The sequence below is a fragment of the Budorcas taxicolor genome, chromosome 8 (assembly GCF_023091745.1).
Source record: "Budorcas taxicolor isolate Tak-1 chromosome 8, Takin1.1, whole genome shotgun sequence".
NCBI classification, from domain to species: domain Eukaryota; kingdom Metazoa; phylum Chordata; class Mammalia; order Artiodactyla; family Bovidae; genus Budorcas; species Budorcas taxicolor.
Genome location: NC_068917.1, coordinates 79,603,771 through 79,853,739, shown reverse-complemented (window position 1 = coordinate 79,853,739; position 249,969 = coordinate 79,603,771). Strand labels below are relative to the sequence as shown.

Here is a 249,969-nt window from a genome sequence, read left to right as displayed (position 1 = left end):
TTACTGTCTGAGCCACCAGGGAAGCCCTTCATCTGACATAATCTTGACTTTCGTTAATTATCTACCTTGTCACCTCACTGTGTGTAAATTAGGGAAAGCTCGGAGAAGGCAGTGGCACCCCACTCCAGTACTCTTGCCTGGAAAATCCCATGGACGGAGGAACCTGGTAGGCTGCAGTCCATGGGGTTGCTAAGAGTCGGACATGACTGAATGACTTCCCTTTCAGTTTTCACTTTCATGCACTGGAGAAGGAAATGGCAACCCACTCCAGTGTTCTTGCCTGGAGAATCCCACGGATGGGGGAACCTGGTGGGCTTCCGTCTATGGGGTCACACAGAGTCAGACAAGACTGAAGCGACTTAGCAGCAGCAGGGGTCCTTTCTCCAAGCACTTTACTGCCATCTGCTGGAAACTTGTCAGTAACTTTACAAATTACAGTGTGTGGGAATGTGAATGGGGCACCCTAGAATCAGATACTGCCCTTTTTAAAAAAATTTTTTATTGGAGTGTAGTTGCTTTACAATGTTGTATTAGTTTCTATTGTACAGCAAAGTGAATCATCCATATGTTTACATATATCCCCTTTTTAAATTTCCTTCCCTTTTAGGTCACCACGGAGCACTGAGTAGAGCTCCCCTGTGCTATACAGTAAGCTCTCCCTGGTTATCTATTTTATACATAGTAGCATATATACATCAATCCCAATTTATCCCATTCCTTCCCCCCTTGGTGTCCATACATTTCTTGTTCTTTACATCTGTGTCTCTGTTTCCGTTTTTCTGATAGGCTCATCTGTACCACTTTCCTAGACTCCACATATATGTGTTAATATACAATATTTGTTACCTCTTTCTGACTCACTTCACTATGTAGAACAGTCTCTAGGTCCATTCATGTCTCTGCAAATGGGACAGTTTTGTTCCTTTTTGTGACTGAGTTAAAAAGCTTGCACCCCCAGAAGTAGTGGTCCTGTATCTCTCTCTCCCCTTTGTGACTAAGAGGAAGATGATCTCGTCCCTAGTTCTGGAGGTGGACCCAAGTTAATAAGAATGGTTTATTGTTCATGGCAATCCTATTCTCTGTCTGTTATTGCTCTAGTAATGGATATATAATCTAGCTCTGGCTAGTACACTGAAGGGCAAGTCTGAAGGGAGGCTTACGGCAAAAGGTTTCTTCACTTTTAAGAAAGGGCCATGGAAAGAGATCCCTTTTCTTCCCCTGAGCAATGTTCTGTCTAAATGTGATACCTGAAGCTGTAGTAACCACTGTGTGAAGCCAGAGCCCTCCAGTACTTGCCCTGCCTGAGTCAAACTTAGCTCTGGCTTTCATCCCTGAGATGAGGAACACAGCACCTTATTATTGCCATCATTTTGAATTAGTGTTCTGTAGAAAGTATCATAGTTAATAATTTCCAATGAAACCCGCTCTTTTAAGGCTCTAGGAACAACAAGCAAAAGAGTTGCTTAGACCTTGGGACTAACCCAACTCCTCATACTGTCCCTTCCTACTTCTTTCCTTCTCCTGAGCAATGTTGTACCCTTTTCTTTCTTTCCTGTCTTTCCCCTTTTCTCCTTTCTCCCCACTCTCTTCCTCTAGGTTCGGTCAGCTCTAGACTTCCTGCTTTCTGCATTTACTTAATCATGTAAAAGACAGGAAAGGCAGTTCAGGCACCGTATGGTGCTCTTTGATGTCCAAGACACAGCTGTCTTTTCTCTTGTTCCACTGAGGGTAGCCTGGACTCATGATCTAAGATGTCTGCATTCTAGGCAACAAGATTGAAGAAGATATGAAGTTGAAGAGTGCAAGAGTTGACAGAAAGGCTCTAGCAGCTTTTCCTTTGGCTATCTCAAATCTTACCTATAAGGAGGGCAGACTAGAGCAAGGAAAAGCTGAAATTGGTTAAGAAGCAGCAATCACTCATTTTAACCAAGATAGCAGGTTGTTTGGTATTGTGTGTGTGGCACAGTGGCCTAGGCCAAACTAACATGTGGCCTTATTTTGCTCACTTTAAGGTCTCCTGAGATTGTGTGTGCATATATATATATATATACATACAGGAGACTACCCTGGCGTAGCTGTGAATGCCAGGCCAGCTTGTGTCAGGGGCTGCTTTCGTTCCTTTTTCAACCTTTAACTTTCCCCTGATTAGCACTAAAGAAATGAATAGATTTCATTAATTTCAATCTAGAAATCAGTTAATGAACTCCTTCACTGGTCCTCTGAAGCTGAATGGGTAGTGGTTTAATAATTTGGTTGAGGAGGTACAGGTTTAATGAGCCACAGTATGTGAACTGAAGCAACTACACCTTCTCCTTCCTTGTAACTATGACCCAGCTGTCTCCCCATGTGTTTAGACCCCTTTTTTCCTTTTTTCTTATTTATTTGGTTGCCCTGATCTCATATGGCATGTGGGATCTAGTTCCCTGACCAGGGATCAAACCTGGGTCCCCTGCATTTGGGAGCACAGAGTTTTAACTGCTTGACCACCAGGGAAGTCTCTCTTCTTTTCTCAACCCTCTGATGGATGTTATTGCCAAAGACGAAACCTGAACAAGTAAGGAAATTGATCTCATCCAGTTAATTACAATATGGAGAACAGCCCAGATGCCAGGATTAGAACTTCTTGGCAGGTGGTATTACCCCACTGTTTTATGGGGAGGAGTACACAAGTGAGGGATTCATAGGCGGTTGTTCTGCAGTCATGAGGCATCTCAGTAAGTTGGCTGAACAGGAAATGTTTACCTTTGTGTCTAGCTAATTTGAGGCAGACCAACAGTTCTGATCTCAGCTAATCATTCATGAGACAAGGAGGAATTGGAGAGTTTGTGTCTGGCCTTGTCAGCAGGTTTAGGTGAAAGGGGAAAGATCTATGTTTGGTCTTGTCACGGTCAAGTCAACAAGGGAGACATGAGACAGAGTTGCCAGTCCTATCTAAGTCACACAAAGAAGGGTTATCCTGTTGGGTGTACTGTTTCCCAGAACACAAAAGGTAGGGGGTTTCATAAAACAAAGTTCAGGGAGTTTCTTATTGTCATTATTTTTCAAAAGTACAGAGCTCAGCCAAAATTCAACATTTTCATCATCAGCCCTTTCTTGTGCTTGTGCTTGTGTGTTTACTGGGAACAAAAAAGGCTGTCATGGCGTAGGTAACATTTTTATTTGCTCTCAAACCATGGGAGGTAATCACCCTCAAAGTAAGGAAGTCCAGAATTATGAGTTCTCCACAGTATAAAATGCCTAGTGTTAAGATCCAAGGGTCTGGGCTGTCCTAAGGAGAATCATCATATGCTCATTGTCTTGGTTCTATCATCAGCTTTTGAACAAATCACTTAAAATCTTTATGCCTATTTAATTTACATAGGCAGGAGGATAGTCTGAGTCTCTGGTTCTGGTTCTAATTTTATTTTTGTATCATTTTATGATACATGCATGTCTCTAGTTATTTACCGGTTGAGGTAGGACAACACTGTGGTGGTTAATTTTATGTCAGCTTGATTAGGCAAGGGTGCCCAGCTGGTTGGTCAAACATTAGTCTAGATGTTGCTGTGAAGATATTTTTCAGATATAATTAATAATCAATAGACTTGAGTAAAGCAATTACACTCCATAGTGCGGGGGCTTCAACCAATCAGTTGAAGGCCTTCAGGGCAAAGACTGAGCTTTCCAGAGGAAGGAACAACTTTGCCTCAAGGCTAAAACATAGAAACTCTGTCTGCCTCAAGGCTAAAACATAGAAACCCTGTCAAGGCTGAAACATAGAAACCACTTGCTGTTCTGCCCTGAAGATTTTAGATTCAAGACATCAATTCATCTGAAGTTCAGATTTGCTAGTCTGCCCTATGAATTTCAGACTTTTTAGCCCCCACAATCACATGAGCCTATTCTTTAAAATACATCTCTCTCTCTCTGTAGATAGATGATGGATGAGTGATTGGATGGATGGATGGACAGACAGACAGATACAGATTATAGGTCTAAATTTCTATCTACATCTATCTCTCTCTATATATCATATTGGCTCTGTTTCTCTGGAGGACCCTAATACAAGCATGAATAAATAATATGGCAAAGTAATTTTTGTCTAACTTAGGGATATCAAATATAAAGTAAGAAATTAATAAAATATAATGAGGCTAAGTAATTTGTATGATTCCTTTCAGGTATAAGACTCACTGACTAAAGCAATTGGAAGTTTGGAGAATTTGTTATAGTGGCATTCATCTAAGTTTCTCTTTTTTCCCATTCACTATATCCCTTCTTTTCCTTTTTATTTTCTTTTCCTTTCTGTTTTGATTTCTCCCATTGGGTTAAGGATGTTTTAGTTTTGAGTGAAAAAAACCAGACTCAAACTAGTTTAATGAAAAAGGAAATGTAATGATTAAAAAAAATAAATAAATACAGGGAAAGAGCTGGCCTTAGCAATGCCCAGTTAACAGTCAATAGATTAAAATGCACAAAGATTACACATTTTTGCTCTTTTGGAAGAGATGACTCTAATAGCTAGTGATTACAGGCAACAGAGTGCAAATCTTTGCCAATAGTCCAGACAAAAAAACTCTGTAGCTTGGCTAATTAGCCTGGCTTGAGTCCCAGGTCCCCTGCCTGGGGCCTGGGGTAAGAGCCAAGTGATTGGCTGGCCTGGCAGGTGGAGCAGGGGTACATTCAGTTCAGTTCCGTTCAGTCACTCAATTGTGTCCGACTCTTTGTGACCTCAAGGACTGCAGCACACCAGGCTTCCCTGTGCATCACCAACTCCTGGAGCCTACTTAAACTCATGTTCATCGAGTCAGTGATGCCATCCAAGCAACTCATCCTCTGTTGTCCTCTTCTCCTCCCACCTTCAATCTTTCCCAGCATCAGGGTCTTTTCTAAGAAGTCAGTTCTCTAAATCAGGTGGCCAAAGTATTGGAGTTTCAGCTTCAGCATCAGTCCTTCCAATGAATTTGCAGGGGTACATGTGTGTGTGCTAAGTCGTTTCTGTCGTGTCTGACTCTGTGCAACCCTCTGGACTGTAGCTGCCAGGCACCTCTGTCCATGGGATTCTCCAGGCAAGAATACTGGAGTGGGTTTCCATGACCTTCTCTAACCCTGGGTCTCCTGTATTGCACGCAGATTCTTTACCGTCTGAGCCAAGGAATAGGGGTAGTTCTTGAATAAATAAAGGAGGTCTGCTTACAGAAAGGAAAAGGGATGGTAGGCAGTCCAAACAACTTTATCTTCTATACCTTTGTGTAATCAGAATTCTTCACCAGGTGGGGATCATTTCAATTTGGGAACCATCGAAGAGCTAGCTGAGTTGGTCTAAGGAAAGAACTGACTGAATTTCCTAATGGAGTTGGAAAAAATCTAGTAACTCTCTCCTTTCCCTTGCCATTTCTATTTCAACATTCTCAGGAAGACGGAGGGTTGGTTGGCATATGAATTAATCAGTATTCTTTGGTTGTAGGAATGGAATTCAATGATTAAAACTTGACAATATTCATGAATCCTGGATTAAAATGAAAAGAAACAGTAAGTCACAGTGGTACTTATAAGTCTAGAAATACTTTGAAGGGTGAAAATGGTATTTGGAAAGCAAATAAAAAGTATAAAATTCTATGAGTTCATAATCACTCCTACTGAATCCAAAAAAGAAACCCTGTTGTTCAACTTTGGTAGGGATCAATTCATTATTCTCAAAATGGATAAATAGAAGAGAAAAAAAATCAAGCATGGGTCCTCTACTAACTGCATTTTAGAATAATTTAATAGAGGGAAACCTCTTTATAGAACAATTCTAGCTAATAAATGCAAAAAAGAATATTAGAATTAGAACATTACCATTTTGGAATTCCTAATGAACTCCTAATAATGGATCTGTAAAATAATCATCAATGGTTGTTAAAACCATTAGGTAAAATATTGACGGGGAAATTTTAAATGGATGGATTAGGCTGAAAACACCTGAACTCACTAGTAATCTTAACATCAGCAGAAGTGGGAAACTCAGACATTATATGCCTCCTGGTGTGTTGAATAGGGAATTACACAGCCCTGTCTATGAATTATTCTTGCCAGAAAAATTGAGCCTGAATCTAATCAAGAATCTAGATCTACAGGAAATGTAGTTTACAGAAGATGTAGGAAAGAGAGGAACCTGTTAAATGGTAACACAAAGATGCAATTGCCAAATCTAGAATGTGAGACATTCTAAAGGACAAATGGCACAGTTTCTTCAACAGATAAGTGATTTTTAAAAGTGGGGTGGCAGGGTTGGTGAGGATGTGGAGAAATTGGATCCCTTGTGCACTGTTGATGGGATTGTAAAATGGTAGAGCTGCTATAAAACAATTTGATAGTTCCTCAAAAAATTAAAGATAGGACTACCACACAATCCAGCAATTCCATTCAGAGTATATACCCCAAAGAACTGAAAGCAGGATCTTGAAGAAATAGTTGTACATTTTTGTTCTTAGCAGCATTATTTACAATAGCCAAAAACTGGAAGCAACATGTGTCCAACAAGAGATGACTGTATTAACAAAATATGCTACATCCATACAAGGGAATATTAGCCTTAAAAAGGAAAGAAATTCTGACATGTGCTACAACATGGGTAAAGCTTGAGGATATGATGCTAATAAGCCAGTCACAAAAGAACAACTACTATAAGATTCCACATATATGAAGTACCTAGGGTAGTCAAATTCATATAGACAGAAGTAGAACGGTGGTTTCCAGAGGCGAAAGGGGTGAATGGGGAATTGTTTACTGGCTATAGAGTTTCAATTTTGCAAGATATAAAGTTCTGGAGATTGTTGAACAACAATGTGAATGGACTTAAGACTACTCAACTGCATACTTAAAAATAGTCAAGATGATAAATTTTATGTTATTGTGTGAAGAAGTGAAGTTGCTTAGTCATGTGTGACTCTTTGTGATCCCATGGACTGTAGCCTACCAGGCTCCTCCTTCCGTGGAATTTTCCAGGCAAGAGTACTGGAGTGGGTTGCCATTTCCGTCTCCAGGGAATCTTCCCAACCTGGGGATCGGACCCAGGTCTCCTGCATTGCAGGCAGACACTTTACCCTCTGAGCCACCAGCGAAGCCCAATGTTATTGGGTATTTTACCATAATTTTTAAAAAGGTGGCAAATGACTTACTAAAAGAGAATTAAGGAACATGTCAACCAAATACTACATGTGGATCATATTTGGATCCTGATTTGAGTAAATAAGGGGAGAGAGAAAGACACAGAGAGAAAGAGAGAGGCGTGCAATGCATTACGCAGAAAGCTCTAGCTGACCTCAGTCTCTGAGGAGGCAGTGTTGACTTTATCAACTGACACATATAGACTTCAGTCTCGCTTCTGCCACTTACTGGCCATGTAGCCTTGAGCAAATTAGTTCTCTGTGTTTTTTTTTTTTAATTCCCATAAATATTTACTGCGTCTCTGAGACGAACTTAGTATTTATTGTGTATTGAATGCTGACTATGCTCAACAAGTAGGAAGTCAAGAAACACCTGGAGTAACAGGCAAATTTGGCCTTGGAATGCGGAATGAAGCAGGGCAAAGACTAATAGAGTTTTGCCAAGAAAATGCACTGGTCATAGCTAACACCCTCTTCCAACAACACAAGAGAAGACTCTATACATGGACATCACCAGATAGGCAACACCGAAATCAGATTGATTATATTCTTTGCAGCCAGAGATGGAGAAGCTCTATACAGTCAATGAAAACAAGACCAGGAACTGACTGTGGCTCAGATCATGAACTCCTTATTGCCAAATTCAGACTTAAATTGAAGAAAGTAGGGAAAACTGCTAGACCATTCAGGTATGACCTAAATCAAATCCCTTATGATTATACAGTGGAAGTGAGAAATAGATTTAAGGGCCTAGATCTGATAGAGTGCCTGATGAACTATGGAATGAGGTTCCTGACATTGTACAGGAGACAGGGATCAAAACCATCCCTATGGAAAAGAAATGCAAAAAAGCAAAATGGCTGTCTGGGGAGGCCTTACAAATAGCTGTGAAAAGAAGACAGGCTAAAAGCAAAGGAGAAAAGGAAAGACATAAGCATCTGAATGCAGAGTTCCAAAGAATAGCAAGAAGAGATAAGAAACTCTTCCTCAGTGATCAATGCAAAGAAATAGAGGAAAACAACAGAATGGGAAAGACTAGAGATCTCTTCAAGAAAATTAGAGATACCAAGGGAACATTTCATGCAAACATGGGCTCGATAAAGGACAGAAATGGTCTGGACCTAACAGAAGCAGAAGATATTAAGAAGAGGTGGCAAGAATACATGGAAGAACTGTACAAAAAAGATCTTCACGACCCAGATAATCATGATGATGTGATCACTAATCTAGAGCCAGACATCTTGGAATGTGAAGTCAAGTGGGCCTTAGAAAGCATCACTATGAACAAAGCTAGTGGAGGTGATGGAATTCCAGTTGAGCTGTTTCAAACCCTGAAAGATGATGCTGTGAAAGTGCTACACTCAGTATGCCAGCAAATTTGGAAAACTCAGCAGTGGCCACAGGACTGGAAAAGGTCAGTTTTCATTCCAATTCCAAAGAAAGGCAATGCCAAAGAGTGCTCAAACTACCGCACAATTGCACTCATCTCACATGCTAGTAAAGTAATGCTCAAAATTCTCCAAGCCAGGCTTCAGCAGTACGTGAACCGTGAACTCCCTGATGTTCAAGCTGGTTTTCGAAAAGGCAGAGGAACCAGAGATCAAATTGCCAACATCCGCTGGATCATGGAAAAAGCAAGAGAGTTCCAGAAAAACATCTATTTCTGCTTTATTGACTATGCCAAAGCCTTTGACTGTGTGGATCACAATCAACTGTGGAAAATTCTGAAAGAGATGGGAATACCAGACCACCTGACCTGCCTCTTGAGAAATCTGTATGCAGGTCAGGAAGCAACAGTTAGAACTGCACATGGAACAACAGACTGGTTCCAAATAGGGAAAGGAGTACGTCAAGGCTGTATATTGTCACCCTGCTTATTTAACTTATATGCAGAGTACATCATGAGAAACGCTGGGCTGGAAGAAACACAAGCTGGAATCAAGATTGCCGGGAAAAATATCAATAACCTCAGATATGCAGATTACACCACCCTTATGGCAGAAAGTGAAGAGGAGCTAAAAAGCCTCTTGATGAAAGTGAAACAGGAGAGTGAAAAAGTTGGCTTAAAGCTCAACATTCAGAAAACAAAGATCATGACATCTGGTCCCATCGCTTCATGGGAAATAGATGGGGAAACAGTAGAAACAGTGTCAGACTTTATTTTTTTAGGCTCCAAAATCACTGCAGATGGTGACTGCAGCCATGAAATTAAAAGACGCTTACTCCTTGGAAGAAAAGTTATGACCAACCTAGATAGTATATTCAAAAGCAGAGACATTACTTTGCTGACTAAGGTCCGTCTAGTCAAGGCTATGGTTTTTCCTGTGGTCATGTATGGATGTGAGAGTTGGACTGTGAAGAAGGCTGAGCACCAAAGAATTGATGCTTTTGAACTGTGGTGTTGGAGAAGACTCTTGAGAGTCCCTTGGACTGCAAGGAGATCCAACCAGTCCCTTCTGAAGGAGATCAGCCCTGGGTGTTCTTTAGAAGGAATGATACTAAAGCTGAAGCTCCAGTACTTTGGCCACCTCATGCGACGAGTTGACTCATTGGAAAAGACTCTGATGCTGGGAGGAATTGGGGGCAGGATGAGAAGGGGACGACCGAGGATGAGATGGCTGGATGGCATCACTGACTCGATGGACGAGGGTCTGAGTGAACTCCAGGAGTTGGTGATGGACAGGGAGGCCTGGCGTGCTGAGATTCATGGGGTCGCAAAGAGTCGGACACGACTGAGCGGCTGAACTGATGCTCAACAATGATAAAATATAAATAAATGATAAAAATAAAAAATAAATGCCATAGAAATGAATGATATATAGTCTCTGCTGATGCTGGAGAATTAAAATGTGAGGCAAGAAATAGCAGGGGGACTTCCCTGGTAACCCAGTGGTTAGGAATCTACCATCCAATGAAAGGGATGCAGGTTTGATCCTTGGCTGGGGAACTAAGATCTCACATGCTGAGAGGGAAGTGAGTGCCTGTGCTGCAACTAGAGAAGCCTGAGTGCTGCAACAGGAGACCCAGTGCCGCCAAAATTTTAAAAATAACAATACATAAGTTACTATATCTTCTTGAAAGAAATTTAGAAATAGCAGGGCATCTAGAAAGGTAAGAAAAAAGTAGATTATGAAAGGCCTTGTATATGATGTCAAGAAGAGTGGACTTTATCATGAGAAGCATTTTATCTTTTCCATAAAGAGCCATTTATAAAAGTAAACTTATAGGTTTTAAAATTTTAATTGCAATTCCAATTAAAAAAATCTCAATGGAACTTTCTTCTGGAAATTGTCAAACTGATTCAAAAGTTCTTCTGGAAGAGAAATGCTAAGAATGGTCAAAAAAAGTTAGAATAATGAGGAACAGCTTGCCCTATCAGTAAAGTATAGGGCAAAGCTATAGTAATTAAAGCAGTACAGTATTGGTGCAGAAATAATAAATTAATGCCACAGAATAGAGGCCCTCATGAATATGTAGGATTATGTTCTATTTTACCAATTCTAAGACTGATTTTTCAGATTTCATTTCAAGTTATATGAACTGAAATATATTTTCTTAGTTAAAATATGACTTGGCATTGCCACTACTTGTAACATAAAGCATTTTAATGATACACTTTTCAATGAAGTCTTTTTTTTTAATCTTAAGTATTCCAGAATTGGGTTTTCTTCATTGAATAAAGACCCTAGTTGATTAAATTATAAAATGACCTTTAACTCAGTTTTAATGATGGTTATTTTGATGAACTTTGTTGAACATTTTAACTATTTCTTGCTTTTACGTATATATATATATGTGTGTGTGTTTCTCCCCTGAACAAGTTTGAGAAAGATGCCACCATCATTCTAGGTACCTAATAATTTTTGAGTCCTTGCTTTACAATTAGGTCCGCCTTTCAAACGACAACAACTCTATGAAGTAGGGATGACTTCTATTCCAATTCTTTAGATGAGAACACTAGATAGTATTTCATATGCTTAATTTGTAGGCATTTTCCTATACCAAATTCTTGTAAAATTGAATTTCAGTATGTACATAACATTCTCTTTTATAAATGTACTATTGTTAATTTAGGGATACCTTTCATAGAACATACATGTAACTTCTAAGTTTTGCTGTTACACATAATACCATAATGAATATCCTTCTACATAATTATTTATATTTTTATTTTCTTCGGAGAGATGACAAGAGGTGGGATTGTGTATAAAAATCCATCTTGGGGACTTCCCTGGTGGTTCAGTGGTTAAGACTGCTCACTGCCAATCCAGGGGACATGGGTTTGATCCCTGGTGAGGAACTAAGATCACACATGTCGAGTGGGGCAGCCATGCATCATAGTCAAAGGTTTAAAAAAAAGTTTGTCTCATTGAATGCTTGCCTGTTACATTATAAAAAGTTGTCACCAATTTTATAGGTAAAATGGTTTATTATTTTAATTTACATTGCTTTGGTTTATTAGTGAAGTAAAACATCATTGACATGTAAGCCAGATTTCAGCTTTCTTCTCTGCCTTCTAGGTTCATGTGGTTTTTGTCCAGCACCAGACTTGACTTAGAGGCTGGCAGATCTTCAAGTTGTTACAAACAATTTGTGTCACAAATACTTTGGTTAGTGATGTAGACTTTACTGAATATTTTGCAGGGGAGAGTGAGGAAGGGGTTATACAACCTAAAGATCCCCTTTAGCTAACATGTCTGTTCTCCCTGGAATTCCTTTATCAGCTAGCCTTTCCTTCCTCTCTGATTCATCCTCTCAGCCTCTTCCTGACACTTCAGGCTTCCTCTGTCTTTCTCATTCCTTCTCAAGAACAGTCAAATAATTCCTCTCTAGGTTCATATGAGCATCACCATCCTCTTCTCTGAAGCCTGAATACCTACCAAGCCACTCTCAGGAGGCTTAACTTCCACCTGGGTGTAGGCTAACAAAGCATCTTCTCAGCAAAATTGTGCCTTTTCATACATGGATTTCTCATTCCAGCTGCTAAGTAGTAATATTCTCCATAACATTGCAAAAACAGTATAGGCAAAAGGCAGATTTGTGGTCAGGTTTGTGTCCTGCATAGCAGATGTACAGGATGGATTTGTGAGGGCAAGATGGAAACCAGGAAAATCACAGGTTCTTACCCTAGCAGATGGTGGTAGTGTAGGCTGTTCCACTCCAGGGCCCTCCCTGTGCTGCCATTCAATTACTTTGCTTCAGGCTAGAAATACAGACAGCTTCCTCCTCCAGTCGTGTCCAACCAGAAGGCAGCTTTCCCCTTGGTGCCATTTCCCTAGACTCTCTGGGTCACTCTTACAGCCTCTTGAGAGAGAAGGTCTTAAGAGGCCTCTTAAGACCTCACCTCTTATTGTGAGGTCTATACCTTAAAGAACTGAAAAAAAGACATTAAACAGATACCTGTATATCATGTTCATAGCAGAATCATTTATAGTATTCCTGAAGTGGAAATAAACCATGTCTCCATTAATTGATAAATGGATACATAAAATGTAGTATGTCCTCATGATGGGATATTATTCAGCCATAATAAGGAACTAAAGTCCTGTTTATTACAGGAGTAAATCTGGGAATTGTTTTTTAGGAAAGAAAAAAAAAAAAGAAAAGCCAGCACAAGTCCACAAATTGTATGATTCTATGACTATGAAATGCCCAAATCAGGTAAATCCTTAGAAAGGTGATTAGTGGTCTCCAGTGGCTGGGGGAGAGAGGAATAGGAGGAATGTTGCTAACCAGTATGGGGTTTTCCTTTTGGAACGATGAAAATGTTTTGGAAATAGAGGTGATGGTTGTACAACACTGTGAATGTCTAAAATGCCATTGAATTGTACACCTTAAAATTGTTCATTTTATGAACTTAATTAACTTCAATAAAAATAAATAGAATTGGTAGCTAAAATACTGAAAGCAATGTGAATCTTTCTCATAATCACTTTACAAACTCGTGGAGGGTTCCTTCGGCTGAGCACTATGAGAGGGTTCCCTGGGTTTTACTTTGGAGTGAATCTGGCGGCGGGTTCTTGGCTCCTCCCTCACGGGGCGGGTCCAGGAGCGGAGCTTGGCAGGCAGGGGTGGGGCCCGGGAGCCGCCAGACGCCCTGACGGGCGGGGGCACGTCAGCACGAGCTTCGCCGGTTGCCCGGAGAACCCATAACAACAAAAGGCGCGGGCGGCGGCGGTGGCTGCGGCGCGGCGGAGTGAAGTGAAGCCGCGAAGTCCTGCGCTGCGCTGGCCGCCTGAGACGGGCTTTCTCGAACCGGTCTGTGAGTGGCAGGCGGTCCGGGCCGGGCTGGAGGTCCGGGTCTGGTGCGGCGACAGCGCGTCCTCTGCGCCGGCGTCCTCGGCAGGCCGTTGGGAGGAGAGGGTGCGGGCCGGGGGACTGGGACCCGCCGAGGCTTGGCTGGCGGGGTGGGCAGTTGGGGCGTCAGCAGGACGGAGGAGGGCGCCCGAGGGGCCTGAGGTCGTTGCTGGGGTCCCCCGGCGAGTGGCCGGGAAGTTGGGTGCCCCACGAGATAGAAGGGCTTGAGGAATGGGGACGCGCGGGAACCCCGGACCGAGCCGCACGAAGTCGATCTTGTGTATTATCTTGTGTTCATACTTCCAGCTGTGGGATCTGAAGAGGGACGGGAAAGGCCCACCCTCCTTGGGGGTTTCGTTTTGTCACAGGCCTCCTTTTTCCATTGCGGATGTTGGAACTTTGCTGCATTCTAAGCTCTGCAGAAGTCTGAAAGCCCTCTCCCTCACAGCAGGAGATAATTGAGAGAGTAAGGGTGCCCAAATTCTTTCTTTGAAACATTTTTTAAAATAAAACTTCGCCCCCTCCCAGTTTGAAAAGCTTCGTAGTTTCCCTATCTTTGCTTCCTGTCTTCTTCGTCTAGTTCTTTATGCATTTGGGGCTCACTACTCGTTTGCCAGAAAGTTTCTTACGAAAATATTTATTACTTACAAACTACAATTTTTAGATAATCACTACTATTGAAAAGCCAGAGGCCCAAGATGACTTCGGTATTTGGGACACTTTTCTAATCAGTAATGGCATCAGTAATCAAACATTGCTCCTTCCTTTGCTCAGATTTCAAACCTCCTTTGAGTGGGCGTAAATATCACCAACCAATCATATTTTACCTTTCTTCAAATTTATTGGTTAGATAATATATATGCTTCTGATGGCTGTATTTAATCAGTATCTAAAGAAGTATAAGTACTATGGATTAAAAAAAAAAATAAATTCTTTTATACTGATTTTTTTTTGCTAGCTATGTGTTTATGGGCCCTTATTGGTTTTTAGTGATTAGAGTAGGTGGATTTCTGTTGCCTTTGTATTCAGATTGTTTATAGATACTCCTATTTAAAAAATCAATAACGTGAAAACATCTCAATTACACTTGTACCTTTTGTTAGCAATTTTATTGGAAGTAGTTAGGTTTAGCTTAACATAGACTGTTTTGTTTTAATGTGATGGTATTAAAAAAAACTAATCTGTGTGATAGAAACTCCTAATATAGGTGTTCAGAGACGTTTGGAAGAACTAAATCATACTACATCCCTGTGGTTTCTTTGGAAAAGTTTCCAATACCAAATGTTGTATAGTCCTTTATTATCCAAGAAAAGATTCACCAAATTTATGAGTATTTGTTTTTTCAGTGCAGAATTTCACTAGAATGATTAAAACTGCCAAGGTTAAGTGCATCTCTTTGCCCATTAAAGATAGTTTGTTGACTCTGTTTTGGGATTTTACAGCCCAGGGAAGCTGCTATTTTTTTAACTCTCACTGGGCTCTTGGTACAGTGATGTAAATGTTTTTTTGTTACTGTGATCCTTTTCAGACTGTCCACTCCCCAAATTATAAATGCACAGTACACTGCAGAGTTCTTTTTAAAGGCTAGTGAATACTAAATATGTCTTAATTAACATTTTCATTGCATGTAGTGCTGAAAATATTATTTTAGTCCATTAGTCTGCTCAGTTACTAGAGAGCCCTTCTCCATAGGGCTCAGCCCCACCCCAAACTGATTACTTTTCATCTGCATTTACTTGTTACTGATTACTTGTTTGTTACTTCCTTTTTCTCTTAACTTTTATAGGAACAAGACTGTGAACATTCATTTACAACTTTTTATGTCAACATATATTTTTGTTTCTTTGGGAAATATACTTGAGAGTAGCATTGCTGGGTGAAGTGACAACTGTATTTTTAACGTTTTGAGGTACTACCAGCCTGTTGCCAATGGAGGAGGGCATGGCAACCGACTCCAGTATTCTTGCCTGGAGAATCTCATGGACAGAGGAGCCTGGCAGGCTACAGTCCATGGAGTCAAAAAGAGCCGAACACAACTGAAGCAACTTTGCACACGCACACAGGCTGTTCCAAAGTGGCTGTATCATTGTATATTCCTATAAGGGTTCCATATTCTCTACCTTCTTGCCAACACTTATGTGATCTTTTTTATAGCTATGTCAGTGGGTATAAAGTGATATCTGATTGTGTTTATGGATATATAATTTTATATAAATAAAATTTATTTATTATGGGCTTCCCTGGTCACTGAGATGGTAAAGAATCTGCCCGCAAAACTGGAGACCCAGGTTTGATCCCTGGGTAGGGAAGATCCCCTGGAGAAGAAAACAGCAACCCGCTCCGATATTCTTGCCAGGAAAATGCCATGGACGGAGGAGCCTGGTGGGCCACAGTCCTTGGGGTCACAAAGAGTCTGACACTACTGAGCAACTAACCACTACACTACATGATTTTATTTATTTATTATTTCTTTATTTTTTGCTTGGTCTTTGTTAATTTGCCCTGGCTTTCTCTAGTTGCGGTGAGCTGGGGCTACTTACTCTTTGTTGTAGTGCACGGGCTTCTCATTGCGGTGGCTTCTCTTGTTGTGGGCTCTAGGCCAAGGGCTCAGTAGTTGTGGCACATGGGCTTAGTTGCCCCAAAGCATGTGGGGTCTTCCTGGACCAGGGATTGAACCTGTGTACCTTGCATTCCAAGGCAGATTCTTAACCACCAGACTACCAGGGAAGCCCCCTGGGCATTTTTATATCATCGTTGAAACTGTCTTTTCAGATCTTTTGCCCACTTAAAAATTTTTTTTTTCCTTCTGAATTGTAATAGTTCTTTATGTATTCTAGACACAAATGGTTAATAGATACATGACTTGCAAGTATTTTCTCCTGTGGCTCAGCAGTATAGCATCTCCTGCCAATGCAGGAGATGCAGGTTCGACCCTTGGGTCAGGAAGATCCCTTGGAGAAAGAAATGGCAACTCAATCCAGTATTCTTGCCTGGAGAATCCCAATTCATGGGGTCACAGAAGAGTCAGGCATGACTGAGCGACTAAATAACAGTAGCATTCAGTGAACTGTCTTTTCACTTTCTTTCTGTTATCAATGTTGTATTTTTTTATTTTTTATATTCTTTTAAAAATTTTTTATTGGAGTATAGTTGATTTACAATGTTATGTTAATTTCTGCTATATAGCAAAGTGATTCAGATATATATATATATATACACATACACACATTCTTTTCCATTATGATTTATCACAGGATATTGAATACAGTTCCAGTGCTATGCAGTAGGACCTTGTTTATCCACTCTATATATAATAGTTTGCATCTACTAACCCGAAACTCCCACTCTGTCCTTCTCTCATCCTTTCTCCACCTTGACAACTGCAGATCTGTTCTCTATGTCTATGAGTCTTTACCTGTTGTGTAGATGAGTTAATTTGTGTCATATTTTAGATTCCACATACAAGTGGTACCATATGTACTTGTATTTGTCTAACTTACTTCGTTTCGTATGATAATCTCTAAGTCTATCTATGTTGCTGCAAACGGCATTATTTTCCATTTTTATGGCTGAGTAGTATTCCATTGTCTATACATACCACATCTTCTTTATCCATTTATCTGCTGATGAACATTTGGGTTATTTCCATGTCTTGATTGTTGTGAATAGTGCCACTATCTTTTCATTTTCTTGGTAGTATCCTTTGCGGTACAAACTTTTAATTTGATTGAGTTCATTTTATCTACTTTTCCTTTTACCGCTTATTGCTTTTGCTTTTGGTGACATAAATGATTAACCATTGCTAAATTCAATTCAACAATGAATTACCCTTGCATTTTCTTTTAAGACTTTTGTAGTATATACTTGCTTTACAACGTTGTATTAGTTTCTGCTGTATAGCAAAATGAATCAGCTACTTTGTTGTTTAGTCGCTACATTGTGTCCAACCCTTTCCTGACCCAATGGACTGTAGCCTGCCAAACTCCTCTGCCTATGGGATTTCCTAGGTGAGAATAGTGGAGTGGGTTGCCAATTCCTTCTCCAGGAGATCTTCTCAACTCAGGAATTGAACCTGCATCTCCTGCATTACAGGCAGATTTTTTACCGCTGAGCCATCAAGGAAGCCATATATCCCCTCTTTTTTAGCTTTCCTTCCCATTTTGGTCACCACAGATCATTGAGTAGAGTTCCTTGTGCTGTACAGTAGGGTCTCATTAATTATCTATTTTATACATAGTTTCAGTAGTGTATATATGTCAATCACAATCTCAGTCTCCCAATTCATCCCACACACCCCTCTTCCCCCTGGTATCTATATGTTTGTTCTCTCTGTCTGTGTCTCTATTTCTGCTTTGTAAATAAGATTGTCTATACCAATTTTTTCAGATTCCACATATATGTATTAATATATGATATTTATTTTTCTGACTTGCTTCACTCTATAGGTCTCTAGGTCCATACATGTCTATGGAAATGTCCCAGTTTTGTTCCTTTTTATGTCTGAGTAATATTCCATTGTATTTTGTTTGTACCATATTTTCTTTATCCATCTCTCTGTTGATAAACATTTAGATTGCTTCCATATCCTGGCTGTTGTAAATAGTGCTGCAGTGAACATAGGGGTGCATATACCGTTTTGAATTATGGTTTTGTCCAAGTGTATGCCCAGGAGTGGGATTGCTGGATCACGTATGGTACTTCTGTTTTTAGTTTTTTAAGAAACCTCCATACTGTTCTCCATAGTGACCATATCAATTTACATTCCCACCAACAGTGTAAGAACATTCTCTTTTTCTTCACACCCTCTCCAGCATTTATTGTTTGTAGATTTTTTGATGATGGCCATTCTGACAGTGTGAGGTGATACCTTGTTGTAGTTTTTGATTTGCACTTCCCTAATTAGTGATGTTTAGCATCCTTTATGTGTTTTTTAGCCATCTGTATATCTTCCTTGGAGAAATGTTTGTTTAGATTTTCTGCCCATTTTTTGGTTGGGTTGTGTGTGTTTTTTTTAATTGAGCCGCAGGAACTGTTTGTATACAGGTTTGGAGATTAATCCTTTGTCAGTTGCTTCACTTGCAGATACTTTCTCCCTTTCTGCGGGTTGTTTTTTCTGTCTTGTTTATGGTTTCTTTTGCTGTGCAAAAGCTTTTAACTTTAATTAGGTCTCATTTCTTTATTTTTGTTTTTATTTTCATTACTCTGGGAGGTGAGTCAGAAAAGATCTTATGTCATAGTGTTCTGCCTATGTTCTCCTTTAATAAGAGTTTCATTGTGTCCAACCCTACGTTTAGGTCTTTAATCCATTTTGAGTTTATTTTTGTGTATGGTGTTGGGAAGTGTTCTAATTTCATTCTTTTACATTCGATGTCCAGTTTTCCCCGCACCACTTATTGAAGAGTCTGTCTTTCTCCATTGTATGTTTTTGCCCTCTTTGTCATAGAAATTAGGTGACCATAGGTGGGCGAGTTTATCTCTGAGCAGTCTATCCAATTATTGATCTATATTTCTGTTTTTGTGCCTGTACCATACTGTCTTGATTACTGTTGCCTGGTTATGAAATTGGGGAAGTATATCCTCCAACTTTGTCCTTTTTCAGTAGTTTATTTGCTATTCTGTGTCCTTTGAATTTCCATGTGAATTTTAGAATCAGCTTTTCAATTTCTACAAAGAAGTCAGCTGGGATTTTGATAGGCGTTCTGTTTAATCTTGAGAGCAGTTTGAGGAACATTGCCATTTTAAGCTTTCCAGTCCATGAACATGAGATGTTTTTCCATTTATTTAGATCTTCTTTAGTTTCAACAATATTTTGTAGTTTTCAGAGTGTAAGTTTTACATGTCTTTTGTTAAATGTATTCCTGAGCATTTGATTCTTTGTAATGTTATTGTAAATGGAATTGTTTTCTTAATTTATTTTTCAGGTTGTTCATTGTAAATATAGCTACCAACTTAATTTTTAGTGTATTAATCCCACCAGAGAATTTTAGAAAAAGTGCCACATAATTTATGAATGCAACAACAGTTTTTCTGTTAGTTTTGGTTATCTTTGAATAAAAAATTTCATTTTAAATTTACATTGACTTATAGAAATCCTTTAAACTGTTTTCATGGATTAATTTCTAACATTTGTGACAAAGGGGAGATGTTATTTTTCAGTACATAGCTGTAAAGTCTAATATAAGGGCTTGCTTTGTACTACTTGTGTACATATGTACAATTACCAGGTATTTCCTTGCTGTATGTTTCTAACTCCCCAGTTATTCAATATTTAAATAAATGAGCTGGGAAACATATTACCATTATAGAAAGAATGGCATGATTGAATCCCATTCACTTATCACTTTGCTTTATCATTTACTAACTCATGGCTCCCACCCCCTAAATTATTTTGCTGCAAAGCTGGACATTGTATTGTTTCATCTATAAATTATATAGGTATACTTTTTCTAGACAGATTTACTCTTTGTAGCTATCTTATATTGGAATAAAGCCTGCTCTAATTGACTTCGCTTAGAAGATGGTTAGTGTATTAGGAAAGAAGAGTCAATAACTAAATTTTGTTTTTATTTTGATACACAGGGGTCCAGATCTTACGTAAAATGGATGTGTCTCACACTAGATGATGGATATTAAGTAGAAAATCTATTTAGTAAAATCTAAGCTGCCATGGAAGAAATACCAGTTAAAGTTGCTATAAGAATTAGACCTCTGCTGTGCAAAGAAGTTCTTCATAATCATCAAGCTTGTGTGAGAGTTATTCCAAACACCCAACAAATTATCATTGGGAGAGATAGAATCTTTACTTTTGATTTTGTTTTTGGCAAAAATTCCACTCAAGATGAAGTTTATAATACCTGTATAAAGCCATTAGTGTTGTCGCTCATTGAGGGCTATAATGCAACCGTTTTTGCCTATGGACAGACTGGATCTGGGAAGACATACACCATCGGAGGAGGCCATGTTGGTAAGATTCTTATACTCTGACTTTTATTTGAGATAATAGAAAGAAGTTGAAATACTACAGTGCCCGGCACATAGTAGGTGCTTAGCATATTGATTGAATGAAATAATGAATAGGATAATTAGATGTGTTCATAAGATCATTTTTGAAAGATTTGTTTTTAAATATTGAAGTTTCATTAAACAGTTTAATTTATCATGATGTTTGCTTGAGAAAAGACCTTTAAGACAATATTCAGTGTTCAGCTCTTTGTCATTTTTTCACAGTTCTGAGATATAATTGACTTGTAACATGGTGTTAGTCCAAAGTATATAGTGTAATGATTTGATATATCTATATATTGCAGAATGATATAGCTTAACGTTAGTCACCTCACATAACTGCATGTTTTTCTTGTGATGTGAACTTGTAAATTCTACTGTCTTAACAGTTTTCAAATATACAATACAGATTGTTAAGTATAATCACCATGCTGTACATTACATCCCAGAACTTAATTATCTCATAGCTGAAAGTTTTTACCTTTTGAGCACCTTCACCCATTTTGCCACCTCCCAACCCTGGCCTCTGGCAACACTTTCTCATTTTGAACAGAACTTCAAATAAGAGAGAAATGAGTTAACATGATCAGATTTTGCATCTTTTAGTATTATAAATGTTGAGAGCCCTGCAACTAAGACATAGAGGCAGTAGCAGAAACATATTATGTAAAGTGTTTTTAAACATTTTCTAGCCAGATTTCTATTTTATTTTTCTAGCTTTAATGAGGTGTAATTGACAAATACAGTTGTAAAATATTTAAAGTGTACAAAACTTAGAGGCAGTAGGAGAAATGTATTATGTAAAGTGTTTTTTAAACATTTTCTAGCCAGATTTCTATTTTATTTTTCTAGCTTTATTGAGGTATAATTGACAAATACAGTTGTAAAATATTTAAAGTGTACAGCGTCATTATTAGATAAACGTATACGGTATGAAAGGATTCCTCCCATCCAGTTAACATATCCATCACCTCATGTATAAGCAAATTTTTACTTTTATAACAATATTTTTGGATAGAAATTCTGTTGTTTGTAATTCTAGTTGAGAAAGGCGGGATCATAGGATTTTCTTTAGAGCTGGAAGGAACCTTGAAAGTAGTTTCTCTTCCTTTCTTTGGCTCCAGCCAAAGAGCAATGAAGGGCTTGTTCAGTTAGGTGGCTCGTGATGGAGCTGAGATTGAGAGCTAGGTTCTCTGCTGAGATCGTTTACTGTATTGGTTCCTCCCCGCCCCCCCCACTAAAAACAAACTTTGAATGTTGTGCATATGTATCATGGTCTAAAATTATTGTTAATATTCTGTCTATGTGTAATGATTCTCAGTGTGTTTGCTTTGATGCTTCTCAAACACTAAATACGTGACTTTCAGGAACATCTCTTTTTATAAGCAGGGATTGGTAGGGAGTTAGAGGGCAGCTGTGTTGTCTGATGCAGCTCTCATTCCAAGATTAAATGGAGGAGTTGTAAGTACCCAATATCTCCTACCCCTTCCCGTTTTTTAGAATCACAGTGATATACAATTAAGAGATTAAAGATACTAGATTATTTTAGGGTCTCATGATAAATAGTTCAGTTTTTTTCTACTACAAGTTGTGGGTTTTTTTGAACACTTAGCTTTGTTTTTTTGATTGGCATATGTTTTATGTTCTTTAAGACTTAGTATATGCCTTATACTAATAAGAGTTATAAAATTTTCACAGCTTGGTGACATACAGCTAAATTGTTTTTTAAAAGGCCATGAATCCAATCTTAATTCCTTAAGGGAAAATGTTATTTAAGTTATCTATTGTCCTAAAACATTTTAATTGGTCTAAATACTTCATTCCAAAAGAAATATCACCATTAGGAATAATTTTTGATTCCCCCCTACCCAGTTAAAAAAATTAATGTGAATTATAAAAAGAATTGCATATGATGCTTAAGAAATCAAATTGAACAAATGAAAGCTTTTTTCATTCCTAGGAAATAACAGCTTGCTGTGTACATTACTGTCTAGAGTCCTCTATACATTTTCTAGGCTTACTACAAGTATTCACACATGTAGTTTTTGTTTTTTTGTTATTTGTCTATTTAATGAGGTATTTTATACCTATAATTCTGTAACTTTTTTTTATTTAACAGTATAAAATATCATTTCATTTCTTCCCATTTAGGTCATAGGATTTCACCTTTTTTTTTTTGACTGCACATATAATATTCCGTAGTTTAAATGGATCATAGTTCATCCATTTCAGCATAAAGGGACAGTATTAATGATTAGGTTTGATTTTTACTGTTATAAAAAGTTGCAAGGGGTTTCCTGGTGGTCTAGTGGTTATGATTTGGTGTTTTCACCACCATGGCCTAGGTTCAGTCCCTGGTCAGGGAACTTAGATCCCACAAGCTTCGGAGTGCCCCCCCAAAAAGTTGCAGTGTGTATCTTGGTACATTTAACTTTGGATCCATGTGCTAGTATTTCTGTAGAATAGATTCCTAGAAGTAAATTTGTTGAGTAATGGGTGTGTGCTAATTTGCTTCGGTCGTGTCCAATTCTGTGCGACCCTGTGGACTGCATACTGCCAGGCTCCTCTGTCCATGGGATTTTCCAGGCAGGAATACTAAAATGGGTTGCCATGCCCTCTTCCAGGGGATCTTCCCAACGCTGGGATCGAAACTACCTCTCTTATGTCTCCTGCATTGGCAGGCCGATTCTTTACCATGAGTGCTACGTGTGTGCACATTTAAAATGTGAATAGATAGTGACAAATTATTCCCCAAAAACAGTGTACCTGTGTATATTTCCACTACCAATATATGAAAGCCATTTATTTGCTCTTATCCTTGCCAGTCGCAGGAACTCATAAATTCAAAATATTTCTCTCACCATCTGGTAGGTGAAAAATTAAACTTTGTTTGAAGTTGCATTTCTTGATGTATTTGTGAAAATAGCATTTTCAATTTCCCAGGCTACCTATAGAGCACCAATTCTAGGTCAGCCATCTACTGTTTGATTATTGACCGTGCAAATAATGTTTTTTTCTCCAGTAAACGATTGCATTTGCAGTGGCTAGGGCTTCCCTGGTGGCTCAGATGGTAAAGAATCCGCTTGCAATGTGGGACACCTGGATTCAGTCCCTGGGTTGGGAAGGTCCCCTGGAGGAGGGGATGGCGACTTACTCCAGTATTCTTGTCTGGAGAATCCCCATGGACAGAGGAGCCTGGAGGGCTATATAGTCCATGGGGTAGCAAAGAGTCGGACAGGACTAAGCGACTAAGCACAGCACAGGGTACCATGTTAGGCACTGGGGTAAAATGAAAAAAAAATTTTTTTTCAGTGTAATACTTATTGAAAGTCACACTCATTTTCCTTCTTTTCAGAACCTTGAAGTTGCCAACTTTTACCAAGCATAATGTCTAAAAACTTTCATTTGCATACTCTTTAAATAGTATATAAAAGCTAAATGATGGCTGTTGAAGTATAAAACTTTATAGTTTCTTTCTGAAATAGTCTGTTTCAGGAATATAGGTGTGACATTGAATATGGGTGTTAGGTAAAAGACGACCAGGTACACCAAAAAATGTTTAACAGGCTTTAATGGCGAAGCGCTCCCGGGTGGGGTTCCTGGACCGAACGGGGCAGGTCGAGGAAATCCGCGCGCTGGGCGTGTTGGAAGTTTGCTTATATACGCACGCTGCGAGGGATGGCTGGGCTAGCGGAAGGTGGTTTGGATAGGTTGCCGGTTCGCGGCGTCGCGAGCTGATAGGTTTCTCTATGCGGCTGGGGCGGGGTGGCTTATGCAAGCGAGGCGGCGCGGTTCATGCAGCTGGGGCAGGGCGGCTTTAGCTGGCGGAGTGTGCTGTCATTGGTCCCCGGGATCCGGGAGGCTCCCTCCCTTAGGGACTTCCCCCACAGGCGGGGGCGAGGAGGGGGCGGCTCGTCATGGCAATCGGCGAAGTTTGCTGTCATTGGTCCCTGGGATCTGGGAGGATCCTCCATTAGGGACTTTCTCGCTGGCGGGAGGGAGAGGAGGGGCGGCCAATCATGGCCCCCGGGCTCTGACCTTACAATGGGATCTTTTGGTTACCAGAATACAGTTTGAAGCTTTAATTATAAATATTATTTGTAATTCAGCTTTTTGTTACATCTTTTGAATTGCTGTGCTTTATCTGTTGAAATGGGAAATGAATGAGCTGTTTCTGATCAGCCTCATATTCTGACTAAGCTAGAATGCATATATAATGCTGGAGTTTATAAATAGTGCTATTGGCTAGTTCCTGGAAACTCTCTAGAAGGCATTTTCACTTTCTTGTACTGGGAAAATCTGCAGCTTCCTTCACTTGCCACACGATGGTGATCTTGCATCTTTTTTGGGTTTTTTGGTGGTGCCCTGGGCAGTGAAAGTGCAGTCCTAACCACTGAACCACCAGGGAGTTCCCCTGTCTTGCATCTTGAATTAAGTGAATGACTGTCCAGGTTAATAAGGCTCAGGTTTTCAGAATGTCTGTTGCCTAAAATTTGAATATTGATAATCTTCAACTTGAAAGCGAGTTGTTTTTAAGGTTCATTTGTAAGCCATTTTTTTGTAGCTTGGAATGTATTTTCCATGAAAGTGAAGGTGTTAGTTCCTCAGTTGTGTCCAACTCTTTGCGACCCCATGGACTATAGCATGCCAGGCTCCTCTGTCCATGGAATTCTCCAGGCAAGAATACCGGAGTCGGTTGCCATTTTCCTGCTCCAGGGGATCTTCCCAACCCGGGGATCGAAGCCAGGTCTCCTGCATTGCAGGTGGATTCTGAACCACCCGGGGAAAAAAGCTCAAGCTTTTTTCAAAATGTGCTTTTTGGCTAAGTGTCAAGAAATATGACACCAATATATTTTTTAAGGGTTCTTGCTAACATAAATGAGTTGCATTCCATTGATTTGGAATACAACAATAGTCTACCTGCATTGTAATAAATGGTCTAAAGAGAGATATTTTAGTGCATAGGACTGTGAGATAAGTTGACCTAACCTGGGCTCAGTTTCTACTACCTCTGTCTGTTTTGAACTTCGTTGGTACCAGTAATGCCTGTTGCATTCCTGGGGCTTTTAGTGTTTCTTTATAAATCTTTTATTTTTGCCTTAAACTGTTTTGTTGTTGTCGTCTTGTCATTTGATTGTCAGCATTTTTGTTTTGTGCTTTTTCCAATTCTATACAGCATATTTAGTTTATTTTTGTAATCTATATTTAAAACTTTTAGACTATATATGTATTTCTGAAGGTAAAAATTCAAGTATTACAACTGTGAAAGTTTTCCTTTCTTTTCTCTCCCTGTCCTAACTCCCCAGAGGTAACCATTTTTTTGTGAATTTTTTCAAAGTACCCTTCACATAGATCTATATGTATGTTTTCTTTTACCCAAGTGAAATTTGCTCTGCAGTTTTTTTTTTTCACTTTATGGATCTTAGACATCTGTTTAAAAATAGATGCATGATATACCATTGTTAACCATTCTGCTACTAATGGATTTGTTAGTGTTCGGAATTTTTTCTCAATTACAAGACATCTTCCAGTTCAGTTCAGTTGCTCATTTGTGTCCGACCTTTGTGACCCCATGAACTGCAGCACGCAGGCCTCCCTGTCCATCACCAACTCCCAGAGTTTACCCAAACTCATGTTCGTTGAGTCAGTGAAGCCATCCAACCACCTCATCTGCTGTCATCCCCTTCTCCTCCTGCCCTCAGTTTTTCCCAGCATCAGGGTCTTTTCAAATGAGTCAGCTCTTCGCATCAGGTGGCCGAAGTATTGGAGTTACAGCTTCAACATCAATCCTTCCAATGAACATCCAGGACTGATCTCCTTAAGGATGGACTGGGTGGATCTTCTTGCAGTCCAAGGGATTCTCAAGAGTCTTCAACACCACAGTTCAAAAGCATCAGTTCTTTGGTGCTCAGCTTTCTTTATAGTCCAACTCTCACACCCATACGTGACTAATGGAAAAACCATAGCCTTGACTAGACGGACCTTTGTTGGCAAAGTAATGTCTCTGCTTTTTAATATACTGTCTGCTGCTGTGGCTGCTAAGTCACTTCAGTCATGTCCGACTCTGTGCGACCCTATAGACGGCAGCCCACCAGGCTCCCCCGTCCCTGGGATTCTCCAGGCAAGAACACTGGAGTGGGTTGCCATTTCCTTCTCCAACGCATGAAAGTGAAAAGTGAAAGTGAAGTCGCTTAGTCATGTACGACTCATAGCGACCCTATGGACTGCAGCCTTCCAGGCTCCTTTGTCCATGGGATTTTCCAGGCAAGAGTACTGGAGTGGGTTGCTATTGCCTTCTCTGAATATGCTGTCTAGGTTGGTCATAACTTTCCTTCCAAGGAATGTCTTTTAATTTCACGGCTGCAGTCACCATCTGCAGTGATTTTGGAGCCCCCAAAATAAAGTCTGACACTGTTTCCACTGTTTCTCCATCTATTTCCCATGAAGTGATGGGACCAGATGCCATGATCTTTGTTTTCTGAATGTTGGGCTTTAAGCCAAATTTTTCACTCTCCTCTTTCACTTTCATTAAGAGGCTTTTTAGTTCCTCTTCACTTTCTGCCATAAGGGTGGTGTTATCTGCATATCTGAGGTTATTGATATTTCTCCCGGCAATCTTGATTCCAGCTTGTGTTTCTTCCAGTCCAGCGTTTCTCATGATGGACTCTGCATAGAAGTTAAATAAGCAGGGTGACAATATACAGCCTTGACGTACTCCTTTTCCTATTTGGAACCAGTCTGTTGTTCCATGTCCAGTTCTAACTGTTGCTTCCTGACATGCATATAGGTTTCTCAAGAGGCAGGTTCAGGTGGTCTGGTATTCCCATCTGTTTCAAAATTTTCCACCGTTTATTGTGATCCCTACATTCAAAGGCTTTGGCATAGTCAGTAAAGCAGAAACAAAACATCTTTGCTGATCCTTATATAACACATTTGGTTGTATGTGCATGTATTTCCGTAGAACTATCTCTGAGTCAGAGAGTGATTATGGTTTCAACTTTTGAAACTATCGAAACTAATGGTTCTCCAAAAAAGCTGTCCGAGTTTACATTCTCATTGTGTTTTAGAGGACCGATTTGCTCACCTTGAGGAAATGGGGCATAATCAATTTTAAAAATCTTTGCTCACATGGTATTTTAAACAGTGAATAATCATAGTGATCAGATCATTGTGAACAGTCTTTCATCAGTTACAACAGTGTGATTTTAATAATATTTTAGTGTTAATAATTGAGAGAATGCTGGTTAATTCAGTCTTTACTGTATCTTAAAATAATTAATAGCATTGCCCACTTCCCCTTTCTCTACCCACTCCACGTGCCATCCACCATCCCACGTCTCTGCTCCTCTCTGTAGCAGAACTTTGAAAGTGTCATTCATCTGTGACTCATGGTGTCAGTTCTCTCCATCTGACACGGCAGTTGTCAAGATATCACAGATGACCTTCACTTTATTAAATGTGTTGGTCATTCCAGTCAAACTGGCCTTTCAGCAAACTTGGTACATACTCTTCACTTGGATTTCAGGTCACCACATTCATAGTTTTCCTCCTACTCTCTTGCTAGTAGGTCCTCTTAAGTGAACCCACAAATGGTTAAATGCCCAGAGCTCACTCTTTGGTGCTCTTCTCTTCTGACTCTCAGCGGTTCCTCTTGATCTCAACCAGCCCCATGATATTAAATACTGTTAGGTAAAAGACGACCAGGTACACCCCAAAAATGTTTAACGGGCTTTAATGGCGAAGCGCTCCCGGGCGGGTTCCCGGACCCGATAGGGGCAGGTCGAGGAAATCCGCGCGCCCGGACCGCGTTGGAAGTTTGTTTATATATGCACTTTGCGAGGGATGGCTGGGCTAGCGGATGGAGGTTTGGATAGGCTGCTGGTTCGTGGCGTCGCGAGCTGATAGGTTTCTCTATGCGGCTGGGGTGGGGCGGCTTTAGCTGTCAGAGTGTGCTGTCATTGGTCCCTGGCATCTGGGAGGCTCCTTCCGTTAGGGACTGAGGAGGGGGCGGCTCGTCATGGCAACCGGCGAAGTGTGCTGTCATTGGTCCCTGGGATCTGGGAGGATCCTCCGTTAGGGACTTCCTCACCGGCGGGAAGGAGAGGAGGGGCGGCCCATCATGGCCCCCGGGGTCCGACCTTACAAATACCATCTATATGTAGCTACCTGACTTCCAATTTTTAACCTCCAGTCCAGACTACTGTCTTGAACTCTGATCTCGTATATCCAATCACACCCTCTTAGTTGTATCCTTAGTAGATATCTCACACTTAATAAATCAAAAAATGAACTTCTGCCATTTTTCCCTTAAATTAACTCAACACACACTCTTCCCCTTGTCAGTTGATGACAGCTCCACTTGCTCAAGGCAAAACCTTAGAGTTGTCCTTGACTCATCACTTTCCCTCACATTCTGCATCCAGCCTGTCAGGGCATCTTAATGGCTCTCCCTTCAACATAAATCTAGAATCTGGTCACTTGTCATCTTTCTCTGCTGCCAACTTTGTGTCACCATCATGTCCTCTTCTCCCTTGAACTCTCTAGATTCCTGGGTTAGTGCAGTGGTCTCCTAAGTGGTCTCCCACTTCTACCCCTGCCCTTCTATGATCGATGTAAAACCCAGCAGATAGAGTGGTCTCTTAAATTCCAGCTTACTGCTCTGCTCCAGTGAGACTCATGTCACTCAGAATACGACCTAAAGCCTATCGTGGTCTACAGGCACCTGCATGCTCTGATTTCTGTCACCTCTCTGACCTTGTACCCTGCCTCTCTCCCCTTGGTCCCTCTGCTCCAGCTACACTGGCTTCCTTTGTTTCTGGACCACACTATTTTAGCACATTTGCCCTTGCTGTTCTGTCTGGGACACTCAGATATATACATGGCTCCTCTGCCACCTCATTCAAGTTTCTCCTCAAATGTCACCTTTTCTGTGATGCCCACATTATGACTTTCCAATTTAAAGTTGCAATCGCCTTCCACCCAAATACCCTTACACCTCCAGTCCCCCTTACCTTGCCGTATTTTTTCTCCAGGCATACCTAATGCCTTTTAATATATGATATAATTCATTTATTCTTCTTTTGCTGTTATCTGTCTCTCCTAGTACAGTTCCATAAGGGCAGGGATCTTTTCCCTGATTTGTTCACTGATGGTTCCTGGGGTCCTAGAATACTGCCTGGCACATAGTAGGTACTATATAAATATTTAATGAATGCATGAATGAAGTTTGAGTAAGCACACGCATGTGAAAACTTTTGCTCCTGAATTTTATAGTTACGGTTTTTAAAAATTTGTAATAGAAATTTGAGAAAGTAAATTTATTGATGGTAATTTTTTTAATCTTTAAAAATTTATTTTGAATGGGAGGATAATTGCTTTACAGTGTTGTGTTGGTTTCTGCCATACAGCAGTGTGAATCAGCCATAAGTATTCATATATCCCTTCCCTCTTGAATTTCCCTCCCACTCTCCCCACCCTATTCCCACCCCTCTAGGCTGTTACAGAGCTCTAGATTGAGCTTCCTGATTGTAAATTTATTGCTTGTAGCTTTTCTTATATCTTAAGTTTCAGATGGGCTTTCTTTTTCTAAATTTTCAGCTTCAGTTGTGGAGGGTCAAAAAGGTATCATTCCTCGTGCTATCCAAGAAATATTTCAAAACATCTCCGGAAAGCCTAGCATTGACTTTAATATAAAAGTGTCTTATATAGAAGTATACAAGGAAGACCTAAGAGATCTTCTAGAATTGGAGACATCAGTAAAAGATCTTCACATCCGAGAAGATGAAAAGGGAAACACAGGTGAAGTAGCCTACTTAATTAATAGCCTTCATTAGCAAATGAATATGATCTAGTTCAGTTTCTGGACATTTTCCAAGGATTCTTTAAAAATAGACATAGAAACAAAATGAATTTGTTTTTACTTTTAAATGGAGTCACCTAGGTAAAAAGTAGAAGTTCAGACCACTTGGTATGATGAAGTTATTAAGTTGTAATTCAAAATGTAGCTGACGCTTGAACAATGTGGAGGGGGTTGGCAGTTAGGGGTGTTGACCCCCAATGCAGTCAGAAATCCAAGCACAACTTACAGTTGGCTTCTGTATCAATGGTACTGCATCAGTGGATTCAACCAGTCTCAGATCGTGTATTACTGTAGTATGTTACTATTGAAAAAAAAAAAAAAAAGCCATGTGTAAGTGGACCTGCACAGTTCAAACCCATGTTGCTGAAGGATCAACTGTATTTATTTCCAATAATCTGCCCCCTTCCTGGTCTGACCTTAAGAAAGACTATGACATAGGCTAAATTAGTTTTGCACTCTTTTTTTTCTCGCAGAGTTACCCTGAGATGGGGATGGCTTCTCCCTTTTGTGTTCATCCAAGTTGATCCAGAACTGTCCTTTCTGCCTTTCTGATTTGGTCCCAGCACACCTGTTGCTTCCTCTTTTTTTAAAAGAATTTAATTTAGAGTTTTTGTGTTTGCTCCTTCATACTGACATTTAATATCTGTCCTCTGTTGTTGTGCTTCTCAAGGTTTGACTTTTTGTACTGTCAACTTGTTAATATCATTAAATGTCTGTTTGGAAATAGGAGAAGGTGAGAATGGGAAGGTCAAAATACAAGTATTTTAAAGAATAACACTTTCCACTTTTTTGTTTTAAAAGATAATATGTTCAACATAAAACATTTAGAAAACATAGTAAAGTATAAGGAAGAAAGTTAAAGTTCAGAACTCAATTTTGGCGTGTTTTCTTCCAGATTTCTTTCTCTATTTCTTTCTCTGATTTTAAAAAATTAGACTTGCAACTCCATGTATCATATTATATCTTATATTTTTACTTAATATTTATATTGTAAGAATTTCCACACCATTAAATATTTTTCAAATTTATGACTTTATGTGGTAATTTTATCTTCTGAATATATAATCTATTTGACTAACAGTCCGTTGTTGGACCTTACATTTAGGTTTTGGATTTTCCTGATTATTAGTAACAGTGACTGTTATTGCATGTCTTCTGCTAGAAAACTCATTTAGTAGAATCTTGCTGGAGATAAAGGATCCTGCCAGAGGCATTTCCTAGCGGTTAGGAAAATAAGATTGTTAGCTCCTTCATTGGCCTGCAGGGGGCAGTAAAGCTTGTCTCCTTGTAGGCCCTGTCTTTGCAGCCCTAGCATTCCTGAGTGTTTGAAGGAATTGGGTTTTGGTTTTTTTTTTTAGAAAGAAAACATACATGGTACTCTGTGGCCTTATTAGATACTTTTGTATAGTTTATCTTTTCTAGACAAAATTCAGACTGATGTTTTGAGCTTCTGTATCTTATAAAATGTAATTATTGAATGTTTTTATCTTTTATTAAAAGTTACAAAAATAATACATTTGTTGTAAAATAGAAGGTACAGAAGTGTATACTGTCACTCCTGATAAGCTTAATGATCAAAATACTTCATAACTGATAGCAATCCTGCAAAAATTTTAGTAGAATGTAAGTCTTAAGACAAATTGCTGCTTACCTTATAAAATGTCCCACTCACAACCCACATGCACTTGTTTGACATATGTATTGAGTTTCTGTGTGTCAAGTGGTAGTTGGTATCCAGCCTGGATGCTACACAATTAGCATCACCTTGGAAGTTTTCTTTTTTTTTAAAGCATTTTTATTTTTTTGGACTATGCTGGATCTTCGTTGCAGCATGCAATCTTCTCTAGTCATGGTGCAAGGGTGACATGTGGGATCTAGTTCCCTGCCCAGGGATTGAACCCAGATTCCTTGCATTGGGAATGCAGAGTCTTAGCCACTGGACCACCAGGGAAGTCCCACCTTGGAAGTTTTTTAAGAAATATTGATTTCTGTGCCCCACTTTTCATAAATTCTGATGAAGTAGTATAGGATAGGGCATGGGTGTTGGTACTTTCCCTTTTATAAAGGTCCCAGGTGATTTTCAGCTGGGTTTGAGGACCATAGTTAGTGCCAAGCTATAGCCTAGCATTAGAAAACTTTTTAAAAGTCATGCTATGATTTATGTTTACATTGTCATATTTTATAATCACCATAATTTAGCACTCCCTGTTGTAGTACAGGTACTTTAGAAATTTAAATGAACTGGGCTGTTAAGAAGAGTTGTCATGTTGAAAACAAGGCAAAAAAGTGAATATTGTTTCAAGAAAGAGTGACATGTTAGGATATGATTAAAGAGGAAGCATGATGCTGTAACTTGAGCACAGATTTATTGCTGTGATTCAAATCCCAAATCTGCCTACTCCTGTTTGATATATTTTTGGATATAAACGGATAATGCATGTAGTAAGCTTCAGTTTTTTTTGGTTCTATTCTGCCATTGAAATAGAAGCTTTTTTGCTTTTTTTGAGTTGCCTTGCACTCTGATGTTACATAGGGGAAACCTGTTTTTTGGAATGAATAACCAGCTTTATTTATACTGAAATATTCATTTATCACTGGGTATGTGGTAAAAAAAACCTTATTAGGATGGCTTGAATATTAAAGAAACTCAAAAGAGGCTAATTTCTTTCAATTAATTTACTACTTACTAATTCTTTTGAGTTATATAGATAATTAATCTATAATCTTTTAATCAGTATGTTAGGCTCTACAAATCAAAATACTGGAATCAAGAATTTTTCTTTTATCAGCCATCTTAAAGAATTGAATGTGATTCCAAAAAAAAACACCCTAAATTGTTTAAAACATATATGCATATATTACATCTTTTAGAATTTAAACATCAAAATGAATGCCTTCTATTAAAATAATCCTGTTAGAAGGTTATCTAAAATTATTTAATGATGTTGCTGATGTTACTTTTTTCTTTTAATGCCATTGATAGAAAAGCTTTGTATTGGAGTATAACTGATTAATAAACAATGTTATGATAGTTTTAGGTGAACAAGGAAGGAACTCAGCCATACATATACATGTATCTGTTCTCTCCCCTGGATCCCATCCAGGCTGCCATATAAATTGATCAGAGTTCCATCTGCTACAGTAGGTCCTTGTTGGTTATCCATTTTAAATACAGATACTGATTTTTTTTTTTTTTTCAAAGGGCCTGTCTTAGCTGGGCAGCTTAGCAAATGAAAATTGTTGTGTGGTTAACTTAACTCTACTGTATTTTGATTAAAACTTGTTTTACAAACTTGCTGTTGCTGTTTTAAGTGATTGTTGGGGCCAAGGAATGCCAAGTGGAGAGTGCAGATGAAGTGATGAGTCTCCTGGAGATGGGAAATGCAGCCAGGCATACGGGTACGACCCAAATGAATGAGCACTCCAGTAGATCACACGCAATTTTCACCATCAGCCTTTGTCAAGTGGACAAAAATAGAAAGGCAGCTGAAGATGGATCATGGCATTCCCATCGGCATATTGTCTCAAAGTTCCACTTTGTGGATTTGGCTGGATCAGAAAGAGTAACCAAAACGGGGAATACTGGCGAACGTTTCAAAGAATCCATTCAGATTAACAGTGGGTTGCTGGCTTTAGGAAATGTAATAAGTGCTCTTGGAGACCCACGCAAGAAGAGTTCACATATTCCATACAGGGATGCTAAAATTACCCGGCTTCTGAAAGACTCCTTGGGAGGCAGTGCCAAGACCGTCATGATCACTTGTGTCAGTCCATCCTCCTCAGATTTTGACGAGTCCTTAAATTCTCTCAAATATGCTAACAGAGCACGCAACATTAGAAACAAACCCACCTTAAACTTTAGCCCTGAGTCAGACCGTATGGACGAAATGGAATTTGAGATTAAGTTGCTTCGAGAAGCTTTGCAAAGCCAGCAGGCTAGTAGCAGCCAAACTAGCCAGATCCATCAGGAGGGGACTCCTGATAAAAATAAGATCCATTCTCTTGAGGAGCAAGTCACTCAGCTACAAGGAGAATGTCTGGGTTACCAAAACTGTTTAGAGGAAGCCTTTACCTTCCTGGTGGATTTAAAAGATTCTGTGAGACTAAACGAAAAGCAGCAACACAAACTGCAGGAATGGTTTAACATGACCCAGGAGGTCACCTTGTTCAGAGGACACCGGGCCGTTGGAAACCTGGAAGAAGGACCACAGCATATTACAGTTCTCCAGCTGAAGCGAGAGCTTAAGAAATGCCAGGTACTTAGACACCACCTTAGTAGGTAACTTGTTTAAAGACTAAATTTATTTGGGCAAGTAAGAGTCATTTTGGGGTTTCAGAAGTTTTAGTCTTTTTTTTTTTAAAGAGTTATATGTAAAATCTCATTTGCCTTTTCTCTTTTTTTCTCCCTTTTCTTTTCCTGTTGCTTTTCCTGTTACCCTGTTTTTTCTCTGTTTTCTTCTCCTCGTTTTCTTAGCTCCTTCTCTTTTCTCCTGATATTTTAGTTTGTTGTATTTATTAAGTAGACTCTTGTGAACCTGGTTATTAATTTAGAGAATGAAAAGAAACACAGTTTCAGAAACAATATTAAGTTAAATTTTATTGTTTTTAATCCCTCTTTAGGTCAGTGCTTTTTGAAAGAAAAGTACTTCATCTCGAGATTGGAGTTTTGATTCTTTAGAGAAATCATCATGTTTGATAATATTTAAGGAATGTAGCTATGTACATGTATACATATTATATATATGTTAAACTAAGAGTTACATTTCTCTACTTGTCATTCATAAAGACATTTATTATTTAAAGATTATGTGTCATTGGGGAAATAATGGAGAACAGACATACCTATTTATGCTTATGTGGCATTTGCATTCTGGTAGGCAAATGGATCGGAGAAGGCAGTGGCACCCCACTCCAGTACTCTTGCCTGGAAAATCCCATGGACAGAGGAGTCTGGAAGGCTGCAGTCCATGGGGTCACTGAGGGTTGGACACGACTGAGCGACTTCACTTTTCACTTTCATGCATTGGAGAAGGAAATGGCAACCCACTCTAGTGTTCTTGCCTTGGAGAATCCCAGGGATGGGGGAGCCTGGTGGGCTGCCGTCAATGGGGTCACACAGAGTCGGACACGGCTGAAGCGACTTAGCAGCAGCAGCAGCAGCAGGCAAATGGTTATTCCACCATTTTTTTAAACATAGGAAAACATATAGGTAATAAGATAGCTTTCTAGTTGGAAATCTTTCTTCAGTATCTTTTTTAGTGTGTATTAGAAAGAAACCTCTATTACAGCAATTCTCAAACTTTTTTCTCACAAGGCTACTTTCTTCAAATTGAGGTCCCCTAAAGATCTTTTGTTGATGTAGTTTGTATCTATTCATATTTACTGTATTAGAATTAAAACAGAAAATGTAAACTACTAGTTCACTCAGAACTAGCAATAATAACCCGATTAATGTTAACATAAGGAGCATTTTTTCATGAAAAATAACTATTTTCCAAAACAAAAAATTTAGTAAGAGTGGAATTGCTTTATATTTTTGCGACTCTTTTCATGTCTGACTTAATAGAAGACAGGTGGATTCTCATATCTCTCAGCAATCACTTTGTTGCAATATATTTAGTTGAAGTGTGTGAAGAAAATCCAGACTCATCTAGACTTGTAGTTGGAGGGGAAGAATATATTAGTGATTTTTTCAGGTAATTGTGAATATCCTTTGATATTACATCAAAACTCAACAAGTAGAAATTTCCTAATGGTTACTTGTGTGGGATTTGAAACCATTTTGTTACATTACAGTTCACTGATTTTTATCTTACATTTTGAATGGATCTTTTATCCACATGTGATTTTTGAATCAGCATGCATTGGATACTTGAGAAATATTTGTTTACTAAGTTATGAAGATTTTTCAGTGTTAACAGATTCACAATATAATATTAAAAAATCACATTTATTAATATCACCTCTGATCTCACCTCCTGCAAAATCTTTAAGTATTAGGAGCTGTCAAGTTTATGGTAGCAGAAATGTTTTCCAAAATTCTGATTTTTGTACGAAACTTGAATTTTATCATTTGCAGTAAATACTGTTAGTTGTTTTCCTTGAAATGATGTCACACACCCAAATGTGAATAGCTTATCTGTTGTTCTTTACAGTAAAAATAGCACCCTATGAAAAATGTGGCTACTTTAGCTTGTAACTCAACAATTGCACAAGATTTTTTGCACCAGGTAACTCTCCTCCTTCAGCATACAGAAGAACTACTTTATGCCTGCCCATTTTGACACATAGAATACTAAAAAAAAATGCTCATGTGCTGAGATTTAATAAAATCATTTTTATTGCTTCATCAGGATATTCTTAAGTGGTTCTCCATCCTCTCATAAATACCTCTTAAGGGACTTTGTTGCTTTTTTCCTCCATGATTTGAACACAGGAGCAGTATGTGAACATGAATATACTCTACAGATAAACACTTTTTAAAAACACTTTTAAATAAAAAATAAACAATAAAGCTGTAGTTTATAAAGTACACGTCACAACACTATATGCAGCACTGGGAGAACAATCACGTTGTAAGCTCTCAGACTGACAGTTAATTGCCCAGAGCAGAGGATATGGGCTAATGAATATTTTATTTTAAAAAGAGAAAAGTCATAAAGGTCACGTAAACAGGGTTATAAGGACCATCAGGGTCATGCATCCTGTCCTGTGTGGTCATTCAACATCCCAAGCAGAAAAAAGAAGAAACTCTCCCAAAGCCCCAAGGGAAGGCTGTGGCAAAATCAAGGCTGGCCTCAGTCCATGGGTTCCCAGTGGAGAGGCCTGTCCATCTCCATGCCACCACCTGAGGAGTCATGTGCATGCTGTGTTTTTGAGAATGCAATTTTTTTTGCAAATCAGCTACTCATTCTTCTCTTTTCCTGTGTCTTAGTGGAAAGAGCACAGGCTTTGGATCCAGACAGGCCCTGAGGTTGACTGTCAGGAGTTTGGTTTATCCACTGTGTTGTCCTGGAATGGTGTTCACTCACTAAACTTCAGTTTCTTCATGAAAATGTTTAATTTCTTCAATGAGATGTTTTTAAAATCCCAAGTTACAATCTAGTATAAAGTAAGCCCTTGACCAATGTTGATTTTCTATTTATTTAGTTCAAAATTTAAAAGTATTATTTGCATATTCCAAGTTTATTTGGTGACAGGAATAATTCACCTGGAACTAAGAAAACTATATATTTAACCATGTTTCCAAACATCTTCAAAATATATCTCTTTGTAGTGAAAGGGTGCAAAGTTAGCAAATGTTCTTCTTTTAAATATCCATTATAAATATAGAGCATTCTTATACTATATAGGTCAATTTGGGAAATGTGACCTTTTTGATTTCTGAAGACCCACATTAAAAAACTCATGGCAGTTCTAGAAAACTTGTAAACACCTTATTGAATGTACTGTAGACTTTGAATAACTGGCTTCAGTCTTAAAATACAAGAAATAAAAATAAGGACTATCTTCCTATCTCTTTGGTAACTAATTATTACATTATACCAGTGATAGGTCCTCTCAGCTGTTTCTGCCTTCGTTATAATCGAGAAACAAGAAAAAAAGGGTAAGAAGATTTTAAGAGTCATTGTCAGGCTATCATTAAACCACAGTTTTTGTGGTATTAGGTGATTTCTCTTGAATATTTTCCATGGTGACTCTCTCTTGTGCTTTCTTTCCCCCCTCCCAGTGTGCTCTTGCTGCTGATGAAGTAGTATTTAATCAGAAGGACTTGGAGGTGAAGGAGCTAAAGAATCAAGTGCAAATGATGGTGCAGGAAAACAAAGGACATGTTGTTTCTTTGAAAGAAGCACAAAAAGTGAATAGATTACAGGTAGAGTTAATGTACCTTGCTCTGTGTATTTCACTGGAACAGTACCTGACTAAAATAGCATTCTAAATGATAAGTAGGAATGTTTGCAAAAATAGGTTTCAGTTGAAGAGTTCTGAACACAAGCACCTGAAAGAGTTATTACAGTTTTCCCCTAAATTGGTGTAAAGGGAAAACATTTTTATTGTTAGCTTGACTTATATTTCACAAATATAGAGCCTAATACCCAGGAATTTAATTTGCAAGTCATGTTGTAGTTATCCTTTCTTTATACTTTCCCTTCTGTTGTTTGCCAGAGTAATAGGCAATGGGATATTGTTAAGTGTTGGAAGGTAAACACATCATTTAAAATTTTGATTTGTTAGATTACTGTTTTATTCTCCATCAATGATTTGCTCATTCGGTTTGGCCAAATCTTTCAAAGTCTATGTCTTAGGTTTTCTGTATTAACATGGATGTGCCTTCAGTGTAACATGGTATGTCCCTAAGTATTGGATTGGCTAGAAATTTAGTTTGGATTTTTCCATAAGATATTTTGGGCCAACCCAATATTATACACCCTGGCTGTGAACCCTCCCGTCCCCCATACAGTTCATTTCATTTAAAGCCTTTAGCTTCCTATCAGGGAGTAACTACTGTCCTGAATAATGATCTGATCCAGGAAAAATTAGACTTTAATTTTGACATTACTTTCTTCTTCTTCTTTTTTAACCATTCTATCTCTGTATTAATTTAAAAACATAGCAAAAGTAGTGTTAGTCATTCAGTTGTGTCTGACTCTGCAACCCATGTACTGGAGTCTGCCAGGCTCCTCTGTCCATGGGATTATCCAGGTAAGGATACTGAAGTGGGTTGCCATTCACTTCTCCAGGGGATCTTCCCAATGCAGGGATCAAACCCAAGTGTCCTGCATTGAAGGCGGGTTCTTTACTGTCTGAAAACATATATAAACTAAAATGTGTTGTTCAGTGAATTATCACAAAGAGAACTTCTACCTAACCACCACCAGTTCAAGAAACAGCAAACTGCTAGCCCCAGGAGCTCTCAGTCTCTCCTCGGAGAAAGCTGCTCTCCTAACTTTGATAGTGATAATTTCCTTGCTTTACTTTGTGGTTACTATATATCCTTGAACTCTGCAATTTAAGTTTTGGCATTTTTATAAATTTAATCATTCAATATACATTCTTTAGTATCTGGTTGCTTTTACTGAACATTTTGTCTATTCTGCTTCATCCACGTTTTTGTGTGAAGCTGTAGCTTGGTTAGTTTATAGCTGTGTAGGATATCATTGTATGACTATTTCACAATTTATTTTTCTTTTTACTGTTGCTAGATTTTTTTTCCTATGAATTTTCTCATACATGTCCCCTGGTGCACACACATGCATTTCTTTTGCATTTGTGCCTGAATTGCTAGATCATACATAGGGTAGGCAAATCTTGAACTTTAGTGAATAATACCAAACTTGTTTTCCAGTTTAAACTTGCACCAGCACTGTATGAGCATTCCTGCTATTCCACTTGCTTGCTAGCATTTGTTACTGTGAATTTTTTAGATCTTAGGCAATCTGGTAGGTATGTAATGTTATTTTATTGTGTTTTAAAAAATGTATTTCTTGATTTTAAAAATTTATTTATGTATGGCTGGGCTGGGTCCTTTTTGCTGTGCACAGGCTTCTCTAGTTGTGGAGAGTGGGGGCTACTCTCTAGTTGCAGTGTGTGGGCTTCTCATTTGCAGTAGCTTCTCTTTCTGTAGAGCCTGGGCTCTTGGGTGCGTGGGCTCAGTAGTTGTGTATGGCAGGTATGTAATGTTATTTTATTGTGGTTTTAATTTTCATTTCCCTGATGGCTGGTGAAGTTGAGCACTTTTTCATGTTTTTTCCTTTTTTTTTTGGTCTTTGGGTACCTTCTTTTTTTAAAATTATTTTTGGCCGCACTGGGTCTTTGTTGCTGCACCTGGGCTTTCTCTAGTTGCAGCAGGAGTTACTCTTCATTGCAGTGAGGGCTGTTCTTTGTTGCAGTGAGCAGGCTTCTCATTGCAGTGACTTCCCTTGTTGCATAGCATGGGCTCTAGGCACTTGGGATTAGTAGTTGTGGCACACGTTCTTAGTGTGAGATGTGAGATCTTCCCAGACCAGGGATCGAACCTGTATCCCCTGCATTATAAGGTGGATTCTTAACCACTGGACCACCAGGGAAGTCCTTGGGTACCTTCTTTTGTGAAATGCTCGTTCAAGTCTCCTGCTTGTTTTCCTATTGGACTAAGTCTTCCATTATTATGTTTGCCTTTCATATTTAAGCTCTATAGTCCTGAAACTGATTTTTGTATGTGGGATAAAGTAAAGGTCAAATTTCAGTTTTTTTCCAGGTAGATATCCATTTGTTCCAGCATTATTTATTGAAAAGGCCATCTTTTCACCACTATTCTGAGTGCTGTTTGTCACAAGTCAGGGTTCCTTCATGCATGAATGTATGGTGTATTTCTGGGACTTCTGTTGTATTCCATTGGCTTGCCTGTCTTTGGACCAGTGTCACATTTCTTATTTATTGTAGGTTCCTCATAAGTGTAGATGTATCACTAACCCATGAACTTGGTATATTCCTCCATTTACTCACATTTTCTTTGGTTTTTCTCAGTAATGACTTTTTTGGGTTTATGTTTATATATTGAACATCTTTTGTTAGATTCATTCCCAGATGCTGTATTTTTTTATGTGACTATGAATGGAATCTCTTCAGATTTCCATTTTCTTAATTGTTTGTTGGTATGTGTAACTGTATTGGTTTGTGAATATTGATAGCTTATACCAAGCAACTTGATAAAATTCATTTTTAAATTCTGATATTTTATGTAAATTCTTTTGGATTTTCGTTTATGATTGTGTCATCTGCAAATGATGACATTTTTATTCCTTCATGATCTTTATGCTGCCTTTTTTTTTTTTTAACAATTCTTCATTGACTTTGATCTTCAATACAGTATTGAATACAAGTGGTGATAGGAAATGTTCTTGTCTTGTTTCCAACTATAAATGAAAAGCTTTCACTGTTTCACTATAAGTATCATGTTTGCTGTAGGTATTTTTTTTATTTATTCTTTATCAAACCAAGGAAACATTCTTTGCTGAGAATTTTTATAATGAATGGATATTACATTTTATCAAATGATTTTTCTTTATCATGATTTTCCCACTTTATTCTGTTAATGTGGTGAATTGTACTGATTTTTCAATTTTTACACCAATCTTATATTCCTGAAATAAACCTTTTTTTGGGGGGGTTATGATGTACTGTTATGCTGGGGGTCCCCAAGACCACCCTCAGGTTGGATGTTGTACTTGGAGGACTCAGCATACAGTTGTGCTCATCAGTTCAGTTCAGTCTCGCAGTCGTGTCTAACTCTTTGTGAACCCATGAACTGCAGCACGCCAGGCCTCCCTGTCCATCACCAACGCCTGGAGTCCACCCCAACCCATGTCCATCGAGTCGGTGATGCCATCCAACCATCTCATCCTCTGCTGTCCCCTTCTCCTCCTGCCATCAATCTTTCCCAGCATCAGGGTCTTTTCAAATGAGTCAGCTCTTCGCATCAGGTGGCCAAAGTATTGGAGTTTCAGCTTCATCATTAGTCCTTCCAATGAATACCCAGGACTGATCTTCTTTAGGATGGACTGGTTGGATCTCCTTGCAGTCCAAGGGACTCCCAAGAGTCTTCTCCAATACCACAGTTCAAAAGCATCAATTCTTCGGTGCTCAGCTTTCTTTATGGTCAACTCTCACATCCATACATGACCACTGGAAAAACCATAGCCTTGACTAGACTTACTAGGCATGGACCTAATAAAAGAAAGCAAATGGAACAGGGACATAGAGTGAAGTCCAGAAGAAATCAGGCACAGGCTTCCAAGAACTGTCTCCCAGTGGAGTCACCCACATGTACTTAACTCCCCCAGCAAAGATTGTGGCAACTCACGTGAAGAGTTGTCTACTGAGGAGACTCAGGTTTTATTGAGAACTGGCCATGAAGGCATTCTCTGACCACCATATACCAGAATTCCAGACTAGCAGAAGGAAAGGAAAGCAGGTGTTCAACATAAACCACCTTGTCTGCACAAACACTTTGAGCACAGTGAGCCACTCTTACTTGATAGGGTGTTGGGAACCCTGTTAGGACCCGAGTTCCCAGACACCAGCCGATGAACAACCTCGTATGCAGGTCCTTCAAAGGATAGCAGTCAAGTCTTCTGTGTTAATTTACTCTTTTCTACAAATGTCCTTGATTTGGTTTGTAATTATTTTGTTTAGGATTTTAGCATGTCTATTCATGTGTATATTTTCTTTTCTCAAAATACTCTTGTCAGATACTGTAACAAATTAGGTTAACCTAATAATTATTAGTACTCTTGCCTGGAAAATCCCATGGATGGAGGAGCCTGGAAGGCTGCAGTCCATGGGGTCACTAAGTTGGACATGACCGAGCAACTTCACTTTCACTTTTCACTTCATGCATTGGAGAAGGAAATGGCAACCCACTCCAGTGTTCTTGCCTGGAGGATCCCAGGGACCGGGGAGCCTGGTGGGCTGCCATCTATGGGGTCACACACAGTCGGACACGACTGAAGTGACTTAGCAATAGCAATAATTATTAGGTTAACCTAATAATATAGTTTAGGTAGCATTCCTTCTTTTTCTATACTTGGGAAGAGTGTGTGAAGAATTGGTATTATTTCTTCCTTAAATATTGGTTGAATTCACTTGAAAAATATTTGGGCCTGGAAAATTTCTCTGTGGAATGTTTAATTATGAATTCAGTCACATTTTCCTTTTGCCCCCTTGTTGGTAAGGTCTGTTTTTCTAAGAATGTAAGAGCTGTTTCATATTTCAATAAATATGTTGAAATGTTTATAATAGTCTCACCTCTTTAATGCTTTTAGACATGTAATGATATCCCGTTTTTCATTCCTGGTTATTTGTGCCTTCTCTCTCTCTTTTTTTTTCCTTGATCAACTTCACCAGAGGTTTATCAATTTTTTTTAGTCTCTTCAGAGACTAAATTCTTTTTTAAAAATTATAATTTTATCTATTTACTTATTTGTGGCTGTGCTGGGTCTTCGTTGCTTTGCTCCAGCGTTTCAATCTAGTTGTGGCAAGTGGGGGTTACTCTCTAGTGCACAGACCTCTCATTGCAGTGGCTTCTTTTGTTTTTGAGCACAGGCTCTAGACCACATGGGCTTCAGTAGTTGCAGCACCTGGGCTTAGTAGTTGCAGTTGCCGGGTTCTAGAGCACAGGCTCAGTAGTTACGTTGCATGCGCTTAGTTGCTCCCCAGCATGTGGGATCTTCCCAGATCAGGGATCAAAGCTGTATCTCCTGCATTGGCTGGCAGATTCGTTACCATGGAGCCGCTGGGGAAGCCCACAGAGGGCCATTCTTGACTTTGATGATCTTCTCTGGTATATGTTTGTTTATTCTTTAATTAATTTCTACCCATATCTTTATTGTTTAGTTTTTTTCTGCTTTTTTTAGGGGCATAGAATCCTTCTAAATTGTTTAGATGGGTGCTCAGTTCATTGATTTTTAGCCTTTCTGTATATTTTTAACCATCTATAATATATGCATTTAAAGTTATATGTTTCCTCCTAAGCTTATCTTTGTCTGCATTCCTCATTTGGCTCAAATTTTTCCTGATTTTTATTGTGAGTTTTTTCTTTGACCTGTGGGTTATATAGTTATTTTATTTCCAACACATGAAGGATTTCTTTTTATTAATTTTTAGCTTAATTGCATTGTTGTCCATATAACTTCAGTTCTTTGTGTTGAGACTTGCTTTATGGCTCAGCATAAGGCCAGTTTTTGTAGATATTACAGATATGCTTGAAAAGAATTTGTATTCTGTTATCATTGAGTTCTCCTAATTCTGTTAATCCTCTTATTCAAATCTATATTTTTACTCACTTTTTTGGTCTTTTTTGTTTTGTCCTATCAGTATTTTAGAGGGATGTTAAGATCTCTTACTATAATTGTCTTGCAAATACAATTTTTGCATTTTATATATATTGAAGCTGGGTTATTAAGTACCTAGAAATGTAGAATTGTTACCGCATCCTGGTGAATTGACCTTTTTTAAAAAAATCTTTTTTTAACTTCATTTTATCTCCTAATGGTTTTTGCATTTAAGTCTATTTTATATTAACATAGCTATACCAGCTTTCTTTTGATTAATATTTACATGATATCTCTTTTTCCATCTTCCCATTAATCTTTCTTTATTGATTTTAGTTATGTTTCTTGCAATTAGCAGGTTAGACAATTTTATAGTTCTTTCTGGTAGTCTTTATCCTTTAATTGGATTGCGAGTTCATTTCTGAATTTAATGTAATTACTATTATATTCTGGTTATAATCCCACCACTATGGTTTTTACTTATCCTATCTGCTCTATATTCATTTTTCTCTCCTTCTTATATTTTTTGGATTTAATTGCTTTAAAAGTTGTACTTTCACTGTTTTTAGTGGTTATCCTGGAGAGTATATACCATGCACTCTTGACTTAAAACAGTTAAACTGGTATTTTTACCCTTTCCCTGGAGAATAAAAGGACTCCATTTAGTATCCCCCTTCAACTTATATGCTATTGTTTTATATTTTAATTATCTGAATATGTGGTTTTTAAAATAAAGGTACATTTTATAGTTCAGCATTAACACAGTGAAACTTTAGGGTTTGCTTTTTTTCCCCCTATCTAAACATTATAGTACATGTGAAGTATTAAAATGAATGACCTTTCTTTTTCATATAATTTTGTGCTTATAAAACAAAGCTTATGTACTTCAAATTTTTTCTTTAGAGGATACACAGAAAGCTAAACCACACAGTGTCTCTCTCTCCCCCAAGCACCCATAAACAACACATTCTGCCTTTGATTTCCAAGTTCGTTCTCCCACGACTCTCAATTGCTTATCTTCTATCTGTGTTTGTGGCTTTCTTTTTCACTGAGTAAAGGCTTTCACTTCACTGCACCTGTTACCACTTTCTGTCTCCTTTGCTGTCATCTTAGCTGTTTGCCGTTTTCTGTACTTTTCAACTTTCTAGTCTTTTGTTACTTCTTGGATTTCACTCTGAAAGTTCAGACTTCTATAAAGATCAGCTAATCATAGTGCTTCAGGTGGGCAAGCTAACCAATCACAGTGTATGGGGCAGTGTCTTGTACTAACTCATTAGCTGTATTTGTTGCTGCTTACTATTCAAAAGCTTTTAACACTCAGGACAATCCTAAATTCTTGTGAACAGCAGGCTAGTCTTTGGGGTTTTTGTTTGTCTGTTTGGTTGGTTTTTAGAATTTTTTTTTTTTTTTGGCTGCGCCTTACAGCATGTGGGATCTTAGTTTACCGAGCAGGGATTGGACCCATGCCCTCTGCCGTGGAATTGTGGAATCTTAGCCACTGGACCACCAGGGAAGTCCCAGAAGGCTAGTCTCTGGATAAGTTAGGTTTTATTGTTTTGTTAAGGTAGTTGTGATTTTGTGATCAATGTACAATTTATTTTTAATCATTAACCCATACTGAGTCTCTCCATTTTTTAAATTCTTCTCTTTCTTCTATAAAGAATGAAAAAATAATAGAACAACAACTTCTTGTGGATCAACTGAGTGAAGAACTAACAAAACTTAACCTGTCAATGACTTCTTCAGTAAAGGAAACTTGTGGAGATGGGCCAGATACCAGGATACTTGAAAAGAGACCATACACTGTACCATTTGATTCTCGTTTGGGGCATTATATTTATAGTCCAGCAAGATTGGATTCCAGGAAGGTAAAGTCTAAGCATTAGTTTCTTCCTTTTGAGGTTGTATACAATATAATATCACAGTGTATTTATATAGTCTTAGCAGGCTTTTTTTTTCTGTTTGGTTTCATAGACTTTTGTGTATACTCTTTTTCTGTTATGTATACCCTCTTTAAAATCATGCTTCTTTTCAATAAAATTAATGATTAAGAGAAGGTATAGTTGTATTTGAAAGGAAGAGTTGAAGATAATGCTTAGATTTATCAAGGAGAAAAAAAAGCTACTCTTTGCCATCATATTAATATTTTCAGATATGACTAACTCTGATATCATCATAAATTTTTTTCTTTCTTTAATCACACCAAGTTGATGAGGTTGGAGATATTTATTTTGACTTATTTGGTCTATTTTCAAAATGATATCCATGTATTAGTCAATCTTGTCTGATATAATTGCTGCTGCTGCTGCTAAGTCGCTTCAGTTGTGTCCGACTCTATGCGACCCCATAGACGGCAGCCCACCAGGCTCCTCTGTCCCTGGGACTCTCCAGGCAAGAATACTGAAGTGGGTTGCCATTTCCTTCTCCCTCTGACAATTAATTGAGACTGTATAAAAATCAGTATAAAGTTTCATTTAATTTTTAAATTTTACTTTATAAATTTTATTTATAAAATGTGTATACATATATGCGGATGCACAGATTTCTCTTGAAAAATCAAAATCAAGGAATCTCCACCATGGAAAAGACTAATTAACAGACTCATGAATTTTGGTTTCTATTTATTAATTTTAGGAAAGGAAATGATTTATTTGAGATATGTTGGATACAATCCAAGGGATAAGAAATGTGAGAGGTGTCATAGACTTTGCAGTCAGGCAAGCTTGGGTGTGAACACCAGCTCTATGATGTAGGCCTGGAGGGATGACTAAACCTGTGTGAACCCCAGGCTCCTTATCTGTCGGGGGCGACCTGTGAGGGGTATAGGGAGGACTTACGTGAGATGGTGACTCCAAAAGTGCCTGGCACACTGCATCCTATAACATACATATTTATGAGGTACCTCTCCTGTGTCCCAGGCTCTGTGCCTCAGAGTGAGTAAGACAGATGCTACTGTTACTGTATAGTTTTCAGTTTTGACTGGTTGGATTTAAAATTTAAACTTTTGCTGCTATTAATTTCAGTTGAACTTTCTAGAGTTATTGATATTTTCTTTTGGTTGAATGTATGGTAAATTTTCATACAACATTTAAGAAGAAAGATAAGTTCTTCATAGAATTGAAATTAGATATCTATTAATTCTACTTAATTTTTTTACTCTTGGTTAGTAATGTGAATTTCCGGTTTCTGTGCATTCTCTTATTTTATAAAAATAACATTTTTTTCTGATCATAAAAGTTAGACATTTATTATCTCTCTCAGTGTCTGTTTCTTTCTCTTTTTTACTAGACTTTCACACATACACACTCACACACATATTCTTTGAGGAGACAGCTCCACAGGGTATTGAGAAGGAGCTAGGCCCCTCTGTTCTTTTCTCTAGTTGTTTGATTAGACCTGAAACAGCCATGATTGGAATAAAGATTTCCACAGTTATTGTTTCAAATTAACAAATTCTTTTTTTTTAATTAATTTTATTACCCCCGTTCACTTTCAAGGGTTCTAGTTTGGAAAACATATTGTGTGATTACCATAGCTTAGAAGAGGGCAGATACACTATAAGACTTGTAGCTCCTCTGTGGTTACAGGTGATCTCCAAGTTTGCTTGTGACCAAGTGGAATTAAAATGTAACAGGAAGAAAGAACCAGTGAATTTTCCAAAAGATTGCTATGACACAGAAGGAAAAGATCCTGACCAGAGACAGCCCCTTATGTTGATAAAGGGAAACCCTTATTCCCAGTGCTGTTTCCTTCTCTATGGATGGACATATGTATTCAAATGAGCAAATTCTTAGTTTTGTTTTTAAAATTTAGTGGCTTCCAGCCATTAAAAGAAGGGGAAAAGGGAGAAAATGCAAAGGTAATATAACCAGCAGTTTTGAGAGTTCTCTTTCTCCTGTTGTGTGTCCAGAACTCTTGGCCCCTCTCTTGCTTAGACTGCTGCAGCAGACACAAAGGCTTGTATGGGAAGATACAAAGCACACCAAGCCTTGTTCAAGTATTGTTTCCTGTTACATTGTTCTAGAGTGAGAGGAGGATTTCATATTAAATACCAAAACTAGCTAAATTAAGCCAAAGAAGACATCTGAAATACCATTTCATTTTTTCCCCCGAATTTCTGTCTCCTTGGCAGAAGTTGGGCTAATATTTTCCAGCTCTAATATTTTCTTTTGCAATTCAGCTCTAATATTTTCTTGAAGTAAAAACAATCTGACAAGGGAAATATTTCCTCAACTTAAAATTCTCTCAAAGACAAAGGGGGACAATGGCTTAATCAGTTTTTAAAAAATATTTGGTTTTGGTTATATTGGGTCTTCATTGTTGTACTTGCTGCTGCTGCTGCTGCTGCTAAGTCGCTTTCTCTAATTGCGGTGACCAGGGCTTCTCTTACTGCAGAGCACAGGTTCTTGGCACATGGTCTTCAATAGTTGCAGCGTGTAGGCTCAGTAGCTGAGGCTCGTGGGCTCCAGAGTGTGGGCTCAGTGGTTATGGTGCACAGGCTTAGTTGCTCCCTGGCATGTGGAATCTTCCCAGACCAGGGATTAAACCCATATCCCCTGCATTAGCAGGTGGATTCTTATCCACTGTACCACCAGGGAAGTCCTTGAATAAGTTTTTAAATTGATTACAAAAAAAGTTTGATTTTATTTCCTATGCTTTAGTCGCTAAATTGTGTCCAACTCTTGGATCCCATGGACTGTAGCCCTCCAGGCTCTCCTGTGCATGGGATTCTCCAGGCAAGAATACTGGAGTGGGTTGCTATTTCCTTCTCCAGGGGATCTTTTCGACCCAGGAATCGAACCTGGGTCTACTGTGTTGCAGGGAGATTCTTTTCCAACTGAGCTGTGCTGTGCTGTGCTTAGTTGCTCAGTTGTGTCTGACTCTGCGACCCCATGGGATGTAGTTCGTCAGGCTCATCTGTCCATGGGAATTCTCCAGGCAAGAATCTTGGAGTGGATTACCATGCCTTCCTCCAGGGGATCTTCCCAACCCAGGCATCAAACCCAGGTCTCCCTCATTGGAGATGGATTCTTTACTGTCTGAGCCACCAGGGAAGCTTACCAACTGAGCTACAAGGGATATATTAGAGGGAAACAGTGAAAGGATCTTATTTATTTTAAAAGCATATTACTGAGACTTCCTTGGTGGTCCAGTGGCTAAGATTCTGAGGCCCCCCAGCCTGGGTTCGATCCCTGGTCAGGGAACTAGATCCCACATGCCACATCTAAGACCCAATGCAACCAAATAAATAAATATTTCTTTAAAAAACACACTACTTATGTGTGTATGTATACATATATATGTACTTCTTACATTTATTTTTAATTGGAGGAAAAATGCTTTACAATGTTGTGTTGGTTTCTGCCATTCAACAAAGCAAAGCAGCCATAACTATACATAAATCACCTCCCTCTTAAACCTCCCTCCACCCCCCTGATCCCACCCCTCTTAGGTCATCACAGAGCACCAAGCTGGGCTCTCTGTGTTACGTAGTAATTTCTCACCAGCTATCTATTTTACACGTGGCAGTGTATATATGTCAATGCTATTATATATATATATATACACACACACACACACACACATTTTTTGTTTGTTAATACTTAATTGCTATTTAGATTCAGCTACTTCAGACACTTTTTAAAATTTATTTATTTTTTAATTGAAGGATAATTGTATATATACTTTTATAGCTAGCTTTTCTTACCTAATGTATCTTGAACACTTGACAATCATTAAATATTCTGGAATATATCATGATTTTGATGGGTAATAACATTCTAAGTGAATGTCATTTTGTACTTTTTCCTGTTGTCACACATTTGTTTTCAACTATCTCTTAATCTAAAAGGTTTAACACCAAAATGGAATTTTGGGATTTATCTACTTAAGTAGAAATCCTAAAGAAATTGCCCCTCACAACTAAATATAATAATATAACTTATCAAATTAATAGAAAAAAAGAGTAAGGGGCTCATTTGTTTTAACAGATACTGGAAACTCATCTAATGAAATGTAAAATTGACCTAGATTTAAATTTAAGGCAAAAATGTAACAGAGGTTTCTGTTTTCTTAATGTTATAATTAAAGCCAAATGCTACTGTTATACACACCAAAATGGTACTTTGGAAGGAAAAAATTATGAAGCTGGTACCAGTCATTACGTAAGTTTAAAATAACACCACATATGCTGATGATGCTACCATTTTTCATTGATTATAAGCCTCACATTTTTTTTCACATTTTATCAACTATGATGGTAGGATATGTTTTACAGTTGATGGTATTTCATAGATGAGAGCTTTTCTTCTTTCTTGATGGTATAAAAATAGGGATGTGTCTTAGTTGATGACATTTTAGATTTGATGAAATATGGCATTATGAAAAGGAAATAAAAGCAGTAGGTAAATAATATCACTTTCAGTACTTGACATTATTGTATAGTAAGAAAACCAACTGGAATGTTCTTAAGGGATGTATTTTTAAAACCTTATGGAATCTTCAAATTCACAAAAGTGGTAATACCTGTATAATCTTTTCTTTTTCCTGAATGAATTACATTTTTATTGAGTCACAAAATTCTTGTGCATTAAATCCCTTACACTGAAGTCAGCTGCCTTTTTAGTTTTCACTAAGATTTTATCTTTCACACAATGGCCATTTCCTCCCCCCCAAATAATTAATTTTGCTTTTTAATCACTTTTTTGCATACATGGTTGCTCATGATGAAGCAGAGCTTTGTGAGATGTGTCTGCAGAGGTTCTCTTGGAAGGTTCCCTTGCCAATCAAACACTCATTCCAACAAAACACACCAACTTCATTAGTAGCAAAATGACAAATTGCATCTCATGAACCTTTGTGGAACTTTCAAATTCAACTACAAAATTAAATATGTGAAAGCCACAATCTATGGTAAATGAGTTGCAGCACATCTAATGAAACAAAATCAAATGTATCACTAGTGAGAAGAGATTATCTTAATGTATGATAATTGAGAATATTACGTTCAAGTCTGGGTATTGAGAATATTACGTTCAAGTCTGGGTATAACACCTTAAGTCAAATTAGATTATTTTTGGAAAACAACCAAGTTATTATAGAATCTTGGGGAAAATCTTGAAGTAGCTCTAGATTTAGTCTGAATTATAGGGGACATAATGACTGTGTTTAGGTATTTGAAGGCTTGTCATTATTGTTAGACTTTGTCTCTAGAACTAGGACCAGTGAGAAGCAGTGCTAAGGGAATATAAAGAGGGATTTATTAGTGAAAATTCTCAAAATAATATTAGAGGTCTCAGGGCTTAATAGGGTCCCCACAGTGAATTTGTTTAAGCAGAGGCTAAATGATAATTTGCAGTATTACAGAGAAGAGTTAAACCTGGGATGAGTTGAACTCTAATCTTTAAAGTTCTGTCCAGTCCTGTTGCTATGTAATTCTCAGGAAACACAATTAGAATAAAAAAATTGTTTTCTAGTTGGATACACCTCAATTATCTGAATTATTACCCAGCTTATTGAGTACTTACATTATGACCAGTATCATTTAGGATATGGTTGAAAATGCAAGCATATTCTCTGGGGAGCAGGGAGTGCAGAAGCAACTAAAGAAAGCAGGGCCGAACACTGAAGGTAGCAAGGGGACAGATTATAGAAGGCTTTATGAGCCAGAAGAGGTTAAAAGCCATTCTTTTGTGTGGAATGACTGCTAAGGAATTAATTTTCTGAATGTTTACTCATTGTGGCAAAACCTGTTTCATTATTAAGCTGGGTCATTTGATTTTCTTTGTAAAAAGAACATTTGAAAACAAGTTGAAATCCTGGAGAACAAAACTTGATTCTAAACAGAAAGTTTTATTTGCTCCTGAAATAAACCCCTCCTCAGCCCCCTACCCACACCGCCAGCAAAGAGAAACCTTGAATTCTGTTGGTTATAATGCAAATGGCCATGCTTGGTACAATGTGCTTGTTAGATAAATACTTCTTGAGTTGGTTCTTCTGTAAATAAACTCCCTTGCTCTCCCCCATATTCCAGAATTGGGAGGCCACCTAGAAAACTTTACCCCTATTCGTCATGGTGCTGATATAACACATGGCCTTATTAGGTGACCAACAGTGGAGGCACAAAAATCAGGTATTGAGAAATATCCAGTATCAGATAGGCTTTTCTGGGAGGGGATGTGAAGAAACCTCCATCAATTGAATCTTGAACACCATATGGTATATACATTTCTACTATATGTTGTAATTTAGTAGCTTATAATAATTTATATTAGTAAATTGAATGCTTCCCCTGAGATCTTATTGTTTACCCTTTTGGGTAAATTACCTTGAGGTTTGGTTATAGAGACAGATAGGTGGCTCAGATGGTAAAGAATCTGCCTGCAATGCAGGAGACCTGGGTTTGATCCCTGGGTCAGGAAGATCCCTGGCGAAGGGAATGGCAAACCCACTCCAGTATTCTTGCCTGGAGAATTCCCTGGACAGGAGAGCCTGGTGGGCTACAGTCCATGGTGTCACAAAGAGTCAGACATGACTGAATAACTTAACACTTTCACTTATAGAGACATGGCTAGAAAGGAAACATTTGGTAATAGAAATGAAAATAAAAGCAATTTCTAATTCATAGTTGTTTTCCAAGGTAAATTTTTGAGAACTTAAGGCCAATAGAAGCATGTTATAATATAGAAAGTTTGCAGGCAGCCCATGAAAATCTCCTTATCCCATGATACATATTAAGTATGTTACTAGGGCATTAATCAACTATCCCTGACTACCACAGGTGAAGCCTGAGTTACTTTTGAATTTCCAAATCAGGAATATCTTACCCTGGCAGAGCGAGTGGCAGTGGTTCTGGATTTCTTCATGTGGTGGGATTTTGATTAGGGGAAAATTACAGATCCTTAACAACACTGCAATTCTCCAAGTGTTCAGAACTGGGAAGGCTGGGGGCAGGGCAACAGTTGTGCCCTATTACACTGTGTATGGGCTTCACATGGGTTGGGGAGTGCCTGAGCTATGTTCAAGAGCTGTGATGTTTTCACTCATGATTCTTTTTGAGTGCTGGTTTTCTCTGAAGCTATAACTGAAACCAGAAGAGCTTTCTAGAAGAGGGAGAACTGTGTAGATTCTGAAAGAAGTGTATATCCATGAGACACAATAGTATTGTGAAATGAGTTTTGACTTTTTTGTAGGCAGTGCGGGGAGGGAAATGTATGTTTTTAGTGATTGGCTCTTAGTGATTGGTTATTGTCTAATAACCTCTTAGAAAACACATTTTGAGCAATATGATAAAAATAGACCCTTTAAAAAATCACTTTTTTTTTTGTTGTTGTTGGGTGGGGGAATCACTTGTAAGGTCCACACAAGTCCTTCTGTATACTCTCTGGATCGACTAGTTGCGGGATTTCGAACACAAAGTCAGATGCTGCTGGGTCACTTAGAAGAACAGGATGAAGTCCTCCAATGCCAATTTTCTGATAACAGTGATGATGAAGAGTCAGAAGGCCAAGAGAAATCTGAAATTAGGTATGTTAATATATATATTAATATTGACTGATTTAATAAGCATAATTACATGATACAGTAAATATACACAGAAATAGGTTTTTTTTTTACATTAAAAAAATTTTAGTAGAAGAGTTAAGTGGTTTTTGCTACATGTACTATCAACTAATGTGTTACAAAACCAGTATTTGAACACGTCAGTCTAACATCTGTAAAATAATTGTATTTTTAGAATGTTTATGGTGATTGGAGTTTAATTTTCAGAGAAAAAGATTTGGGTTTCCTAATTCTGCTGCCACAGTGGCAAAAAACATGAATTTTCCACTGGGTCCAACATGGTGGGGGGTATCTCTTTACTTGCTGAAATATTAGTAAATTCCATTTATTTTATGTAAGCCATAATTTAAAGAGTAATTTGGAGGAAAACTAATTTGAGGGCAGATTAAAAATGACTAACAGACAAGTTACCTTTGGTCCTGGCCTTTTCCTTTTTTAGACGTAGAAGTTGCTCATGGATTCAGAAGCCAGGCTCTGTTTGTTCACTTGTTGAATTGAATGATATTCAGGATCAAACACAAAAGTCAGGATTGGAGAATGAAGGTACACAGACTCTCTCGAGTATTTTAGATCTAATATTTATAAGACACTTCTCTTTTTCTTCAAGCAATAATTTAAGAAGCATCTAGGGATTCTCAGAGACAGAAACTTGGTTTGGAGTGCCTTCCTGGCTTTTCCTTTGTGTTCTCTGCTCTGTGCTCTGATTTCTTGTTCTTTTTTACTCCTTAGTAAAGCTTTTTCACTAGTCAATTCTAGATAGAGTTATAGGCTAAATCTCTCAGAATGGGGATTTTATATTCAAACTTGAGTTTGACTTCCCACTCTTGCCTTCTTTAAAATCCATCTTAAGTAATTTACTGGGTGTTTCTTCACTGCTTCACTGGCACCCATGCCTACCATTAGTGATGTATTTGACATTAGAGCCAACTTAGTCTAGCAGATGCTTGTAATGTTCACAACTGATGAAAATTTTATGCATTAAAAAATGGCATAAAAGATGTTTATGTTGCAAAAACTGTATGAGATTTTAGCTCATTTCTCTTGGCTTATGAGTGGTAAAAACACAGAGTACAGAGAATATAAATAACATGATAAATAAGTCCTACACTGTGAAAATAGCATCTTTTTTAAGAGCTTATTCATGTGATATTAAAACATGAAATGAAAATCGATTTTTAAAGTGTATAATAGTATAGATAAGTGCTACAGTCACCATCCTTGAACCGTTTGTTACTGGTCTACAACCAGGTAAGAAACTTTTGTCAGAATGTGAATCATCGGTGCACCAATTCCTTCATTGAGGAAGTCTCACTATGTAAAAAGTCTCAGCTGAACTAAAACAGTGAGGTAATTGTATATTCTGGTACAAGACAGTAACAAACAGTATGGGGCCATGTTCTGATTAGTCTGGGATAGAATGCATTCTCTGATTACAGTAAAACTACAAGTTAGTAGGAAAAAAATGAAAACCTCTACCCATCTGGAGATTTAATAGCTTTTTTAAGTATCTCAGATTAGAGAAAAAGTCAAATTGCAGAATATCTAAGAGCAATGAGAAACTGTGTCAGAACCTGCAGGATATGACTAGAGCATATACATGTTTTAAGGAAAGGAAAACTCACTGTAAGCTGGAAAACTAAAATCACAATTCCCATTTTTTTCCTTCTCTGTTTGTCCCTTCCTCTGGTACTTCTAGACTGCTTCTGTGTCTGCTTTTTTTATTTTTAAACTCTACTTCTGTTAAATGTTTCTGAGCAGATAGTTTTATTTCTCAGCTTTGTTTCTTTTATTTTGAAGATTTAAAGATTGAATGTCTCCAGGAGAGTCAAGAGTTGAATTTGCAAAAATTAAGAAATTCAGAACTCATACTTACTGAAGCTAAACAAAAAATGAGAGAACTTAATATTAATATCAAGATGAAGGAAGATCTGATTAAAGAATTAATTAAAACAGGTAATAGTATCTTGTGAACCAGCTTATAGGAGAAAGAAAAGGTTCTAAAGGTGCTTCTGATGTTGTAACATTTACTTTAATTTCTGATGCTCAGGACTTTCCACGTCAGTCTGGAATTTGATATAGCAAGGTGTGCTCTAAAGCCAATACGTGGAGGTTAATTATCAAAAGGACTTTATTATGTTCGCTTTTATCTATGAATTGTCCTAACCAACCTCTGTGGTCTTTAATGGTTTTTGTCACTTTTTAAAGAAACATTATACTTGGCTTCTGGAAATAAGATGTCCGAGATGTTTTCCTAACTCATTTTAGTAAATACCTATTTTAAATTATTGGTCTTTACTTTCTTGAATAATTTGTTTTTAACATTAATTACAAGCTTTGTATTTTAACTGTAGATAACTTTTGTTTTTCTGAAGATGTAAGGATTTGTCCTTGAGAGCTGTCCTCTTGAGTGAGCCAGGCTTTCAGCTCCTCCCCTTAGTCTCAAATTCTACCAGGTTGGGTGTATATACCACCACCTTTCCTCACCATCCAGCTCTATTAAGCTTACTCTAAAATGCACGCCTCAACTAATATACTCAAAGTATAAGCCTTGACTACTATGAAATTCAGTAAAGAATTGAAGGAATAAGACCACTAACATTTCTTTTCCCCAGTTCCAATTCAGAACAACTCTCTGGTCTCTTGGGGGAACTGAAGGAAATACTATTAATACCTTCCTCTTCTTCAAGCCCAGGACTATAATCACACTCAGACTACACAGTTGTGGGTACCAGATCCTCTGCCAGCAAGGACAAACTTGCCTTCCCTCTCCCACGTCTTTCTTGCAGTCTAGCTTTCTAGCTGTCAGTCTTCCTTTCTCAACTTCCTTTCCCCTACAGTCAGACACGACTGAGCACACACACACACACACACACACACACAGATGCTGTCCAAAGCATTTTCGTTTCTCATTCCTGGCAGTGCATCCTTCTAGCTCCAGTTATTCCATGTGTTTGATTTTGATTGTGCTCCTTCCTCGTAGGCAGGATCGATGCCAATAAACCTCCCTTAGGTGAATCTAGGAAACAGTTTAGGGGTTTAAATAGCTTCTGCATTCCCATAATTTCAGGGTAGTGTGCATAGAACTTGAGGATATTTACTGCTCTAAAATAAATGATTTTCTTTCAGATAGGTTATCCCACCATGGGATATCTAGCAAGCACACTTTTGTAGCCTGGTGTACCCATCCTGGTTGCCTTAAAATAGAGGATATCTGCACTTAAACTGAGCAGGTTCTCTTCTTGCTCATTAGAATGGAGGACAATTTGGAGCTTACTGCAGACCGTTAGAGATGGTGTTTAGCGGAAGGGTCAATGTGTACTTCCTTTTCAAAGCCCTTTCACTGAAGACTTCCCCAAACAGTAGCTACTTCAGCCAAAATGAATAACAATGACAGTTATACTGTATTTCATCAGTTTTAATATATACTTTTTTCATATTTTAATATCTCTGAAATCAGAATGCATCTTAAAAATCAGTGGCATTTTAGCATTTTATCATGGTGTAATCAGTACTGTAGTTTTTCTTAGTGGTTCATAAAATATTGGTGTGTTAAACAATTTTGGGATCTTAGAGTCACTAAAACATTTACAGTTAGTCAGAATCAGAATTGTAGAGCTAGAAAACAACTTACATGTACTAATTTATAATTAATTAATTAATTGAGATTTTTAAATTAAAAGATTTTTATTAAAATTTTTTACTTTAAAAATAAATTAATAAAAAATTAAAAGATTTTATTAAAAAGTTAAAGAATTTTAAAATTCAGAGATTTATTTTTAAATTAAGAGATTTTAATTTATTAAAATTAACAAACTTTTATTAAAAATTAAGAGACTTTCAGTATACCAGTATAACAACTGGACCCTATGATTATTCCTCCTATGAGCTCTAGACTCTTACTTTCCACTGCCATGGGTTTGCTAGTCCAGGGATAGCTGACTATCCAGAATAAATCAGAACCAAGTTTTCAGGGTCAGTAGCTGAGCTTAGAATGAAAAGAGATACAGAAACAATATTTATATTCTGTTTTTCTCTATGTTCTAAATATAAGAAAAGCATTTCAAAAAAATTTATCTTTAACAAGTTCAAATATCTCTGATTTCAGAGATATTAAAATGTGAAGAAAGGAGATGAAAAAGGAGAGGGAACCAGCTCTACATTAAAGGCTTCTTAAGAAACATGACAATAAGATATATTGTGACCTTGTTTGGATTGTGATTAAAATAGACTAATTGAAAAAAAAATAGGCTAATTGTAAGACATTTTGAGACCATTGGGAAAGTCTGAATAGGGACTGGTAGATATTAACATTGTTAGGTATGATAATGACTTTTGGTTATTTCCATATTCTGTATAAATGCTTATTAAAGTATTAATATACATAGGTAATGTTATGACATCTGGAATTGTTTTAAAGTTTTTAAGTAAATAAAAGAAGAAAAAAGGCATAGATGAAAAAGCAGTGGCAAAATCTTGGTAACTCTTGAATCTGGGTGATGGAGATTCATTATAAGGATTATTTCCCTACATTTGGTATGTTGAAAAATTTTCATAATAGTGCAAAAAAGAGAATTCAGAGATAGATTATGGGTAGTAGGAAGACAAATTATAGTAAGCCAGGGGCCAGAGAGTCACCCCACATACCTTTCTAACTAGAGTTTGATGCCTGCAAAGGTAAACTGCAAATTCAGAACAAAAGATGAACCAGAAAGAAGACTGAATGACACCAGATGGGGACAGTCATTAAGGATCTAATTCTCAAGAGCTCAGATGACAAGTTGTGTTTGACTGGGATGTGAAGGGACAGCTGGGTTTTTAATGCCATGCCTTAAATAGTTACATGGCCAGCATTTTAAGAGTAGGGAAATTTTATGTTTTTGGTGTTTTACTTAGTTTTTAAACATAATTTATAATTGTTATTACTATTATTATTATTATGAAGGTAATGATGCCAAGTCAGTAAGCAAGCAGTATTCTCTGAAAGTAACAAAACTTGAACATGAAGCAGAACAGGCAAAAGTGGAATTAACTGAAACAGAAAAGCAACTACAGGAACTGGAAAACAAAGATCTTTCTGATGTTGCTTTGAAGGTAAAATTACAGAAGGAATTCCGTAGAAAGATGGACGCCGCTAAGCTAAGAATCCAGGTAATTTAAAAAATGTAATTGAGAAAACTTATATAAGGCTTCCTGCTTTTGACGATTCTTATACCTAGTTAGGAAAGAAGTAGAATTCAGTTTTTACTAGAAGAACTGGAAGGCAAGTTTTCTTTTCCAGTATGCTGGTGGGTTTGCATGGTTTTAGTCTGTGTAGTATATTTCTTCATTCAAGAAGTGTATTTTAACCTTTTTATCAAAACCACATGATTATAAATGAAGATAACCACAGAAATAGTGTTCTTTTCTGAAGGATAAAAGAGTAACTAATGATTAAATAATCATATATAAAACATCTGGTATGTATATAGCACTTTCTTGACATTCAACAATGATAACTTTCAGATAGTTTTCTGAAATTATAACTGATTGGTTTAAGAAAGGTTAGTAACTGAGCACTACTGCATCTTATTCTTAATTCCCTAATGCTGGACTTTGCTATAACCCCAAATATAGCTAGAGTTAAAAACTTAACATTCTATGGGAAATACTCCGTTACAGGGACTTACTGTATATGAAGTTACTCCCAAATGCTTTTGGTATGGTCAGAGTGCTTTGTTAGTCTGCTTATAGTGTATTTGCTAAAATGCCTTTTCCATTTCTTTTGATTCATAATCTTTTGCTTTCATATTGTTTCCACTGTAGGTGGAATGAAATTGTAGTTAACCTACTCAGCGCATTAGTTGTCTGTTTTTTAACTATGCCACAGTTATTTTCTTTAAACAAGATAAGTGTTCATTGCACACCTCCTGTGTACCAGGTTCTATTCTAGATGGGGATGCAAAAGTGAATAGAGCAAGAGTCCCTCCTTCTAGAGTTTTTAATGCTACCTAAAATATATGGATGTCACCATTAAAGGTTCTTTTTACTTAAGTAGCCCTCAAGTCAACACCAAGTTAAAATAACATGATTTGACACTTTGCACTTTCCTTCTGAATACATATTTTCCCTTAGCAATTCACCTCAGAGAGTCTTGGGATCAATTCTTTTTTATTTCTCAGCCATTTAAATTAAGGCTATGATATCTAACAAAGTACTCATTTTAACAAAACATTAGTAGAACAAAACAATTAAGAATTTTCCTTTGTGGTTATTATGAAATTAATAATTTCATAGGTTTATATCCTACTTTTAGTACTGATAGTAATTCTTATACTCAAAATCAACAAGAACCAGTCTCGTGGTAATCAGTCTATTCAGATTCTCTATTTCTTCATGATTCAGTCCTGGAAGATTGTAGGTATGTAGGAATTTATCCATTTCTTCTAGGTTATCCAATTTTTTGGTTTATAATTATTAATCATAGTCCGTTATGATCCTTTGTATTTCTGTGGTTCAGATCAGTTCAGTTGCTCAGTCGTATCCGACTCTTTGCGACCCCATGGACTGCAGCATGCCACGCCTCCCTGTCTATCACCAACTCCTGGCATTTACTCAAACTCATGTTCATTGAGTCGGTGATGCCATCCAACCATCTCATCTGTTGTCCCCTTCTCCTCCAACCTTCAGTCTTTCCCAGCATCAGGGTCTTTTCCAATGAGTCAGTTCTTGGCATCAGGTAGGCACAGTATTGGAGTTTCAGCTTCAGCATCAGGCCTTCCAATGAATATTCAGGACTGATTGCCTCTAGGATGAACTGCTTGGCTCTCCTTGCTGTCCAAGGGACTCTGAAGACTCTTCACACCACAGCATTTCTGTGGCATCAGAATACAAATCCAGAAACAAATTCTCTTTCATTTCTGATTTTATTTTATCTCTTTTTTTCTTGCTGAGCCTGGCTAACTTGTCAATTTTATTTATCTTTTCAAAGAACCAGCTCTTAGTATTGATCTTTTCTGTTGTGTTCTTTTAGTCTCTATTTTATTTATTTCTACTGTGATCTTTATTGTTTTCTTTCTTCTACTAACTCTGGGCTTTGGTTGCTCTTCTTTTCTTAGTTTCTTTAGGTGTAATGTTAGAAGATTGTTTATTTGAGATTTTCTTGTTTCTTGATGTAAGCCTGTATCACTGTCCACTTTCCTCTTACAACTGCTTTTGCTGTGTCCCATAGATTTTGGACAGTTGTGTTTCCATTTTCATTTGTCTCAAGGTATTTTTGATTCTTTTCTTTGTGAACCCATTGGTTGCTTAGTAGCACATTGTTTAGTCTTCACGTGTCTGTGTTTTTTCCCAATTTTCTTGAGATAGCCAAAATTATTATTTTTCTAAGTAGGTTATAGCCAAAATTATTATTTTTCTACGGAGGTTATTATGTTTGCCATATAAATCTATACCTTAAGCCTTATTTGTGGATTTAGCAAAGATTATTTTTATGATTGAGATTAAAAGATTACATGAAGGATTATTTATAGTGTTTGTGAATTATCATGTCCTTTTTTGTTTTCCATGTTTCTTGCTGTGTAACTTTTTCTGCTGAAAGTGCTGATAAGGAAAGGAAAGAACTTACTTAAGTTCAAAAGAAATTCTGATAGGCCAAGGACTGAAATAAGTTTCCCTTGTAGTTTTAGAAATTTCTGTACCTTTGCTATATACATGCATAGCTGGGGATGCTCAAGATGACAAGGATGGTGGTAGGGAGAAGAAGGATGGTGATAGTTAAGTGTCTACAAAGTGCTCTATACACACGAGATGTTTTATATGTATTATTTAATCCTTTAAAGTGTGTATTTTTACATGCTTACAAATGAGGAAACAGGTTTAAGAAGGTAAAATAACTTACTCATAGTCATATAATTGTGATGATAAAAGTGGTTTTTGGTACACTAACAGTTCATACCATTTAAAAATATTGAAATACTAGTTGTTTTATTGGTAAAATGAAGTTATTTTAGTTTTTAAAACTTAAATTTGTTTTAATTGAAAAATCTGAAATCTGTATTCTTTGCCTTTAGATATATATATAGCATTATATGTTGTATTAATATTTTAATGCTAACAGAGTGCACATTCCACATTTGAGCATCTGTGGAATAAGCACAAGACAATGACACTATCTCACTTTTAAATAAGATTATCAGTACTTACACTGATGTTTTCAATATCATGTGGAAAAGACACTTCAGTACTAATATTAACATTTTTGCTCCAATATTGCAATTACTGTCAAAAATAAGTGACAAAACCAGGGTCCAAATTCAGGCTTGGGAAACTGCAGAGTCCTGTGGCATCCAAGCTAGTAGTACTCAAAGTAGTCCACTGCAGATTGTTCATTATTGGTCTGCAGTGGGATAAAGGTAAATAGGAGCACAGCTTCCCTCATCAAAAAAAGTCTTGCATAGAAACACCATCAGCTGAGTAATGTCCTTCATGGTGCGGGCTGACGCAGTCTGTGACTGGTACTGGTCCACAGACCACCCTTTGAATAGCCCTGCTCCTAAGCTACAATGCATCTGTGAATACTTAATTAAAACAAAATTTTTTTCCCCAGCAGTTTATTGCCAAGATAAAGGAAATAATTAATTGTAGTTTGCATAACTTACGAATAACCTCACCTTAACTTTATTTCATGTGAGATATACTTAGTGCAATGCTAAAGTACGTAATACAAATCTTTGTTTGTTTGATCAAGATTAAATTGAAACACTGGTATTTTATATTAGTACAGTAAGCTCTTCACAGATGTTCACAGATTTTTAGTGCTGTCTATGGATAACTTTTGCTAGAGAGGAAAACTTTATTTATGATAATTAAAATAATTATAATGGTTACTGTCTGGGAAAATGGTATCATTTCTGATCATTTTAACTCAGGGATTAATGATTTAGGCTATAGCTGGATTTTAAATATGAGTACAATAGAATACTATACAGTCACATAGAAAGAACAAGATAAATTATATAGAAAAAAAGGAGGTGGAGAATAGTCTACCTAGAATATATATACATAAAGTTATTTATATGCATATAAATTATTTCTCAAAGAATACTGTTTCAGGAAGCAGGACAGGTAGATTAGCCATCTGAGATAAGTGTCTTTTTAAATGTAAGTTCAGTTTTGTATTGTTTTAATTTTTTTATATACATAAAGTATATTTAAATTAAAACACTCAAAAAAAGAAGCAGCGATGTTGGTTTTGTTCTGTTTGGCTGCCAGCACCAGGAAGGTTCATCATTCTTTACATCTTGTGAAAATTATGATAGTTGACCACTTGTAAAAGTAGAAATATAGAAAACAATTGTGAAACTGTCAAGAATAAATTAAAATCTAGGAGAAATGCCAACATGCGTAATTAAATGAAAAGTTTTAAGTTCACTGGAAGGATATGAGAAATGCACTTTTTCATTTTTAAATATTCCATGTGATCCAGGTCTTACAGAGAAAGCATCAAAATAGTAAGAAATTGGCATCACTGTCAATCCAAAATGAGAAACGTGCTAATGAACTAGAGCAGAATGTAGATCACATGAAATATCAAAAGGTACAGCTGCAAAAAAGACTTCGAGAAGAAAACGAAAAAAGGAAGCAACTGGATGCAGAAATTAAGCGGGATCAACAAAAAATCAAAGTAATATTGTCATACTTTCCTGCTAAGCATAATATGAAATGTTCAATGGCTCAGAGCTAATGAAACCAAGGTCTTGATTCAGTTGGCTTGTGAAGTATCTAACCTTGGCCTGTCCTTGGCTGCTGTTCCCATTCTCCTTAAAACTTTGTTGATCTACATAGTAAAAGCTATTTATTGAATTCTGAGTACTGTCTTGAAGGCTTTGACTTCACAAAAGAAAGTGCAATGATAATTTCTCTAACTAGGACCTTAACTTCAGTTGAGGCTATCAAAAACATAAATTTATGAAGCTGACTTTCTAAAAAATATCTAACATTTGACTAGGATTTCCCATTTTCAAAGTGCTTTGACATGCCTTGTCCAGGTATCAGCATAGGAAAAAGTACGAGGTAAAAATGATGGTACCATTTCATTCCTAGTGTGCAGAAAAGTGATCAGACCTCTGTGCCTAGCAGTTGTAGGCTGGGAGGAACTAGTGGTATCAGCCCAGGCTCTGGAGCTTGGCTAGTGTGTGTTCAAATCCCAACTCTCTCATTCTTGGCTGGACCATTTATTGGGAAAATCACTTACCCTCTCTGTGTCTGTTAATTCTTAAATATCCTTATCATACTTGCCTCAATAGGGCTCTTCTGAAGAAAAGGAGGCTGATAACAATCATAATAACAACAGTAATGAACACTTATCTAGCACTGTGTACCAGGCTCTGTTCTATTGAAATGTTAAGCCGAACCCAAGGTTTGGGACATAATTGGAGGTTTCCTAGATTTTAAACTTAGGAAAGTAACATATTCTCAGACCTTAGAAAAAAGAATGACAGAATTTAGACATGGAAGGGAACTTAAAGAGCATTTAAGCCAAGTTACTGATTCTTTATTTTTTTTTAAACACTATTGAGATAAACTTCACATATCATACAGTTTACCAATGTAAAGTGTATACATAGTTCAGTGAGTTTTGGTATATTACATCATTGATTTTTATAAACTGTGGTAAAATATAATATGAAATTGAACATTTTTACCTTGTTTAAGCATATAATTCAATGGCGTTAATTACATTCACAGTGTTGTGCAACCATCGTCGCTATCTTTTTTTAAACTTTTGCGTCACCCTCAGTAACCATTAAGCAGTGAGTCCCTTTTCCCCCCTCTTTCCCCCAGCGCCTGGTAATCTTAATCTACTTCTATATTTATGAATTTTCCTATTCTCAACATTTTATAAAAGTGAAATCATGCAATATTTGTCCTGTGTCTGGCTTATTTCATTTAGCATAAAGTTTTCAAGGTTCAGCCATGTTGTAGTATATATCAGAACTGCATTCCTTTTTATGACTGGGTAATATTCCATTACATACATACACAACATTTTTTTCCTACATTTATCTGATAGACACTTGGGTTGTTTCCACCTTTTGGCTGTTGAATAGTACTGTGATAAACATTGGCATAGAAGTAACTGTTCATGTCCCTGCTTTCAATTTGGACTTGAAATACCTTGATGTGGAATCCCTGGGTCATATGCTAATTCTATGCTTAGCTTTTTCAGGAACCACCAACTGTATCTGATAGTGACAGCACGATTTTACATTATCACCAACAATGTTTGAGGGGCCTGATTTCTCATCTTCATCCACACTTGTTATTTTCTCTTTCTTTTTTGTTATAGTCACCCAAGTACATGTGAAGTGGAATGTCATTATGATTTTGATTTGTATTTCCATATTGACTAATGATATTGAATATCTTTTCATATGCTTATTGGCCATTTGTGTATCTTGTTTGGAGAAAAGTCTTTTGAAGTTGTCTTTTTAAATTGGATTGTCTTTTGTAATTGAGTTGTGGGAATTCACTCTGTTCTGGACATTAAACTTTGATACATGACTTCCAAATATGTTTCTGCATTCTGTAGATTATCTTTGCATTTTCTTGATAATATTCTTTGATGTGCCAAAGTTTTACATTTTTATGATGTTCCAGTTTATCTATGTTTCCTTTTTTTTACTTGTGCTTTTAGTGTCATATCTAAGAATTAATTTCCAGATCTAAGGTCATAAGGACTTAACCACCCCTGTGTTGTCTTCTGGAGTTTTATGGTTTTAGCTCTTGTGTTTAGGTCCTTGGGCCATTTTGAGTTAATTTTTGTATGTGGTGTGAGGTAGGGGACTACCTTCATTCTTTTGCATGTGGAATTCCAGCACCATCTATTGAAAGACAGTTATATTTCTGTTGAATGGACTTGGTACCCGTGTCAAAAATCAGTTGACTATAGATCTGTGAATTTGTTTCTAAACATTCAGTTCTATTCCATTTGTCTCTGTGTCTGTCCTTGTGCCAGTACACACTGTTTTGATTACAGTAGCTTTGCAGTAGATTTTGAAATTGGGAATTAAGTCCTCCAACTTTGTACTTTTCCAGCATTGTTTTGGCTATTCAAGGACCTTTGCAATTCCATATGAATTTAAGGGTCAGCTTTTCCATTTTGGCAAAAAGGTCATTGGAATTTTGATAAAGATTGTGTTGACTGTGTAGGTCTCAGAGTAGTATTGGCATCGTGGCAATATTAAGTTTTCTTATCCAGGAGCATGGGGTGTCTTTTTTTATTTTTAATATTTTCTCCATTTTATTTATTTATTTATTTCATTTTCTGGCTATGCTGAGTCTTAATTGGTCTGGAGTTTTTTCTGTAGTTGTGGTAAGTGAAGGGCTACTCGTCATTGCAGTGAGCAGGTGTCTCATTGCAGTGGCTTCTCTTATTGGGGAGCATGGGCTCTTGGCACAAGGGCTTATTAGTTGCAATGTGTGGGCTCAGTTGTTGTAGTTTCTGGGATCTAGAACAAGGGCTCAGTAGTTGTTTTGCAGGGGCTTCATTGCTCCACAGCATGTCAGATCTTCCTGAATCAGGGATTGCACCAGTGTCTACTGCATTGGCAGGTGGACTCTACCACCTAGTCACGGAAGAATCCCTGGGGTGGTCTTTTCATTTCTTCTTTAATTTCTTTCATAGTATTTTAAAATTTTTAGTGTGCTAGTCTTTTACCTTCTTGGCTAAATTTATTCCCAGATATTTTATTCTTTTAGATGTTACTGTAAATGGAATTGCTTTCTTAATATTCTTGAGTTACTCATTCTTAATATTGTAATAGTTATTATTATAGAAAATAAATAACATTTATTATTTATCTTCATTCAATACTGTGCGAAGCACTTAGTGCTTTATCTCATTTATGTCTTTTTCTGTTGCTATATTTCCAGCTTTTCTTTTTCTGCTAGATTCTTTCTTTAAACAGCTTAGATTTTTCTCATCTGAAAATTATTCTTCATCAACTTTATACTTCTGTCTTTCTCTTCTTCCCTTTATAACCAAACTGCTTGGAAAAGTTTACTATATTTGATTCTGTTTCTTTTCTTTTCATTTGTTCTCTTGTCTTCTCCAGTCTGATTTCTGGGTCTTGGCGGTGCCAGTCACTTCAAGCTCTTGAGAAGTACATCAGTGCTCTCTCTGTGACTGAAGTCCTTAACACTGCATTCAACATAGTTAACTGCTTCCTCCATCTTGAGATATTTCCCCCTTTGCATTTGTAAAGTTATATTTACCTTGTTTTTTTCTTCTCTGATTGCTTGTTCTTTGTCTTTGCTAGCTTATCCTACACTATTGTTTCTTTACTTACGGGAATTACTCCAGACTCTAGCCTATGTCCTCTTTTTCTTCCATACTTTGGCCTGGGTGACATCTCATCTTTTCCCATGACTGCAGTTTAACTCTGACAACTCCCAGGTTTAATCCTTAATACCAGATTTACCATTAGAGCTATGGATTCACACATCCAACCATTGGCATCTTTATTGGGTTGTCTTATAGGTGATCCACACAGTCAAAGGGTTTGGCATAGTCAATAAAGCAGAAATAGATGTTTTTCTGGAACTCTCTTGCTTTTTCGATGATCCAGTGGATGTTGGCAATTTGATCTCTGGTTCCTCTGCCTTTTCTAAATCCAGCTTGAACATCTGGAAGTTCACGGTTCACGTACTGTTGAAACCTGGCCTGGAGAATTTTGAGCATTACTTTGCTAGTGTGTGAGATGAGTGCAATTGTGCAGTAGTTTGAGTATTCTTTGGCATTGCCTCTCTTTAGGATTGGAATGAAAACTGACCTTTTCCAGTCCTGTGGCCACTGCTGAGTTTTCCAAATTTGCTGGCATATTGAGTATAGCACTTTCACAGCATCATCTTTTAGGATTTGAAATAGTTCAGCTGGAATTCCATCACCTCCACTAGCTTTGTTCATAGTGATGCTTCGTAAGGCCCACTTGACTTCACATTCCAGGATGTCTGGCTCTAGGTGAGTGATCATACCATTGGGATTATCTGGGTCATGAAGATATTTTTTGTATAGTTCTTGTGTATATTCTCCCACCTCTTCTTAATATCTTAATACCAAAGCCTTTGTATGGATCACAACACACTGTGGAAAATTCTTCAAGAGATGGGAATACCAGACCACCTGACCTGCCTCTTGAGAAATCTGTATGCAGGTCAAGAAGCAAGTAACAACTGCACATGGAACAACAGACTGTTTCCAAATTTGGAAAGGAGTATGTCAAGGGTGTATATTGTCACCCTGCTTATTTAACTTCTATGCAGAGTACATCTTGAGAAACGCTGGACTGGATGAAGCACAAACTGGAATCAAGATTGCCAGGAGAAATATCAATAATCTCACATATGTAGATGACACCACCCTTATGGCAGAAAGCAAAAAAGAACTAAAGAGCCCCTTGATGAAAGTGAAAGAGGAGAGTGAAAAAGTTGGCTTAAAACTCAACATTCAGAAAACGAAGATCATGGCATCTGGCCCCATCACTTCATGGCAAATAGATGGGGAAACAGTGGAAACAGTGTCAGACTTTATTTTTTGGGGCTCCAAAATCACTGCAGATGGTGATTGCAGCCATGAAATTAAAAGACACTTACTCCTGGAAGGAAAGTCATGACCAACCTCGACAGCATATTAAAAAGGAGAGACATTACTTCTCCAACAAAGGTCTGTCTAGTCAAAGCTGTGGTTTTTCCAGTGGTCATGTATGGATGTGAGAGTGGATTACAAAGAAAGCTGAGCACCAAAGAACTGATGCTTTTGAACTGTGGTATTGGAGAGGACTCTTGAGAGTCCCTTGGACGGCAAGGAGATCCAACCAGTCCATCCTAAAGGAAATCAATCCTAAATATTCATTGGAAGGACCGATTCTGACACTGAAACTCCAATACTTTGGCCACCTGATGTGAAGAATTGACTCATTGGGAAAGACCCTGATGCTGGGAAAGATTGAAGGTGGGAGGAGAAGGGGATGACAGAGGATGAGATGGTTGGATGGTGTCACCAACTCAATGGACGTGAGTTTGAGTAAACTCCGGGAGTTGGTGATAGACAGGGAGGCCTGGTGTGCTGCAGTCTATGGGGTCGCAAAGAGTTGGACACGACGGAGCAACCGAACTGACTGACTTATAGGTGAATTCAGGATCTTTCTTACTTATCTTCTCACTACTCTTCCTCCCTGCTCCCTTAATGGGGGAGAAAGTAAAGTTTTCTTGTGTACTTTACATGATGTTTCAGTGCATTCAGTTGAGTAAACTAGAAATTTATCAATCACTCTTGACTGTGTCCTCTTCCTCCTTACCCGTATCCAGTGAACTAAAAAGTTCCACAGGCTGAATCTTCTGATGGTCAGTTCTCATTCATTGCCAACAGCCTGGTCTGTGTGTTGCAGTCCTTCCTCCAATTTGAGGAGCAGGCCTGCCTCTCAGTCCTGTGGTCTTTGGGTCTCAGCTTCTCATCTCTCACGAATCCTGGCTTAAACCAAGACATAGCACTCTCTAAATCTTTGTTTAAGGAAGAGAAAGAAGCTTTTGAGTAGAACACATAGTCTGCTGAAATGCAACTCTTCCGGTAACTGAAACTTAGCACTTTATCTAGGGTAATTTTGTTCCTTCTAGCCATATCTCTCAGTATTCCAGGAAAAGGAACAGTCTGCCCTGAAGATATATTGAAATTTCTATTACTTCATGCAAAAACAGCATCTGCTCAGAGTCCTAAGGGACATCTTTTTCAGAACTGGCTTTCTAACATTTCATTTTTCATGTGACTAAACCATTTCCAGTGAATACTAGGACTTCTGCATAGGTTCTTCTTAGAGCAGCAGTTCTTAACTGAAATAGTAAAGAAGAGGTATGGGAACCCCTGAAATTGTGGATCAGTGTGTGATATGGGACTTTTACTTCTCTAAGCACCAATTTCCTCATCTGTAAAATGGGATTTATAATGGTATCTGTTTCATAGGATTATTGTGAGGATTAAATGGGATAATTAAATAGATGTAAAAAGCATAGCATAGTACCTGGTAGACAGCTATTTTAATATTATATTAGAGATTACAATATGTGGTAAAGGTAATAATGTCTAGAGCAACATACAGAAGAGGGAATTAGATCACCTGTTACATACTTTCAAAGCATGTGTATAAAAACGAATAGTAGAGAGTCAGCCCTGGTATAAGGTGCCTTTATTTCAGCATCCTAAAGTCGCCGTGACTGTGACAGGAGCTGAATTACAACTGTGAACAAGCAATAGGGAAGCATGAAAAATTAATGGTTAGTAAATATAAGAGGGTCTAAATTCACCCATAATTCAACTCAAGTGGGCATAGAAAATTTCTTTATTGAAGCTATAGTAGCCTTGTGTTCTTTATGACACTCCTCCCAACCTGACCAGCCCAATCCATGTCATAATAATTGCTGGAAATATCATAGGAACTAACCAAATATCCAATCTGTTCAAACTTTATTCTGATAGTTTAGACATTTTCTTCAAATAATTCTCAGTTCTCTTGAACAAGAATATTCAATTTCCTCCTCTCTATGCTTCTCAAAGGTAGGCTCTAGTGTATGTGGTGTTCCATTGTGCAGCTTTATTGCATCACATGGAGTTGAAGAGGAGGGACTTCCGGAGTTTCAGTTGGTTCTTGCATGTGACTGGCTGGAATCTGCTCTCCCTTTCCACCTTTCCCTCCTGGCCCCTGGTGTGAAGCCAGTATAGTCTATAGACTGGTCTCACTTTCAGTGTAGAGTGTAGAGGAGCTTTGGCTTCATCTCTTTTCCCTATTTGTCCTTACCTCATCATCCTTATTCTCCAAGTGCAAGGAGTCCAGTTAGTTGCTGTTCCCTGATCATACTTCTGTTCTTTCAGCAAGACTGCGTGGACTTATGTGGGTGTGAAGCCTCTGCACTGCAGTCCCCATTCTCTCTGCCCTCAGTGACAGGTCAAAACTTCCTAGGTCAAAACTCAAGAGGAAAACTGGGACACACATATTTCTTACTCTCTTTTTCCTCCTTTCTGCCATTTCCAGACCTGGAAAATGGTAGACTTCCCTTTTACTTCCTTTTTTTCAGTACTTCCAAAATTCCCTATGGAAAATGTACAATTTGGGGGTCTTCCCTGGTAACTCAGATGGTAAAGAATCTACCTGCAGTGCAGGAGACTCGGATTTGATCACTGGGTGGGGAAGATCCCTTGGAGAAGGGAATGGCAACCCACTCCAGTATTCTTGCCTGGGAAATTCCATGGACAGAGAAGCCTGGTGGGCTATAGTCCATGGGATCACAAAGAGTTGGACACAACTGAGCAACTAACACACACACACACAAGGTACAATTTTCACTTTATTATGAATTTGTCAGAGTCCAATACCTTTGTAAAACAAGAACTAGTAGAAAAATGAAATAAAAATTAAAATATGCAATAAGTCTATCTTTTAATTATTAGATTCAATAGACATAAAATTATTCTGTTGAATTGTTGTAAAAGGTTCTCAACACTTACTTTTAATTTCTGTACTTATCCATCATGGACCAGTAAGAAATAGCAGTGCGGACCAGCCCACTTTGAGTTCATGGCCTCCTTCCAGATTCCTGCTAAGATTTGGTGGTGGACAGTAACATCGTCTCTAAACCCCAGTAGAACACATGGGCCCTCTTGACTTGACTCTTAAGATGTGAATGGAAACTGAAGGAATTTGGAAAATACTCTTCAGAGGACCATGATCAGTCTTGAAAGACTATTCTCATGCTGCAAAATCTGAGTTTTGAATGCTGGAACCTGAGTATTACTTTTCTTTTTACATTTCTCCTGTGATAAATTCTAATATCCCTGTTGTATATGGGTACCTTGGGTGGACTCACTGAAGGTAATGAACTCAGAAAGGCAAGAGAAAAGTGGATTTATAATTTTCATACTCTTACCCCTGTTACTATAATTTGTAACACAGGCGAAAAATGAAAAACATACCTAGCTTTCCTAGTAAATGCTGATTTTTGCTGTGAGATTTTATTGCTTGAATGAAGGGCTAACATTATTTTCTTCCTTAATAGCCCCAGGCTTCATCTACTTGTTTTCTTTCTCTTTGCAAGTAGGAAAGTAAATATTAAATTGATTATCTGCATAAATACTTAATGATGGCCATGTAGTAAAAGCAATGTGATTTAAATTCCTGTTTTCTATAGGAACTGCAGTTAAAAACAGAACAGAAAGATCTAAAACTGAAAGCTGAGGACCTTGATGCATTTAAGATGAAAAGGAGAAAAGGTTCGTTTGGAAGTATAGACCAACTCCAGGTTTGTCAATTCTATTTAGTGTTTCCTGGTTTCTTTTCGATTTGATGATTGTCTAAGTAGAGGTAAAAAGAGGTGGACTCTAAATGAAATCTTCAAACACTAGACTTTGCCACTGGAGTACAAAATTTCTAATATTTCTCCTGAAACATTTCTGTTATTAAAAATTAATTTCTCATCCAGAAATTTGGTGTACTTTTGTTTTGTTTTGAATTTATTTATTTTAAATTGAAAGATAATTGCTTTACAGTATTGTGTTGGTTTCTACCAAACATCAACATGAATGCTGTATTCCTTACTTCAGTAGAAATGAGTTTATTTGAATGTTGTGAAATGTAAACATGAAAACTAGATTGTGTTTATCCTTATGTCAAGACTGGTTTATTCCTCTGGAAACAGATATATTTCTAACAAAAAGAGCTCTCTACTCAAACACAACCAAATTGTATATGCAACATATGTCATATATTAAAAAGCTATTGTCTTAATGCCACATTTAAAAAAATGAAATTAATAAATTAATATCAAAGTTCAAAGAAACAAAATTTTATGTAAATTAGGAATCACAGTACTAAAAGTCTTAAAAATTAATGTACTTAAAACTATAATTACCCTCAAATGCAAATGCATCAACCTGATTCTGAAAATATTATTTGCTCTTCTTAAGTCTTATATATTAATATTTTAACAGTAAGATTTAGGACATGCATGTGTTCTCAGTTAGTTTACTAGTGCTTTTTGGAAATTAGTTAAAGAGCTTTCTCTCTGACATGCCTGGTAATATTATTTCTGGGTGGAAGGGTATGTGGAGGAGTAGCAGAGGTAGGAAAGCATAGACTAGTTAGCGCCGCTTTACAAAATGTTAAGAATCTAAATTTAAATGAATACAATAATAGGTTCTCACAGCCTGCATTGACTTTATTGGGTTAAAATAATAATAAACAAACAAAAAAAAACCTTCCTGCTTTTGAGTGTTCTAAAACAACATTTTCCAGAATTTGACTCTAAAGATTATAAATTAATCAATATGACTATCCAAAAAGCTTATAATAGGACCTTGTTTTGATATGAAACTCTTTTATAAGAAGAAAGTATTTAAAATTGGCACTGTGTGGTAGGACTATTTACTGTAAGAGAGAAGAGACAAAGTAAGAAATTTTCAGAAAACTTACTAAGATACTGTGAATTGCACAGATCATAACTTTATTATTTCCAGTGCAGGAAAATTCATTCATTTATTATTGTTTCTCTAAAACACCTATTATGTTAGCAGACTGCTACCCAATCCTCAAGGGCTTCCCTGGACCTGGCGGGCTACAGTCCATGGGGACGCAGTGTGTCCAACGCGACTGAGTGACTAAGCACAGCACAGCACCCAGTCCTCAAAGCACAGCTAAAGTATTGCCTACTCTGAGGCAGGCACTGATGTTACTTCCATTTCTCAGAACCGATCCCACCCTCCATTTTGGCATACATATATCTAGGAGTTAGCTGCATACAGCATTTATTATCAACAGTCATCATTTTTTGGTTTCTCTTTTATTGGAATGGAGCTTACAGAAGATCTCTTACTTAACTTTCAAACCCCACTCAGTTAAGAAATGTTTGTAGAATATGTTTTAGTTGCTAGTCTTCATAGGGTCTCATGTGTGGCGTTTCTAAGATAGAGCTGGATATAACAAAACTAAAGTATTTCTGTCATTGTTCTGGGATATCCTTACTGTTCTAGTAATTGTAGAGCTGCTATTTTAGGGTTTAGTATTATTCACATGTGCTGTTGCTTATAGGACCATACTATCTAGGTCTGGATGATGAACTACAGAGCCCTGGACTCTGGATCTCACTTTGCCTTGGCCACTTTGCTCATTTTTTCTCGTGCATATTCACTGTCTTATTGTCTTAATATAGATTTCTGGGAACAGATTTTTTTTTAATCAAGTTTGAGAAGAACTGGAAAATAATACTATATTGATTTGTTTTCTTGTTATTTAGGAAGCATTGCTTCATTACTCTGTCCCAGTGCAGATGGGCACTTGGTAGAGTCCATCTTGGACAGTTATTCCACTCACATTTTTGTTTGTACTTATTTCTAGGTACCCTTAGCTCAAGATAATACTGAGATGCTTGTTTTGAAAATCTTTACAGCGCACTTTATTTTGTAATTATTTGATGTTGACAGGTTACAATGCAGAGTAGATTTTCATGCCTTATCACCTATGTCTTTCCACTATGGCTAATTGGTTAATTGAATCAGAAATTCATTCAGTCATTCATATAACATTTTATTAAGAGTCAATCATAGGCAAGGCAGTATAGCAGGCACTGGGGCTAGAGAGGCAAAAAGCTTTGTCCCTGCAGTCAGGCAAGGAGCTCATTCATTAGTGCTGAGATAGAGGTAAGCACCTCTGGAACAGATAAGATTTCCAGCGTGTTCTCAGTACTGACTCTCAGTATATATAAAGAAAATTGACAGCCTTAAAAATCCCAGACTCAAGCATTTTCAAGGAATAAATTTTAACTCCTTATAAAACAACAAAGGAAGATGTTAACTTAGAACCACTTCTTGACAGTTTTGGACAGACACTGTTTTGTTATTCTCACTGTTCATTTACGGTGTTCCAGATAGCTTTTAAATGTTCATTTAAGGTGTTTAGTTAGTCTGAAGTTATATTATTACCATATAAATTTTATGGTGAAGAAAAACAAATTGTAACATTTCTTTGGACTTTTAATGTAGAAATTGGATAAACAAAAGAAATGGTTAGATGAAGAAGTAGAGAAAGTTCTGAACCAACGCCAAGAATTAGAGGAGCTGGAAGAAGACTTAAAGAAACGGGAGGCCATAGTTTCAAAGAAGGAGGCCCTGTTACAGGAGAAGAGCCACCTGGAAAGTAAGAAGTTGCGATCTAGTCAGGTATTCTATTTAATATGCTCTTTGACTCTGGTTCTAAGCCATATAAATTGAGATTTATTTTTCTATAAGGTAAATCAAACCACTGTGAAGTTAGAAACCAAAAGAAAACTTTTCTGGTTTTCAGTGTATTTGGCTTATTAGTGCTTATTTAATGACCATCAGTGAAATCTGTTGCAGTTTTGAAGTAAAGTGTTCAGTGTTCTACCAAGTATGAGTTATCTATTATTAACTTTTGGTGATATTTAAAAAATTGTAGTGTGTTATACATAACATAAAATTTACCATTTTGACCATTTTAAAGTGTACAGTTCATCAGCATTAATTATATTCAGTGTTTACAACATCACTATTATCTATTTCCAAACTTTTTATTATCCCAAACAGAAACTATGAAACCATTTAGAATAACTTGCTTGCCATTTCCTATGGAAGCCTTAGTGGATATTTTAAAAATAATCTGTACCATTAGAGAGTGAACATTGGGTGAAGGTTGAGTGAACATTGGTAATCTGGAAGAACAGACTTGAAAATGATCCAACTATACTACTGCTCCTTGGAAGAAAAGTTACGAGCAACCTAGATAGCATATTCAAAAGCAGAGACATTACTTTGCCGACTAAGGTCCGTCTAGTCAAGGCTGTGGTTTTTCCTGTTGTCATGTATGGATGTGAGAGTTGGACTGTGAAGAAGGCTGAGCACTGAAGAATTGATGTGTTTGAACTGTAGTGTTGGAGAAGACTCTTGAGAGTCCCTTGGACTGCAAGGAGATCCAACCAGTCCATTCTGAAGGAGATCAGCCCTGGGATTTCTTTCGAAGGAATGATGCTAAAGCTGAAACTCCAGTACTTTGGCCACCTCATGCAAAGAATTGACTCATTGGAAAAGACTTTGATGATGGGAGGGATTGAGGGAAGGAGGAGAAGGGGACGACAGAGGATGAGATGGCTGGATGGCATCACGGACTCGATGGACATGAGTCTGAGTGAACTCCGGGAGTTGGTAATGGACAGGGAGGCCTGGTGTGCTGCGATTCATGGGGTCGCAAAGAGTCGGCATGACTGAGCGACTGAACTGAACTGATACTACTACTTACAATTCCTACAAAAGAAAGAAGACTTGGTATAATACAGATTTGTTTATTTTTCTACTTATAGTCTTGAGTATCTTTACAAAAATTTTTGTTGTAGGACTTGGGTTTCATGAGCCATTCAGATAAGTGGTTTTATGAAGGACTTTACCTCAGTTTCAGGTTTTGAAAAATGACTGTAGAAGTATTATAAGGACCAGGAGAAGTTTTTTTAATAATAGCAGTAGCAACAGTAGCATCTGAAAATAAAGCTGACTTGCCCTAGACTTTAAGAAAACTTTCTCTATAAAGAGAAAGACAAATCCCATATAATATCACTTGTATATGGGATCTAAAATATGGCACAAATGAACCTGTTTATAAAACAGAAACAGACTCATAGACTTGTGTTTGCCAAGGGAGAGTGGGGGAGGGATGGACTTGGAGTTTGGGGTTGGTAGATCCCAGCTATTACATTAGAATGGATAAACAACAAGATCCTAATGTATAGCCCAGGGAACTATATTCAATGTCCTGTGATAAACCATTATGGATTATATAAAAAATAATGTATATATGTATATAACTGAGTCACTGTACAGCAGAGATTGGCACGACATTATAAATCAATTATACTTCAATTTTTAAAAATTGTAAAAAAAAACTTTCTGTACAAACCTTTGCCTCCAGCTGACCTTGAGTCTGAGGTCAGTCGTGGAATCATGGAATAAGCTCTGCCTCTTTAAAAACCTACCTTTCATCCAGCATAGATGTACCACTAGGTCTGGGGTGATTTTTTGACATGTTCTTAACTTCTCCACCTTAGTGTAACATGTGAACAAGATCTGCACTTAACCTCTGCTCTGTCTTCTGTTTCCCAAACATGTCGAGATAGCTTTTAGCAGCAGGCTATTGGACACTGGGGTAGGGGTAGCCCTTCTATCCAGCCTAGTTGCTGGTGCTCCATCCAGGTAACTTGTCCACACTAGCTGTCAGGGTCAGGTTTTAGAAGCTGCCCGCCTCCCCGCAAAAAAGAAACATGTAATGACAGCAAAGAGGATTTACAAATCAATGTATCAAGTGAATAAACAGAAGAAAATACCTGGGACCTTTATGATACGTTCTGTATCAAAAAAGAAAAAACAGAAAAAGAAAGGAGTGAGAAGGAAACTCTTATTCCTGAAATACATTTACTTTATGATGCAGGAAGAACAAAGAAAAGAAAGTAGATGTTTTCTAGTTTCAATGAGATGTAATATTTAGGAAGTAAGAATATACTGAGGTAAGCATAGAGTGCAAATAAATGAAACCCACAGTGAAGTGAAGTCAAGTCACTCAGTCGTGTCCGACTCTTTGTGACCCCGTGGACTACAGCCCACCAGGCTCCTCCATCCATGGGATTCTCCAGGCAAGATTACTGGAGTGGGTTGCCATTTCCTTCTCCAGGGGATCTTCCCGACCCAGGGATCGAACCCAGGTCTCCTGCATCGTAGGCAGATGCTGTAACCTTTGAACCACCAGGGAATCCAGTAGATCATAGCAAAATTGATTCTTTGAAGATAGTTTTAATTAAACAGAAGAGAAACTTGAGACATATTTCAGGGTTCTTTTTGAACAGAGGATATTACAAAAGATAAAACAAAGCATATTACATATTTTTTCAGTATTTAAGAAATACTATAAGATATGATCGTATCCATTTCAGACAAGAAACACAGTATAAAAAAGCCTATATTAAGGCTTCCCTGGTGGCTCATTGGTAAAGAATCCACCTGCCAATGCAGTAGACACAAGTTTGATCCCTGGTCCAGGAAAATCCTACCTGCCGTGGAGCAACTAAGCCTGTGTGCCACAACTATTGAACCTGTACCCCATAGCCCATGAACTTCAACTTCTGCAGCCCACATGCTAAAGCCCGTGCTCCACAACAAGAGAAGCCACTGCAATGAGAAACCCTCACTCCACAGCTAGAGTGGCCTGCTCTCACTACAACTAGAGGAAAGTCCATTCAGCAGTAAAGACCCAGCACAGCCAAAAGTAAATTTTAAAAAAATTTATCTTAAAAAGTCTAAATTCATACCATATACAAATAAAATGAATCAAAGACCTAAATGTAAGTGCTAAAACTATAAACATCTTAGAAAGAAACATAAGTATAACTTTTTGTGACCTTAGGTTAAGCAGTGGTTTATTGAATATTACACCTAAAACACAAACAACAGAAAAAATTAGATAAATTGGACTTCATCAATATTAAAAGCATTTGTAATGTAAAGAACACCATCCAGAAACTGAAAAGATAACCCATAGAATGGGAGAAGGTGTTTGTACATCATTAAGTCTGTATTTAGAACAGATGTAGAACTCTTTAAAAGCTCAGTAATAAAAAGGCAACCCAGTTTAAAAATGGGCAAAGGATTCAGATAGAAATTTCTCCAAAGATTTGTGAATGGCCAGTAAGCACGTTGAAAGATGCTCAACATCATAGCCATCCGGTAAATGCAAATCAAAATTTAAATGAGATACTGCTTCATACCCACTAGGATGATTATAATCAGAAAAATAATTTTAGTGAGGGTGTGAAGGAATTGGAACTCTTACGCATTGCTGGTGGGATTGTAAAATGGTGCAGTTACTTTGGATAACATGTTGAACATAGAATTACCAAATGACCTACCATCCACTCCTAGGTGTACATTCAAATCAAGTGAAGACATAAGTGCACACAAAAACTTGTACATGAATATTCAAAACAGTATTATTCGTAATAGTAAAGAAATGAAAGCAACCCAGTGTCCTTCAACTGATAATGTATAAACGAAATGTGGTACACATTCATATAACGGAATATTATTCACCAGTAGAAAGGAATGAAGCACTGATACGTGCTACAACATGGATGAACTCTGAAAACATTATGTTAAATGAAAAAAGTCAGTCATAGTAGACAGTTTCATAGAGACAGAAAGTAGAATACTGGTTACTTAGAACTGGATCAGGGCTTGGTGAGGAAGTAGAATGAGTGCTAGTGGGCATAGAGTTTCTTCTGAGAGACTGCTGAAAATGTTCTGAGATTGATTATGGTGATGGTTGCGCTAGTTTGCAAATATACTTAAAACCATCAAATTATACACTTTAAATCGATGTATATGAACTATATTTTAGTAAAGCTATTACTGAAGAAAACCTATAAACACATAAAGGGAAAAAATAGTAGGGGAGATGACAGAAGACAAAAGGTTACCCAAAAAATGTAAGCTGGAAAGGAGATAGATAAGTGGTTACTGGCTTAGCAGAACAGAAAAAGCTGAAATCCAAGTGCCTAGATGAGGGATACCAGTGAGAGTCAAGCCTTTATCTTTAGCTTTCTTAGTAACAGCTTCACAAGCTATAATTCACATAAACATGAAAAAAAACTCAGAAATTAAGGGACCATGAATTTTAGAAGGGAGGAGTGAGGCTTGAGAATGAAAACAGGGCATGGTCGGGAAACCATCCTTTTCTAATTCTGGACTAGATGATTTATTTTCTGAAGATTGAGCCAAGTACAGCAAAGGGCTGGGGTAAGTCAAAATAAACAGGGAATGAATGAAAGTCTGAATCCTGAGATATCCATTCCCTAACCCCTTCATATATCCCTAAATGCAGGCAGCCAGACTTATACTTCCCAGCAGAAGATTGGTAGATTTTTCTGAAATAGTCCCAGGAAAAATTACCCTAAAAATTTACATTTGGGAGCCCCCAACTAAGCGTCCAGGTTCCAGGTATATCCTACTGTCATAAATGTTAACCCACCACAGTATCAGCATTTTATTACCTGACTCTTAAGTATGATGGAGATCTCAGGAATGCTACTAACATTAAAGATGGAGGCCAAAACAAAAAAAAAAAAAAAAGAAGAAGGTGATCAGAGAAATTAGAGATAGAACAAGGAGCTGAAAAAACTTTAAAAATCTTACTGTGCTCAAGGTGGTAAAAGCTGATACTCCCATCCATAAAGCAAGAATTGCAGGCTGTAAAAAACATGAAAGAACTTTTAGAAATTAAAAGCTCTGAAGGATAATGGTAAGAAACATCTCAGAAAGTAAATAGAAAATAAGAGGAATAAAATTTAATTGACAGATAAACCCAAAAAGTCCATCATCCAAGTAACAGGAATTCCAGAAAGATAAAACAGAGGCAACAGGGGAAGAGGAGATTATCAAAGACATGATACAAAAAATTGCCAACACTGAAGATATGAAACTCTGGGTTGAAATAGTTTATCAAGGGCATAGAAAAGACTACCAAAAGCATATCATTGTATAAATCTTGAGAGTCAGAATGGCACTAGAGTGCTTAACCTTCTTCATTAGAAGACATGAAGCAGTCTTAAAACTCATAAGGAAAATGGTATCCAAACAAAGATTCTCTTTTTAGACTAATATAAATTAAATGGGAAGGCAGAATACAGACATTTTCAGGTGAAAAAAATTATCTATAACCCAGCCTGTCTCATGAAACTACTAGAGGATGTGCTCCGTAAAATGAGGACACAAGCTATGGAAAAAAAAGACTTGGGACCCAGAAAATGTGCTCTAACTGGAAATTTTCAATAGTACCAAAGGAAGTCCAGGAACAACTATAGTCTAGTTTGGAGCAGGAGGATGGAGACTCTAGGCAAAATGTTTCCAGAAGAGAAGAGAATGAAAATATTCCCTGATTAAGTTTTGATCAACTGAAAAAATAATGTTGAGAGGAATTTTATAGTTCTATTGGAAAAGAATTCGTTACAAGGTAACCAAAAAAATTGTTCCAGATGGAAATATGATAATTTTGTCCTAGATAGTTCAGTTATGAATAATATTCACAAAGTCATGTAAACTATTGATTTAAATAAAAACTGTAATATAACTTAAGTTGGGAGAATATAAGGAGGGGAAATATAGACAAGGAGGCATAAGAGTGCTAAATCTTATCTTTCATAATAGACAACCAGTAGACAGTATCTAAAATTGGTAATGTTATTTAGAAACATGGACATAAACCAGAAGAAATAGCTTGAAAGGTTAAAGATGGTCATTTCTAGGGAGCAGGAATCAGAGAAGGGTGGCATAGGAGACTACTTTTAAAAAAAATTATAAACCTTGTGGTGGTATATACATGTAATTATTTTGATGAAATACCAAGACCAGGCACAGCCAAATAAATAATAAAAACATTTTTTTTAAATCTCCACTTAAAAAAGACATTCAACTTAAGACTTAGAAAATGAAGCCCGCCCCCCCCCCCCAAAAAAAATCCATGGGAGAAAATAATAATGTAAGAGCTAAAAATATGTCCACATAGTAGTTTTCTCTCTGTTTTTTCCTAATTTATTTAGGAAAAAGTCTGTATTTCTAATAACTGACCTTAGGGTGTCTGGTTGATTATCTTTTTAGGCTTTGAACACAGACAGTTTAAAAATATCAACTCGCCTGAGCTTGTTGGACCAAGAGTTGTCTGAAAAGAATGTGCAGCTCCAGAGCAGCACAGCTGAGGAGAAAATAAAGATTTCAGAACAAGTACAAGCCCTCCAGAGAGAAAAGGATCAGCTGCAGAGACAAAGAAACAGCGTGGATGAGAAACTTAAAAATGGTACCGTGTTGTCACCTGAAGTAAGTCAGTATGCTTTGGAACTGGAAGTACTCTATGACGGATCACTTGGATGATTCCCTTCACCTTTGCTACCCAAACATAAAAATGATAAACCTGATCAACTTTGTTTCCTTGAGACTTTGTCAGATGTACTGAGTTTCCTTGTCACCTGTTTGGTGCCATAAGCAAGGCTTGACTAGAGACTGTGATGTCCTCTCATGGAGGTCCATGAATGTGGCCCCTTCCTAGCATTGCCAGGGATAGGGAGACTCACAGTTGCCTTGAGTATGGCCTTTCTCAGCTGAGGTTTTCACAGAACACAAAAAATGATTTGAGGGACTCTTTTTCTCATTTCTTCTAAAGAAGATACCTTTTCTTTATGCATCTTTCTTGGGTGATACTTGGTAATTCATCATCTATAACAAAGGCCTAGAGCATTAAGGGTTAATTGTTTTAGAAAGTACGGAAGCATTGTTCCACACTAAGTCCTAGCCAAGTAAATATGCAAAATTCAGCCCCCAATAGAAATACCTTTTAGGAGTTTTCATTTAGGGGAACATGTGGCTTCTCTTCATCATTATTTTTTTAACTGTGTAAAAGATGTTGCATATATTGGCTACCAAATTGTCCCAGACTTTGTCTTTTTTCAAAATTTTATTTCAGTTGGCAGTGGTAACCATAACTTATTATTTTATCAGACAAAGATGAACTTTTGAGCCTGGATTTTCTCTGCAAATATTTATGGTCAAGGTCCAAAGTAAGGGAAAGTTACTAACAAAAAGTAAGTGGCTGGGAATCACCTTGCTGTATCTCTGTAGTGTTTTACATTTGAGCAAGTATGAGAAGAAGTTGAAGGGCTGATTAAGAAGGAACAGGGGAGAGGATTTAATAACATTATTGTTCATTGAGTTGATGAAAGAAAGACAAATTTGACTGGAGGTTATGTGACATCATGAGCTTCTACTGCCCTGTTTTATAACTTAATTTGGGTAGCTTTGCCAAGGACCACAGAATGAGGTTTTCCCCTCAAGGCTGTCAAAGTCAACCCCCAGCCCTGCAGATCTAAAGGTCTGAGAGGCTAAAATTCAGCAAAACGTTTGAGTATTTAAGGAATTCTTGAGTGCCCAGGACAGTTCCTGGGCCCTATGGAAGAAACAAAAAAGTGGAAAACATTTTGCTTCTCTTGAGGAATTCTACTCCATCTGAGGAGAAGAGACAGAGAGTTGATAAAACTCTAAATCTTGATGACTATAAAAATCAAGTTATAGATAATGTAATAAAGCTATGTTGTTGTTGTTGTTTAGTACTAAGTCATGCCCGAATCTTTTGCAACCCCATAGCCTGTGGCCCGCCAGACTCCTCTGTCCGTGGAATTTCCCAGGCAAGAATACTGGAGTGGGTTGCCACTTCCTTCTCCAGGGAGTCTTCCTCACCCAGGGATCAAACCCACGTCTCCTCATTGGCAGGCAGATTCTGTATCACTGAGCCACCAGGGAAACCTAATAAAGCTATACTTAATACATTATTTATCCAAAGCAATGCAGTGATCATTTGGTGGAAGATTGAATTAAGGCAGCATTGGTGAATCAGAATCTTGAGCTGGATTATGAAAAACATGGTATGTATTGATAGATATAAGAAAGAAGGTCATTTTAGATAGAACACTGTCAAATAAGGCATAGAGATAGGAATGAGCAAATTATGTTTGCAGAGTGGTAGAGTGTCCATTTTTAATTTTTATTTATTTTTAATACAATTTTTAAAGGTACAGTTACTATAAAATATTGGCTATATTCCCTGTGTAGTATAATATATCCTTGTAGCCTGTCTTACTCCCAGTTGATTGTACCTCCCACTCCCCAACCCCTATTATGTGCCCTGCCACTGGTAACCACTATGTTGTTCTCTGTATCTGTGAGTCTGCTTCTTTTTTTGCTGTTATATTCACTAGTTTGTTGTAAGTTTTAGATTCTACGTATAAGTGATACAGCGTTTGTCTTTCTCTGTCTGACTCACTTACTATAATGCCCTCCAGGTCCATTCTTGTTGCTGCTGCAAATGGCAAAATTTTGTTTTTATGACCAAGTAGTATTCCACCACCCCACTACAGTACTCTTGCGTGGAGAATCCCACGGATGAAGGAGCCTGGTGGGCTGAAGTCCATGGGGTCGCTAAGAGTCGGACATGACTGAGCGACTTCCCTTTCACTTTTCACTTGCATGCATTGGAGAAGGACATGGCAACCCACTCCAGTGTTCTTGCCTGGAGAATCCCAGGGACGGGGGAGCCTGGTGGGCTGCCGTCTGTGGGGTCGCACAGAGTGGACACGACTGAAGCGACTCAGCAGTATTTCTTTGTGCATATATACCACATCTTTATCCATTCATCTATTGATGGACACTTAGGTCGCTTCCATACCTTGGCAGTTGTAAATAAAGCTGCTATGAACATTGAGGTGCATGTATATTTGCAAATTAGTTTATCTTCCCAGATACGTACCCAGGAGTAGAATTGCTGGGTCATATAGTAGTTCTTTTTTAGTGTTTTGAGAACCCTCCGTACTGTTTTCCACAGTGGCTGTAACCAATTTACATTCCCACCAACCGTGTATGAGAATTCACTTTTCTCCATATCCTCACCAACGTTTGTTATTTGATGATGGCCATTCTGACAGGTGTGTATCACACTGTGGTTTTTTATTTGCATTTCCCTGATGATTAGTGATGTTGAATATCTATCTTCTCATATACCTGCTGGCCATATGCAGTTCTAGAGGGTCAGCTCTTATCTTCAAGAAACATTTGAGTTTCTATTTTATGAGGAATTCTGTAACTAAAAACGCTGTAATGTTTTGTGGTGAAAATACAGCACAATGCAAGATACTTATTTGGCAGCCACCATGGATTGGTTTGAGGGAAGGGTAGAAGAATGGTAATGTCCATTAGACCCAAGATCTAGTAAGATCTTAGAATATGACGAAGTCCAAGTTATACTATTTCATTTAAAATGAGTGATTTCTATTGTATTGTATCTAGGAAGAACATGTTCTTTTCCAACTTGAAGAAGGGATTGAAGCTTTGGAAGCCGCAATTGAATACAAGAATGAAAGTATCCAGAGTCGCCAGAACTTGCTCAGAGCTTCATTTCAAAACCTCTCTCATAGTGAAGCAAATGTCTTAGAAAGACTAATTTGCCTGAGTCCTGTTGAGATTAGAGCTGTTCTTTTCAGATATTTCAATAAGGTTTGTTTTTCAGGGACAGAGGGTTTTCTTATAAATAGGGATCAAGATGGGTATACAGCTCACATATATGTAGACTTTACAGTACTGAATGTTGTCATCTGAAATCTTTGTGCTTGTCCAAGTATTGTAGGCCTAAATTTTAGTGAGGTTCTTAAAATTGAAGGGTCGCTTGAAAGGAGGATGCTTTTTGAAATAGTTTTAAAATCCAAAGAATTTAATCCATATATTCTTCAGGCACTATTAGTTGGATGTTTTCTAGATTTGGTTGTTCCTACTTAGCATTCATGAAAAATCAAGGGACCCTCCAGGTTTGGATTCCCTTTCCTTCATTGCTGGGTAGGGGTACCTATACTTTCTCATCATATTCTATGAACTGAAATAGAGATGAAATGGTACATCAGTGACAAAGGTAGTGATCGATTTTAGCATTAACCTGGGTGTGCTTAATATAAATTAAGGTATTTTATACAGATTTGACAGTTTACTGATAGAGATTTCATAACATTGAAAATTCATAACATTGAAAATTATATCCGTCTTTTCTCCAGTGTCTTCTCTTAATATATATATTATGAAATGTTAAGCAAGTAAATTACTTTTTTCTCTGAAAAATATATTCAGTTTAAGATAATATACAATTAATGAAAAATAAAACACTGACGTTTTAAAATAAAGTTCTAATTCTGTGAGACAAGTGAAATAAAGATGAACAAATTAATAGAAGTGTTATACACAGCCCTCCTCTTGGATAATGAGTATCAGAATGATTATACTTCTATCATTGATGTGAGTGCATCCCATCACTGGGTGTTTGGAGGGCAGAAATAATGGTACATATTGTCTGAGGCTTTGATACAGATAACTCTTTTGTGGTGGTCTTAGTGCAAGGGCCAAGGTCAGTGGATTTTTCTAATCTTAAGAACCCTTGATAGAAATTAGTATTTTTCTAGAGAGAAGGTCTTTACATTATTAAGAAGTACTGTGACACAGATATTGTCTGAAGTGTTTTTACTTTATATCAGTGCAGAGAGGAACCCACTGGACTAAAAAGTACAGTCTCAGGCCAAACTCTATTTACAGCTGAAAAAATTCTGTCACTTATTTATAACATTCACTTTGGAGTTAAAAATGAGAATAATCTAGATGTTATAAGAGTCTTTAGAATTCTTGATATTTTTTTAGACTGGGAAAATAGTTACAGGATTACAAAGGTAAACTACAAAGATTATGTCTAAGAAATGATGGAGGGGTGATGGTTAGACCAACATTACATTTATTTATTTATTTATTTAGGGAATTTATTTATTTATTTATTTTTAATTGGAGGTTAATTACTTTAAAATATTGTATTGGTTTTGCCATACATCAACATGAATCCACCACAGGTATATATTTAAAATGAAGTTGTTACCAGTTCAGAATCCCAACAAATTAAAAAGGCTGTTAGGTTATTTTGTGGGTTTGTTACAAAGCATTTGCCTAGTTATACCATGGTGATTAAGGGCGTTCATCTTTATGAAGTCTAAGGAAAAGTAAATTAATCTATTATATTAGGCTGTCTAAGACAGTTAAAAGGTCAAAAAATGTCTTTGCTAGGTGGTTAATTTGCGAGAAGTTGAACGGAAACTAAAGTTACAGAATGAAGAAATAAAAATGAAAGTTCTGGAACGGGATAATGTGGTTCGTGAGTTAGAATCTGCACTGGAACATCTGAAATTTCAGTGTGACCGGAGACTGATCCTCCAGCAAAAAGAACACGAGCAAAAAATGCAGCTGCTGTTACATCATTTCAAAGGTAACTGCCCCTTCTCATCAGCTGTGTGAAGATGATGTAGAGGAGGGGGATCAGGAAAGGAACTGGGTCAGTTAAAGCCTAACATGCATAAATAATTACTACTAACACATGTTTTGTGCTTTGTGTGTTTGGGTCCACATGCTGGGATACCCCTATGGATGTAAGGCACTTCATGCCTGAAATGCCATCTCCTCTGCCTGTCTCCAGCAACACACAGAGAACTGCTGCAATCCTGTTAGTTATTTGTCTAGTTACTATGTAGGAATGTGGGATGACATCTGGCTTGGTGATATATAGCTGAAAAGTTCCCCATTTCTAGGATATTGAACCTTGATATTTAAATCACTTTACCTTTATAAAATTAAAGTAATAGGTTCTGTAAGATTTCTGGTTATAGTTCTCCTTTTAGTTATATCAGTTGTAAATTTTATGCATTAAAGATTATAGCTTAGGTCAAAATTAGTCTACCATTGATGGGCACATACTGTTTCTTAGCACATAGTAGTTTAGTTCAGCTGTCAACTGTGGTGTGGAAAGACTTGCCATAGCAGTTGGTCTCCACAATACCTGGGCTTATGACTGGTACACACACAGTTCTTATGGCAACAAAATCACTGCCTAGCGATACTTCAGTGCCTGGAATACTTCAGTTCAGGCAGCTTAGCTGTTGAGTCTTCATTCTCTTGAATCTAGAGCTGAAAATGTGGTAAAAGGGATCTGGAAGAAGCAACCCAAGTAAGCAGAAAATTGGAAAATCTATGCATTGGAGTGTTGAGGCAGTCTGCCTATAAGTTAAATTTTATAACCAATTAATTAGCAACTAGTTGCCTGATGACAGGACTTCCTTGACTGGATTCCATACGTTATTTCATTCAAACACGTTCTCTTTACATCATGTTATTCTGTCTTACGTCTCTAAAAGTGCTCTTTTAATAGAATTTTTAATATGTTTTTTCAAGTGATTGGCATTTTACAAAAAAGCTCATGCTTTAGCCAAATGAGAACATTTTAAAAATCATTCATTACTATAGCTGGGACAAGTTTTTCATAACTAAGTTGTAACTGAAAATATTTATGTAGGAAACATTCTGTGCAAAATTCTTTTTTTTTTTCATACATTTTTTTTTTTTAATTTTTTTTTTCATACATTTATTTAGTTTGTCAACATGCGTTAGTTACATAAAGTGAAAAATTATGAATAATCAAAGTATAATGATGCAGACTCAAAATAGATGTTCAACACAAAAAATACAACCATAAAAGCAGGTTAACTCATGCACACATAGCAGCGTAGATACAGCAGATATTTCAAAGGACAGCAAGTGCTTGCTTTTTCATTTGAAGATGGTGGCCATATCATACACTAGAATGCCTCAGTTTATCAGTGCCTGAGAGCCAAAATTCATTTGTAAAAATGTTTTTCACATTGACACTGTTGAAAAAGATAGATTTTCCCAAATTAAGCCTCCTCTCAGGCTTCTTGCCAGTTTCTAACACCTAAAAACTGATACAGAAAGTATTATAAATGTAACTACACTGATTCTTAAAGGTTAAAAAAGTATCTCTCAAAATAATTTAAAAGAATTATTGCAAACAGTAATGCTGGTGCTCTCCCAGATTTATTCCAGCATGAGCATCTCTGGTTCTACTTCTGCAGCCCTCACCACACTGCCATCACTCTGCTTGCTTCCTTCCCTGGTTCTTCTACTGGTAGCTCCACCCCGGCTCCAGGCAGCTTTGTATCTTCTAACGGTGCCTCCCAAAGACTTGATCTGAAGCTCAGTCCCACCTGGGCCAAGACTCAGGACACTCCCAACACTGATGAGGCTTGGGGGGCTCCTCCTCCAGCCAACAGACCCCTCTGTACTGGTTGCCACAGTTCACATCAGGGTGAGCAACTCGTACCATCGTCTTCTTTCCCAGCAACAGTTTGGAGAAGATTTTGTAGACAAAGTTCCAAAACAACATTATTGCTGGCACTCCTGTGTTATGTGACTGCTGCCGTGTCCCTGGATGTTCTCTAGATGTTCCCTGGAGCGGGCCTTTGGAGAAGAGCAGTCAGCAAGAGACCTGGGAGAACCCTAGGACTCAGATGAGTTGTATCTCTGGGGTCCATCAGAGCAGCAGCCAGCTCCATTCTCTCTTCATCTCCAGGTAAAAGAATTAGTTCTCACACCATCAGCTAGAGCTTGATGTTCTTCTTGACCAGAGAGAATGGGGCTATACTTCAAGCTTCCAATCCAGCATGTACAGGTCTTAGAAGTCACCACTCCATCCCAACAAATAAAAAAGCAAAACAAACTGAAAAATCAACAATTCTTCTTAGATCTATCAGAGAAGTGAGGTTGTTACTGAAAGCTCAGCCTCTCTGTACTCTGGTGCAGAATCAAATCCCAGGGGAAGAGTTTTGGGTGAAGCAAAAAAGGATAGCTTTATTGCTTTGCCAGGCTAAGAGAGATACACAGCACTTCTGCATTGAAAAACTACATATCTCCAAAATTCTTAAAGAGATGGGAATACCAGGCCACATTACTGGTCTCCTGAGAAACCTATATGGAGGTCAAGAAGCAACAGTTAGAAGTGGACATGGAACAACGACTGGTTCAAATTGGGAAAGGAGTACGTCAAGGCTGTATATTGTCACCCTGCTTATTTAACTTATATGCAGAGTACATCATGCAAAATTCTGGGTTGGATGAAGCACAAGCTGGAATCAAGATTGCTGGGAGAAATATCAACAACCTCAGATATGCAGATGATACCACTCTAATGGCAGAAAGTGAAGAGGAACTAAAGAGCCTCTTGATGAGGATGAAAGAGGAGAGTGAAAAAGCTGGCTTAAAATGCAACATTCTGAAAACTAAGATCATGGCATCTGGTCCATCACTTCATGGCAAATAGGTGGGGAAACAATGGAAACAGTGACAGACTTTATTTTCTTGGGCTGCAAAATCTCTGTGGATGGTGACTGCAGTCACGAAATTAAAAGATGCTCCTTGGAAGATAAGCTATGACAAACCTAAACAGCGTATTGAAAAGCGGAGATAATTGCTTTGCCGACAAAGGGGTGGGTCCGTATAATCTAAGCTATGATTTTTCCATTAGTCACGTATGGATGTGTGAGTTGGACCATAAAGAAGGCTGAGTGCCAAAGAATTGATGCTTTTGAATTGTGGTGCTGGCAAAGATTCTCAAGAGTCCCTTGGACAGCAAGGAGATCAATCCTAAAGGAAATCAGCCCTGAATATTCATTGTAAGAAATGATGCTGAAGCTGAAGCTCCAATACTTTGGCCACCTGATGCAGAGCTGATTCATTGGAAAAGACCCTGACACTGGGAAAGATTGAAGGCAAAAAAAAGAAGGGGGTGACAGAGGATGAGGTGGTTTGATGGCATCACTGATATAACAGACATAACTTTGAGCAAACTCTAGGAGATAGTAAAGGACACTAAGCCTGCATGCTACAGTTTATAGTGTCGCAAAGAGTCAGACAACTGAGCAACTGAGCACAGGACCATTTTCTAGATTTACCAGCAGGAGAGAGTAGGTCTGAAGGTGTATTTCTGAAGATGAGTAAACTGAATTTTACTGGTTGTAGAACATAACTCAAAGGGGACTGTCGTAAACATGCCTAAATATTAGAAGTTTTAAGTTATATTGTGGCATAAACTAGAGGTTTACTTATGGCTTTTTCCCCTCTTCTCTTTTCCTGGTGGTTTTTCCTTTGTAATTTAATCTTTCAGCCTTTTCTGACAGGTTTCTGGTTTTTCTGGTTGTATATTTCTTTTTTATTTTCAAGTTTCTTGGCCACGCCACAAAGCATGTGGGATCTTAGTTCCATTCCATAGTTCCATTCTTAGATCCATTCTTAGTTCCATTCCTTAGTTCCAACCACGCCCAGTCTTTTTTTTCTTAAGCTGCTGCTAAGTCACTTCAGTCGTGTCTGACTCTGTGCAACCCCATAGACGGCAGCCCACCAGGCTCTCCCGTCCCTGGGATTCTCCAGGCAAGAACACTGGAGTGGGCTGCCATTTCCTTCTCTGATGCATGAAAGTGAAAAGTGAAAGTGAAGTCGCTCAGTCGGGTCCAACCCTTAGCGACCCCATGGACTGCAGCCTACTAGGCTCTTCCATCCTTAGGATTTGCCAGGCAGGAGTACTGGAGTGGGGTGCCATTGCCTTCTCCATTTTTTTCTTAAAGCATTGCATTTATTTTTAAAATTAATCTATTTATTTATTTTTGGTTGCACTGGGTTTTTGTTGCTGCACAGGCTTTCTCTAGTTGCGGAGATTAGGGGCTACTCTTCATTGCGATGTGGCAGGCTTCTCATCACAATGGCTTCTGTTGTTGTGGAGCACAGACTCTAGGTGCAGGGGCTTCAGTAGTTGCAGCACACCAGCTCAGTAGTGGCAGCTGACAGGCTCTAGAGCACCGGCTCAGAAGTTGTGGCGCATGGTGTTAGTTGCTTCTCGGCATGTGGAATCTTCCTGGACCAAAGATCGAACCCATGTTCCCTGCATTGGCAGATGGATTCCTGTCTACTGTGCTGCCAGGGAAGTTCCCTGGTCGTATATTTCTTGGGCCTATAAACCTTAGGCTTATGACTTTTATATATCCACAGTTCCTGATATAAACTTTTAAGACACTGATGCAGCTGGACAGAGTTCCAAATGTAGACCTTACTTCTGATGTTCTGAGGATAAATTTAGTTAGTAACTACTCAAAAAGTGCTTATGAATTATGAAAAATACGTAGTTTTAAAGGTTAGGATGGGGAAGGGCTCATCCTACTTTGAAAACATTTTACAGGTAGTAGAATCCATATTGTAGCTGAAAACAAATCCATTCAAGGAACAGATAAACATGTAACATACTTCTCATCCTTTAAATAGAGTCTGGAAGCTCTGTTAGGATTTTCAGTCATTTATTTTAATCTGATTTTAAATGTAAATTTCTGTTTTATAGAGCGAGATGGGGAAGGCATTGTGGAAACTTTAAAAAATTATGAAGATAAAATCCAGCAGCTGGAAAGAGATCTATATTTCTATAAGAAAACCAGCAGAGATCTGAAGAAGAAACTCAAGGAACTGATAGGGGAAGCATTTCGGCGGCAACTAGTACCATCAGAAAGTAAGAAATTTAGCATTACCTGTTGCACCAACACCATAGCACGATTTGCCATGGAGCCTCTCTCAACTGATTGGATTATTTAGAATCCTGTCTCTTTAACAAAAATAGTTGTCTAGTCTATGTGTAAGACAGAACCACTGGATAAAAGAATAAAAGAACAAATGTATATGTGTGTAGGAAATGATCATTTATTGGATTGTCTACCATGTACCAGGGATTCCTATATTTTCTAACTCACTAAAATTCTTAGTTCAGTTCAGTTCAGTCGCTCAGTCGTGTCCGACTCTTTGCAACCCCATGAATCGCAGCACACCAGGCCTCCCTGTCCATCACCAACTCCCGGAGTTCACTCAGACTCACGTCCATCGAGTCCGTGATGCCATCCAGCCATCTCATCCTCTGTCGTCCCCTTCTCCTGCCCCCAATCCCTCCCAGCATCAGAGTTTTTTCCAGTGAGTCAACTCTTCTCATGAGGTGGCCAAAGTACTGGAGTTTCAGCTTTAGCATCATTCCTTTGAAAGAAATCCCAGGGCTGATCTCCTTCAGAATGGACTGGTTGGATCTCCTTGCAGTCCAAGGGACTCTCAAGAGTCTTCTCCAACACCACAGTTCAAAAGCATCAATTCTTCGGCACTCAGCCTTCTTCACAGTCCAACTCTCACATCCATACTTGACCACAGGAAAAACCATAGCCTTGACTAGACGGACCTTAGTCGGCAAAGTAATGTCTGTGCTTTTGAATATACTATCTAGGTTGGTCATAACTTTTCTTCCAAGGAGTAAGCATCTTTTAATTTCATGGCTGCAGTCACCATCTGCAGTGATTTTGGAGCCCCAAAAAATAAAGTCTGACACTGTTTCCCCATCTATTTCGCATGAAGTGATGGGACCGGATGCCATGATCTTAGTTTTCTGAATGTTGAGCTTCAAGCCAACTTTTTTGCTCTCCTCTTTCACTAACCCTAAATATAGGATAGCTGTTGTTTTCCTGTTTTATAGGAAATGAAGCCTTCTGATTATCATAAAAAGTAAAATAAATAGAGAATAATAAAGGTAAAATAATATTGTATGTATTTCTAAGATCACTCAGGTTTTTCCATATTGTAACCTCTGGAAATTAAAAAATATAATAAAACCATTGTTGAGACTAGGATGTTTTCTTGCATAATTATATGTAGATATGTAGAAATACCACCTTCCTCAATGAAATGATAAAACATGACAAAGAACTTTGCAAAAGCAAAACTGCCATGAAGGTGATATATCTATGATTAAAACATATTGTCTTTAAGCCCACCAGTAGAAAGCAACCAATATCTCTAAAATAATATATTCTCTTTTTATTAAAAAAATTAGCCTTCCTTTAGAGAAAGTTTTCTTCTAATAAGAATGGTTTTGAAAGTTGACTTTATAGTCTTTTTTAGAAACACAACTACTTTGTACCTATAAAGAAAACTATTGGGTTGTTAAAAAAAATTTATTCAGGTTTTTCTGTACCAGCTTATGAAAAAACCTGAACGAACTTTTTGCCCAACCCAGTACTTAAAGATGATTACAAGAGGTAAACAGTACACCTGAAACTAATATAATGTTACATATCAATTATATTTCAGCTTAAAAGATAATTATAAAAACTGAAACCATAAAAAATAGAGTCCAGTAGAGAATGATATATGTGTACAATGAAAAGATGTGTGCTGAATATATAATGTAAGCAGAATTAACAGTTTTAAATCTTAAAACTCAGTAATATTTTATTTTTCTGTTGCTGTTATTTTTTTTAATTAATTAATTTATTTTAATTGGAGGCTACTTACTTTATAATATTGTAGTGGTTTTTGCCATACACTGACATGAATCAGCCATGGGTGTACATGTGTTCCCCATCCTGAACCCACCTCCCACCTCCCTCCTCATCCCATCCAGTGCACCAGGCCAGAGCACCTTGTCTCATGCATTGAACCTGGACTGGAGATCTGTTTCACATATGATAATATACATGGTGCTGTATATTCAGTGCTGTTCTCTCAGATTTTCTTACCCTCACCTTCTCCCACAGAGTCTAAAAGTCTGTTCTTTACATCTGTGTCTCTTATGCTGTCTTGCATATAGGGTCATCATTACCATCTTTCTAAATTCCATATATATGCATTAATATACTGGATTAGTGTTTTTCTTCCTGACTTACTTCACTCTGTATAATAGGCTCCAGTTTCATCCATCTCATTAGAACTGATTCAAATGCATTCTTTTTAATAGCTGAGTAATACTCCATTGTATATATGTACCACAGCTTTCTTATCCATTCATCTGCCAGTGGACATCTAGGTTGCTTCCATGTCCTGGCTATTGTAAACAGTGTTGTGATGAACACTGGGGGACACGTGTCTCTTTCAGTTCTGGTTTCCTCGGTGTGTATGCCCAGCAGTGGGATTGCTGGGTCGTATGGCAGTTCTATTTCCAGTTTTTTAAGGAATCTCCACACTGTTCTCCAAAGTGGCTGTACTAGTTTGCATTCCCACCAACAGTGTAAGAGGGTGCCCTTTTCTCCACACCCTCTCCAGCATTTATTGTTTGTAGACTTTTTGATAGCAGCCATTCTGACCAGCGTGAGATGGTACCTCATTGTGGTTAAAACTGAGTAATATTTTAGAAAAGTAGTTTAATGCTACTTTATATTTATTGTATGTATCATTTACAGGCATTTTCCCAAACAGTTCTATTTAGTCCTAAACTCGGTGAACTGGTATATGCTAACCCCATTTTTAGATGTGGGAATTAAAGCTTAGCTTGGCCCAGTGACTCAAAATCAGACCAGTAAATAGAACATGGTCTAAGGTCCCTGGTTTTCTAACTCCTGGTTCTGTGTTCTAGTAAAAAGTCATTTTAGGATAGAGATGTGATACAAACATACCAATTCTGCCAAAGAGACCAACCTTTCTGATTTCAGTGTAGTAATACAGAGGTATTTACTCATATAAGTAAAACATTTACTTGAAATTCTTTCTGTGACATATAGCTGAACCTTTTACTTGAAATGCTATCTGCAAAAAATTAAAGTGTAAACAGGTATTAAGTAGGGAACAAAGCAATTAGCATAAAGCCATTTTTGCTTTAAAAATATACTTTCAAATTTGAGATATCTGAAATTAGCTGTTTACTGTTTAAATGGCCCATTTTTATACTCCTGAGTCCACTAGACATCTGTTAAAATGACAGTGTGGTGTATGGTGGTCAACAGGCTTAAAAAACCTAGATCTTCATCATGCTCTTTAATGAAACAAACACAAAAAGCTAAAAAAAATGTTAAATAAACTTGGAGATGTGTAAAGTGAGGATAACTCATATCTTACCAACTTACCTGGGAAGTCTAGTCTTTTTTTTTGACCTTGTAACTTGCAGGATCCTAGTTCCCTGACCAGGGATGAAACCCAGGCCCCTGGCATTGAAAACTCAAAGTCCTAACCACTGGACTACCAGGGAATTCCTGGAGGTAGACGTCTTAATGATGTTGAAGATGTTATCTCAGCTAATTTGCTATTTCCCCTAGAACCATCTTAAATATCTTTATTTTTAGCTATAGAAAGTAATATATAGTCATTATAGAAAACTTTGAAAATATAGAAAAAAAATCAGAAAAAATTACCCACAATTCTACCCACAACTATTAATATTTCAGCATAATTCTTTTCAGTGATCTCCTTATGCTTTAAAAAAATTCATTTGGATTCATATTGGTGAAATAGCTTGTACTATATCGTATTTCAAAATGCTGCTCTAATATAATGGAACCCTTCTCCATGTTCCAACATGCTAGAGGCTGTTCACTTTGGAGACCTGCTGAGGATACGGGAACGGCCTGGCATGAGATTTTTTTAAATGAAACCATTTGAATTATAAAATATAGCTGTTTAAGTATATCAAATTTTGAGTTCCTTAAGCTATAGAGAGTTTTTTTTTTAAGCTCTTTTTAAAAAAATAAATATTTATTTTAATTGGAGGCTAATTACTTTACAATATTGTATTGGTTTTGCCATACATTGACATGAATCCACCACGGGTGTACATATGTTCCCCATCCTGAACCCCCCACCTCCCTCCCCATCCCATGCCTCTGGGTCATCCCAGTGCACCAGCCCTGAGAATCCTGTATCATGCATCGAACCTGGACTGGCGATTCATTTCACATATGATAATAAACATGTTTCAGTGACATTCTCCCAAATCATCCCACCCCCACCCTCTCCTACAGAGTCCAAAAGACTGTTCTATACATCTGTGTCTCTTTTGCTGTCTCACATACAGGGTTATTATTACCATCTTTCTAAATTCCATATATATGCGTTATTATACTGTTTTGGTATTTTTCTTTCTGGCTTACTTCACTCTGTATAATAGGCTCCAGTTTCATCCACCTCATTAGAACTGATCTAAATGTATTCTTTTTAATGGCTGAGTAATACTCCATTGTGTATTTGTACCACAGCTTTCTTATCTATTCATCTGCTGATGGACATCAGGTTGCTTCCATGTCCTGGCTATTATAAACAGTGCTGCGATGAACATTGGGGGACACATGTCTCTTTCGATTCTGGTTTCCTTGGTGTGTATGCCCAGCAATGGGTCGTATGGCAGTTCTATTTCCAGTTTTTTAAGGAATCTCCACACTGCTCTCCATAGTGGCTATACTAATTTGCATTCCCACCAGCAGTGTAAGAGGGTTCCCTTTTCTCCACACCTTCTCCAGCATTTATTGCTTGTAGACTTTTGGATTGTACCTATTCTGACTGGAGTGAAATGGTACCTCATTGTGGTTTTCATTTGCATTTCTCTGATAATGAGTGATGTTGAACATCTTTTCATGTGTTTGTTAGCCATCTGTATGTCTTTTTTGGAGAAATGTCTGTTTAGTTCTTTGGCCCACTTTATGATTGGGTCGTTTATTTTTCTGGAATTGAGCTGCAGGTGTTGCTTGTATATTTTTGAGATTAATTCTTTGTCAGTTGTTTCATTTGCTATTATTGTCTCCCATACTGAAGGCTGTCTTTTCACATTGCTTATAGTTTCCTTTGTTGTGCAGAAGCTTTTAATTTTAATTAGGTCCCATTTGTTTATTTTTGCTTTTATTTCCAATATTCTGGGAGGTGGGTCATAGAGGATCCTACTGTGATTTATGTCAGAGAGTGTTTTGCCTATGTGCTCCTCTAGGAGTTTTATAGTTTCTGGTCTTACGTTTAGGTCTTTAGTCCATTTTGAGTTTATTTTTGTGTATGGTGTTAAAAAGTGTTCTAGTTTCATTCTTTTACAAGTGGTTGGCCAGTTTTCCCAGTACCACTTGTGTATTCTTGCCTCCTTTGTCAAAGATAAGGTGTCCATAGGTGCGTGGATTTATCTCTGGGCTTTCTTTTTTGTTCCATTGATCTATATTTCTGTCTTTGTGCCAGTACCACACTGTCTTGATGACTGTGGCTTTGTAATAGAGCCTGAAGTCAGGCAGGTGGATTCGTCCAGTTCCATTCTTCTTTCTCAAGATTGCTTTGGCTATTTGAGGTTTTTTGTATTTCCATACAAATTATGAAATTATTTGTTCTAGCTCTGTGAAAAATACTGTTGGTAGCTTGATAGGCATTACATTGAATCTATAGATTGCTTTGGGTAGTATACTCATTTTCACTATATTGATTCTTCCAATCCACGAACACAGTATATTTCTCCATCTATTAGTGTCCTCTTTGATTTCTTTCACCAGTGTTTTATAGTTTTCTTTATATAGGTCTTTTGTTTCTTTAGGTAGATATATTCCTAAGTATTTTATTCTGTTTGTTGCAGTGGTGATTGGAATTGTTTCCTTAATTTCTTTATTTTCTCATTATTAGTGTATAGGAATGCAAGGGATTTCTGTGTGTTGATTTTATATCCTACAACTTTACTATATTCATTGATTAGCTCTAGTAATTTTCTGGTGGAGTCTTTAGGGTTTTCTATGTAGAGGATTATGTCATTTGCAAACAGTGAGAGTTTTACTTCTTCTTTTCCAATTTGGATTCCTTTTATTTCTTTTTCTGCTCTGATTGCTGTGCCCAAAACTATGTTGACTAGTAGCGGTGAAAGTGGGCACCCTTGTCTTGTTCCTGACTTTAGGAGAAATGCTTTCAATTTTTCACCATTGAGGATAATGTTTGCTGTGGGTTTGTCATGTATAGTTTTTATTATGTTGAGGTATGTTCCTTCTATTCCTGCTTTCTGGAGGGTTTTTATCATAAATGGATGTTGAATTTTGTCAGAGGTTTTCTCTGGATCTATTGAGATGCTCATATGTCTTTTATTTTTCAATTTGTTAATGTGGTGTACTACATTGATTGATTTGCGGATATTGAAGAATCCTTGCATCCCTCTGATAAAGCCCACTTGGTCATGATATATGATCTTTTTAATGTGTTGTTGGATTCTGATTGCTAGAATTTTGTTAAGGATTTTTGCATCTATGTTCATCAGTGATATTGGCCTGTAGTTTTCTTTTTGTGTGTCATTTTTGTCAGGTTTTGGTATCACAGAAGAAATCAAAAAAGAAATCAAAATATGCATAGAAACGAATGAAATGAAAACACAACAACCCAAAACATGTGGGACACTGTAAAAGCAGTGCTAAGGGGAAGGTTCATAGCAATTCAGGCATACCTCAAGAAACAAGAAAAAAGTCAAATAAATAACCTAACTCTACACCTAAAGCAGCTAGAAAAGGAAGAAATGAAGAACCCCAGGGTTAGTAGAAGGAAAGAAATCTTAAAAATTAGGGCAGAAATAAATGCAAAAGAAACAAAAGAGACCATAGCAAAAATCAACAAAGCCAAAAGCTGGTTCTTTGAGAGGATAAATAAAATTGACAAACTGTTAGCCAGACTCATCAAGAAACAAAGGGAGAAAAATCAAATCAATAAAATTAGAAATGAAAATGGAGAGATCACAACAGACAACACAGAAATACAAAGGATCATAAGAGACTACTATCAGCAATTATATGCCAATAAAATGGACAACTTGGAAAAAATGGAGAAATTCTTAGAAAAGTACAACTTTCCAAAACTGAACCAAAAAGAAATAGAAAATCTCAACAGACCCATCACAAGCATAGAAATTGAAACTATGATCAGAAATCTTCCAGCAAACAAAAGCCCAGGTCCAGATGGCTTCACAGCTGAATTCTACCAAAAATAAACTCTTCCAGAAAAATTGCAGAGGAAGGTAAACTTCCAAACTCATTCTATGAGGCCACCATCACCCTAATAATTCCAAAACCTGAAGAAGATACCACAAAAAAGAGAGTTTTATATATATAACTCTCTCTTTATATATATAAACTATATGAATGAAGTATTACATGCTTAATAATCAGTATCCTAGTTAACACATAACAGTTTTAGTATTCAGTTGATTGGGTTTCAGTAGTCATCTTTTCATTGCCTGCCTGCCAGACTTTATATGCTTTGAATAGTTTTAGTATTTCCAAGTAGCAAAGAATTACTCTTTTGACTAAAATATCTTGGTCACTTCTTGATCATGCTTCCAGCCCAGTGCATCTGTTTTCTAACATTTTGTGAGGATAAAGTCAGTTAATATGGACATGCAATCCATGTACTTGTTTAACTATTTAAAACTATCCTTGTATCAATTAATTTATTTAAATGTCACCCATTAATTAAAAATCTAATAGGCTTAGCTATGAGTGATGGAGGACCTAAAGCTGAATGGAACTCAGGTCCTTGTCAGGGAGCTGATAGTCTCATGGTGGGGTCAGTTGTAAACCAGAGCAGAGCCAGTAAATGATCTATCAGAGGTTAAAATCTAAGGACCATAGTCTTCCTCAGTAGGCCTGAGGTAGGCTTCATGGAAGAGATGGCCACCCTGGTGCAACTGATATTGACAGAGTATCCTCATATCAATTTAAGTCACTTATAAAACTATGTGTTAGGATATTAGAGTCAGAAGATCTGGTTGGGATCCTAATTTCTTTTACTGCCTGTGTAATCATAGATGAATTAAATCTTTGTTTAGTCTGTTCCATTAGTGGTGAAATTCTGGAAAAGGGAAACTGTATTGTGAGGAATCTAAGTGGGCTTGGGAGTGAACCTGTCCATTGAGCCCATCCCTGCCCTTTCTCTTATGATCTTTAAAAACTAAGATGCCTGGCTTCCTCCCCCAGACACTATGACCTCTGGGCATCAGGATTTCTTTTTTCATTGAAATATAGTTGATTTACAATATTGTGTTAGTTTCAGATGTACAGTAAAGTGATCCAGACACACACACACACACACACACACACACACACACACACTCAGTTGGTAAAGAATCCATCTGTAATGCAGGAGACCCCAGTTTGATTCCTGGGTCGGGGTGATCTGCTGGAGAAGGAATAGGCTACCCACTCCAGTATTCTGGCCTGGAGAATTCCATGGACTGTATAATCCATGGGGTCGCAAAGAGTCGGACACAACTGAGTGACTTTCACTTAACACTTATATACACACACACTCTGTTTCATATTCCTTCTTGTTATAGGTAACTAGGCATCAGGAGTTGTAAAAGTTTCCAGGCGACACTAATGTGCAGCAAACTTTGGAAGCCACTGTGATCAACTTTGTACCTGCTAATTCCATTTGAGGATCTATGTCATTTGCCAGTTCAGGTTTTTTGTTTTTGAGAATTTTAAAAACTAGAAAATCAATCCTTTTTTTTTTTTTTTATTGAGGTAGAGTTGATGTATGATGTTATGTAAGTTTCAGGTGTACACAGAGTTATTCTCAATTTTTAAAGGTTATATAGAAAATCAATTATATTTTAAACCAGGTTCACAATCTAAAATGCCTGCAGGAGCCAGGAAGCCAGAGTGAGCAGTGGGGCTACAACGGCCATCCACACTGGCAGGGGCAGCTCTTCTCTGGCTGCTGTTGCCAGGCAGAAATTGTTAGTTTCTCTCCTTTTTCTGTAAAATCCAGAAATCTGTATTTTTATGTGAAACTTTTCACTTTTTAAATTTTGCATCACATATTATTTTATAGGCCAAGTAAAACAAATCTGTGGGCCAGATTTGGCTTTGGAGCTGCCAGTGTGCACCTTCTGTTTTTAAACTTGATATACGCAGGACCAGAAGTGTACTAATTGCCTCATCAACATATGTTAAAGTTGGCATTTTTCTTTGCGTTAGGTCTAGTACCTATATGGACTTTCTTTAAGTTTTGTCTTTGATATTAGATGTTTCTGTGATTTGACGGCCTCAAGCTTTGCTGTCTTCACTCACTCCTATCAGTCATTCCAGCGGGATGGTCCCCTCTGAGGGGTATGCTGTCATTTCCATTTTGATGGTAGGAGCTGTGGTATGTACCCCAGAGTACGCTCAGATGGAAGAACCCTGCTCTCTTGCTTGGAGTCCCAACCAAGACTAGATTTTCACACATACGGCTACCCTGGTGGCTCAAAGGTTAAAGCGTCTGCCTGGAATGTGGGAGACCCGGGTTCGATCCCTGGGTAGGGAAGATCCCCTGGAGAAGGAAATGGCAACCCATTCCAGTACTCTTGCCTGGAGAATCCCATGGAGGGAGGAGCCTGGTAGGTAGGCTACAGTCCATGGGGTCGAAAAGAGTCGGACATGACTGAGTGACTTCACTCACTCATGCCAAGTCAGAAGATTCCCTGGAAATATGACCAGGATTTGGGCCGTAATTCACCAGTGGCAGGCCCAGCAGAGGCAGGTGTGAAAGAGCTCCACAGAGGCCGAAAGGACTCCTATGTTTCTATGGGTGCCAAAATCGCTAGAAAACTTTCAATTTTGTTCCATTAATAAAGAATTCTGAGTTATTCACATGCAAATGCCTCTAAGTGAAATAATTCATTTTTACACTTAAGTCACTTAACAACACAAGCTGGAAGACATAATTTATATTGCATGATACTATGATTAAAATACCTGTTTTTAAGGAAACCTGTAATTATTTTTCTGCTTTTTTGATTACTTTTAGATCATGATGCTGGAGATGGAGTTCAGAGCCCAGAAAAAGCCGGCCTGGCTTCAGAAGAATTAAAATGGGCATCCAGAACTGAAAGTGTGAAATTAAGTGGAAGGGAAAGACAATTAGACAGTTCCACAAGCAGTTTAAGAACACAGCCAAATCCTCAGAAGCTCTGGGAAGATGGCCCAGAATTACCTCCAATGTATAGCTCTGTAGCACCCACTAGTGGGCATTTGTTAAGCAATGAGGACAAAACCGAAATAGATGAAAATCAGTTTACAAAATCTAACAGTCGACCATCATCCCAAATTCAGCCAGTCAGAAATGTGGGACAGCTGCATGGTGTCACACCTGTAAAGTTGTGTCGCAAAGAGTTACGCCAAATTTCTGCCTTGGAACTATCATTACGACGTTCCAATCTTGGAGCTGGGGTTGGATCTATGACTGCTGATTCCCTTGAAGTAGCTAGGAAAGTGAGTGACTTAAAAACCTAGGCATTTAATAAAAAAAACTTTAATTTAGAAGATGTGTAAGATTCCTTTTTCTAACCTGTTAAAAATTAAATTTTAAGTTCACTAGCTCTTCCCTCAGGATAAAGAAGAAGGAGAGGAAGGAATCCTTTCGTATACTGTGAATGTGTGTTTTCTTCCAAGATTGTTTTGCTCTAATTATTATATAAACTTCAGTTTGGAATTAAGAACTAAATACTGATTTGCCCAACAAATACAGCTTGTACATTTTCATATTTTTCAATCACAGAAAATATCCCATTTTATTATTTTGTTACTTATGTTATTTTTGTTAGTTTTTCAAACTTTCACTTGTAAAATAAAGCTTTTTCTCTAACTAACTAATGTTTGAGTGGAACAGCAGCAAAACCACCCTGATTTACGGAAGTCTGCTCCGTTAGAGTAACCACTTTCTTACTGACTCCAATTTTTCTTATCTGATGCTGCTAATGTTTTCTTTTGTTCTTTCTTCTGTTGCTATTGACTCTGACCATCTTACCTGGCACCCAAACTGTTGTCCTGTGCTCAAAGACTTCTAATTTCTAGCCCCTAGATTCCTTGGTCCCACTGGTAAAAACCAGTTCCTATAGGAAAAGAAAATCAAACCAAAACTAACTTCTAAATTGGTGAATAGTTTTTATATCACTAAAGTATGGTATTAAAAATAATTTAAATTATGGATTAAATGGACTTCTGTGGACTTAACTGGGAATGGAACCATAATATATAATGTTGGCCAATTAGAAACTGCTTCATCCAGCAAATTTACAAACGAAGTTAGAAATTTAATTTGTAACAGAGCCTATTTGAAGCCAGACTGGTTTTAAGCCAGGTTTTTTTTTTGTCTTTGGTTTGTATGATATATACTTAATATATACCATATATAATGTGTGATATATGTGTATTGTTTTGCTAAGTCATATCCAACTCTTTTGTGACCCCATGGACTGTAGCCCACCAGGTTCCTTTGTCCATGAGATTTCCAGGCAAGAATATTGGAGGGGTTGCCATTTCCTTCTCCAGGAGATCTTCCTGACCCAGGGATTGAACCCACATCTCCTGCACTGGCAGGCAGAATCTTTACCACTGAGCCACAGGGAAGACTGCTATGTGTATAAAATGGCACAAGGCCAGTGTCTTAAAAAAGCATACCAATCATATATTTAATAATAAGTACAGGTTTATTAATGAAGGTCCTAATTTTAAATTCCTTATAAGATTAAGTACTATTTAGAAATAATTCATATAAGAATATATTTTAACTTTGGAATTCTGCTGCCTGCCCAAGAAATTGACACATGCTTGTTTTACTTGTGGAAATACAAATGCATTTTCTAAAAGCCAGCTCACTAACAAAACAATAAAATTTATATTAAACCAACAATGAGTAGATTTAATAATGCAAATGTGAACTGACTTCTAAATAACAAATATATAATTCTTCCCCTTTTTGGTTAAACATATATCCTTTATGTGTATGATGGATTTCATGTACATACTCAAACACACATGTTAAGAATGACCTGAATAATATATTCTAGGAATGAAACTTTTGTCTTTCTGTTTAGTCAGTGTACTTACAAAGGAAACAAAGTTTTCAGGCACCTCCCCAAAAGCAAGTACAATTTTTCTTACATATACCACTAATAAATTTTACTCTTATTTCACATGCTGTCCTTAAGTCTGAACATTTTGTCATTGTGTTTGCCTTTTTGCATGTTTATGAAATATGTGGGGTTTTTTTGTTCATTATATTTTTTCCACCTATAACAGCGTTTGGAAAGAAAGATATTTGCCTCCATAAAGTACGAGTTCCTTCCCTAACTCGAGTGTTGTAGATAACGGAGTTGGAGAACTCTGAATATGGGAACCGTGAGTAGCAAGAACATCAGTGAAGGTGCTTTTGTGCTTTAATGTTTGTTTTCTTTTGCTAATGTTTTTTTCCCCCTCAGTTCTTCATATCTTCATGAAGTCAGGGTCCAAGAAGTCAGCAAAATTATATATATATATATGATCTTCCGTAATGTGGACTTGATTGCCATTGGCTTGTTTGTAACAGCCCAGGTCAATAAAGTGATAAATGCTAATTTAAGGATGGGTGTCTTATATTTTAAAACAAAAAGTCTTATACAGAGTCTTAGAATGAATTGCTAAGGAGTCGAGTCCTTAATGGGATTTAGGTTCTGTAGGCACAAATTCTTACACATTAAATGACATGACATATGTCATTAAAGTATGACATGTTTTGCTCTTTGATTTATTTCCTTAGGCACATACTTAAGATTTTTATAAAACACTGGAGTATTAATAATTAAAGTTCATTGCCCACTCATGTACATAATTCCTCTCTCAACTTAAGTGGAAACTTTTAAAGTACTCATGTGTATTTTACATTTAAAGTTATAGCCGGCTCCCTTGACTAATACTGATAAAACCTTTCTATTTTCAAAAATTAAGAGTGAAGCTGAGTGAGATCCTTCCGTGATAAATGCATTGGGTATGCAGTATTTTGAGCTCATCTGGACAGTAGTGTTCAAAGAGTGTGTATGGGAGCATCGGTCTAATGGGAGAAGTATTTTATCACTGTCATTGTTTCCCTGATGCTGATAATAAAAAAGGAGACTGACTTTTCATAAGTTTTATTGGTTTTAAATTCTCTCCAAATAATGCACCCCTCAGTGCTTGCAGCAGGGGTGCCTACTTCCATTCCTTGCTTTGGAATACAGAGCATGCATGACACCACATACTGGAGTAGTGTCTGATTTTTATAATGCTATTTTCATTTTGACCCCAAAAATACCCCAATGTGGCAGTAATTAGAATGAGAAATTATAAAAAGAAAGCTCGGGAAAACTTGATGTTTAGTATTGGCTTTTGATATTTTATATAGTTCTTATTTGTCCCTTTTTAATCTCTCTTTTCCTAGAAATTTCCACAATGCATCAACAGAATAGCCACTATTTGAAATGCTAGCAGTGTGATTTAATTGAACCCAAATATATTGACTTAGATTTAGGTATTGGTTTCTGTTGGTAAATTATTATACAACACACTACTACTGAGTTACCTCTGTACTACCTGAAAAGAAAAACACAACAATCTCACACTTGGTTATAACAAGCAAGATCCTTATATGCCCAAGGAACAAAACCATTCGTAACAGAAGACTAGAAAACTAAACATTTAAAAATACTTGTGCTTAAAGCAGAACAAAAGCAATATATCAGTGAAGTGAAATAATATTTTCACACTGTATTATTGTGTTTTCAAGCTTATTACAGTATATGTTGTTTAGTCACTAAGTCATGTCCCACTCTTGTGATCCTATGGACTACAGCCTTCCAGGCTCCTCTGTCCATGGGATTTCCCAGGAAAAAATACTGGAGTGGATTGCCATTTCTTTCTCCAGCAGATCTTCCCAACCCAAGGATAGAACTTGCATCTCCTGCATTGCAGGCAGATTCTTTTGCCACTGAGCCACCAGGGAAAGCAAAATAGATTTTTCAAGTCCAAAGTGGTAAATATTGTTCGAAATTATTTGATCTGAGAGATATCTTAAATACTTCTTAGGAATTCCCTGGCAGTCCAGTGATTGGGACTCCATGCTCTCACTGCCAAGGACCTGGATTTGATCCCTAGTCAAGGAACTAAGATCTCACAAGCCTTTCAACGTGGCCAAAAAAACCCACCACTTTTTGAACCTTGCCCCAAGTAACAACAACAAAATATAGGTAAATTATAGCTTACTTAATTATAGCTTCCTCACTCCCCAGAGTTCCAGGATTCAAAAAGCTCTGATAAAAACAGGAGAAAAAAGAGCTTTATTTTAAAGCATTCCATAGGCCAGCAAGGAATTTTCAAAAATATTTTGAGAGAATATATTTTATCTCTCTTGCAACAACACAAACTTAACTTCAATCATGGGCTGTCTCTAAACCCTGAAGAATACTCAAGTTGGTACTGAATTCGCCATTTGAAAATAGACACATCCCGGTTTTTACACCAATTCCTCCTCTTATGAATATTGTTTATTCAGGATTATGTGAAAAGACACTCTAGACTGAATGGAAATTGTGGAGCCATTCAGTAGAGAATTATAAGAAACTATTTCGGATAAATTTTGTCAGCCATAACAAACTAAAGAATAAAACTTAGATGGTTACCACCAAAGAACCACAAATAGTATCCCAAAGCAAGCACTCTAGGCAGAATTTACAGAATTTATCTTGGTAAAACAATACTTAACTATTTTGCTTAATTTTTCTTTACAAAATATCCCTAAATTTTTCTACTGAAAAAAGTCTTCCATTCGTGATTACAAACCATCAGCTATTAGCCTTCCTTGAGAGGCTGAACTTACTTTTGTTTGTGGCCTGCAGTGGAGCGTCACTGTCCACCAAGAAAAGGAGTGAGGAGTTAATCTGAACTCAACTGACTGATAATTTTAGTAATTTATAAGTATTAAAATTGTCAGATTAGGCAGCATTTGAATTGTTCCATTAGAACCCTGGGAATAAGCCTGTTTTACAGGAATTTCCCAGCCAGCACTGGGAGTCCCTTGGCTGTAAGATGACCAGAACATGATCAGAGTGATCCAGGTTATAATCTTATTAATGGAGTACATTAAATAATTGTATTTTCTAAAGCACCAAATAGACTTTTTTTTTTAGAAAAAGCAATTTATGAGCCACTCCTTATATTTAAAATCAAAATCTTATTTTTCAAATGCAACTATTTAATAAATGGGCAGCAAAACTACTATTTTTACTATATGTAAATAGCCTGTTTATCAATTAAATATATAAAAGCTCTTTGAAGACTAAAGCATCATATATGTTTATGGTAGAATTATTAGGTTTTCCATAGAGCTGACTGTCAAAATGGAATAACTGTAGGACAAATGTGGTTGCTTAATTTATAGTAAACATTTTAAACTCTCAGAGGTTTAATTATATATGTTAGCAATAGCAGAAATAACTATTCTGTGGAAAATTGCATGTGAATTCTATTCTCACAAGAAAATATTTTAAAGATTTGGCTGTCTATTTTTATAGGCCTAAGAAGTAGTTCTTACGGGCTCTGCTGGTAGCTGAGACAGTAAAGAATCCACCTGCAATGTGGGAGACCTGGGTTCAATCCCTGAATTGAGAAGATCCCCTGGAGGAGGGCATGGCAGCCCACTCCAGTACTCTTGCCTGGAGAATCTCCATGGACAGAGGATCCTGACAGGCTACAGTTCATGGGGTCGCAAAGAATCGGACACAACTGAGCGACTAAGCGCAGCACAAGAAGTAGTTCATGACTATTGATTTGATTTATGAACAAAAAATATGTTTTTCTCTGGGTTTTTAGCCACCAGTTTTGGGCTATTTGTTACTTATTTCTTTAGTAACAATTACATTTTTGAGTTATTGATGATCCCTCTGGCTAGAAAATAACTTCCTTAAACTGAAAAGTCTGCCTTCCATTTGGTAAATATTTTAAGCTTAATTTTTTACTCTGGGAAACTGAAGAAGTTAATTTTTTGGTACGTGAATAAGTATGTGATCAAATTAACAGCAAAGTCAGGCTTTTGAGGGATTGATACTCTTAGCTACTATATACGAAAAGTATATTAAAATTAAATCTGACATTAACAATGGTGAACTTCTCTGTTAATATCCTGAGGAAAGTTCATTTCCCTTAGTTTGCAAGTATCTGCCAATGTTAAGGAATATTTTGTCTCTAATTTGATCAAAGCACCCATAACCTGTACAGCCAACTAGTCAAAGAGAAGGCCAAGACTTTAAGAGTAATGGAACATACAATCAAAAGTATTCCAGTGGATTGTGAATAAATAAATCAGAGGGTAAGAATACTAACGTATGCTTTTCCTGAAAGAGTTACCTTCAGTGGGTACTGAGGTCCTCTTCAGTTCAGTTCAGTCACTCAGTCGTATCCGACTATGTGACCCCATGAATTGCAGCACACCAGGCCTCCCTGTCCATCACTAACTCCCAGAGTTCACCCAAACTCATGTCCATCGAGTCGGTGATGCCATCCAGCCATCTCATCCTCTGTTGTCCCCTTCTCCTCCTGCCCCCAATCCCTCCCAGCATCAGAGTCTTTTCCAATGAGTCAACTCTTCGCATGAGGTGGCCAAAGTATTGGAGTTTCAGCTTTAGCATCATTCCTTCCAAAGAACACCCAGGACAGATCTCCTTTAGAATGGACTGCTTGGATCTACTTGGAGTCCAAGGCACTCTCAAGAGTCTTCTCCAACACCACAGTTCAAAAGCATCAATTCTTCGGCACTCAGCTTTCTTCACAGTCCAACTCTCACACCCATACATGACCACTGGAAAAGCCATAGCCTTGACTAGACGGATCTTTGTTGGCAAAGTAATGTCTCTGCTTTTGAATATGCTATCTAGGCTGGTCATAACTTTCCTTCCAAGAAATAAGCGTCTTTTAATTTCATGGTTGCAGTCACCATCTGCAGTAATTTTGGAGCCCCCAAAAATAAAATCTGACACTGTTTCCACTGTTTCTCCATCTACTTCCCATGAAGTGATGGGACCGGATGCCATGATCTTAGTTTTCTGAATGTTGAGCTTTAAGCCAACTTTTTCACTCTCCTCTTTCACTTTCATCAAGAGGCTTTTTAGTTCTTCTTCACTTTCTGCCATAAGGGTGGTGTCATCTGCATATCTGAGGTTATTGATATTTCTCCCGGCAATCTTGATTCCAGCTTGTGCTTCATCCAGCCCAGCGTTTCTCATGATGTACTCTGCATATAAGTTAAATAAGCAGGGTGACAATATACAGCCTTGACGTACTCCTTTTCCTATTTGAAACCAGTCTGTTGTTCCATGTGCAGTTCTAACTGTTGCTTCCTGACCTGCACATAGGTTTCTCAAGAGGCAGGTCAGGTGGTCTGCTATTCCCATCTCTCAGTAAGGTTTATTACAAAGTTCACTATCTCACTAGTCACGGAGAAAGGAAACTAGATGTAAGGACCTGAATATGTGAGTTTAATTGGCCAGGCTTGTGCTTAGTCGGTCAGTTGAGTCCTACTCTCTTGCGCCAGGCTACGCAAACCAAAAGACCCTTCAGAACCAGGCCAGTACCCCAGGATTTGGTTCTCTTGTTGGGGAAGAATCTATGCCTATCTCAAAGGGTGGGTGAGCTGATAAAGGGACTCATAAATTCTGAAAACATCACAAAAGCATCTACAGACAACAGAGGGAAATTTTCTATAGATATTTAATTTATAAGCATTTTCCCTGCTATATGTTTTCTATTAACCTTTTATTACTGAGGATAGAACTGGGAACTAAAAGCTCTATCACTCAACGTAGTTACATTCTGGTGATAACATTCTGTGGAGGAATAATGCAGAGTAAGGGAACAGATTATCAAGAATGATTTTTTTTTAGTATGGAAATTGTTTCTGAGTTAGGGAAACACACACAAAGTTGTGAAAACTAGATGTAAGCTCACTGACTTAAAGGTTGCTTTTCAATTGACCTAATTCATGCATGCTCAAAAGGGGCAGGTATCATAAACTGCATCTGAACAAAAATCACATCTAGCCAGTTTTTATGGGAGGAGAAGAGCACTAACTAATTTTGCTGAGCCATTTTGTCCTTTCATAAACAGGAAACTGTTCTAGATCTATTTGTTTGATCTCTACAATTGCTTAGGACTTATTTCAAATTCAGGATCACATTTCACTTACAAATTTTAAAATGGAGATGTAATTTATGTAACATAGAACTTACTATCTTAAAGTGCAGGATCATATTTCACTTAATTTAAAAACAGAAATGTAATTTATGTAACATAAAATTTACTATCTTAAAGTACATAATTAAGTAATTTTTAGTATGTTCACTATGTTGTGCATCCTTATTAATTCCAGAACATTTTCATCATGCCCAAAAGAAAGTGTCTCTGTTAGCAGTCAGCTCTAATCTCCGTTTTTCCCCATCCTGATGGGGGAAAGATTGAGGGCAGGAGAAGGGGGTGACAGAGGATGAGATGGTTGGATGGCATCACTGACTAAACGGACATGAGTTTGAGCAAACTCAGGGAGACAGTGAAGGATAGGGAAGCTTGATGTGCTGCAGTTCATGGGTCGCAGAGAGTCAGAGACGAATGAGCGACTGAACAACCACCATCCCCTGGCAACCACTAACCTCTTTCTCTCTGTGGAATTGCCTATTTTTGACATTTCATGTATCCTTTAGCATATGACTTCTTTCCTTAGGTTGTTTTCAAGATTCATTCATGTAGCCTAAAACAGTATTTCATTCTTTTTTGTGACTGAGTAATAATCCATCGTGTGGATATATCACAACTATGTTTAGCCATTCATGTGTCGATGGACATTTGTAATGTTTCTTTTTGCTGTTATGAATAACTATGCTATGGAATGCTATAAACATCTGTGTACAAGTTTTTATGTGAGTATGTTTTCAGTTCTCTTGGTTATATGCTTAAGAATGGAATTTCTGATTCACGTGGTAATTCTATGTTTACCTTTCGAAGAGACTGAAAAACCATTTTCCACAGCCACTGCACCATTTTACATTCCCACCAGCAGTTACAGTGGGTTCCAGTTATTTCCATTTCCAACAACACTTGTTATTGTCTGTCTTCTTATTTTAGCCATCCTAGTGAATGTGAAGTGGTATCTCACTGTGGTTTTGAGTTACATTTTTCTAATGAATGATGATTTTTTTTCATGTGTCTATTGGACATTTATTTATGTTCTTTGGAGAAATGTCTATTCAAACCCTTTGCCCATTTAAAATTGAGCTGTGTTTTCAGTGTTGTAAGAGCTCTTTATATATTCCAGATATAAGTCCCTTATTACATACATGACTTGAAAATATTTTCTCCAATTCTGTGTTGCCTTTTTACTTCCTTGATGGTGTCCTTTGCATTGCTGAAGCTTTTTCTTTTGATGAAATTCTATTTATTTTCTTCTTTTGGTGGTTTGTGCTTTAGTTATCGTATCTAGGAAACCACTGCCTAATTCAATATCACACAGATTTATACCCATCTTTCCTTCTAAGAGTTTTATTGTTTTAGTTATTACCTTTATGTCTTGGGTCCATTTTGAATTAATTTTTGTACATGGTGTGAGGTACAGGTCCAACTTCATTCTTTTGCATGTGGATATCAAGTTATCTCAGCACCGTTTATTGAAAAAAACTATCTTTAATTTATTGAGTTATCTTAACACCCTTGTTAAAAACCAGTTGACCATAGAGGTTTGAGTTTGTTTATGGACTCTTGATTCTATTCCATTGGTTTGTGTCCTTATGCCAAGACCACACTTGTTTACTGTAGCTTTGCAGTAAATTTTGAACTTGGGAAGTGTCAGCCTACCAGCTTTGTTCTTTTTCAATACTGTTTTGGCTACCGGGGGAGGGGGTCCCCCTTGAGTTTGAACATAAATTTAGGGACAGCTTATCCATTTCTGCAAAAAAAGGCCTGTTGTAATTTTGATAGGAAGTACATTGAATTAGTTGCCGTATGTGGAGAGTATTGAGATCTTAACAAGTTTTCCAATCCATAAACATGGTCTATCTTTCATTTATTTAGGTCTTCTTCAGTGTCTTTCAACCATGTTTTGTAGTTTTCAGTGTGTAAGTCTTACCCTTCTTTGGCTAAATTTATTCCTAAATATTTTATTCTTTTTGATGTTATTGTAAGTGAGCTTGTTTTCTTTATTTCAGTTTCAGAGTTTTCATTGATGGTGTGTAGAAATATGACTAATTTTTCTATATTGATCACACTTTGTGGCGAATAGTAAATGTGGGTTAGAAACACATGAATCAAGGAACTTAGGTAATGTTCACCCATAAACTGACTTAATGAGCAGAAATCCAACTTGTTATTGTTGTTGATGATAACTTTTTAGCTGATTATTTTAAGATTATTCCTTCAAGTATTACTTCCGTTTTTCTTACTGCTAGGTGAGGAGTGAGTGGTAACAGCAAAGAGCACAGGCAGGTAATTTGGCATTTGCTGTCTGTAATCTCAGTTCTTTCACATGTATTTTTTCTATTTAAGTAAAACACCAAAGGAACGATCCTCAGCACCTTGTCTCTCTGCATCATGAGGTTACATTCTGTATCCTCAGTGCTGTATATTGTAAAGATTAAGGGTGATGCAGAGAAAGCTAATTTATTCAACTGATTTCTATGTTCTAGGTCTTATGCTAAGTCCTAAATGATAAAGAAAACTCAAGGATCAAACCTGAGTCTCCTGTGTCTCCTGCATTGCAAGCAGATTCTTTAACCACTGAGCCACTGGGGAAGCCCATAGAAAACATAGTTTGATAAATCACAAATCCATCCACCAAGGAGCACATAGTCTGCTGAGTAAAGACAGTAATATTTTGACCATTTGAATGTGTAAAGGAGCATGACACTGTAGTAACATACAAGTGAGTTAAAGGCCAAGTTTCTATTTTAATGGGGCTCACAATCTAAAGGAGAATATAATAGCTCTGGTAAAAAATATAGAGAGAGGGCACAATGGGAATATGGACAAAGTGCTTTTAACTTTCAGGGGTGAGGGAAGGCGACCCTAAGAAGGTGCCTGTTGTGTGTGGACAAGTTGGCTTTTAGAAGGTATAAGAACAAGAGGAATAGCATTTTAGACCAAGAAACCTTATTGCAAAGGCTAAGACATGATCGTATACTCAGGGAACTGTAAGCAGATAAGTAATTGTCCTAGTATATTGGAGACTCCAAATAAGGGTCTGCTGAGTGGCTGAATTTGGCACTGGATGTAAGAGATGGCTGGAGCTGAGGATAGGAAGGTGGCTGAGATCACTAAAGGACCATACCAAAGAACTGAAAGGCTATGGAAAGCCTGTTGCATTTATTTTGTGCAATTTACACAGCAATTGGACTGGTTTAATTTGCTGCCCCAAATCTTTTTTCTTTAGACACAGTACAGATGATGTACAAAATAGCAGAAGAGAGTTTAAAACCCATTTAGTTCAATTCAGTCACTTAGTCATGTCCCACTCTTTGTGACTCCATGAACCGCAGCATGCCAGGCCTCCCTGTCCATCACCAACTCCCGGAGTCCACTCAAACCCATGTCCATTGTGTTGGTGATGCCATCCAACCATCTCATCCTCTGTCGTCCCCTTCTCCTCCTGCCCTCAAATTTTCCCAGCATCAGGGTCTTTTCCAATGAGTCAGCTCTCCACATCAGGTGGCCAAAGTATTGGAGTTTCAGCTTCAACATCAGTCCCTCCAATGAACACCTAGGACTGATCTCCTTTAGGATGGACTGGTTGGATCTCCTTGCAGTCCAAGGCACTCTCAAGAGTCTTCTCCAACACCATAGTTCAAAAGCATCAATTCCTTGGCACTCAGCTTTCTTTATAGTCCAACTTTCACATCCATCCATGACTACTGGAAAAACCATAGCCTTGACTAGACGACCTTTGTTGGCAAAGTAATGTCTCTGCTTTTTAATATGCTGTCTAGGTTGGTCATAACTTTCCCTCCAAGGAGCAAGTGTCTTTTAATTTCATGGCTGCAATCACCATCCGCAGTGAGTGTAGAACTAATTATTTGCAAATAACTAATAGGTGATATTTATGTCTATATTTATATATTACATTGATTTCAAGCAAAGCTCCTGAGGAAAATACTTTTTTTGGGGGGTCTAGTATGAGAGAGGGTATTTTAAAAATTATATGTGAAGTATAAAATAGCCTTTCATGACACAATTCCATATTCATGTAGGTCATTTTTCAAGTTAGTGACATTTGACTTCATATAAATAGTACACTATAAATAACACCACAGTAAGGGCAAGGGAAAAAGGTAGCTGAGTCAAAATACTATCAAAGCCATATTAACATTTCAGTTTTGTAGCGGGTAGTGTGAAGGTGGAATGAGAAAGTTTAGCCGTTAGTGCTTTGATTTATTTAATTCTCCTGGAAAAGGTATTTTTTAAAAGTATTAATCAGGAGTAGTTCTACTCACAATCTTAATGTTACTGTGGGATGATTCTTGATCAAACAATTAAACTAGCTGAATAAAAAACAATAAAATGACAACCTTTCCCTCTTCTCGCTTGGCATTAATTTTTTCTTAAAGAAATGTAATTTTAATTTTTTCAATGTGATAGTGATATGGTTTGAGTCATATAATTACAAGGTTCATACAAGAAACAGAAGGCCCTGTTTCATTGGCCATCACTCTGATGCCCACTTCCCAAAGGAGACGGCTGTCCTGCTATTTAACTCCATGTTTCTAAAGAGCATCCTTCTACCGCCATGTCTTAGTTGTTCCGTTTTAGCCATTTTATGCCATTTCCTAATTTCCCCATTTACATATATTGCTCAGTGTTTACTGTATATATTTTAACCCCTTTTTATACATTGTCCACCACATCCCATGTTCTGTCAGTCAAGAGAGGTTAGTTATGCTGCATTAACAAATTACCACAAAAACCTCGGTGGCCTACAACAGTAAAGGGTAACTTCTCATGTACCCTGCATGTCAGCAGCAGGCCAGCTGCAGTTCACGCTAGAGTGTTAGCACCTGGGACTCTGACTGCCAGAGACAGCCTCTAACAAGCGTCTACCTTGTGGCAGGCCTAACGATGGGGCTCCAATGCTTCTGCCCAGAAGTGACACATTCACCTGTGACCCTATTTCCTTAGCCACCATGATTCACACTGCCAGGTCTGACATCAGTGGGCAGGGAAGTATAATTCTCCTCCAGGGAAGTAACATTAGATATTTTCAAACAGTCATACAGTCCACCACACTTGTTTTATTTTCCCTGGAATTTATAGTCCCTTCTTTCTTGGGTTGCTTAGTTTTCTCTAGATGTATCACCATTTCATCTATGTTCCACCAGAGCTGTGAAACATAAGGTTCAAACCCATTAGGAAACTGATCATGTTGTGTAGGGGGTTTCGGTTGCCACTGCTTTGTTTTTTTCTCTTGGAGACATCCCTCCTGGAGCCCTCCATTCTCTGTGTCAGAGCAGATGGTTGGCGCTCCAGGTTGGCTCCACAGTTGTCATCCTCAAACTTCCCTTCACCTTTATCTCAGGGATTCTCCCTACTTTCTCCTTTGTTGGTGCTCCTGGTTCAGAGGAAAACCAGGTAGGTTTTCTTGGTTTATACCCTTATTATGATGAGGTACCTCTCTGTCAGGCTTCCCAGGTGGTGCCAGTGGTAAAGAACCCTACAGCCACTGCAGGGGACATAAGAGATGTGGGTTTGATCCTTGTGCTGGGAACATCCCTTAGAGGAGGGCAAGGCAACCCATTCCAATATTCTTGCCTGGAGAATCCCATGGACAGAGGAGTACAGTCCATAGGGTCACAAAGAGTGGGACATGACCAAACCAACTTGGCACACACCTCTCTCTAGTAGATTCCTGAGCACACGCAAGGGATATTTTTGCTTTGACATCTTTTCCTGCTCCCTGCATTGGTTCTATTTCCTTTCTTTTCTTTTTTCTTCTTTCCTTTTTTCTCTGCCTCTCTCTCTGCCTTTTTCTATTTTTCTTTCTTTCTCCTGTTTGTTCATTTCAGGCTCTTTCATGTAAAGAGGTGTCTTCAAATAGCTGGAGATCCTTGACTCCACCCATCTCGTTTAAGAACGAGATGATTAAAAGTTGATGACAGTCTTTTCAGGTGGGACTAGGATTTGTCTGCTGTCGGGCTTCACTGTAAAGAGGTGAAGAGCCACATTCTCCATTCTCAATTATCAATATTTGTGTGCCTTTTCTTATGTCCTGTTGGTTTTCCACCCAGAGGAATCTTCTGATTCCCTGACAGGATCACAGCACGAATCTGAATTTGGAAAAGAAACTGGTGGGGGTAGGGTGATGGGAATATGTCTCCTAATTCAATATGCACAACTTCATTTAATTCTGCTTTTCTAAGGAGTGAGTCACCCCTGCCCTCAGCTCTGCCTGGTATCCAGAGGAGCTCTGAGTCAAACCTTCCAGAAAGCAAACTTCCTGAATGCAGAGTTGAGACAGCAGGGAGTGGAGATGGGGACTGGGGGTAAGAAGGATCCCACTGTTCTTCACAATAATACATAATACAAAACTTTCATAATACATTCTCATTTTCAGGCCCGGTCTACTGCTTTCAGAGGTGGGGGCAGCTCTAGTTTCAGAGCCTTTCCAGGGTCTGGGATGTGAAAAGGTTCACCCTGGCTGGCTCAAACCCCTCCCAAAAGCTTAGGTACTGAATTTCTCAGTTTGGGTAAACTAGTTATCACTCATCTCTCTCTTTCTATGTTCCTAAGTTTGTTGACATCCTTCTTCAGCAGGGATCTCTTTTCCTGTTTGCTATGTCTTTATGGGTTTATACCTTTTTTAAAAAAAAAAACCCTTCTCTTTCATTTTAATGAGAAAAGAAAAATGTGTGATAATGAACCACGTTTAATTGGAAGTCTCCTTACCATTAACATCATAGATGTAATGAACATCTTTTCTCAGTAAGAAAAGTCCAAGTATGACTATCAGTTCAGTTCAGTCGCTCAGTCGTGTCCGACTCTTGGTGACCCCATGAATTGCAGCACGCCAGGCCTCCCTGTCCATCACCAACTCCCGGAGTTCACTCAGACTCACGTCCATTGAGTCAGTGATGCCATTCAGCCATCTCATCCTCTGTCGTCCCCTTCTCCTCCTGCCCCCAATCCCTCCCAGCATCAGAGTCAACTCTTCACATGAGGTGGCCAAAGTACTGGAGTTTCAGCTTTAGCATCATCCCTTCGAAAGAAATCCCAGGGCTGATCTCCTTCAGAATGGACTGGTTGGATCTACTTGCAGTCCAAGGGACTCTCAAGAGTCTTCTCCAACACCACAGTTCAAAAGCATCAATTCTTTGGTGCTCAACTTTCTTCACAGTCGAACTCTCACATCCATACATGACCACAGGAAAAACCATAGCCTTGACTAGACGGACCTTAGTCGGCAAAGTAATGTCTCTGCTTTTGAATATGCTATCTAGGTTGGTCATAACTTTTCTTCCAAGGAGTAAGCATCTTTTAATTTCATGGCTGCAGTCACCATCTGCAGTGATTTTGGAGCCTGTTTCCATTGTTTCTCCATCTATTTCCCATGAAGTGATGGGACCAGATGCCATGATCTTAGTTTTCTGAATGTTGAGCTTTAAGCCAACTTTTTCACTCTCCTCTTTCACTTTCATCAAGAGGCTTTTTAGTTCCTCTTCACTTTCTGCCATAAGGGTGGTGTCATCTGCATATCTGAGGTTATTGAGATTTCTCCTGGCAATCTTGATTCCAGCTTGTGTTTCTTCCAGTCCAGCGTTTCTCATGATGTACTCTGCATAGAAGTTAAATAAGCAGGGTGACAATATACAGCCTTGATGTACTCCTGTTCCTATTTGGAACCAGTCTGTCATTCCATGTCCAGTTCTAACTGTTGCTTCCTGACCTGCATACAGATTTCTCAAGAGGCAGGTCAGGTGGTCTGGTATTTCAGTATGACTATAGGCAGTTCTATAAAACTTAGATATAAGTATAATAATACACCTAAATTTTATTGAATGCTTAATATGTGCTAAATGGTCCTTTTTTAAAAAAAGTTTTGGCTGTGCTGTACAGCATGCAGGATCCTAGTTCCCTAATCAGGGGTCACATCTGTGCCCCCTGCATTAGAAGCATGGAGTCTTAACCACTAGACCACCAGGGAAATCCCTAAACCATCTTTTAAATGCTTATTTGTATTTTATATGTGTGTGTGTGTGTGTATATATATATATATATATATATATATATATATATATATTTATCTTCACAATAACCCTGAGATGGATTCTGTGATTCAACACCTAGCAGTCTGACTCCAGTGCACCTACGCTATACAATGTGGTGCATCATGTCTAAACTACAGGAAATCTTATTTTCAACTTGTCAGGTCTCTAGTCAATCCATACTTATTGGTAACTTAAGCTATAGCTGAGGTTTTTCTCACAGACGTTGAGTATTTACAGCATATTATTTGTTGTGGCAAGGCTAGCATCACTTTTGAAGTGTCTATTTGAAGATACATGTTGGAGGTAGAAGAGAGTAATTTATGACAAATTCTAAAGCGGAGTCATTTAAACTGGGAATCCTGGCATGTGTTTGTTTTATAATACAGACAGATGGGCCTTTCCTCTTAAAGAAAGCAGTTACCGTCTGTAATCTAAGGGGTCAAAGAGAAGCAATTACAAATCCCACATTAGTAACACAACACTAAAACACTTGGGTAAATGAAACATAACTGCCAGAGTTTAATATCTTAAAGCACTGATGGCCTTGAACACCCTAACTCAAAGAATTCAGCTCTTCATTCTTTGTAGATTTTAGGACAAGGTATATCTTTCAGATCCTTACTGCCTCTCAATTCCTTGACCTCTCTTGGAATGATCTTTGCCCTCTGCATCTCAGGTACCCACTCTTATGGTCATTCCCTATACCTTGTCATTACTTCTAATTTTAATTTCAAGCCAGCTACTCTCCAACCCATCTCTTCTTTTTTTCAGGTCGTTCTCTAAGGTACCTAAACTCCAGCAATTATTCAACACATTCCACTCACTCTCCCACCTTTTCACAGTTCCCCATGGCTCTCAGTTCTCCACCTTTCTGTCTCAAATCCTTCCTTCTTACCATGTCTGAAATCGGAATGGCTCCTTTGCATCTACCTTCAACTACCCTTTGCCCATTTCTCCCCATCATACTTGCCTGACCAAATCTCAGGCCTGGTTAATCAGACTGCCTACTCAGTGCCTGCACATGAGCAACCAAATCTGGCTGGAGAAAAATGTGCAATCATACTGACATATTTCATGACTGTAGCCCACCAGGCTCCTCTGTCCATGGAATTCTCCAGGCAAGAATACTGGATTGGTAGCCATTCCCTTCTCCAGGGTATCTTCCTGACCCAGGGATCAACCCTGGGTCTCCTGCACCATAGGCAGATTCTTTACTGTCTAAGTCACCTGGGAAGCCCTCACTATACTGACTGATCTCATTACAAATTCATGTGGGCCCTTAGTAGTGCCTGAAACCTTACCATGCTTCTCTCAATTCCCTTCTTCTTCATCTCGACACCTTCTTTCTTACTGTCTGCCAATCCCAGGGTCTTGTAGTCATCTGCATAATCTAGCTGGCAGGAAGGAAAAACGAATGAAGGAGGCATAGTGGCCTGGAAGTAGCCCACATCATCTCTGCTCACATTCCAGTAGCAATAACTTCACATTTGACCATACCCAACTGAAAGAAGGAAATGGCAACCTACTCCAGTATTCTTGCCTGGAGAACCCCATGGACGGAGGAGTCCACGGGGTCGCAAAGAGTCGGACACGACTGAGCGACTTCACTTCACTCACAACTGAAAGAAAGTCTGAGAAAAACGTCTCTGTGCCCAGGAAGAATGAGAGAATACACTGTGATGGACAAATGGCAGTCCCCTAAAATGATGTTGTTTCTTATTTCACTGAGAAAATAGAAGCAACTAGAAAAGAATGTCTGCTTTGTCCCGCTATCAGATCCACAAGCCTACTTCAGGATGTCCCATACATGTGGAGACTGGAGGGATTATATTTCCAGGCTGTTCCCAAAGGGGTGGTGTCTAAGCTTTCAGTGAGAACAACATGGTCATAATGACTACATCACCTAATCACAAATTCAAACATACCTTCTTTCCTGGTGCTTTTTCGACCTCTGTGGTTTTGGATGTTGGGATCAACACTCCTTTCTAACCCTGTCTGTGAAACTCCAATGTATCTTGCTTTGGTGATTCTGTGTTACTCTGGTTCTCCTCCCACTTCCTCCTCTCTTTCTTTGTTGACTTCTCTATCTAGATGAAATCCCTTCTTTCTTTGTTGGCTTTTCTCGTCTAGGTCTGTGCTTCTTAAACTTCAAGGTGATACAATCACTTGGGGTTCTTGTTAAATCAAAGACCCGATTCAGCAGGTCTGAGATTCCACCTTTCCAACAAACCTCCTGGTGATGCCAGTGCTGCTGGGCCATTGACCACAAGGTTCTAAAGATGATGTTCTCCAAGATTCTGTCCTTTGTTCTCTTCTCTCACAGTGTTATCACTGCTAGGCTGAACTTTCCAAACTATCTTCTAGTTCAACCCTCTTTCCCTTACTTCAAAAAATTACGTCCAACTTCTTAGTTGTCTACTTCTATTTGACTGACTCCACAACCTTTCAGAACTTTAAATGTCCAAGTCTAAACTGATCTCTCAAAAAGTAGTTTCTGTTCCTACTGATAATTGTCTTTTTTCTATCTTCTATAATTATCTCCAAACACAAACCCTCCAATATCTTTTATTTTTCTCTTCCTCCTTCATTCATGTTATGCTATCCCCTCTTACTGGAAAACCAATGAATCAATTGTCAAATTCTGTAGATTCTGTTCCACATTACCTTTTAGCCAAGCTCTTTTAAAATTTCTCCTGCCTTTACCTTTTAGTCCAGATTTATCAATACCTTTTACCTGGCCTATTGCAAGTTTATCTGACCATTTCCCCACCTCTAATTTCTGTATCCAGTTACAGAGAGGTGAAAGAAAAGCAAAGCTTTTAAACCTCCAATCTTTTATTATTTTGTATTGGGGTATAGCCGATTAACAATGTTGTGATACTTTCAGGTGAACAAGGAAGGGATTCAGCCATATATATGTACATGTATCCACTCTTTCCCAAACCCCGCTCCCCTCCAGGCTGTCACATAACATTAAGTAGAGTTTCATGTGCTACACAGTAGGTCCCTGTTGTAAACCTCCAATCTTTTAAACCACGAAAACTAAGTAATGTTTTAAAGACAAATTCTTACACTTAGCATTCCAGGCCCCATTCTCCTGGCTGTCTGCCACTTCTTAACATGCCCTAGAATGTTACCATTTGCTTTTTCTTAACATGACTTTCACTGATTCACCTTCACATATGTTCTCATGTTATCTCTTCTTGTTGTAAAACCATCCCTATCTCCTTCAAGGTCAATCCCAAATGCCTTTTCCTCCTTACTGCCTTTCTTTCCTCATTCCCAGAGAGGTCTGAGCAGTTCCCTGATATTCTGCAGTACTCTGTATTTTTCTCGTGGCACTTATCATGATTTATCTTTTAGTATAACTGTTTTATTCCTTATTCTGAAGGCAAGGATAACATCTTCAACTTCCCTCTGTAACTCTGCAGCGTCTCACCTATGCGGGCGTCTACTATTAGTTGAAATCAAAGTGATTTAGGAAGATAACGTGTGCAACGGTAAGCAGCAGAGAATACGAAGTCAGGACAGTTGGGTTCCTGCTATGCCATTTATTAGACGTGAGACTTTGGCTAAGTCGCTTAACTTGGCTCGGACAACGGGAATCCTACTACTTGATGGAACACTAAGGGAGATAACTACAGAGAACTAACTAATCCATGTTCGTTATTTTCCTTGCAGAGAGCTGATGCAGCCTTTCTATTCTAATCTTGTTTGCAGGACCATCCCTACTTAACCGACCGGAGGTCGGGCCCCCGAAAGGCTGGGAATTCGGGCCCCCATGTTCCCCGGGCCTCCTTCCACGGCAGGGCTCTCAGTTCTCCGCGATGCAGGTGAAGCCGCCGACCTGCGGGGGAACGGCCTGGAGTCCTATTCTCTCGGGAGACCTCCCTCCTTCCCACTCACTCCGGGCAAGCTCTCCCCTTCCCGGTAACCCAGAAGACCGCGGCGCCGCCGCCTACGTGAGACGTTTGGACCCTGCCCGGCCCCCGTAGCTCCCCTTCTCCAGCAGGTGGTTCTGGTCCTTTCCCCCAACTCTGGGCGCTCACGTCACCGGCGAACCTCTACCCACGCGCCAGCGCCGCAACCAACCGAGAAAATAAACAAACCCCAGCGCGCGGCGGCGGGCGCGCCAGGCCCCTCCCCTGCCCCGCCCCGCAGCTCTCACACCGCCCCCTCAGCCGGGACTTCCCTCCCGCCCTCGGCTCACGGCCGCGCTCTCTCCGCCCCTCACCGCGGCCCGCAGCCGCGCTCCCTGCCGCCGTCCGCCCGGCGCGACGCCCCGGGGCCCGTTAGTGCTCGGCGCCCGCTCGCGGGGCCGCCGCGCGACCCGTGCTCGGTGCGAGCCCGCCCCTGCCCCCGACACTTGACCCAGCGCAGTCCCAACGCCCAGTGCGGCCGCCCCGGGAGCCGCGGAGCGGCGGCGGCGGCGGCGGCGGGGGGAGGAGGGAGAGGAGGACCGGGCCGGCGGCCCGGGAGGCCCGGTGAGTACGCGGAGGGCGGGCCGCCTCACGGGGGGTCAGCTCCGGCGCCCCTGAGGCAGAGGTGGCGGCCCAGCCGCGCCGCTCCGGGCGCCCCGGCTCGGCAGTTGGGGACTCGGCTTGAGGCGACGGGCCCCGCTGGCCGGAGCCACTGGGCAGAGTGCGCGGGAGGGCCGCTCCTCAGGAAGGCCCTAGGCGCCCAGCTCGGGGGCGGCGGAGGGAGACCCGCGCCGACCCCAGGCCCGGGCGCACAGGCGGTGCCTGCGCCTCCAGAGACCCCGCGGGGGCCGGGCCAGGGGGCGACCGCGGTCGCGGGGCCGCCGAGTGACAGGTGCCGCCGCCCCCTCCTCGCCGCGGGCATCGCTCTCCCTCCCGGGAAGCCAGGCGCTCAGAAATTTCTGGAGCAACGACCCGACTCGCTGTTTTTCTCCGTTGCAGGTTTTGAAACCGCTTCTTTGCCAGAGTTCGGTCTCTCCCAGCCCTGTTTCTTTCTCGTTTGTACTTTGCGAGAGTAAGTTTGGGAGCATCGGTTAACAGCCTATGGGTGAAATTCGGCTTTCGTTCATGCATGAGGTATAGTAAATTACTTCTTGAATAAAGTGCTCCTCCTTCTCCCGCTAGCTATTGAAGAAAGAGAAGAGTTTTGAATTTTTTTTTTTTCAGTTACTGTTTGTAATAAGCAGTCTTCCAGAAATTTTGTCATCTTTAATACTTAGGGGTCTTGGTCGATATTGAACAGTAAATGGCTTATTAAATTGTGTTTTCTCTCCAACTTCTTTTAGATTTTTCATTTTTAACTTTACCTAGAGTCTCCAACTGAGTAAGTTCTATGGCTTTCCTTAGAAAGCAGTGATGAGAAAAATCGTCTTTCCTCTATTGGACAGCCACGGAAATATTCTCTACACTTTTCATTATTGTCTGCTTCTTTACATAGTAAACGTGATTGTAAGTGTAACCTGAATCGTCAGTTTAATAAATTCGACTTGCCAGCTATACGAATATTAAACTTCGTGGCAATTAAAAATATAAAAAATCTGTAGAAATACAGAATTTTTTTTTTCTCAACAAGTTCATAACACATAAGCTCGCATTAGTCAGATCCTGATTAACGGAAGATGTACTTGTTAACAACAAACTTAGCTATAAGACATCAATCAGGTGGCTTCACTCTATAAAGAGTGAAGAATTCAGAAGTTGAGCAGGAAGAGATCATTGGGACTAATGAAAATACGTGTGCTTTCTTCATGGGAGAATCCCTTAGTTCCTCACTCAGTACCTGCGTGTACTTTTTGCTTAGGTGTTTCAATCCACAGAAATTAGATGCTGCAGGTTAGAGACGGGAGACAGTGTTGAACTATGAAGGAAAAAAATGTCTGTTTGTATTAAGTTCGTTGAAAGCAAAGTTTGGGTATGTTCCTGACACTTACTGGTTGTGAACCTTAGTTTATAAGACGCCAAAATGAAAGATACTGTGTAGTTGCCTTATTTGAGGAACAGAACATGAAAAAAATACAATGAAAAAATTTCACCAGATATTAAGTCACTCATACTCAGTGCCATTTCATTTTATGGCTTTTGTTTTTTAAAATCTAAGCTACTTTTCAATGAGACCACACTGTATTCCTTTCTTTTTTCACCAGGCTTACTGGTTGGTTATGTTAGTGGAAGATCACTATCGTTTTTATAAAAAGGTATATCTTTGGTTGTTCTTGATTGAGGAGCATATACATATATCAGTTTTGAAGTGCCCTAATTATGGTTCCCTGGACTGAAGGATGGCTACTGCTACCATCTTTCTTGACCCTAGAATGATCATAGTCAAGAAGAATAATATCATAGTGGCACTTTTTCTCAGAACTTTGGTAGAGGAACCCAAGAGGCTCAGCCATTTATAAAACCTGCTTCTTGAAGTTTAGGCTATTCATTTAAAAAACGTATTTACTTAAGCTCCTGGTGTATTCTAGTTCTTTTAAATTAATGCTTTAAAACCAGTTCTGTTTCCTGAATAAATATACCTTCTAAACGAAATTAGTTGTGATGATGAGTTAGTAGAATGGCACTTGCAACTTTGAACTGCTAATAACCACTATTAACTCACATTTGCATTTTGGGAATTGAGGATTATCTCTAGTGCACTTTGCATTTTGCTACATTCTATTTTAGAGCAGGTCTTTGAATGTGTAGATACCTGTGTACTTGGGGAATGTAAATATTTTTTAAAAAACCAAATTCAATAAACATATCTTTTGTGTGCCAGGTCCTGTGATTTTGTTGGGGATGGAAAGAAGAGGCCCTTGCCTTTCAGGGTGTTGAAATCAGGATTATAAAGAGCTGGGCACAATAAACATAATTTTAATTAAATCTATCCAGTAATAAAAGTGAATATAAAGTACAGAAATATTGCAGAGGAGGAAACGATTAAACAGGCAGGTTAGAAGAAGCATTTTAGAGATGCTAGCACCTGAGCAAGAGTTTGAGGAACAAATACTGGGTAGGCCAAAAAGTTCCTTTAGGTTTTTCTGTAAGATCTTACGGAAAAATCACAGAAAAAAACTTTGTGGCTAAGCCAATACAGGTTGTAAGTGGAAGAGATATAGAGCATTTTAGGCAAAATTCATAGCAAAAAGCTATAAACAAGTAAAATTAAATGTGTGGTCAGGAAGTTTTAAGTAGTTTTGTTGTTGTTGTTTATTTATTTTTGGCTATGCTAGGTCTTCATTGTTGTGCACAGGCTTTCTCTGGTTTGGTGAGTGGGGGCTACTCTCTAGTTGCAGTTCACAGGCTTCTCATTGTGGTGGCTTCTTTTGTCGTGGAGCAGGGGCTCTAGGTGCTCCAGCTCAGCAGTTGTGGTGCGCCGGCTTAGCTGCTATGTGGCATGCGCAGTCTTCCCAGACCAGGGATTGAACCCGTGTGTCCTGCGTTGGCAGACAGATTCTTATCTACTGTGCCACCAAGGAAGTCGTAAGTAATTGTTTTGGTGGAATACAATGTGTGAGGAAGGACAGTTGCTTTTGAAAATCCTAACATATGTTCTAATATTAATAATAAGTAATTTTTTTCTAGTACTGAGTATAAAGTGGAGACTTTCCTGTCATTTGATACTATTGCAATTTCAAGTATAGAGGAATAGTTTTTACTAATGGTGTTCATTAAGAAAGTATAAAATATTGCACTTCATGTGATGAGTTGCCTGCATGTTTATATTTGTAAACTTATTGTGCATTTGTTTTCAAGTTATCTTGTGAACTTTTGTCTTCCTTCAACTACTTAAATTAGCCTTGACATTATTTTTAAAAGAAAACTTAACAGGAAGAGGGATAAACAGAAAATGATATTACATTTCTGGACCCAAAAAACTGATTTGTGTAGTATTTTAGTAATGTGTAACTGTTTAACATAGAACACCAGCCATTACATTCATAGACTGACCAATGTCGGTAACTTAGTACATGTGTACTATATTTTTGTTTTGTGTACCTTAATTATCTCCATGTTATGTAAGTGTATGTATATAAATATCTGAGCATTTGATTACCTAGATTTTAAAGACCATGTGACAGAGAAAGAACGGGAAAATGGTGGAGGGAGAAGAGCTCCTTTTGCGTCTGTTTACCTAAGTATCTCTTTGATATGACTTTAGGTGGCGATGCAGACGTGTAGGACACAAGACCTCTAACCCTACCCTCACAAGAATATTGACCCTAGCCCTTTCCCTGAAACAGTGTCTTTAAAAGTCTAATGTTTTTGTGGTCTGCTTATTTGTCTCTTTTTCTCTTTAAGATTTTTAAAAAGTAGTTTCAAATGAGTTCCTGGATTATATGACATGATTTTTTTTTTTTTGTAAATTCAGAAAAATTTGTTAATGAAGGCAGTGTTCTCTTAAAAACACAGTCTTTAACAATTGCTTTCTGTCATTTGTCTTCTCAGTTGCTAACATAAGGGACCTGAGGCATGTCATTGTTAATTCTGACGTGTAGTTGCCCTTTCTAAGTTTTGACACAGGGCAGAAAAATCAATATTGCATTGATTATATTATGTTTTCCTTTTTGAATTTGGGTATAGATAGCCATTTTCCCTTTTCAAGATGAGATTTTTTTTTTTCTTATAGAAAGTCACTGTAGACTATTTGGGAAAATAATGAAAACTATAGAAAGGAAGATAGGCATCATGGGTAGCCCCATGCATCTCATGGCGCCCACTCCAGTAATTTTGCCTGGAAAATCCCATGGGCAGGGGAGCCTGGTGGGCTGCAGTCCATGGGGTCGCTAAGAGTTGGACACGACTGAGCGACTTCTCTTTCACTTTTCACTTTCATGCATTGGAGAAGGAAATGGCAACCCACTCCAGTGTTCTTGCCTGGATGATCCCAGGGACGGGGGAGCCTGGTGGGCTGCTGTCTATGGGGTCGCACAGAGTCAGACATGACTGAAGTGACTTAGCAAACAACTAACATGTTTACAAACTGGGGATTATTTTTATTTCCTTCTTTCATTTAAAGTTTACATTTCACCCCTCTTCCCACTTGTGAAGTATTGGTTAGTGTATGTTATATACATTTTTGATATATAGATTCCTCTCATGACTAATGAGGGAGTTGATGTGTTGTCTGTTTATCACTTTTGTTTTTAAAGTAGAACATATGATACAGTTGATGAGCCCTTCCAGTTGTCCCGTCTCTTTACTCCCTCAGCTGCTAAGTAGAGCTATTTTTTGTCTTTAATTTTACGATTTTATAAAGTCTAGTACAGGTGGCTACCACTCTTCTCTTATCCCACCTGTAGCCCCTGACCAAACAAGGGATCATTGCGGGTGAACATTTCCCCCTTTCTATCTACTCATTAGTTAAGCACATGGGTTGCTAAGGTGTAGCATAGGTAGCTGCCTAATCAGAATAAGTTATTTTGAGTGTTTATCACTGATTCTTTTCTCAGTTAACACGATGTATTCTAATGCTTTCTTTTCACTTTTATTATTTCTTCTCATTTATTCAGGAAACATTTGTTGCTTGTCACATGTGTCCACTATTTAAGACATAGTCACTACTGTGATTCTTGGGTTTCAGGTAGATTGGTGTTTTCCTCATGTAGTGTGTTAGATAAAATCTTTAGGTCTTTGACTCTTTTCAGTGGCTCAACTGCAAATTCCCAAGGCCAAAAACTTTTTTCTTTTCATTTCAAAGAAAAACAATTTCTGTGAGCTTGTAAGAGATGTTTAGAATGTCTGTGAACATTTCACTCATGCAAGACAATCCAGAAATGAAATTCAGTTTTGGTATCAGTCCTAAATTGGAGAGGAAGTGTATTTGTGTAAGCTATTAGTGATGATAAGGTTAGATAATATTGCAGTGACAACCTGAAAACCTCAGCAGCTTAAAGCAGCAAAGTTGCTTTCCTACTCAAGCTACATATCCATTACAAGTTAGTAAGGAGATTTTTTTTCACTGTAGTTTCAGACTCCATCAGACTTGACTGATGGAGACTTCATCTCAGCATATGCTTCTGCAGTAACAGAAGCAGAGAAAAAACATGGCTCACCATGCTCTGGCTTTTAAAGCTTACATTTCACTGGTAAGTCACATTGGCCATGTCTGCATTCAACATGAGAGTGATACATAATTCTTTTTCAGGGAGGGGCAGTGAATATTTTTGAATAGCTATCATAGGCAATTTATAGTTGCAAGAGTTAAAATTAAATACAGTAGTTGTAGAACAACTGTGTAGGATTAGTGAACCTAAGGTGGGTCAGAACTACTAAAACTTAACAGGATTTTAACATGGCATGTTGCAGTGGAAGCAGAATTAATGTTTTCTATAATATTTTTGAGTCTGAAAATTTCTTTTCATTTTGTAGTATTTTTCTCCCTTTTAATAACTTACAAAGCCTTAATTCTCATGTCTGTGGGAAAGAGTTAAGCCTGAAAATATGTCTTAATTTTATTGGTGTAATGTCATCTTTGTATGTTGTGGTATTTTATCTTAATTCATTTATTTCTGGGCATAGGAACAATAGGTATTAACATGATATTATAATAAAAATACTTCGGTTTTGTAACTATTAGATGGCATCTTCAAATATCAGCTCTTCTTTTGATTTTCCCTTTTCTTTTGATTTTTTTAACAAAAAACTGAAAAATTTCTAAATAATTTCTGGATTGTTAGGTTAAGATAGAACATTGAATATATGCTTGTCATTTTTGTTTCCTCCTGGGGGGTGAAAACATGATAACCATAGTGTGTGGTTAGCTTTCAAAACGTACCTTAATGATCCTTACCTCCTGGTATTCACACTTTTAAACAGTCTCCTTCTGCAATGAATAAGTAGGGTGTCCTGGGTAAGCAGTAGGATATTGTGGAAATAACAGTAGTCGTTTAGGTGTGAGCACTGTGGCTCAAGGCAAACATGATAAAACTATAAAGAAAAAGGAATAAATAACACACAAATCAGGATAATAAATTATCTTTGAACAGGTTGGGTGTTAGGGGGATGCTATTGGGGAGACCCATATGGTAGGTTAACATTTCATTAATCTCAGTACTGGTTACTTGAAGTGTTCCTTTAGTTTTTTTAAACTTAATGTTTTATTCAGTTATATATTCAGTACATTTCAAAGTAAAACATTTATGAATTTCACAATTAAGAAAATCTGTTTATTTTGAACTGAGAGTACTTAAGTCTTCTAGTAGTTACAAGGCTTCTTAGAAATTTCAGAATGTAAGCAAATCTAATTTCTGGTCCTGACCTTGACAGTAAGTTGCAGAATGGCTTAACCAGTCTAAGTACCAGTTGTCTCATCTGTAAAGCCAAAGGATTTGGGTTAGATATTACTAATAGCTTTTTTAAAAAAAATTTTATTGTCTAGTTGATTTATAGTGTTGTGTTTCTAGTGTAAATAAAATGATTCAATTATATATATATATTCTTTTATTAGAGGACCTTTGATATCATAAGTTTAAAAATTTCTTTAAAAGCTGAAAGGTACCAATAAGGGGTTAATTTCTAAAATGCATAAAGAGCTAATACAGCTTGATATCAAAAAGGCAACCCAATCAGAAAATAGGCAGAAGACCTAAATGGACATTTCTTCAAAGACAACATACAGATGGCCTACAGGCACATGAAAAGATGTGCCTAGTTATTAGGGAAATGCAGACCAAAACTGCAATGAGGTCTCATTTCACACCAGTCAGAATGACTGTCATCTAAAAAAAATCTACAGATAATAAATGCTGGAGAAGGTGTGGAGAAAAAGAACACTTTTATGCTGTTGGTGGGAATAGGAATTGGTGCAGCCACTGTGGAGAACAGTACGGAGGCTCCTTAAAAAACTAAAAACAGAGTTACTACTATATGATCCAGCAATCCCAACCTGGGCATTTATCCAGAGAAGACTTTAATTCAAAAAGATATGTGTACCCCAGTGTTAATTTGTTGTTGTGTTCAGTTGCTGAGTCATGTCTGATTGTTTGCAACCCCATGGACTGCAGCAATCCAGGCTCCTTTCTCTTCCACTGTCTCGCAGAGTTTGCTCAAACTCATGACCATTGGGTCAGTCCATTGATGCTAACTCATGTCCATTGCTGCTATCTAACCATATCATCCTCTGCTACCCCCTTCCTCTTTTGCCTTCAGTCTTTCCCAGCATCAGGGTCTTTCCAGTGAGTCAGCTCTTCACATCAGGTGGCCAAAGTATCAGAGTTTCAGGTTCAGCAGGAGTCCTTCAAAAGAATATTCAGGGGTGGCATCCTTTAGGATTGACTGATTTGATCTCCTTGCTGTCCAAGGGACTCTCAAGAGTCTTCTCCAACACCACAGTTCAAAAGCATCAATTCTTTGGCACTCAGCTTTCTTCACAGTGCAACTCTCACATCCATACATGACCACGGGAAAAACCATAGCCTTGACTAGACAGACCTTAGTTGGCAAAGTAATGTCTCTGCTTTTCAATATGCTATCTAGGTTGGTCATAACTTTTCTTCCAAGGAGTAAGTGTCTTTTAATTTCACACAGTTAAAGGCTTTAGTGTAGTCAGTGAAGCAAAAGCAGATGTTTTCCTGGAATTCTCTTGCATTTTCTATGATCCATCGGATGTTGGCAATTTGATCTCTGGTTCCTCTGCCTTTTCTAAATCCAGCTTGAACATCTGGAAGTTCATGGTTCATGTATTGCTAAAGCCTGGCTTGGAGAATTTTGAGCATTACTTTGCTAGCATGTGAAATGAGTGCAGTTATGCGGTAGTTTGAACATTCTTTGGCATTGCCTTTCTTTGGGATTGGAATGAAAACTGACCTTTTCCAGTCCTGTCCACTGCTGAATTTTCCAAATTTGCTGGCGTAATTGAGTGCAGCACTTTCACAGCATCATCTGTTAGGATTTGAAAAAGCTCAGGTGGAATTCCAACACCTCCACTAGCTTTGTTCGTAGTGGTGCTTTCTAAGGCCCACTTGACTTCACACTCCAAAATGTCTGGCTCTGGGTGAGTGATCACACCGTTGTGGTTATCTGGCTTATGAAGATCTTTTTTGTATAGTTCTTCTGTGTATTCTTGCCGCTTCTTTTTAATATCTTCTGTTTCTGTTAGGTCCATACTATTTCTGTCCTTTATTGTGGCCATCTTGGCATGAAATGTTCCCTTGATATATTCAGTTTTCTTGAAGAGAAAGAAGGAATTTTCTTGATATCTCTAGTCTTTCCCTTCTATCGTTTTCCTCTGTTTCTTTGCATTGTTCACTTAGGAAGGCCTTCTTACCTTTCCTTGCTGTTCTCTGTAACTCTGCATTCATTTGGATATCTTCCCCTTCCTCCCTTGCTTTTTGCTTCTCTTCTTTCCTGAGTCATTTGTAAGGCCTCCTGAGACCACCACCCTGCCTTACACTTCTTTTTGTTTGGGATGGTTTTGGTCACGGCCTACTGAACCTCTGTCCATTGTTCTTCAGTCACTGTCTCTACCAGATCTAGTCCCTTAAATCTATTCATCACCTCCATTGTATAAAACTGGGTGGCTTCATGGATTACAGCTTTATCATGGCATACTGGCTTGCATAACTCAGTGAAGCTATGAGCCATGCTGTTTTCATAGCAACATTGTTTACAGATTGAATATAGTTCCCTCTGTTATACAGTAGGTGCTTGTTGTTTACCTGTTTTATATATCATAGTGTGAATATGTGTGGTTTGCCTTGGAAATGATTTGCGATCACTCTGTTGTTTATCAGGTTGCACCCAAATACCGCATTTCAGATTCTTTTGTTGATGAGGGATACTCTTCCTCTTGAGAAACCTATATGCAGGTCAGGAAGCAACAATTAGAACTGGACATGGAACAACAGACTGGTTCCAAATAGGAAAAGGAGTACGTCAAGGCTGTATATTGTCACCCTGCTTATTTAACTTCTATGCAGAGTACATAATGAGAAACGCTGGACTGGAAGAAGCACAAGCTGGAATCAAGATTGTTGAGAGAAATATCAATAATCTCAGTTGTGCAGATGACACCACCCTTATGGCAGAAAGTGAAGAGGAACTAAAAAGCCTCTTGATGAAAGTGAAAGAGGAGAGTGAAAAAGTTGGCTTAAAGCTCAACATTCAGAAAACAAAGATCATGGCATCTGGTCCCATCACTTCATGGCAAATAGATGGAGAAACAGTGGAAACAGTGTCAGACTTTATTTTTCTGGGCTCCAAAATCACTGCAGATGGTGACTGCAGCCATGAAATTAAAAGATGCTTCCTCCTTGGAAGGAAAGTTATGACCAACCTAGATAGCATATTCAAAAGCAGAGACATTACTTTGCCAACAAAGGTCTGTCTAGTCAAGGCTATGGTTTTTCTAGGGGTCATGTATGGATGTGAGAGTTGGACTGTGAAGAAAGCTGAGCTCCGAAGAATTGATGCTTTTGAACTGTGGTGTTGGAGAAGACTCTGGAGAGTCCCTTGGACTGCAAGGAGATCAGTCCTGGGTGTTCTTTGGAAGGAATGATGCTAAAGCTGAAACTCCAGTACTTTGGCCATCTCATGCAAAAAGTTGACTCATTGGAAAAGACTCTGATGCTGGGAGGGATTGAGGGCAGGAGGAGAAGGGGACAACAGAGGATGAGATGGCTAGTTGGCATTACCGACTCAATGGATGTGAGTTTGAATGAACTCCGGGAGATGGTGATGGACAGGGAGGCCTGGCATGCTGCAGTTCATGGGGTCGCAAAGAGTCGGACACGACTGAGTGACTGAACTGAACTGAAGGGATTCTTGCCCACAGTAGTGGATGTAGTGGTTATCTGAATTTCATTTGCCCATTCCCATCCATTTTAGTTCACTGATTTCCTAAGATGTCGATGTTCACTTTTGCCATCTCCTGCTTGACCATGTCCAATTTACCTTGATTCATGGACCTAACATTCCAGGTTCCTATGCAGTGTTGTTCTTTATAATGTCAGACTTTACTTTCATCACCAGATACATCCACACCTGAGCATTGTTTCCACTTTGACCCAGCTGCTTCATTCTTTCTGGAGCTGTTAGTAATTGCCCTCCACTCTTCCCCAGTAGTGTACTTGGGCACCTTCTGGCCTGGGGGGCTCATCTTCTGGTATCATATATTTTTGCCTTTTCATACTGTTCATGGGCTTCTTGAGTCAGTAATGATTTGCCATATCCTCTTCCAGTGGACCACATTTTGTCAGAACTTTTCACTATGACCCTTCCATCTTGGGTAGCCCTGCACAGCATGGCTCATAGCTTCATTGAGTTATGCAAGCCACTACACCATGACAAAGCTGTAATCCATGAAGGCACCCAGTTTTCATAGCAGCATTGTTTACAGATTGAATATAGTTCCCTCTGCTATACAGTAGGTGCTTGTTGTTTACCTGTTTTATATATCATAGTGTGATAATGTTAATCCCAAACTAATTTAAACTTCCCCTCACCCCTTCTATCACCTGTGGTAAGTATGAGTTCATTTTCTATGTCTATGAGTCTATTTCTGTTTTGTAAAGAAATTCATTTGTATTATTTTTTTAGTTTCCACATATAGGTGATATTATATGATACTTGTCTTTGTCATATTTACTTCACGTAATGGGATCATATGTAGGTTCATGTTGTTACAAATGGCATTATTTCATTCTCTTTTATGGATGAGTATCATTCCATTGTGTTTGTATATCACAAACAGATGACTTGGATTAGGGTGCAGAAGTTAAAGCGTCTGCCTGGAATGTGGGAGACCTGGGTTCGATCCCTGGGTCAGGAAGATCCTCTGGAGGAGGAAATGGCAACCCACTTCAGTATTCTTGCCTGGAGAATCCTATGGACAGAGGAGCTTGGTGGGCTACAGTCAATGGGTTGCAAAGAGTTGGACACAACTGAGTGACTTCACCTTCACCACCATGCACACACATACATCTTCTTTATCCATTCATCTGTTGATGGACGTTTAGGTTGTTTCCATGTCTTGGCTATTGTTAATAGTGCTGCTGTGAACATTGGGCACTGTTTACAATATTTCCCAGGCAAGAAAACTGGAGTGGGTTGCCATTTCCTTCTCCAGGGGATCTTCCTGACATGGGGATTGGACCAGCATCTCCTGCATTGGCAGGTGGATTCTTTAGCACTGAGCCACCAGGAAGCTCCATAAATAATATATATATATATATTTAAATAATTTAGTAAAAATATATACATGTATGTAAATAACTGAATCATTTCCCTGTACGCTTGAAACTAGCACAGCATTGTGAATTAGCTACAATCAAAGAAAAAAAACTGAAAGGGTGCACTGAGATTAGTTAACTAAAAGATAATGGTAGAAGGTGATTTTGAACAGTTTCCTTTGGTTGAGAGAATTTAAGTTCTCTTTTTTAAACTATTGAGAGAACACATTTTATTTTTACATGTATAATTATAAAAACAATATATGCTATTATTTTTGTTATAATATGTTTTAATATATACAATTTATATATTTATATATTACATAGTTTTAATTTTACATATATAATTTATATATATATAATAATTTTTGTTATGATAGTCATGCTTTAGGGACATTTACATAGAAGAAACTTTTATGAACTTAACCAGTGTAGTGACTATTTCCAGTATTATTCTGTCTATTGTGAAGAGCCACATTTCTGTCGGATGATTTTTGCTGTAACTTAGAGAACCTCCTTCAGTAATTCTTCATGTGTGGTTCTGTTGGTTATGAATATTTTCAGGCTTTGCATGTGTCGTGGTGCCGTTGGTTTAATTGCTAAGTAGTGTCTGACTGACTCTTGCAACCCGTGGACTGTAGCCTGCCAGGCTCCTCGGTCCATGGGATTTCCCAGGCAAGATACTGGAGTGGGTTGCCATTTCCTTTCTCCAGGGTAAGTTCTCTATTTTGCTGTCACTCTAGAATCAAACTTAAGGCAGAATTTGTATATGATAAGAATGTTCTTCCTTTCCTACTCCTTTTTCCCTGTGTTCAAAGTTGAGGATAAGCATGTAGTAGGACCAGTGGTGGGAGAAGGAAATGGCACCTCACTCCAGTACTCTTGCCTGGAGAATCCTGTGGCTGGAGGAATCTGGTGGGCTGCTGTCCATGGGGTCGCTAAGGGTCGGACACAACTGAGCGACTTCACTTTCACTTTTCACTTTCATGCATTGGAGAAGGAAATGGCAACCCACTCCAGTGTCCTTGCCTGGAGATTCTCAGGGACAGGGGAGCCTGGTGGGCTGCCGTCTGTGGGGTCGCACAGAGTCGGACACGATTGAAGCGACTTAGCAGCAGCAGCAGGACCAGTGATCTCTAGTGCAGTGAAAAATGATATACATACTTTTTCATTGTATTAATAAACTGTATTGATTTAGGATGTTCTCCATAAATATATGTACGTATTATGGCAGACTTAGGATGTGCTTCATAGATATATGGTGGTGTATTTAAAAGAAAGAGGTAAGTCACTAATTTTGGGGAACTGTATGGAAAATGAATATGAAGGTGGTAGCCTTGTAATAATTGTGAAATCTCAGTATATAATTTTTTGTTTTATATTATACAATTTTATGTTGTTAAGTTTAAAAAGTATGTTATTGCCAGTAGGACTGTGGGTATGAATCCAAATGTTACTAAATCTAGTGTCAGGAGAAGTGTGTGTGTATTTCTGTTTGTTCTGAAATCTAAAACAGATTTTACTGTGTTTACTCATCTGCCTCCTTTCTCCCTTCCCACAGGAATTATTCTTGACAGAAGTATTTTGAAAGAAAATCTTTACAATGGCCTCAGCAGTACTTAGTTCTGTCCCCACTACTGCCTCTCGTTTTGCCTTGTTGCAAGTGGATAGTGGCAGTGGTTCTGATTCTGAGCCTGGAAAAGGCAAAGGTCGAAATACTGGAAAGTCTCAAACAAATAAATCAACTACAAATGAGAAAAAAAGAGAGAAAAGAAGAAAAAAGAAGGAACAGCAGCAGAGTGAAGCAAATGAGGTAGCAATTATAATTATTTCATGTCTGCTTTCCCAGTAGATTCTAAGCATGAAGAGGACAGTTACTATCTTGTTAATCCATGTATCCACAGTTCCTGGTCCATAGGTACTTGGTAATTATTACTATAATATATATATATAAATATATGAATTTGTGTGTATTTGAAGTCTAATGTAATGAACATATTGAACGCCTTTTTTTTCCTTGTCTATGGAAGCTTATGTGCTCATTCCAAAAAGTTCCTGAAAAACACAGGAAGTCTTTAAATGAAACAAAGATCATTTGTGAATATAAAATAAAAAATATATAAAAAAACATCAATTGTGAATATAAAATAAAAATATATACTTTCTAGGGACTATAACTAGAGATATAACAAATTGATATTTTGGTATGTGTTTTCTGTACACATATATATGTTTTTTGAATATATAGACATGTACACACATATCTACGTTCATATTTAACTTAAATGAAAATTAATTATATAATAGACTTTTATAACTGGCTTTTTAAAAATTAGCATGAACAGTTTTCCATGTGAGTAAATAAAAATCAACATTATTTTAAATGAGTCCACATTATTTAAAAGTATGTGGCTTTGTCATAGTTTACTTAATCAGACTATTGTGATAAACATTTAGGTTTCCCGTTTTTTTTATTATTATAGATAATAATCCTATGACTAGCCTTGAAATGCATACATTTTTATGCGTTTCTCATCTGTTTCTTTTTTTTTTTTGTCATCTGTTTCTTAAGAGTAGTAAGTACATGGCAGATCCTTCTCCCCTAAATACTCCTAGCATGAGTTATATGACCAACATGTAATGTGCCCATTTATTTTTAAAAGTAATACTGAAAAACAACTCTAGCCTGTGTTTATCTTTTAATAGAGCCGAAGGTATGTAAGGACCTTTCTCTATCACTGAATAAGAGAAGTAGTAAAACTGTTTTTTTCCCTCTCTATATTCATTTTATAATATACCAAGACTGCGAAAAAGCCTTTTCAATTTGTTAATTTCCATCACCATTGCTTTCTGAGTACCTCTTTAAAATTTTGCCACACAGGGTCACTTTTTTAAAAGACATTTTTCTCACTATATAACCTTTCAGAAGTCCAGTCTTACAGAACTTTTGATTGCCTACCATTTTCTTTTTGGAATTAAAGATGATTTGGGGGAACAGAAAATAAGGTAATAGTGGGGTTTACATTGCATTACTGAGCATGAGCCTGAGGATCCTCCCTTCCCACTTGCGTAGCTATAGTTCTGTCAGTCTATTTTCTGTAATAAATCAGCACTGAACCTGCCATGGCTTCATCTCTAGCAGCATCTCTACTCTGGCTTTCCCACAGCAGAAACCACCTGCTTAAAGCAGTATTTGTGTCTCATCACTCCGTCCTGCAGATTAGTCTGTTGATTATCAGTCAAATTGTTGATCCTTAATTTAAAGCCTCTTTATTGATTTCTTAGGACTTCTGTAACAAAATGCCACAAGCTGGGTGACTTAAAACAACAGAAATATATTCTCTTAACAGTTCTAGAGGCTGGAAGTTCCAACCATGGTGTTAACAGGACCAGGCTCTTTCTGAGTAGAATCCTTCCTTTCCTCTCTCCTCTTCCTAGCTTCTTACAGTAGCTGTCAGTCCTCAGTGTTCCTTGGCCTCATATGTCTTTGTCTGTACCTTTCATTCACTAGGGCCCAGCCTTAATTCAGTTTAACCTTAACGGGATTATATTTGCAAAGATCCTTTTTCTAAATGAGGTCATATTCATAGACAGCAAGAGTTAGGCCTACAACATATTTTTTGAGGGAATACAATTTAATCCATAATAGCCTCTCAGTACTTTTCTCCCTGTTTCAACCTCTGTGTCTCAGATGATTCTTACTGTTGGGAGTGGCTTGGCCAGTACAGTTTTAATTCATTATGTTACTTTGTGGGCTAGGCCCTGTATTTTTTGAAAAACTTATCCATTGCTTTTATTGGAAAAATCTTTAAAGCTATTAGATCACAAGTTTTTTTTTTCCCCCCCTTTTAGAGATACAGAGGAAACTGCTACAGTCTTTACAATATAAGTGGAACAAAATGAGCATCTGTTCTCACTGGAACTTTTTACCTTGCAAACATTGTTAGGGTAGACGCTAATGTCTGCTGCATTGGAAGCTCATTATTCTACATTAAATGTAAACAGCAGACATCTGTAATGAGATAATCATGGGGCATGAATGTTTGAACTGCTCTGTCTCTTGTCATCATATTTTTAAAGTTCCTCAAACTTAATAATGTAGAGCAATCTGTATCACCTAAGACAGACCTTTTTGATTTGTCCTCTTTCCCCACTGGACTGTTGTAACCAATTAAAGTATTTTCCTAACCATATATTGCTAGTTGTAGGCTCTATATTTTTCAGGACTAGCAAAGTAGTTGCTAGAGTTCCTCAAGCTATCTTCTTTCACTGTTTAAACTGTTAATTTATAAGCCATTAAAGTTTAATCTTACTGAACTTTATTGTTTTGTATTTTAAGAGCACACTTGTTACCCTGTTCTCTATTCCTATAAACCCTTCAGTAAACCAGGATCATTAAATTGGTTCCAATGGTGGTATAAGAGTATAATCCATTTTTACTTACTAATCATTTCATCTAGAAATCCAGCAAAATTTTCACAAATGCTGGTGAAATTCTACAAAGATTACAAAAGTTCACATAGTGACTTTGTGAGTTAGCATAATGAGTATTTAGAAGTGTAAAAATATTGATTTCTTAACTTCCAAAAAAATCATTAGTATCCCAGTATTGGTAAACTGAATTTAATATTTTTTTTTTGTTTTTTTTTCCATAGCTCAGGAATCTTGCTTTTAAGAAAATTCCACAGAAATCCTCCCATGCCATTTGTAATGCTCAACATGAGCTTTCATTACCAAACCCAGTACAGAAGGATTCACGAGAAGAAAATTGGCAAGAGTGGAGACAAAGAGATGAGCAGGTACAGCTAAGTAAATTAAGTTGTTTTGCTTTAGTTTTCAGTGAATTTTTGCATTTTTTAGGTAGCAGTGCATCCAACCATGACTCTACTGTTCTGAGGAGCATTTTATATTGGATCAACTCACATGTGTATGCTACTTTTAATAAGAGGTTCTGGTTTTTACTTAACTAGGAAAGCAGATAGACATATTTATTATTTTTGTTAGTTTCAAACAGTTATTTTCTGAGTTTTTACTTCATCTGCCTTTTTACAAATGAGGTAGAGACAGGGAAGATAGAAAAACAGGATTAAATCATTTAAAGAAAATCATATTTGTAAGACCAATACTAACTAGAAATACTCAGTGACAGTTTTGTTTAAAGAAGAAAGACTTTGAGGGGAAACTTTTCCTTTTCAGTCTTGTTGTAAAATAGTTTGTGACATTTCTTTTTTTAAACCTATTTATGCAGTGTTTTCTTCTTTTATGCCTCTATTAAATAAATGTCATTAATAAGCAAATTAAAGAGATAATTTAATAAAACCAATCAGCTTCTTTTTGTGTTTATGGTATTCAGGAAAATGACATACTAAATTTGGAATGTACTCTAGGAGATGCTGTATGTATGAAAAATGAACAGTTATTTTCTTATCTGTTAAACTGTCATTTGATCTGTTGGAAATAAATATTATTTTAGCAGATGTTTGGCTTAATGGAGTGGCTATACCTATGGTGCTTGAATTTCAGTTTTAAAAGAATTAAACTATACTAAACCATGCTCTTAACATAAGCAATGTTAATTATAACATTTTCTATAGAAATTTGTAGTGCCTCAGACTCATCATTACAAGCATTTGTTATTACACTGGAGCTGTGCAAAAATGATATTTCAAGGTACTGGTAAACTGGATAAATCGTCTTTATTTTAGGGAGATTATTTGATTCTTTTTTTCCTTTTGCAGCATTCATTATGACATTTTATTCTGGTTTACAAGTATTATTAATGATACACTTGCTTAGATAGTAATAGAATTTGCCACTGTCTTCACCATAGAGAATTTCGCCCAGTGGCCCAAGGGGCACTGGGAAGTTAATAAAGGAAAACTGCTCAATTCTGCATCAAAATAAATTCCATGTAATATGGGAACTTAAGAACAGATATTTATTGCCTTTTTTCCTGCCCCCATTGATTACCGCCAAAATGACCAGGTAATTAGGAGAAAGAAATAGTTAACTTGGCCCTAACCCTATCTAAAAATGTCATCCAAGGCTGAGGAACTTGGAGGAATTTCTACTAGATATACCATTGATGGGTCACTTAGGAAAACCTGGTACCTTATTTGGAAGTCTGACTTGTAGGAAAATAATGAAAGTCCTGGGAAGTAGCGTAGTTCTTGGGATAATTACACTGATAAGTAAAGAGATAAGGCAGGCTCTGGAACTGATAGACAGTATACCACTTGGAATCTATTTTACTGTGTGGAATAATAGGTTTTAAAAATAGGGACCAGACTGACTGTAGTAGACAGAAGGCGTGCAGTTGTGGTGGGTATTCTTCACACAGGGCAACCGCACTGTGAGAAACTCCATGTATGTCTTTACAACAAGTGGTTTTGGGGAAACTGGATATCCGCTGCCAAAAGAATGATATTTAAACTGAGCCGATTGAAAAGCTGGATATAGAAATCTTGTTTGTTATATGACTATTTATTTTAAATACAGAAGAGTAATACCAAGAAAAAGTTTCCTACTCCTAAATCGTCAAAGTGATAACATAAATTTACATCAACTAAGCCTCAGCATAAAATCTGAGAGCTGCATTAAACAGCAACAAGATAGACAGTAAAGAAGCATCCATTACATCTCCTTAGGAGCAAGCACTGGATCTTAGTTAATCTCATGTCAACGGAAGAAAAGTTTCTGCCACATAAAAGGAGAACATTGTATTTAATGTCCAAAGTGAAAGTGTAGTTTGAAAAAAATTTGTTACAGGGAACAGAAATTTATTTTAGACAGCACTTATTTTTCGTTTTAATAAAAACCAAGGAGCTAGAACATTTTACAAAAGTCAAGGTGGCAGTTAACGTTATGTGGACTACAGTCCATAGAGCCCCACAGTCTGACACAACTGAAGTGACTTAGCATACACAGTACTGATTCCAGTGTTACCTTTTTAAAATTTTACATCATGGCTCAAAAATAATAGAAAAATCTCTTCTAATGGATGTTGAATGAAAAATAGATCAGATTCTGTGTATTTCTTTCTCCTGTTGTATTGATTCAGACCCCACGTATCACTGGTTTTGTCCAACTCTGAAGTGAAATGTCTGCTAGCATGTGCATAGCTAATTGTTTTCTCACATTGTATCCTCTAGTCCACCTGATAAAGGCGTTTGCCAATAGCTTGTTCTCTTTTTCGTTTGTGAGAGTGATATTTCTCATTAACCTTGTGGCTGGTAAAAGTCTCTTGGTGATAGTTTGACTTGCACCCGATTTCACTATAAAGAGTGCTCTTTGTGTGTTTTGTTTTTTTTTTTACTTTTTCTTTAGCAACAAAATTCCTCACTTTTGTTCTCCAAAGCATTACTTGGTACTTGTTTTGGAAAAACTCATACAGGTCACTGCACTTTGAAAGTGAAATAAAAGCTATATCTTTAGGTCACTGGTCTGACCATATTTCATAGCAGAAAACTAGGAACAGATAGACTGATGGTTCAGTAAATTGAAATGTCAAGTATTTGGTCTTTGTTGTCATTCAGTCACTAAGTTGTGTCTGACTCTTTGCAACCCCATGGACTTCAATATGCCAGGCTTCCCTGTCCTTCACTATCGCCCGGAGTTTGCACAAACTCATGTTCATCCAACCATCTCATCCTCTGTTGCCCTCTTCTCTTTCTGCTGTCAGTCTTCCTCAGCATCAGGGCCTTTTCCAGTGAGTTGGCCTTTCACATCAGTGGCCAAAGTGTTGGAGCTTCAGCTTCAGCATCTGTCCTTCCAGTGAATATTCAGGGTTGATTTCCTTTAGGATTGACTGGTTTGATCTCTGAGCTGACCAAGGGACTCTCAAGAGTCTTCTCCAGCAGCACAGTTCAAAAGCATCAATTCTTTGATGCTCAGCCTTCTTTATGATCCAATTCTCACATCCATATATGACTACTAGAAAAACCATAGCTTTGACTATATGGACCTTTGTCGGCAAAGTGATGTCTCTCCTTTTTAATATGCTGTCTAGGTTTGTCATAGCATTTCTTCCAAGGAGCAAATGTCTTTTCATTTCGTGGCTGCAGTCACCATCTGCAGTGATTTTGGCGCTCAAGAAAATAAAATCTGTCACTGTTTCTATGTTTTATCTATCTGTTTGCCTTGAAGTGATGGGAATGGATGCCATGGTCTTAGCTTTTTGAACGTTAAGTTTAAAGCCAGCTTTTTCACTCTTCTCTTTCACCTTCATCAAGAGGCTCTTAATTTTGGTATTTTAATTTTCTATTATTTTTCTTTTTAGCTGCTTATATGATACCACTTTTGTCCTGACACATACAGATTTATATTCTGTATACACTGTATTAGAGTCCTGTTCATTTTTTAAATTAATGCTGTTTTTATAAGTTGTATTATTTACTACTTTCATTGCTAGTTTTAATCCTTCCATGAATCAGTGAACTATTTTTATTACTTTGATATATAATTAAAGCACTCAACTTAGTAAATGTAAACAGCACTCAGAAGATATGAAGGTGTGTTAGCTGACTTGAATGGAACATGATCATTAGTATGAACACATAGTTTTTGCAGAATATTGACAACTTTTAAAATTATAACATTCCTTATCTTTGACAGAGGAGGCAAGAATATACAATGGAGTAAAGACAATCTCTTTAACAAGTGGTGCTGGGAAAACTGGTCAACCACTTGTAAAAGAATGAAACTAGAACACTTTCTAACACCACACACAAAAATAAACTCAAAATGGATTAAAGATCTAAATGTAAGACCAGAAACTATAAAACTCCTAGAGGAGAACATAGGCAAAACATAGGCAAAACTCTCCAACATTAAATCACAGCAGGATCCTCTATGATCCACCCCCCAGAATTCTGGAAATAAAAGCAAAAATAAACAAATGGAATCTAATTAAAATTAAAAGCTTCTGCACAACAAAGGAAAATATAAGCAAGGTGAAAAGACAGCCTTCTGAATGGGAGAAAATAATAGCAAATGAAGCGACTGACAAACAACTAATCTCAAAAATATACAAGCAACTTATGCAGCTCAATTCCAGAAAAATAAATGACCCAATCAAAAAATGGGCCAAAGAACTAAATAGACATTTCTCCAAAGAAGACATATGGATGGGTAACAAACACATGAAAAGATGGTCAACATCACTCATTATTAGAGAAATGCAAATCAAAACCACAGTGAGGTACCACTTCACACCAGTCAGAATGTCTGCCATCCAAAAGTCTGCAAGCAATAAATGCTGGAGAGGGTGTGGAGAAAAGGGAACCCTCCTACACTGTTGGTGGGAATGCAAACTAGTACAGCCACTATGGAGAACAGTGTGGAGATTCTTTAAAAAATTGCAAATAGAACTGCCTTATGACCCAGCAATCCCACTGCTGGGCATACACACCGAGGAAACCAGAATTGAAAGAGACACATGTACCCCAATGTTCATCGCAGCACTGTTTATAATAGCCAGGTTATGGAAACAACCTAGATGTCCATCAGCAGATGAATGGCTAGGAAAGCTGTGGTACGTATACACAATGGAGTATTACTCAGCCATTAAAAAGAATACATTTGAATCAGTTCTAATGAGATGGATGAAACTGGAGCCGATTATACAGAGTGAAGTAAGCCAGAAAGAAAAATACCAATACAGTATACTAACACATATATATGAAATTTAGAAAGATGGCAATGATCACCCTGTATGCAAGACAGCAAACAAGACAGATGTGTAGAGCGGACTTTTGGACTCAGAGGGAGAGGGAGAGGGTGGGATGATATGGGAGAATGGCATTGAAACATGTATACTATCATGTAAGAAATGAATCGCCAGTCTATGTCCGATGCAGGATACAGGATGCTTGGGTCTGGTGCACGGGGATGACCCAGAGAGATGTTATGGGGAGGGAGGTGGGAGGGGGGTTCATGTTTGGAAACGCATGTACACTCGTGGTGGATTCATGTCAGTGTATGGCAAAACCAATACAGTATTGTAAAGTAAAAAAATTAAAAATAAATAGACATTAAAAAAATAAAATCATAACGTTCAATAAGATTATTTGAAGTTTTCTGGGAAATAATTCTGCTTTCTACATTTTGAAAATCATTGAGTTAGAGGAGCAGAGGGCACTACTGCTACTGTGGCTAAACACTTGATTGCAAGTGTTAAATGTTCTCAGAATTATGTCCTGTGTTCTGCAATAACCCTGTTCCCATGATGCCTGTGAGAACTTGAAATTAACTCTTCATTTGGGATTTGTTTTGCTTGGATTTAAAGTGGGTAAAATATTTATGGTACTTTGATTTGCAAATTTTTAAAAATGTAGTGCTAAAATATTTACTGTCCTCATTTTTCATCAGTTTTTCATACTCTTTACCTAATCATAAACCCTTGAGCCTATAGGTTTATTTAAATTTAAAAAAAAATGTTTTACTACTGGATAGGGATAGGAGGCATGAAGGAAGCCAAGAGGACGGGAGTCTGAAGTACTCCATCTTGGACACATGTAAGTATCTTCTCCAATCCTGTAGGCATTTTAGGGTCGTTTCCTCTTTTTCTTCCTTTCATCCTCTTCCCATGGGTACAAAGAAAATGATGAGCAGCTCTCAACTTGCAAACTTACATATAAGGTACTTTTTAAGAATCATCAGTATCTGTCTTTCAGGCCCAAACGTTTTTCCGCTCTCAGTTCTACCTCTACATGTACTGATAATTACATTGACAACTACATTTATAGCAGTCTTATGATTAATTCTCTGATTTAGGCAACTTTAGGGAATTAGGAATCATGTTTTCTTTCTTTTTCCTGCTATTGTAGCTTTGTGCTTCCTTTCTCCCTGTTATCAATCCTTGTTCTAAAACTTGGTCACTCTTTGCTGAGAAATGATGTTCTTTGTTTCCTGTGGTCAGGTCCAGGTTTCCGTGTGCTGGGACTGCAGTAGTTTAGCCAGACCCGTTGATTCTAAGTTCTCATTCTCCTAATATGCCAATTTATTTCTTTAAAATCACTTTTATCAGTGTTCCTCTTTCATCTGTCCTGAATCCCTAGTTTTTAGGGAGTGTCTGGAACCCAATTTTACCTACCTAAGCAATCTTATTTTCTACTGTTCTCCAGCATAGAGAAGAGGAATTCTAATTTACTGTGTGCAACTCTTGTGCAAGGTAGGCACTGTACTAGGTACTTTACATATATTATAGCTTTAAATTTTTAAAAGTACTCTGCAAGGTAGGTATTTCAGTTTTCTTTTTATGTATAAATAAACTTGAGATTCCTGAGAAGGCAATGTCAGCCCTCTCCAGTACTCTTGCCTGGAAAATCCCATGGATGGAGGAGCCTGGTAGGCTGCAGTCCATGGGGTCGCTAGGAGTCGGACACGACTGAGCAACTTCCCTTTCACTTTTCACTTTTCACTTTTCACTTTCAATGGCAACCCACTCCAGTGTTCTTGCCTGGAGAGTCCCAGGGATGAGGGAGCCTGGTGGGCTGCTATTTATGGGGTCGCACAGAGTCAGACACTACTGAAGTGACTTAGCGGCAGCAGCAGCAAACTTGAAATTCACAGAAGAATGTAACTTGCCCCATGTCACAATTAGCATGGGTAGAAGAAAAATTTAAATCATCCACCTGTGTGATCTCTCAAAGCCTGTGTTTTTTCACATTCCTCTTGTATTTCATAGAATTCATCTTTTATCATGTATCCCATGATGTGTCTGTTCTTAATATCATACTTTTGTTCACATGACTCTTTCCTCCTAAAATACTTTCATTCCTTTTCCACCTATCCAAATGATATCTATCCTTTAAGGACCAACTTAATAGTTTCTTTTGTGTATGCTTCTTTGTTCTTATTTACCTTTTTTTCTCAACTTTTGTAGAACTTTTAATATCTTATTCTGTTCTCTGTGTGTCATATGCGTAAGTTTTCTGTTCCCAACTGGGGTAGAAATGCTTTGAGGGCAAAAGCCAAATTTATGTTTCTTTAAGGCCTACAGGCAAAGCATATAGAAGGTTCTCTATGAATCCTTATAAACTGATTGATCATATAGTGACATTTTATAAGTGTTTTGTAGTTTTCATAAAGCTAAGCTGAAATTTAAATGATTTTATCCTAATTGTATTTCCTTGTATACTAGTTTTTGTTAATAATTAAAAGGTAAATGTAAGCTCTAAACTTTGTTATATTTAGAATCAAATGTTGGGAAGAGCCATATTTTTTACTTTTAAAAGTTCTATTTCATTCATTTTTATCATGCTCTTAGAATCAGCTACCTATATACTTAAGTTATATGAGATAATATGAAAAAGAATAATGACATCTTGCAACACTCCCACCTTCATCACCTCTTCTCTTGCCCAGGGATTTATTTTTGGAATATTAGTCAGAATATGTGACATATTGGAAATAATCTTAAATGCCTTTTCTGTAAATTTTAAATGTCATTAATACGGATTAATAGCATGGTGGTAAATTGAAACAACTTTGCTCAGAATAAGTTTAAGTAGTTTTGTTACTTTTTCTATGGAAAAAGTATGCTCTATGCTCTAATTATATTGAAATATTTTGTACTGTGTTTGCTTTGTGTTTTGGTGGAAAGATTGATATAAATTTCCTTTTTGTGTGTGATACTAACATGAATCCATGTCATTAACATGGAGGTAAGATTGCTAGGAGAAAAACCAACAACTTCAGATACGCAGATGATACCGCTCTAATGGCAGAAAGTGAAGAGGAAGTAAATAGCCTCTTGATGAAGGTGAAAGAGGAGAGTGAAAAATCTGGCTTAAAACTCAACATTCAAAAAACTAAGATCATAGCATCCAATCCCATCACTTCATGACAAATAGAAGGGGGAAAAATGGAAACAGTGACAGGTTTTATTTTCTTGAGGTCCAAAATCACTGCCGACGGTGACTGCAGCCATGAAATGAAACGATACTTGCTCCTTGGAAGAAAAGCTATGACAAACCTAGACAGCACATTAAAAAGCAGAGACGTCACTTTGCCGACAAAGGTCTGCATAATCAAAGCTATGGTTTTTCCAGTAGTGACGTAAGGGTGTGAGAGTTGGATCACAAAGAAGGCTGAGTGCCTAAGATTTGATGCTTTCGAACTGTAGTGCTGTAGAAGATGCTTTTGAGAATCCCTTGGACAGCACAGAGATCAAACCGGTCAATCCTAAAGGCAATCAACCTTGAATATTCACTGAAGGACTGATACTGAAGCTGATGAAACTCCAGTAATTTGGCCACTGATGTGAAGAGCCAACTGCATTGGAAAAGACCCTGATGCTGGGAAAGACTGAAGGCAGGAGAAGAGGGCAACAGAATGAAATAGTTGGATGGCATCACCGACTCAATGAATACGAGTTTGAACAAACTCTGGGAAATGGTGAAGAACAGGGAAGCCTGGCATCCTGCAATTCATGGAGTCACAATGAGTTGGACATGGCTTAGTGACTGGACAACTATAACAACAATATGAATCCAATTTCTTTTTACCTTTAAACTGTATATTCTTTAAATACACATTTATATAATAAAGTATAAAAAGTTAACCTTTAAGAAAGATTACTTTTTCCTGATCACTATTCATTTGGATTGAAGTAATTCTTCAGTTCTTTCAGTTATTCCTAAGAAAAGTATGTACAATTCACTTGGGAATTAACAAGAATTTCTGTATGCCCTTATTTACGATTTTAATTCTAATTGTATTTTTCTCTGCGTTAGATCAGTTTTTTGTGATAAACCTAGTTTTCCCTCTCTTTTTGTTGTCTTAGTATAGGGTTGGATGAGATACTTTTAAAGGGATAACATTGATTAGAAATAAATGATTTATCAGATCCTGATGTCCAGTGTTAACATTTTTCTAATTTTCAAGGTATCCCTTTGAAACAGATTACTCCTTTTAGAAACTGATTTCTGTTTTAGTTCAGTTTTTTAAAATTGTTAAGCAGCAGAAACAATTCTGAGTAACTTTGGCAAAAAATAATTTGGTAAGTGATACTAATTAACATGTGAATTAAAAACTAAACAATGAGACCTTGGGAAAGAGGAAAACTAAGAAATTCTGGGGTGCTCTTAGGCATGAACTAGGAGAGCTAGTATACTCACTTTTAGAGGCTATAATCCGCTGATTGAACCCTGCTTACTTTGTGTTTGTTCTCAAAATTTAATTTGCAAGAGAATAAAAAATAGCTTGGTCCTTTGCTCCCATCCTGTTGGTGGTTGCAGTGGCAGCTGGGGTGTTTGTGGGTATGCTAGCGAGTGGTATAAAGAATCAGGTGGTGACTGTCTTGCCAGAATCCTAGGACACTGGATTGAAGTGTTATTCAAAGGAATGAAGGAAGGTATTGTGGACAAGATTAAAAGCAATGCCCACTGAAGTTATGTTTTTATTATATGGTATGAATAAGTTGACACATACATGTAAACAAATCCAGGATAGTTTACTGTTGTCGTATTGCAGCTATCCTATATTGAGCTGCATACCTTACTTCCAAAGGTAGACAACCCAAAGTCTCATTGAGCTACGGTACCAGTTCTGTTGGGCAGTTAGGAAAAGTAAGTCTTAAAGACTAATTTGATTGGAGGTGGCAGGAGCTGGATTGTCAGAGGTTAAGGTGAGACTGAGTGATGAGAGAGAGGAACCAAAAGATACAGATCACAAAGAATCATTTTACTATAGTAGTATTAGATGACTTTAAAGGTAGACCAGTCATACAAAAGGAATAAAAAGAAAACAGTAAAAAGATGCACTGTAAATTTTCTGTAACATCAGGCATATGCCAAAACAATTGGTCACCTTATTTAAAGGTTCTGTACCTGCAAATTAGTCTATCTTAAGGATATGGTATGTTTTATAATGCTTATGGAGTGTTTAGTATTCTTATTTGTTTTTAGTAACATTATATTTTCTGTCTCCAGAACTAGATACTATCTTTGACATCTGTTATAGTGTCAATTTCTTTGTAGGATTTTTTTTTTTTATTAGAGTAAAAAGATTGTGTTACACAACAGATAATTGGCAGTGAGGAAGTAAAAATATCAAAATTGTAAGTTTTTGCTTTGGTATCATCTATAAAACATGGAGTTCTCTACTTTGTTATGGATAGATAACTTTGGAGAACCCAGCTGTTTTTTATGGCGTTCTCTACTTTGGTATGGATAGATAACTTTGGAGAACCCAACTGTTTTTTAAAGTATTTGTTTTCTTATTCTGTATATATTATCATGGTTATTTCACTGGTGTTGTATAATGCTATATCTGTTTATCGTGAAACTTTTTACTTTTAGCTGACATCTGAAATGTTTGAAGCAGATCTTGAGAAGGCATTGTTGCTGAGTAAATTAGAATATGAAGAACACAAAAAGGTATTTACACATTTATTGATTTAGATATTTTAAGTCGTCAAAAGTTTGAACCAGCCTTCCTGAATTTTGTATAAAAGTTCTCCTTTAAAGTCTGTTGTAAAAATCCATCCTTGTATCAAAGTATTAACATAAAGTTTTTATGAGATTCTCCTCAAGTTTTGAGATATACCACAAACATGTGGTGTCTGGTGATTTGGAATGTTTAGTTAAGAAATTTATCCACCCACAATGAAAGGGAGAGAGGAAATGAATAGCAGATGATTTATTTTAACTTATTTTAAATGAACATAGAAAATAGTTAAGATTTAAAAATTTGAGTAACTCTGTATACAGGGGCATCCATTAAAAGACCCTCTACTGAAGATATACTGTAGTTAAAGTAAATGAGAGGACGTTTCTGATAATTTGACCTTGTGAATTTAGCATTTATCACTAAGCTTTAATATTGGGCTATGTGTTGAAATGCATTATATAGCTTGTAACTGTAGGGATATTTAAGCGAAAAGTAGCATTTGTTTCTATTTTCTGTATTTGAGCATTTATCTTCATATTGTTTAACATTTTAGTCTTTTGCATACATTGGTAATTTTTTTTTGGTCTGTAAAATTTATTCAACTTGTGGTTACTTAGTGGTTGATCATAAATGGCCTTTGGGCTTAAGGGCCTTTAGACTATATCACTGTACACTAACTCCTTCACTCATCATGAAGGGTGTAGAGAAGTGAACATTTACAGTAGATGATTTTGCTATTTATTTGTAGCTCAAGGGAAGAGGATGAAAGTTGCCAGTGGACTTGGTACACTGTATATGTTAGTTTCATTTTTCATGTCCCTATTTGTATTATCTGGAATAATCAAGAATAACTGTAATCCTTACTGTTATTTGTTCATTTAGACACAAAGCTGGCAATTACAAAAGTGGATTCAGCTAGCTTTACTGTGATTTAACCATTTAAATGAACTTTCAGATTACACTGGAAAAATCCTCCTGACTTGCTCGGTTCGAAGATAAAATTTATCAAATAGAATATTATCTTACAGTGATGATTTGTTGTTAAATATATATCTACATTCTAAAGCTAAAAGGATTAGCCATACCTTTAGAGGAGGAGTAGAGTAGATGGTATTGGTAAAATATGCTCCCAGCCAGTTTTTTTGAGACAGTCATAGGCCTGGTACCTAGAAGCGCAGGTTTTATCAGACTATAATGATTCTCAGAGAATGGTCAAACTCCTCTTCTATGTGATGGCTGCTGCTGCTGCTGCTTAGTTGCTTCAGTTGTGTCCAGCTGTGTGCTGCCCTATGGACTACAGCCTGTGGACAGGCTTCTCTGTCCATGTGATTCTCTAGGAAAGAATACTGGAGTGGGTTGCCATACCTTCCTCCAGGGGATCTTCCTGACCCAGGGATCAAACCCAGGTCTCCTGCATTGCTGGCACATTCTTTACTGCTGAGCCACGAGGGAAGCCCCATGCAGTGGCTACTGCTGCTGCTGCTGCTAAGTCGCTTTAGTCGTGTCCGACTCTGTGAGACCCCATAGACGGCAGCCCACCTAGTTTGATGTAATTACACTGATGTAGATATTAAGTCAGTATTCCAATAAAATAACTATGATTATTTTAGCCTAAAGGTTTTCGTAGTAGCTAAAGTGTGGGATGGCATTTTCTGTCCTGTCACTCACTCACCAAATATTTTTTTGAATAGTCAAAAATTGCTAGGCATGCAGTACGAAAATAGAGACATGGTCCAAGCTATTGAATTTAGTAGAAGGAGTGAAGTGAGAGACATACATATAATTGTAGTTTATAGTATTGAGAGATTTTATGTTTTCATTGCAGTGGGAATTCAGTAAAATAGAACTTTCTGTGCTTTTGATGGGGGTGGATTTTAGGAAAGGATTCTTTTTTTGTTTGATAAATCTGAAGTGTTACAGTATGTAAATATGAGATGTATAGTGTGTTAGTTTGATATATTTGTATATTGTAGTATGATTGCCAGTGAAGTGATATTTATCATATGATAGTGTTGTAATATATAGTATTATTGATTTTTATTCATTATACTGTGCATTGGATCTCTGTGGTTTATTTATTACTCATTATAAGTTTGTATACTTAAACACTGTTGGTCTCATCTTACCATCCCCTGGTAACTAGTTTTACTCTTTAATAGGTTTGACTTTATTTTTTTAAAAAAGATTCCTCATATAAGTGATATCATTCAGTACTTCTCTTTGTCTAACTTATTTCACTGAGCATAATGTTATCAAGGTCTATTCATATTGTGACAGGATATCTTAGGATGGCAGGATATCTTAGGAAAAGGTTTTTAAAGAGGAGTCTTACTTGATGTAGTAAAAGTTCATCAGTAGGCAAGAGAAAGGCATTCTCAAGGAAGGAGAGGTGAGTATATATCTTGTATGTATACATGTGAAAGAGTAGCATTTTGAAAAACTGTAATTTAGTACCTAGAGTTGCTGGAGATACTGCCTCCAGAATAGACTATAAACATTGTGTGCAGATGTAGGAGATTGACTTTTATACATTTGTTGGGAGAGAGCTGTTGAATATTTTTAACTTCTAGATTTCAGGTTTTCATTTTAGAAACTCATGCTATAACAGTGTAGAAGATGAGTGGTGGGGCTAAAACTAGAGAGTATTGTAATGTCGAGTTAAAGAAGGCAAGGGAAATGACAAAGTATGAAGTCCATGGGGTTGCAACGAGTCAGACACGACTGAGTGACTGAACTGAACTGAACTTCCCTGCTGGGGATGAATAAAAGAGAATAGATTTAAGAGCTCTTTAGGAGATAAGCTCAACAAGACCTAGTAACTAATTTGCACGTAAAATATAAAGGAAGAATAGGCAAGGATCACTGAGGTTTCTAGCCTAGACAGTGTAATGATGGTGACATTAAATAAAGTACTCACTAGGAGTTGAACATGCTTAGTTTGCAGATGTTTATTGAACATTCCATGTGAGTTGTCTGTACATACACAAGTCATCAGATAGAACTTTAAATTTTGAATTTGAGGAACAACAGGTATAAAGGATATGAAGATAGATTAAGAATGGACTAATGGTGAACAGCAGCTGCATTTTAAAGAACATAGTTGGGAAAAGAGAAACCAGTGAAGGAGAAATAAGCATAGTCAGAAGTATATTGAGGAAACCAAGAGATGCTTAAAAAAAAAAGTCTTTGGATTTGGCTTTTGAAAAAGAAAACTGAAAGTGTGAGTTGGTCAGTTGTGTCTGACTCTGCCACCCCATGGACAGACCCCATAGCCTCTGTCCATAGAATTCTCCAGGCAAGAATACTGGAGTGGATTGCCATTCTCTTCTCCAGGGGATCTTCCCAACCCAGAGATCGAACCTGAGTCTCCCGCATTGCAGGCAGATTCTTTACCATCTGAGCCACCAGGAGGCTGACTTTAATTTTAGTGTCAGAGAAACCAGATTTAGTGTCAGTGCAGAAACCAGATTTAGTGTCAGTGCAGAAACCAGATTTCAGTTTGTTTGAGAAAGAAAATTGACCCTAGATTATTGTGTTAACTTTGGTCCTAAAATGAAGAAGAGGATGAGCAACTCAAGAGTTATAGATCAAGGTATAAGCTTTTAATTTTTATTTTAGTGTTTAATAGGCAAAAGATTAAGTATATCTGTAAACAGGTAACTTTTTATACAGTTTGGCTAACCTCTGTTTTGATTTTTTATTTGCCTCTTATCTTTAAAAATATGACTTTAAGGAACATATTGCATATTGGTGAATTGATTTTACTGGTGTAAACCAAGCTTAATTATTGTTGGTAATTTTTTTTAGGAATATGAAAATGCTGAAAATGCATTGACTCAGTCAAAGGTTATGAATAAAAAAGACAAAAGAAAGACTCATCAGGGAAAAGACAAACCTCTCACAAGATCACTAAAAGAGTTTCAATCTGAAGGTAATATATGTACAAAATCTATTAAGCCAGAGAAACTATTCTGAGTCTTTGTATACTTAAGTTTAAGTACCTTTCTAATTTTTAAACTAAGATTGTTTCATTAATATGTTACTTAGAATGTAAAACATGTAAACCTGCTTGGAAATAAACTATTTGGGGGTTAAAGTGATTTAAAGACAGTCATTAAAACCTCATAAGGTTTCAGTAAGAATTTATCTTTCTGTATTTCTGAATTTGCCCCTTTTCTAAAATTCACTGAAAATAAAAATTGATATTTGTAGTTTTGAGTCATCTTGAAACATATTATTGTCCTTACACATAAAGTAATTTGACTTACACTAAACCAGAAATAGGAGGCTTCCCAGGTGGTGCAGTGGAAAAGAATCTGCCTGCCAGTGCAGGAGACATAGAAGACATGGGTTCGATCCCTGGGTTGGAAAGATCCCCTGGAGAAGGAAATGGTAACCCACTCCTGTAATCTTGCCTAGAGAATCCCATGGTCAGAAGAGCCTGGTAAACTACAGTCCATGGGGTTGCAAAACAGTTAGACATGACTTAACAACTAAATAACAACAAGCCATGCTTACACCAGTCAAAACAGTTGCTGAACAGATAAACAGCAAGGTCCAACTGTATTGCAGGGAATTATATTCAAAGGAAAATAAGAGTAGTTGCTGACCAAATGAACAGCTGTTTGTTCACTGATCTTGAAGTCAATTTGCCTCTTATGAATTTAAACTTAATACACTGGTCATCCCTTGGACTGTAGCCCACCAGGCTCCTCTGTCCATGAAATTCTGCAGGCAGAGAATACTGGAGTGGCTTGCTATTCCCTTCTCCAAGGGATCTTCCCAACCTGGGGATTGAACCCAGATCTCCTGCATTAGAGGCAGATTCTTTACCATCTAAGCCACCAGAGAAACTGTCAGTGAGGATTAGTAAGACCATAACAGTAATATATATTAAAAAAAAAAAACTTCACTGTTTTTAGAAACAAGCCTGTCTGTGAGTTCAGTTCAGTCGCTCAGTCATGTCCAACTCTTGGTGACCACATGAACCGCAGCACGCCAGGCCTCCCTGTGCATCACCAACTCCCGGAGTACACCCAAACCCATGTCCATCAAGTCGGTGATGCCATCCAACCATCTGATCCTCTGTCATCCCCTCCTCCTCCTGCCCTCAATCTTTCCCAGCATCAGGGTCTTTTCAAATGAGTCAGCTCTTCGCATCAGGTGGCCAAATTATTGGAGTTTCAGCTTCATCAGTCTCTCCAGTGAATACCCAGGACTGATATCCTTTAGGTTGGACTGGTTGGATTTCCTTGTAGTCCGTGAAGTTAGTAATAAATTTAGAGGATTGCATTGTTTACATTTAAGGATGAGGAAAGTTTTTCCTGTAGCTGACTTTTCCGATTAAGTTACTTTGTTTTGGGGTTAAAAGAACAGATACATGTTAAATTTCCAATTTTAGTAAGAATGATTTTATGTAAGAGTTATGTCATTATAAACTAGGCAAAGATATGAAAAGAATGTTTTTAAAAACTTTATTTATCATATGTTTCAATACTATGTAAATTTATTAGATGAGTTGAGAATGACATTAGTATGATATTGTTAAAGGCTGGCTGCACAACTATTTCAAAACATGATAAACACTATCATGGTTCTTCCCTGGGTTTCTGGCTTCACGTTGAATACTAAGTAGAACATGCAAGAATGACTGAGTAGCCTATCAGGATTTGGTAGTTTGACCTGAAACACAATTTTGACATTTACTGGTTTTATGGACTCTATTCTGATCAGTGGATGCTTTAGAGAATTGGACCCAGCTTTTAGATTTGCAAGTAGATTTCTCATAAGAAACTATGCTGTTAAATTATTTTTAGTCTTTGAGAATGGAAAGTTTCTACTGTGCCTGAGAAGTATTGTTAAATATTAGATACCTTGATCATCTCCAATTTAAATAAGAACACTTGCTACCTGTTAGTTTCAGCCTTTTGTCTATGTGGATTCCCTGTGTCTTCCTTGTAATCATTTCCCAGAAATACCATGTTGTTACTAAGTCAGTGGTTTGTTTAATTTTGATATAGTTGTGTCAACATAAATATACATTAATTTTTAGGATTTTTTTCATAGTATTATCACTATAATATGTGGTTTTAAAATTTTAAAAAAACCTAGCTAATAGTTTTACATGACACAAATTACTATTCTACCTTTTATCCCACAAAGGCAGTGGTCTGTACAATCTTTACCTTGTGATTTGATTTTAGACATGTTTACCTCTCTTCACGTGCTCCCCCCCAAAAAATAGTTACGTGAAACAACAAATCTAAAATATATGAAATTCAAATGTTTAGAATTTAATAATACCCCTTGGTATGGGTGGCATTTAGTGGGATATGAATCCTTAAGCTGAACAAATTAGTAATTATATGGTAAATTTTAACATCTTATCCCTAGAAAAGTAAATCTGATGTGAGTCCCAGACAACCCCCAAATGACTTCTGTAACTCTTATTGTTGTTGTTCAATCGCTAAGTTATATCCAACTCTTTTGCGACTCCATGGATTGTAGCCCACCAGGCTTCTCTGTCCATGGAATTTCCCAGGCAAAAATATTGGAGTGAGTTGCCATCTCCTTCTCAAGGGGATCTTCTTGATTCAGGGATGTAGGCGAATTCTTTACTACTGAGCCACCAGGGAAGCCTGGTGTAACTCTTATAATTTTGAAATTCTTTTCAGTAACTTAGTTTAAATATTTTGCACATATTGAAATATTTTATATGTTAATGTACTTCAGTTAAGTCTCACTATTTTTTTTTTTTTTTGTTTACAGATCACATTAGTAAAAAGACTGAGGTAAGTGTTATTGTAACCATCTTTATTCTAGAAAACATTTGTTGGTTTTAAGAGTAGTACTTTAGTGTTTATAAGTTTTTTTTGAGATATAGCCATTTAAAGGATAGCCCACGTTTGTCATGAATAATTAAACTCAATCCTTTGTCTTGCAATTAAAATGATACAAAGTACAGTACAGTAGAATAAAAAATACTATTTGCATGAAATACAGTATCATTTGACTTTAGCATCCTAATTATTGTGTGTCTAAAGGTTACCACATGAAAAAAAAAATAAAGGTTACCACATGTAAGTTTAAAATTTTAGGGAAAAGTGGTATAATACTTGAAACTTTATTAAAAAAAAATCCTGAAACCATGACTCAGAATATTTTGGAGTTATAGAAATTGTGAGGTAAGCTGTGATTTTATTGTTTATACCTATGGATAAGATTAACCTGGTCATATATTTCTCTTATCATTTGCCATTAGAGGGTAGTGCAACCTACACATACTTTTCTAGTGTTATTGGTTACTTTTTTCTGTTAAGACTAATACAGTCTCTATAAACCTTTTAGCATTGGCAGATACTTCTATAAAATACCTTCTAATATTGAGGAAGATACTAATAAAATGTTAAGGGTTCTTTGGCTTCTTTAGGTAATAATCTAAGGTTTCATTATTTTTGTGTCATGTATGTTTTCTTGTTAGTAATTCCATTAATTGATTTTTTTAATAGTCAGATGTTCCTTGATTTCACTGTAGAATACATACATAGTTTTGACTATTTTTGTTTGTTTCAGATGTTTTCTTGACAGGTCAGGGAAATGAAATCCTTTCTAAGAAAACCATATCTATATAACTCTAACTATATTAGTAATATAATCCTCAGCTGTGTACTCAAACACAAAACTCATTTATTGTTAAAACAGATGATTGAAATTCTTTTAAAGTTGTTTACAAGCCACTATCACTGTTTTTAGATTAAAATTTAAATGACTGCAAATATAGACTGAATATTATATATTAGAAGATCCTCTGAAGAAGGGAATGGCTACCCACTCCAGAATTCTTGCTTGGAGAATTCCATGAACAGTGGGCTACAGTCCATGGGATCGCAAAGGGTCGGACACGACTGAGTGACTAACACACACACACACATTAATTATGTGTTTGAAAGTGGAAGATGTGTACTTTTGGACTGATTTTACTTTTTTTTAATCCATTGATTTATTGGGAGGGTAGTTTTATGCAAATGATAAAGCAGATACATGTATCCTTCAGATAGTACTGGCAACTGTTAGTGGAGGGAAAGATAATTTTTATGAGCTATTTATGCTTGCTTTTTTTCTTCACTGACATGAAAGGAAAAAAAAAGCAGACTGACAGGATCTATTTAATATATTTAACCCAAGTTGCATTTAAACAAACATGTGACATAACGTATGTTTTGTGTTTCATTATAGTTCTAGGCCTGTATTTATCTATTTTAAAATAATTTGATATGTAATAAAATTCACTGTGAGTAATCTTGATGATTAAGATGTTATAAACATTTGTAAATACAGTCTAATTATAATTTATTTCCTACATAAATATTTTAAGAAATTGGTCACAAAAATATGTATCACATTATTCTATGATATGTATTAAAAATATACCAAAGTTATGTTCTGCTACTGTTGAATGTATTACTGATTTTCTGGGGATTTGCATACTTAAACTGAAGAAATTGAAGAAAATAGGGAAATTGAAGAAATTAGGGAAATTCTTAAATTGAAGAAAGTAGGGAAAACCACTAGACCATTCAGGTATGACCCAAATCAAATCCATTATGATTATACAGTGAAAGTGACAAATAGATTCAAGGGATTAGATTTCATAGAGTGCCTGAAGAACTATGGATGGAGGTTCGTGACATTGAACAGGAGGCAGTGATCAAGACCATTCCTAAGAAAAAGAAATGGAAAAAGGCAAAATGTTGTCTGAGGAGGCCTTTCAAATAGCTGAGAAAAGAAGAGAAGCTAAAGGCAAAGGAGAAAAGGAAAGATATTCCCATTTGAATGTACAGTTCCAAAGAAGAGCAAGGAGAGATAAGAAAGCCTTCCTCGGTGATCAATGCAAAGAAATAGACGACAGCAATAGAATGGGAAAGACTAGAGATCTCTTCAAGAAAATTACAGATACCAAGGGAACATTTCATGCAACGATGGGCACAATAAAGGACAGAAATGGCATGGACCTAACAGAAACAGAAGATATTAAGAAGAGGTAGCAAGAATACACAGAACTATACAAAAAGGATCTTCATGACCCAGATAACCATGATGGTGTGATCACTCACTTAGAGCCAGACATTCTGGAATGCAAAGTCAAGTGGGCCTTAGGAAGCATCACAATGAACAAAGCTAGTGGAGGTGGTGGAATTCCAGCTGAACTATCTCAAATCCTAAAAGATGATGCTGTGAAAGTGCTGCATTCAGTATGCCAGCAAATTTGGAAAACTCAGCAGTGGCCACAGGACCACAGGACAAGGTCAGTGTTCATTCCAGTCCCAAAGAAAGGCAATGCCAAAGAATGTTCAAACTACTGCACAATTGCCCTCATTTCACATGTTAGTAAAGTAATGCTCAAAATTCTCCAAGCCAGGCTTCAATGGTACGTGAACCGAGAACTTCCAGATGTTCAAGCTGGATTTAGAAAAAGCAGAGGAACCAGAGATCAAATTGCCAACATCCATTGGATCATAGAAAATGCAGGAGTATTACAGGAAAACATCTGCTTTTGCTTAACTCTCTCCACTTCCCTTGAGTGTGGGATGTATTTAATAACTTGCTTCCGAAGGTAGACTGTAGAAAGGGAGGGAAAGTACCTACACTGGAGAAACCTGGCAAACACAGCCTTGCCAGGTGATAAATGTTAATATTAGTGTTAAATCATGTTGGTAGTATGTATCCTTGATGTGATGAGAACGGCCTAATCCTCTGTGGTTTTTTCCCCTAAAACACGTCTAGTTTTGAGAAAAACAGCAAACAAATGCATATCCAGGACCATTCTACATAATAACTACCATTCTACATAATTACATTGTAATACATTGTACATACTGTACAGTGTAATACATACATTGTACCTGTATGACTTGAAAATATAAAGGTCATCAAAAATGAAGTCTGAGAAAATGTCATGGCTCAGAGAAGGCTAAGGAGACAGGATAACTAAATGTAATATATCCTGGATGGGATCTTGGAACAGAAAAAGAACATTAGAGAAAACTAGTTCTAGGGAAATCCAGATAAAGTGTGAAGTCTAATTATAGTCATATGCCAGTAATGGTTCCTTAGTTGTAACAAGTGTACCACAATTATGTAAGAAGTTATCAACAAGGGATATTGGGTGAGATATATGTATGGAAATTCTCTATTATCTGAAACTTTCCTGTAAATCTAAGACTTTTCCACATTTAAAAGTTTATTTTAAAAATTGATCAGTGGGTTCAAGTGTTGTGAGCCATTATAAAGTTAGGGTTAAGGCTAGTAGCTAGTAATCATTATTTCCTTGATTCATTATTTTTTTAGAGCTGTTATTTAACTTTTTACTTCAGGAATACCTGTATATAATAATAACTGAATGGTAGAATTTATAAAATCAGTGGTATCTCAACTATTGTCATTCTCTTACTACATATTAAAATCCTCCTCATGTTTCAAGATTGACTCCGTGTCAAGCTGTACAGTGTATGTGCTATACTTTCTCATACTACCTTGCCTCCCATGTATTCTTTCCTTCCACCTTTCTCAGTGGTGTCTTGTCTATGAATAGTTGTTAGTTCTTATAAGAGTGTGAAATCAGGAACAATGTATGTCACCATCTTGGTGATGTCACACGCCTCCATCTTTCTTTATTTGGCTAACTATGCTTTAGAACTTGGCCAAAGAGTCACTTTTTTTCCTGGAAAAGTTACCTCATCGTGGTCTTATTTAGATACCCAAACATCCTGTGTATGCTTGATAGCACTCAACATCCTGTTTTATCACTGTTTTGCTTCTTGAATAAATTTGATTTTTTTGAAACCTGGGACCATGTCTTACTGCTTTAATTTCTCTGGTAGTCCTAACTCCTTTCATTGTGTGTGTGTGTGTTTGTGCACATGTGCGCGTGCATGCACTAACTCCTTTCATAATGTGTTTTCACATGCACACATGCACTACTTTCATATGGTGTGTGTGTTCACATGTGTGCACGCACTAATTCCTTTCATACTGTGTGCGCGCACGTGCACTCCTTTCATTGTGTGTGTGTGTGTACGTGCACATGTGCACTACTTTCATACCGTGTGTATGTGTGTGTGCTTGCCTGCACATGCATATGCTCAGTCATGTCTTGACTCTTTGTGACCCCATGGATACATGAATGTTATTTGATGAATGAATGTTCTGCCTTCCTACTAAAACTTTCTCTAGCCTTTTTGGACTGCTTCTCCTGTGTATTTTTATTACACTGTAACAGAGAAACATGTTTTAATTGCTCTGCCAGTTCAAGCACATTGTTAGGGTCTTCATGGAGCTCAATATTAAGAAGAATTCTGAGACTGCATCCTTGCTCAGCAAGAAAAAGTGCCACTATCAGTTAATTATGTTTGCCATTAATAAAAGAGGAAGAAGTGGCTTCATGCTTTACAGTTATTTTTCATCTCTGACATGTTCAGAACAGTGCTTAATTATTACATTTATTATTATATTGTGTGATAGTTTTTATCTTTCTCAGTCAATTGTGAGTTCCAAAAGAGTAGCTAATATGTGGCATAGTGCTAATTGCATAGTAAAGGTTTAACATAATTATTTCAAGTCAGATTCAAAACTTGAGTCTCTCAGGGTCTATTCTAGGGGAGAGAAGATAGGCTTATCCCATATATAATGAAATTTTTAATATATGCTTAAAGAAAGAACACCATTATTTAGATTTCTTCTTGGAATAAATTTGGAGCACTCAAGTGTGGAAAACAGAAATAACATACCGATGGAGCATTTTGACGTTTGCATGTTACTGTATATTAAGGTGTCTTAAAACTTTACAGCTAGGAGGTTGTTCTTCTAAAATGTGGCTTAGAGCCCTTAGAAATATGAAACAAATTGTCAACAAGTGCATTTGTATTTGTCAGTTTATAAATGATACATTCTTCAGATAGAAAACAGGTACTCAGTGGGAAACTAGATTTGTTTTTAATTGAAGTATAATTTTCACACAGTAGAATGCACCGGTCTTAAGTATGCAGCTTTGACACATATGTAAAGTTATATGACCTACATTTCTATCAACATAAAGAACATTTTCATTACATCAAAAAATTCCCTTCTGTACCATCCCTGTCATTCCTCGTGCCCTGTCCTGCTTCCTACAGGCAGCCATTTTTGTGGTTTCTACTGTCATAGGTTAGTCTTGACTCTTTATTTAAAATAAAGCATACAGTATGTTATTCTATGGTCTCGGCAAAATGTTTGAGGATTCATCCATGTTGTTGTGTATCACTAGTTCTTTTCCTTTCCATTGTTAAATTATGTTCTGTGGTGTAAACATGTCACAATGAGCTTATTCATTCCCCTGTTGGTGAACATTTGGTTTGTTTCCATTTTTTGACAGTTATGAATGAGGCTGCTATGATATTTTAAAGAACAGCTTTATCAAGGTATAATTTACAGGTACTATAAACATCCATTTTAAATGTACCTTTTTTTTTCAAGTGTACTGTTCAGGTAATTTAATGTGACTATTTACAGAGTCGTACAGTCATTACCATGATCTAATTTTGGTAAACTACTGAAGAGTTTTCCAAAGTGGCTGTGCCATTTTATACTTGTGGAAGAATAGGTAGAAATTTGTGAAGTTAGGAAAGTTATTGTTGCATTCCCAGCAGGAAGGCTAAGAAAAGGTTTTTTAATGATGCTAACTAACTTTAGTACTTGGACTCTGTTCAGTTCAATTCAGTCACTCAGTTGTGTCCGACTCTTCTCGACCGCATGGACCGCAGAACGCCAGGCTTCCCTGTTCATCACCAACTCCTGAAGCTTACGCAAACTCAAGTCTGTCATTCAAGTCTGTGATGCCATCCAACCATTAGGTCCTCTGTCGTCCACTTCTCCTCCCTCCTTCAATCTTTCCCAGCATTAGGGGCTTTTCCAGTGAGTCAGTTCTTCTTGTTCTTGTCAGGTGGCAAAAGTGTTGGAGTTTCAGTGTCAGCATCAGGCCTTCCAATGAATATCAGGACTGATTTCCTTTAGAATGGGTTGGTTGGATCTCTTTGCAGTCCAAGAGACTCTCAAGAGTCTTCCAGCACCACAGTTCAAAAGCATCAATTCTTCAGTGCTCAGTTTTCTTTATGGTCCAACTCTCATATGACTACTGGAAAAACCATAGTTTTGACTAGATAGACGTTTGTTGGCAAAGTAATGTCTCTGCTTTTTAATATGCTGTCTAGGTTGGTCATAGCCTTTCTTCCAAGGAGCAGGCATCTTTTAATTTCCTGGCTGCAGTCACCATCTGCAGTGATTTTGGAGCCCCCAAAAATAAAGTCTGTCACTGTTTCCATTGTTCCCCATCTGTTTGCCATGAAGTGATGGGACCAGATGCCATGATCTTCATTTTCTGAATGTTGAGTTTTAAGCCAACTTTTTCACTCTCCTCTTTGACTTTCATCAAGGGGCTCTTTAGTTCTTCACTTTCTGCCATAAGGGTAGTGTCATCTGCATATCTGAGGTTCTTGATATTCCTCCCAGCAATCTTGATTCCAGCTTGTGCTTCTTCCAGCCCAGCGTTTCTCATGATGTACTCTGCATATAAGTTAAATAAGCAGGGTGACAATATATAGCCTTGACGTACTCCTTTCCTATTTGAAACCAGTCTGTTGTTCCATGTCCAGTTCTAACTGTTGCTTCCTGACCTGCATACAGATTTCTCAGGAGGACGGTCAGGTTGTCTCATGTTCCATCTCTTTCAGAATTTTCCACAGTTTGTTATGATCCACACAGTCAAAGGCTTTGGTGTAATCAATAAAGCAGAAGTAGGTGTTTTTCTGGAACTCTCTTGCTTTTTCAATGATCCATCAGATGTTGGCAATTTGATCTCTGGTTCCTCTGCCTTTTCTAAATCCACCTTGAACATCTGGAAGTTCTTGGTTCACGTACCGTTGAAGCCTGGCTTGGAGAATTTTGAGCATTACTTTGCTAGTGTGTGAGATGAGTGCACTTGTGCAGTAGTTTCAACGTCCTTTGGCATTGCCTTTCTTTGGAATTGGAATGAACACTGACCTTTTCCAATCCTGTAGCCACTGCTGAGTTTTCCAAATTTGCTGGCATACTGAATGCAGCACTTTCACAGCATCATCTTTTAGGATTTGAAAAAGCTCAGGTGGAATTCCATCACCTCCACTAGCTTTGTTCATTGTGATGCTTCTTCCTAAGGCCCACTTGATTTTGCATTCCAGAATGTCTGGCTCTAGGTGAGTGATTACACCATCATGGTTATCTGGGTTATGAAGATCTTTTTTGTATAGTTCTGTGTATTCTTGCTACCTCTTCTTAATATCTTCTGTTTCTGTTAGGTCCATGCCATTTCTGTCCTTTATTGTGCCCATCATTGCATGAAATGTTCCCTTGGTATCTGTAATTTTCTTGAAGAGATCTCTAGTCTTTCCCATTCTGTTGTCCTCTATTTCTTTACATTGATCACTGAGGAAGGCTTTCTTATCTCTCCTTGCTCTTCTTTGGAACTGTACATTCAAATGGGAATATCTTTCCTTTTCTTCTTGCCTTTAACTTCTTTTCTCAGCTATTTGAAAGGCCTCCTCAGACAACATTTTACCTTTTGCATTTCTTAAGGATGGTCTTGCTCACTGCCTCTTGTATTACTGTCTCTTGATCACTGCTGTTAGTACAATGCACTCTTGAACTAAACTTTAAATGAAGAAACATTTTCAATTTTTGTTTGTATTCCTCTATGCCAACAAAATCAGGAAGTGTAATTAAAAGCAAAATGCTTTTTAAAATAATAAGTTGTAATAATTCTTATAAATCTAATGATATATAAAACCTATATTGGGAAAACTATAGGAGACACTGTGTTCATGGATTGGCTTACTTACTATAAAGGGGTCACTTTTCCTCAAATTAATATGTAAAATCAATGTAATCTCAATCAAAATCACAGCTTAGTTGTTAAACTAAAAATGAAATCACTTCTAAAATTAATGTGCAAGTGCAAAGAACCAAAAATAGCCAAAATGCTCTTGAGGAAGAAAAAGATAGGCAGATTTGAAAAATCAGATATCCAAGATTTTTTAAAAAACTAATACAGTAAGGATTAGACATAGTAAAGTAAGTAAGTAAAGTCACTCTGTCATGTCCGACTCTTTGCGACCCCATGGACTGTAGCCTGCCAGACTCTTGAGGAGCCTCCTAGTCCATGGAATTTTCCCGGCAAGAGTACTGGAGTGGGTTGCCATTTCCTTCTCCAGGGGATCTTCCCAACCCAGGGATCAAACCCAGGTCTCTCGCACTGCAGGCAGACTCTTTACCATCTGAGCCACCAGGGAAACCTGGATTTGGCATAGTGATAGACAAATAGACCTTTAGAACAAAATGGCCCATAAACAGAATAGCCATGTATGTCCCTTGATTGTAGCAAAGTGATGTGAATATTACTGGAAAAAGGATTTACTTTTTAGAATAAGTGGGGGTTTGGAGACCAACCGAATATATGGGGCGGGGTGGGGGGAAAGATGGGATTATGACTCACATCAGTTCAGTTCGGTCGCTCAGTCCTGTTGGACTTTTTGCAACCCCATGGACTGCAGCACGCCAGGCTTCCCTGTCCATCATCAATGCCCAGAGTATACTCAAACTCATGTCCATTGAGTTGGTGATGCCATCCAACCATCTCATCCTCTGTCATCCCCTTCTCCTCCTGCCTTCAGTCTTTCCCAGCATCAGGCTCTTTTCAAATCAGTCAGTTCTTTGCATCAGGTGGCCAAAGTACTCGAGTTTCAGCTTCAGCATCAGTCCTTCCAATGAATATTCAGGACTGATTTCCTTTAGGATGGAATGGTTGGATCTCCTTGCAGTCCAAGGGACTCTCAAGTCTTCTCCAACACCACAATTCAAAAGCATCAGTTCTTCAGCGTTCAGCTTTCTTTATAGTCCAGTTCTCACATCCATACATGACTACTTGAAAAACCATAGCTCTTTTGGCTTAAAACTCAACATTACTTCACATCATACACAAAAATTCATCCACAGTGGATCAGAGGCCTAAATGTCAAAGGCAATGTTCCAAATAATTCAGGTGCAAATGCAGGAATAATATGTTCATTATTTTAGGGTAAGAAAAACACAAAACCTACTAACTGTAAGTGTGTACACTGAATCAAGGACTTTTTCCCATTGAAGTATATTAGAAGAATGAAATAATGGTCTTCAGAGTAGGGATATATTTTTTCCGAAAAACTCAATTGAAGAATGGATGGAAAAACAAGTACTCATGAAAGAGCATATTTACTTTTGCTTAAAACATACAAAAAGATGTCCAGCCTCTTTCCTAATCAGGGACATACAAATTAAAACCACAGTGAGAATAGTATTTACCTTCTGTGTTGGCAGAAATCAGAATCTGAAGATTTGAAGTGTTGCTGAGGATGTAGAATATGAACGTGTGTGCTAAGTCATTTCAGTCATGTCTGACTCTGCAACCATATGGACTGTGACCCTCCAGGCTCTTCTGTCCATGGGATTTTCTAAGCAAGAATACTGGAGTGGGTTGCCATGCCCTCCTCCAGAGGATCTTTGTGACCTAGGAATTGAACCCGTGTCTCTTGGCAGGCAGGTTCTTTACCACTGGTGCCACTTGAGAAGCCGCCAAGAATAAGGAATAGTACACTGCTTATGAAGAGGTAATCTGTTACAAACAGTTTGGTCCAACATAGTATTGGAAATCCTGATCAGGGCATTTAATTAGTCAAGAAGAAATAAAAGGCATCCAAATCGGAAAGGAATTAGTAAAACTATCACTGTTTACAGATTACTCTATTTGCATTTGACCCTTGACTAGTGCAGGGGTCAGGGGTGCCAACCCTCCATGTAGTCAAAAATCCATGTGTAATTTATAGTTGGCTATCTGTATAGCCAGTTCCTCTGTATTAGAGGTTCCTCTGTGTTTGAAGTTTTGCATTCATGGATTCAGCCAACCATAGCTAGTACAGTACTATAGTATCTACTATTGAAAAAATCTGTATATAAGTGGACCCACATGGTTCAGACTCTTGATTGTTCAAAGGTCAGTTCTAACATAGAAAACTATAAAGACTTACAAAAAAACTATAATTATAACTAATAAGTGAACTTTGCAGAGTACAAAACCAGTATACAGAAATCTCTCATTTCTGTGTACTGACAGTGAACTATCAGAAAGAACAATTAGGAAAACAATCCCATTTGCAGTTGTATCAGAAAAATAAAATACCTAGAAATAAATTTAACCAAGGAGGTGAACACTGAAAACTGGTGTACACTGAAAACTACAGGAATATCCTAGGAGATATTTCAGATACCCTAGGTTCAGTTCTAGACCACCGCAATAAAGCAAATACAGCAGTAGAATGAGTCACACAAATTTTTAGTTTCCCAGTGCATATGTTATGTTTACAATATACTGTAGTCTGTTAAGTGTACAATAGTGTTACGTCCTTTAAAATGTTCATATAGTAGTTAAAATACTTTATTGATAGAAAATGCTAATCATATGACAACATAGGATTGCTGTAAACCTTCAGTTTGTAAAAAACTCAGTAACTGTGAAGCACAGTAAAGCAGAGCATAATAAATCAGGGTATATCTGTATTCTCATCCATTTATTCCTGTGGTCCATTTATTCCTGGTCCATTTATTCCTGTGCTAATACTGCAGTGTGGTCATCACATCATAATGTCTTATATATGGAAGAGTGAGGGGCAGTTGTTAGTCATATTAAGAAAATAAAATTGGATTTCTGCCTTCCATCATACATTAAAATCTATTCCACATAGATTAAATAGTTATATATGAAAGAAATTATACCACCCTTAGAACTATAAAATACAGGAGAATATATTTCTCACTGAGGGATAGGGAAAAACTTATCAAAAACACTATAAAATGGAAGGTTGATAAATTGGATGCTGCTCAAAACAAGTAACCTGTTTTCCACAGAAATACTAAACAGAATTTTAAAAGACAAGGTACAAATTCAGAGAAGCTATTTTCAATACATAGAACTGATAGACAATTAGTGTCCACATACATAAAGAACTATCACATGGTTAAAAAAAGAGATTGTCTTATTTTTTTACTGGCTCATAGGATAAAAAGTTTTAAAAATAGATAAGAGACATCAAACATTTTACAAAACAGGGAAATATTAATAGCAAAAAACATGAAAAAATATCCAACTTTGCTACTGTTGGGAGAAATGCAAATGACGACCACACTGAGAACTTTTTTTCCCCACTCAATACATAGGCAAAAATTATGAAGTTTGGAAATACCAAGATTCAGAGGTTATAAGTCAAAGGAGTTATGGATTGGTTTACATTGGTGGAAATGTAAATTAGTACAAATATTTTGCATAAGTTTGGTGTTCTTGGAAATAGATTATAACCCAGGAGTCAATAAACTTCTGTAAAGGAATAGGCAGCAGATATTTTAGGGATACATCAAAATCTCTTTCACAAGTACTGAGCTGTGCCACTATAATATAAAAACAGCCATAGGCAATACATAAATGAGCATGGATGTGTTCCAGTAACATTTTATTTACAGAAAACTGCAATAGGCCCCTTTTGGGCTGTAGTTTGCTGATCCCTGATAGGACCTGTCAGTTCTCATACAGATGTATGTGCCTAGAGAAACTTCCCCATGTATCCTGTAAACTGTGCTTGAATGTTTATAAATGTGTAACAGCCCAGCCAAAAACAGAAAAATCTAAATGTAAATATTCAGTGGAATGGATAAATTTTAATTATAATCACACAATGGTTTATGCAGTAGTGAAAATTAGTGTATAAATCCAGGCAACAAAATAGATGAATCCAAAAGGGAATGTTAGGTGAAAAAATCTTAGAACCATATCAAAGTGATACCAATTTTTAAAAACATAAAATCAAGCAAAACTGAATTCGCTTTCCAAAAATGTTTAAGCTACATATAGATCAGGTCTTAAGGTTTTTTGGGCTTTCCTGATAGCTCAGTTGGTAAAGAATCTGCCTGCAATGCTGGAGACCCTGATTCGATTCCTGCGCTGGGAAGATCCGCTGGAGAAGGACTTTCATGGAGGACAATCCATGGACTGTATAGTTTATGGGGTCGCAAAGAGTCAGACACGACTGAGCAGCTTTCACTAAGGTCTGACTTCCATTTTACAGGATAAATAGGGATTAGAAGCACAAGTTAAATTATACCTAATGGAATCAATGAGGCAAATCTAGAAGATGGACACTTTGTAGGACAGTTGGCCTGGTCTCTTCAGCAAAAGTGTTATGGAGAAGGAAGGGTGGAGTGTGGGGAGGGGATGTTCTGGATTAAAGGAGATGTGAGAAATGATCAGTAAAAGACAGTTTTGTACAATTGAAGAAATTTAAATATGAGTAGGTATTATAATGTTTTGTTAGGTGTGATGATGTTATAGTTAAATTATAAAATTTATTTTTTTATAGCTTACTCCATGTGAAGTTTGAGATGAAATGTCATGTTAATACTATAAAATAGCTAAGTGAAAAAGGGGATGGGATAAATTGTTAAGAAATTATAATGACTGTTAAAGTAGTTGTAGAGTATACAGGTGAAATTTTTCATAATAAAAAGTAAAACAAGCAAAATGAAAATATATTGTTTTCTGATGCATCTATAAAAGTAAAAGATGAAAATGATAAACACTAAATTTGTTACTCTTGTGGAGGGCACATAGTATATGTAGTAGTCTAGTTTTTTAAGTAAAATAGTAGAATCATGGGTGTCCTTTTTTTAAAAAAGCTTTATTCAGTTATAATTTACATAGTGTAACATTCACCTATTTTAAGGATATAATATAATAATTTATAATAAATTTAAAGAACTATGCAACCATAACCATAGTTTAAATCTAAGACATTTCTGTCATCCCCCAAAGTTCCCTTATATCCATTTGTAGTCAATCTCAACTCCATCTTCAGCCCCTGGCAAATTCTGATCTGCTTTGTGTTCCTATAGATTTGCATTTTCTGGTAATCTGATGTGAATGGCTCCCAGGTGGCGCTAGTTAAATAATCTACCAGCCAATGCAGGAGACAAAAGAGATGTGGGTTCGATGCCTGGGTCGGGAAGATCCCCTGGAGAAGGAAATGGCAGCCCACTCTAGTATTCTTGCCTGGGAAATCCCATGGACAGAGGAGCCTGCTACAGTCCATGGGGTTGCAAAAAGAGTCAGACACAACTGAGTGCATGCATGCATGTGTGCACCACACACACACACACAATGTGAATGGACTCATAATATGTATTCTTTTACATCTGACTTCTTTCACTTAGCAAAATGTTTATTTTGTTTGTTTGCTAGACTGTGCCACATGGCATGTGGGATCTTAATTCCCCAATTAGGGATTCATCTCACATCCTCTGTATTGGAAACCTAAAGTCTTAAAACACTGAACTGCCAGGGAAGTCCCTAGCATAATGTTTTTGAGGTTTTTCTATGTTGTAGTATGTGTCAGTAATTCATCTTACTTTATTGTTGAGTAGCAGTCCATTGCATACATGTTGTTTATTCCCTAGTTGATGGACATTTGCTATGAACATTTGATGCATGTCTTTGTGTGGAGGTGTTTTCATTTCTCTTAGGTGGATACTTAGGAGTGAAATTGCTGGGTTGTATGGAAATAAGCTGTTTTCCAAAGTGACTGTACTGTTTATCATTCCCACCAGCAACATAAGAGGGTCCCAGTTTCTCCACATCCCTGCCAACACTTGATATTGTCTCTTGTTTTGATTATAGCCAGTGGCTATATGAGTGGCTGTATAATTTTAACTTGCATTTCCCTAATGACTAGTGATTTTGAACGTCTTTTTATTTACTCATCAGCTATTCTTGCATCTTATTTGAGGAAATATTTATTCATATCTTCTGCTCATTTTAAAGTGTGTTGTCTTCTTATTGTTTTCTAAAGTTCCTTTAGAAAGGCCTTAGAAAGCATGACTACGAGCAAAGCTAGTGGAGGTGATGGAATTCCTATTGAGCTATTTCAAATCCTGAAAGATGATGCTGTGAAAGTGCTGCACTCAGTATGCCAGCAAATTTGGAAAACTCAGCAGTGGCCACAGGTCTGGAAAAGGTCAGTTTTCTTTCCAATCCCAAAGAAAGGCAATGCCAAAAATGCTCAAACTACTGCACAATTGCACTCATCTCACATGCTAGTAAAGTAACGCTCAAAATTCTCCAAGCCAGGCTTCAACAATACATGAACCGTGAACTTCCTGATGTTCAAGTTGGTTTTAGAAAAGGCAGAGGAACCAGAGATCAAATTGCTAACATCCGCTGCATCATGGAAAAAGCAAGAGAGTTCAGAAAAACATCTATTTCTGCTTTATTGACTATGCCAAAGACTTTGACTGTGTGGATCACAATAAACTGGAAAATTCTTGAAGAGATGGGAATACCAGACCACCTGACCTGCCTCTTGAGAAATCTGTGCAGGTCAGGAAGCAACAGTTAGAACTGGATATGGAACAACAGACTGGTTTCAAATAGGTAAAGGAGTACGTCAAGGCTGTATATTGTCACCCTGCTTGTTTAACTTATATGCAGAGTACGTCATGAGAAACGCTGGGCTGGAAAAAGCACAAGCTGGAATCAAGATTGCTGGGAGAAATCTCAATAACCTCAGATATGCAGATGACACCACCCTTATGGCAGAAAGTGAAGAGGAACTAAAAAGCCTTTTGATAAAAGTGAAAGTGGAGAGTGAAAAAGTTGGCTTAAAGCCCAGCATTCAGAAAATGAAGATCATGGCATCCAGTCCCATCACTTCATGGCATCCAGTCCCATCACTTCATGGCAAATAGATGGGGAAACAGTGCCAGACTTTAATTTTTTGGGCTCCAAAATCACTGCAGATGGTGACTGCAGCCATGAAATTAAAAGATGCTTACTCCTTGGAAGAAAAGTTATGACCAACCTAGATAGCATCTAGGTCCGTCTAGTCAAGGCTATGGTTTTTCCTGTGGTCATGTATGGATGTGAGAGTTGGACTGTGAAGAAGGCTGAGTGCCGAAGAATTGATGCTTTTGAACTGTGGTGTTGGAGAAGACTCTGAGAGTCCCTTTGACTGCAGGGAGATCCAACCAGTCCATTCTGAAGGGAATCAGCCCTGGGATTTCTTTGGAAGGAATGATGCTAAAGCTGAAACTCCAGTATTTTGGCCACCTCATGTGAAGAGTTGACTCATTGGAAAAGACTCTAATGCTGGGAGGGATTGGGGGCAGGAGGAGAAGGGGACCACAGAGGGTGAGATGGCTGAATGGCATCACTGACTCGATGAACACGAGTCTGAGTGAACTCCGGGAGTTGGTGATGGACAGGGAGGCCTGGCGTGCTGCGATTCATGGGGTCACAAAGAGTCGGACACGACTGAGTGACTGAACTGAAAGTTCCTTGAGATATTCTTGTTGCAGAACCTTTATTAAATATATGACTGCAAATGTTCTCTTCTAGACCATGACTTGCCTTATGTTCTTAACATTCTTTTGAAAAACAGAGAATATTGCAGTCTAGTTTATTGATTTTTTCTAAGTCATGCTTTTGGTGTTCATTTAATAACTCTTTACCTAAGCCAAGGCCACAATGATTTATTTTATGGTTTTGATTCTTCCTTGAAAGTCTATGATCCATTTTTTTCATTGTAGTAAAATGCACATAAAATTTACCATTTTAGCCATTTTAAAGTATACAGTTTAGTGATCTTATGTTCTTGTTGTTGTGTGCCCATCACCACCATTCATCCCCATAGCTCTATTCATCTTAAAAAACTTAAAATCTGTACCTATTAAATAACAACTCCTCATTTTCCCTCGCCAACACTGGCAGCTACCATTCTACTTTCTGACTTTGACTGCTCTATGTAGCCAATAGAAGTGGAATCATACATAAATATTTGTCTTATTGTGACTGACTTATTTCACTTACTGCAATATCCTCAAGTTTTCATCTGTGTTATAGCATATTGCAGAATTTACTTTGTTTTTAAGGTTAATAGTCCAGTTTATGTACATACCACATTTTGTTTATTCACTTGGTGCCAGTCACTTGGGTTGCTTCCATGTTTTAGCTGTTGGCAATAATGCTGCTGTGAACATGGCTGTACAAATACCTCTTTGATACTCTGCCTTCAGTCTTTGGGAATATGCCCTGAAGTAGAATTTCTGGATCTTATGGTAATTCTTTTTAATTTTTTGAGGTACTTACTGCTTTTGTACAGCAGCGATACCACCAACAGTGTGCAAGGGTTCCAGTTTCTCCACTTCATTGCGAACACTTGTCTTATTTTTTTCTGGCAGTACCCATCCTAATGGGTCTGAGGTAGTATCTCATTGTAATTTTGATTTGCACTTCCCTAATGAAGTGATGTTGAGGATCTTTTCATGTGCTTATTGGCCATTCATTTATCTTCTTTGGGAAACTGTCTGTTGTAGTCATTTGTCCATTTTTAAAATTTAGTTGTTTGGTTGTTGTCACTGAGTTTTAGAAGTTCTCTGTATATTCTGGATATTAATCACTTATCAGATACATGATTTGAAGACATTTTCCCCCATTCTGTGGGTTGACTTGTATTCTTGTATTCAAGCAGTATATGGGATACTGCTGAATCCTGTTTCCTGATATTTTGTTGAGGATTTTTGCTTGATGTTTCATAAGGGATATTAGTCTGTAGTTTTCTTTTCATGTAGTGTCTTTATCTAACTTCAATATCAAGGTTATGCTGGCCTCATGAAATGATTTAGGAAGTGTTATCTTCAGATTTTTGGGAAAATTTTGAGGATTGGTTTAGTTCTTATTTTTCTTTTTCTCTTTTAATTGGTAGAAAATTGCCTTACAATGTTGCGTTGGTTTCTGCTGTACAACAGTGTGAATCAGTCATTATTTTTTATATGTATATATATATATATGGATATATATCCCCTTTCTCTTGATCCCCTCCCTCCCCCCATTCCACTCCTGATTTAGTTTTTTAAATGGTAGAATCACCAGTGACACCATCTTGTTCAGGGCTTTTCTTTGCTGGGAGATTTTTGATTACTGATTCAGGCTCTTTACTGTAATAGTTATAGGTCTGTTCCAATTTCTGTTGTTTGTGATTTAGTCTTGAAAGGTTTTGTGTGTCTAGGAATTTTTCCGCTTCATCTAGGTTATCCAGTTTATTTCACATATATGTGTTCATAATACTCTCTTATAATCATTTCTGTGTAATGAGTAGTAATGTCCCCATTTTTATTTCTGATTTTAGTAATTTGAGTCTTCTCTCTTTTCTTTCTAAGCCCCATCTAGCTGAAGATTTGTCAATTTTAAAAGTTTTTTTGAAGAACCAACTCTTGGTTTCATTAATTTTTTTTCTTCTCTATTTTTCTTTTCTCTACTTTGTGCTAATCTTCATAGTTTCCCTCTGTTGACGAAAAAAGATGCACAATGTGGGCATTGTGAGTTAAGTTTTCTTCCAGGGAAAATGACTGTAGTCTGGGAGACAGCACCTCAGATAGCTCTGAGAAACTGCTTCAGAGAGGAAGTGGAGGAAGGTCAACATATAAGATTGTGGTGAAAAGGGAGTTCAGTGCAATCAGGTACTTATTTTACAAAAGGTTTTCTGCTAGTCGCAAGGAGCTGATGTCATCTTGAAGGAATTTAGTGCTTTCTAGATAGGAGGAGATGCAAGGATTGGGATCATGAAATCAGTTCCTGAAAATATCTGTCTAAAACCCTGCTCCACCAGTTTCCCTGGAGCACAGAGTGCCTCACTCTCCACCCTGAATTCCTCTCAGGGCATGTCAGAGGTCAACAGCTACAGCAGCACAGGGTTCAAACTCTGCAGAGGCAGATGGCAAATGCCCTTGGCAAGTGCCAATTTGTAGTTCACAAGGGCCCATCATAGTTATAAATTTGACCATATTGGGAGCTGTGAGGGAAGCCCCAAGAAACTTAGTGTCCTTAAAATTCAGTTAAATTTTACATTAACATAACAGCAAAGAACTATTCAGGAAATGAGTCTTGTAGATATAGACCTCCATTAACAAGGTCTTCCCTGATAGCTCATTTGGTAAAGAATCATCTGCCTGCAATGCAGGAGACCCAGGTTCAATTCCTGGGGCAGGAAGATGCCCTGAAGAAGGAATAGGCTACACACTCCAGTATTCTTGGGCTTCCCTTGTGGCTTAGCTGGTAAAGAATCTGTCTGTAGTGTGGGAGACCTGGGATCAATCCCTGGGTTGGGAAGACCCCCTGTAGAAGGGAAAGGCTACCCAGTCCAGTGTTTGGGCCTGGAGAATTCCATGGGCTGTATAGTCCATGGGTCGCAAAGAGTTGGACTCGACTGAGCGACTTTCACTTTCTATTAACAAACCAGCATTTAATATTCATCGAAACATCTTTTCTTCCCAAAATTACCCTCATTTTTACCAAATATAACCAAATTAAGACTAGTTTCTTCACAGAATAAGTCTGGTTACAATAAACTTGGCCTGACAATAACCATAATTGATCTTAGACTTTTTAGCTTTGCTGAAACTTTTATGAGGAGTTTTGGACTGAACTTCTCAGGGCTAGGAGAATCATGCAAAAAGCTTATCACAAATTTCACCTAACAGATCTACGTGAATTCTTCCCTTGTTAAGGTCTCCAGAATTTCTTGAGAGATTTCTGTTATCTGTTAGTGACATAGCCTTCCTAAATTATCTGATAAAGGTACTGGAAACATGAGAATTTCCACTCTTTGGAGGGATCAGATAGAAAAAGTAAATGTTTCAGCTTTGCCTACAAAAGTATAATTTACCAAATTACTGTAAATAATTACTCATTAGTTTGAGGGGAAAGGTTTTCTTACACCTGGAAGACACAGGCTCAAAGCAGTAGTTTTTCAGATAGAAACCATGTAAGTTATAAGCATATTCACCAGTTCTTTCAGTCCTTTTGTTAATCTTGGTAAAGCCATCAGGCTTCTCATTAGAATCCTTCATTTCTTACCTAGTTCAGCATTATGGTCTGAAAATAAGAAACTTGTATTTATCCAAAAGTCCTTTCTATAAATCTTGTTGAAGAGGAAGCATTTTTGCAAAAGCATCAGAATAAAACCATAACTGTCTGTAACAGTAAAAGACTTAAAAAGGTACTTTTAAAATCTGATTACAGTGCAGTTAACAAAGGAACTCGGTTATGGCTGTGACAACACTTTAAGATAACTGATAACATTTATCAGAATTTTAGGCACTCCATTTTATTTCTGGGATATCTATATTAGTAACATTTACCATACTGTATAACCTAAGGAGATTTATTACTTATTCAACAATATCTCCCATGCAATTCAGCATACCAGATGAACCTTATTAGTTCAATCTCTCTCTCTAGGATGTTTGAGAAGCCTCCTAAAGCATCCCAAAGTTAGCTACTGGTCAAAAGTGCTTCATTAGAATTTGATTTAGGAAGTTTTGTCAATAAATATCAAAGAGATTTAAGACACTCAGAAAGGACCATAAGTCACTGTGAAACAGTAGTTACTTAGCCAAAGTAACAAATACTTCAAGGGCAAATGTAGAACAGATCATTTAAGAGGTAAAGAAACTTGAAAATCAGTTATCGAAGGCAATTTAACATCTTCAGAAAACTTGTCTCTTTTTTAACAGAAAAGCCAAATTTAAGTTTTATACCAGCTTACTTTTAAAGTTCATTTACTCAACTAAATTTACCACCTAATTTATTTTAGCACAGTTTTAACTTTCAAGTTGTTGAATATCTGGAGAGACCCTAAAATATAGTCATTTCTGAAAGTTCACCTAAAGCTCTTTATCTCATTTGTATTTTGTTTCCTTAAAACTTTTTCCACATTGAGTTAGTTTTCTTGTCAACAAATTTGTAACAGAGAATAAGGTCTTATTTGACCTCTAGTAAACCTAGGTACAGGGCTTCCCTGGTGGCTCAGATGGTAAAGAACCTGCCTGCAGTGCAGGAGACCCAGGTTTGACCCCTGGGTTGGGACGATCCCCTGGAGAAGGGAATGGCAAGCCACTCCATTATTCTTGCCTGGAGAATTCCATGCACAGAGGAGCTTGGTGGGCTACAGTCCATGGAGTCACAAAGACTCTGACATGACTAAAGAGCTATCACACACACAAACCTAGGTACAACAGGAATATTATACTTAACATTGATAAGCCTAGACATATCTATATTAATCAAACCAACAAGCTTAAGCCACCTTCAGTAACAGTACTGAATATTTCCCAGATCATGGATCCTAAAATTTATCTTGGCCAGTTTTTTATATATTTAGATTTAATTTGTAAGCTCTTACTTTCAAATCACGGAGAAGGCAATGGCAACCTACTCCAGTACTCTTGCCTGGAAAATCCTATGGATGGAGGAGCCTGGTAGGCTGCAGTCCATTGGGTTGCTAGGAGTCGGACACGACTGAGCAACTTCACTTTAACTTTTCACTTTTATGCCTTAGAGAAGGAAATGGCAACCCACTCCAGTGTTCTTGCCTGGAGAATCCCGGGGACGGAGGAGCCTGGTGGGCTGCCACCTATGGGGTTGCACAGAGTCCGACATGACTGAAGCTACTTAGCAGCAGCAGCATCCAGTCTATTGGAGAAGACAATGGCACCCCACTCCAGTACTCTTGCCTGGAAAATCCCATGGACGGAGGAGCCTGGTAGGCTGCAGTCCATGGGGTCGCTAAGAGTCGGACATGACTGAGCGACTTCACTTTCACTTACTTTCAAATCAACTAAAATAATTCATTTACAAGTTAACTTTTACACAGAGATCAAACCAGAAATCTCAGTTTTTTTCCACTTGAGTTCAAAAGGCTTTTTCCCCACTCCCCACTTTTTTTTTTCCTGAGGGCCTGGCCACAGGAGACTGTGTCCCCACTCAGTTGTTGGGCATGAAGCATCTCAACACTGTAGCCTGCAGGTGAGGTCTTGGAGCTAGTGAGCCCAGATGTCAGCTACCACATCAGCAGTATTCACATCACTGAATATTCCCCAGTATGTCTGTCACCAGTGTGTGTCCCCAGGGTGAACCACAACCACCCCTCACCTTTGCAGGAAACTCTCTGAGATGAGCAGATAGAATAGTTCAGGTTTCTATCAAATTACTGCTTTTTCCCTTGGCCTTGGTGTGTGTGAGGTTTTGTGTTCAGCCTTTAAGAGAGATCTCTATTTCCCCCAGTCCTGTGGGGCTCCTGCAGTTAAGTAAGCCTCACTAACCTTCAAAGCCAAATGTTCTGGGGGCTCATCTGCACCTGTGGGTTAAGGCGCCTGACTTGGGGCTCAGAACTCTCATTCCTCTGGGAGAACCTCTGAAATATAATTACTCTCCAATTTGTGGGTCACACACCTGGGGAGTTTGGGATTTGACTATATCACAAGTCCACCCCTTCCACTCATCTCATTGTTTTTTTTCTTTTAGGTCTTTAGTTGTAGAAAATCTTTCCTGATAGGTTCTAGTTTTCTTCATAATTTTGTTTGTTTGTTTGTTTTTGTTTTTTTTAAACATATTAGTCTCTTAAATCATGTAGAAAACAAAAAGTATAGTCACATGTCATTGTTACAGTAATACTGGCTTTTATAATTACCCATTTATTATAATGTTTGTTTCCCCATGTGGTGTTGAGTTACTGTCTAATGTTCTTTATACCTTCCCAGCACTATCTTGAGTACTTGTGGCAGGTCTGGTGGTCACTAACTCCTTTGGATTTTGTTTTTCTGGGAATGTCTTGATTTTAGATTCTTGGTTGAAAGTTTTCTTTAATCTTTAGTATTTTTAATATTTCAGCCCATCATCTTCTGGCCTTGAAGTTTCTGCTCATGATTTTATTGAGGATCCTTGTATATGATGACTTGCTTCTTCTCGCTGCTTTTATGATTTTCTCTTTGTCATTGTCTTTTGAAAATTTATTATAATGTGGCTTGCTGTAAGTCTTTCTTGAATCTATCTTACTTGGAGTTCTTTAAGCTTCTTGGATGTTTATAGTCATATGTTTCATCAGATTTGGGAAGTTTTTAGTTACTATTTCCTCATATAGTCTGGCACTTCCTCTTACTTTTCTCCTCCTAAGACTCCTACAATGTGTCTGTTGTCCTGCTTGATGGTGTCCCCCAGGTCCCTTAGGCTCTGTTTGCATTTCTTTAATCTTTTTCTTTCTGTTTCTCAGCCTAGATAATTTCTGTTTTCCTGTCTTTAAGTTTATTGATTCCTCCTTCTGCATGCACATCTCTGCCTTTCAGTCTCTCTAATGAATGTGTTGTTTCAGCTATTGTACTTTTTAGCTCCAGAATTTCTTTTTGGTATCTTTTAAGTTTTTTAATCTCTATTTATATTTCCATTTTGTTCACATATTGCTTAAAAGTCTTTGTCGAATATAACTGCCATAAATAAGTCTTTTCCAGGAATAGTTTCTATTAATTTTTTTTTCCTTTCAATGGTTTATACATTCCTGTTTCTTTTATGCCTTGTGATTTTTTTGTGGAATATGAATCTAGTACTGAGTCTAACATTTGAGTGTAGTAATGTGATAACTCTGGAAATCAGATTCTCCACCTTCCGGGGATTGGTGTTTTCTTATTACTATTTTGGTTTTTTTTTGTTGTTGTTATCAGCTGTCTGTTTCACAGAACAACATAACATGTAAGCTTAATGTCTTAGATATTTAATGAGCCTTTCCTTAGGTATTTGTAGTCACTTTCTAATTTTCCCCTTATAGGCAATTGTTTTTTAGTGGCTTGTTTTTTAATGTCTGGTTCTCAAAATTGGAAAAGCAAAAAATGAAGTGGGTGTGGGGAGAGGACTACCCTTTTAAATCCACTGGAAGTCACTTCAGCTGGAGGGGGAGGGTCTTACAACAATGAGGGGGAAGTACAGCAACAATGGCTGCCTATCTGTCCGTCTCTTGGTCTGCATCTCTGTGATGAGAAACAATAATTAGTGACCAGAGTACTGATCCCCATTATTTGGAGGAGAAGTTCCTTTCTGCCCACCCTGGCTCCCATAAGTTGTGTCCAAGCTACTCCAGGAATATGCACACAGCTCTCTGCCACATCACTAAGGGTGGTGGATGGGTAGTTGCTACTGTACTGAGATATAAAATTGACCAAACTTTACTGCAGTATACCACCCAAGTGTTCCCCTGAAATTTGCAAGCCTTCAACAGACTTCAGAGTTCCAAAATAGTTGTTTCAAAATCAGACAGATTCTGCCAGTGCTATTATTGTCTATGTGAGGACTCAGGTTTCTGGTGCATCCTACTCTGCCATCTTCACAGAATCTTCTCCATGATCTAATTTTGAGTTAATTTTTATGTGTAATGGGAACAGTTCACATTCAGTTTTTGCATGTCTGTATCCAGTTTTCCTAGAACCATTTGTTTAAAACAATTTTATTTCTTTAATGAAGTACCTTGATGTTTTCATGAAAAATTAACCATAAATGTGAAGGTTTATGTCCTGTCTGTCAATTTTGTTCCAGTGATCTATACAGCTATACTTGAACAAATACCATACTGTCATTTTAATTATATTCTTGACACAGAATAGGTGCTCAAAATTTTAGTTAAATTGAAATTGACTCTGCCAGGAAAATGTTGCTGGAAAGAGAAGACTTACTCTGCTGCAGTGGATGAGTCACTGGAGTTACCTGGTAGCACTGAGGGCAGCTACCTGAGGCTCCTCGTGGGCTGTGTGGCAATCGTAAGTGTGGATGACAGAAGACATATGTATATATACTTATGTGTATAGATACAGGGATGTGTTATATGTGTATATACACATTAAAGGGTCTGACATCCCTTTACATTTTTGATTCCATCTAAAATTTCTTTTAACCAAAAGAATTAAATTTCAGCTGATTGCTCAAGGGAAAGAGAAGGACCCCAAAGGGAGGAAATTACTTTTACCATATGTATATCACAAACAAACCAAAATATAACAGTCTCATTTTATTCTAAATCCTTGTGTCATATCACTCTGAAACTATTCTAAACATTTCGTGGAAATTACCAGTGTTTATGCTTTTAACCTTAATTTCTGGATTCCAGCCTATTCGTAAGTCTTTGTTGGGGAGGGGTAACTTTGACAATATGACTTTTAAATTTGCATATTCTGAGGTAAATCATGCAGTTTCTACTCCAAAATAACTTTTTCAGAGGTTTTGAACTTAAGGGCAGTTATTCTCTTATTTTTTCTGTTTCTCGTACATACATAACTTAGTTATCTTTTGTGGCTGGAATAGATGTTTTCGTATTTTGTGTTTGCCAGTCTTTTTCTCTTCTGACTTACTGTTAGTGTTTAATAATTGGGGGCTTATAAAATTAAATGAAAAGTTCTAATTTTGATTATTTGGACAGAAAATTGAAATTGAATTGGCTAGACTTATTAAAGAATATGTGTTCTTACACTTGCTGCATTTTTGTCTTTTTTTTTTTTGAGGTGTGCATGTTGTGAGAGGTGGGGTGGTATGTGGTTTATTTATTTTTGTTTCATTTCTATAGTTTCCTATCAAGGTGTCTTTTGAGAACTTCTGTCCTTAGGCTGAAAAGAAAGTTTATGCCTCACTAAAAAAAAAAAAAATCAAGGACAAAATTTGGGATAGGCATGCTGGTAATGGTTCGGTTCAGTTCAGTTCAGTTCAGTCACTCAGTCATGTCTGACTCTGCGACCCCATGAATCGCAGCACACCAGGCCTCCCTGTCCATCACCAACTCCCGGAGTTCACCCAAACTCATGTGCATCAAGTTGGTGATGCAGTCCAGCCATCTTATCCTCTCTTGTCCCCTTCTCCTCCTGCCCCCAATCCCTCCCAGCCTCAGAGTCTTTTCAAATGAGTCAGCTCTTTGCATAAGGTGGCCAAAGTATTGGCATTTCAGCTTCAGCATCAGTCCTTCCAAAGAACACCCAGGAATGATCTCCTTTAGAATGGACTGGTTGGATCTCCTTGCAGTCAAAGGGACTCGCAAGAGTCTTTTCCAACACCACAGTTCAAAAGCATCAATTCTTTGGCATTCAGCTTTCCTCACAGTCCAACTCTTACATCCATGCATGACTACTGGAAAAACCATAGCCTTGACTAGACAGACCTTTGTTGGCAAAGTAATGTCTCTGCTTTTTAATATGCTGTCTAGATTGGTCATAAATTTCCTTCCAAGGAGTAAGCGTCTTTTAATTTCATGGCTGCAATCACCATCTGCAGTGATTTTGAGCCTCCCAAAATAAAGTCTGACACTGTTTCCCCATCTATTTGCCATGAAGTGATGGGACCAGATGCCATGATCTTCGTTTTCTGAATGTTAAGCTTTAAGCCAACTTTTTCACTCTCCACTTTCACTTTCATCAAGAGGCTTTTTAGTTCCTCTTCACTTTCTGCCATAAGGGTGGTGTCATCTGCATATCTGAGATTATTGAGATTTCTCCTGGCAATCTTGATTCCCGCTTGTGCTTCTTCCAGCCCAGCATTTCTCATGATGTACTGCTTCCTTGGTGGCTCAGAGGTTAAAGCGTCTGCCTGCAATGCGGGAGACCTGGGTTCGATCCCTGGGTTGGGAAGATTCCCCTGGAGAAGGAAATGGCAGCCCACTCCAGTATTCTTGCCTGGAGAATCCCATGGACAGAGGAGCCTGGTGGGCTACAGTCCATGGGGTCGCGAAGAGTCAGACACGACTGAGCGACTTCACTTTCACTTTCACTCTGCATATAAGTTAAACAAGCAGGGTGACAATATACAGCCTTGACGTACTCCTTTTCCTATTTGGAACCAGTCTGTTGTTTCATGTCCAGTTCTAACTGTTGCTTCCTGACCTGCATATAGGTTTCTCAAGAGGCAGGTCAGGGGTCTGGTGTGCCCATCTCTTTCAGAGTTTTCCACAGTTTATTGTGATCTACACAGTCAAAGGCTTTGGCATGGTCAATAAAGCAGAAATAGATGTTTTTCTGGACTCTCTAGCTTTTTTGATGATACAGTGGATGTTGGCAGTTTGATCTCTGGTTCCTCTGCCTTTTCTAAAACCAGCTTGAACATCTGGAAGTTCACGGTTCACGTATTGCTGAAGCCTGGCTTGGAGAATTTTGAGCGTTACTTTACTAGCATATGAGATGAGTGCAATTGTGCGGTAGTTTGAGCATTCTTTGGCATGGCCTTTCTTTGGGATTGGAAAGAAAACTGACTTTTTCCAGACCTGTGGCCACTGCTGAGTTTTCCAAATTTGCTGGCATACTGAGTGCAGCACTTTCACAGCATCATCTTTCAGGATTTGAAGTAGCTCAGCTGGAATTCCATCACCTCCGCTAGCTTTATTCGTAATGATGCTTTCTAAGGCCCACTTGACTTCACGTTCCAGGATGTCTGGCTCTAGGTGAGTGATCACACCATCGTGATTATCTGGGTTGTGACAACCTTTTTTGTACAGTTCTTCTGTGTATTCTTGCCACCTCTTCTTAATCAGTAGCTATCAAAAAATACAGGACAAAAAGATTGGAGCTGCAGTCTTTAAAGTAGTGAAATCCAGAGGCTGATTAGTTACCATCATTATGCTATACCTGACTTTCCCAGTGGCTCAGCAGTAAAGAATCTGCTTGCAGTGTGGGAGAGGCAGTTCGATTCCTGGGTCAGGAAGATCCCCTGAAGTAGGAAATGGCAACTCACTCCAGTATTCTTGTCTGAAAATCCCATGGACAGAGGAGCCTGGCATGCTAAAGTCCTTGGGGTCACAAAAAAGTTAGACACAACTTAGCAACTAAACAACAACAACAAAGGCAAGAATACTGGAGTGGGCTGCCATTTCCTTCTCCAGGGGGTCTTCCCAGCCCAGGGATCAAACCCGGGTCTCCTGCATTGCAGACAGACGCTTCACCATCTGAGCCGCTAGGGAAGCCCGCATGGAAGCTCAACAGTGTTTTAAGCATTGTTGTATTCATTGCTTTAAAATGAAACGTTATCAGAATATACTGGAAGTATTTTATGAAGCAGATTTAGAGTTCTGTCTATACCACTTAGCAGGAGAATCACTAGTGGGTAAGTTAAACTTCTTGTGACCATTATTATTTTCTGGGGAAATTATTCTTGCTCTATCAGTTTCTTAATGATATTAATGAGATTCAAATAAAGGGATGTTTCTGTAAGTGTTTTGAAATATAAAGTACTCTACAAGCATTTTGTATTCCCTGGTTGCTCAGAGGTTAAAGCATCTGCCTCCAATGTGGGAGACCTGGATTCAATCCCTGGGTTGGGAAGATCCCCTGGAGAAGGAAATGGCAACCCACTCCCGTATTCTTGCCTGGAGAATCCCCTGGACAGAGGAGCCTGGTAGGCTACAGTCCATGGGGTCGCAAAGAGTCGGACACGACTGAGAGACTTCACCTTCACCTTCACCTACAAGCATTTTAAATATCATTTGTATATATTAAGCACTGATACTTAAGTTTTTTTTTTTCTTTCAAACTCTTTCTAAAAGATAATGTAAAAGGAAGAGGATGGACAGTCATTGAACTGTTGGGTTATTTGTTCACAAATATAATTGAAATGGGTAAAATAGGGAATGTTAAAGCTCAAGAATGTGAGACATAGGGAAAACCTATAAGAGAAAGGAGCATTTTCTTCAGTCTGTCTTATGACAGGAAAGGAAATGATACTTTTCTTAGAGAACATATAAAATCTGTAATTTTACATAGTTGAGTAGATTGTGATAAAATCATCTCTTTATCATTCATGTGTAAAATATATGTAAAAATTGTTTTCAAATAGTAATACAAGGCTAGAGTAGTTAAGGCAGTGTGGTATGGCATAGGGTAGACATGTAGGTTGACAGAGTAAAGTTGAGTCTAGAAAGAAGCTTTAATATTTATGTTGAATTAATTTTGAACAAGAATGTCAAGACAAGTTCAATGGGAAAATAATAATCTTCTTAACAAATAATGCTAGGTAGCTACATGCAGAAGCTCTTAGAAGAAAATGTAGAAGTAAATCTTGGTGACCCTGAGTTGGGCAGTGATTTCTTGGATAAATTGGACTTTGTCAAAAGTAAAACTTCTGTGATACCAAGGATACTTTTCACATCAAGAATGTGAAAAGACAAGGCACAGAATGGGAGAAAGTATGTGCAAGTCATGTTGTTTTCAGAATATATAAAGATCTCCTGCAACTCAGAAATAAAAAGTAGCCCAATTAAAACTTGGGCAAAATATCTGAATAAATATTTTTCCAAAAAGATATACCAATGTCCAGTAAGCACATGAAAAGATACTTAGCACAATTAGCCATCAGAGAAATACAATTCAGAACCACAATGAATCTCATTCACACACACTTCACACTCACTGGAGTCTTTATAATATAAAGAGATGCATAATAACAAGTGTTGGTGAGAATGTGGTGAAGTTAGAACCCTCATACACTAGTACACTGATAGGCTGTAAAATAGTACAGTCACTTTGGAAAACTATCTGGCAGTTTTTCAAATGGTTTCACAGAGCTACCATACGTCCCAGAAAATCTTCTTACAGATATATACCTGAATATATAAGAGATCTGAAAACATGTCCACACAAAAACCTGCATGAATGTTTATAGCAGCAATATTCACAGTACCCAAAAGAAGGAACAATTCAAATGTCCATCAACTGATGAATGGAGAAATAAAATATGGTCTATCCATTAATGGGATATTATTTGGCAGTAAGGAATGAAGTGCTGATAGATGCTATAATATGGATGAACCTTGAAAATATTTTGCTAAGTGAAAGAAGTCAGTCACAAAAGACCTTATACTATATGATTCCATTTATATCAGATATCCAGAATAGCCGAATCTATACAGACAGAAAGTAGATCAGTGTTGCCTAGAGAACAACTCAGGGGTCAGGAATTAGGAGAGAATGGGAGATGATGCTAGTAAGTTGTGGGTTTCTTTTTGGGCTGATGAAACTTTTTGAGTGGGTTATGGCTGTACAACTCTATTTATGAGTATATTAAAAAATAATTGTGCTAATTAATTAAATGGATAAATTGTATGGTACATGTATAAAAATAATTTAAAAATAAAGCAATTACCCAACTCAAAAAATGTAAAGAAAAGGATATTTGCATATGTGTTTCTGCTGATTATCACCTGAAGATAGAGAAGAATCAGATGGTTGATTTGTCTCTTAATTATAATTTTTCTTTCATTTTCCATGCTTCTAGTGGCCAACTAGGTTTATTAAATGTGTGCACTTTTGTGTTGATTGATAGTGAATCTTAATTCATTTTTGACAGGAATTGAGTTCTTCTCAGACTTTGTCACATGATGGAGGATTCTTCAATAGACTGGAAGATGATGTTCATAAAATTCTTACTAGAGAAAAAAGAAGAGAACAGCTTACAGAATATAATGGAACAGATAATTACACAGCTCATGAACACAACCAGGCATGTAAAATAGAAAATTCTCTTAAAATCACAGTGAAATTATTTTTCATTTTTTAAAAATGTAAACAGTGGAATTCAATTATGATTGTATAAAACTGTAGTTTTAGTGTATTATCTTAGTCATTATTACACATAGATATTTATATTAAAAAGTGTGAGGTGCTTCATTAATTGGTTAATATTTATTGAGCATGTGCTATAGTGCTCAGTATTGTTAGGCATCTGTATCGGGGAGTGGGAATATCAAGATGGTTAAGACCATCCTTGACTTAGACACTCAGGGTAGTTGGGGATAGGAGGAAGTAGACTGTAAAGAGAATATCACTCAGCATGATGAAGGATTTAAGAGGGAGAGGAACAATTAAAAAAAAAAGTTTTTAAATAGAAAAGATAATAGACCACTCCTTGGGTAATTGGGAAAGGTATATAAAGAAGTGACATTTGCAATGGATTTGAATGCAAATAACTGTATAAACTGAGAAATAGAGAAAAACCTAAGGGAACTGCAAGAGCAATGGCCCAGAGCAATGAAAAGCCTTTAGATTGAATATTCAGGAAACTGAAAAATTATGCATCTAAGAAGTAAAGACTTAAGTGAGTGTGGGATAACATGATTAGAGAAATGAATTGGAATTAGGTTATAAATGTCTTTTGATGTGAAAATAAGAAGTTAGAATTTTGTCCTGCAAACCAGGGGTTACAAACTATAGTTGGTCTGCAGTCTGATTTTGTAAGGCTCACAAGCTAAGAATGGTACTCACATTTTAAGACACTGTTTGGAAAAATACAGAAAAAAAACCCAAAAGATATTATCAAATAGAGACCTCTGAGTTTGCATTTATTTTTCCCACCATAAACCACCAGTCTTCTATTTTACTTCCTTTTAAACTATGAGTCTGTTTTTTACCTTCTTTTGCCCTCTAGTCTATCAGTAACTATCTTCTCAGCCTAGAGCTTGTAATAAATAATTTCAGTCATGTCTCCATGAACGCTTTCCCTTACTTCCTTGATTTTCTGTATTCCCTTCATTTCAGTATGCAGCATTTGCTTTCACAGTCCTGTCTGCCTTCTCTATTACAATTTAATTTCTGTCTAACCAGGTATTGCTGGACAATACTCTTTCCCGTTTATATTCTCTTCTGAAAATCAGTGCTGTGTAACTTTTGCCATATCCTCATTTCTACTTAATGGTGGTTTGATTCATTTTTTTCTGACTTTAATAAATTCCTTCCAGTGGCTATTTCACATTGAAAAGCCCGTTTTCCATCCTTTTACTGTCTTCAGTGGATGTTAGTTTTTTGTTTCCTCTGATAAATTCAGTCATTCAACAAATTAAACACTTAAACTGTGTTGTTATATAGGACACACAGATGGAGCCAGACTCTTAAGAATTTTTTATTCCAATGCACCAGTAATATCGCTTTATAAAAACACTGTATGACATGAAAATTTATTTTCAGCTTAGTATGGGACATTCTTGCCTGCCCTCAGGTACTTGTGAGCTTTGTCCTTTCTAGCACTAAATTAAATTTGGTGTTTTCCTGAGTTGCCTTGACTGTAAAATTTTGTGTACAGTGCAAGCAACCATGTTATCATTTATAGGTAGTGTATTTGTTTCCTCTTTTTACGTTGATTTTGATTTTTCCCTTTGTGGTTTATATCTTATTCTTTAAGCCATCTCAGATCATTGTAAGAATGATATTAATATACTTGAGCAAGTAATTAGGTGTTTCACATCTTTTGTAGAGCAAAATTTACACATAAGTTAAATTATTAATCAATGTTAATGATATTTTTAAGTCAAAGTGACAGTCAGTGTAGTAGAAAGAGAATATAGTCTCTGAAATCAAAGAAGCCTAATAACACAAAATACAGCACTGCAGCTTATCAGCTCTGTTATATTGGAATGAAATTATCTGCCTTTCATGCACTGTTGTTATGAAAGTTAGCAATCATGGTATAAAATATTAGAGCATTTGTACACAGCATGTGCTTAATAAAGATCATTGTTTTTATACAAGGTAGGAAAAGTGGAAAGTCAAAAAAAGGTAATTCATAGGAATAGAGATGAGAGATGGCTTTCTCAGGAGAAAATAATTTTTGAATTGGAATTTAAAGGACAGTAGAATTTGAACATGCGGAGGTGAGGGAGGAGAAGCTGGAATGCCATGAATAAAAGGATTGAGGCAATAAAGTATAAACCAGTTTAAGACAAGATTCATTGAGGAGTGTAGTTTAAGTTTGGCACAGTGGGTTTGGAAGGATTGTGGAGGACTTAAAAGCCTGATTTATGATTTAGTCAGGAGATAAAAAAGAATTTTTTAAAGTTTTTGAGCAGAAGACAACGTTCTACATGGTAATATTAATTTCACTGCAGTGCCTAGGAATAACTGAAGGAAGGTGAAGACTAGTGATGGGAATCAGACGATAGGCAGTATGGTGAGGATGTAGAAGAGCAAGAACAGATTACTAGTAGTACTGTCACTTGGTGTAGCCATTTTGGAGAACAATGTGGCATTAACTTTTACAGTTGAAGATGATGGGTAGACTGTGTGTTCTAGAAATTCTGCCTTAGATTAAACCCTGGAGACATGTTCAAGAAGAATGATTCAAGCTCAGTTGTTTGTGACAACAAAGTCAGTGGAAGAAATGAATGAATTATAGCAATACATAACAACATGAATGAATATCAAAAACATAATCTTTAACGAAATAAGCAAGTTACCAAATAAAAAGTTTGATACAGTTTATATAAATTTCAAAAAATAGAAAGTTTAACTGATTGTTCAGGGATACATCTGTATGTTGTAAAAGACTATTAATAATGAAGAGAGTGACAAACACAAATTCATAATAGAGGATAGTCTCAGCAATGGGGGAAAAGGATACGATTGGGGAGAGAAATGTGGGGGATGCCAAAATATTGGTAATGTTTATATAATCTGCATATTAGTTTGTTTTTCTTTTTACTTGCCATGTCAATTTATATATTCTTTGGCACATGTAAAATTTTTCATAAGTAAAAAAGTTGAGTATTTTGTCATGTCATTGAGTGTAGTGGGGGAAAAAGGAATATTTGAGGCCATTTAAAAATACTCTTTTTTTATCTACCTCCTTCCTCTCCTCCTCACACTCCTTTTTCAGGGAAACCCTTTTTGCAAACAGTAAAATCATTTTAAACTGTGTATTAGTGTACCAGAAATTTTTAAAGGTGAAAAATACATCCATGCTAATTCAGTCAGTCTTTAACATTTGGTTTCATTTTTGTATAGTACTTTCCCAGTACTATACATTTTGTATAGTACTTTTAAAACACTACATGCATAGGTATTTTTAAAATAACTAACAGTAAGGAATGTAGTTTTTGTATCCTCTTTTCTAAACTGTAGTTATATTCTGTCAAGTCAACATTCTGTAACTGTTCATTACTATTTTTTTAAACTATTTTCTGTAAGTTTTTTTTAAGGTTTATTGTTTTATTTATTTTGGCTCTGTGGGTCTTTGTTACTGCACACATGGGCTTTCTCTAGTTGCAATGAGCAGGGGTTACTGTTTGTAACCCTATGGTGCGCAGGCTTCTCATTGTGGTGGCTTTTCTTCTGCAGGGCACAGGCTTTAGGTACTTGGGCTTAGTAGTTGTACCAGGGACCTAGGGCACAGGCTCAATAGTTACGGCACACTGGTTTAGTTGTTCCAAGGCATTTGAGATCTTCCCAGACCAGGGATCAAACCCATGTCATCTGCATTGGCAGGCAGATTCTTAATCACTGGACCACCAGGGAAGCCCTATTACCCTATTACTGAACACCTAGGTTGTTTAGAATTGGTCACCTGGTATTCATTGAATATATTCATCTATTTACTTTTTTGATGAATTTGTCCTTGGAATAAATACATTCTTAAAAATAGTTGTATCAAAGCATGTAAACACCTGTATTGCTCTTGATATGTATCAACATTGTCTTGTGGCAGCAGGATATGAAGTTACTAACTTCGCCACAGCTTCATTGTGTTGTGTGTGTGTGTGCATGCGTGCTGAGTCACTTCAGTCATGTCCAACTTTGTGACCCCATGGACTCTGTAGCCCATCAGGCTCCTCTGTCCATGGGATTCTCCAGGCAAAAATACTGAAGTGGGTAGCCAATCCCTTCTCCAGGGGATCTCCCTGACCCAGGGATCGAACCCAGGTCTCCTACATTGCAGGTGGGCTCTTTACCATCTGAGCCACCAGGGAAGCCCACAGCTTCACTGGCATTCCCTCTAATGGTCTTTAGGGCTCTGTTTTATTAACTGCCTTTGTAGCGTATTTCACTCTGTTGTTCTATGAATACCTTAGGCTCACTATGCTGAAACTTGAGGTCATCATTTACTTCCCAAACCAAGCATTCAACTTGACTTCATCATTTCTGTTTGGGGTTTTGTCATTTTATCCAGATATTCTGACTGTGAATCTCCCTTTTCACTTTTCTGTTTCTCAAAGTTTGGGAATTTTTAATCTCTGAAATAGTTCTCAGATATATCTTCTCTTCCACTTTACATTTTTCTTATTTAGAATCTCATTATCTCTTACTGGTATTATTTCAGTAACCTAATAAGACTTCCTGCCTCCTGCCTTCTAATTCTAGGTAGTTTATCTTATACACTGTTAATAGATGACTTTTTAAAGAGTAAGACTTCCATCCTGCCACACCATGTACTTAAGCTTCAGTGGCTGTTGAATCATTTACTAAAGCCCTCAAGCTTTTCAAATGAAGAGTCCCAATCCATTTAACCAGTCCTAAAATAAATTTAGTAGGTTGCTACCAGCACTCTCAAAAAAAAGTCATCAGCATGTATGACATCTTTTCATACTTTATGACATTTGTTCCAGTGTACATGTTTATATACATAAATACAAATATATATACATACACTGACATGTTTATGTATTGAGTCATGATGTAAAACGTTCCTTAACGTGGGTCACTGTCAAATAAGTTTGAAAGCATTGTTCTACAGTGTAGCTTCAGCCTAAATAACTTTAGTCATACTCTTTCCAGTTTTTTCTTCTAGCCAGATCAGAGCACTCCTGTCACAATGCTGAATCGTTCCCAGCTTTGCTCAAGGTTCATTTCACATGTCATCTACCCTGATGTTTTTTCTCATTTCCCTGTTCCAGCCCCAAACACAGAAAACCTGGATATGATCTTGCCTTTTTTCTCTATATCTTGTAGCATTTTGGTTTTCTTATGGCACATTTCACACAGCACATTTTTATTTGTTGTTTGTAGACTACAGATCCCTTGTGGACATAGATTTATATATCTTTTTATTTTCATTTTAGTATAATCTATTTAGAAGATAATTTTAAACTTTATTTAATGAAATATAACACTTCATAAAAAATGAGTGTACCTTATAACAGTAAGATTTTCTGTTTTAAAAAGTGCCATTTGTTGTAAAAATTCTAGAAATAAGTAAGTGAATAGCTTAGTTAGAAATAGCTAAGTGAAGAACTTATAATGCAAAAATAAATATTTGAGGGCTTAATATATATTTGCTAGATATTATATTAAGTACTTAAATTTATTATTTCATCTAATTCTCACAGTTAACTGTGAAGATAACAGGTATCTTTATGATCACCAGTTTGCAGATACAGTGGGAGAAAAACTGACCCTAATCTCATTCACCTGAAGAAAACTATCATTGATACTTTGTTGTGCTTCCACTTTTCTATATGGGTTTATACTTTCTCCCCAATAATGTAGAAATTTAACATGAACCACTTTTCAGTTACATACAGAGATGGTGAACATTTCAGATCATTAAGTAATACATTGACCCTTGAACAGCACAGGTTTGAACTGCTTGTGTTTATTTACACATTGATTTTTTTTCTCTTGAGATTGGTTAAATCTGCAGATGCAGAGGGACCACGTATACAGAGGGCCGATGCTAAATGACCATATGTGTGGACTTTCGATTTCACAGAGGGTTCACATCCCTAACCCCAGTGTTGTCCGAGGGTCAGCTGTAATGTTTTTGCATGAAATAATTATGTTTATAGCTAAATTGTTTTCAGTTATCCACACTGAGAAAAAAATTTTAATGTATCAGTTTTATGTAATATTGCTTACTACTGAGATTGTACATTTTTTTGTTTTTAATTGGTCATATGCCTGTCATGTGACTGTGGTCATTTTTTCTAGTTTTTCCATTTACCTTTTGATTTGTTTCAGTTTTTTGGAGACTTTTCATCAAGTTAAATATCAGTCTTTTCCTTTTTGTTTTCTCTCTTTATATTATGTTCAGAAGGGCTTTCTTTTTTAAAATTAATTTATTTTTTAATTAATTGATTTTAATTGGAGGCTAGTTACAATGTTGTAGTGGTTTTTGCCACACATTGACATGAATCAGCCATGGATGTACATGCGTCCCCCTTCCTGAAGCCCCCTCCTATCTCCCTCCCAATCTCATCCCTCAGGGTTGTCCCAGTGCACCTGGCCTGAGCACCCTGTCTCATGGATCAAACCTGGATTGGTGATCTGTTTCACATATGGTAATATACATGTTTCATTGCTGTTCTGTCAAATCATCCCACCCTTGCCTTCTCCCACAGAGTCCAAAAGTCTGTTCTTTACATCAGTGTCTCTTTTGCTGTCTTGCACATAGGATCATCGTTACCATCTTTCTAAATTCCATATATATGCGTTAATATACTGTATTGGTGTTTCTCTTTCTGGCTTACTTCACTCTGTATAATCGGCTCCAGTTTCACCCACCTCATTAGAACTGATTCAAATGTATTCTTTTTAATGGCTGAGTAATACTCCATTGTGTATATGTACCACAGCTTTCTTATCCATTCTTCTGCTGATGGACATCTAGGTTGCTTCCATGTCCTGGCTATTGTAAACAGTGCTGCGATGAACATTCGAGCACACATGTCTCCTTCAATTCTGGTTTCCTTGGTGTGTACGCACAGCAGTGGGCTTGCTGGGTCATATAGCAGTTCTGTTTCCGGTTTTTTAAGGAATCTCCACAGTGTTCTCCATAGTGGCTGTACTAGTTTGCATTCCCACCAACAGTGTAAGAGGGTGCCCTTTTCTCCACACCCTCTCCAGCATTTATTGTTTGTAATCTTTTTGATAGCAGCCATCCTGACCGGCATGGGATGGTACCTCATTGTGGTTTTGCATTTCTCTGATAATGAGTGATTTTGAGCATCTTTTCGTGTGCCTGTTAGCCATCTGTATGTCTTCTTTGGAGAAATGTCTGTTTAGTTCTTTGGCCCATTTTTTGATTGGATCATTTATTTTTCTGGAATTGAGCTGCATGAGCTGCTTGTATATTTTTGAGATTAATTGTTAGTTGCTTCGTTTTCTATTATTTTCTCCCATTCTGAAGGCTGTCTTTTCACCTTGCTTATAAATTTCCTTCGTTGTGCAAAAGCTTTTAATTTTAATTAGATCCTATTTGTTTATTTTTGCTTTTATTTTCATTACTCTGGGGGGTGGATCATAGAGGATCCTGCTTTGATTTATGTCAGAGAGTGTTTTGCCTATGTTTTCCTCTAGGAGTTTTATAGTTTCTGGTCTTACATTTAGATGTTTAATCCATTTTGAGTTCATTTTTGTGTATGGTATTAGAAAATGTTGTAGTTACATACATTCTTTTACAAGTGGTTGAACAGTTTTCCCAGAACTATTTGTTAAAGAGATTGTCTTTTCTCCATATTCTTGCCTCCTTTGTCAAAGATAAGGTATCCATAGGTGTGTGGATTTATCTCTGGGCTTTCTTATTTCTGGGCTTTGTTCCATTGATCTATATTTCTGTCTTTGTGCCAGTACATACTGTCTTAATGACAGTAGCTTTGTGGTATAGTCTGAAGTCAGGCAGGTTAATTCCTCTGGTTCCATTCTTCTTTCTCAAGATTGCTTTGGCTATTTGAGGTTTTTTGTATTTCCATACAAATTGTGAAATTATTTGTTCTAGTTCTCTGAAAAATACTGCTGCTAGCTTGATAGGGATTGCATTGAATCTATAGATTGCTTTGGGTAGTATACTCATTTTCACTTTATTGATTCTTCTGAGCATGAACATGGTGTATTTCTCCATCTATTTGTGTCATCTTTGATTTCTTTCATCAGTGTTTTATAGTTTTCTATATATAGGTCTTTTGTTTCTTTCACTTTAGTTCAGTTCTGTCGCTTAGTCATGTCCAGCTATTTGCGATCCTGTGGACCGCAGCACGCCAGGCCTCCCTGTCCATCACCAATTCCTGGAGTTCACCCAAACCCATGTCCATTGAGTTGGTGATGCCATCCAACCATCTCATGCTCTGTCGTCCCCTTCTCCTCCTGCCTTCAGTCTTTCCCAGCATCAGGGTCTTTTCAAATGAATCAGCTCTTCACATCAGGTGGCAAAGTATTGGCATTTCAGCTTCAACATCAGTCCTTCCAATGAACACTCAGGATTGATCTCCTTTAGGATGGACTGGTTGGATCTCCTTGCAGTCCAAGGGACTCTCAAGAGTCTTCTCCAACACCACAATTCAAAAGCATCAATTCTTTGGTGCTCAGCTTTCTGTATAGTCAAGCTCTCACATCCAACATGACTACAGAAAAACCATAGCCTTAACTAGACGGACTTTGTTGGCAAAGTAATGTCTGCTTTTTAATATGCTGTCTCAGTTCAGTTCAGTCGCTCAGTCGTGTCCGACTCTTTGCAACCCCATGAATCGCAGCACGTCTAGGCTGGTCATAATTTCCTTCCAAGTAGTAAGCGTCTTTTAATTTCATGGCTGCAGTCACAATCTACAGTGATTTGTAGCCCCCCCAAATAAAGTCAGTCACTGTTTCCACTGTTTCCCCATCTGTTTGCCAGGAAGTGATGGGACCAGATGCCATAATCTTAGTTTTCTGCATGTTGAGCTTTAAGCCAACTCTTTCACTCTCCTCTTTTACTTTCATCAAGAGGCTCTTTAGTTCCTCTTCACTTTCTGCCATAAGGGTGGTGTCATCTGCATGTCTGAGGTTATTGATATTTCTCCTGGCAGTCTTGATTCCAGCTTGTGCTTCATCCAGCCCAGCATTTCTAATGATGTACTCTGCATAGAAGTTAAATAAGCACGGTGACAATATACAGCCTTGATGTACTCTTTCCCCTGTTTGGAACCCGTTGGTTGTTCAATGACCAGTTCTAACTGTTGCTTCTGGACCTCCATACACATTTCTTAAGAGGCAGGTCAGGCGGTCTGGTATTCCTATCTCTTTCAAAAACTTCCATAGTTATATTGTGATCTACACAGTCAAAGGTTTTGGCATATTCAATAAAGCAGAAGTAGATGTTTTTCTGGAACTCTCTTCTTTCTTGATTATCCACTGGATGTTGCCAATTTGATCTCTGGTTCCTCTGCCTTTTCTAAAACAGCTTGAACATCTGGAAGTTCACAGTTCACATACTATTGAAACCTGGCCTGGAGAATTTTGAGCATTACTTTGCTAGCATGTGAGATGAGTGCAATTGTACAGTAGTTTGAACATTCTTTGGCATTGCCTTTCTTTGGGATTAGAATGAACACTGACCTTTTCCAGTCCTGTGGCCACTGCTGAGTCTTCCAAATTTGCTGGCATATTGAGTGCAGCACTTTAACAGCATCATCTTTTAGGATTTGAAATAGCTCAACTGAAATTCCATCACCTATACTGGCTTTGTTTGTAGTGATGCTTCCCAAGGCCCATTTGACTTCACATTCCAGGATGTCTGGCTCTAGGTGAGTGATTACACCATCTTGGTTATCTGGGTCATGAAGATCTTTTTTGTATAGTTCTTCGGTGTATTCTTAACCACCTCTTCTTAATATCGTCTGTTTCTGTTAGCTCCATACCATTTTTGTCCTTTATCGAGCCCATCTTTGCATGAAATGTTCCCTTGTATCTCTAATTTTTTTTGAAGAGATCTCTAGTCTTTCCCATTCTATTGTTTTCCTCTATTTCTTTGCACTGATCCCTGAGGAAGGCTTTCTTATCTCTCCTTGCTATTTGGAACTCTGCATTCAAATGGGTATACCTTTACTTTTCTCCTTTGCTTTTTACTTCTCTTCGTTTCACAGCTATTTGTAAGGCCTCCTCAGACAGCCATTTTGCTTTTTTGCATTTTTTTTCTTGGGGATGGTCTAGATCCCTGTCTCCTATACAGTGTCACGAACTCCGTCCATAGTTCATCAGGCACTCTGGCTATCAGATCTAGACCCTTAAATCTATTTCTCACTTCCACTGTATAATCATAAGGGACTTGATTTAGGTCATACCTGAATGGTCTATTGGTTTTCCCTACTTTCTTCAATTTCTGTCTGAATTTGGCAAGGAGTTTCTGGTCTGAGCCACAGTCAGCTCCGATTCTTGTTTTTGCTGACTGTATAGAGCTTCTCCATCTTTGGCTGCAAAGAATATAATCAGTCTGATTTCAGTGTTGGCCAGCTGGTGGTGTCCATGTGTAGAGTCTTCTCTTATGTTGTTGGAAGAAGGGGTTTATTATGACCAGTGCGTTCTCTTGGCAAAACTCTTATTAGCCTTTGCCCTGCTTCATTCTGTACTCCAAGGCCAAATTTGCCGGTAACTTCAGGTGTTTCTTGACTTCATGCTTTTGCATGCCAGTCCCCTATAATGAAAAGGGCATCTTTTTTGGGGTGTTAGTTCGAAAAGGTCTTGTAGGTCTTCATAGAACCATTCAACTTCAGCTTCTTCAGCGTTACTGGTTGGGGCATAGACTTGGATTACCATGATATTGAATGATTTGCCTTGGAAACAAACAGATATCATTCTGTCATTTTTGAGATTGCATCCAACTACTGCATTTCGGACTCCTGTTGACTATGATGGATACTCTATTTCTTCTAAGGGGTTCTTGCCAACAGTGGTAGATATAATGGTCATCTGCATTAAATTCACCCATTCCAGTCCATTTTAAGTTGCTTATTCCTAAAATGTTGACGTTCACTCTTGCCATCTCCTGTTTGACCACTTCCAATTTGCCTTGATTCATGGACCTAACATTCCAGGTTCCTCTGATCTTGCTCTTTACAGCATCAGACCTTGCTTCTATCACCAGTCAAATCCACAACTGGGTGTTGCTTTGGCTTTGGCTTCATCCCTTCATTCTTTCTGGAGTTATTTCTCCACTGATCTCCAGTAGCATATTGGGCACCGATAGACCTGGGGAGTTCATCTTTCAGTGTCCTATCTTTTTGCCTTTTCATACTGTTCATGGGGTTCTCAAGGCAAGAATACTGAAGTGGTTTGCCATTCCCTTCTCCAGTGGACCACATTTTCTCAGAACTCTCCACCATGACCTGTCCATCTTGGGTGGCCCTACACAGCATGGCTCATAGTTTCATTGAATTAGATAAGGCTGTGGTCCATGAGATTAGATTGATTAGTTTTCTGTGATTGTGGTTTCACTGTGTCTGCCCTCTGATGCCGTCTCTCACCACCTACTGTCTTACTGGGGTTTCTCTTACCTTGGACGTGGGGTGTCTCCTCACAGCCACAGCTGCTGACCTTGGACGTAGGTTATCTCCTCTCATCCGCTCGCCTGATAGATTTATTCCTAAGTATTTTATTCTTTTCATTGCAATGGTAAATGGAATTGTTTACTTAGTTTCTCTGTTTTCTCATTGTTATTGTATAGGAATGCGAGGGATTTCTGTGTGTTAATTTTATATTCTGCAACTTTACTATATGCATTGATTAGGTCTAGTAATTTTCTGGCGGTGACTTTAGGGTCCGCTCTTCTCGGCCTGTCCGCGGGGTCCCTCGCTTGTCTTCTTCCCCCCCCCCCACCCCGCTGCCCATCAGGGAGGGTGAGGAGGAAGGCAGGGGTTGGGTGTGGCTTCTGGCCCTGATCTTCGGTCTCCTGTCCTTTGCCTCGGGGCGTCAGCGGGGGCCGTTGGTCTTCTGACACCGCAGATTGTTCTCGCTTCGCCTTCTCGGCGTTTCTGGTGGTGACTTTAGGGTAAAGGATCATGCCATTTGCAAACAGTGAGAGTTTTACTACTTCTTTCCAATCTGGATTCCTTTTATTTCTTTTTCTGCTCTGATTGCTGTGGCTAAAAGTTCCAAAACTATGTTGAATACTAGTGGTGAGAGTGGGCACCCTTGCCTTGTTCCTGACTTTAGGGGAAATGTTTTCAATTTTTCACCATTGAGGATAATGTTTGCTGTGAGTTTGTCATATATAGCTTTTATTATGTTGAGGTATGTTCCTTCTATTCCTGCTTTCTGGAGAGTTTTTATCATAAATGGATGTTGAATTTTGTCAAAGGCTTTCTCTGCATCTATTGAGATAATCATATGGCTTTTATTTTTCAATTTGTTAATGTGGTATATTACATTCATTTATTTGCAGATATTGAAGAATCCTTGCATCCCTGGGATAAAGCCCACTTGGTCATGGTATATGATCTTTTTAATGTGTTGTTGGATTCTGATTGCTAGAATTTTGTTAAGGATTTTTGCATCTATGTTCATCAGTGATATTGGCCTGTAGTTTTCTTTTTTTGTGACATCTTTGTCTGGTTTTGGTATTAGGGTGATGGTGGCCTCATAGAATGAGTTTGGCAGTTTACCTTCCTCTGCAATTTTCTGGAAGAGTTTGAGTAGGATAGGTGTTAGCGCTTCTTTAAATTTTTGGTAGAATTCACTTGTGAAGCAGAAGGGCTTTCTTATTTGAAGATTATAGCTATTCATATTATCTAGAAACTGAAAGTGAAGTCGCTCAGTCGTGTCCGACTCTTTGCAACCCCATGGACTGTAGCCTACCAGGCTCCTCTGTCCGTGGGATTTTCCAGGCAAGAATACTGGAGTGGGTTGCCATTTCCTTCTCCAGGAGCTCTTCCCGACCCAGGGATTGAACCCTGGTCTCCTGCATTGTAGGCAGACACTTTGCCATCTGAGCCACTAGGAAAGTCCCATATTGTATAGATTTCATGTTAATACTTCAGTGGTTTCATTTTTTTAATTAAAATAGCATTTTATATTATTCAATGATTATATACTTAGTATAAAACAATTTTGATGAATGGAAATTTTTAAACAGTAAAGTGAAATCTTCCATAATCTCACATTCTAAGAGAGTATTAAAAGTGTTGTTGTATATCCTTCTAGGATTTTTTCTTTGCATGTAGTATTATAATTTGGGGGTCAGGGGCCATATTTTATGATTCTGTATCATCATTTTTGGGCTTCCCTGGTGGCTCAGCCTTTGACTGTGTGGATCACAATAAACTGTGGAACATTCTGAAAGAGATGGGAATACCAGACCACCTGACCTGTCTCTTGAGAAACCTGTATGCAAGTCAGGAAGCAACAGTTAAAACTGGACATGGAACAACAGACTGGTTCCAAATAGGAAAAGGAGTACGTCAAGGCTGTATATTGTCACCCTGCTTATTTAACTTATATGCAGAGTACATCCTGAGAAACGCTGGGCTGGATGAAGCACCAGCCAGAGTCCAGATTGCCAGGAGAAGTATCAATAACCTCAGATATGTAGATGACACCACCCTTATGACAGAAAGTGAAGAAGAACTAAAGGGCCTCTTGATGAAAATGAAAGAGGAGAGTGAAAGAGTTGGCTTAAAGGTCAACATTCAGAAAACTAAGATCATGGCATCCGGTCCCATCACTTCATGGCAAACAGATGGGGAAACAGTGGCTGATTTTATTTTTCTGGACTCCAAAATCGCTGCAGATGGTGATTGCAGCCATGAAATTATAAGACGCTTACTCCTTGTAAGGAAAGTTATGACCAACCTAGACAGCATATTGAAAAGCAGAGACATTACTTTGTCAACAAAGGTCCATCTAGTCAAGGCTATGGTTTTTCCAGTGGTCATGCATGGATGTGAGAGTTGGACTGTAAAGAAAACTGAGCGCCAAAGAATTGATGCTTTTGAATTGTGGTGTTGGAGAAGACTCTTGAGAGTCCCTTGGACTGCAAGGAGATCCAACCAGTCCATCCTAAAGGAAACCAGTCCTGCGTGTTCATTGGAAGGACTAATGATGAAGCTGAAACGCCAATACTTTGGTCACCCATGTGAAGAGCTGACTCATTTGAGAAGACCCTGATGCTGGGAGGGATTGGGGGCAGGAGGAGAAGGGGACGACAAAGAACGAGATGGTTGGATGGCATCACCGACTCAGCGGACATGGGTTTGGGTGAACTCTGGGAGTTGGTGATGGACAGGGAGGCCTGGTGTGCCGCGGTTCATGGGATCACAAAGAGTCAGACACGACTGAGCGACTGGATTGAACTGGTGGCCCAGTGGTAAAGAATCCACCTGTAATGCAGATAACATGGGTTCAATCCCTGAGTCAGGAAGATCCCTTGGAGAAGAAAGTAACAACGCAAACCAGTATTCTTGCCTGGGAAATCCATGGACAGAGGTGCCTGGTGGGTACAGTTCATGGGTTCACAAAAGAGTAGGACACAACTTCACAACTAAATAACAAAACATCATAATTTTTGGTGATTTCCATTCTTATTGTTGGGCATTTAAATTGATTTCCAATTTTTTGTGGTAATCTTCTGTGAACAGTTTCACAGATACTCCCCCCCTTACTTATCTATTTAGATGAATTCCTAGAAGTAGATTCCTGGGCCTTGCATATCTATTTAGATAAATTCCTATTAATGAGTTTCCTGGGCCATTATAATAGTATGTATATTGCTAATTTTGATCCATATTTTTTTTCCAAAATCATATTATACTGTCATGTTTTTCTCTAGGCTTCAACGATGCTTGCCTCTTTACTAGCCTTCAAACACTCTAGCTCTTTTCTGCCTCAGGGCCTTTATATTAATACATGCTCTTCTTTCTACCTGGAAGGCTCTTACCTTCCTCCACTTTTTACTTAGGCAGTTCCAACCCAGTCACTCAAGGTTCATCTTTAAAGTGTCAGGACCTCAGAGAAAGCTTCTCTGATGCACTAGGGAATAACCCACATTATTCCCTTTATAGCACTGTGTTTCTTTTACTCATTGCTTAAACCCAGTTTCTAATTTCAGCATTTCATAATGTAATATCTGCCTTCTCCACCAGACAAATCCCATGAGTGCAAGAATCTTTTCTGTTCTGTTCACTGTTGTATACCCAGCACCTAGCAGCTAGGTGCTCAATGAGCATTTTGTTTTATTTATTTTTAAATTGAAGGATAATTGCTTTACAGAATCAGTGAGTATTTTTGGAATAAAATTATGTTGCCATGTTACTCATTAGATAAAGAGAACCAATATATATTCTTACGAAATATGACTTTTGGTTGTTTTTTTGCATTTAAATTAAGATGGCAGGGATTTAACTTGATTTTTCCCAGTTAGCCATTTGTCCCATATCCTACCATTATTCTGTAATTCAGTCTTTTCTGACTTTAAAATATTATAGTTGGTTATAATAAATTCTCAAACCTCTTTCTGGACTTCCTTTTCGGGTACGTTGCTTTGTCAACCTAGGTACCATGACATGCTATTTTAATCATTTTTGCTGTATAGTATATAATTACTTGATAGGCAGGTTCTATTGCATTAACTTTTGTTTCTATCCTGTATTCTCTCAGATAAAATTTTGACTATCTTGCTAAGTTCCAAAGAAGAAAACTCTATTGGAATTTTATTGAATGTACAAAGTAATATTTAGTATTGCCATCAACAAACATTCTTTGTTCTATCCTTTTCAATATTTTATCATTCATTGATCCTGAAAATTACTAAATTTTATTCTTAGGGATTTTTTTTTTATTGCTGTCAGGATAAAATGTTTTTTCTTACTATATCTTATATGTGTTAATTGATGATATAGTAAAAAAACTAATTTGGGGTTTTGTATTATTATTTGTTTTGTACTTTTCTCATAAGTTTTCAGTTCTTTTAGGTTTTTAAGATAAACTAATAACAACTTGTCACAAACCACTTTTAGTATGTTTACTCCAGGATGGAAATATTTCAAAGCTCTCATATTGTTCTGGATTACATTTGTAGTTTGAGATTAGGCATAAATATCTTATTTGCTTGTACTGTCCACAGTTACAGTTGTAAAATTGAGTACAAGTGGAAATGTAGTTAACAGTTTAGGTTGCTTTAGAAAATGAATTAAAATTGTGATTTTTTTCCTGTTAAACCTTTCGTAAAGGATATTGTAAATCAGACTTGACAAAACTGTCTTAGTTCTAAAATGTTGTTTTCCCTGTTTAGGAAGTAGTTCTAAAAGATGGAAGAATTGAAAGATTAAAGTTGGAACTTGAAAGAAAAGATGCTGAAATCCAGAAGCTGAAAAATGTGATTGCTCAGTGGGAGGTTTGTATATATTTAGTGTTGTAAACTAAAAAATTCTACAAATTTGTACATTTTCTGTTTTTATTATACGCAAATATGTTTAATATTTGATAAAAATACTATCTGCTATTTAGGTTTTTAGCTCATTGATTATATATAATCTGAATGATAATGTATTTTTATCATAGTAAAATAGGTATAACATTAAAATTGCCATTTTGACCATTTTTAAGCATATAATTCAGTGGCACTAATTGTTGTATAACCATCACCACTATCTGTTTCCAGAACATTTTCATCATCCCAAACAGAAACTCTGTACCCATTGAACTCCCTATTTTTCCTTGTACTGCAGTCCTTGACCTCTAATCTCTGTGAATTTGCCTGCTCTAGGTACTTCATATAAGTGGAATCATATATTTGTCCTTTTGTGGTCTGTCTTACTTCACTTGCCATACTGTTTTCAACATGTATATCCATGTTATACTATATATCAGAACTTCATTCATTTTTCTGGCTGAATAATACTTCACTGTGTGTTTATACCACTGTTTTTTATTCATCTGTTGGTGGACACTCATATTGTTTCCACCTTTTGGCTATTGTGAATAATATAGCCATGAACATTGATGTTAAGTATCTGAGTCCTTGCTTTCCTTTCTTTTGGTATATAGAATTGTTGAATCATATGGTAATTCTGTGTTTAACTTTTAAAAAAATCTTAAATGTTTTTAATTGGATTATAATTGCTTTACAATGTTGTGTTAGTTTCTGCTGTGCAACAGTGTGAATCAGCTATATGTATACATACATACCCTCCCTCTTGAGCATGCCTCCATCCCACCCTTCTTGGTCATCACAGAGCACCACGCTGTGCTCCCTACGCTAAGTAACCGCTTCCCACTAGCTATCTGTTTTACACAAGATAGTGTATATGATGTCAGTGCTACTCTCTCAATTCATGTGGTAATTCTGTTTAACTTTTTGAGGAACCATCAGACTTTTCCGTAGCAGTTGCACCATGTTACTTTTCCCCCAGCAGTGCATAAGGTTACAGTTTCTTCATACCCTCACCAACACACGTTATTTATACAGTTTATTTTAACCGCAGAACTATTACTCTTCTCCTTTCTCAGGCTTTAAAAAAAAAATCTCTTATTCATCTCAAGTAGCAGTCTTTTTTTGAACTAATATTTCTTCACTCAGCAATTATTTGTTGAATGCCTGTAATATGCCAGGTGCTTTTCTGGGCCTTGTATGAAGAAAAAAATGTCAGGTTCCAGCTCTGACGATTCTTACATTTCCCTTCCTCTTTACTCGTGTCTTTAAGAATCATTCCTGCTAAAAACCCTCCTGAACTTCACCCACTTCTCCCTTTTCTTGTCATTTATATTTTATTTTGCTTTTGTTGAGCACTTACCATGAGTTAGACACAGTGAATGCAAAGGTGAATTAGTAAGAAGCTCATAGTCTAATGGAGACGATAAATCATGTACATAATTGCAGTACAATGCAGAATTTGTGACAGATTTGACAGAGTGTTCTAGAAACAGGAATGAATCTGTTGCTGCTATTGAAAATTGCTAAGGATTTCACCCAAAAAAGAGATAGTTTTCCCACATTGAACAGTGCATAAAAAGGAAAGAGAATGGGAGGAAATGCATTGTTGCTGACATTTAGAGAAATGGGAAGTTGTAGGAGACATTAGAGATGTTAGTTGAGGTGGGAATATGAAGGTATTTGCATTTGAGACAAGGAGAGGGCGATAAAGGTTTTAGAAGGAAAGTGACCTGAGAGTTGTTTTGTGGAAGGCAATGCACATAGCTGAGGCCTGGAATAAACACAAATCTGGTAACATCATTAATAGGTATTGAGTGTTGAGAGGAAGAACACATTTTTAACTGGTTTGGGAAATGGGAACTAACAGATTGTGTTTAGACATGTTGAGTTTGAAATGGCTGTGGATGTGGGCATAGATGTTCAAGATGTTGAACATCTGTGTTGGACACTGTGGAGTCACAACATATGTGTATTTACTTTGTGTTCTCTTTTTCGTGAAGTTAAAAGTACTAATGAGGACACTATATTCCATATGTTCTTTGTTATAAATTGCATAGTACTAGGATTTTGTACTTTTAGGTTTTCACAGATATTAATACATTTCCTGTTCAGGATTATATTTGTAAAACTATGTTATTTTTATGAGCAGTATAAAGAATTTTCATGGGTTATTTTGATCATTTACAATCTTTCCTTTATGAACTGGCTTTAGACCTTGAAGAGTAACTAAAGATATGCCCCCCTATATACACTGATCTGAACCATGGACAAAGGCTTGAGCTGAAGAAACAGTTTGATAAGATATTAACATTGATTGAAGCCCTGAGAGGGAGAATTTCATAATGGATACAGTTCTATATTCCCAGTAGATATATTTCTATATTCATAATGAGTATAGTTGTAATTGACTGTATATGTTTTCCCCTTCATATTTTTGTGTCTCCAGTGGACTTATCTCCCTCCTTCATTTCCTAGCTTCTCAAAAGTCCAAAAGTCCTGCTACCTTTTATGTTCACTATGCTTGCTTCTTCCATTCAGTGTACTGTCTGCAGTATCGCTGAATAACATTATTACTTTATCCTCACCAATTTACTGGACATAATATTTAGTAAAAGTCATGTGCTGGACTTAATTTAAAATACATCAAATTTGTTTTATAAGGAAGATTTTTGAATCTGGTAACTTCTGTACATATCTGTGTACATGTTGAGAGAAGAAATGACAAGTTTCTTATATTAATCTATTTTGTTTGACCTCTATTTCTATAATTATTAAATATATTGTTTTCTCTAATGTATTAATTTATTAAATATTTATAAATAGTTCAGTTTGTGCTATATGTTGAATAAAGGTACTATAGGGGGAAAATTCTCTGGAATCTTGATGTTAATGTGGGAATACAATTCCTAAATTGTTTATAACGTATAACTGTGTTATTTGTATAGTTTGAAGAGAAATTAAGCCATTTTTTAAAAGTTGAAAATAACTGAAAGATATTTCAGTAGATCACTCATTTCAGCCCAAAATTATTTTAACAGTATTTAGTTAATGAAATAACAAAAGATTAGTAAAGCCTTAACTGATCAAATATAGAACTGTACTGTATGGTAACCACTACACGTGGTATAAAATTAATATGCTACATGAATTTTAAATAAAAATAAAATTTTTAATTTGTATAAGTAAAGGTTAAATAAATTAAAAATTTAATAAAACTAAAAACAATTAAAAGTCATTTCAGTAACACTGGCTACGTTTCTAGTGGTTAGTAGTCACATATTGAACAGTGGCAGTTATAGAAAAGAACAGAGAGTTCTAGTATAGTACTGTATAGAACTGTGCATCATTTTTCTTTTTGTTTTCATGTAATTATTTTGAATTGTATAAGGATTTTATTCAAGGAAGAAAAATGACTCTTCAGAAAAATTTAGTTTTATTCTCTTTTCTCCACTTTTATCTTACTCTTGTTTATTCAGTCACCTATAATATTGATATATATATTATTATACTGGGGATTTAAATAATATTTCTGAATACATTTTCCTTCATCTTGGTTCTTTCAGAAGTAATTTATGTCTTTGAGCAAGTCTAGAATTCATAGCTCCATAAATTGGTAATAAGGCATTTATCACATCATATACTTTTTAAAAAATTAAATCTTTTTATTTGATTATTAGGCAAAGTATAAAGAAGTAAAGGCAAGAAATGCACAGTTATTGAAAATGCTTCAGGAAGGTGAAAGTAAGTGATTTCTGTTTTTAGAATTAATCTTAAAAATATTTGAAGATAACTTTCCAAGATGTATGATTTATTAACTCAACAAAATGAAAAGGTTTCCCAAAGTGGTACAAACTGGATTGTTCTTGATAATTTTATGATTACAAGTCTCTCTTACAGCACTTTAGTATTATACAAGTTTACAACTACTGAGGTAAGAAACTCTTGAAATTTCAGTTCTTATAAATTATTGGACTACATTTAGAGGGAAAACAGGAATAACATTTTCTTAAGATTCTATTTATTAATAGAGGAGAAGGCCTATCATCATTTCAGCTTTTCCTTCTCCCCTGTCTCCCTGCCCCCACTCTTCACACTTTAGTGGCCACTCTAAACTTTTGCCTATAGATCACCAGTAGGAAGCCAAGGAACTCAATCAAAAATGACTAGAGATAATAACATTAGTAAAGTTGATGTTATATGAAACTCCCCAAATCAGCTGCATTTCTGAATATGTATACCAAATAGCATTGATCTTGAAAGCTCTGTGAAAAATTTACATTAAGAATAAGTGTGTATTAAATTTGTAAAAGAAAATGATGAACCATATAAGACATAAAGACATGAATAGATGAGAAAATGTTTTATATAGATGAAATTAAGTATAACAATTTCCCTTGTTTACAAATGTTAATGAAATCCCAAATATAGCTCCTGTGAGTACTGTATAGCACTTAAGAAATTAAGAATTTATGAAGCACACCTTAAAAGATAAGTAAACAAGATACCTAAAATTGTTTCAGATATGAAGATATTGGGAGTGGAATTGTCCAACCAAAATTTAAACTATATTAAATAGCAGTTATTAAAACAATATGAGTAAAAACCAGAAATCCTGTCCAATTGAATAGAATAGATAGTCTTAAAGTAGAGTCAAACATTTTTTATAATTTTACTGTTTTTATAATGTAACTTAACTGTTACACAGCTTAACTATGATAAAATAGAAGTTAAATAATAATGGGAAATGACATTATTTGAACAGTTAGATATCAACATCCTGAGATGAATTTAGATTTATGCAAATCACTGAGCTCCATGTGGATCATTTAATGAATAATGTTATGAAAAAAAAATAATGTTTACAAAATACATTTATAATTGAAATTAAGGATATCATTGAATACTGGATGTGTGATTTTTAAATATGTAAAAATAAAGTAGTATTCCTTAGGGAAACAGTTGTAAAAAGTGACAAAGTTAACTGATAAAAACTTACTCTCAAAAATAGACTAAAATGGCTACCATAAGTAATATCGGTGTCCATACTCCATACTATAAGTTGTCCAAATAGAATAATTTTATATAGAACTGTTACATGAAAAATACAGTACATTAGAGTATACAGATATTAGCATTTATAATATGAATGTAAATATAGTCAGTTCTATTATAATACAATATGTGTTCCTAAAAATCACTAACCTTTACAAAATCATACAAAGACCACAAAATTTGTAGAGAAAATGGAATTAGCATACAACATTTAAAGGTTTCATCGATGATACATGAAAAAAATTGGGAACTTAATTAAAAAGGTAACAGTTTTATTCATGTTAAAATGGTTAAACACATAAATATTATAATAAATATGGCACTTTACTTTGAAGACAACCTAAAGTTTGCTGTAGAAGTTGGTTTCAGAAGGGTTGCAGCTTGTGTTTGTTACTATTAAGTGATGGAATGATGGAAAGTAGTGTGGTTCTTGACATAGTGAACTGAAATAGCTGATAATTAATTTCAGGTGTGTGCATGGCTGCAGTTTTCTGTGTTCATGAAATTGTGCTTAAAACAAGTATACAGGTCATGTTATGTTCAAATTGTTCTCTGTATCAGTCTCTTTGAAACACAAAAAAGCATTACAGAAAAACTGTAGTTAAAATATGACATAATTGTTAAAAATCACTTATTTCTCAATGAGTGCTTAATTCTGAGGATGAAGGAGTAGAAAGTATAATTTGTAAAAGTTCCCAGTTTGAGTCTTGAGAGACTGTGATTTGTTTCTTGATACAGCATCTCACCTTAGTGCATATCAAACTGGGAAAAATTTGAATGACAGTGTTACATTGGAAGAGCTGTGGTGATAGAGATTTCTTGCTTTTTTAAAGAGGGAAAAACCTTTAGACAAGTGAATAGTTCTGAAACTAAAGATGTTACATGATTAACTGTGCTCATATGAGCTGTGTTTATTTGATAGTGCTTTCATGGTACGAATTGGGCTTCCTGGGTGGCTCAGAGGTTAAAGCGTCTGCCTGCAATGCGGGAGGCCCAGGTTCAATCCCTGGGTTAGGAAGATCCCCTGGAGAAGGAAATGGCAACCCACTCCAGTATTCTTGCCTGGAGAATCCTGTGGATGGAGGAGCCTGGTAGGCTACAGTCCACAGGGTTGCAAAGAGTCGGACACAACTGAGCGACTTCACTCACTTCCCTTTAATGGTATGAAAAATCAGATGAAGATAATTTTTGTGGGCCTTAGAGTATGCACAATTGACAATTTTAACAATAAAAAAAAAAAGTACGTTTTTCAAATCTTTGACTAGTCTAGGTATTTAAAGTTTTTTTCCCTATGTGAAATGTTTTATTTACTCTGTCCTTATCCTTTTTAGTATAGATGGACAAAATTAATCTTTTATCATAGCTGTACAATTAATATTTTACCACCACAGAAAATGTAAATTTTCCAATGAAAACTGCTGTGGTGATGATAATGATCAGAATTTACCGGTGGAAATAAAGAGGTATATATAGGTTTAGGAATACAGTCATTAAGTATGAGGACAATTTAATCTTTGCCTGACTGCACTGCTGTCTTGGTTCACCAAAAGTATTATTAAAGTATCTGAGTGATTGATAAGATTATACTGCTGTTTTTCCTTTTTTGTCAGTGAAAGATAAAGCAGAAATACTTCTTCAAGTTGATGAATCACAAAGTATCAAGAATGAGCTAACAATACAGGTAAGGAAAACTATTTATTCTTTTGTCCTGAATTAGGAAACTTGACTAAACAAAAAGACAGCCCTTCAGTACTGCAAAAAAATGTTTTAAACTATACTTCATTATCACTGTGCCGTGCTGTAGCAAATGAATGAAGATTCTGTTTACTGTGCTAAGAGAGGTATATATGTCCTAAAGAATAGGGGAAGATAAGGTTCTATTTTAGTTGATGTGGACTATGAATATAGAGACAGAAAGGGCAGATAGAATTTACCACGTTCATGTACTTGATTTTCTCCCCTTCTCAGCCTTATCCTGTGGTCTTGTCTTAGAACAGTGAACTTGTCCTGCCTATCTTTATAATATACAACTGAGCAAAATGCCTGATTGAAATTTTATGTGGGGAGAGAGGTTCTCTTCTGATGCTCTTTAATCTAGTAGTCAAAAATCATCATTGCGAATAAGTGTTAAGAAATACAGAGTATTGATCAAAAAAGTCTCTTTTAATTGAATATTTGGTTATAGGTAACTTCACTTCATGCTGCATTAGAACAAGAAAGATCTAAAGTGAAAGTGTTACAAGCAGAATTAGCCAAATATCAGGTATGCTTTTATAAGTGTTTTCATCACAAATAATACATTTAGAATAGATACATACATGTGAGGATAAATGTACTGTTTTATTCTTAGGCTACAGTTTACTCACCAAATTTGTTATTGGTTATATAGTTTACATATTAGAAAATGTTAATTCTAGATATTGGTATATACAGCAATAACTAAAGTAATTCAACATGGTCTTTGGTGCTACATAGATGATGTGGTGTATGTGCCAGTGCATCCTGTTGAGGGAAGGTATATAATAATGTTCATCCCATTACATTGTAAGTTTGATCATGTGGGTACAGCAATATCTTTTAGATATCTTATGATAAAAATATCTTCCCCCTTTGTAATCAATAAATAATATGTGATATTATAGTTTGAGATTGTGTAAATATTCTTTTCTTTTTACTCAATGGTTTTAGCATTCATTGATGATATTTGTAGCAGTTATTATTTTGGTAGTTACAAAAGAGTGATTTTTCTGATTCTATCATTTCTTCTGCATTTACAAGCTGGCATTGAGTATTTTTTTCTGGATGAAGCCATAAATAATGTCATGGCTTTCTTTCAGTATATGTGTACATGTGTGAATCAATACAAACACATATATTTGTGTATACATATGTATGTGTGTCTATGTCATGATATAAAATGAGTTAATTAGTGTGGAGTCATAGTCAAAAAAGTTTGAAAGCCACTCCTGGTGGACTAGAGAACATAAAAGTTGGTTAGCTCCAGCTTTTGACATCTCATCAGTCCAGGAAGGAAGATTCCCTTTGTCTGGGAAGCTCTGAAAAGGATTGTTGAATTATTATTATTTTTTAAAAAACTCTTGTTTAGAAGCGAAGTAAGAGTTTTAAGCTGTATAACATTGGTAAATATGTATAGTGAGTATCCACCTTGTAGAAAGTTTTTTAGGAACTTTATTTTTTATTTCCCTGCTGTCAGGAAATAAATCTTGTTTTTAATACCTGTCATTATACATCTCAGGTTTTATATAACCTCTTCAGATTTTTTTCCTCTGGATAAATCTTTTCAAAACTTTTATTTGTTCAGGAGTGAATAATAGCATTCTTTATTTGATTTTTTTTTTTTAAAGAAAGTTGGTATGGATATGTTTTTGAACTCTGAGAGGGAAGTTATAGGCAGAAAAAGGATGGAACAAAGAGAAGCTGCCGGCGTTATTAAATGAGTCTGGGTTCCTTGTGCCCCTCATATAACCATCACTCTGAGAAATGTACTTTCACAGGCAAGTCATTCCCAAATTTGGCTGATCATCAGAATCTCTTGGGAACTTTTTGAATTACAGATTGTTCAGCCCACTCCTAATTATCATAAATAAATAGGTTGGGACAAAGTCTGGGCATCAGAATTTTAAAAATATTACTACTTAGGTGATTCTCGTGATTTTAGTTTAGGTACCTTTACCATAGTTTATAAAAATGAAAAATTATTAAATTATTATAAATACCTTTTACCATTAGTGTTAGTCACTCAGTCATGTCTGATTCTTTGTGAGCCCATGGACTGTAGCCTGCCAGGCTCCTCTGTCCATGGAATTCTCCAGGCAAGAATACTAGAGTGGGTAGCCATTCCCTTCTCTAGGGGGTCTTCCCAACCCAGGGATCAAACCCAGATCTCCCACATTCAGGCTGATTCTTTACCAACTGAGCCACCAGGGACGCCCCCATCAAACCATTATTTATGGTTAAAATGGAGGGTAGAATAGTTATGGATGATTAAATTTTCATTTTTGTACTTTTGTGCTTTTCATATTTTTAAAATAAGTATTTGCTTTTTGAATCAGAGTAAGGCAGAAAATGTTTCATTAAAAGTAATTAATGAAAAATTACTTTCTGTCTTTTAAGCTAGAACAAAATCAGATTTCTAATGCTGTCTTATATGAACAGAACTATACAACACTTGAATTGGAAATTGAATTACCCAAAGGGATAAGGATGCAATTCCCCAAATTTGCTGATCATATGGAGCAAGTTGTTTATTTTACCATTGATCAAAATTTTTACTTTTTAAAAAGATCTGGGACAGTGCAGATGAACTGTAAAAAATAAAACACTGGTAATCATAGTAAATCCAGACTAATGCAAATAGATAGCTGTTTTCTACAACCTACTTTAACCATTGATAAAAGCCATGTAAAAATAATTTAGTTGTATATTAATTCAAATTTGCAACAAACTCAAAAAGAAGTTCCTTCCTTTTCATACTCAAAAATGCCTTTGATCTCATTTATTCTTAAAAGGAAAATTCCCTCCAAAAGGTTACTTTCTAAATAATTTACCCTATTTCTTTTTGCAGGGTGGCAGAAAAGGGAAAAGAAACTCTGAATCCGACCAGTGTAGGTGATTCCATTAGCCTTTGAGGTCAACACAAAAGGAAAACTTTCAGGGTTTTGCAAAAATGTATATATTTAATGCTGTGCAACTGCTGAACTATGCAGTTTTTGTTCAAGAAATTTAAAATGATTAGCTCACTAACAGTCTATAATTTTATGTCCTTTTGGCTTAAAGTGAAAAGAATAAAAATAGAATTCCAGGAGAACTCACTGATTATTGTATACTATTCATACTTCTTATCACTTTAGTTTTTCATCAGTCAATAAAATTAACTTACTCTTCCATTAATATGTTTGGTTTTTTAAATTTCAGAAACAATGTGAAAGTATGGTTTTTGTTCATAGCACAATCAGTTACTTGGATTTCAGCTCACTGAATATTTACTTAGCACTTTGTCCATCCTGAACCTTATAGGACATACAGTATATTGCCAAATGACCTATGTTCAGGCAAAACAGAAGATGGGGGTAGGAATGATTACCAAAAATAATTACCATACATATTAGAGTGTGATTTCATATTGTTTGGAAATTGAGAAAACTTGCATGAGATGGTTTTTGGAGGGTGGATACCTTTTCTGTAAATTTTTTGAGAAGCATCCCAGGCAGAAGCAGCAAAATCTGGGCAGAAATATTAGTAAAGAATAGTCTGACTTGACCAAAATGTGACACACTGAGAATAGGAAGGGTGTTGACTAGGGGGGAGTGAAGATAGACTTGTCATTGGTATAATCAATTAGTAGTTTATGGGATTGAACTTTTTTTAGTGTAGTCAGTGAAATACAAATATGATTCATTAAAATACAGAGAGTTTTTTTGTTTTATAACAAAGATAAACATGTAAATACTGGTACTGGCCTCCAAAACCAACACTGTAAGAAAGACTCCCTTCATGACAGTCTTCAGGAAAAATACTTTATGTCATCATTACTTATATGTCTGGCTTCTTCCATCAGGTTACATGAACCTTGCAAAGAACTGTGACTTACTATTCTCAATGTTTAGTTCTCTATGTGGCACAAAGTAGATGTTAAATAATTATTTGTTTAATTGATAAAGTAGTGAAGATTTTAAAGATAATTTCCAATTTACCTTTGATTAAGAGTAGGTGCCATCAGAACCTAATTAATTAATTATATTTGGTAATCCATGATACCATACTTTTCTACCCAGTGATGAACAAAATCAGATTTCTCATGTTGACTTGTATAAACAAGCTATTCAATAGAACTTGAATAGTTTTGATTATAATTGAATTACCAGCGCCCATCATATTATCATCTGCTTTTGATTATCTACCTGTACACTATCCGTTTGGTACATTATCTAACATCTAGCACAGTGCTTGGCACATATTTCAATAAATATGCCGTTTTCTACTAGTGGGAATATCAGGCTTCACCGGTGGCTCAACAGTAAAGAATCCGCCTGCAACGCAAGAGATGCGGGTTCAGTCCCTGGGTTAGGAAGATGCCCTGGAGAAAGAAATGGCAACCCACTCCAGTATTCTTACCTGGAAGATTCCATGGTCAGAGGAACCTGGCTACCATCCATGGATTTGCAAAGAGTCGGACATGACTTGGTGACTAAATGATGACAACTAGTATGTATATAGTTTAAAATCACCTAGGCACATAGAAAATTGCATTGATTATTCCTTTTGCCTTGAATATTTTCAGGAGTACTGCATTCATGACTTTGTTTTTTCCTCTGAATTTTTTTTCCCTTGATTTGTGTATCCACTCCTATGGATAATCTGTTACTTCCAGGCCAGTGTCTCAACAGAGAAAGCTTTATCTAGTAAGAGATAGAAAAGACAGTCAGTGATCGGTTAATGAATTCTGTTTGATTTCTCAGGCATTCTGTGTTATTAAATACCATTCCTAAGATTCTTTTTCGTTTCCTGAATGTTCAGTGAAATTATTGATAGCTTATTATGTGCTAGGCACTGTGCCAAGTACTAGAGATGTAAATATGTCCACAATGAATTGGAAGAAAATAGAAATATAGAGAAATATTCATAAAATATTCCAGTAAATAATGATATATTCAAATTGCTATTGGGGTACAGAAGAAAATACATGTTATTATTTTAAATATTTTAGATACCTTCTATGGGATTTTTTACATTTTCTATAGTATGTTAGTAATAACCAACAGTCATGAACTACAGCTGTGTTCAAGTCCCTATATAGCTGTATGGCCTTGGCTCATACTAAATATGCATGGAATTGCAGCATGAAATTTGGTATCAAATGAGAACAGCTAGTGAAAGTATTGGGTAAAAAACTGTGTAAGATGTCATTTTTACCTTCAAATTATTTTCCATCTAATTGAATAAAAGCATAGCACATAAGTAACTAAAATTCAAGATAGAATACAGTAGATTCCATAACAATTATATGGAAGTAAGAGAGTATATTTGTTCAGTGTATTTTTTATTCTTATTAAAACAATTATGTTTTAATTGGTTAATAGGTAGCTTTCCCAAAGAGTTTTAAAGGGCAGAGGTTGTTTGATGAGAAAGGAAAATTTAAAAAGTCGGGTAAAGGAAAAGCAATGTATGTGTTCAGGGAATAGAAAGATAGCAAGGCATGTGTTGAGAAAATTGAGTGTCTTCATTTTCCCTGGAGCATAGGAAAGTAATGAGATAGCCAGAAAGGTTATTTGGGGATAGCTACCCTTCATCTGAAATTTTAGATTAAGAAATCTATGCATAATTTGGTAGGCATGTGGAAACCATTAAAAGTTTATATACAGAGAAGTAATGTAATCAAAGTTGTCCTTTAAGAAGATTGAAAAGGCAGTGATGTAATAGGAATTATTGAAGAATAAATTTGGAAATATCAAGGAAGTTTTTGCAATAGTAGAAACAGGAGGTAAAGAGGTGGCAGTGAGATTCAGAAAATGAGATGAAAAAACATTCTGAGGGTGGAATCAAACAAACTGGGGTAGAGGAGAAGAACAAGGGCATCAGAGATGAAAACAAGATCTCAAGCCTAAATGAGAGTAAGTGTGAGAGTGCCATTAGTAGGGTACAGTGATGGAGGAATTGACTTTTGATTTTTTAAGCTGGGTTTGCCTACAGAGTATCTAAAAGTAAGAGTCCAAGAAGTTGGAAATACAGATCTGGTCCTTTGAAGGAAGGCTGGAGTTACAGATTTGGGATCCATCTACAATTAAGTTGTATAAATAGTTGATATACCCAAAGGAAAAAGGTTTTGAAGAGAAATATTGCTGAGAGCAGACTGGAAATGGTAGGAAACAGGTGAGAAAGGTGGGAGATGTGGTAATGAATGTTGCATAGAGGTCTCAAGTTATGTCTGAGAATAACTATTCAATTTAACAACTAAGGAATATGACCTTCAGAATAGCTTTTTCAATGGCACAGAGCAAGGCATTGAGGAAAAAACTCTTAACACTTTTTTGGCAGTTACAAGACAGGGGCTCCAAGGTGCTTCAAGGGACTACAGAATTGAGTGAGGGTTGGTCAGTTTAAATTTAAGACTTTTGTGACAATATGTTCATGAACCAAAATGAGCCAGTTAAGAAAAGAATGAGACTAGGGGAATGGTTGGAGAAGGCAATGGCAACCCAGTCCAGTACTCTTGCCTGGAAAATCCCATGGGTGGAGGAGACTGGTAGGCTGCAGTCCATGGGGTTGTGAAGAGTCGGACTTGACTGAGCGACTTCACTTTCACTTTTCACTTTCATGCATTGGAGAAGGAAATGGCAACCCACTCCAGTGTTCTTGCCTGGAGAATCTCAGGGATGGCGGAGCCTGGTGGGCTGCTGTCTGTGGGGTCTCACAGAGTCAGACACAACTGAAGTGACTCAGCAGCAGCAACAGCAGCAGCAGCAGAGGAATGGTGGGCTTGCTTCAGAGCTCATCAATTAAGTATTTACTTTGTTGTTGTTGTTTAGTCACTAAGTCTTGTCTGACTCTTTTGCATCCCCATACCCTGTAACCTGCCAGGCTCCTCTATCTATGAGATTTCCCAGGAAAGAATACTGGAGTGGGTTGCCATCTTCTTCTCCAGGGGATCTTCCTAACCCAAGGATACAACCCATGTCTCCTGCACTACAGGTGGATTCTTTACCGCTGAGCCACCAGAGAAGCCCTAAAATCACCTGGGAGATTTATAAAAGAAAAAGTACCAACACGTGTGCCTCATCCAATACTAATTCATCAGAATCGGTGAACAGTGGGGCCCAGAAATAAATATTTCTTACACTTCCAAGTGGATTAATTGGATGCTAATTGTGTAGCATCCAACTTGGATACCAACTACCACTTGAACAGAGAAACTCAATACATATGTCAAACAAATGCATTTTGGTTGTTTTGAGTGGGACATTTTATAAGGTACACGGCAGTTTGTCTTAAGACTTAACATTCTGCCAAAATTTTTGCAGAATTTCTATCAGTTATGGAGATCATTAAATTTATCACAAGTGATAGTGTATGGAGATCATTAAATTTATCGCAAGTGATAGTGTATGCTTCTGTACTATTTTACAGTAAACGTATTATTTTTATAACTTTTAATAAAAGATAAAAACATTCAATAATTACATTTTATAAGATAAATTTGCATTGCAGGCAGATTCTTTATCACTAAGCCACTTGGGAAGCTCTAGGTATTTATTTGCCCTTGTGTAATTTGGTTTCCTTATCAACAGTTTGATTCATAGTTTAATTCTAAATTAAGCTGGTTTCTGTTAATGGAGTTATTGCCTTTTGCATATAACAGTTTAAGAATGTTTAAACAGAACTCAAGGGCTTAGAAAAGAAATATAAAATGGTTTTGTGATCAGACATTAGTAAACTTCAATGAAGAAATAATTCCTGAAGCAACAGACAGAAAGTGAATGATCCTCCAAAGTCTGTAAATTACTGAGGGATTGTCCTGGGGTAAATTTTTAATTGAATTTAAAATGTTATTTACGTAAAGTTAACACTCGCTTCTAGTATGGTTGTTATAAAGTAGATACCCATATGTACTACTAGCAACCTTGTACTTAGATTTCTGCCTTTTGGAAAAGTGCTATAGTAATACGTTTCAGGAGCCAGAAAAATGTTTATACCCACTGATGCCCAATATTGGATAATTTATCCTAAGAAAACAGTTTGAGAGAAGAATAAACTTTAAAAGATCTATACAGGTGTAACAGTAAGTATAACAGGGAACCATGGAGTAACCCAGATGTAGTTTCAGTGCCTAATATAAATATCCAACTCAAATGATAACACATCAATGGGATTACTATATAGCCTTTTAGAAAGGTATAACTGTAAAAACATTGAATATCTTGAACAAAGTTTAAGTACAAAGACAAAATAAAAATTTGTACAGTTATTATAGCTAATGTGAAAAAATATATATGTATATGGATAAATTGGAATGTAGTAATTCCCAAATAAAACTGCTTGTGTTGGGATGGGGGAATATGGAAAAGTATGGATGGGTTTTCCCCCTAAATTTTATCTAACATACCATTTTTTTGTAATTAAAAAAAGGAAAAAATACTGCTGCTTGGATTTGTGTTCAGTAATTTCCTGTTATGGAAGTAGGTTATAGTAACTTGTTTATTTTTTTGACATGTTCAACTGAATTGTGTTAATATACAACATCTCCTGGACATGGAGGTTTTGTTTTTTAATCTAGGACTCTTCACTATAAGAGAACTGAACCAGGGAAGGCGGCTTTGTGAATCAAAATAACTGTGAGGGTGCAAGAAAACTTGTAAAATTGTAGTCATTTTAATGATTTTTCCTTGCTTGATGATTTCCTTTTGATGATTTTCCTAGCTTGATGTTTCCCTTGTTATACTTCATTCAAAAAATTTCAGAACTTTAGAAGTTTTATTAGTGACATCTATTCAAAAATTAGTTTTTTGATATGTGTATTACAAACTAAAATGTGAATTATGTTATTGTATAAATTATGGTATGCTCCCTACTCTGAACTGGTTAAAGAAGATGTAATTTTCTTCTTGATACCTCACTGTACATAATATGTAGTGATTATACCATTTTATATAAAATTAATTTTTATAACTTTATTGAGATACAGTTAGCATACAACTGCACATGATATATGGAATAAGTAAACATAATCTGATTTTAGTACTTTGAAATTTGTTAAGATATGCTTCATGCACCAATGTATCATCTAACTAGTATATGTTATGTGTGGGCTCAAAAAGAATATGTATTATGCAGTTGTTGGGTGCAGTATTCTACAATGTACAGTTAGATTGAGTTTCTTCAAATCTGCTATATCCTTAATTATTCTCTCTGCTTTTTCCTATCAGTTATTGAGACACATATGTTCAAATCTGACAGTGATTGTGGATTTGTCTACTTTTTAAAAATGTTTGTCAGTTCTACTTTTGAGGTACATACAAATTAAAATTGCTTTCTATTCTTGGTGATTTTATTTTTACAAAGTGACTGTCACTAATATGTTTCTTTGCCTTAAAAGTATTTCATCCAATATTATATCCACATTAGTTTTTAAATAGATGTTTTCTAAATAGCACAGTACGCTGTTGTTAAAAATCCCAGTCTGACAAACTTTATTTTGGATTAATTTTCTCATTTTCTTTGAGTGACTGACTTCCTGACCTCTTCCTTTGTTCGCCCTTCAGTGCTTTTAAGAAGTCCATCAACCTTTTAGCTTTTCAAACAGAAAAGTTTGTCTAAATAAGCTGGTTTATCATATCCCTGGAAAAGGAAAAATAAAAATTCTATTTTTTCTATTTCCTTAATGGACTTATAATTACCATTTATAGTACAAAAAGTTGATTTCAGATACAGAGTTGACATTTTTTAAAATTTCTTTTTCCAATTTGTTAGTAAATTTTGTTCTTTAAAAAAAAATTTTTTTTAATTGGTGGAAAATTTCTTTCCAGTTTTGTGTTGGTTTCTTCTGTACAGTGGGGCTTCCCCGATTGCTCAGTATCTGCTTGCTAATGCAGGAGTGTGAAGTGTGAAAGTTGCTCAGTTGTGTCTGACTCTTTGCCCACCCCATGGACTCCATAGAATACTCCAGGCCAGAACACTGGAGTGGATAGCCTTTCCCCTCTCCAGGGGATCTTCCCAACCCAGGGACTGAACCAAGGTCTCCCTCATTTGCTTTTGAACTGTGGTGTTGGAGAAAACTCTTGAGAGTACCTTGGACTGCAAGGAGATCCAGCCAGTCCATCCTAAAGCAGATCAGTCCTGGGTGTTCATTGGAAGGACTGATGTTGAAGCTAAAACTCCAATACTTTGGCCACCTGATGTGAAGAGCTGACTCACTGGAAAAGACCCTGGTGCTGGGAAAGATTGAGGGCAGGAAGAGAAGGGGATAACAGAGGATGAGATGGTTGGATGGCATCACCGACTCAATGGACATGGGTTTGGGTAGATTTCGGCAGTTGGTGATGGACAGGGAGGCCTGGCGTGCTGTGATTCTTGGGGTCACAAAGAGTCAGACACGACTGAGCGACTGAGCTGAACTGAACTCCCCCATTGCAGGCAGATTCTTTACCAGCTGAGCCACAAGGGAAGCACGAGAATACTGGAGTGGGTAGCCTATTCCTTCTCCAGGGGATCTTTCCAACTCAGGAATCAAACCAGGGTCTCTTGCATTGCGGGCAGATTCCTTACCAGCTGAGCTATTAAGGAAGCGTGGGTTCAATCCCTGGGTGAGGAAGATCCCCTGGAGAAGGAAATGGCAACCCACTCCAGTCTTCTTGCCTGGAATATCCCATGGACAGATGGTCCATGTGGTTGCAAGGTACCAGACAGCGCTGAGCATGCACACTGCTCTACAACACTAATCAGTCATAATTATATATATCCCTTCCCTCCTGAGCCGCCTCCACTCCCCCCCGTCCCATCCCTCTAGGTCATCACAGAGCACCAGGCTGAGCTCCCTGTGTTATTTAGCAACTTCTCAGTAGCTATTTTACACATGATAGTGTATATATGTCATTGCTACTTTCTCAGTTTGTCCCATCCTCAGCTTCCCTACTGTGTTCACAAGTGCATTCTCTGCTAGGTTCATCAGTAACCATTTTTCTTGACTCCATATATATGGCTTAATACACAATACTTGTTTTCTCTTTCGGACTTACTTCACTGTTTAAGAGGCTCTAGGTTCATCTACCTCACTACCACTGACTCAAATTCATTCCTTTTTATGGCTGAGTAATATTCCATTGTATAAATGTACCACAACTTCTGTATCCATTCATCTGTTGATGGCATCTAGGTTGCTTCCATGTCCTGGCTGTTGTAAATATTGCTTCAGTGAACTTTGGGGTACATATGTTTTTCAGAATTGTGGTTTTTCTGTGTATGTGCTGAGTAGTGGGATTGCTGGGTCGTACAGTAGGTTTATTCCTAGTTTTTAAAGGAATCTCCATACTGTTTTCATAATGGCTATATCAGTTTACATTCCCACTAACAGTGCAAGAGGTTTCCCTTTTCTCTACGTCCTCTCCAGCATTTATTATTTGTATATTTTTTGATGATGGCCATTCTGATTGGTGTGATGACATGCCTCACTGTAGGTTTGATTTGCATTTCTCTAAGGACTGATGCTAAAGCTGAAACTCCAATATTTTGGCCACCTCATGCAAAGAGTTGACTCATTGGAAGAGACTCTGATGCTGGGAGGGATTGGGGGCAGAAGGAGAAGGGGACGACAGAGGATGAGATGGCTGGATGGCATCACCAACTCGATGGACGTGAGTTTGCGTAAACTCTGGGAGTTGGTGATGGTCAGGGAGGCCTGGCGTGCTGTGATGCATGGGGTCGCAAAGAGTTGACTGAGCGACTGAACTGAACTGAATAATGAGCAATGTTAAGCATCTCTTCATGTGTTTATTGACCACCTGTATGTGAGTTGACATTTTTAAATAACGCATTTAAGGGCCTGTCATTAAAGCAGGTATTGCTGGAGAGAAAAATAGCCAACAAATGGAGTTGAGGTTACTTTTCTTTAACAGTGTGGTTCATTTTGAGGCAGTGATTCTAATGTTACCAAATACAATGTTGTCTAGTTGCCTGATACTGAGACATCTTTGGTTTCTGTGAAGAACTGTGCTACTCATACTATTTAACATCTAGACTTAGGTAAGAGAAAAGGGATTTTTGTTAATATTGTTTGGTCAGAATAGCAGGTTTTTTTCCTGCTTATTTCTAAATGTTATAGTATCAGCCTTTTATACCTATATATCAAACAATATTACCATGGGATATTATGGTGAGTCAATTCTCCAATGACTTGAAAACTTCAGCCAGTCATGTTCACTGTTAGGCTAAAAAGCAAAACAACAGACTTAGGGGAAGAGTGTGTGTGTGTATGTGTGTGTAATCATCACACACAAATATTCTTAACAGCCCCTTGCTCTAATTTGCCCATGAAGTCTGTGCTCTTATCTTTTATCAAGAATTTGCATCTACAGCCTCCCAAGTCAAAAGAAATAGAAGTAAAAATTTTAAATGAGACCTAATCAAACATAAGCTTTTGCACAGCAAATAATAATAATAAGCAAATGAAAAGATAACCTATGAACTGGGAGAAAATATTTGTGAATGATGCAGCCAACAAGGGATTAATTTCAAAAACATGCAGACAGCTCATATCAGTTTAGTCGTTCAGTTGTATCCGACACTTTGCGACACCGTGGACTGCAGCACTCCAGGCTTACTTGTAAATCACCAACTCCCAAAGCTTAATTAAACTCATGTCCACTGAGTCAGTGATGCCATCCAACCAACTCATCCTCTATCATCCCCTTCTCCCACCTTCAATCTTTCCCAGAATCAGGTTCTTTTCCAATGAGTCAGTTCTTTGCATCAGGTGGCCAAAGTATTGGAGTTTCAGCTTCAGCATCGGTCCTTCCAATGAATATTCAGGACTGATTTCCTTTAGGATGGACTGGTTGGATCTCCTTGCAGTCCAAGGGACTCTTTCAAGAGTCTCCTCAGACACCACAGTGCAAAAGCATCAATTCCTCTGTGCTCAGCTTTCTTTATAGTCCAACTCTCACATCTATACATGACTACTGGAAAAAACATAGCTTTAACTAGATGGACCTTTGTTGGCAAAGTAATGTCTCTGCTTTTTAATATGCTGTCTAGGTTGGTCACAACTTTTCTTCCAAGGAGCAAGGCTTTTATAATTTCATGACTTCAGTCACCATCTGCAGTGATTTTGGAACCCTCCAAAATAAAGTTTGTCACTGTTTCCGTTGTTTCCCCATCTACTTGCCATGAAGTGATGGGACCAGATGCCATGATTTTCATTTTCTGAATGCTGAGCTTTAAGCCAACTTTTTCACTCTCCTCTTTACTTTCATCAAGAGGCTCTTTAGTTCCTCTTCGCTTTCTGCCCTAAGCGTGGTGTCATCTGCATATCTGAGGTTATTGAGATTTCTCCTGGCAATCTTGATTCCAGCTTGTGCTTCATCCAGTCCAGCGTTTCTCATGATGTATTCTGCATATGTTAAATAGGAGGGTGACAATATACAGCCTTGACATACTCCTTTCCCAATTTGGAACTAGTCTGTTGTTCCATGTCCAGTTCTAACTGTTGCTTCTTGACCTGTGTACAGATTTCTCAGGAGGCAGGTCAGGTGGTCTGGTATTCCCATCTCTTGAAGAATTTTCCACAGTTTATTGTGATCCACACAGTCAAAGGCTTTGGCATAGTCAATAAAGTGAAGTACATGTTTTTCTGAAACTCTCTTGCTTTTATGATGATCCAACAGATGTGTTGGCAGTTTGATTGCTGGTTCCTCTGCTTTTTCTAAATCCAGCTTGAACATCTGGAAGCTCACGGTTCATGTACTTTTGAAGCCTGGCTTGGATAATTTTGAGCATTACTTTACTAGCGTGTGAGATGAGTGCAATTGTGCGGTAGTTTGAGCATTCTTTGGCATTGCCTTTCCTTTTCCAGTCCCGTAGCCACTGCTGCGTTTTCCAAATTTACTGGCATATTGAGTGCAGCACTTTCACAACATCATCTTTCAGGATTTGAAACAGCTCGACTGGAATTCCATCACCTCCACTAGCTTTGTTCGTAGTGATGCTTCGTAAGGCCCACTTGACCTCACATTTCAGGATGTGTGGCTCTAGGTGAGTGATCACACCATCGTGGTTATCTGGGTCATGAAGATCTTTTTTGTATAGTTCTGTGTATTCTTGCCACCTCTTCTTAATATCTCCTGCATCTGTTAGGTCCATACCATTTCTGTTCTTTGTGCCCATCTTTGCATGAAATGTTCCCTTGGTATCTCTGATTTTCTTGAAGAGATCTCTAGTCTTTCCCATTCTGTTGTTTTCCTCTATTTCTTTGCATTGATCACTGAGGAAGGCTTTCTTATCTCTCCTTGCTGTTCTTTGGAAGTCTCTGTTGAAATGGGTTTATCTTTCCTTTTCTCCTTTACCTTTTGCATCTTTTCTTTTCTCAGGTATTTGTAAGGCCTCCTCAAACAGCCATTTTTCCTTTTTGCATTTCTTTTTCTTGGGGATGGTCTTGATGGATGGTCTCCTGTACAATGTCACAAACTTCCATCCATAGTTCTCCAGGCACTATCAGATCTAATCCCTTTAATCTATTTGTCACTTCTGCTGTATAATCGTAAGGGATTTGATTTAGGTCACATCTGAACGGTCTAGTGGTTTTCCCTACTTTCTTCAATTTAAGTCAGGTCTGAATTTGGCAATAAGATCTGGGCCACAGTCAGCTCCCAGTCATGTTTTTGCTGACTGTATAGAGCTTCTCCATCTTTGGCTGCAAAGAATATAATCACTCTGATTTTGGTATTGACCATCTGGTGATGTCCGTGTGTAGAGTCTTCTCTTGTGTTGTTGGAAGAGAGTGTTTGCTACGACCAGTGCATTATCTTGGCAAAACTCTCAGCCTTTGACCTGCTTTGTTTTGTATTACAAGGCCAAATTTGCCTGTAACTCCAGGTATCTCTTGACTTCCTACTTTTGCATTCCAGGCCCCTATAATGAAAAGGACAAATAGCTCAAACAAAAATGATCAGAAGACCTAAATACATTTTCCCAAAGAAGACATACAGATGGCCACCAGGCACATGAACAGATGTTCAACATCATTAATTATTAGAGAACTGAAAATCAAAACTACAATGAGGTATCACTTCACACCAGTGAGAAAGGGCCATCATAAAAAAGTCTACAAATAATAAATACTGGAGAAGGTATGGAGAAAAGGGAACCCTCTTACACTGTTGGTGGGGATGTAAATTGGTGTAGCCATTATGGAGAACAGTATGGAGATTTCTCAGGTAAACTAAAAATAGAGCTACTATATAGACCAACAATCTCAGTCTTAGAGACATACTCAGAAAAGGTGAAAACTCTTTAATGTGAAAAGGAACATGCACCCTGATATTCATAGCAGCACTACTTATAATAGTCAAGACATGGAAGCAACTTTGTCACTCAACACATGAATGGATAAAGATGTGTGGTGTACACACACACAAAATATGAATTACTATTTCTGCCATAAAAAAAGAATGAAGTAATGCTATTTATAGCAACGTGGATGGACCTGCTATTGTTCAGTCTCTCAGTCGAGTCTTAGTCTTTGTGGCCCTATGGACTACAGTACGTCAGGTTTCCCTGTCCTTCACTATCTCCTGGAGTTTACTCAAATTCTTTGTCGATGATGCTATCCAACCATCTCATCCTCTGTCACCCTCTTTTCCTCCTGCCCTCAATCTTTCCCAGCATCAGGGTCTTTTCCAGTGGGTCAGCCCTTTGCATCAGGTGGCTAAAGTATTAGAGTTTAAGCTTCAGCATCAGTCCTTCCAGTGAACACTGATTTCCTTTAGGATTGACTCATTTGATCTTGCTGTCCAAGGGACTCTCATGAGTCTTTTCCAGCACCACAGTTCAAAAAGAAACAATATTCCAATACTTAAAACTGCTTTAGCCCTACTTTCCATTTTGGCATCAACTGCTGACTTATAAAGAATCAATGAATGTCTTGAAATTGCAGTAACATTAAGGCTATAGTACTTTTTAAACCACTTTCTTAACCTGTGTTATATGGAAAAAACATTTCCCTAATTTAGGATGATGTTAAATTGCAAGGTTCTTAAATTCAGATAGTTAATATCTGGGTTTTTGTTGTTTAGAATTTTTTGAATTGTTGATTCTTTGGACTAGCTGACCTTTCACTTTATTTCTACATGAATGACATTCATGACAGTTTTATAAATGAAACGTTGAAAAAGAGGGGTACTTCTACATAGGGCAAGAAAATTTATGGCATAATATGATTTTTATCTTTCAAATGCTGGTACAAGCCCGTTTTTCTGCTGTAGCACTTACTGTGATACAAGTTTACTATAAATAAGCTGCACTCTACCACAAACGTTTTATCTTACTTGAAGCCTGGATATCCCAAGAACACAGATAACCCTTGACATCTTGTTGAATAGCAGACATTTCGTCTTACACATTCCATGGATCTCAGAATTTGGAGGTGACTTTCTTATTCTTTAACGCCCAAGCAATTTTTTTGCTAACCTTTGTAAGCCAAAGCTCTTTTGAAGCTTATACCATAAGTATAATTTTTCCAAAAATTAAAAATTTAAAACTTACCTAGGAGCTCAACAAACCTCAAGCCTAAGAAAATGAAGGAAATGACACCAGGCACATCATACTCAATTACTCTAATCTAGTGACAGAAAATTTTATAAGCAGCCAGAAAAAAAAAAAAAAAGACACATTGCTTACAGAGAAAATAAGATGAGGTTGAAAGCAGATGTCTCATTATGAACAAAAGAGGTAAGAAGACAGTAGAGCTACATCTTAACTGAAAGAAACGAATTGTCAATCTACAATTCTATACTTAGCAAAAATTCCTTTTAAAACTGAAGAAAAATAGACATTTCAGAGAGAAAAAGGGTGAAAAAATTCATCACTAGAAGATGTACTACAAGGAATGCTGAAGGAAGTTCTTTTATGCAGAAAGAAAATTATAGCCAATAGAAATATGGATATATATATATATATATATATAAAGGCATTAAATGCATAGATAGGGTAATAGACTCCATGGGTAAATATATATGATATTTTTCTTTTGAATATTCAGTTCAATCGCTCAGTTGTGTCCAACTCTTTGCAACCCCATGAATCGCAGCACGCCAGGCCTCCCTGTCCATCACCAACTCCCGGAGTTCACTCAGACTCATGTCCATCGAGTGAGTGATGCCATCCAGCCATCTCATCCTCTGTCATCCCCTTCTCCTCCTGCCCCCAATCCCTCCCAGCATCAGAGTCTTTTCCAGTGAGTCAATTCTTTGCATGAGGTGGCCAAAGTACTGGAGTTTCAGCTTTAGCATCAGTCCTTCCAAAGAAATCCCAGGGCTGATCTCCTTCACAATGGATTGGTTGGATCTCCTTGCAGTCCAAGGGACTCTCAAGAGTCTTCTCCAACATCACAGTTCAAAAGCGTCAATTCTTCCACGCTCACCTTTCTTCACAGTCCAACTCTCACATCCATACATGACCACTGGAAAAACCATAGCCTTGACTAGACAGACCTTTGTTGGCAAAGTCATGTCTCTGCTTTTGAATATGCTATCTAGGTTGGTCATAACTTTTCTTCTGAGGAGTAAGCATCTTTTAATTTCATGGTTGCAGTCACCATCTGCAGTGATTTTGGAGCCCCCAAAAATAAAGTCTGCCACTGTTTCCACTGTTTCCCCATCTATTTCCCATGAAGTGATGGGACCAGATGTCATGATCTTCATTTTCTGAATGTTGAGTTTTAAGCCAACTTTTTCACTCTCCACTTTCACTTTCATCAAGGGGCTTCTTAGTTCCTCTTCACTTTCTGCCCTAAGGGTGGTGTCATCTGCATATCTGAGGTTATTGAGATTTTTCCTGGCAATCTTGATTCCAGCTTGTGCTTCTTCCAGCCCAGCGTTTCTCATGATGTATTCTGCATATAAGTTAAATAAGCAGGGTGACAATATACAGCCTTGATGTACTCCTTTTCCTATTTGGAACCAGTCTGTTGTTCCATGTCCAGTTCTAACTGTTGCTTCCTGACCTGCACACAGATTTCTCAAGAGGCAGGTTAGGTGGTCTGGTATTCCCATCTCTTTTAGAATTTTCCACAGTTTATTGTGATCCACACAATCAAAGGCTTTGGCATAGTCAATAAAGCAGAAATAGATGTTTTTCTGGAACTCTCTCACTTTTTCCATGATCCAGCAGATGTTTGCAGTTTGATCTCTGGTTCCTCTGCCTTTTCTAAAACCAGCTTGAACATCTGGTTCACATATTGCTGAAGCCTGGCTTGGATAATTTTGAGCATTACTTTACTAGCGTGTGAGATGAGTGCAATTGTGCGGTAGTTTGAGCATTCTTTGGCATTGCTTTTCTTTGGGATTGGAATGAACACTGACCTTTTCCAGTCCTGTGGCCACTGCTGAGTTTTCCAAATTTGCTGGCATATTGAATGCAGCACTTTCACAGCATCATCTTTCAGGATTTGAAACAGCTCAACTGGAATTCCATCACCTCCACTAGCTTTGTTTGTAGTGATGCTTTCTAAGGCCCACTTGACTTCACATTTCAGGATGTCTGGCTCTAGGTGAGTGATCACACCATCGTGGTTATCTTCGTTGTGAAGATCTTTTTTGTATAGTTCTTCTGTGTATTCTTGCCACCTCTTCTTAATATCTTCTGCTTCTGTTAGGTCCATACCATTTCTGTCCTTTATCAAGCCCATCATTGCGTGCAGTGTTCCCTTGGTATCTCTAATTTTCTTGAAAAGATCTCTAGTCTTTCCCATTCTGTTGTTTTCCTCTAATTCTTTGCATTGATCACTGAGGAAGGCTTTCTTATCTCTTCTTGCTATTCTTGGGAACTCTGCCTTCAGATGCTTATATCTTTCCTTTTCTCCTTTGCTTTTCACTTCTCTTCTTTTCACAGCTATTTGTAAGGCCTCCCCAGACAGCTATTTTGCTTTTTTTGCATTTCTTTTCCATGGGGATGGTCTGGATCCCTGTCTCCTGTACAATGTCACGAACCTCATTCCATAGTTCATCAGGCACTCTATCAGATCTAGTCCCTTAAATCTATTTCTCACTTCCACTGTATAATCATAAGGGATTTGATTTAGGTCATACCTGAATGGTCTAGCGGTTTCCCCTACTTTCTTCAATTTAAGTCTGAATTTGGAAATAAGGAGTCATGATCTGAGCCGCAGTCAGCTCCTGGTCTTGTTTTTGTTGACTGTATAGAGCTTCTCCATCTTTGGCTGCAAAGAATATAATCAATCTGATTTTGGTGTTGGCCAGCTGGTGATGTCCATGTGTAGAGTCTTCTCTTGTGTGGAAGAGGGTGTTTGCTATGACCAGTGCGTTTTCTTGGCAAAACTCTATTAGTCTTTTCCCTGCTTCATTCTGTATTCCAAGGCCAAATTTGCCTGTTACTCCAGGTGTTTCCTGACTTCCTACTTTGCATTCCAGTCCCCTGTAGTGAAAAGGACATCTTTTTTGCATGTTCTAAAAGGTCTTGTAGGTCTTCATAGAACCGTTCATCTTCAGCTTCTTCAGTGTTACTGGTTGAGGCATAGACTTGGATTACTGTGATATTGAATGGTTTTCCTTGGAAACAAACAGAGATCATTCTGTCGTTTTTGAGATTGCATCCAAGTACTGCATTTTGGACTCTTGTTGACCATGATGGCTACTCCATTTCTTCTGTGTGGTCCACTGGAGAAGGGAATGACAAACGACTTCAGTATTCTTGCCTTGAGAACCCCATGAACAGCATGAAAAGGCAAAATGATAGGATACTGAAAGAGGGACTCCCCAGGTCAGTAGGTGCCGAATATGCTACTGGAGATCAGTGGAGAAATAACTCCCAAAAGAAAGAAGGGATGGAGCCAAAGCAAAAACAATACCCAATTGTGGATGTGACTGGTGATAGAAGCAAGGTCCGATACTGTAAAGGATCGGACCTTTATAATATTTTACAATATTGCATAGGAAACTGGAATGTCAGGTCCATGAATTAAGGCAAATTGGAAGTGGTCAAACAAGAGATGGCAAGAGTGAACATTGACATTCTAGGAATTAGCCAACTAAAATGGACTGGTATGGGTGAATTTAACTCAGATGACCATTACATCTTTTTAATATAAATCTCTATAAATGACATTTCTTTGGTAAGTAATTTGTGGAACTTATTAAAAAGTATGACAACAAAAGTTAGCAATGGATAAATGGAAATATACTTTTATAAGTTTCTTATACTTTATATTAACTTATATGAAATCATTTGATGATAAACTATGATAAATAACCCCAGAGCAACTAATAAAATAACAAAACAAGATGTGGCTAGTACAATCAACACGAGATAAAATCCTAAAAATATTCAGTTTATCCAAAATAAAGCAAAAAAAGGAAACAACAGATGGGACAAATTTTTTAAAAAAATAGAAAAAGATGGCAGATTTAAACCTACCAATATAGGCAATCACATGCAAATGACCTAAATACCACAATGAAAAGGATCATATTTAATTCTTTAAAAAGGCAAAATCCAGCTATATGCTTCCTATAAGAAATGTACTTTAAAGATACAAAGAGAAATTGTACTACTTCGTACTAGCAGTGAACAGATGGAAATTGAAATTAAATGATACAAACTCCATGGGGATTTTAACTCTACCTTTTATTATCTGCTTAGTGGCTTTTTAGTACAGTAACCTTTTTTATTGAAACACTTTCTACTTATCAGAGATCAACAGAGAAAACAGAAACCATTCTAGGATTTCAAATAGAGATACAGGAATTGGATACTTAGAAAATCATTGGAATGAATAAAGAGTGGACTTCAGGGAGCTAGTGGTATACCTTCGGTTCTGAAAGCTACTACCCCAGGTCTCACAAAGCTACAGGAAATCCCTACCAAAGTTACATCTGTTTCATAGCCGAAAAGTGAATCATACACTAACAAACACAATTGTAGGAAACAGCCTGTGCTTTTCAAGCCTCCATGCAAGGCTTCTGAGTCTCACAATGGAGGAACATAAATTATACCCAGAACCCTTGTAGAAAGGGCCTCTTGAATACATGATCTCTAGTTTCCATCTTCTGAGTAACGTATTTGAGCATAGAAGGGCTTGAGAATAGATGCTGATCACAAACTGACAATATGCTGTAGCAGGTTGACTTGTGTCCTTCCTAAAGATATTTTCAAGTCCCAACCCCCAATACTTGTGAATGTGGCCTTATTTGGAGTAAGGATCTTTGCAGATGTAATCAAATTAAGATGACTCATACTCGATTAGAATGGGCCCTAAATCCAATGACTGATACCTTTTTGAGAGAAAACAGAGGGAAATGAACATATAGGGAAGAAGGCCACATGGCAGTAGAGACAAGAGATTGGGATGATGCCAGGTATAAGCCAAGGAACACCAAGGATTGCCAAGAGACAACTAGAAGCTGGAAGAGGCAAAGGATTCTTCCCAAGAGCCTCCATGGAAGCATGACTCCGCCAACACTTTGATTTCAGACTTCGAGCTTCCAGAACTGTGAGAGAATACATGTATGTTACTTTAAGCCACCAATTTGTAGCAACTTGTTATGACAGCCTTAGGAAATTAACACATCAGCTTCTACATCATCAGACTCCTAATTTTCTTCCTACTTCACTTGCTACTCCTATGGTCTCCTTTGTAGGATCTTCCTTTCTGACCTGTAAATATTGTAGTGCTCCATGACTGAGTTCTGGCTGTCTACCTCTCACTCTACATTATCACCCTAGGTGAGTTCATCCACTGTTGTTGTTTAGTCATTAAATTGTGTCCAACTCTTTTGTGACCCCATGGATTGTAGCCCGCCAAGCTCCTCTGTCCGTGGGATTCTCCAGGCAAGAATACTGAAGTGGGTTGCCATTTCCTTCTCCAGGGGATCTTCCTGACCCAGGGATTGAACCTGTGTCTCCTGCATTGGCAGGTGGTTCTTTACCACTGAGTCACCTGGGAAGCCCCAAGTTAATCCATTCATTTCAGTTCAGTCGCTCAGTCGTGTCTGACTCTTTGCGACCCCATGAATTGCAGCACGCCAGGCCTCCCATTACCGTGCTTTAAATACTAGCAATATGTTGATAATCTCGCAAATTTATATTTCCAAACCTGATTTCCCCCAGGTTGGATATAGATTACATATCAAACTGCTTTATCCTCACTTGGATATTTAAGAGACATCTCAAACTCATTTTATTCCCTCCCCTCCCAACTTTTCCTCTCTCAATAAATGATACTAATATCCCCATATAGCTGCTTAAGTAAAAAATCTATCATCATTGATCTTTTCCTTCTCTGTCATTCCATCCCTTAGGAAGTCCTCTCAAGTTTTCCTCCAAATATATCTCAGATTTGCTTGTATCTCTCCAGCTCCATTGCCAACATCCTGTTCCAAGTCATTGTTATCTCTATGTTGGACTAGTGCTATCCTTCTAATTGGTCTTCTTGCTTTTGCTCATGTACCCACACAATTCATTTACATACAACCAGGGCAAATTTAAAAAAATATATAAATCAGGCCATGTCACTCTGCATAAAGTCATTCATTGACTGTGCGTTGCCTGGAAAATAAAATTCAAACCTACCTCTGTGGCATATAAGATCCTGTATGCATGGGCTGTCCTCTGTCTACTTCTTCCATCTTCTTGGACTTTAATGCTCCAGTTACACTGGCTTTTTTCTTTTTTTTTTGGATGCTTGAACACACTAAGCTCTTCCGTACTTCAGGCAGGCCTTTGCACTTTACCATGGACTGAAAGTTTGTGTCTCCCATCCTGTCAGATTTATATTTTGAAACCGAATCCCCAGTGTGATGGTATTTGGGGGTGGGGACCTTTGGGTAGTGATTAGGTCATTCAATCCCTCATGAATAGGATTAGTGCCCTTAAAAGAGTCACAAGAGAGTTTGCTTCCCCTCTGTGCTGCCATGTAAGACACAGTGAGAAGGCTGTCTTTGAACCAGAAAGTCTTCACCAGATGCTGAATCTACCAGCACATTAATCTTGGACTTCTTAGTCAAATTTCTGTTAAGTCACCCAATCTATGATATTTTTCTCGTAACAGCCCAAATAGACTAAGACACACTTGACACTTTCTCTGCTTACAATACTCTTTCCTCAATTCTTAATAGATAACTCCTTCTCATACTTCAGGTCTCAGTTCACATGTCATCTCCTTCGAGGGGGCTTTTCTTCACTATTCTGTTTTAAGTAACTTATTAGTTACTCCCTACTATATCTTAACACTAAAGAAATTTTGGCACTTATTTAAAATTCTTTTTTTTGTAGGTTCTTAATTATGTTACTAGAATGTAAGTTCTATGAGAGCTAAGATCATGTATTTTGGTAATGCTGTATCCACAGTACTTTGCATGTGGCATGTTGTGGATTCTTGATGGAAATATCTTAATAAATGATGAATGAATCTAGCAAATCTTTAGGTCATGAAACGTTCTAGATTCTCACAGTGAGAAATGAGTAAACTTTGAGGCTAATTTAAAATCTTTGTCATTTAAAAAAGAAACCATCATAGCCAAGTGTTCATAGTCTAGCATCCAGTGGAACCAGAGAATATTAAAGGGTGAATAAATCTTAAGAATATATGCAATCTACTCAATTTACTTAACTTACAATTTACTCAATCTACTCAATCTACTCAATTGAGACCCAAAGTTATAGCATGTGTATTGATATAAATATCTGGAATATTCCCCCTTTGGAGGACCTCTTTCTGTGCAAACAAATGCCCCTTTTAACAAAGACTGTCTTTCCCTTAGGGCTTACCTGGTAACTCAATGACAAAGAACCTGCCTGCCAATACAGGAGATGTGGGTTCCATCCCTGGGTCAGGAAGATCCCCTGGAGAAGGAAATGGCAACCCACTCCAGGATGCTTGCCTGGAAGTATCCCATGGACAGAGGAACATGGTAGGCTACAGTCTATGAGGTTGCAGAAGAGTTGGACATGACTTAGTGACCAAACAACAATTTGTTGCTTTGCTCACTATGTTAGTCCCCCAAATGCTGTATGCTTTAATAATTTAATAAGCAAGAAAATGCTAAATGCTTAAAAGTGGTTTGAATTCAGGAAAACATTCTGTCTTAGGTACATAAAAGTTTGAGTGGCCAACTACACAGACACCGTCAAGCCCATAAATATAGTGGTTCTCACTATGAGTTCTTAATACAGTACATCCAGTTAGCCTGAAACAGAGGAGTCTATGGCCCTCTTCTGGGCAACCTGAATTAACAAAGTCACATAGTTTGGTACATATTAAATATGCTCTAACTCAGTGATTAAACTATCCCTCCCTGACTTCCTCAGATGCTCCTTCCTTACCAGTAGGTTGATGGAATATTACTTTCCTCCAGCATATCCTATCATCGGAATGTACTGTATCTGCCTAGAGTGGTGAGAGCTTTCTTTCCCTTTACCCTGGGCTAGAGTACCTTCATCTTGACTCCCCAATGAGAAGACAATACAAGTTTGTTGCTTATGGATAAGTTTATATTCTCTATGAAATGACTCACTAGAAGAATGAAAAGGATCTGCTCTCACCTGTGGAACCACAATATTATTAGTTTTTAATTAGAATAAACTGACTTACAGGAGATCTTTCAGTGACCAAATAATGGAGCTGGGTACTAGAATTCTGAATGCAGTTCCATTCCATTATATCTTTCTCAAACTGGTTTGCAGATCAGCTGCATTAGACTTAATCGGTGGTACTTGTAAAATGTGTCATTTTGATCTTTACTCCAACCATGATGAACCAACACTTCCAGGTCTGGGTATCTGAAAATTTGAAAAACTTCCTTGAGAAATGTTTATGCATGTTAAAATGTGATAATCACTACACTACTACTGTTTTTTATGATAGCTACATTAAAATAATCTTTTCCATTGGCAGTTTTCAAAGTACTTCTCAAGTATCATTAAGTTCACAAAACTGCAATTTCCCCTGTAAAATTCACCTTGATTTCTTTATCTTTAAATTAAAAGTTTTATTAGACAATGTTTTAAGTTCTGAAGTTAAATGTTGCTCTTCCCAGAGCTCTTGAAACTACAGAATGCACATTTAGTATTCAGTGACTATCGAGATTTACTTATATTAAATGATTGGAATTACCATTATCACATGATTGAAAGTCATGTCAAAGTTTAAAGAATAAACTATTTACAGAACTACCAGCTGTCTACAGATGTATGAGCTTCATATAACACTTCTTTGGATGAAGTAAAGTACTGTCACAAATAGTACCATTTGTTGTAACACCTCTGAAGTAATGAACTTCATGTAGAACCTATTTCAAAGGAGTCTCATTTGAGCTAGAATTGCTGTCAATGGGGCACTGGGAATAAGATGAACTCCAACTGAAGAACAACATTCCTAATATACAAAGGAGAAGAAAGATTTAAAATTACATAAAGGAAATATTTCAAAAATAAGTTATCACAACTACTGTCTTGTAATAACTGCCCCCCCCTTTTTTTTTTTTTGCTTTCAGAAATTGACCTACTGTACCTTGTGGGAAAAAAGTGTCAAGTAGCTCTAGTCTGACTTCTTAAAAGTGATATTTATCACATAAAAATAAAGCACTTTACTAATGTCACCAAGATTATCTGAGAGAACATTGGGTACTGAATTTCCAGCAGTCACGGGAACTCAAAACAGGGAAGTGTGGTTGATCTAGATCAAAAGAGCAAAATGAAATTCAAGTGAAGGAGTATTTGTACTAATTTTCAAGAAAATTTAACCTCCTACAGCAAGGAGAACAAAGCTGGATATAATCTGTCAGTTCTTTTAAATGTCCTACAAACCTGTCAGTTTATTTAATGATAAATATATATTAGATCATGAATTTTTTTTCTTCTCACTTCTAAGTAACAGTTGGAATTCAAAACTCATGTGAACTAATCAGCATTAACAACATCCAACATCCAATAAAAAATCGCTAGTCATGCTTAGGAAGCAGCAAAATGTTACCCATAATTAAGTGGAAAATCAGTCAACAGAGCAGATTCAGAATTGCAGAGTTAATGGCAACAAGGATGTTAAAACAGCTATGATAAATAAGATAAAAGAGAAACATCTTAATAGTAGTTGCAGGGTAAAAGAAATTACTTAACAGCTGAATAAAGTAAAGAATTTACACAGACTTCTTGTCAGAAATATACAAGCCAGAAGACAATAGCATTATATCTTTGAAATGTGAAAGGAGAAAAGAAACATTCAATCCAGAATTTTACAACCAATGAAATATCATTCAAAGATAGTTGAGATACATGAACGAAAGCTCAGGTAATTCATCACCAACAGGTATGCACTATAAAGTAATGTGAATGAAATCCCCTCTGCAGAAAGAAAATACCACCAGATAGAAACCTAGAGCTACACAAAGGAATGATGAACAGCACCAAAATGGAAATATTGGGTAAATAAAAAAATTTTTTTCCTCATGTTCTGATTTTTTAAAAAAGATAATTGACTAAGTATAAGTCTAATAAAGCATTGTAGAGCTTATTATATATATAATATAGAACAACATTGCCTTGCACAAAGGACAAGAGAGGGGAATGAAGTAAACACTCCCAAGATTCCTACATCCTGTATGAAGTGGCATATTATTTGAAGTTAGACCGTGATAAATTAAAATTCAGGGTTTCTTAATCTTGGCACTACTTACTTTGGAGACTGGATAGTCATTTCTTGTTGGGGGAGAGGGGCACTATCCCATGCATGGTAGGAGTTTCAGCAGCATCCTTGGTCTCTAATTATTAGCTGCTAATAGAGGCCCTGCCCCCATCCACACCCCAATTGTAACAACCAAAAATGTCTTTAGATATTGCCCAAATGTCCCCTGAGGGGCGAAATCACCCCTGAGTTTGAAAAAACAATGCCTTATAGCAACCACAAAAAGAGGGGAAAATTATACATATATGAAGCCAGGGTGGAGATCAAATAGATACTAAAAAATACCCCAGAAGAAGGCAGGAAAAGAGAATAAAAGCAACAAAGAATAGATGAAACAAGCAGAAAACAATATAAAATGGAAGATTTAAAACCTAAACCAACCAACCAAAACAAAAAAAATAAAAGCCAAACCTCTAAACACATTGATAAATGCATTAAATGCAAATATTAAACAAACACTCCAAATGACAGGCAGAGATTGTCAGATTAGATTGAAAAAAGCAATAGCAATAGCATGTTTAAAAAAACATTCTAGCTACAAGAACTCTCATTTTAAAGACACAGATAAACTAAAAGAATAAGATATAATATGTAAACAATCATCCTAATAAAGCTTAAACACCTAATAGCAACATATATGATCCAGTCATATCCATTCCATCTACTCCTAGGTAGAAAAATATGCCAACACAAAGATATGTACATGAGGTCATAGCAGCTTTATTCAGCATAGCCACAGGCTGGAAGCTACAATACATAAAAGTCTATCAAGAGTCGAATGGAAACACAAACTGGAGTATATCCATACGATGGAATACTGAAAGAAACCACTAATAGGTACAATACAGAAGAACTATAAAATAATTTTCCTGAATAAAACAAACCAGACACAAAAGAATACATACTGATTCAATTTATATGAAACTCTAGAAAAGATTAATCTTATAACGACAATCAAGACATCAGTATTTTCCTGGGGCCATGGTTGGAGGTATGGATTGACTGGAAAATGATAAAAGGGAATTTTCAGACTGCTAGAATGCTTTGTATCTTGATTGTGATAGTGGTAACATAGATGAATACATTATTAAGGTTCATGGAATTGTGCACTTAAAATAGAGTGTGCTTTATAAGTGTGTAATTATATCTCCAAATAATGGATTTTAAGAATTCTTGCCACACATTTTGTTTAGTCACTAAGTCTTTGTGATGCCGTAGACTGCAGCATGCCAGGTTCTCCGTCCTCCATTACTGGAGTTTGCTTAAATTCATGTCCATTGAGTCAATGATGCTATCTATCTGTCTCATCCTCTGCTGCCCCCTTCTTTTGCCTTCAGTCTTTCCCAGAATCAGGGTCTTTTCCAATGAGTTGGCTCTTCACATCAGGTGGCCAAATTATTGGAGCTTCAGCTTCAGCATCAATCCTTCCAATGAATACTCACTGTTGATTTCCTTTAGGATTGACTGGTTTGACCTCTTTGATTCCAAGGGGCTCTCAAGAGTCTTCTCCAGCGTCACAGTTTGAAAGTATCAGTTCTTTAGCACCAGCCTTCTTTATGGTCCAACTCTCACATCTGTACATGACTACTGGAAAAACCATAGATAGCTTTGACTACATGGACCTTCATGAGCAAACTGATGTCTCTGCTTTTTTGACATGCTGTCTAGGTTTGTCATAACTTTCCTTCCAAGGAGCAAGCATCTTTCATTTTCATGGCTACAATCACCATCCACAGTGATTTTGGAACCCAAGAAAATACAATCTGTTACCGCTTCCACTTTTTCTCCTTCTATTTGCCATGAAGTGATGGGCTGGATGCCATGAGCTTAGTTTTTTTTTTCATGTTGAATTTCAATCCATCTTTTTTACTCTTCTTTTTGACCCTCATCAGGAGGCTCTTTAGTTCCTCTTCATTTTCTGCCATTAGAGTGGTATCAGCTGCATATCTGAGGTTGTTGATATTTCTCTTGGAAATCTCGATTCTAGCTTATGATTCATCCAGCCCAGCATTTTGCATGATGTACTTACTCTGCAAAGAAAAATAAGCGGGGTGACAATACACAGCCTTGCCATACTCCTTTCCCAATTTAGAACCAATCAGTTGTTCCATGTCCAGTTCTAATTGTTGCTTCTTGACCCACATACAAGTTTCTCAGGAGACAGGTAGGGTGGTCTGGTATTCTTTCTCTTTAAGAATTTTCCAGTTTGTTGTGATCCACATAGTCAAAGGCTTTAGTGTAGTCAATGAAGCAGAAGTAGATGTGTTTCTGGAACTCCCTTTCTTTCTCCATCATCCGATCAATGTTGGCAATTTGATCTCTGGTTCCTCTGCCTTTTCTAAACACAGATTGTGCATCTGGTTCATGTACTGCTGAACCCTAGGATTTTGAGTATAATCCTGCTAGCATGTGAAATGAGTGCAATTGTATGGTAGTTTAAACATTCTTTGGCATTGCCCTTCCATACATATCCCATGTTAAAAAAAGATCAAGTCAAGCAAAGAAAACAACTAAAAGTTATCTTTAGTCAAACATAAAACAATTAGTATTTTATTCTTATATATCCCATTAAATAATTAAAATTTAAAAGATAGTGTCTAAGATAACATAAAAACTTTAAAAATATCATTTAAGATAATATAGCACTAATCCCAAAACAAGAGTGCAATACTATTGTTAACAAGGAAAGTATAAAAGTTTACTGAGAGACAGTAATGATCTAAATAGACAGATAAGCAATGTTCCTGGAGTAGGAGGTCTAATGTTTTAAATATTTTAATTCTCTCCAAATGGATTTATAGATTTAAAGCAACCTCAGTTATCCTCAACAGAATATTTACTTTGTTCTGTGGTACTTGACCAGCTGAAGGAAAGGGCCAAGAAAAGCCAAGACACTCTTGAAGGTGAAAAGTTATTTTGGAAGATTTGTTCTTCCAGCTGCCAAGAACTCTTACAACATTACATTAACTATAACTATGACACTGCCTCAGAAGTAGACAAGTAAAGTGATAGAATGAAAAGTTTATTTAGAAGACACTTATATCAGTATTTGGTTTAGAAGAGTGGCACTATGGTTCATTTGGGGAAGGACTATCTTTTCAATATGTTGTCCAGGTACAATTGTAAAAAAAATGTTTACCTCATACCATGCAAAGAAATTAATTACAGACAGACTGAAGAGCTACTTGTGAATAGCAAACCCTAACGCTTTTAGGAAATAACAGTCATGAGTTGCATAGTGGCCCTCCAAAAGATATATTCATCTGAAACCCCACAATGTAAATTTACTTTGAAAAAGTCTTTGTAGATGTTTTTAAAATAAAGCTCTTGAGATGAGATTATCCTGGATTATGTGGGTCTGAAATCCAATGATAAGTATCTTCATAACAGAAAAAACAAACAAGACACACAGGAGAAACAGAGAAGGCCATGTGACTAGAGGCGAGACTGGAGTCATGCAACTTCAGCCCGGGAAGGCCCAGAGCTGCTGGCAGCCAGCAGAACTCTCAGCAGGAGAGGCAGAGCCTCCAGAAGGAAGTGACCCTCCTGATACCTTAGTTTCAGACTGCTGGCCCCAAGAATGGTAGTGGAATACATTTCTGTTGTTTTAAGCCATGAGGTCTGTGGTGATTTGTTGTGGCAGCTCTAGGAACTAATAACATAAGAGAATATCTTCCTGAAAAAGCACTAACTATAAAGGAAAAGATTAACTATCTTAAATTAAAACTAAAAGAAACTCTTTTCATGAACATATTCTATGAAAGAATAAAAAGGCAAGCAACAGAAGGGGGAAAGCTATTTGAATATATAGCTGACAAAAGAACAAAGTTGAAAAATGGGCAAAAAACTTGAACAGACACTTTACAGAGGAGGAAATCCAAATGGCTAGTAAACATAAATAAAGATGATCAGCTTTATTAATAAAGGAAATAAAAATTGAAACCAAAACAAAATACCATTACACACCCAGCAGACTGTTAAAATCAGACAGAAACTCCCATATCAGGCTCTTTACAAAAAGAGAAATCCAAATGGCCAATAAAAATATGAAAATGGGTTCAGTCTCATTTAAATTCAAACCACAATGAGAAACTATTTATCCCTGTAACCAAAATGGCAAAAATTTAAAGGTCTGATATGACCAAAAGTTGGTAAAATTTTGAGTTAATCAAAATTCTCTTACAGAACTGATGGGGTATAAATTGTTAAAACCATTTTGGACCATATTTTAGCATTATCTTGCAAAGCTTTGACATTTGGACATTTCTCTTTGTCCTGGTACCCTCAAACTGTTTAATAAAGCCCCCTAAAAGTTTATTGCTCTTGTATTAAGCAGAGAGTGAGAAGTATCATTTATTCAGCCTTTCCACTAGATGGAAAACTGTAACTTTTCTAAGGTGAGATGTAGATACTGGTGAGATGCAGCACCCTTCAGTAAGCAAGTGTTTAATAAGAAGGCACCTGTGATGAGAACCAAGAAAACCCAGACTGTGCACTTTGTCTGTGCTGACCATTTTTACCTGATGATAATCGTTTAGGTGTTCATTGCCTTAGTCTCTCCTTTCTAAGTCTTAGATTCTAAGTCTTAAAAATAAAGTGGTAAAACAGATGTAATAGTCCAACTGTAAACAAAAAGAATGCCTTTTAGTTTTCAGCGAAGCCTATATTCTCTTCCTTTTTACTGCAATTATAACCCATTTCTTTTCTTGTGCAGTTAGTACACTAGATCCAACAGCTTCAGTTTCTACTTTGAAGAGAAGCTACTCCTTTTGAAATACTAGTTTTTCCCCCCATAGCCAGCAGCCTACAAGGGCTGCCCTGGTGGCTCAGACAGTAAGGAATCCACCTGCAATGCGGGAGACCCGGGTTCCATCCCTGGGTTGGGAAGATTCCCTGGAGGAGGGCATGGCAACCCACTACAGTATTCCTGCTTGGAGAATCCCCATGGACAGAAGAGCCTGGCGGGCGGGCTACAGTTCATGGATCGCAAAGAGTTGGACACGACTGAGCAACTAAGCACAGCACAGCGCAGCAGCCTACAAATCATGCTTGCCCTCCTCCATCTCTCTCTCTCCTTCTATACCCTCTCTCCCTCCATTCCCTCTTTCCCTCTCTTTCTCCCTCTCTCCCTTTACCTTTCCTTCGCCTTCCTCTCCCTCTCTCTAATGCTTTCGCCCTCCTTGTACTAGCTTGTATAGGTGATTTTAAAGTTATAGCAATCTAGGCCATCATTTTAAAAAATCTGCAAATAACAAATGCTGGACAGTGTGTGGAGAAAAGGGAACCCTCATACATTGTTGGTGGGAAAGTTAATTGGTGCAGCCACTATGGAAAACAGTATGGAGGCTCCTCAAAAAATAAAAATAGAGTTGCCATATTGCCGGGATCCAGCCCTGGTGGATCCAGGGAATTCAAAGGGGAGACGGAGTAGGCGAGGAAAAACTTACTTATTTAGAAATATAAAGAGAGATTAGGAAAGAATAGTGTAGTAGGAAAATTTAGTGGAGAAAAGAGGCTGAATAATTGCTTTACGCGGAAAGCTAATAAAACCTCGAGACAAGAGGTTTGCACCATCTACATAGGCCACCGGCGCCCACTTGAATAGCAGGGGGTGCCCCGCCTTGGGCTCCCTCTCGCTTGGGTCTTAGAAGCCAGGGCAAGTAAGTAGAGGTGGTGAACCTCCATGCTCCAGATGGGAATTCAGCCTGAAAAGGAGAGGGAGGGAGAGGGAGAGAGAGAGAGAGAGTCAACACAAGGGGAGCCAGATTTCCAAGAAACCAGTTCCAGAAGCTGGTCTGAGAAACTGGTCCATCCTTTATTGTTTGGGAAAGCTTTTTATACTTTTGGTTATACATAGAGATCGATGGATAATACAAAGTTATGCAGCGTCAGCAGCCCTGACTCTTACCAAGACCAGTCTTTCTCTCTGCATACCCTAGCTGTATATACAAGTCTTAGGTGATTTACATCATCTTCTGGCCAGGAGGCCAATTAACATTTTACAGCCCTTTTCTGATAAGGGTCTGTCAACCAGAAAACTTATTTGCCCTTAAAAGTGTTGTTCTTCCCAAAGTCTGGTGCCACTCTCAGAAAGCACTAATTAAGGTCACATTCTTACATAGCAAGGACACAACGATTTATAACAAAAAAAAGAGGAATACAGTGATTTATAACAAAGAGAAAATTAATTAACTCGAAAGTCTAGTGTTGCTAACATCAAAAACTACTATATTCCTTTTTCTATATCCCAATTACATTGATTAATATCCTCCAGGTGCCTAAAAGATAAAGAATATGGAGGCCTGGCAGCAGTCATTGACTCAACAGTGAAACCCATCACCAATATAATTTTTAGCTCTTTAGAAAAGGCTCTATATCTTTAAGATGCTTTAAGCTTCATACCTCTCGCAGTTGGGGGGCAGTAAACAATCACAAGTGTAGTTAAACCTGTCAGGCAAGTTAGAGAGCCATCAAAGGGGTTTGAGCTGAAACATTCTTTTCATATGCAGGAGACTAATTGGAGCTCTAAGTTAACTTTTTCCAGAGAAAGGTGGTCGAGGATAGCCCCCTGTTATGTCAGAAGAGTGGAAAGCACAGTACAATAAAGCAGGCAGACTCTGGTTTTGGGGGGTAGATGCTCGAGAAAGTTCAGCGAGGCTCCCTAAGGCCTGACTTGCTTTTGCCTGTCGGACCCCTTAACCTCATGACCTTTGCCACAGGAGGGACTCCTCGTGCTGGCTCCCGGCACCATATGATCCAGCAATCCCATTCCTGGGCATATATCTGGACAAAACTATAATTTGAAAAGTTACATGTGCACTTATATAGTAGCACTATTCACAACAGCCAAAACATGGAAAAAAACTAAATGTCCATCAATAAATGAATGGATAAAAAAGATGTGGTATATATATATATACAATGGAATACATATACATTGTACATAACTGTATATGAATCGTATAATTGTATACAATTGTATATGAATACATTGTATATAATGTGATATATATATATATATATATATACACAATAGGATGAAATAATGCCATTTGCAGCAACATAGATGGACCTAGAAATTATCATATCAAGTGAAGTAAGTCAAAAAGAGAAAGACAAATATCACATGAATCATTTATATATGGAATCTAAAATATAACACAAATTAGCTTAGGTACAAAGCCGAAATAGACTCACAGAGAACAGACTTGTGGTTACCAGTGGAAGGGTAGGAGAGAAGGACTGGGAGTTTGGGATGAACAGAGGCAAACTGTGACGTATATGATGGACAAACAACACGGTCCTACTGCATAGCACAGGGAACTGTATTCAGTGTCCTGTGATAAGCCACAATGGAAAAGAATGTGACAAAGAATGTATTATATATGTATCACTGAATCACTTTGAGGTATAGCAGAAATTAACATTGTAAATCAGCTATACTTCAATAAAATAAAAATTTAAAATAAACATATCTTCCTCAAAAGCAGCCAGGTATGACATATTTTATCGACTCTAAACTCCTAGAAAAATAGGTCTAGATGCAATCTACCTATCCTAAGTTTTCATTTAATTATCAAATTCAGCTTGTATGTACAATAAAAATCTAATTACGTTGTTTCTTTAGATATATTTTTATACTGTCTTTCTTTTTTTTAATTCACAAAAACTTCCAGATACTAGGAATAGATAACTACACAGACACTAGGGCACAACTCAGCCTATTTGGAAGTTGAAAAACAATATTTGTACTGAAAATTCTTAGCTGTTTTTTCCTCCACTGAATTTTAAAGTGAGAAGTATATTTCTTTGGCTGGTTACCTAGCCCAGCTAAAGCAGGAATCCTTCTGTAACATCTGTGATACCAGGTTTTCTCTTGCCCTCTACATGAACATTCACAAGTCAATTTTAGTCAGCTCTGCTGCTGCTGCTGCTGCTGCTGCTGCTGCTGCTGCTAAGTTGCTTCAGTCGTGTCCGACTCTGTGCGACCCCATAGATGGCAGCCCACCAGGCTCCCCCGTCCCTGGGATTCTCCAGGCAAGAACACTGGGGTGGGTTGCCATTTCCTTCTCCAATGCATGAAAGTGAAAAGTGAAAGGGAAGTTGCTCAGTTGTGTCTGACTCCTAGCGACCCCATGGACTGCAGCCCACCAGGCTCCTCCGTCCATGGGAGTTTCCAGGCAAGAGTACTGGAGTGGGCTGCCATTGCCTTCTCCGTTTGGTCAACTCTAAGCACCTTTAATTATTAAAGGCTCTTCCTTTAGGATGTACTGAATCCGCCTCCTTTTCATTTCTCCTTACTGGTCACAGACCGCATGACTGCTTAACATCTATTTGAAAACAACTACCGTGCTCACACTGAAACTTTTTTCTCACCCAAGTAGAACTTTCCCAGGGTTTTCAAGGTTTTTATACATGTATCTATTATATATTTTTAAACTCTCCTCACTTGTCATTGCAGAAATTTTTAATGATTCTGTCATTCATTATATTGCTAGTCTCCTAAGTATTATCTTCTGTACATTTGCTAAAGATGACTCTTATCTCCCATGATGACAAAAGTGTTGAGCAGAAAAGGACCAAGTACAAAGTCCTGTGGACTTCCCAGGTGGCTCAGTGGTAAAGAATCCGCCTCCAGTGCGGCAGACAAAAGAGATACAGGTTCAATCCCTGGGTCGGGAAGATCCCCAGGAGTGGAAAATGGCAACTCACTCCAATATTCTTGCCTGGAAAATTCCACAGACAGAGGAGCCTGTGGACTACAGTCCATGGAATTGCAGAGTCAGACATGACTGAGAATATGAGCCACAGTCCTGTGGCATGCTGCTAGAAACGTTCTTTCAGGTGGACGTTTTTTTAAGGCATTTTTTTGGTATAAATATTAGACAAGCTTTGAACCCACCTAACTTTTCTATTTTCCAGCACACATTTCCCCATTGTATTTACAGAGATGTTATTTGAGGTTCTTGTCAAAATATCTTGCTGAAATTAGGGTTATTATGCCTGATTATCAGCCCAGTAATGCTGTCAAAACCTATCAATAAAGTTACTCTGGCACAATCTTCTCACCAAACTCATTTTGTCTTCTAGTGCACGCATGCTCAGTTGTTTTAGTCGTGTCCGACTCTTTGTGACCTTATGTAGCCCACCAGGCTCCTCTGTCCATGGGATTCTCCAGGCAAGAATACTGGAGTGGATGGCCGTCCCCTTCTCCAGAGGGTCTTCCCCAACCCAGGGATCAAACCTATGTCTCCTGTGTCTCCTGCATTGCTGGTGGATTCTTTACCACTGAGCCATCTGCACACAATTTAATTTTGTCTAATTTTAATGGTTAAAAAATTTTGGAGGGAAAAGTTACAACCTAATACATAATCTATACATACAGAAAAATTTCTTTGCCCATGATCATTTGAGATAGTCCAGAATACTTTCTCTGTTTTGTAAAAACAAGAACAGTCTCTTATATAACAATACAACCATCAAAATAACGAAATCAACACTGCTATATTACTACCATTCAATTCTTAGCCCCCGTTCAGGTTTCTGAAACTGACCAAACAATATCCTCTATAGCAAAAGCACTCAGCTCACAACCATAGGTTGCATTTTGTTGGCCTGTCTTCTTCCTAGTCTCCTAGGTGGAACAGTTTCATAGCTCTGCTTGATTTTGATAACTTTGACATTTTTTGATTATTACAGACCAGTTATTTAGTAAAATATCTCTCAATTTGGGTTTACATATTTCCTCATGATTGGATTTAAATTATGCATTTTAGACTGGAAAATCACAGAAGTGGGGCCATGTTCCTCTCAATGTATCCTATCAAGTGATGCGTGATACAGGTTTGTCCCATTTCTGAAGACATTTCCTTTGATTGCTGAATTGAGATGGTCTTCTAGATTTACCCAGTATAAAGTTACTCTTCTCCCCTCTGTAATTAATAATTTATGCTTGTTGGGGGGAGATACTTTAAGTTATGTAAATGTACTAATCTTTATCAAAATTTCAATTTATTCATTCACTTATGTCTTATGGACTTGTGGTTTCCTAAGTGGCACTAGTGGTGAGGAACCTACCTGCCAATGCAAGAGACATAAGAGACACAGTTTTGATCCCTGGGTTGGGAAAATTCCCTGGAGCAGGAAATGGCAACCAACTCCATTATTCTTGCCTGGAGAATCCCATGGACAGAGAGCCTGGTGGGCTACAGTCCACAGGGTTGCAAAGAGTCAGGCACAACTGAAGCGACTTAGCATGCATGCATTCTATTTAGTGAGTTGTAATCATTATTTTGTTCTCAATTGTCCCCAACTTGGTTATAGGGAGCCTCTTCAAGCTGACTTTTGTGTACTTTGAGTGTGCATCTGTTTGTGTACTTTTGACACATCCCATCATTCTTAGCAGTATTTTTTGTTTGCTCTCTGGGACAAAAAAATGTACTTTTCCTACTACAGCCCTCTGAGTCAGGTATTTTCCAGGGAACTGGAAGGTGATTCAGTGCCTTTTGTAAGTGGGGAAAAACTCAAGATATGTGTGCTTGGTGTGCTGTCTTCCTGAAAGAGTCCTAACATTATTAGGTGAGTAGAGAGTAAGGAGAAGAGGCTAGGTGGGAGGTTAGGACTCTTTCAGGAAGACAGAGAGGAAGGAGACTACTTTGTTTTAAAGGATTTAAAAACATCTCTCTAAGTTAATGAGATATTTCAGAGGTACAAAAGATCAAAGAAAGGTGCAACAAACATTTGTGTATCAATGTGCCTAAAGAATAAAACAATACAGATAAAAGGAAGCACCTCCCCCATATCCTTCCCCAATGTCATTCCTTTCCCTACAGCCCTGGGGTAATTACTACCCTGACGCTTCTGCTGTTGTTTCTACGCACACTTTTACACTTTAACCTTGTTTTGCATGTTTAAAACTTGATATAAATGATAAACTATAGATCATGATGTGCAACTTGCAGTTTTAGGTCAATGTTTTTATTACACAGCAGGTAAAATGAGAAACCCAGAGACATATGTATCAACTCAATGTTTTTAAGATTAAATTTGTATTTTCCATATAAACTAATGAGGTTTAGCATTTCCATTTGAGTCAAATGTCCGTTCTTTTTAGGTATCTGTTTCTTATCCATATACAGGCATTTTTTATATTTTCTGGATACTACTTCTTTATTGGTTATAATTTTCCCATATTTATTTTTTAGCAGATAACTCATCTTTCATTTTGTTTTGAAGTTTTTGATGCACATAAATTTTTTATTTTAATATAATTAACTATATCAGTGTTTTATGATTTGTGCTTTTTTGTGTTTTTAAGAAATCCTTTCTTAGCTGTTAAAAGCTATGAAGTTTTGCTTTCCACATTTGAGTCACCAACTCCATACAACTCCCTCCCTACCCAACTCAAGCTATGATACCATCTGCTGACATGCATATTAATACAGTCATACTTTTCAGGGATTACACCTTGGTTATCCACAATTGAAACTGAGTCTTTAATCTTCTAAAAAAGCTAAAACTTTATCTTGTAAAGCATTTCCCCTTAACTTTGTTGAAGAATATTAGGAAGGTCTTAATATAACTCATACAGCCTATATACGTTATATACTATATATTATAATATATAAGGTCTTTTATACTAATCAGTTAATATAACTAATTAAAAGTCATACAATACATGGTTCTTCAGAGACACAGAAGCAATCAGTGTGTGTGTGTATGTGTGTGTATAGATATATAATATATCTAGAGAATCAGCTCATGCAATTAAAGAGGCTAAGAAGTTCCACAGTCCATCATCTGCAGGTGGGAATCCAGAAAGTCATCAGTGGAGTTCTGAGAACTGTAGGGCCAGTGGTGTAAGTCCTAGTTGAGAGCAGTCTATCTGACTGTTTGAGCTGATGTCTCAGTTTGAACAGTCAGGCAGGGAGAGAGAATTCAACCCTCCTCTGCCGTTTCATTCTAATCAAACCCTCAAAGGACTGGATGATGCCCACTCACATTGGGGAAGACTGTCTACTTTAGTGAGCCTACTAATTCAAACTCGAATCTCATCCAGGCGCATCCTCATAGATACACCCAGAAATGATGTTTGATCTGGGCACCATGTATCCTAGTCAAGTTGACACAGAAATTTAACCATCACATCCTACAATTAGCAGTTTTATAAGCCTTGGTACTTAAGTGGTTTTATTTTTCTGTAACTGTAAATTCTCCTGACTTGGAGAACAGAGAGTCGGAAAGAAATAAATGAAAAATGTTGCCATCTCCTAACTGAATTCATGCTGATTTATGAGAATCTTATTCTTTAAAGAATCCTGGACCAATTCTGGCCTGCGGCTCAGTTTTCTACCTATTTTTCTATAGCCCAAGAATTAATAACTGTTTTTACATTTTTAAAGGTTAAAAATCAAAAGGGGATATATTTCATGACCTATAAAATCACATAAAATTTAAATTTCAACATCTATAAATGAAGTTGTAACACTTGATTTATTATCGTCTGTGGCTGCTAAGTGCTTTAACAGCAGTGCAGTTGCAATAGAGATTGCATGGCACGCAAACTTTATAATCTTTACCACCTGGTCTTTTATAGAAAAAGTTTTTTGACCTCTGTCTGACAGTCGCTTCTCAGATATGTCTTTAAGGATGGATAGGACTAGAATAAAAATTGTCTCGAGAACTTTCTAATGCTACAGAGTTTCAGGCAAATATAATTGTTATTAGACTATGTTAGAAGACAATTCTCCACTGGTCTCCCGAATTTCTGCATGTTAGGGGAGAAGAGGCACTGACCACTTTTACTGAAGACCATCTCTTCAGTGATGCTTATATAGTGGACAACAGCCTTGGAAGATATAGTGTCTGGCTCCTTCTGGAGCAAAGAACATGTGTGTTTACAGTTCTGGAACATAGGGTTCCCCTCCAGAGAAAGGTGGTTTACTGCCTATTACAAGAGATTTGGGTTCTCCAAGCTCAGAGAATCCTCTAGTGTAACACAGCCTGTAGAAAGTACAGAAGATACTGGTCCTCCTTGCCTTGCCCTGTGGGAACTGCTCTGGGGAAATGGTACATGACAATGCTGATAGTCTGCCTACTGCTATTGATGCAAGTAATAAAGTCCTTTGTCTATGACCTTGGAGCCTTGTGTCTTCTGTCCACATCCACACAACTGTGGCAGCCTAACTCGTTAGCTTGCAAGTAGGGCAAGTAAAAGTTGATACTAGATCAGCCTCAGGCTTATCCCATTGTAACAACTAGTACTCAGTTTTACCCTCTTTCAGACAACAGTGACAGAGAGGTGCACTACATTGAACACCAGAGGGAAATTTGCAACTGCTATGGCAGTTCAGTTCAGTTCAGTCGCTCAGTCGTGTCCAGCTCTTTGCGACCCCATGACTCACAGCACGCCAGGCCTCCCTGTCCATCACCAACTCCCGGACTTCACTCAGACTCACGTCCATTGAATCAGTGATGCCATCCAGCCATCTCATCCTCTGTCGTCCCCTTCTCCTCCTGCCCCCAATCCCTCCCAGCATCAGAGTCTTTTCCAATGAGTCAACTCTTCGCATGAGGTGGCCAAAATACTGGAATTTCAGCTTTAGCATCATTCCTTCCAAAGAAATCCCAGGGCTGATCTCCTTCAGAATGGATTGGTTGTATCTCCTTGCAGAATCCAACCTAATTTTTAGAACTCTGACTGGTTGGCTGGGGAATGGGCATACAATGCTTGTTAAGAACTGCAACAGTTACACTATTCTTCACCTCCGCCCTTCCTTCAAGACTATCATGCTAACCTTAGATCCAATCAGAGATGACAGTAAAAGGTCTCACAGGTTTTCTTTTTAAAACACATCCAAACTGCTATAAGAAGACTTGGTCCCCTCAGATTTTCCTGAAGCAGACTCATTCCTGTGGGAAGCTACAAACAAACCCTTTAGATTAAGGCTCTTACTGCCGCAGGTTCGGTTTACAATGCTGGTGAAGTAACCCACTGAAGATTGAGAAACAGACCCAAGGAAATACAGATAATTTCTTGCAATCATCCCTGACATCATGGAAACTCCCACTAGCATTTATATTGAATTTAAGAG

At 37.6% G+C, this 249,969-nt stretch overlaps 2 protein-coding genes and 1 non-coding gene across 5 annotated transcripts; all 3 read left to right on the top strand.

The window, feature by feature from the left end:
* Positions 1-20,093: 20,093 nt before the first annotated feature.
* KIF27 (kinesin family member 27) lies at positions 20,094-102,245 on the top strand. Its single transcript, XM_052645177.1, has 17 exons — positions 20,094-20,391; positions 30,027-30,227; positions 33,601-34,544; positions 38,018-38,161; positions 45,761-45,967; positions 53,455-53,624; positions 54,100-54,203; positions 55,458-55,613; positions 58,603-58,808; positions 63,124-63,321; positions 71,874-71,984; positions 74,719-74,895; positions 81,382-81,597; positions 84,613-84,819; positions 86,416-86,614; positions 91,580-91,744; positions 101,761-102,245. The coding sequence occupies exons 1-17, from the start codon at positions 20,094-20,096 to the stop codon at positions 102,243-102,245; spliced, it is 4,188 nt and encodes a 1,395-aa protein (XP_052501137.1).
* Positions 102,246-122,391: 20,146 nt separating this feature from the next.
* On the top strand, positions 122,392-213,539 carry GKAP1 (G kinase anchoring protein 1). 3 transcript variants are annotated; one of them, XM_052644980.1, is made up of 13 exons: positions 122,392-122,514; positions 122,950-123,084; positions 135,721-135,972; positions 138,815-138,958; positions 149,462-149,539; positions 153,360-153,483; positions 156,321-156,343; positions 185,881-186,033; positions 202,267-202,368; positions 206,085-206,148; positions 209,070-209,140; positions 209,645-209,722; positions 213,465-213,539. In XM_052644980.1, the coding sequence occupies exons 3-13, from the start codon at positions 135,763-135,765 to the stop codon at positions 213,498-213,500; spliced, it is 1,083 nt and encodes a 360-aa protein (XP_052500940.1). In that variant the 5' UTR covers positions 122,392-122,514; positions 122,950-123,084; positions 135,721-135,762; the 3' UTR covers positions 213,501-213,539. The 3 variants fall into 3 exon arrangements, with proteins under 3 accessions (XP_052500940.1, XP_052500939.1, XP_052500941.1); XM_052644979.1 differs by lacking the exon at positions 213,465-213,539 and adding an exon at positions 212,045-212,289; XM_052644981.1 differs by lacking the exons at positions 185,881-186,033; positions 213,465-213,539 and adding an exon at positions 212,045-212,289.
* Positions 208,406-208,477, top strand: TRNAC-GCA (transfer RNA cysteine (anticodon GCA)). Its single transcript has one exon. It is a non-coding gene; the product is annotated as a tRNA-Cys (tRNA).
* Positions 213,540-249,969: the final 36,430 nt, after the last annotated feature.

Coding starts and splice junctions, on each gene's coding strand:
- KIF27 (XM_052645177.1), top strand. CDS start 20,094: ATGGAAGAAATACCAGTTAAAGTTGCTATAAGAATTAGACCTCTGCTG. Junction 45,968..53,454: donor CAAGATTGGATTCCAGGAAG/GTAAAGTCTAAG, acceptor ATCACTTGTAAG/GTCCACACAAGTCCTTCTGT. Junction 71,985..74,718: donor GAAGTATAGACCAACTCCAG/GTTTGTCAATTC, acceptor CTTTTAATGTAG/AAATTGGATAAACAAAAGAA.
- GKAP1 (XM_052644979.1), top strand. CDS start 135,763: ATGGCCTCAGCAGTACTTAGTTCTGTCCCCACTACTGCCTCTCGTTTT. Junction 153,484..156,320: donor AAAAGAGTTTCAATCTGAAG/GTAATATATGTA, acceptor TTTTGTTTACAG/ATCACATTAGTAAAAAGACT. Junction 209,723..212,044: donor CAGAATTAGCCAAATATCAG/GTATGCTTTTAT, acceptor TTCTTTTTGCAG/GGTGGCAGAAAAGGGAAAAG.